Consider the following 253,670-nt stretch of genomic DNA (forward strand, 5'->3'; position numbering starts at 1 on the left):
TGGCCCCTCTCAGTGCCACCAGCTGGACTCTGAGCTGCAGCACCAGGAGGCTCATGGCAGTTTCACAGACTTCTCCTCCAGGCACTTGCCCATGTATTGTTTTAGCCCTATTGTGCAGACACTCACAGGAATGAGGAGATGCTGTGACACTGTTTTTCTTCTGTCTGGGCAAAACTTATTTCACTGACCTTTGAAGCAATTTGGGGGGCGGCGTGGGAGAAACTGAGAAGAGAAGAGGTAAGTTTCTAAATCCTCTTCAACCAGTTTCAGCATTTGCACTAGAATAATAATTGCAAGGTTATAACATCCTTTGCGCAACCTGCTAGGGGTAGTAGATGTACCATCTGAGAAAATCTGGTGTCATTTAATACGAGGGCAATGCAAGACTGTAACGTAGGAGTTAGCCAGAGAGATTTTGATAGGGAATGGTATAATTCCTCTAGGATCTTCTGACCGTCCCATAGAAATAATAGAGAAGTGTGGAACCCATATCAGGTTTGTTGTAGGATTTAATAGAAAACAGAGGTTTTCATAAGAGTTGACATGCAGCCTGCTGCTGACAGTCTTCAATCACAAAAAGTCTATTTGTGCCACTGTGCTGGAGGCAACTTATCAGAAGACACAATGGCAGAGGCAGACAGGAGGAACCAGGTCCCTCTTCCCACTTGCTGCTGGAGGAATCGCCACAAATAAATGCAACTGAGAAGCACAAGGGACCACAGCTTGAGCCTCCACCAGTGATTCCCATCCACTTTACCTTAGAGACAATCAGCCTTTGTCTTCAAGAGTTTTGGTTTATTTTGCACGTTACCATGTCAACATTTAAGTATGAATGATAGTAGTAGCACATCTGTGAGAACTCATCTTGGACTCAAGAGTTCTCAATAGCCACTAAGCCCAGCACTAAAATCCCTACTAGAGGAATATGGAGTTAAATTGCTGCCCTGAAGCAGGTGGTCTGGAGCATGTGCTTCCTCAGGTGAGATCCTGGCAGTGCTCTTGCCATAAACAGCGCCTTCCCAAGCTAGCTATGCTCGGCCGTGCAGCTCTCCCAGAGCAGCCACTTCTGACAGACACGAGCTCTGTGCACTGAATAACACAATTGTATTCACAGTCTTAGATTTCAGTGAGACATAGAAATGCACCTGGCAAAAATAGAGTAATGCTTACAAAATACAGGCACACTTGTTCGAAATGTTGTTATCTGAGAGATTTCTGGAAAAAGGAGCTGTGCTTGGCAGGGACAGTCCTGCGTTTCAGCTGAAGGAGCGCCGGCAGCGATGCACCCCACGGTGATGTGTGGCAGTGTTTGTGGAAATAGGGGTACAGGGTGGATCAAGAGCGTAGGCAGATTACAGCAACCTCCGCTCGTGTACACATCCCTGTCCCCAGCCCAGACTGCCACGTAACCCTGTGCTGGACAGCGATCAAAGGGTTCAGTGTGAGCTGAGAAAGTCACACGGGGAGGAGGGGGAGCAGGGATCTCCAGCATCCGGCCCACTCTTTGTTTGGTTCGCTCACGAGCTTCCCAGTTGTGTTTGAACTCCCGTCTTACACTTGCCAGCGTTCAGCCACTACCGTCAGTTTCAGGGAGATGAGCAATCAACCTTGACTTCACATTAACTTCATCTGAATTACATTCGAGTCCTTTCCAGAAGAGCATTTTAAAGCTTTTTGTTCAAGAGAGGGTGTAGACAGGAGGTGAAAAATAGAGGAGACTGCAAACATGGGGGAGGGAATTAGATTTAAAAGAGCCCTTTGGAGTTATTTCAATTAATCTGGGTATCGGAGACCTCTGGAGAAAGGCTCCTCTTAGAGCTACTGAAGTAGAACAGAGCATTTCAGGGTCTCACTTTCACATTGAAATAGCAGCAGCACAGCAAAAGCGCTTTTCCTCCCGATTCATTTATCTTCACGAAGGCATAGGGCCGCACTTGATGCCGTGTAGCTCTCAGCAGCAGCTTACCTCTGACAAGTTTTACAGAAGTGTGCGCCCGCGCCCTGGCAGAGGGGATGCACACAGGCACAGTGCCACTTTGCACCCTCAGACATGATGGTCTGAGAAGTGGAAACAAATGTTTAATCCCAGCATTAGTGAAAAATGGGGCCCTGCTGGTCATTCCTCAACTTGCTGGTTGCTGATGCTAGCTGGGTGGTCAACGCTTTGAAGCACGGAGTATGAAATAGCGCTTGAGTTAGAGGATTCGTTTGTACTAGGCAGAGCTTTTGTAAGGTGCTTTCTTGATGAAGCAAGTCTGCTTACACGGCTGCAAGAGCAGTGTGTTTGCTTTCAGTATTTCTGAACATTAAAAAAAAAAAACAAAAAACAAGGAAAAAAAAACCCTAAAATGTTACAATAGGGAAAATCCGTGCCTAAAGGTCTCACACTGCATCAGTAGCAAGACTAAGAGAATCTGATGCAGGTGACCTCTCAACTATAAATTTCCAGGCTTTCTTCAATCTTTGCAACACCAAGAAGATTCCTCCAAACCATCAGGCCAAGACCCAGAGAAGCTCACTGACTGGTTTGCTTGAGAATACTCTTGCCATTTCTGTCTCAGGTAGTTCAGTCGTTTTAGCACAAGAAGTTGAGTGACTGTGTGCATTGGCCTAAGTATGTGCAGCAATATTTATTCACAAGAGCAACATGAAGCAGAGCAGTAAGAGGAGCAAGCCTGGCTGGGTTGCACAAGGTACCATAGGGGAGGCTGTAAAGGTAATGTGCGTGGGCCTATCTATTTTTGTTGCAAGGTAAGAGGCCAAGTTTCTCAAGCAGAAGCCCCTAATTGACAAGAGTATGTCCCGAAGGTTAGAAACAGATTGATGGCTGACACTGAATAAAAGCCTATTTCCTTTTGGCTCACGGGGGTTTGGCACTGTTGCTGATACCACAAATGTCTGAGCCCAGTATCAGTGTGTATGTAGCAGAGCGAATATTTGTTGGAAACAGAGCCTAAATTATTCATGAAGGCTTTACAGTCTTGAATCCTTTAATTCCTTCATGTCTCTAGTACAAAAGAAAACACCAATGTTCCCTACTTATAGATTTTGTAAAGCAAAATTGGCCAGCAAAGCTTGACAGGTGAAACAAAAGAAAGTGATTGTTAAGCATCAGTTACTGTACCTCCCCTGCTGAAATTAATAGAACCACTGCTTGAAACAAAAGCTGAAACAGAGCTCTCAAGGAAGCAGTGGCTAAGTTTGTTTGCAGGTCATTTGTAATCATCCATTCCAGCAATATTTGCATCTTCCTCCAAATACTCAGTGTGACTACAGACAAGACTCAAGGCCAGATGGGCTACAGGTTGAGTCCAGGCACTTGGCAATTCCCATAAATGCATGTTTGTTTTCCAGCTATTCCTTCCAGAAGAGGGAATCTGAGGTAAATGCTTGTTGCTACTAGAAAAAGGAAAGGAGACCTGAGTTCTATAAACTGCTGTTCAGACTCCAAGTTCAATATCAAAGTACTTCAGTAGTCAAGTGCAGGTCCGCCGGCCCATGACTTTTCAGCTCACAGATATCATTAAATGTTAGAACGAGCTTTCTCATAGGCAGGAAAATTCACTGATGGGCTGCTGGAGTCATCCTTCATCTTCTCAAAGGGTACTGTGGGAGCTTTCAGCAGAACAATATCTCTCCACACAGAGCAGAGAAATCCTAGTTTGGACAGAAACGCCTTCCACCTGAAAACCTCTGTCTCATCTTTCTTCAGAAGGCAATGGGCTACAGGAGGAAAATAAATCCTTTGTCAAGAGCAACATCCAAGTCTTTCAACCAGGGCTGCATCTTACCGCTGATTTGCACATGTTACTTCTCATTCTTCTATATGGAAGGTCCTCTCTTTGTTCCCAAAGCGGAACTGGATGCCTGGTACAGGAGGGCCATCAAAATGTACTATATGCAAAGTTGCCCAGAACACAGAGGAAACAAATGGAAGAAGGAAAAATTTCTCCACTGACAAATAATCTTACATGTTACTTGTAAGAATAGCGAGTAAACAATATTCATAGAATCATAGAATCGTTAAGGTTGGAAAAGACCCTTAAGATCAAGTCCAACCGTTAACCTATCACTGCCAAGTCCACCACTAAACCACGTCCCTAAGAACTACATCTACACATCTTTTAAATACCTCCAGGGATGGGGACTCAACCACTTTCCCAGGCAGCCTGTTCTAATGCCTGACTACCATTTTGGTGAAGAAGTTTTTCCTAATATCCAATCTAAACTTCCCCTGGTGCAGCTTGAGGCCGTTTCGTCTCATCCTATCACTTGTTACTAGGGAGAAGAGGCCGACCCCCACCTCGCTACAACCTCCTTGCAGGTAGTTGTAGAGAGCAATAAGGTCTCCCCTCAGCCTCCTCTTCTCCAAACTAAACAACCCCAGTTCCCTCAGCTGCTCCTCATAAGGCTTGTGCTCTAGACCCTTCACCAACTTCATTGCCCTTCTTTGGGCACACTCCGGCACCTCAATGTCCTTCTTGAAGTGAGGGGCCCAAAACCGAACACAGTACTCGAGGTGCGGCCTCACCAGTGCCGAGTACAGGGGCACTATCACCTCCCTGGTCCTGCTGGCCACACTATTCCTGATACAAGCCAGGATGCCATTGGCCTTCTTGGCCACCTGAGCACACTGCTGGCTCATGTTCAGGCAGCTGTCAACCAACACCCCCAGGTCCTTTTCCGCCAGGCAGCTCTCCAGCCACTCCTCCCCAAGCCTGTAGCGTTGCATGGGGTTGTTGTGACCCAAGTGCGGGACCCAGCACTGAGCCTTGTTGAATCTCATACAGTTGGTCCCGGCCCATCAATCCAGCCTGTCCAGGTCCCTTTGTAGGGCCTTCCTACCCTCCAGCAGATCGACACTGCCACCCAACTTGGTGTCACCTGCAAACTTACTGAGGGTGCACTCAACCCCCTCATCCAGATCATCAGTGAAGGTATTGAACAGGACCAGCCCCAACACTGAGCCCTGGGGAACACCACTCATGACCGGCCGCCAACTGGATTTGACTTCATTCACCATTCAGGCAGAAAGATGATTTTTCAAGCTGACAGAACTGCTTCCAAGCGTAGTGCCTCGTGGAGCCCCAGTCCAAGCACACAGCGAGCGCTTGCAAGGCCCTTTTCACTTACAGTAGAATAGACAGGGCCAGACAGTCTGGCAGCCTCACAAAGGCACAATGAGTAGGAGCCCTCTCTCTCCGTATGCATATAAACACACGCACTCTACAATCTTTCACAGCAACGTGCCAAAGCAAACACCAAGTCAACTGTAGTATTTCAGAGACATGGCCAAAGCTCATAGATATTTTCCATGCGATCCCCTGGAACAATCCAGCACTTTCATTAGCACAAAGGTGGAAATATGCATAGTGGAGAAAAGAGAGATTAGTTTTAGAAAGGAACATAAACAGAAGTGGGTCTCGGTTTGGCCAGAATTCTCTCTGATCCCAGCAAAAGCAATGCCAAGGTTGAGCGCTAGGGTGCAGGATCAAGCCCTGCAACATGCAAGGCATCATGCTTTCTTTCCAGGTGAGGTTAGCTGACAGTCGTGGCTCCTCAAAATCCTGTCCTCCTTGGCACAAACAGATTTTCTTGAAAGTGGCTGATGCATTCACATCCTTCTGCTCAGACACACAATCTCTGGTTATAAAATAGCAACCAGGTTGAGGCAATTGGATAGAGGACAGCAGCCAGGCTAGCCAATCTTAGTGCAGTCAGCATAAAGCAGCAGCAGGACCTGAAAAGTTGCAAGGTCCCATTCTGGACGGCTCAGGAGATACTGGTCATCTTGTAGACCTACAACGAATCTCAGTGCCCAGCAGCAATGCACAATGGGGCCAATTAACAAATGGTTAGATTTCAACCCAAAAAATGGTAAAACAGCATAAGTGAAGTACTGTGCACCAGTATTTAGTTGGGTTTCATCGTTCTTTGCAGTCTGTTTTTGCCACAAACTTGGCTTGAAATCTGGTTTCACAAATGGTCATCTTCAACAGCTGTCCCATCTGGGATACATCTTCAACGGCAACTTCCATGGAGCTGGGAGCTATTTGCAGGGGGCTCTCTAAAACTGACTGTAAAGACCCAGACTGAAAAGTGCCTCTTTGAAACCCAGCACCAGCACTCCCTGCTGTTTGTTCCCGATATTGCACTATGCCTCAGTTGCACCAAGATGAATTTTCATGGAACCATGGGAGGAATTGACTTAAAACCAGGTAATCATAGAATCATAGAATACCAGGTTGGAAGGGACCGCAAGGATCATCTGGTCCAACCTTTCTAGGCAAGAGCACAGTCTAGATAAGATGGCCCGGCACCATGTCCAGCTGAGTCTTAAACATGTCCAGTGTAGTGGAGTCAACCACTTCCCTGTGGAGATTATTCCAACGATTGACTGTTCTCATTGTGAAAAATTTACCTCTCGTGTCCAATCAGAATCTCCCTGGGAGTAACTTGTACCCATTACCCCTTGTCCTCACCGTGTGACTCCTTGTAAAAAGGGAGTCAACCATCTTCTTTGTAACTACCCTTTAAGTACTGGCACATGGTGATGAGATCACCTCTGAGCCTCCTTTTCTCAAGGCTGAACAAGCCCAGTTCTCTCGGCCTATCCTCATACGGCAGGCTTCCCAGACCCTTGATCATCTTGGTGGCCCTTCTCTGGACCCCCTCCAGCCTGTCCACATCGTTTTTGTATAATAGGGACCAGAACTGTACGCAGTATTCCAGGTGTGGCCTGACAAGTGCTGAGTAGAGAGGGATAATGACTTCTTTATCTCTGCTGGTGATGCCCTTTTTGATGCAACCGAGCATCTTATTGGCCTTCTTGGCTGCAGCAGCACACTGTTCACTCATATTGAGCTTCCTGTCCACCAGGACCCCCAGGTCCCTTTCCACAGAGCTGTTCTCTAGCCAGGTAAAACAAACAAACAAAAAAGGATTACTTTTAACATGAACTGATTCCCCTAATGATTTGCCATGTAGCCGTACCAGACCTTTGCTGGCACCACTGAGTTAGCAGCGCAGGAATGCAAGGCTATCATTGCTGCAACGGAAATGCTCCTCAAATTGCATCCTAAGGAAAGCGAGGCTCCCTTGTCAGTAGACTGCTATGGTCCACTTTCAAATGGGAAACATCTGTCAGCTAGGTCTGTAGTTTCAACTGTCCAACCCATTCAGCACAGTGAAACTAGTGATATTCAAGCTAAGTCAAGGACTTGAACATCTGCCTGCTGTTAGGTTTCCCCGCAGCTCTCCCTTCTCCAGGCTGAACAAGCCCAGGTTGCACAGCTTCCCCTCACAAAGTGCTCCAGCTCTGGCCATTTGTGGAGGACCTCAAGATTTCCCAATTGAAATTTTATTTAGTTAAAAACTGTCACTTAAAACCTGCATTCACAAGACTCACAAGACTCTCATACCATTATAAAGTGAAACTCAGGATAAGTTTCCCAGAAGACTTGTGACTCTCATGTGAAACCACTATAAAGAAGATGTAATGGTTGTTGCAATAGGAATCTTATGCAACAAAGATAACTGCACTAGGCTCAGTCACCAGCACACTAGGGCCATGCATAGGGTTTCAAGTGAAGGTCATGAGAAACTTCAAACGTTTTAAAGTTTCACAAGAGATATCGTAATAGAGAAACAAAAGCAGGGACATCTTGCATTTGCCTGCTAACCCAAAAGGATCTGACTTGCATGTATGGGATTCATTCAGCAAAAGCAAAGCTTGCAACAGAATATCTTTGGAGGTCCCTCCACACAGCATGGGCCACGATGAAGGCAGGAGTGAAAGCAAGACAGACTGAGAAACAGAAGATGGCAGGAGGCCTGCCTTTCCACCCTTGCTTTTCCAAAGTTAATTCAAAGAGTTAACTCAAAGGAGTTCATCTCCACCAACAGCTGGTAATTTGGGCTGGCTAGCAAACTGCAGTTGACCAGAGGGATTCAGTGCAAGTCACCTTCTCCCAAAAGCAAGTAAAATACAGAAGAGCAATGTCAATTTTAAATTAATATAGGTAAAAAAGCACATCCTATCACTTCTTAATGCCATTCTACTTTATCTATACCTAATGCCCTAACTAATTTATCACTATGGAAGCTCTATTTACTTTTGGTGTTTCTCCCCAGGTGAATAATAAAGATCAGATGAGTCATTTAGGTTTTATTGTTTACTTTCTGATTTTGAGACACAATTCTCTATGGCCCACAGAAGTTCATATTTCTCTATATTCAGTGGAGAAAGGCTGAAGAAGCCACTGAAAGGACTGATACAAGACACCCTCAGCAAAAGTTAGCCTTTGCAAATGCTATGCTTTCCAGGCTTAAGTGCTATAACTTCTTTGTTGCAAATACAGCAAGGGCAAGGTTTAATAAACTTATCTATTAATTTGTCTATTAATTTATTAATCTTTGTTTAATAAACTTATCTATTCATTTATTTTCATATTACATTTTCTGGGGGGAAAAGTCCTACTCTGTTCATAGACTTCCCATTTTTATATTTTAAACACAACGTAAGATAAATTTTAAACCTAAGATTATTTCATGCAGCTCCTAAGTTTTCAGAAATCCTTCTTATATCCATGTCTTCAAAATTGCATGACACATGTTGCTTATAAGCTATGTAATAAGTACAGATCACTGAACACCTGAAAAAGGAAGAAATAATAAACTCAGAAAAGCTTACATCTTAAAGTAATATATGAAATTCTGATTAGGCCTTTTCAAAAAGCAGGCAGAAAAATGACGAAGGGAACAGATGCAGGGATGACAGGGGCAACCAGAGGAATGGGTCAACTTCAGAAAAGGGGAGACTAAATAAGCCTTTGGAAAAGAAGACAACAGAGCAGGATGAGGCAGACATCTCTGTTCATGAAATAGAAATGGTGAATGGCTAACCATTATCCATTGCTTTTCTTAACAAAGGAGTAAGAAGATACTAAAAGAAATCATCAGGCAGAAAGTTGAAAAACAAGAACAAAAAAGTACTATTTTACAAAGCCACGTGACAGCACTGTGCGATGCACCACCACAGGATGTTGTGAAGCCCAAGACTGTCCAAAGGTTCAAGGAGCGATTAAACGAAGTAATGGAAGAAATGTCCCTTCAGGGCTGTTAGACAGGCACAAACATATCCCACAGCTCAGAACATCCCGAGCTGTGCAGGATGCAAGGATCAGGGAGGGTTACGATGTGGCCAGCATTATTGTACGCTTGCTCTGTTTCTTCTGCTCCTTCCTTGAGCACTTGCTGTCGGCCACAGTTAGGCACAGGGAAGAGAAGACTTTGGGGACCTAAAGGCTCTGCTCTTGCATTTTCCCTTCAAGATTAGTTTGTTTGAGTCAGCATGCTCTGTCACTTAGCTGAGCTTCAGAGGTGACAGCATCAGACATGCTGAGAAGAAGCACCACAAGACCTCTAAATGTTTCCAAGAAAAATGATCCCTCTTTCTTTATTATGCTATAGCTTGTCATATAATAGCAATAATCACAATTGCTTTGTAATATACTCGGAGAAGCTTTGGAGATTGATTAAATGCTTCGGCTTCCCTTCAGCTTTAATCAAACCCAGCAGCAGTTTATCGCTCAGAATACTTTAGATCGATAGAGCTTATGCCTTACTTATACCTTTAAAATAGTATGCTCTATACCAGCTCCCTTGAAGCTGCAAGCAGTAATTACAATAAGTGACCACACTCTGTAGAGTAAAAAGTAAGTAGCTGTTATAAAATTGATAAAATCACCACCGCCACTAGCGTAAGACACTTTTGAAAGGCAGTCTTTCCTAGTTGCAGATTTGTCCCAAGTTCTTTGATAAAGGAGGGGCTGGAAAGGCTGTAAGCAAAATTCTGCTCAGACCCTACCATCAGCTTGAACATAAGGACCACGAGACAGAGCAGGACACCAGCCCCATCAACTGCAGACCTGTCCTCCAAGAGCCCAGCAGCAGAGGAAAAGCCAAGGGTAAGGTTGCCAGGAAATCCTAAGCACAAATGAGAATACCTTGACTTAGATGGTAGTGCAACAACTAAAACCATCAGTTTTAATGATTCTAGGAGATACACTTATGTCTTGTGACCGCAGTCAGTCAGCAGTTTCAGAAGCATTACATCAATAAAGCTTTAAGCACATTTTGATTACATAAAAATAAGCAAGATCCTACCGAAGACAGCATGAAAACTTCTACTGACTTCCACGAGTCCAGAACCTCACTCTCTATATTAATCATGGTGAGTTAAGTGAATGAAAGTTGAACTCCAGGCATAAAATCATCAAATCCAGATGAAACGTACTGGAAAAGTCCGTTTCATCATGCTGCCAGACAAGACAAGACAAACTCTTGGCTGGTGCCTTGAAAAGACAAATATTTGGATAGGAAAAGAAAGAGCGGGTAAAGTCATTGCTTCTAAAATGATATGTTATGGAAAATCATTGCATCACTTTTACTAGCAGTTCACAGCTACTCATTAATTTTGCAAAATTGCAGCAGCTGCTACTCTCTGAAGTCTTCTGGAGCACCAGAGTGTCTTGCCTGCTCATATGGGTACAAAAAGCCATGCCCAAGAGTACCGCCACATGAAAAAATAGTGTTTACATGGAAGGTGACAAGATCTGGTTCATTCTATATACAGCCAGGACCTGTGTTTAAAAGAGACAACATTAGGACTGGTTTTTCCACCCACACATCCACAGCAATACAGGTCGTTTTCCCCAGCAGGAAAGACACTGTAAAGTGGTGTTAATGTCACGTTGTGTCAACAAATACATAGCACAGCAGGATTTAGGAACCCTTTAGGTGGGCTAGCCCTCAACACATCGCCTGATCCCAGCACGGAAAAGGGAGAGGAGTGAGAAAATTGTCAGAGCACTTTTTGAAGCACTGCAAAATATGCCACATACTACATTTGCTTTGTTAGAGACTGAGGCATATTAAGTTAAGTTAATGATCATTAAAATCCAATTAAGAATGGGGGAAAAAACACTCTGGGTGCTTAGAAGGCCCCAGCCTTTCAGTCGACCAGGCAAGGGAAGCAGAAAGCGGATAAAACGAGATAAAGGCAGCCTGCCGCTATTGCTGCCATTCTGAAGAGGAGGAACGCTGGATAATCTAGAGCTTTTCCATTTTACTTTGTTTTGCTGTTTTTCTCAGACCTGTCTGGGATTTCAGCTGTTAAAAAAAGGAGGGAGATGGGGGAAGACAGGCTCTTCAAGTTATTTTATGAACCCAGCTAACACTTCACACGTTTCAATTTCTGCCACTCTGTGTTCCTTTTCACACTGCTAACCACTTGAAAGCATCTTGCAGGGGAGAAGCTACCAGAGAAAATAGTTTTGGATGCTCCTTGTTTGTTATATGCAGATCAAGCAGTTCTTATTAACTCAGTTTCCGTTCTTCCTTCATAGGTAGCAGTGCTGTGATATTATTTGCAAGCAGCCAAGGTAATTACCATCCAGCAGGGTCCAATTGTTTTCAATTAAAAGCTTGACTGAAGTCTTTAGTTTTTAATACCATTGTGACCATCTGCTTTCACTGAAGTTCATCAGCGAAGGCACAAGCCTCATTCTAATGCTGCTTAATTATACAGAGGAATTTTTTTTTTTGGTCAGAGATTCATTTTTCTCTGCTAAAGAAATGGGCAGCAAAGGGGCTGCCTGGCTTCGCTAATAGCCTGCAGCAAGATGGAGTATCTGGGAAGATCATTACCTTCCTGGGAGATCCAGTGGCTATCACACTGACAAGAAGATCCAGGGGACCAACAGGAGAAAGCAGTTAACCTCAGCTGCCCTCCTCTCCATTCAGTCACTTGCCTCCTTTTTCTTCTAGCGAATCTGAAAAGGCCACAAGGAAGAGGGGTTCATCTAAAAACAGGCAGTACTGTCCACCCCTGCTGATTACACTTTCGGACTCCGTTCCAGGCCAGCAATGCAGGCGGGCTCTCCTGCCTGGGCACCCGTTCCCTCCTCCTTGCATGTGCGGTGAATCTTTTGCAGTCCTGTATCATCTCAGATCTGAGGATCTCCAAATCCCTTACAGGCATTCATTAAGCCCCATGCAATCCTCAGGAGAAGTAAGTAAATATAATTTTCCAGATGGGGAAATTAGGGCGGCAAGAGGTTAAGTGACTAGCCTGAGGCCAAACAATAAATAAGTGGCAGAATCAGCATGAGGATCTGCAAATTCCCAGGTTTAACACAAGTCCCTTGAGTGCTCAGCTCCAGAAAAGGAAAAACAACACCCCAGCCCCCAAATCCTCAGGACACTTAACGCATTTACTGCAGCTCTGCTTTATATGTGCCAGTGCTAATAAGCGTGACTCTCAACATTTCCAACTGTACTGTGCAGAGAAAGGCATTTTGTAGATTTAATGCAGGAACCGCCATCTCAAGGCAGGAAAGCACACTTGATATTGCTCCACACCATCGACCCAGGCAGGCACACAGCTTCCTTATGGGTGCCTGCTGCCACTTCTGTTACACAGCTATTTCCAATGATCAGCCCCCCGAGAGGCAAGTACTTTGCCAAGTACCAGTTAAAGAGGAAGAATATGTGGTACAACACTGTCAAAGCTGGGGAGATGGACTGCATGGCTCTAGTGGCAGTTGAATCCCTGAAACAAGAAGCCAGAGACCTTCCCATCTTCTCGGCCAGCCATATAGTTGCACTTCTCTCTCAGGTAAATACCATGGCCATTCATCCCAAACTTAAATCTCTGCTGATCTTTGGAGAGACAGAAAGTTGGGTTTCACCCTCGCACCTCTCCTCAGCACACATCTTCACTCTCAGTGCAGCGTGTTAGACCCATGTAACGCTCCCTCCCAAAGGCCAGCAATCCTGCTCTGAGCTGGTAGGTCACACAGGAGCACTAAATCTACATCAGGGCTGTTGTACAGCCAAGCCCAGGTCCTTTATGCTATATTGAGGCCTCTACAGCTCCTATGCAGCAAAGGCATTGAAACTGGATTCTGAGGCTTGGGAGATAATTACTTCAGCAAATGGTGTAAATGACTTCAGTATTTTGAAAGGCTTGAGGTGTTGCTGTTTAACTACCTTCAGCTATTGCAAATGTAATGCAATTTGTTTCCATACAGACTTCTTTTAAAGCTGCGTCTAGTATGTGTCCTAAATACATAACTACACACCAGAGTATAATGGCTCATTCGGGTTTATTTTGTAACCAATATGCACTTTAAAATCAAATTCTGAAGGAATATGCAGCAACAAACATGCAGCACACATTCTGGAAGATGGTTTTCTTACACTTTCACTCCTAAGAAGCTCCCAAAGGCCTATTCCTGCCAGAGAAACAGACAAGAAAAAGTGAGAAGAAATAAAGCCTTTCTTTAAGAATTACCTTGAAGGAAACACAATGACCCTGTTAAGAAAATAGTCCAGTAAACACATTTTTGGCATGAGTGTCCTGTGAATTGGATGGCCTAGGAAATTGGTAATAAAATTTTGCATCTTTTTTTCCTGCATTTGAAACTAATCTGTACTCACACCAAGTCAGCATAGCTATTCCAAAGAGTTTTTCAGTGACCTATCCAAAATAATGTCACAGTGTCCGTTTGGGCAGCTCTTACAGAGCTATGTGTGCACTGCAAGCATTATAGAGTTTTCTGTCCTTTTCCAAAGTACTCTCTATAATCCTCCAAGAAGTCAGTTTCCAGTTAAAAGTCCTACAGTGACAGGAGCAACAATGCATCAATGCATGCAAGCGAAGGATTTAAACAGCACTCAGACCGATGGGAGTCACCTGTGGTTGATCTCTTAAGAATACTTCAGACAGCCACTCTCACTTAAGTTATTAGTAGTTCAACATGCTGCTTTATTCACTAGTTCTAGCCAAAAATATTTGGACTCCTTTCTTTCGTTTGTAACACCACAAGTTGCCATAAGACAAGGAGCTGCCTTTTGACAGGAGTGCGTGACCAGCAGTACCTTTCCTTACATCTTCTCAGCATCTCCCAATACCATGAAGAGCACTAGGTTCATCCTGCTTAATTGGAAGCATTTAAAGTTGAGATGCTGAAATCAGGTACCATCTGCATCAGGAACTAGGCACTTCCAAACCAAAGGGCACCTAAGATCTAAATCTCCCTTCAGAAACATTTCTCTTTCTCCATCAACTACAGAGGCAATTTAGCACAAACAGGCTCCTAATTCTGGCACCTGAGTTAATTGCATAAAGAAAAATAAAAATTAATCAATTCTGCCTCTTCGAAATGACCTGTTAGCTATATTTAAGCAGAAGAGCTACTGGGTGCGAGAAGTTCTCTGTTTTAAAGATGAAAGGGAGAGAAATACCTTGCTCCATACATTATGGTCATTGTGCAGGTAAGCAGGTGAGGCAAAGCAAGACCTGAGATATCATGAGTCTGGAGCCTGGTCAGCAAAGCCAACGGTGTAGTCTGTGGGAATCCATTTAGGGAAAGGGGCACGGGGCTGTAGGTCAAGGCAAATATCAGAGTCTTTGTGTGAATAACAAGGACATGTTCTCCTTTGGTATCTGGTGATGACTCTACAGCACCCTTCACAGCAATAAATAAATTAACCCACACTGTCATTCAGGGAGGTTTTGCTCATCTTTGTAGAGGGGACCAAAACAAGCACGGAAGGCAGCCCAGGTTTAGGAAAAGCAGGAGAAAGAGCTTGTACTGCATTCTGGCTAAATATGAGACTACACTATCAAATTTTATGTGCAAAGTATACGGTTCATCCCACTTACTCTCTCTTTATGGGCCTGTAACCTATGCACCTGTACTGTATAGAAATGTGCTTTCCTGTCCATGTGGCAACCCCGTGCACCAGCAAGCAGACAAGGTCTGCACGTAATCATCCATGAAGTATAGCTATAGGTTTCTTTGTTTCTGGAAGTGCAAATAAGTCTGAGGGAGGCTGGCATGGAAAGAGACAACAGTGTTTGGATGGAAAGTAATAATCTCTTCCCTATCAAGTGAGATAATCCCTTTTTCCCTACTATTTTCAATCTAATATGACTAAAGTAAAAAAACTCCAATCTCATTTTTCTTTTTCTTTGCTCTTTTGATTAATTCAATAAAAATACTAGAGAATTTTTGAGTGAAATATATGGAAAATTACTCACGGCCCTGCGATTTGTCCAGAAGGTCTGCAGCACCTCCCTGCTGGAGCTCTAGAGCGAGGAAAACTTCATTCATTTGCCTTCTTCCTAATTTCACATTCATTGAATCCAGATGGGATCTGAATTTTCAATGTATGTATTTGAGGTCAAAGACCTGCAATATTAGTGTTCAGATTTTACCATATTTTTTCAGACCTGAGGAAAAATGAGATTTCTAAGCGCATCTGCATCATAACAACTCTATTGTATCTCATAGGCTGTTCTCTTTACGTCTAATAAAGCTGCAGTTCAAGTCAAAGGCAGCTGAGCCTAATGAGATGGATCAGTGGAAAAGGACCCTTCGGCCTCAAGACATGAGAGGTGTGCCACAGCAGTCAGTGCTAAAGGGGAGGCTGATTGCTCTTTTAGGTCTTTCCAGATGATCTCTCATTTGGTTTCCTGGCTTCTTTTACTTCTTCCCCCTAAGTCAGCCCCCACACATACTTTTTTAGAAAATAACGTCTTACACTTCGTACATTTTCTTCTGCATAAAAGGAAAAGCACCCTCATTTTTTCCACTGTCCTTATCCCTTCTTAAAGCATCCAGACAACTTAAAGACATAGATGTGGAGTCTGAGTATCAAGAATCTATGTGAAAAACAATATTATCAGAGCATCACTTTGAAAACCTGTATTTCAGTGAGCTTTGTGCCATTTCCTGAATAACACCCTCAGATCTCATGTACTGTCTTATAATTACAAAAAATATAACTTGGTATAGCATGCACTATGTCAGCTTTGATTATGCCAGCAGAGAAAGACATGGGATAGAGAGAGAGAATAAAGGAAGAATGATGGCTGTCTACTGGCTTATCAATTTACATCTCTCTACAGTAAATCTAAGTCCTTTGTGCTGTCAGTCATGCACTCCTACAGCAGTGATTGCTGGAATATGAAAATCACGGCTTTGAGATCCATTTGTACATTCATGTATTTGCACAGCCTTTCTGGGTTTATTGCTTCAGTGGCTGCAGTGTCCCCCATCAGCATGGGACCCGTGATTTGAGGCCTGATGTTTCCCCCTACTATGCAGCTTATGTGCAACAGTTCATACCAACACTCTCTGAATCACCACCTCTCTGGTTCAAATTACGAAGGAAAATGGAAAAAACCCTCAGGAAACTGTAAAGGTAAAAAACGATCATGTGTTAGATGACATATTTCAGGCCTATAAATCCCAATAATATGTTGTGATTGTGGCTAAAAATAACACACCTTCTCATCAAATATATACTGTGACATAAATAGCCACCTAGCCAACATCATGCTTTTGAACACATTAACAGTAACTGCGTATTTTCAGCTGAAATGACACACTGGAAATTAATGAAGACAAGAAGACATGAACGAAAACCGTCTCACTGCTGCAGTCGCCTCTGTAGCAACTGTCAGCAGCAAAGAGCAGCTTCCTGGAAATTTCAGAGGCATGTCGTTCAGAAAACAAAAATCATACTTGTTACCGGCATAACACGTGGTTATGCATGCACACACACTACAACTGTATTTCTTATGAGCTGAGCAGCAATTTAGGGCCTCGCTCTTCCCAAGCTCTCTCCTGTCAGGACCTACAGCCAGGAGTGGGTCAGCAAGGATTCTTGCTGTTGTAAAATACAAACGGTGGTAGAATAGCATTTTTTCAAACTTTTTATGCGCCCAATGAGGGCAAACACTCCGCCACGTAAAATTTCCCACAGGTCCACAGGTAACTGGCAAAGAGGAAAAGAAGAATCAAAACCCGCCCTTGTCCTAAGAACTGCCTTCAGCTATTCCCCTAACACGGAGTAAGCATTAAAAATTGTAGCAGAATACAACCCTCATCTAAATACTTGAATACAATTTGCCAGTGGGTTAAGAATTGTGATGCAAGGAAAACAAAAGCCACTGGAAAATATGGCAGGATAATAAATTATTGTCAATTTCCTGAAGTTACATAAGTTGATCAGAATCCCTTAGAAATCTCTCCAAACAATGTTTCTGTCTTAAAATTCTCTGCATTAAAAAACAGAAAACTGTCATATTCATGCACTCGGCTTTCGAGCTGCATTCCGTAAGGCAAGTACAATTCTTCCAGATCAGCAAATCTGTACAATATGGTAGTGTTTGGTTCCCACACTGAATAAAACATGGTCTGTCCTATCCAATCCATTTGTTAGACTCGGCATGATTTTCTCACTATAGACATTCCTAACAGCTTTGGACTATTTTCATCATGAAGTAACAAGAAGAGCACGAAACCACTACTGTCTTTAAAATAAACACAAACATTATGTTTTGGTTTTTTTTCCTTCTGTGTTGAGGCTGAAGTCTGCTAATGCCTGGCACTCCATGGGGCTTCTGCTGCAGAAGGTTATATCCTCCTTGCCGCCTCATAAAATCACAAAATTCCTGTGTCTGGGAGGAAGGGGTATTACAAGCAAGTAAATGACAACAGAGAGAGCAGAAGGCCAACGTTTTCATAATTTACCCTTAATTTTAACTGGAAAAGATATTTCAGTCCTGGAGTTTGATTTGAACTAGTAAGGCAATAGAAAGTTACCAGCAACAAATACCATTTTGCAGCATTTTTTATTGGTAATAAATAACCCAAAATAGTATTTTCTATTTTTGCAGCTCCTTAGACATTCACGTTACATCCATTTGAAGCCAGTCTCCCCTATGGCAAGACCATCACCTTCTGCACCATCTGGAAGAACAGAGGTGGGATTAAGCTAAGGTCCACTGAAGTCAGTAGCCTGTTACTGACAGTGGCCGACTGAGGATGTCCAGGAAGTAGTAAAAGAGCAAAGGAAGCCCACAGTGAGCCACAGTTATGGTCTTGCATTTCTCTTCCATATCCGTGAGTCATTCGAGCCAGCCTGAATTTTCATTTTAAGCTGCTGCCTGCTAAAATTGCTTTAGCAAGTCAAAGACAGAGCCCAGAACACAACACAATGAGTGTACAGTCTTGAGTTTTAACTACCTGGTCTTGCCAATCTTGCCAAAAGCCTGAAGATGTACCTGTGCCCATAACACCAGAAAATCCATTAAAATGCTATTCAGTCGTTCACTTACTTCTTGTTCTTTCACCTTTGAGACATGTTTTTGCAGGAGAAGTACTTGAATGGCAGCCCTAGCAGCAGCCTATCACACCAGAATAATAAAGGATTAATTACCTCCGTCATCAGCACTCTATTATTATTTGTAGCATCAAGCGCCTGCTCTTTTCTTGTGAGCTACAAATGCCTGGGAAAACAGAAAAGAAGACACTGTGCATTAATTCAACAAGTCTTCTAGCCTGCACCTGCATTTAATTAGTTACTCTCAAATCAGACCTGTAGAGCCAGAAGCTGCAAGTGAGAGCACCACTGACTGCTGGCCTGGCTGAGCTGCCAGTGTAATTAATTGCATTCTTACTGCGGCTCCATTCCCTCCGCAAACAAAAGTTAATCATTTACTGGGAAAGTCTGAGCTGATGCTTCTCCACCATTTGAGCCAGGGCATAGAACATTTCAATAACGGCATCCCCTTCGTATTTACTGCTTGCCTCCCAAAATGATGTGCTGACCACCTCGGTGCCACTGGAGACCTACATGGAGGCAGGGAGTGAGAAGGTAGAAAGGAAAAAAACAGAAGCGAAAATCTGAACTAGAGAAGTGCTGACCACAGAAAACCACCACGCAGCAGCTGTCCCGAAAACAAAGGCTTGCTCAGGCAGAGGTTTGGCAAAATGACAGCTAATAACCTGGCTGTGTTGGCATTCCTCTAGCCCTCAACGTTACAGTGTTCATGTAAGCGTCAAGCTATTCATCCATATTAAAGACTGTACCCTCAAAGCACTCTTTTGGAAAGAGGAAAGCAACATTATTGCCATTTAATGCATGACAAAGAGACTGGATAAGGGTCTTCTCCAAACTTTCGACAGAAACCAGCTGAAAAGCAAGGTCCACTGCACCTTGGCATGGCTGCTGTTCGCAGCACAAGAACGTCCCTCTTCACAGGCAACTCAGTCAACCACGGGCTACCCCTCACCAGGGGGCTGGCAAAAAGACAGTGCAGAAGCAGAGGTTTAAGGCATGGAGCTGATACCTCTGAACCGAGTGGTACCTGTGGAGCATATCTGAATGGAGAGCATGGGGAACAGGTCTGAGCAGGAGCCTTGCACTTTCATGGCTGCAAAGGAGTGGGTGGGTTATTGCTCACAGCTCCACTTCTCCTCCTTCCTCCAAGAACAGCCAGCACCGTTTCCAGGAGGTATTCATGGGGCTGGAGCAAGGACAGGAGGGAGAGGAATGGCAGAGCTCAGCAAGCCTGGGAACAAGGAGACGTTTCCTTTCCCTGCTTGCTGGAATAACCCTCTGGGGTGATGTGAATTTCTTCCATATGAATAAACTGCGAATGGACTGTTTGTTTGTGAAGTGAGGAGAGGGACTCAACCAACAACAACGTTCAAAGCTTTTGAAACATGCAGTTTAGAAATTATGGGCTTTCTTTTTAAATCTTTTTATTTCACTTTTTGAGAACAGCCTGGTACATATCTTTTTAAAATTAATGGCATATACTTGATCAAAAATGCTAAAATGCTGGTTCCAGCAAATTACACAGATAATTAAGCCTAATTTCAATAATGCCGTGGAACACTACTAATAAATCTTTGGGCTCTTGCATTCCTTGAATATACACAAGCTATTTCATGAACACCAAATTCCACCCTCACAGCTCCTTTTCTGCTGAGCTTTGGCAACCCCAAGCTAAATTCTGCTGTCAGTTATATCCCTGTAAGTCTGGAGCAATTGCTTGTCCTCAGTGGCATAACTCAAGATTACATCCGTGTAAATGAGCACAGAATGCAGCTTGAAACGTTGTAAATCTGACCTTCAGCTTGCTTCCGTGAAAGAGGAAAACCCAGGTACTTGTTTTCACATCCAGTAAGCTTCCTGAAAAACTACCCTGCATAAATATTATTATTTCAGTCATAGATATAGCAGTATTAAAATGGAGTTAAAACCACCCAGTATCAAGGTCTACTGGGAGGGTGCAAGATGCCGAATGTTATATTTATGAGTTACCACAAGCAACACTTGCTTTTAATCGCTGATGTGCACTTTGGTCCCCTACTGTGGCACATCAAGACCTTCAGCTTATTCTTGGTCAATAGGTCACTGTCTGACCTCCAGATACTGCAGCATTTCATTGCCAGCAGCGCTTGAATGTTGATCACCCAACCTCCATGAACATGATCACTCAGCCTCCACAGATGGGCTGAGTCTACTGTCTTGGGGGGCTCAGGGGGTGCATGCCTCCCAGACCACCAGAGAGTGTGAGACCCCTACGGACCTGGGCATCACCACTGCTCCTGCTGAGCTGTCAACTCACTGCCCTCCCAGAAAGCTGACCCAAGGCATTTGGAGCCACACCTCCACGTGGGAATGGACAGGTTCAGTCCTAGTGCCCCCTGCGCAATGGAGTTTTGCGCTGGCTCAGCGGCACTTCTGCCTGTACTTTCTAAATACCTGCGAGCAGAGGGGAACCAGGGAAGTGAAATCTCACTTGTTGCCCTGACTCCTCATCATAAGCAGGCCCAGCAAATAAAAAAAACCACTCTCACAGACCTGAATACTTTCCCAGACTCCTTTTAGCCACCATTTCTCTGAAGGGTATTGTAGAAGACTTGTCAAACAGAACATATTACAACACACTTACCAAACTGAGTTAGAAGGAAGAACATCACAAAAAACAGGCGTCTAAACAAAACACCAAAAAGAAAAGAGAAAATAATAATTTCAGTGTCTTTTGTTTGTAGAAGCACAAGTTAAATAATTCATGATTTTTCTGAACAACTGGTTTTGGAGAAAACATCATTTGCCAAAAGTGCAGTACAATCCTTGCGGGGTTGCCATTTGCAGTTATGAAGGCACATCTTAGTTATTACTTATATACACGTCTGAAGGGTCAGCTAGATTCAGGCTAGAAAAAACACCAAAATGCTGCACAGTAAGTGCTCCTATACATGTTGATTTTGATCATCAGTCTACCCAAATCTCTTTGCCCTGTCCTGATATGTCCATGTAACATTCAGAAATCTCTATCAGGCCACTAAGTATAACAAATTACTGGCATGTACATTCATGATTTTTATCTGCCCAAAGGATAAAATGATGGCTCTGTATTACAGCACACAGCTGGACAAAGCTGGACAAAGATGCACATATCTGAGGCAGAAAGGATATTTATCAATGGAAGAAAAGCTTGCAGAGGATATGCCAGCATTTTATTCGCTTCTAGACTGCATTATCAATCTCTAGCATTACCCAAAATTAAAAGCGGCTGCATTTATGCAAAATACTTTTAAACAAGCAGCATCTCTTGTCTTCATTTCTAACTTTCTTGAAGCATAATTTGATGCATTACCATAAATGAATGAAAGAGCCATGAAATCTCATCAAATTGTGAAGGGATCCAAGTACAACAGCCTGTAATTCACCTGCCATTGGGGGGCTGTTTTTAAAAAATGGACCAAACTCACTTTGTGCTGATTGCTATTTTAACCACTTTAAATATTTTAAAATAACATTTCCATTTTTCTTTCTGTATTAAGGAGTGAACATGCTTTCAATTTTGATTCCCAAACTGAGAAAGCAATAGAACAGTGTTAGAAGCAGCCATTTCACATACATGTCAACACAGACATATATCTGGAGATAGCAGAGGGAGCAATATTCTTGACTAGCACCATCAACAAACCAACAGACTACTAGCAAACTCTGGCAGGTCAGCTAAGGACCTATATCAATGATGAGAAATAAGAGGGAATTTCTCTTTACTTAACAATGAAAACAGTTTCCCTGATAAAAACTTCATAGCACCTCATTTGTTTTGGAAACTCTGTGGGATCTGGAATTCCTTCTGCAAAAGGGGGATGTTTCTGTGGAATTAGAATGAAATTACCCACAGGTATTTAACTAAAAAAATAATTAATAAAATTACCTAGATTTAATTTATTCTTTTTTTTTTCTCCCCTGCTTTCCACTAGCTTATCACTTCTTCAGAGTTTGTCTTGAGCTAAATGTCACTGCAAACTGATGTGCTGGGTGCAGAATAATAAATTTCATCCAAGACCTTTTGAGTTACAGGTCATTTAATACTGTAACTGTGGGCAAACCGGGTCCCCATTGTGCTCCCACTAATGTCAATGAGTATTTCTTGCCTGTGAGTTCAGAAATGGATACCATCCCTGGCTGTGACAGATTGCTCCTAATCTAGATTTGTCACACACTGCCACTGTCTGTACCTCATTTCCTGGGTGCCCATCTTCAGGCATCCAAAGATTAATTTGCAGAGTAGACAGGTGCTATTGGAAGCAGAGGGAAGACGATCTCCGCTTTGCGCTCAGAGACTCTTCCCATTTGGGTGCAGTTGCCGTCCTTCCCGCACAGCCCTTATGAAAGACTCTTCCCTGCTTCCATCCTAAATGCAGGTGAGTAAATGCAGGTGCAAAGGGGAGAGTTTATCTGGTTATTGCTTTGTGTCTGCAGCAGAGTGGCAATAGTCCAGGGAAGCAGAGAACAAAAAAAATGAAACAAGAACTGGGTATTTATGCCCAGGACAGACAAAGATAAAAAGCCATTTTGTGTTAGTGCTGGCAGAAAGCTGGGTGCAAAGACACTGTCATTCGCTCTTTGGTTCTGGCTGTGGTCAGGGTTTGTATGTTTTTGTGAAGAAGCCCATCCTGCATTAAAAAAAACAAACAAAAAAATCTAACCATTTTCTCCTTTCAGTAAAAACTAACCATGACCTCTTGTATCTGACTAACTTGTCAGGTGGAAAAGATTAACATCATGAAGCTCCAAGCAATTTCAACAAAAGCAAGGTCCTTGAGTTCCCTACAGGGACCTGCCCAGTTAGCTGACCCTCTTTTTTGATTTTCCTCTCTACAGCTAAGTTTTTCAGGAAGCAAAAAGAATAAGAGCACTTCAGTGCACCCAGTCAGCTGTGAATATGCACAGGATGAAGATGCTCTGCTGAGAATGCCACAGGGAGAAAATGAGTGATCCTCTGCAGAGTCCAGGAAACCCAAAGTCCCCTACTGAATAGTGAGAGTGAAAAATAAAGAGGTAAAATAAACCCAGGCCAACCACAAAGGATATTTATTCAGTCAGGAAACACCATCCATCCATAGCCCAATGTTTTACTTCACAATTCTGATATGTTTCAATACATTTTTTTCTGGGCTATATAATACACCATTCGTTAAATGCATGCATATATATTAGCCCTAAAAGACTGAACTGTTTCTCTTGCCAGCTTTTCTGTATCAGATTTTCCCATGTTTATAAATTCTTTCTCTGTTGCTGTGAGATAGACCTATACAAACAAAAATCAATCCTTGCCTGACTGCACAGGGAAACACTGACCCTGAGTAACCACCATGTGCAAACGGTGTGGACAGCCTAGATTTCACTCCTTTAACCTGTTCAACTCCTGGAAGATGAAAAGCACGTCAGGATTTTTGCAACAGGACTTTGGGTTTTTTCAACAGACTTATTCTCCTGAGGCCTTCACATCAGTATTGGAGGATAGGAGTTGCTGGCTGAACGCGAGGAGAGTCCCTGGCACACAGCAGGTAAGTAAAACGTGGACTCTGCAAACCCTTAGATGTGTGTTTAAGTATATGAGTAGCAGGTGAAACCTTGGCCCCAATGGCACCCATGGCAGTTTTGCTGACAACATCAATGGGGGCAAGATTTTATCCAGTGGGATTAATTTATGAGATTAATGTAAAGGACCAGGGCCCAAATTGTTCTTTACTCATCAGAAATGAATAATACTGAGCTTGAAGTAACACCAGATAACCAAATTACACATGCAAATAAACACATTATGATGGACTGCAGTAGTGTAAGTGAAAAATATTATTCACCTTCCAGGAGAAAAGACAGACTCTTTAAATGAACCTTTAATTTAATGTATCTCTTTAGAATATTAGCTTAAGAGAAAAACTTATTACTCTTTAGGAAATACACCCATAACGGAGGCTTCCCAGGTAGCTCTCATGAAAACATTCAAAATAAATGTGAACATATGCTCTAGATTTCCATAAATGTCAACATTTATTTCTGGTAAATATTGTCCCTTGCTTTCTCTCTGCCAGTGGTATCCCCTCAGACCAATAAATCCATGCAGGAGTCCATACCTACTTACTACTCTCATTGGATTAGCAATGATTACAAGTGACGGCTGCATAGGTGTCTGGATGGTGGACTGGATGCAGTCCAAACTCTTCCCCCATGGGATGTCAGCCTCACACTGCTGCATGACCCCCAGGAGATATTTTCCTGCTCTCAAGTGGTACGGGCATTCCTGGTGAATCAGGCAAGTGCGAGGTCTGCCCCTGCTCTCAGGTCAAAGCGATCACCAAACATTTGTTAATGATGAGTTGTCTGATAGCTAGAAGTGCCATCTTAGCATCCTACACTGCCTTGCCACATATATCTACCTGGCTGACATGCATTAATCACATATACTAATCATACAGATCAGCAATTAGAATAATTTAACATATTTTCTTCAGAATGCACCTAGGAGGCATGGAAGAATTGCCATGTCCATTTCTCAAATGACAAACAATCTATATGTACCAGTGCAGGCCTTTCGCTATGAGTGTGGCAAATGGCAACAACAGTCAAAAGTGGGGCCATATGGAGGAAAGACTCTGCTAAAAAGGAGAGTACTAAATTCACCCTGGGACTGCACTAAGCACACAGGGTCCTGAAAAGCAGACAGTTCAAGTGCAGGGAAGTGGAGGGTAACACAAAGCAATTCACTGGTTTCCCAAAGACGACAATACTGGCTGAGGAGGGCTCACCGCCAAGACAAATAGAGATGTGCTGATGGTATATCTGCCCACAGGCTATTTTTATTGTGGGAGAAGGGAGCCTCGAAAACCTTGAGCTGTTTTCCATTGCAGGAAGCCCTTGGTGACAATGGGAATACGCAAACTGCCCATTCTTTCCCTGGGAGTGAATTGTTGCTGGGTTGCACCAGGTGTAAAGAAGTCTGCTGACACAAGGTCGCTTTGAACCAAGGGTGAGGACCCAAGGGGAGCAGGAGGGAAAGATGAAAGCAAGAACAATTTCATGAGAATGTGGAGAAGGCCCTTAGCCTTTTGCTAAAGGGAGGGAAAAAAAAAAAAAAAAGAAAAAGGAACAAAACCCACTGGACATCAACTTCACTGCCCCTGAGTGAAAGCCCACCCCTACTTCAGGTGGCCGAGAAATCAAACTATGGAAAAGTAGCCATGAAAACACATAGCAGTCAGACTCACTGTGAACTTCTCTTTTATTGACCACAAGCAAGGAACACTCAAGGGAATGCAAGGAAAATATATCTTGTGCTACGGGTGAAAAATAAATACTTGTTCTGTGGCAAAGGAGTAACCTGGAAACAAGAGAGAGACTGGGAAGCCACTGTGGTAACTGAGCCTAAATAACAATTGCAGTGAAATGTGTGGGAACACTGCCTCTGTACAAGGAACGATATGTTTGGTGCTCCTGAAGCTGTTCTGAAAACATTCTCTAACAATGATGCATTTGCACTGTTTCAAATTTGTGCTGAAGACAGTTAATTCATGTAGATGAAGAAGGCCAAATGGATGGCTTGACCTTGGAACTGGACCTGGAAGGTATTGTTAGTCTCAGCAAGAAAAGCACTGTTCATTTTGCATAGCAAAGCCAGAGAAGAGGGCATGAGAAACCCAGGGATGTGGTAGTGACCTGCTTGGGGTTTCTGTTCACTTAAAGCCACCTCAAGCTTCAAATTGAGTCATTTCTCCATTTGCTACAAACGTTCCCCAAACCCCATAGCGGTATGAAATCTGATCCAGTACTTTTCCCAACACATTGCTGCACAGACCAGGAAGTCAGGAATGATGGAACAAGCTCGAGGTCAAACCTTCTTCCCAGGTTTGGGGGAGGCTGAGGCCTCGCCTTGCAGTGCATGTAGTCTTCCACTGGGAACTGGCCCTCCTGCCCCAAGACCCTTTCACCTTCAGTAAAGGACAAATGCAGCAAGGAGAACATGCCCTGAGAGCCAAATAAACCTGCTCACTCATTTCCGCAGGGTGGATGGAGCATTTCCTGAGATGCAGCTCCTGTGTCCACAATAACAGCAGCTGGTTTGTCTTCTGACAGGTGGGATGTAGCTGTCACCCAGACTGCTGTTACTGGAGCAGTCCTGACCATGAGTGTCGACATGGGTATGGAAGATACCAACGGGCAATGATCCCTCTTGCCTTTCAATCTCTGTGCTGGCTTATTCTGTTGAATAACGTGCTTCAGTCTATGGTTTGGAGCCTGAACTGCGTCACTAAGTAGCTTCATTGCAGTCAGGCACATTTAGATGCTGCCTTGAAATCCTTCTCAAGCCCATGTAAAGCCCTCAGACTTGAACTCTGTGGGGGTTGTGTTTATAAGCAGTGATTTAAAGCTGAACTCTGTCCCCTGGGTTGGCAGCCTACCTGCTTTCCAGCAAGGATTCAGGGAAAATCCCTAGTGCTGCCTGCATCTGGATGCCAGAAGGACAGACAGGCTCTCCAAAGCAACATGGGGAAGAGCCACGAGGCACCCTAGTGTACTGCAACACAACAGCAGTCACGACAAGCCCAAGCAGACTCTCAGGGGTGGGGATGCAATACAGCACAGGTGGCTGTGATGTGGCAGCTCTCACATGGGCTAGCCTAATTCATCTTTGCTGCCCATAGCCCTGCTACTAGGGGTCACCCTGTCCAAGAGGGACACAATCCTTCCCATCTGCTGGAAACCCACCTCCTCCCTGGGCTGCTCCTGCCATCTGCTCTCTTTAGGGCACCAGCAGCAGACCCTACACCTGGGGTGTCCCCTGAGGACACACACCTGTGCCATGGTGGGTAACTCAAGATGAAAACCCCTAAAGTGGGAGATCAGCCAAACTCACATCCATCCCAAGCAAGAGCCCTGTCACCTGCTGACAAGTGACGCGCCAGAAAATGTAGACACCTTCTCTGCTGCCTTCCCCCCTTCCAATCCAGCATAAATCATACCAAAAGGCAGAAGAGGTAGAAGCTGGTTAGCTTTTCCCCTTTCCTCACTCACCTGTCCCTCCACCTGCGTCCCCTCACCAGGATGGGAAGCAGAGGCTCCAAAAGGCCCAGAGGGCTGTCCCTCAGGTTGTCCAGCCTAGTTGGAAGCAGAAGGTCCTGATGCAGATGACATGAAACCTAGTCTTGTGAGAGCTCATCTTGGAAGTGCAGAGAGCTCAAGACATGGTTTGAATTTGGCAGCTCCCCTCCAAGCTGCCCACTGCTTCCTTGGCGCAAGAGTGAGACTGGGATGTGTCCCATCTGGAGCCTGGGATCCTCTCTCCTCTATGTGAGGCTCCAAAAACAAAGGAAGAGAGCCTGTAAGCTTGCAGAAGGCCTCCTCCCAAAGTCAACTAAGAGACACCCAAAAAAAAAAAAAAAATCAGCTTACTGAAAATACAAGCCCAAATGTGTTTCTCAGCATTTCCATACACAGTACTATGCAATATACCTTCTGCAGAGCATTTTAACCATGTCTCTGTTAATCCTGCCTTGTGCCCACTCTGGCTTGGATTTAACTTTCCACAACTGACCATACTCAGCTTTTGGCACAACAGAACAAACAGGTTTCTTCCTTTTTATTTGTGCATGTCATTAACATTAAACACATGATGCTGCAATGACAACGGCATTGATGGCTTAATGGGATGTATTTTAATTTAAGTAATATTTCCATTAATCTAAATGCTCTCCCTTAAAAGTCTGTAGAATTTATTTATTGGAAAAATTCCAGCATAATTCTACTGAAAATTCTCCTCTGAATGATAATATGTCAGACTTTTAAGGCTCTCTTCTGGCAGGTTTTCTTTTTGCCTTTGAATGTTACTGACATAAGAATACATTTCTCAAGTCTTCTGTGTAACAAAAAAAAAAAAAAAAAAGAGATAGGGACTGCTGCAGAAATCAGAGTAGGTGTAAAACGCCACAGCCCCAGATCTGTCCCCTTGGCTGGAGAAGTGCATCCCAGATTTGTTACTGGTTTATTTTAGGTTATGGAAAATGCAGAGGATTAAAGAGGCAGAGGGAAGCAGATGCCATGCAGGCAGAGGCAGCTAAAAGCCAATCTCCATCTGAGAGCACAGAGGCACTGCACCCAGCACAAGAATGTGTTTTGAGGCAGAGCTAAGCTGTGGCAGCTGGGGCTGGGACAGAGGGTGCAGCTGCGCTAGAGGAGGTGAACAAGCAGGCAGCATTCCTGCTCTCAGAAAACAGCAAAATCCACCATGCAAACCAAATAAACGCTGGCCTGCACTGGGTGTCCTCACACCCCCCGTGTTTGTGCTCACTGGCTGCAGAGCACAGGGGAGCGGGATGGGGTTGGAGCTGCCTCCAAGCCCAAGCTCAGCCTGCAGAGAGGGGCTGCTTCACGTTTGCCCCTTTCCAGCTCCACACAAAGGGCACGGCTCTGATTGTGCCTCCTAAGCATGTGCCATCAAGGATGCACGCACACATGTCTGCATGTGCTTTTCTGTGGGACAACAAACCCAGGTACTCTTCTGTCCAGATTTCTCCTTTCAGGGAGAAGAAGGAAGACCAGAGACACATGACAGTTGTCATCATGTTGCTTCGTGCTCTGCTGGAGGACACACACAATCCCCAGCAACTCCAATTAGGCAATGGAAAGTGCCTAAATAGGACAGCACAGAGCAGCTCCCCTGGGAGCACAGCCCCAAGCTCAGGATGCCACAGCTCCATCCAGGCACAGTTGTCCAGCCTTCACCTTCCCCAGCCTGGAGATGAGGCAGTTGTGCTAACACCGGGGAGGTGCAGGCATGTGAGGATTACTACCTCTCTCCTAAATGGCAGTGGGCTCTCTGCCAGATGTCCAGTGCAGAGCCCTGTGAGTCAGCGCAGGCAAGAGAGTCCCACTCGGGCAGACCCACTGGGCTTCCCTCCTCCCCACACTGCCAGCCAAAACTGGCCAGTCCCCAGGCACAGCCAAGGCTCTGCATGCACAAAAATAAGGCACAGCAGCCCAGCACCACCCCAGGGCCAGGACAGCACAGCCAGATCCTCCACCTCACTGCAGCTACTTTGAAGAGTTTGGATCCAAACTCAGCACACTGAGAAGCCACCTTGTCTGCTCCAGCCAGCACAGGTGGACATCTCTATGCCACAACAAGTCCTCTCGTGGGCTGCACAGGGGTAGGTGCAGGGCAGTGCTGTACTGAGACAGTCTTTCTCCATGGTTAGGGAGGGTCAGGAAGAGCAGCCAACCCTTCATGTGTGGCCTGAGCCTGGTCAGCATCTTTCACTCTTCATCACTCAGCCATGCCTCCCATCTGCACTGGCTCCTCCTTGCATAGACTGATTTTGTGATACATCCAAAGGAAGAGAGTGAATAATACATTAATATTAACTCCTGCCTAGACAATATAAAATGCTCCCACTTTTTGCCACCTAAATCCCCAAGTAAACCAACCTGCTTTCTACTACACACAGTATACTGATGCTGACCATCTCCTTATAGTCTTGTGCAAGGAGACATATCACTAAGACACAGCCATGCCAAATACCTGATACAGAACACATTGAAGAAAGTTGCTCTTATTAGCAGCCATTCGGTTAGTTCATAAGGCCTCTGGAGACAGATGAGGACTTTGCCTTCACATGCCTTGTTCTTCTCATTCATGCATTGCCCTCTTCCTTTTTCCCTTATATCCCTCTCCACTCCTAGCACCTCCCTATGCCCACTCCAGGGTTCAGCCATGGCTTAGTAAGTTAGGCACAGGGCTGACTGGCAGCTCTTATTCCTGAGGAGCCAATTCACACCTCTGCAGCTGGCTCAGCTTGTTTCATTGAAGCCCTTAGTGGCTCGTTTTCCCACCTGGGAGGCAGTTATGCTTATCTACTTTGGGAAAGACATTATTACCACTTAATATACCTAAGAACAGCATAGGGTGTTGTTAGATTGGAAATCTAAGGTGAGAGACCATGTGTATGGACTGCTTTGCATGGCCACACACAGCTCCAGGAGAGCCATCTAGGATCTGCATCCCTTGGGGCTGAACTAAAAAAAGCAGCATCAAGATGGCATCTGGAGGAGCCCATCCATCTCCCTCCCAGCAGGGCATTAAGCAGATACACTAACAGCAGTTGACAGTGGGAAAGTTAATGGGTGCGTGCATTAACCTACATAAGCATGTTTAAGCTAGGAGGGCAATGCAGAAATCAAATGGGTTAAGTTTCCAGGCCTTCTGTTCCAGAGATTGTGAAAACAGCTCCAAGGGCTTGAGCTCTGTCTTGGGATGGCAGTAAAGCAACTTCACATCTTCACATTTTTTATCCCAGACTCATCAGTGCAAACCTGTGTGTGTGTGTGTGCGTGCGCATACGTGTGTGTCTGTATATGCTGCTCATACTGTTTTTTTTTTTTAATTTCTCCCTACTACCTCCAGAAACATAGATCTATTAAATGCATGATAAAGAAGGGGTTTGTTTCTTTAGACTCAGAAATTTTCAAGTTTAAATGTACCCCTACTGTGTTTGCTGGTCCAAGCAAGAGTCAGCAGGCTGCTCGCCGTGGCTTGGCACAAGGCTGGCACCAGCCACCTAACAGACCTGTGCCTTAGCACCAAAAGGTTATGGTGAAATTTTATTTCCTCAGCATAAGTAATAGATGCTGCTGTTGGGCTTAACAGCAGATGCAGAGTTTTGAAGTAAATATTTCATGATAAACAAGAAACCTGTGTAAACACTGAGTACAGATATATAATTGATGATGGATGCACTTGGGACTGGAGCAAGATCGAGAGCCGTTGGCTTTAGACACAGAATCCAAAGAAGTTACTTTTCCCTCCAGGTCTGACCTCTGACATGTCCTCTAGGGCAGGCTTGTTCAGCTCAGATGTATGCAGGAGCTCGAGATGCCCTAGAAAGCTTGAGCCACGTGGGCTGGGAAGAGGGAGAGGGAACGGGAGCAAAGCCAGACTTGGTGAGTGGAAAATCTCTCCCATAAAGCTTGCTAGACCTTTAAGGATCATCGTAATGGCTTTTTGTTGTTGTAGTTGCAGGGATCATTTTTTAAAACAAAGAGATAATATTTGGTTCATTTCTTTCATTTTGGAAAAGGGCAGCTCCTAGGCCCTTATCGTTAAGAAAGAAGAGCAGTGTTACATGTTCAAACAATTTATGTAAGGATCCTGCCGTTTGTTATGGGAACAGCAAGTACAACTGCAAGTCCATTATCATCCCTCCCTGCCTCTGCATGCACAGCATGAGCAAGTGAGGAAGCTTAGGGGTAAGAGCAATGGAGCCTGAAAAGTCAGTGACAAATATTCAGTACTTAAAACCCTCTCTGAGGCTTCCTACACCAAAGCGAGGCTTTGATTTGGCCAGCGGCCAGACAAGGACCCACTGATTTTTCTCCAATTTACTCCAAGTCTCAAAAAATAGCAACCTCTATTTGTGATCTGATGGCTGAGAAACAAGTGACCCAGCGCTGCCATGGCACTCTCCCCATGCCCCGGCGAGTGGTGGTGATGGGAGGTGGGTGGCAGAACTGATACAGATAAGTTACTAGCATTGGAAGGAGTTTCTGGACACTTGCCCGTGTTAAAACCTGCCAGTTTTATCTGTCTTTTTACTTAAAAAAAAATCACGGAGCAATGGCATTACATTCTGGTCTTTTTTTCAAACCCACGCTTCCTCTGACCTCCACTCCCCATATCTTCACACTCCCACTCACAGCTAATCTCTCCCTGCCTCCCCTCGCTTCTCAGTTGTTTCTGCAGACAACACGTTTATGTTGCTGCGAGTCTGCAGCAGCAGACAGACCATTTCTCATAATAAACCACTCCTGGCTGCACAGCCAGGCTGGGCTCCGCCACGTGAGCAGTTGTGAGTTTATGGGTTTTGAAAAGAAAGAGCTTTGCACACAAGAAAAAACCCCACATCTCCCGTAACAAGAGCCCATGGCAGGGCAAGCACAGCGGGCAGGAGGAGGAGGAGAGCGGCGACCAGGAGGTTTTGGTGCAGCCCTCCGTGGTGTCCCACGCGGTAGGTTCTGAGCAGCGAGCCCATTGCAGGCAGGGAAAAAAAGTTAGTTACGGGTAGCAAGGAACGGCAAGGCACCTGCTGGATTTTCTAAGCAAAAGCTTAGCTGCCGTTAAACAAAGAGAAGGTTTCTGAGGAGCGATAGAGATCAAAATAGCAATTTAAGCAGCTTTCCGAGAGCGTGCTCTAGCTGTTCAGGCACATCCTTCTGTTCGGTGCTTCTGCCTGCAGACGTAATTAGGCACAGGTGCAAACGGAGGCCCTGGAAAGAAGAGGCTGTCTGCTGTGCCACGGTGCCTCTTTAAGCAGAAAGCTGCGATGTTCCCGTTACAGCAACCTGTCAGGGCAGAGGCCATTGCTGGACCAGGCTTTGGGGCTGATTTCCAAGGGAAGGTGTCCATAAATGAGAGGTTGTTAGCCCCTACATAGAAGCTGGCAGCAGCAGGAGAGCAGACCCTGTGCCCAGCTGCCTCCGCCACCCCACAGATGCAGCGGTGCTGCCGGCACAGGGTTGGGGTCCAGCGTACCAGAGTCCCTGGGGGGAACAGCAGCCGGCTCCAACATGCTGGGCTGTGACCAAGGGGAGAGGGGGGCTGGCCAGTGGCAATGTCCCCTTCAACCTTTGCAGCTGAAGCAGGTGGAGCAGGTGGCACCTTGACATTGCTCGTGCCAATGATGCTTTAGCATGGGCAAAAGCAGGAAAGGGAGGGGAAAAAAACCTTACCTGGTAAGGCGACTAAATAAAGCAATGAGACTCTGAGCTGATGAAGTGCCAGGGGACTGATGGGACCCCTCAAGCTGCAAGCCACTGCCCATTACAGACTTGCTGCTTTTGGAAAGAGCAGAGCATCAAAGCAAACCCTCCTTGGGAAGGCTGTGTGGGCAGCGGAGGAGTGCCTTGCCAGGGCAGGAGAGGTAAAGAGGAATCAGGAGAAGTTGCTGTAATTGTTCAGCCTAATTGCAATTGTGTCCTCCACAGCCTCTCTAGCTGCATTCCTGTGCCTATGGTGTCTTCCTCCCTCTTCAGAGGGAAACAGATTTACAGGCTCGGCTGACATTACTCATTTCACCAGAAATTTGAGAGGCAGCCACTTGTAAAAGTCTGTGTAAAACAACAAAAGAAAAATGGCAGAGGGACAGGGCTGGTAGATATTGACAGTTACAGATGTCTTTATCTGCCTGAAACAGAACTGCACAGAGTACTCCAGCCACCTGCACCAGCAACCGGGAAAGAAAGAAAAGGCAAAAAAAAAAAGCATAGTTAAAGGATGAATGGGCCCCTAGGCTTGGAGAAACCTTTGTGTCCCTACACCTGAGCTGAACTGCTTGCTGCAGGTCCCCACAGCCGCCCCTGTCCCAGAACAAGCCTGTTGTGAGGGGCCAACACAGCTACAACACTGAGCCTGAAGTACAGCATGGTAACTTCTAAAGAAATTGAGATGTGATAGGAAGTACCAAAGCTGTGGGAATAGCAACTTTGCTCCCTTCTGGCTCTTCTGTTGGAGCCTCAGATGCTTTGGACAGTGATCAATGAGGGGAAAAAAACAGCCTTTTCCATCTGTACTTGCTAAACAGACAACACTGGTATGAGCAGCTGCTGCAACCAGGGCATCCCACTGGCATCTTCTGCCCATGAATCTGTGGCTGGAGCAAGATGACTCCTGCTACAGAGGCTTGGAAAATGCACCACTTCATAGAACAAGAGGTTTCATACCAGTGAGAGAAGAATCAAAGCGATGCTCCCAGGAAACAACACTTTTAGTATCAAAACTCTGGTGTCAAGGCACTAAGTGAAGGCTGCCAAAGGGCACAGCCAAATGTGCTAAAGCAGTGCAGCACTGAGGAGTTGAGGGCTGCAACCTCCAGAACAGCTCTGGCACCCCGACACATAGCAGGACGCAAGGCCAGATACCTGGAGGGTCCAAAAGCCCTGGCTCTGGGGCCGAAAGAGGCACATCTCAAACTGAAGCTACCAAAGATTTCTGGAACAAAAGAGCCAGTGTAGAGGAGGGAAATAATCACCTTATGGGAGCAAGCAGCAAATGAAGACTTTGAACCAAAGGTCAAAATGTAGACATGAGCCCTTGGGAGCAGAGGCACCATGAGATATGGGAGCTCAGAATAGGGCACGTGGTTGAACCTCCTTGCCTGAATGGGTCCAGCAGAGCCACAGCCCAGCAGAGTGGATGGTACTGGCTACCCCGCAGCTTAAGGAATGATCTAATTTCAAGCTGTGCTGAGTACCTAGCAGGTTCCCACTGAAAATTCAGTCCATATTTCAGGCCTAATAAGTGCCTAAAATCCTCACCTTAAGCATCTTTCTGAAACTACCTCCTCAGGAGTCACAGCTCAAGGTCCATGTGCATGCACGTGCCTGGAGTGCATCCTCATGTTCAGCCTCTCCTGTGCTGGGGAAGCACGATCCCTGCACACAGTTCTCCCTGCTACATCCCTCTCAACCTTTACTCCTCCAACACTGCAGAAAGCACTGGGACACCACTGTGGGTGGTGGGGTGGCTGTGTGCAGAGCCTGGCTCCCTAGCACAGGTACGCCCACTGGGACCAGCTGCTTTAACTCACCTTCCTGCTGCTGCCACTGCTACACTTGCGCTGGGGCTACCAAGGGTGTGTCGGAAGGGATGGCTCTCTCAGGAGCAGATGGCACAGGAGGAGGAAAACTAACCTTTCAGTAATGGAGGCTGGATGAAAGTGAGTGTAAAAGCAAAAAAAAAAACAACCAAAAACCCACCATGTTGGTGTGAAATCATTCCTCTCACAAACAGCAAACCTGATCAGTCAAGTGCTGGGACTGCTGCAGAAGACTTTAATCTGGTTTGGTAATGCTTGTGCCTAAAGCCATAGTGAAGGTGGTGTTTGCAACACAGAGAGATGTGCCTAAGGCCCTGCTCCATCGCTCAGTACCGCAGTGTACCTGATGGTGCCATTGCCATGTGCTAAAATCTGGCCTTTTTCCAGACTGAGGGAGTGTGGATGCTTGGCATGCATTACCAAAAGGATCTTGTAAATAGTCCCTCAGCCTCTCCATTGGAATGTTTTCAGTTTCTACAGGGTATGCTCTTTCCTCCCAGGTGCTAATCACACCAAGGATGGGGATTCCCTCCATGGCTCACTATCCTGGCTCTCCAGCAACTCAGAACTCCTCTGCCTCTCTACTCCACAATCCCCATGGATGGGGGATCTCTGACCACAGGGACCTAAACCTATCAACTGGGTCAGCGTCCTGGCAGCAGTGAGCAGGAAACTTGGAAACTTTAGCACTGTCCCTGTGGACATGGATTCAGCTCTCCTGTATCTCCTAACACTTTTTGCCTGGCAATGCTTCATGCAGAATTTAATTCCTACAATTCAGCACATGTTGGCAGAGATGTGCGTCAGAATCATCACAAAGGTGCCTCTCTTAGAGTTCACCATAATTCCCCAGTTTCTGTAACTGAGTCCTGTAATTGAGTGGATGGGAACGTCAGCAGAATTTTCTGTCACTTATTGAGAACAAAAGACTTAAAATTTAACCTGAGTGACCTCTGAGGGCTCAAAACCATAGATTCAATAAAATGCATGGCAGAGAAGAACACCAACACATTTGTCTAGCATTTTCATGAACATTTTTTTCAGCTACTCTTATAATTTACAAATCAGGGAGATCTGAGTCATGAGTTTGGAACGTTTGGGGTTGGCAGCAAAAGATGCCCCATGCATGTTGGTACCTCACTGTCTCTGAAAAGGTCAACACCACTCATTAAATGGTATGTCAGTGCTCTTGTGGATAAAACACCCATACAGCTGGACAAGAGATGTACAATGAAGTTGTGGTGTGTATTACGTTTTATGGAGTAGGATGCTATCTCACTGAGTGGCTGACCTGAATAAGCAGCTTGGTCTCCTTCTGTCTTTGTAATTTCGTGCGATCCTGATGTCAGACAAGGTTTATGCAAAGAAGTTGTTGCAATATCCAGCATATTCATGTATCCACCACACAGTAGATGTGAGATTTTTTTCTGCAAAATTCACCTTCACTTCTCTATTCTAGTCAGTAGCATCCTTTTACACAGCTCAGGTGAATTTCCATACTGAGACAGAGTTCAACAAATGAACAGATTATGTTACAATTTACTTTTGGGATTAAAATCCCTACATACTGCTCATCTCTTTCCAGTCATGGAACCTGTAAGCAGGCAAACCTGCAAAAGAAAAATACAAGAAAAAACTCATACACATGTATTAAAACATCAAAACTCTCTATAAAATAAAAGCTTCCTCCTTGTTCTTCTTAGAAAAACAAAAAAAACAACCAACCAACCAAATGTATTTGAAATCATGAGCACATAAAGAAGGATTTGTTGCTATTATTGTAGCAAGCAGGATGCAACACACACTACTGAAAGGTTCACAACTATGCAGCTGTAAAGGGATTTATGTCAGAAACACTGCAAAAACAAACATGGAGCTATACAAATCCAGGGTGGTTTGCTATGGCTCGGTCTTATTACCCAAGTTAATGATGCTGCCGTGTCACAGCTGCACACCCATGGCGGGTGGGTCTCCAGCAGTGCTGTTTTGCATCCGTGGAGCTGACTCAGCCTCCAGGGGGGCTGCCCGAGGCTGCAGGGCCAGTGCCCTTCCTTGCCTGGGGAGGTAGGAGTGGGGCAAAGGGGGGCCTCGGTCGCAGCTCTGATGGCTGGAGAGGCAGAAGGGGAAGGGTGAAGAAGGTTAAGTGTGAGGAGCACTGGGAAAGGCAACTCCTCCCTCTTGTCTCACCTCAGCAGGAGCCACTTCCCTGCATCCTCCCTGCCCTCCCTCAACAGCTCTACCCAGCTTGGCTTCTCAGGGCTGTAGGATGGGCAAAGCAAATGATGAGGACAGCAGCCCTTTTTCCGCCAGAGGCTTGCATTGCCCATGCCTGAAACCAGCCCTGTGTGCCGCATTTCTTCATGCTTGGTTATAGCTTTGTGATTTTGTTTTAAGCAGATAACCCACCTTAAGACCTGATGTTGGTTGAAAGTCCCTGCACGGCCCAGAGATAGCTAAGAAAACAATGTCTTAGTTTGGTAACCATTATTGTCCAGAAATTAATAAAAGCTGTGCCTACTAACATGCATTTGATGTTTGCATTGAATCATACATCCAAAGCCTGTTTGTTTAAGCAAGAGACAACTTGGTCGTCATTGCGCTGGTTTTACCAGGTATGGTGTTTGGAAATCCTTCGTCTCCTTTTTTTGGATCTACATCACCCATTTTCCTACCTTCTCCCCGGCTCCTGTGCCCAATGGTACACCATGAGAGGGAAGAGGAGCTGGCAGTCAGAGTTCAGGACCCTGGTACAGCAGACGAGAGCTGAGGACTCGCCTCACAGGACCTGGCTTCCCATTGCTTTCAGTCTGTGTGCAGGTATTGCACCAATCTGCAGCTCCAAGTTCAACAAAATCAAAGCAGTGTAAGGCTAGTGTCACGCTGCAATAAACCAGACCGTTGATGTCCAGGTGAAAGTTTCAGAGCATCAAATACGTGTTTCTTCTCCTCTAAGGGCTGCAGCTAAGAAAGGCTGTTCTGCACAAAATTGGAAGAAATTCCCTGAAAAGAACCCAAAAGCAGAAAGCGAGACCAGCATTGCACTGGTATATTGGCTGATGGGTACAAAATCTTCTGACAAGTTGTCTGCTTGGCCCTGATTGGAAAATATCTTTAATTAAAACACCACATCAGAATCCTGAACCAATTTCATCCCAGCTCCGCTAAGTGCTTTGTACAAAACATTAACTCTAAAATCTCATTACACATTAGCAATTCCTGTGACAAACATAAATGATAATTTAGCTCTAATGCATTCTGGAGCAAGCCATTTTTAAGAGAGGCACATGGTATCAGCTTGCTAGGAGAAGGGGTAGAGTTGAATTTATCTGTCTCTTTATTTTTTAAACAAATGGCTCTAGCTGGTTCAGCAATGGGCTGTACAAATCATTGTAGTGTGTAGATCTGACAGTGCACAGCAGCTGTTTAGCCCAAATCTGGCACTTGAGCCTGGGCTAGATTTTGAAATCCCACCAGCCGTGCCGAGTTCCCAGGTCTTTAAGCATTCAGAGAAGGGAAACAGGGATGGGGAAGGTGGGGATGTTTGTTGATTTTACAGGACAGCAGGGAGTGAGATATATCCAAAGACTGCAGGTAATCTGAGCCTGCTCAAAAACACAGGCAGAGTCAGAGAGGGGGAACAAGAAGGTGGGACCGCCTGCCTGCAGTCATTGCGGCTGGCTTTGTAGGCAAGAAGCATGAGTGCAAAAAACGCAAGACTTGCAGCCGTGGTGTGATCCCTAGCACTGGTCGAGATTTTCCACCACTAAACATTGCACGACCCAGTCAGGACAACAGAGGACACTGCAGTGGATAATATTTATATTAAGTACAAGAACTGTCTTAACAGCACTCCTGGGCCAGAGGGCTGGAAGTGGAACTAATGTTATTTGCATTGTTTATTGTCAGGAAGATGTTAAATGTCCCTTCTTCGATTAACAGCAACACACTCAATCTCTCCCCAGTCTTGAAAATGACCTTTCTAAACTCTGCAGGCTGCACCCAGATCAGTTTTTCTGCGTGCAAGTGAGCATGTGGGCATTTAACTTTGTGAAATGGGAAAATTATGGCTATTTACGATGGAATTATGAAGCATGTACATGATGAATATTATACAGGGATTTTAAAAACAGGCAAAACCCAAGCAGCCTACCTTCCCCCACATTTCCTCCAAGTACCACCTACTAGATTGGGTCATTGCCTTGAAATCTAGAGCTGGAATCAGGTTTTGTACTGGCTGACGTGAAGTCACTGAAGTTTTCAGTGAAGGGAGGGCTTCTCCCTCATCTGCCACTTTCTGGCTGCACTAGAAATCAGCCAGATTATTTCTGATCAAATTTTGTCTGGGGAGGTGGGAGGGCAGAGATCACCTGCATCCATTCTCTTGTCAGAGCTGAAACATATCCCTGTGGCTTTATGGATGCGACAACGTTTGCAGTGGAGACAGACTGTCGCATCTGGAGAGAAAAAGGTGCAAATCAAAAAAACCTCAACTTTGGCAATGCACACCTCTCTCCCATAAAAATACTTAAACCAGGTATGTTTGCTCCAGCAAGGAACAAACCTCCTTAAAACTTGCAAGATGGGTGCAATCTTCAACCAGCTCTTCTTTCAGCAGCAGCTGTGCTTTAACTCTGCCCCACAGAAGTCAAGAGATGTTTACCACCAGCTTCAATGGGTGCCAAGGCACATTAGCTCCACGTGCTTTTGAAACCACTTTCTTGTATGGCAGAATAAGGAAAATGACCACTTTAGACTATAAAAAAGGCCTTCATTTTTCCTTGCAACTGAAATGTCATTCTGTGATTTTCCATATCTCCAGTCCTGGAGGTGCTGCCTGGTAATGACAAAGCAACGCAGCTCTGTAGGGGGCAAGGGGCTGTTCCTGCCCTCTCCCGGAGATCTGCAGTGGGTGTAAAGTCCAGTAGTCTCCATATTGAGATCTTCTAAGTGCATGGTGTTTTACTTAGACCTCTGTTCCAAAACATCTAAAAACTATCAATCACACAGATCAGACAATGAAGGTCTACTTGAGATTCAGGAAAAACTGAGAAGACCCATCGGAGGTTTTTGTGAAAAGGCAATGAACTTTTCCGTAGGGAGGCTGACAGCAGTCAAATGGTGGGAGGTTGTCTGGTTACTGCAAGGCCAACAGTTCCTTGATTTTTACTGCTTAAGAATAGTAGCTAGGGGTTGCATCTCTCTCTCTCTGTCTTAGTCTGAAGTGAAGACCAATGTCCCAAAATCGTTCAGCTTCTTTAGAAGACCTTTCCTTGAAGGGTTCTGCTTTTCCACTCTGGCCAGTCAATGGACCCACTGGTTCTCAGGAAAGCCTCTCTGATGAATACTTTCTGATTAGCTACTCTTACCTCTTCAACTGCTAGTTCTTGCAAAATTCAAAGGGGGAAGGCAACTAACATTTTACCTTCTGTATCTAATTTTCCTTCCTCTTAGCTTTGCTCAGATTGCATTTCTCTTTCCTGATAAAGACAGAAGATGGGCTTAAATCAGGTATTGGACTTCGCCACTTTATTATGTTGGGTTTTCTTCCTTGCCTTGCTGATTATTGCTGCAAAAGCCTCCTCTGCCTTACATTCAGATCAGATCACTTGGAGCCTTTCTGGTGAGCCCACAGATCTTAATTTCTTCACTTACAATAAGGTTTTCCTGAATTACGTTCTTTCTTCTAGAGGATTTGTCTTCCAAACCACCCTGTCATACTGCCAGATTTCAGCACGATTTCCCTTCCTCTCCCCTTGCCACACTTGCCTCAGATACTGAACACTTTTATCATACACTTTAAAAAATCTTATTTAGTAAAACTTTCAGTAACAAGCAGCGTGATGTGAAGGTAGCTCTACTGCTGTAACTGCACCTATGACAGGTAGCTGTACTGTTTCTGTCCTCTGGGTTGAGACCAGTGCATCATGTTTCAAACAAAGTTCAGTCAAAAAAACATTGCATGTTGCCCATAGAAGGAGTAGGGAGTAATTTGAGCTGATACTCTTCTTTCATCCTCTGCATGGCCTTTGGCTAATTGCGAAGTCATGTCTGCTGGCTCTGCAGAAGTGAGTCCATTTTGGAGGGGACCAGCTTGATAAACACTGCAGGGTGGGAATGGGAGCTGTGCTTAAATTTGTGTTTGGCAGTGACAATCAGCATTATCAAGTGATGCTTCATTAGTCATGTGAAGAACTGGAGAATGCTTTATTTTACAGCCTTCTGCCTCAGTTACAAATTCATATCCTGACCTTGGTCCATATAACTTGTCATAACATTGTCCTTCTGTTGTATACCTAACAAAAAGTCATTAAGGTCCTTGATCACTCTTGACGTGCTTCACAGCTCTGACTGCATCCCTGTATAGCTGTGCACCACACCTGCCTGGGACCTCACCACCCTTGTTTAAGGGCAGCAGCTCAGCCAAGGTAGCTTAAAAAAAAAAAGAAGGAAAAAAAAGGTTCAACTTGCCCCACTCCTTAGTTCAGCTTATCCTTGCAGAAAGTCACTGTCTGTATACTTTGTGCCAATCACATGTTCAAAAACTACATTCAGTTCACATCAAGAGGAATTTACTTCTCAACACTGCTCCAGCAGAAAGCATAAGCTTCACTTTCTGTGGGACACATTGCATTGTGCCAAAAATAGTCTGATACTTCTTCAGCTTGTTTAAGAACAACCGAGCTACCTGTGGGAGAGAAAAGCTATAGCTACAGGCAGGAAGCAAGCCGGAGCAAGGCAGAAGACAAACTGGCTCCTGAGAAGCAGCACGATGCAAAGCAGCAGCAGGAGGGGGCAGGGGAAATAAATCAGGATGGGAAGCCTGAGGTGTGCAAGGAAACGGACGAGGTGAAGGACAAGAGAGAAGCGTGGACAGCCCTTGTGTATGCTCTCAAAACCATGGATCAGATATGTCTGGATGTGAATCAGTTAGATGGGCGGGTCAAATACAAATAAGCCTGCATTTGTGAGAGATGAAGTAAGTCTAAACTGGCAATGACACCGCAAGGATTAGACAACGACTATTTCAGACCTGCAGCTCTTCATGCTGCAGACTGTGGTTCATCTGCAGCCTGCTTGTGGTGGCAGGAAGGCTCCTCAGTGTGCTTACTGCCTTCTCCCAGCACGGGCCCCGGCGCTATTTGCTCAGCTTTTGTAGACCTTTTTTCCGGGGGTGCCCAGACCAGGTCCTGCCCCGTTAGGCTGCAGCTTCTCCACTCGGTTGGAGCCTGGGGAAGGGAAACGGGAGGCAGAGGCACATCACAGCCTGCTGGAGCAGGGGCTGCCCTCTGCTCGGGACCAGCCTGGCCGTGCCGCTGCCCAGCCACCCCGGCAGCCTCTTCCCTCCCATTGAAAGAAGGCAGCGTGAATGCATCAGTCTTCACAGGATAACCATTGCCCAGGTGGAAAACATCCCCCTTGGGACTTCTGCTCTCAGTTCTTCTGTCTCCCATTTTGCTCAACCAGATGCTGTTCTCTGCCAGCAACATTTCTAGAAGGAGTTCATGGCAGGACACCCACAAGTGCTGCTGGAAGCGGCTGGGAGGCGAAGCGTGGGAAGTGGGAGGACTGTACCTGCTCTCACACAGACCAGTGCCACCATTCAGGAGAGGCCCATGGTGATCATTTTCCAACTCTGCAGCCCTTGCAATTTCTATGGCACCCCCTGCACAGTATCCTGCTGCTGGTTCTGCTACGGGGAAGAAATTCCCCATGCCATCACACTGGCTTTACCCAGGCTGTACCTGTCCCAAGGAGCGGCTGCCCCAGCTCGTGGTGGTCGTGCTGTCCTTTTCAGTAACCTGCATTCATAGTGATTTGTGGCTGCCTATAAATCTGCCACCTGTGCCAGGTGGCATCAGAGCTCTCCCTTGCCATGGCCTCTCCACCTGATGTTGACCTGTAAGGGAGACTGGGATAAAAGCAAGCTGTGCCGTGCACTCTGCTGCAGGCAAGGCATCCCAGGGCACACAGCGCAGCCATCCCTGGGGAGCAGCTAGGCTGGCCCGCAGGAGGGCAGCTGGGGTGGCCCACTGGCCATGCAGGCAAGTCCTGTCGTCGCCCTACGCAGCACAGTAAGGGCACAGCCACAATCACCCAAACAAATGCAGATCGACTGCATCAGCTGAGGGGATGACAAACATAAGGAGGAGGAATGGGGTGTGCAGCAGCTCCTGGTGGGATCAGAAGCAGCACTTCTTTCACACAGGTTTTGCTTAGCATAAAGGCTCCTCTGATGTTTCATGACTATCAAAGGCTTTGAAATTCACAGGAATTTCAAGGAAGGCAGAAGTTCATCTGAAATGACAGAAAGATTATATTTTCCCTCCCACCATATTTCCAGTTTCCCAAGAATTTTCCTTTGAAGACACCACTGCTCCCAGAAATGTCTTTATGATGTTTTTAAGGCGTTTCCCTTACAGAATTATCACTGCACAGCACAAGCAAACAGTAGAGGTTCAGAAAGCAAAGTACAGGGGTGAGAAGTGAGGCTGTTGGTGGGCTTCGGCTTCTCAACAAAACCAAATCATCCCACCATGTAGTAGCGTGGTTAGGAGGCAAGTATGCTAGACATCCAATATTGGAGAGAGAGCAGGGGCTTTCCGAGCGGCAAGTTTGACCGAGCAGTGCCCTACAGCCTCATTGCTGACTAAAGCAAGAATACAGATTTGGGCTAAGGGAAAAAATCCACTTTTTCAAACTTTTTTCTCAAGTCTGGGTATGGGCAACTCCCACCTGGGAAAGAAAGCGCCTGCAAACTGCCTGCAGCAAGGAGGAAGGGAGAAAGGTCTCATGGCGAGGCATTTTGCTTTCCAGCCCCTGGAAGGGGACTCCTCTAACTGGTCTGCTCTGATATCTGGCCACCAGGGAATAGATAAGCATGGGGCAGACTGCAGAAACTATGAGATGAAACTGCTTCTTTCCCTCTGATAAGAGGGAGCTGGTGTTGAACCTATTACTCAGATTATGGTGGATCTGAATTCATTTCCCCTTGAGCAGCAGCTACAGAGACAGAGCAGTTGGATTAAATTTCACTTTCCTATGTAAAATGACTTAACTGGGTAGATAAAACTTAATATATTTGTGAAGCCTCATGTGTTTCCCTAAGACTTGATCTCAATAATGTCTTATGAATGCCTTGCTGATTGTTTAATGAATTATTTTTCTCCCTCTCAGACTGTTAACAATAAATTGTAAGTAGAAGGAATGTACAGACTGCTTGAAATAATTCCTCTAATATGAGTTCGGCTGCAGAACTCGCGTTGTTTTGCCTCCTGCTACCTCTCAGCAAGTGCTGTTTGATGAGGATTTGGGGGCAGAGGAGTTCTCTCTGTTCTTGTGAGGTAGAAAACCCCTAGAGACCTGAAGGCAATGAGTGAGCCGCAGTGGGGAAGGTCAGCTTCACAAATACATGAAGCTTCAGTGGAAACCAGCTAGCTTTGTGTGCCCTGCAGCTGACGAGGGAGGGAGCCTAGCTGAGAAGCCCAGACCAGGACCAGAGTCAGGCATCCCACGCTTGTGCCAACAACCCATATAGGAGTGAATGGGTCTCTATTAAAAGCTCTTAACTGTAAGAGGGTTTTTTTTAATAGCCATGAGCTATAAGAGCTCGAAGATCTTAACACCTGAAACTATTTTTGGTATAATCCACAGATTATGAAAGTCTGTCCTTTAGCACAGTTCACTGTGGAGGTTTCACGGACCATTTCACTTGCAGGGTTAAAATAACATCCCACACTATACCCATAGGCATGTAAATGGATCAAACTCAGCTACCCCAGTTACTCTTAGCAGCAGTACACTCACAAGGGGAAAAACAACAGAGCATTAAAAGAGAAGACAAGAGCACCAGGAGAGTAAATGAAGGATGGCATAAAAGACACAGAGCACTATAATAGCAGCTACGTTTATAAACTTCCATTATTTGCCTTCACCTTCATCCTCGTCTTTTCCAAATCAAAGTGCTTTCACTTTAAAAAGCGCTATGCATGCAGGGGAAGCTGCTGAAAACATCCAGTGGTGCAATTTTCTGCATGCCGCCAAGCCAGCCCATGCCTTGCATTCAAACCAGAGGCAAACAGCTTTCATAATCCCCAACATGCCGGTACTACAGGTACTGCAGCGTGGGCACGGTGGAGAGCAGGGAGGACAGAGGGGGCTGGCATGCTTCATGCTGTCCCCAGAAACACAGGGCCACAGAATTCCCCAGAGACAATGCCACGCACTTCTCTGCCCGGTTGCTGCACACCAGCCCAACCAGGTCTAGCTGGCCAGGTTTGTGTGTGCAAGACAAAAAGAGAGTGATCTGCAACTGAAATCCTGATGGTGAGGGGTAAAAAAGGGTTATTAAAAAAAAAAAAAACAATTCTGCAGCTTTAGAGGGAAACGCTAAGTACAGAAAAAACATGGAAAGCTTCCCAGTTACTTATACTGAGTATTTGGGCATGCACACATACTACAAAAGCTTTTCTTCCATTAATAAGGTGTTCATTAAAACCACTGTCTTTGGGTCTCCTCTGCCCAAAATGTGGCACTGAGGCACACCAAGGCTGCAGGTTAACTTGGAGTCTGAAGTGAAGAAGCATGAGATGGGCAGGTCCGCGCTTCTGGTATTGCTCATTAGAGTGACTCACAGCTTAGTTACAAAGCAACATAGATGAGGATTACTCACTGCTCCTTTCAGCTGATCACAGCCCATCTCTTTCCAAAACCAGAGTTAGCAATTGTCACCTTTGCAAGCTAAGGGAGGGCCACACCTGTAGGTGAACTCATTCCCATCGTTTAGAGACGTATAAGTCATCCTGTGGCAAGACACCGCAGTGCTGCAGGAGGGCTGGGAGGGATGCTCTGGCTTCTCTGCTCCGGCTGCTTTCTCTATGGCTCCCACGGCACTGACGGGCTGGTGGCATGTCAGCTTTCCACTGCACAGGGCGAGGGGCTCCCACTCCCTGCACAGGGCACAGTCAAGTCACGGGTGGTTCCTGGGTCAGGGGCTACCAGGTTTTAAGCCATTGAATAACATCGTTGCTTCACGACTATCATTTATGTGAGCCAAGCTGCGGGTCTGCCTTTCTCACAGGACCCAGAAGTCACCGAGGTCATTTCAGAATAAAAAAAAAACTCCAAGAAAAGTGTGAAAGAAAGAAAAATAACGATGAGCAAGTTTGGGCAGCTAGAAAGCAGAGGCAAAAGGCAAGGGCTGGAAAAATATAAATTACACCAGATGTCTGAAAAGCAGTGGCTGGCAGACACGTAGGCACCTAACTGCTGACTGAAATCAAGGGTGAGGTAGATATCTTTGCACCTTTAAAACTCAGGATGTGGATTCCTCCTAGGCTGGCACCTGATCCTGAGAAATGGCACGGACTGAATGAGGACTGAACAGCAGAGCCCCAGAAAGGTTCTTCTGTTTCATCCCAGGTATTACAAAGTGGGATATTACAAACACCTGAGGTATCCAGGTTCCTTTTTCTCTGCTCTGATAATTAATGTTTTGACCTTAGCTAGTCTCCCCCACCTCCTTATCTATATGAAACTGCCATTTTAAAAGCACTGGCTTTGGTGCTGCGTTGCTGACCTCTTCACTTCAGCAAAATTGCTCCAGAAATCAGAAACCACTTGTAGGTCAACATTCAATAACCTTGTATTAAACTGTGTGGTCATTATTGTCCTTGTGTTACACTATGCTTTTGGCAGTCACTACAAGCTCACTTGTAAAAGTACCTACTCATGTCTATACTTTCATCATGCTGGATTACTAAAATAGCTCCCATATGGTAAACGCTCTTCCATGATTAGTTCTCTCTCTACAGCCGTATTGCTTGTACAGCTGCTTCTCCTTTAGTTGTCAGACCCGTGTGGCACCAAACCACTGACCTCTCCTATGTTTGTCAGGGAGCTGGGAAGTACTTCCCTATTTCCCCACAATGGTAACATCATTATTTTTAATATTTGGGATGTTAGGGAATAGGTAGAAAAAGGAAAGGAGATTTCTGCCAAAAATACATGCCCCGGTTCTTAAAAAACTTCATGTTTCAGGCATTAATTCAGCCTCTAATTATTAGGGAGATGGCTAAGATAACCCTATAACTAACAAGCACTACAGCTGCTGGTTAAAAGATCTTTGGGTCTTCCTGTAACAAATCACAATAAAATGTCTGGTGGTTGGAGTTGCAGCTTATTTATAAGGATGCCTTAAGCAAAATCAGTAGGAGAGGGCAAGGAGGGGAGAAAACATCTAACCAGAAATTGTATTTAATCTATGGAGGAGCAGGTGATGACTTAGGAGATGCAAGGATGCTGTTTTTACCATCATGAAAATAACACCAAACACTGTAGGTCTGCATTCAGGCCATCAAAAGAGAAATCTTGTGAAGCAAGAAGGTGGGGCTGATTTTAATGCAAGGAGGAAACGTCTCTCAAGCTATCCATTTTCTTTTCAAAAAGATTCTTGCAGCAGGCAGGGATCAGGTAATTACTTTGCCCCTGTTCACAAGATATCTCAGAATAGTAACAGACCACACACCCAGGAGATGATTAAAGGAAGTCAGAGGTCAGAAACACAGAAAAGCTTGTGATACAGAAGAGAAGATTTGCATGGCCATTAATATTTCATGACTTACCAACCATGTGGTTCAGAACAAGTATCTGCACAATAAAGTAGAATTGTCTGCCATCAGGTTGCACATTTCAAGACATACCTGAGTCATAAAGGTATTATTTACATGCCTTTACCCATAAACAGAACGTGAACCCCTCTGGATCCCTGTACCCATCGGAGGGGAACCTGGAAGGCCTGTCTTAGGGCTTAGCAGGATTTAAGTGGGGCCCCTGCCATGGGCTAGACCTCTCCACAGGGTGAGTTTCAGCGTAAAAGCAAAGCATAAGTTGTACTTTTCTTACTGTAGGCCTATTAGATCCGGTACAAAGGAAAAGAGTTACTGCACTGTGGGTACATCTCTTCAGCCATTATTGCAAACCGTGAAACAAAAGTGCTATTTATATGCAAGTGTATAGGTAGCAGTGCAGACAGAAGACCTTGTATTCTCTGCCATTATTCCCATTATAGACACATCAAAGCTGGTAATTAAATTTGGGGAAAAAACCTGTAAATGACTACTTTTCTCCCAGTGAAAAGAGCAAGAGTGTCAGGGACTAAGCAGAAGCATTTCGTCCCAGGATTTTGGCAATTGTGCTTTGTGAGATTTTATTCTGAGCAAACAGAGTTTACTGTGGCAGCATAAGCAGGTCCTTTCCTCACACGCAATCAAAGCTAGGAATTTTCCCTGCCTGCACATGCCTGTATGTGGCTGGAATAAGCAAGCAGAGCAAGTGGTATGGCTGACTCACCGGCACAACCAGACTCTCCTGCTGCCGCCAGCCACGGATGTAACTTTTCTTCCTGCCTTTGCTGGGCTCTCCCTTTCCCAGCCTGCTATCAACAGTGCGGCTCTTGACTCAAAAGGAACATTTAGAGCCAGAGTGACATTGCTAAATCGTCCAAAGGAGCTCCTCAGAGGAACAAGGCACACTAGCATTGTTCGTCAGAGCTGCTGCTACTCTCATTCTTGTAGAGCTCTCTGTGTGTGTGAAGAAAACGGTGAGAGAAAATGAGAAGTTGTAGAAAAGCCAAAAAAAAAAAAAAAAAAGCACAGCACCAGAATTGCACCCAGTGTTTTACTGACAAGAAATATAAGTCCTTGTCCAGAGAATTTATAGCTGAAATGAGTCTAATAGCACCGGGCCTGATGGCCCCGTCTGTGTGCATTGCAAATTACTCACATGAGCAGCCCCACTGACTCCGTCTGAAGGATTCTTTGACGTGCACAGTCTGGCTCACAGTGATTAGTGACAGCAAACTGCAAGGAGAAAAGGGATGACAAGGGAGAAATTGCTCTAAGGCAACATTATTTACTACTTCCCTCCCTCCTAAAAAGAGTCAGAAGTTTGACTATTTCATTCATTGGTTTAACTTTTGTTTTAAACTAGGCGCTTGCCAGAGTCAAAATAATTTATGTCAAGGTTCCCTCACAAAGGGAAGTCACAAGATGAATCCAGAGCAGGTGAAAGTCCTACTTCATTGACAGAATTCATTATTATCACTGTGATGTACATGACAACTAATAAAATGCAGTTGTTTTTACTTCACCAAGATAAAAACTTAGAAGAGTCTTGACTGAGGAGCTAAATCCCCACTTCTCCACCTTCCACCTACTGGGGCTGGCCAAAAGTGGTTGCCAGCTGACTTGTGGCTGAGTGTGACCAAGGATAAATCAGCTAATATTGGGCTTTGCTGGGACTAGTGGTACAGCTGATGAGGCGATTCTGTTTTATACCTACCTGCTAATGCTGGCTTTTGCTTGAGAAACCCAAAGCTCTGTCTCTCACAAACAGCATTTATCTCTTTCCTACAGAAGCAAGTAGAAAGCTCACTGCAAAATTGGCATCCAAATGTAACCATACACAGCTACAAGCCTGAGACTGCAAACATTGCTGTTCTTGCATCAAAGTTAATTATTTTAAGGCATTTCAGCTTCAAAAATCATATTGTAGCCTGAGAGCTGAACAATCAGAACCTCACGTGATTGCAGAGGAGACCTGGTGGGTTTATGCTAACTCTTGTTCCCAAATGCAGTCAAGGAAGAGCAATACTAATGAAATGAAAGGCAAGATCAGCACCCAGGTGTGGATTTAAGAAAAGCCACCCAATTTTTAAGTTCAGCTTTCAAATGGAGATGGTGTATGTCACAAGTATCCTCTCCTATATCCAATGATACTTGCATACCTTTGTTTAACACTAATGCAGAATGCTGCCTCACTGCATCTTTTTCCAGCCCCTTGAATTTACTGTGAATTATAATAGACGTAGATTTGTAAAGGGCATCATGTGTTAAGCCATCGCTGTATTGCAACAGTGTCAGGATTGCTATAGTCAAAAGCTCAAAGCTGTTCAACCTCAGCATACAGAGATCAGTGAGACCATCTGTGTGCTGGACTCTTCAGTGGGCTCTGCGAACACCAAAGAGTTCTTGGAGCAGATAGGCATTTTCCCAAAAGGCAGCGGGGAACTTAAGCAACCTCGGTGTTTTGCTGTCTGATAATACTAACAATCCAACAAGTAAAAAGCAGTATGTGAGATACTTTAGTACTATCATCATGCCTGTCTCCCATGTAGTACTGGGAAATTCTGACTTCCACCAAGCGGGTTTGCAATACAGTCCTGTTTTGCCTGTCCTGCCGGGTCTCAAATGCAATCAGCACTCCCTGCTTCTGCCTTCCACCGGTGAAGAGACAAAGCAGAGCTGTTCCCTGCAGCTGCATCTCTGTCCCTTCACCTCTCCTCAGACTTGCCGACTGCGAAAACCTGGAATGCAGCTCAGTCCATCTACAGTGAGCCTGCAGAATGGAGAAAGTTATGAACACAAATCACGTCAAAACAAGAGCAGCCATTTCTGACACATTTCTGACATTTCTGCTGGTACCCACTGAGGTAACCTGGTCTGAGACTAGGACTCAGACAGCCTATGAGATTGTGCACTCTTTTTATATCATGGGTTTGACTAAGTAAGAAGTCACAGGTATTTTGTTTTTCTTACATCCTTTATTTTTAAGTACATTCAAGATTGTAAGACACTTAGACGCCGTTATGATACTAGAGAGCACTCAGCATTGTACTGTTTGAGCACTCCATAGTCTTGAATGCAGTCATCCACAGCTGGCACTCTACTGGGGTACTCCTATTAACCTCATTTCATCGATGGGGAACTGAGGTACAAAGATTCAGAACAAGAGCAACAAAGGTACTTGAGTGAAACAGTACTGAGCTTCTTTATGGGTAGCTGGGGAATGCAAAAGGCTAAGTTACAACCATACACGCTGTGCGCGTGAAAATGGGGAGAGAGACATACCCAAGCAGCTGAGCTGCTAAGCTAGTTACTATGAGTGTGGTTGAAAGACGGGGATTTATTGACCAGTACTTTCTCCTCTGCACTCAAGCAGGTATGTTGTCTCTGGGTGCCAGGGATTTTCTTTTTTGTTCATGTTGTTGCTAAAAATGGACAAAACAAGATAAGTTGATGGTATCTTCTTTTGTGGAATAACATAAAAGGACTTTTCTGTTGAAAACCTAGGTAATCACACTCCCTATTTCGACACCTGAATAAGGCCTAATTCCCACTTCTGGTCACTGTGTTTTTTGTGGATTTGGCTGCAAAGGTCTTGCCCAAAACTGCACAAATCATCAGCAATGAAAGAAGCATCTCAAATCCAGTTAGGTTTGTGCCATAATCATCAAGACATTTCTCTTCCATCCGGGTGGACTGAGTCATGTGTATTTAAAACAGGCTTTCTAAATAATCTCGCACTTGCATATCCTGATTTAGACCTGAAATCTTTCTTTTAGTCTTTCTATACCAAGAACAAACTGTGCCACCTAGCCATCCTAATGAAAGGAGAATTGTCTATGAAGGGTAAGACAGCACAGAAGGGGGCAGGGCAGAAGCTTAGAAGAAAAGAACATGAAATTCAAATTCAGCTGAAGAAGGGAAAGATTTCCAACAGAGAAATTAACAAGTTTGCTTAAGACAACAGGGAGATATGGCAAACCAGCTCTTCAAGGACTGAGATAATTTCAATTTTCTTCACTCAAAATTCCAGCCTACTCTCTGATGAACTTCTTGTCGACGTAGCATGTGCTTCTTGACAATGCTGCTCTTGTTTAGGTTTGTCTCCTCCTCCTGGTTCATACAAAGTCCAAAGTAATTTTATTAATCTGTTCAGGACAGAATTCAGAGCTCTGACATTATTGTTATTCTTTATCTTCTTTCAGTCCAGATAGGTATACATTTCCTATTTTCTCTCAAAACCAAAGCTGAAGATCTGCTTCATTCGTTGCCTCTCAGGGGAAGAATCAAAATTGTCTCATCACTAAGGTTATATGGGAAAAGTCACACAAGAGCATGCAAGTAATGGCCCTGTGGCCCCCTCTGCAGTACTGGATTTACCAATAAATGATCCAGAGATTTATGCATGTGAAGGTCTCCAGATTGCACCCATATTAAAAATAAGACATGGATTTTTAATTGCCATGGCAATTAACATGCAGTAACATCTTAGAATTGGTAACAGATGTCTAAACTTTTGGAGATTTACAGGTAGGCTAACAAGTAAACTATGCTCCTTGCATCACCATTTTACCAGGTATTACCTAACATCTGAGACCAAGACCTTAAAACCTTCCTTTGAAAAAGGCTGTGCTCTGTGAAAAGGCATATATGTAGGAGTGATTTGCAGTATCTTGTCATTTCACTACCTCTGAACTATACAAGGTACATTCTTAATCCCATTCTTAGAGACTCCAAAATAGCGATCCTAGTATCCTTATTGTATAGTGACACGTTTCCCATAATGCTCTTGCTCACGCAACCTGCCTTTTTACTGTAATAACTTCAATTAAAAAAAATACCCCTTTAAAACACTGCCCTGCAAGGTAGAGACTGATACATCTTTCATGATACAAAAAGATCTGGATACAAAAGATGAGGTTTTATTTTCGTAATTTAAGAGACTATGAAAGCAAACCAGAAGTAACACTGAGCCAATTGCTTGCTGAATGCCTGACCTATGGCAAGAGGACCTCGGATCTTCCTAGCTTCAGGCAGCGGAAATACCACCTCTTTCAGAAAGGCCACCCCCAGTGAACTGAAAATCAACAGAATTCATTCTGAAAAGGTCTCACTAACAAAAGTCATTTCTCTGCCTAGCCTCATGTCTGCATAAGGGGTTTACAAACAGAAAATTTAGAGAAAGCCCCTTCCATTACTGATGAGCTGCTGAAACGATGCAATGTTGAGAGGTGTGCCATTATTCGGTGTTTTTTCCTTGAACATCACCTCTGAGTTTATCCAGTTTACTATTCAAAGTAGTCGACCTTGTTTGTTGCTGGAGATGAGAACACTTTGAAAATGCAGTGACAGAAATTAAAAAAGGCAAATATATGCCATGCTACTTTGTAACAAAAACTTTAAAATTCATAGTTTGGGGAGTTACTGGTTATTTGTGGTTGATAATTTGTAGAAGAGTTCAACTCAACAGGAACTAGAGTCAGTTGTCTATTTTTGACTGTTTGATAACTTGATATGGATACTGAGAAAACAATTGGATAATATCTCTTTCTACTTTTGCTGGTAGACCTGCATGTTAAAGTGAAAGACATTCACTTCAGACACTGCATTTTGCACTCTTTGGTATGAGTGCCTCTCGCTATTTTGACATAGATAATGGTTAAGCTTGAATTTCCTCAGCGGAACTACAGTAACTGTAGTAAGAACATTCAGGAGACATCTAGTAACATCAGGCTGTCCTCCGTAAACATACCAAAACACTTATGCAGAAAGTGTTGGTAGAACAGTAGTAAAGCTTGTTGATAGAAATTTTCCAGTCATTAAATTCCACATCTAACTTTAATTTGTAGACCAATAAATGCAATTCCTAGCATGAATGTGATCACAGAGAGATATTACTGACTTGGTGCAAGAGACAAGGAAGATCATCACAATTCTGTTTTCTAGGGGTCGGGATGGATGAAGGAGGGGGTTTGCACAGTGCAGCCAAAGACAGCACAGAAAGTGAGACTGTGCCCACACTTCAAGCCAGGACTGCAGTGCACAGGCGTGCTTGCGTTGGCATCCCGAGCAGCAGCAAAGATGCTGAGGGCTGCTTCACCCCCTTGAAGTGGCACATGCTGAACATTCTATGAACTACCGAGATCAAAGCTACATCAGATATGACTGAACCACCACTTTGTTGAGACTCCTCATGGAAGGTATCTTTGAATGCTAATTATGCCAATTTTTTCTTCCTCCTGGAAGGGTGCAGGACAGAAAGCGTACCTAAACATTGGTATTTAGCCTCCCCTCCCCTAACCTACCAGACTCCTAAAGACGCCACATTTAACCTTACCTATTGTACACCTCCTTCTGAAGCAAATCATTTTTTATGTAAACACTGTAAAGTAGGAGGACTTTTTAGCAAAGAATACCTTGGTAAAGAAATTGTCTTAAACTATAAGCAGGTCTCATCACCTAAATATTAATGAAAATATTAAAACACTATAATCTATTTCTTCTCCAAAACGTGTTTCTCACTAGATTCATACTAGGTAGGGTGGCAGGTTTATCATCTTCATTTTCCACAGCGACCAGAACCCCCACCCCAAACCAGTATGTTAGCTTTACTACAAAGTACTACTCCTTTGCCTTATTTGCTTTAAACAATTGTAACAGTGATGCTTACAGAAGTACAATAACGTCAAAATCACTTGGTCATCTTTATGAAGTTTACAGAATCGGTGCATCCAAAAATCTATATTCAAAATGTGTACTGCATGTTTACGGCATGTAATGCATACTTTCTTCATTTACAGTTACAGACAACAACAGCAGCATATGCAGTAATAAACTGTTAAGCAAAAAATACCCTGGTAATCAGATGACCATGAAAATTTAAGCCTCTTCAACAATTAACATCTTTCATAACACTGCTAAAAGCATTAATGAAAATTGAAGTGTGAAAAATGTACATTCTTTATTCTGCTGTTTAGATACAGAATAAAATTTAACGTTTCAGAAAATAAAACTATAGCTACAGCTTTGAGAGCTGTCAGTTTGCTTTCGAGGATAAAGTACATGCACTTTTTCCAGTTACTTTATTGCACATCATGTACAGTCATAAATGGTGTTTTATTTACACGTGTTTTGGCAATGTCCATGTTTGTTTTTCCCCTCAGAATACATTATTTTGCACAAACAAAACCTTAAATGTTTCACACAAACTGCCATAATACAAGTCAAAGCATATATGTATATATGTTTTTTTGTTGTTGCTGTTTTTTTTCAATTAATTCTTCCAAGAGTTTCAGATCTCAGTTAAATCTTTGCCTTGGGAGTCAGATTCCTCCCAGTTAGTCTGTGGTCAAAGACGGACATCCGAACTGCTGGCACCAAGAAGTTAGCACTGCAACCTGCTGTGCCCAACACCCGCCTCCTATGCAGAACCACACCACCTGCAATTAGTGCGCAGGCACATAGAAGGAAGAGCACTGTACTTGTGTTAACCAGTTTGATTCAACATTGATTACCATGTGTTAATGTTATGGTTCATGTGTTACTTGGACAGTATTCCATTAATAGTGTTTTAGAAAAATATATCAAATAGATTAAAAACAAAATAGAAATTCCAATAACAATTATGTACTTTCAACCCGAGGAATGTGTTCCTCAAGATTCCATTCTGTACAATGCGCTATTTATGATGCCCGCTATTTTTACCTAGACAGAAAGAATTAAGTTTCCTATACTCATGTTTTGCCCAAGTTAAAGTAATTTCTTAATGGATGGCAACACATTTCAGTATTTCCCTGTATTTTCAGGGCAGAAAACCTTTTAGTGGTCCCCCTCAAAGAGTACAATCTGGGAATAAACCATTCATTACATGCAGATTTTGTACGTACTTTTTAAAGATATGTTCAAGTAAAATATCAGTATTGTCAGTATACGCTGAACATATGTTCATTAAAAATATTTGAGAGATGTCCGTGAAGACTCTTTCTGAAATATATTCTGGATTGATAACACACACAAAAAAAAACCCTCTCAGAGAAACCAAATTTGTTGTATTTTGGTACAACAGTTCACTTTTAAGAAGTGAATAGTATTGCTCAGATTTAATTTGAAAGGCTCTATGATGGTTTAGTTTACTAAAAAAAAAAAAAGAAAAAAAAAAACAGATTTACCCTAAGAGATAAATCCCTTTATTGGATGGAACAGCAACTCTCTAATTGACTTGAATGTATGATCTTTCAAATGTTAGGACAATTTAGCCCCAGAATAATAATAAAGAAAAAGAATAACCTAGCTTTGGTGACGTAGCAATATTGAAGCCACCCTCAAATTCAGTTCTAAAAATAGTCTGTTTCTTTCCTATAAGCAGGCAAAGTATAAAATAGTTAAATTTTTAGACAGGCACTTAGGTAAACTGAGAAATGCATTTGATGGACAACAATAATTAGTATAAAATTTTGATTTTAGAGTTTTCCTTTTTTTGCTGTCTTCCAGCTTTAAAGTACTTCAAAACTTACAGCAACTTTCACTACTGCATGTAACAAAGAATGAGATGAAAATGCACTGCGGACAAAGTATGACAGTAGTTCTGGGAATAGCAGTATTCTTCAGTAAAAAATACTAATCTTTTGTCCCATCTGAATAGTTTCACCTGAACTGGAGAGAGTACTTCACCAAGTTTAAATGTGTGCCTCTGCCAAAATTCTCTAGGAATATAAATTATTGGCTCTGAAATTACATTTGTGCCATCATCCAATCAAAAGGTCCTGATATTATCTGTTGTAAATGACTGATTTTTTTATCATCTGCCTGTGGCTGACTTTTAGGATAGTAACATATTCATGATCTGTTAAATTAAGATTTCTGTACAAGTGAAACTACTCTAAATGCAGTTATATTTCAGCTGTACCTATACATTTTTGTAAAACAGAGCTACATGCCATAAAAAAAACCCTAACAAACATCATCATCAGAGTTAGACTTTTTTTTCTCCATAAAATAAAGATGCATTCTATTTTAATTACTGTGAGAACTTTTTAAAATTAAAAGTTTTATATTGCATGGATTTCAAGATACGTAGTTTGAAACATCATAAATTAAAGAAGGCATTTGAACAGATGCAAAGACTCCTCATCTGAATTTTTACTATCTACAGGAAAAAACGGCTTTCACAAAAACTGTTCATATCTGAAGAGTGATCTACATCGAGGATCTCCCTCGAGATGACCTGTAATTACTGTCCACTTAAGATTACAAACCTAGGAGGACGACCCAGGATATGTAAAGGAGCCTCAGACAGCAGAAGCTTGAAGGAAAAGAAACGTTTCTGTAAAAATATTTGCATAGATGTACATTCAAAACAGCATTTTCACCATTTCAATTCCCTGCATTCATGTTGCTACAGTCATCCACAGGGACAAAGATCACATAAAGGCAGCCCTGGAATCTGAAATGGCGGTTGCTTGGTAATTTAGTGAAAGGTGTATTTTTGTACTTTCTGCAGTCACTAGGAAATGATCCAGTTTGACCTTTGGCTTACAGAAATTGTACTCCCCTGAGCTGGGCAATACTGGTAGACTATAGCAGAAGTACAAAAAAAAGAAAAAAAGAAGTTACTTAAAAATAATGTGGCATGAAGAAAATAGGGCACTTTTGGCAAAGAAAACCCCCAGATTTTGTATTTCGATGTATGGTAATTCTATCTAGAAGTATTTTGTGCTTAGAAACATCACATGATGCAACAGTGAATCAGGTGCCAAAACCAACAAATCCCAAATTATTATGAGATTAACTGCAACCTCTGAATGGTTCAACAAAGAATCAAACTGGTTTCTGTACACCATCACGGTTTACCAATACGCTGGCATCTTTGCTCTTTTGCTGTGAGCCGACAGTAATTATTTTAGAGAAAGAAAAAGAAAGTGTGGAATTAGTAATGCAGATGCTGAAAGGCAAGTGGCAAGACTCTACAAGAAGAATGCCTCAAAAAATGCTACTTTGTTCCCATTTCTACTGGCACCTATTCCCCAAGGTAAAAGGCCAGAATGACCGAAGCCAACTTAATAGTAGTGTGCAGAATGTCAGCCGACAAACAACATAAAAACAAGTCACGTTGTGTTATCTGTGGTCACGATCTTCAGGGTTAGTCCAGTAACTCAAGACTTTACATTCTTCCGTCTTTGTTTGTTTGTTTTAATTAAACATGTAATGGTTAATAAACAGACATAGTCCAGAGTTAGTAGGTTGGTATTATAACATTTATTAAAATAATGCTATGGGTTAATAGAAACAGCAAAGAACCAAAGAATTAAAATGCAAGCTATGTAAAAACCCAACTAAAACCCAAATATGTCTAATGTATTCATCCAGTAGCTAACTAAAAGCCCAAGAAAGACAACACTCCCAATATAATAAAGTACTGCAAAACAATTGGCAATTTTTCAGTTATCAAAATTGTGGGTTTTGCATTTTGTATCCTTTTTTTTCTCAATCAGGAAAAAAATTCTTTTGAATGTTATATAACATACATATAAAACAAGATAGAAAAATACATTATAAACTTGTAACAATGGCTGTAAATACATTATCTTACATGTTTCTCATAGGCAATAGGTTGGTTATGGTACATACATAGCATGAAACTACTAAGATAATAAAGAATAGACAAATACATGTCATCTGTACGGTTACATACAAGCGACACTCCCATCTACCCACTCTAAAAAAATTACATAATACTGTCAGAAAGAAATCTTAAAACTACTTATTTTAATAAAGAAAAAGTCATTAAAGAATGATAATACTGAGAACCAAGGCATTCAGAGATTTCAAAAGTCATGCTTTTTTTTTTTAAGTTGATCCAAAATTTTGTCAACTAAGTTTTCAGAAGTTTGTTCAGAGCAAACATTACTTTCACATGTCACACATCTATTTCATACACTTCCCCTCCCCCCCAGTAAAAGACCTTTGATAAACATCTAAAACGTCCAGGTTTTATCATAGTTGAGATGAAACTGGATCAAATACTGGTATTGTTTTAGCAAATCTCTCTTCAAATGTTCGAGTGTCGCAAGTTTATTCAACCAACCAACCAAAATAAAATCAAAATGGCACAGCATATACTGTAAGTAAAATCAACACAACTGTATGTGTAACAGGAAGACAAAGCCGGTGGCACAATAAACAAAAAGCTAGCTGAATACGAAAGGATGAATGTCTATTGCATAGTAAATAAACTGATAATTATTTCCAGGTGAGACAAGATGTTAGATGAGGTCACCATGCAGGTGCTTAAAAATGTAAGCCCTCTTAGCTTACTATTGACCTTTCATTTGGAAGCTGTGAAGATTTGCAGGAGGAGAATAAGTTGACAAGAGGGGAATAAAGTTATCACCTGATATTTGCCAAGTTTAGTACTGAGCCCCACGCAAAGTAATACTTAATGTTTTCAGAATAAAATACCGTGCGTTCAACAGCTTCAGCTCTTTCCACTCCCCAGCTATATGAATCTCATGTGGAAATAAAGGTTAAAAATAAAGTATAGCTGGACTTCAATTAGCTGCTGTCCCTCTCCCGCTTATCTTAAGAAGAAAAGCCAGCAGACAGATCTAACAATAGCCAAAGAAGAGCTGAAAAATAAATAACTTGCATGCTGTTTGCCACTGCAGGAGCTGCTTCTGAAAACCAGGGACACGCTCAGACTATAACTGAAAACTAGCTAAGCACTTTCAATTTTGTTATCCACAGAACATCAGTTTTCTGGGTGATGCTGAAGCCTACTATATTTCATGTATATTTATTCCAACCAAAATCAAGAAAACTCCTCTCCATCCCTGAACAAAAATGACATACTTCCAGCTCTACAAACATTTGTCAGCTAATAGTCTCATTTAGCACGAGACAGTCTGTATCACAGAACCCTTTGGTTTACATTGCACAAGTACGGCATTTGCTATGATTTAAAAAGTAGAGTGGTTGAAATAATGATGGGCTGGTTTGACAAAAACTTAGCAAATATTTTACGTAATGAGATTTTGGCAAAGTCACATCACACTAGTATGGCAAAAATCAGGTAATTAATATGGTCAACTCATCATTTGTCTTTCCTCACAGCTTCTTTCACATACTGGGCGACTGAGTGGCATGCAGTAACTTGTCTGAGGGAGAAGCTGATTATACAAGACATTTGACTAAATGACCATGAAGAAAATAAGGCACTTCCTTTTCTTTAGACTTATTCCAATACTTAAAAAATAAAAAAGAAAGACTAAAAGGCTCTTTTGGTCTTTTGTTTCTTGACAACCACCAGAAAAAATCATTTAATGAAATAAAGGGTTTCTTTGTTCTTTTTTTCTTTTTTTATAACACTTGAAAGTATAAAATGCTACATTTCCAAAAATATATTTTTTTTTCTGCACCAGCACCCTTGTATAGTAAAAGTATCTACTTTTTTGTTCATTTTGTTTCAATGCACTACACTTTATCTACAATTTCATTACATGTATACAGCAAATAGGCAAGCATGGCTTTTACATCCTTAATGAATTTTTTTCTATACAGGGAGGTTTAAAAAAAATATTTGAACAGTTTGCCCAGTAATGTGACACATAATGCATGTACCTTGTTCTCATGTAATCTTCAGAGGAGATTAAAATATGGTTAAAATAATTTAAACTCAGATTTTGCTTTAATAGTGTTGCTGTTTTGTTCTCTGCATTAACGTAGTTCTGAAAAGTCATCGTAATCTGCATTTCATGGCACACTTTCCTTTAAAACGTCCAATTTGGCAGGCAATAGAAAAAAAGGCTGCAATGTCTGCCCTTTGAGGGCACCGGTAGTGACTAAACAGCATATCAAATTTTGAATACTTTTTGGAATCCCTTCCCCAATGACATCCCTGACCAAAGGTTCATGCATGATGCATCATCACACAGTACATTCAGAGAGAGCTTTGACTTCTTTTTTTTTTTTATTTTTTTTTGAGAAGAAAAATATTCCTAGAAGTCTCTCACAGTAACTGCCTCTGTCATTGGGTAGTTAAGGGACATCTGTCTCCATCTCGTGCGAGGCCTCCTTACCGTTCGCTTGGGGCGGGACACTAGAGGATGATCAGTGCGGAGGGATGAGTTGGACCTTATTGCTTTACTACTATTCAGTGCAGGTTCTAGAACCACTTTCACCCAAACAGGAGAACAACAAAAAGCGGAGTTGGAGGACAACAATTTCTCTGTCTGTTTTGTTAGATGGTAAGACGAACGGACAAGTGCCCCAGCTCGCTGCACTGAAGACAGGCAAGCAAAGGCGTTTACCAGTTAACTGATCAGCAGGCAGGCATGGTCAGGTCATCATTGGGTGAAGAGTTCAGAGGTCAGAAGGTCATAGGTTAGTTGCCGGTGGCGGCTGGGTGGTTAGAAACAAAAAAAAACAAAACAAAAAAAAGAAAGAAAAGATAGAGAAGAGATTAGTTCCAGCTAGTGACGGCTTAATGACAACATGAAAACTAATCACAACTAATAACAAAACCAAGCATGTTTAATTCTGACATACTGATCGACACCATCTACAGAATGCAATAAAATCATGACAGCCCTCCATCATGATTTGGACACGTGAAGGAGAAGCCCGCTCCCACAAAACCGGTTAACAGGAGAAATAGAGATAAAATACAACTAACAACTAATGGTTAGTAGCAGTCGATGAAGGAAATTGGAAAACAAAAAACGATGAACAGTTTTGGAACTGGGTAGAAGATTTCTGGAACAACAGTCAGTGCACAGCATCAGTATCTGACTGCTATTAAGCATTAGTACCTCCCAGGTGCAAGCATAAAAGCAACTATTAATGATGGATGTGATTATTAATAACTGGTTGTTAAAAGAATGGAGTCATCTAAGGAATTCTAGACTTAGAGAAACAATTTGGTTCAACAAACTATGGGCCAAACAAAAGGTTTTTGTTCAATAAATTTTTTATTGCCTTTCATTTATTCTATTTACAAACAACATGGAATTTCTTGGCCTCATGATACAAAGCAATACTAAACTGTAGTCTAGCAACGTAGGCATCATCGTGGGAACCAGGAAAACGCTCAGCCTGCTACTTTAGCCAGCATTTTCCCGTTCAAAATACTATTTTACACATATAGGACACTTATAAAATGCACTTGCATGTAAACACTGTAAAAGTCCTGCCATTTTAAAGTCTATACTTAAAAAGCTCTAAGTACATCAAAAAATAGAGAAAATATCTAATTGATACTAATAAGGCATTTTAAAACTACGAACAGCTCTCTTTATTCATTTTCAAAGCTAATACTCTGCAAATACAATAAAATCTGACATTTCATATACATTCCTGCTTTATATTTTTATATTTTAAAAGAAGCCACCTGTAAATACTATTTTCTTTTGCAAAAAACAAAAAACAAAAAACCAAAACAAAACAAAAAATAAAACCCAAAAACACAAACAAATTACAGTAAAACATAAAAAAGTTCTCAAGTGGAAAGTTATCATTCCCAATGTTCTTGAGCTGTTCCTTCTTTAATCATTCTCTCACATTCTCCTTCACCAAACTTGGTCCACTTAACAGTAGTATGATTTTTTTTTTTTATGTTTTTTTTAAGACTCATTCAACAGCTTAATTATAGCTAATAAATTCTGAGGTTGATAAAGTTTTTGTACTGTTGCCATTTTGACTAAGGCAGAGGAGATGAAAGTGAGAAAGGTATTCAGTGCAAAGTCAGATTTGTGCCATTACATAAAATGAAGTCCAGTAGGTGTAATATTCACAGATAGCATCGATTTAGCAATCTTTCTCATGGGCTGATTTACCCTCACAGAATAAAAATGGTCTATCATTTAGGATACAGTTCATAACACTACAAAAAATTACTACTGTAACGTAAATGAGACCACAGGCTCCCTGAATTTTTTCAGAATCATGCTAAGTGGGATTGGTTTAAATTAAAATGGCTGTTTCAAAAATAAGCAAAATAAAAATAAATATTTTATGTGGCACAATCTCACCACTTTACAGGTATACTAGAAACACAGACTCTTAAAGCATTTTGATACTGATTACAATTTTGATTAAATGGTATTAAAAATTTATATATAAATTATGTGATGGTTTGGATAAAATATTCAAGAAAATTCTCAGCATTACTATTTCTTGTGGAGTTTATAATCAAAGCAAGCTACCTTTTAAAAATACCAGTACACCTGTGATACATCCTCTGCCAAGTCTCTGGCCTTCTACAGTACACACAGGTTTGTCAACTGTGCAACACCATTTACAGTTTATTACAATTAAATCAGTCAGTCTCTCTGTTATATGCATCAAATTCAATTTTGTATTATTTATAAACTGGGGTTTTATTCTGAGTTAAAATGAGCTATGTTTTTCAACCCTTCACCAATCCTAAATGCTTAGTTGTAAGAGTAAAACATTTACACATTTGGGGATTCTTGCTTTAAATGCAGTGCTTATCGCTAAAAAATAAAAAAAAACTACGCAAAGAATAAAAACCTACTTAAAAAGTGAATGCAGTAGTACTACAAAGTCATCTGAAAGTCAATTTAGAATTTTAAAAAAATCTTTAGACCCAATGAATGTGAATATAGATTTAGTGACATTTAACCATATAAAAAAAAGTTTCCGCATTGAAAAGAAAGCATTTCGGTTTGCTGACATTGTTTTTCATGGCTATAGCTATAGAATTATACTAGTGACAGAACAATCAAATAGGTTATTATTGTAAATACTGATAGTATTTCAATTCTACAATGTAATTTTAACACATTAAAAGAAACTTTTATTGTTGTACAAAGTTCTCTTCAAAACCTTTTGTGAAACCTCTGTGCAGTGATAATCTAGGATTTCAAATTCAAAATACAATAAAGTACAATTGTAAAATTAACTTTGTGTAAGTTCCTTAATACACATTGGGATTATTTAGATAAGACTTTAAAATAATGTTCTCCTGAAATATCAGCATGGTTTTCATGCTAAAAGAGAGAGGTATGCATGACTTATTCCACAGGAGATAAGCTATGTGTATTTATTTATTTACTTAAGACAGTGGGCTTCCGATATGGCTAGATATGAACACCAAATTATCAGAAAATGGCTGTATTTTAAAAGAAGGTGAAATTATACTAATTATTAATTTCAATTACTCATAAGCAACCCAGATGAAACATCTAGGCCCTTCCAAAATATTTAAAATCTATGTTGAGTAAACACTATAATAATGAACTTGAACTACAAATTGGTATTCCCCCCACCCCCCTTGTGCTTTATCAGTGTATTTACTAGTTGTCTCAGGCAAATATCTAATTAAACAAAAAGGTAGTCTCACCTGCCACCTGAAACTATCACTGCAGATCATGAAAGACCATTGGCAAAAATTGATTTTTGCAACATCAGGTCAAACGTTCAAAGATAACCAAATCCTTACCACTCATTATTCTTGACAGAGATAGGTTTTAATCTTTTTTCTATTTCCTTTTTTTCCTTCTCCCCCCCTCCCCTCCTTTTTTTTTCTAAACATGGGCTATGACCTTCTGATTATACCCTGTTGCCCACTGAAGAGTTCTCAAGAAATGAGAACAAGCCAATGGGCTGTAAATAGTGTGCAGTGATATAAAAGAAGAAGCAATCTTCTAGAAAACTTAAGTAGTGTCTTGTTATCAGCCTTACACTTTCTGTAAAGCATAAGATCCCTACATATGAAAGATAAGTGTTACATAAATATAGCAAATATCCAGGAGGGCCCTTTTTACTGTATTGACCGAAATCTGTATTGTTTCTTGTAGTGAATTTATGGGAGGTTGTGAGAAGTGAAGTGTAGTCAATGTTAGGAGATGTCAGATCTGTCACCTGAATTTGACTTTTAAATATTACAATATCATGGAAGCCTGCACAACACTGATTTTGATGAGACCAGAATAATAATACTTGGCACATAATGCTTTGCATCCTCAAAGCCCTGTACAAAACAAGAACCCCCACAACACCCCTGTGAGGTAGGGAAGTATTATTATCCTTATTTTACAGATGGGAAAACATACACAGAGAGATTAAATGACTTGCCGAAACCCACAGTGAGTCAGCAGCAGGGATGGGATAAGAATTCAGCCCACACACTGCTTCCTAGCCAATGTCAATAAACCGAAAATAGCACTTTTCCCAATAAGCTTAAATACTTCATTCAGGGGTCCAAAGGCATTACACTTGAGGAACAGGAGAAAAATGAAGATTTACTTTCCATTCAAGGGTTAAAGAGAGATGCCCAAATATTGGATGTCATCTCACCAACAGGACTTCAGAAGTTGCTTCTCCTTCAGGTTACACATTTTAGCAGCAAAAGGCAAATACCAAGAAACAGATTTTGGCAAAAAACCAAAACACCCTCCCTTCCCCCAGCCTCAGTAATTCAAACTCAAACAACTTTTGAAGTATTATCTTCACAGCCCTTACCTTTCTGAATTCAGTCAGGTATCTGAGAACATGCATCCTCCTCATAATATACAGTACAGTGGCTCAAAAGTTTATTGGAAAAAAAGGAATCTAAATCTTCAGATTTCTCCAGACACAGACAGGAGGCATTTATTCCTTTACTTCTTTCTCATTAAGCAACCATCCATTCATTTTATTTTGCAACACCAATCTGATATTTCCACACCAATTAAAAGAACAAACTGGGGGGAGAGGGGAGGGAAACACGACCAAATTTATTATTGCAGCACTGAATTCATAGTGTTTCTTGATGCAGATGGAGCTTTAAATAGTTTTTAAAAGGGAATCGTAGCGTTTATATTAAATAGATCACAAAGTTTATACATTTAATTGAGCTGGGAAAGCCAAGTTTATGAAATATTTTTAAAAATGCAAGCATTCCCAAAGCTCTAAAATATTAACTATTCAGATTTTTGAGAAAAATAATGAATGGGTCAAAATATGGTATTTGGTTAACCAGCTGTGGTGTTGCAAATCTCATGTACACTCAAAGCACTTCTTACAAACAAGAACTGCAGAACTAAACTAACCTCGGTCTGCGGTCACAATCCTTTGGTAAGGATGGACACGCATATCGTGCCTTCGAACTTTAGTAGCCACCGCACCTAGTTAAATTGCAATTACCAAGACAAAGTTAGAAAACATTCAAAGAAAACATTAACAGCAGGTTTATCAAAATGGATTTAAATGATCATTAACTACAAAAGTTCATTTTAAGAAAAGCAACAAGTTAAGGCACAGTAGTTTCAAATCTTAAATCTTAAAAAGAAGTTTATCTGTGCAGATTAATATTGCATTTATTTTAAACATCCTGGCCTTAACCTGTTTAATCCATTCATTTACAATCCCAAAATTACAGTATTTCATGAAATCTATTAGACCCAAGCACATTTAAGCTTTACTAGTCACATATTCACTGAAGTGCCTTTCTTGCAGCAGGACTATTTTAAATAATGCCATCTTTTAATACTGACAATTATTTGCTAACCTTAAGATCACTTCCAGTTCTATCACAAAAAAAAAAAAAAAGTTTTAAAGCAATTCTTCAAGCCTACAGATTGTGATTTTAAACTTTAAGTCAATAAGTATGAACTGCAATGAATTAGGTGATTAGTAAAGCAAACACTATATAGAACACTTAGCAGTCAGTATACTACTATACACTCATAAATTACAGCTACTCTGTAATAATAGGAGCTAATCCAAATTAATAGCACTATTTTATTTTAAATCTATGTGCAAAAAAGTGCAAGTAAGTCACTGACTGCTAGGCCAAGCTTTTTTCAAGGCTGCTGAAACTAAGCATTTGTTAAAATTCAGATCTGATGAAGGATCAGTTAAGACCGTTCTTGAATTCTTAGCCTTTCGTTGGGAAAGCCATACCTGAAGATAAAAGGAAGGGAATTAAAAGTTAGTCACCAACTAAAATTTGATCCCAACACCAATATCCCCCAAAATACTAATAGGGATGCATTTCTCTGCCATTTTTAACAGAATTACTTTAAGACATCTTAAAGGTCCACCACAAAAATGGGCAGAATATAGCATACTATTAATGAGAATGAGTGTATTATGAAATAAAACTCAATGAAAAACTAGTTTAATTCAATTAACTCTATATAATTGCTCAGATAATAGAGCAGATGTATTAAGAGTTATTGACTCTATGCTACCTAAGTGGGGGTGTGGTCCCCTTCCCTTCCCCCCCCCCTTCCTTTTTAAAATAAGATTATTTGGTGAGATCTTTTTTGGGCAATACACCTGTGCCCTCACAGCTAACCCCAAAACTATGCCATGGTTTCAGATGCCATTTTAGGAGTAATTTTCTCCTTCTCTCTCTTTATAGAAAATCCTGTGAGAAATCAAAGTTTCCTGCATAGTATTAAATTATGACTATGGAATGATGTATTTCTTTACTTTGCTATTAACTGGATTCAGGAGAGGGGTTTGCCACTAACCAGCAACTGATAGCTACTGTGACGATGCACGTAACTGTGACTTTACCCCAGGACGTATCACAAGTGGACCCACAGATTGGGGGTGGAGGAGCTGGGGAGTTTGTGGAAAATTAATAAATGATGACATTATCATACACTCACTGAGTTTTGGCTATACAGTAACAGACAACAACCGTAAGTTGCTCAAAGACAGACCCTACTGCATACTTTTGTCCTACAAACATTTTTATTATTGATTCACTAATCCTGAAAGGCAGAAGTCTGAAAAACATTTTCTTTTTTACTGTATAAAATATAACGTGGGAACAGGCACACATACAGATAACTCAACAAGTATTTGTCACGTAAGTGAAACACTGATTTTTTTGCAATGCTTTCAACAAAATATTGACTTTGAACCTTATTGTCCAGTGTTCATTAGAGATGCTTAGAATTTGTGTAAATCAATAACTGCCACTGAACAAACTAAGATCAAAGTCCTATAAAATCAACATTATACAGCCCCAAGGTCATATGCAATTCACAACAAGCTAAAGAGAAAAGAGTGTTTAGATTCTGTAGAGGGCAGGGAAGGAAGAAACTATTGCAACTGCTTGTTTCATATTGACCAGTTAACTGAATTGTCATGGTTGCTTTATCATTCTTGCCTTCACAGAGAAAGGCAACGGTCTGAAATACTACGAATGATGGACATTTCAATCCAATGTATATAAAAGAAGCCATGAGTAAAGTTGCTAATTGTATCATCCTTTGGGCAGAACTTAGTTTGCTTTATATTCGTTCACTGAAATTATTTTCTGCTTACAACATGATTTACAGCTTTCTGACACTGAGGAGAGATTTATCAGTTGTGTACTAAATAAAGAAGCAAAAACCCCAACAAACTGAAAAAAGACCTTTCCATTCTCTCCAGTTTTGCTACTAAAAAGGTACAGTAAAATAGGAAGTTCTCTCTTCCAAAGGTTACTGGAAATTAATTTATGTTGAAGAGAGCACAAAGAGATCTGGTATTTATGGGAGCCCAAATGACACATAATAGATGTCAACTTCTCTTTGTTTTTTTTTTTTTTTCCTTGCCTATGTACTCACCATCTAGAGTCATACAAACATTTCTATTTTGAGTAATCTTATTAATATACTAAACACACATATTTAATAACACAAAACATGTTAAAATCCTTAAGAGTTACACCGTTTTCCTAGGCAGCTTTGATATACCTGAGATAAGGTGGTTGCTTCAAATTTTTTTCTTTGAGCCCCATGACCTCTACCATGCAGATATCACAAGAGCATAAGCAATATATTCTCCAGTCATCCGTGTACAAAGATCTTACCTAATACGCCACTAGGTTCAATAGGATACTCAAGGATTGATGTAGCTGGTGCCAGCGTGTAGGGGTATTCATATGGTGTGTAAATTAAACCAGCTTCGGGTCCAGGTGGAACTATTGCAGCGGTGGGATGAGGAGTTCCATTTGGCATGACAGCGGTTTGTATTTGTCTGATCAAAGGCATTATGGTAGGGCCAGCTGGCGTAGGAGTACGCAGGGCAGCTGGTGGGAGAACAGGCGCAGGCCCAGTAATAATCCTTGGAGCCTGGGCTGTTGCTGCAAGAGAAAAGGCAAGGGCTGCTACAGTAAGCAAAGAAATTCAGAGGAAAGTATGGAGATAGCAGTACAAAACGTGGAAAGAATGGGAAAAAAGGGGAAAAGTAGGAAAGAAGAAAAATAAAAGGAAATCATTAGTACATGCGCTGATCACACAGTGCCAAAGCACACCATTCAAATGCAAACAGCTTTCCATTTTCCAGTGTGATTAAGTATGAACATGCAAAATAAAAAAGCCATTGTAAAACAGTGGGGTAGATTTCTCAAACAGGTTACACAGCACAAAAGCTCCATTTAGACCACATTTCTTCATTTATGCTATCAAGACTGCATGAGACTGAGATGCATGCAGGAGATACAAGGAAAATACTGTCATAATCAAATACAGAGTACAAAATTTAGTGCAACTATAGAGTCCACAGATACTCAGTTATGCAGAGCTGCTGTATGAGTATACAGTTTTTACACATCTTAAAATTGTATCTAAACAATTCCAGTTTCCAGGATCAATGAAGTTAAAGATGACCTAGAAACACAATGCATCTCCTCTCCTACTCTAACATGAATAAAAGACTCAAAAGTGATTTCCATATCATATTCACCAAAATAAAATACTTTCTTTGTATTAGAAGTTCACTATGGCCTTGCTTAAGTTAAAGAAAATAGGTGTTTGTTTTTTTTTTTTTAAACAGTGCTAGCACATTTCATTAAGTGTTATTTGAAGCCTGTTGGCACACAAGATGAACAACTTCTTAAACACTAACACATCAGCTGGTAACAGTCAATCTTAAAGGGTTGTAATTTATACATTTCTATACACAATTGTTGATCTACATTGATTAACTTAAAGGTGGTCTGAAAAGAGAAATGTGGGTGAAGTTCTTCAGATTTGAGACTGTTGTGGTTTTTAAGTTATTTTTATTTTTTAAAAAAGTGCTCAGACTTAATGTATAATTTAAAAACCCTCAAACATTTTCATTTCCTTTCTTAAATGGAAATAAACCAGTATGGCTTCAAAGTTTTCAGTAAAAATCAAAATATAAACAGTGAAATTGTCTTATTAAGAAAAAGTGAATATTAGTGTGGAAATCTCTAGTCAAAAAATGACTTCCCACTTAACACTGATACAAGAGACGAATGGGAATAGATCAGACGAAGAAATTGCTCAAATTAATATAAAGGTTTCTATGCAACAGTTTGCATCAATTTAAGCTAATCTGAAAGCCATTTTACTCATAGATTTGCAATAATTTAGAGACTAAAATATATTTAAAACTGATCTAGCTTTAAATATTACAGTGTTCATTAGGGCTGAAAGATTTACCACCACCATTGTAGTGATAAAAGCCCTCGCTTATGTCTCTTTTCAAATCAGAATAATTACACTGGTGTAAGCACTCTCAAATTGACCTAACTGCATTCCAACCTTTAAACATATTCAACATTGAAATGGTAACTGTGCGGAGAAACAAATTTGCAAATACCTGTAGGCCCTTATTGAAAAGACTGATTTAACTGTGCTTACATTTGACATCTCTATCACAGCTACAGCAAAGATCTACTTTGGAACAGTATTAGCAACTACATTTTCAGGAGGAGAAACTAGCTTTTCAACTAGAGAAAATAATCTGTATCACATATAATAGGAATATACTCTCATTAGTAGGTGTACGTAATTAATTTTCAAGTGTAAACCTGTGCATACATGCATTTGCAAAAGCATTCTCACACAAATGTAATGGACAAAATCATAAAAATGGCTCATTACATCACTGATCCCTGTGAACTCAGCTGTGAAATCAGTTGATGAATTGTTGGAAAAACATAACATTGGGGGGGACACATGCAAGCAAGATGAAAGGAAGGAATATAATATAGAAAAATGTATTCACAGTATCCTGAACATCTGTAACATTTTCAAATTAAATCTCTAAAAATAAAATTGAAAAGGAGTCCATTGTCCTTCATAGGTATTAAGGAAAAAATGATTGTAAAATAGAAAAATATGGCTTAAGGGTTGAATTTTTTTAAACTATATATTTGTAAATATTTCAACCCAGACATACTGTTTAAAAAAGGGGGGGGGGGGGGGGGGGGGACGGGGACCGAAACAAAAAACCCCCCAAAACTGACATAACTTATCTCCAGAAGATCTTTTGCAATGGCTACCTACTGTTCTGTTGGCTTTTTACCGCCTTCCATTCTCCAACACAGTTGCTACTGTACATTTGCCAAAAGGTAGCTTTAGGAATCAAAACCTGCAAACATTACTACGGCATTGACCCTCCAGCTTATAACACGCTTACGTGATTTGATGTTGGCATCTCTGTAGGTGCCATTCAGAATTGCAAGCTCCATCAGCTGCATCTTTTTAAGGCTGTCTTCTCCTTCTGCCTGTGTGTGAAAAGATGGCAAGAAAGTCAGGCTTATTAATTCATTAGTGCACAAGATCTACGGGACCTAGAATAAAATTCCTTCAAGTTTTAACCAAGCAAAATACCTGCTTACCATTAGTCATAAACACAGTAAGCTTTGTCAACTTTTCCTTAAAATTAAGTGCAAGTTGCCTGTTGTCTTATCGTTAAGTGGTGTTGATAAATATCTTAAAAGTTTTGAAAAGGGTCATACCATAAATTATAAAAATAGGGTTAAGTGTAAGATGTGTTTGATAGCAATTGTTTAAAGAAATTTTTTTCTCAAGTTTTAGCAAACGTTTTCACGTACTCCTAAAGGGATCTTTTAAAAAATTGTATTATTGGGCTAGAGGAAGAAAAGGCACCACAAATTTTAAGTAACTTCAATTTATTGTAACTTATTCCACTGTAGTTGATACTGACTACTTTGGGGGGGGGGGGGTGTGCGGAAACAGAGTGGAGGACAGACCAAAAATAAACAACAAACTTTGAGCAGCTTTCCAAACAGGACATCAACAACTGCTGTAAGGCAGAATTCATAATACTGGCACATGTAGATGTATTCTGATTAGGATATAACTACAATTTACACAGTATACATTATTCTTGGTTTTGCTTCAATATAAATTATTTCCCTGAAGTTATCTACTCCATTGCTATCCTGCAGCTTGCATAAATATTACCCAGTATTCAGTAAAAAAGCTCACTTTTTTAGTTACTAACAAAAATATTTCTAATTAGTACAATTCTAGCTTTAAGACCAGACATTTTCTGATCCGTCTTTCCAGAAATACTACCATTTGTTTAGTCTACATCCTATCAACTGGAAAACAAGATTATGATACAGGAAACCCAAGAGAGATGGTCAGTGTCTACTTCAATGTTAAGTTATCACCTTACTTCTTGTATTGAATGCCACTGCTGAAATTCTCAGTCAGATGGAAAAGAGGGCAGCTGCATGTCAGCTGCATTGCATTCTTCCCTTGATAAACAGGATTTCTTATATTTTTAACTATCTTGTCTATTCACACAGTGTTTTCCAGATATCTGGAACAGCATTTTCCAACTTAATGGAACCTGGATAACAACATACTGTGCCATCCACTCTGAAAATCTTAAAGTCTGATTTCAGAGAGTTAGTTGGTCACCTATCTTAAACTACAACTCTTAGAGATGGTTTGAACTAGGACTTCCAAGAGCATAAGTGATTACAAAAAAACAGAATTAAAAGCCACAAAGAATAGCAATCACCACCAATAACCAAAAAACCCCTATTAAATATTAAACCCCTATTAATAACCCCATTACAGCACTGCACCAGTGAAACATCATCTCAAACTAGCTAAGAGTTAATAGGATTATCTACACATAGCATTCCAAACATATAGGAAAATATTTTTTCAGGCTAGTTTGCAGCAAAATGTTATTATACATACTTTACTCCCAAACTACGGAGAAGTAATTTACTAAATTCTAAGACAAAAAAAGGTTTAAAATTCTATCTAAGCAAATATAGTACTTAGTGTGAGGTATGCTCAAGGACCACCACACCTTGCAATGGAAACTTTAACATCTGATTTTTATCAACAACTTAAAATCAACATGGCAAGATGGGTCAACACTAAATTACTTTCAGATGTCAGAAAGGAAAGTCCTAACTGTAATACTGAGGACTTGCATAAACACAAAGATTACACACAGAAACGATTTATGTTGTTGTTAAACATTGAGAATATACTGAAAGTCAGACATTTTCTTTATATATTAAATGCTGTGTGACAGACCAAGCTAACACTAATACTGAAAAAGTAAATACATATTCAATTACCATTTTAACTACAAATTAATTGTACCGTTAAGTACTGTACTATCCAGAAACCTCAGGCGCCATAGTCATTAAAATGAGACTCTCTGGAATACAAAATGTACTGATTATAGCATGCTTAATATGACATACTCAGAATAGACTTACCAATTACATGCAAAAGATATTCCCCCCCCCCCAACTATTATTCCATTGCATCTTTGTTGGTAAATTACCTAGACAATCATGATGCAATAAAACCAAATCCAAATCTATCTGCCTATCCAGAGCTCACAAATTCTTGTCATTCTGGATATACCTTAACTAATTTATTTTAGCAATAAAGATTTTTAACACATTGATTCCTCTTTTCCCCCTCCCTCTGTAATGGTTATACTTTGTTATTGGCTTTTTGCTTGGGTTCTTTTATTTATTTATTTATTTAATTGAAAGTGTGTAATGAAAATACCTCCTCGCAATGTCAGCTGCATCTCCCATATAGTTCCATTAATGTTACTAAAATTGCTCGCTTCCTCCAAATAAGAGTTCAGGTGATTGATCTGACACCATTAATGAGTCTCGGTAAATGCTGAATCTTACATTCTACTTGCTAGGATAATTTTAGTAACTCTAATCCCAGATTTTGCACCACAGTGAATATTTCCCAAATGTAACTATTTATAGGATAATAATTTTAAGACAGAAAACATTTTTTTCCCTTCTGACATCCCCAAAACAAGGAGTTATAGCAACTTAAAAACAATAAAAGATAGACAACATAATCATTCTTACTTTTATCTTTAACATTTTCCTATAGGTCACTATGATTCCTATGAGAAAAGATGTTGCAATTATCTAGGTTTTACAAAGTATATTTACAAAAATAATAATGGGACTTCAGCATACAAAGCAGACCAAGTCCTTAACTTTTATTTTTGAGATTTACTTCTCTGCAGTACTGCTCAGCAGTTGACAAACTTTTGTTCTTTTAAACAGACTCCAAAACATAGTTTAAATCTTTTCCTGAAAGACTATATCAGTGATAATTCACAGATGTGGACTTGCATTACTTGACATTAACAGTGTCTTTCAACTTCTGGTGTTTTGTTTTTCAAAGCATTTATTAGATAAAGGGAAAAAAAAAAAACAACCCAAACAAACAAACAAAAAACCCCCACTTTAAAAACCTCTTTAATGCCGACCACAAGGGCATCATTCTGACTGCTCCCAGAAGATGGCACTGTTTGTTATACAATACTATCTCCTCAAGTCATGGGTGCTTAGCACTATTTGCACCACCCTACTAGTGCTGCTCAAAATCCTGCTACTCCCTCACACCCTAAACTTGCAACACTCGCCTGCCACCTCTCTTCAAGGCATCAGTCACAGAAGTGGTCAGGACCCTTTCAGATATGCTGTCGCGTCCTTCATTCTCTGGTATCAAGCTCTCTGCTTGAACATCATTCACCAATAGCCAAACCCTCAAATTTCCAAGAGCTGGGACAGAGCAATTGGCGCATCTTTTTGCCTCCCCTATCCTCTCTCTTCCTTGCTGACAGATGATCAAATGAGGCACACCGATGCAATCTATCTTAGCTTCAGGCATTTCTGCAGGCACTCTCTGTTAAAGCAAAGAGAGGTTGCATCAGGGATACAAAGGCAATCTCTAAAGGGACAGTACATTACCTGTACAATAGCTACAACAAAGCTCAGTCATTTGTACCAAGAGGAAGCTACTTTGAGCAAACATCAATAAGGTCACTCAAAGCCAGATTTGCATTACTAAGTTGAAGCTCAAGTGATTGACTCAAACCTCTCATCTTAAGCCTCCAGTGATTTCCTTGTATTTCTCATGTACAATATAACATGCAGATTAAGAAAAAACCTTAAATGGTATTTTGAAACATAATTCTTTAAATGTAAGCACTTGCAACTGCTCACTGAATACAAATACGGAAGAGATGCAAGCAGTAAATCCTAACAAAGCCAACTGTGCACAGACAACAGCAGCTACCATTATTTGAACACATGGCCAGATCTCCTCGCAGCAGCTCAGCTCTACTTGGGCTACCAATAAAAAAACCTGAAGGAGACCAAATACCAGTGACCACTACCATTTATGTAACTTGTTTTCTAATCTTTATCAGGGTAGGATTAATAGTCACAAGGCTCAAAACACTAGTAACAACTAGAAGTGCCACCTACATGAAGTGTCTGGGGAAACACTTCCCAAAATAAAACAATTTCAAATGAAATACACAACACTGACCATACTGATGCCCAATTAAAACCACAATTCTGTCTCTAACATTGGGCAATACTGTCTGTTTCAAAAAAAAAAAAAAAAAAAAAAAGAGGAATGCAGTTATGTAATAAACTGCTATTAGTAAGAGCTTGTTTCATGTCATGAAATAGAGAGCTCAGATAAAGCACTCCATTTAATTTTTTTAATGACTTCTTTTCATTATCAATGTCTAAGCTATACTTCAACCTCAGATACCCCAAGATCCTCAGAGAATTCTTTTGTTTAACTAAATGCTTCTGAAATTATTATTAGGCACTTAAATGCCTTAGATTCTCAATCGCACACAATGTGCCCTTAAGCGTATCACACAGTTTAGCTTCTTATTTATACACAAAACATACACACGCCAGATAGATAAGATAGGGTATCAAGGTGGAAGACAGACAGGCATACAGACTCCAAACAGAAGTGCATTCACTGTGCTATGTCAATGAAGACTTCAGAAGATGACAACAGTCTTCAGAGGTGACAGGTAGACTGTTAGATTCTGTGTACAGTCAACTCTGAGAACCCTATAATAAATTACAGTAGAGAAAGAAAGAAAGATACTATCTTAAAAGAAAAGAAGGATCGAGTAGCAACATTTACTACAGAGCATGCAGTGGAGTCAGTCAGTACCCACACTGCCCTGCCATACTGCTGCCCGACCCACATGAAGGTGACTGCAGCTGAGTTAATTCACAAGCCAAACAATCCACTCACTTGCATGACAGCAGGGATGCCTTATCCTGACAGAGCTCCTTGAGCCTCACAGTCTTACTCGGCTAAGTCTCAGAACGTACTCTGATTATCATTACCACCAATGCTGGCAGGGAAGGCTTTCAGCATTTCTGTACAAACATATATACTTTCCCCGTATAATGCTCATTTTCCTTTTAAAGTAACTACTTTGGAAAATGTAACAAATATACTTTTTTCCCTACATTCATAATAATACGCTTATTTAGGTGATGTTAGTGACTTTCCTTGACAGTCTAGCTTCCAAATGTCATGCATTTTGGATGACATTTTTGCAATCCTGTCACACATCCCTGCACTTCAGCTGAATTCTCTTGAACTGAACTGAGCCCAACCCTAGGAAAGGCTGCAGACAGTTTTATCTAGCACCAAATGCAGCCAAGTCTGGCTTTAGTTAAGGGAGCAGTCCTTTATAAGCTGTTTCAGGGCTATCCTTTCAGGATCAGAGCAGGAGCAGCAAGTGGGATGAGGAAATGATGGTGAAGCAAAACGATGCATAAATCAACTGCGAATACAGAGGCCAAAAATCACTCTTGATCTTCCCCAGCCAACTGCAGCAGGCCTGTCCCACCAGGCTCATGGAAAGAATGAGCAGGCAGCCTCAGCAACGCAAGAGCACCAAAGAGCAGCACTTGCCTTCCAAGCACCTCTGCAACTTCTCGTACAGACTACCTGCCTGCCTGCCCCGCACCACCTCTGGTTAAACAGCAATATTCAACAGCAGCCTGGCACCTTTCCTGCCACCCTTGGAGAGACCTCTTCCAGCTACCACGTTTTGTCCAAGTCCATATGCTTTTCTCCACATTTGCTTCAGGTGGAGAATTTTGTCAATAACACGTCATTTTTTTAGTACACAGGTAAGGCATTAAATAATTTTACACACACTCCAAACAGACGGGCAGAGAACTTGGCAGTTATGGAATAACACTATACTAATGAACAACAGTAGATACTTAAAACTCTTCCTCAAGTAGAAGAGTCATTTACAGTTGCCACATACAATAAACAACTTTTCTACCACCATATCTCTGGAAATGCATGCATTAAATACAAAGATTTCATTGTTCTTTAAAATGCATATCTGTACAGTATAAACAACCCACAATTTATTAATTTAATACGGATTCTGGTAAAACACAATAGCACCACTGAAATATTTCACTGTTACTGATCTTATCCTTCTTATCCAGGAGGTGCTGCTGCCCCTCAGGGGTCTGTCACCCTGCCTTCCTACAGTCCCCAGCTGCTATATAGCCGCACAGCTGCAGCTTGGAGGCTTGCGCTCTGACACTCGCTGGACTCTCCGGGCTCTGGAATGCTTTTATCTCCCTGACAAAGAAAAATGTTCCACTGCAATTCACTTGTAGATCAGTAAGTATTCCTAACATACCATGTGCCAGTTAAACAGCCTTTACACATGAATGTCTCCATTCAGGGACAAAAACCTTCCATTCATAATTTATAAACAAAAAACCTCACAAACGATATACTACAAATTCCTAGACATACACGTATTAAAATAAAAAACAAATCTCAGACATCAATATATTGTGAAATATATTATGGAAGATCATAGGCCAAAACACATTGGGATCCTTGAAGCTAAGGTATACATGCCTAAAATCTATTTTATGTTTGGAAGGTCTTTTTTTCTTTATGTCTCAGCTGTTAAAAGACTGAAGTATCTATGGCAATGAAATCCTAGGCACGATGACAGGTAACCAGATGTAAAACACAAAGAACAGAGCTTTTTAAAAGAATCTGAATGTGAGTACCTAAACTATTAATCAATTACCTACTGCAAGAGATCAGATGTCACTTTTGTAAAAGCTTTTACTTCTGGCAAGCTACTCTATTACTCAGCTTTAAGGAAAACATCCCGTCATCCCTTCCCCTCAAAAAAATTGACAAAGATTTCCAAGTTTCCCATGCGCAGAATGTAAATATTGGTAGTTAGAAGTTGTTGGTAAACATATGTTACTTAGACTTTCTCATCCTTGATTACACACTTCTGATGGTGATGGAACAGAAAGCCTACAACATAGCTTTGTTCGTGGTGAGGAAAATTTGCCAAACAGGTTTTTCTGGCATAATTTGGCAGCTATTCCTATATCAGAGGAAACTTTTCCAAATACTTTCGAGGTAAAGTGAAATAAATCACTATTTTAAGACCAGCCGTATTTCTTAGACCCCTGTATGCCATCAACAACACTGGCATTGAATAGGTGGCAAGCCATAGCTCCATTATTTCTCTATTTCCTTTTCAACACGCTGCTATGCCTATGAGGACAGGCAAAGATAAATTAGCATCATTATTTCTTCTGGGCAACCCAGTCTGCTTATCTTCTTCAAAGCAAGCTCTCAGTTCAAATGATATGCAAAGAAGACTGTGCTGTTTCACTTGACAAATTCATTGGTCATAATGTTAAAGATACACTAGGAGGAAAAGGCAGCATATCTTTTCACACTTCCCATCACCTTATCTGACATATCCCTGTTTAATCATGATACTTGGCTTACCAGTAATATTTTCGAGAGTCCTTATGCCCTCCCTCCCCCATTTTCCATTTCTGCCAGAAGAAAATACAGATAAGGCACAGAAAATCAGCATGAAGTGCATTTTATAAGCCAGACTGAAATACAACATCAGTAGAACTTATGGGTTGGCTTCACCATATACCCTCTGGGTACTAGTTGTTAATATATTGGGGGTGGGGGGGAATCACCAGTAGCATTCTGCTTGACCTTAAAGGATTTTTATGTCTGTCCCAACATTTATTTGGGACAGACGTGATGGGCTCCTATTTAAATCACAGGGTTTTGGGCTTTCAAGGAAATAAGGTTCCCTGGGTCAGCTTATACTAGACACTCAACAATACTTAATTCCAAAATTTGCTTTTTGCTTTGCCTTTTTTTTTTTTTTTTTTACTTATAATTCCTCTTTCCCTCGCACCTCAACATTTTAATGGTGTTAACAAAATCAGTGACAAGAATCTCTATACACCACACAGAACAGCCTCAGCAATTCATAAAGCTCCAGAACAAGAATGCATCTTTCGTGACATATATATACCCCAACCCCCCCAAAATCCTAAAAGTTACAGTACCTTCTAAAATGTTTTCAAAAAGACAGAATTCTACTGAAACACATTAAGATTTATTTGTTACCATAGACATTTACTAACATTTGTATTAAGATTCAAATGAAATAGCTATCAATAACCTAAAGCATTAGATCTTTGTTTAGCAATGTGCAAGCCCAGTTAAAAAAAAAACAACTTTCAGAGCTAAACACTATTTTTGGTATTTCTAATTCTGGAATGCTAGACATCCAAAATTCCTCCTCGCTGTTTAGTTTCATGCTGAAAGAAGGAGCTAAACCATAAGCACACTGAATGAGATACTACCAGGCAAGCCTCTGGTACAGATTTCCCACATACAGCTCTACCAGCAACATCTTGAGTACCATGAACATGCTAGGAATCTGAACAGAGCAGACATCAAACACAACCTGTATTATGCAGGTCTTTATTCCAGCTGTAGCCTTTCAAACAGACTGAACACTGCCAAAACACTTTGAGACTGCATTGACACACTCCACTTAGATCAGGACAAATACTTTAACCCATCCTGAGTTTTAAGTAAATTATAAAAATAATTTAACCAACTTATGCTACACAACTACCTACACAAAGGTGGTGGTTCTAATAGGTACAGATTAGAGGCAGTTGTTAGAAATACAACAATGAAATGATTAATTAGAAGTCTTGTAGCTAAGTCTGGCCAGACCTATAACATTCATTCTTCCTCTGTCATCCCAGGAATTTTCTATTCCAAGTTTGAGTTTACACGCTCTGATTGGCTGTAAATTTCCCATAAGTGCAAAGACACTGATCTCTGATATCGGGTGGGGGACAACGGGGACGACACAATGATGGGGGGACGACGACAATGGGACAGGATGGAACAAAACCATTAAGGGGCTTCAAAACTAGTATTTTGTTGCAAACTGTAGAGACTCTTATGCCAGCTAATTTTGTTTCCAGCTATACTAATGTTTTAATACATAAAAAAAGCCTTTTATTCTCAAAATGGTACTGAAATATGACCCCACATTTTCACATTGAAAAATGTCCACTACGTTTTTAATCTGTTTCCACTCAGAAATAAAAAGTAAGAAAAATGACATTTCATATCAAAGTTAGTAACCTAGAAAGAATGTGACAAGTCTCTCTCTTTAGACCAACAAAAGAAAACTAGCTAGTGGTGACGAGAAGTACAAAGACTGTTGCTGTGAATTAGTACGCATCTTTCCAGGGTACCTTCTCTTATGTGTTTCACTAAACACAGGATTCAGGGCTGCAGACTACCACATGGGAATTGAAGCTGCAGTGGTAACTTTTAAGACATCATTATCTTCAGCCTGAGATGTCCTGAAAAGGCAATACTGACTAACTAAAATTAATTCATGTATTACAATACAGAGTAAAACCATGAACGTTCAGGCTTCCCCAATTATAAAATGTTAGTATTCAGGGAGTGGTGGTCTTCCAATAGCTTTTCAGACTGTCAGTTACTGCTGTAGTCACATTTTCAGCAAGAATCAAAATAGAACTGTTTCTGCATTTCACCTACCTTCCCTTTCGTAAAATACCTGCATAAATTATTTTATTTTCAAAATAACAGAAAGTGCAACAGCATGGTTTTGTTGATGCTGTCTTTTCCTACACACACACAACCCCTAAGGCAGAGTCTTCTAATGACTGTTTAATTTAGAACTCTGTATAAAGCTACCATCTAAAGAAATATATTTTTTTTTAAATGTAAGATGCCCAAGAATTCAACTGACCTAAGTTTTATATTTCTAGTCCAACTGAGGAAACACAACATTGAAAGTTTAAAAGGACCTATGCACTCAGTATATACTTTCAGTAATTCTCAACAGCTGCTAAAAAGTGAAGGAGTACTAAAAACTCACATTTACTTCTAGCTGCTTACAAGTATACGAGCAACCCATAGCTCTGTTGAATATTATATCACATATATGTGTTATGTGCATTGTACTTGTACTCTAATATAAATGTTATTGTTTAAAAACCAAAGTTAACTCTTCCATAAGCACCACAGATGACTCTCCTGTTCTTCTTGAACTCTCAGAGCTGATGAAGTCCAGAAGAAGGGGGTGGTAGTATTCCAACTGGCTAGTCTCCTCTGTTGTACAGCTGGCTAAAACCCACTTTCACACAGCTTAAAAATACAGAGAAGTGAAAAAACGAATTGTGTGCGCTCTCTTTAGGGGACAAATATGTCAATCATATGACCTTCCGTTTGAAGGCTCAAGCTGCTCAAGGCAGTGTGTTGCTAGGGAGAAGGCTTTCTTTGCTATTTATTGAGCTTTCTTTTCAGCTTTTAGAGACCAGCCAATGCTTATTTTCCAGAGACAGGAGCGAGAACTCAGCACTGCCTGGCGGAGGCTGGCACAAAGGGCCTTTGAGGAGCCTCTTCCCCAGGGAGCTGCACCGCTGGGCCCACCTGACCAACTAACCACATTCCCTCATTCACAAATAGAGCTGTATCCTGCGTCTCTTGCAGGCAAGTAACACTTCCAGCCCCAAGAATGAAAGGCGAGCGGTTCTTGCTGTTGAAGGCTGCTATTAGGAGCCTGTGCTGCCGAGGAGCAGCCATGTGTGTGTACTCTTGAGTTGTCTACCAGGTAAGAGCATCAGCTATTAAAGCACTCATTTGATGATAAACTGACAAAAGCAGCTTGGACTCCAGCTAGCCCTGAACACTTATTTATGCTGTCACACAAGAGCTAAGGGAAGGCATGAAAGTTTCTTCTATCAGTTTGTATCATTATTTTATTTCTACGTAACATAAATTTAGCATTAAAAATAATTTTAAAAGCCTTATAAGGCAAAGTCTCATACATTTAGCCAAAAGACTTTTGACATTTATAAGTATTATAGAAAAATATACACGCAACAGATTTTCATTTTGTAATCAATTCCTTTAATCTTAGCAACTTTAGTTACAAAAAATTAGTGGATTCTTAGTAAATCATTAAAAATCATGCAACATGCTTCAGTTTCTTGTAACTACTCCAGAATAGCAGAAGTGATAATAATTTGACTTTTTTTTTAATGCAGTCACATAATTTTCCAGTGTAATCCTCCAGATTAATTCAAACGTACGCAAGCCTTATTTTAATTACTCATTATAGTTCTCAGAAAAAAAACAGAACTTGAAGCTGGAGCAAGATGCATTGGCTGTGTTAAAGAAAATTAAACCAGCTTCTTGTTTCAAGATATTCACCTCTTTGGCTTTGGGAATTTACCACATACATAAAGGTCAGTATTTAACATACAGATTTTGACAAATAAGAGCCACCTATTTTTCATAATGTAGTAACAGAAAAGAAGTTTCTTATGATATTCAACTTTGTAAATGAAATTTTATTCTGCTGCATGTTTTAAGGGCAGATTATAAATCCTTAATATTAAAATTAGGAAAACCCAAAACCTTACATTCCCAAAAAAGGTTACTCAATTGCAATAAAAATACCTTTCCATGATTTACCAATTTACACAAGAATTATGTATCTCAGCAATTTTTTTATATATATATATATATATATATATGTCATAGTTAGAGAAACTTTCCTAAAACTGTTGTTGTTAAATTAAAAAACAAAACCAAAACAACACAACAAAACAAGTTTCCATAAAAAGTGCTTTCTGGAGCCTGGGGTAATATCTGCACTCCCCCCCTCCACCCCCCCAACTGTTCAGATGCCTTGCATAAATAACAGAATGTACCATTTTTGTATGTGGGCAATGTTTCAGAACTGTCTCTCCCACAAGCATTTATAGGTAACGACAGTTCACATACAGAAAAGAGACTGTAGTATAACAAACATGATGTAGTCTTCTATCCAGAAGGTACTGGGATCATGAGGTATCTGAGTATCAACGAGAGACTCAACAAAGTAAAGGACTGGTTAACCTACTGGAAAGTCCCCAAAGAAATTATTGGCCAGAATTTTTTCACCTCTTCTTTCCTAAAATGCTGTATTACAAACCATTGTTTTCCATATAATAATTAAATGAACCTACATGATAAAACAAGTTCTTTAAGTCTAATTTTCTGTTCTAGAATGAGGGAAGTATTTATCAGCCCTGTCTTAAATAATTAATTTCACCATCCTTCCCTGCTGCTCTACACACTAATTTAAAAATCTGCCTCCTCAGCAGAAACACAGATGCTACACTTAAGTAACCATTTAGCCAGACTCACAGTATAAATTTGATCAAATTTCACTGCAAGTTAAAGGTTATACTGGGACAGGAATAATCAAGACTTCTGTGCTTCTATTTGTTACTGATCTTCACTTATTTTATAGTGCTGTATCTGAACAGCTTGCTACAGACTCTGGATCAGATATTACACCAAAACTTCATTTAACGGTTTTCCTTCTTCATTTTCTAAGCAGCTGAGTACCTGAACTGTGGCTGAAACAAACCGCAGTCACCGAGCCACCCTGGATCGATGCTGTCACGTCATGCTCAGGAAACGGTTCTTGATAGGATAATCCTACAACATTTCTACGTAGGATCTCCCTTGTAGCCTTCCAAGTAACTTTAAATGCCAAATGCATATTGTATCAACTTTGTGGAGAACAAGCAATTTTAATAGTAAAAAAAGAAATCCACCCTAATAACACCAAACTGTTCAAGCGGTAACTTTCTTCTTACACATTCACTACCGGTGCCTTGCCCATCACTCTCACTCCATATTGTATTGTCAACTGCATATTGATATGCAATTTCCACCTGTTTTCTGAATGATCCTTGAGTCCTTGTCACACAAGTAAAACTCTCCGCATTTTCCCATTTCTAGATTTCATCCTTGATTGTTTTTCACATCTTTCTGTATAAATCTGTTTAAATATTGTTCAGACACTCTGGTTCTCTAAACACTTATTGTTCTACTCCAATCGAGAAACCAACTCTTTCCATTTAGATATTTGAAATAAGTACAATTAAACTGTCTTTCAGAGACTGTAGAATTATAATTTCATATTCCAGTAGACAAGGTACACACCCATAAGCAAAAGCAGCTTAAAATACATTTTCTACCATAGGATAAATCATCTTAGTCTCTCCTAATCTCCTGAACTCTGGAATCTCATGAATATTTCAAAATAATACCTAAATTCACATATTCTCTAACTTTATGCATTATATACTTATACATAATATTTTGCATTAAAACCCTCCTTTAATGGGTGTAAAAATTATACATAGAAATAAAATAAAAAACAAAACAAAACAAACCAACCAAACAAACAAAAAAACCCCAAACAAACAAAGAAAACCCAAAACAGAAAGCACTATTAAAGATTTCAGTTACAAGATGTGGCTGAAAAATTAAGAAGCAAACCTAAAAAGGAATGCAAGTTTCTGGACACTATCTGAGAGTAACTGAGGAAAATTCATTTACTCATCATCAACGGGAAGAGACAAATTAAGTCCTTTCCCTTAAGTCAGAGGAAATACAGACAACAAAGGTTGAAAAGGCCTGAAAAGCTACGGCAATTCTGAAGCTACTCAGATAAATGGAAAAATGAATAGAATTTTGTTTCCAGAATGTGTAAAAATAAGCTGCTGTGTATCTGCACATGATTGAGTTCAGAAAGCTGAGACCTTAAAAAACAGAGAATGGAATGGGAATCAATCAGATGGAAAACTTACGGAGAATAATTTCAGGAGACATGTTCAGACAAGTTTACCTAGAAAATACAACAGCCGATGCTAGAACGTAAAAAATTAAAATGCTATCTTAAGACTTTTTCCCAGGCTACAAATTAGCTCTGGATTATTAGGCTGAGGTTTTACTCTGCTGTCAAAGGAGTAAAAAAATTATTTTTGAAAATGTAAAAAGCCTCTCAGTTGGCACTGCTGTGGTACTTGAAGCCAATTTAACTGGTGGTGGTCACAATCTTACTCTTTACTTATAGTTGCTCTACTGTATCCATCACTGTATCCTTGACTGAGCCATGTCAACCTGCTAATCTGGCTAGACTTTTTTTTTTTTTTTTTTTTTTCCTTCATCTGAAGTTTTCTGCCAGATTACAAAACTGAAAGAGCTCACTGCAGGCTCAAATGTGTGCCAGCATAAGAGAGGAGAGATTGAGGGGAGTTGAGACCTCCCCTGTGCAGAGCTGTCAATTGACTCAGCTGCATGTGGAATTAAGAGTCTTAGTCTTGCTAATTCTGAAGCCCAGCAGTCTAATTTCCAAACTCGAAGTATGGATTTTTCTTTTCTAACTGGAATCCACTGCCTGACAACCAACTGAATTGTTTTCATATTAGAATATTTCATTTCTCTTATTCCTCTTTCTCCTAAAATACTATCTTTTATTTTACTCACTTTCTGCCCATTTCTCTTTACTTACAATCATTCTCCTTTCTGATTTTCTTCTCTCTTGATGCTGACCTTCAGTGGAGGAATACCATTATAGCTTCCTTGACCAACTGTACTAACCACACCTCTCTAGTGGCTACCTTAAACTATGTGAAGTACACTTTCTCCATTTGTAGATTTGCTCATCAGAAGCAAAGGCTACAATCTCAACCATTTACTTACTACTATAAATATCCATACGCATTCATGTTTTGCAGAGACCTTTGAGCTTCTTTGGTATTTGCACTCTGTGTTCTAAAAACACTGAAAAATACTATTTTTAAATCTCTTCTAAAACACAATCATCCTAAACTGGTAACTTCTACACCTTAGACTAGCAACTTTAAATCTATACCAGTTAAATAGTATAAACAACACTTACAAGGCTCCACATTAACAAATTGAAAATAATGCATGATTTGATAGTGAGGATCCTACAAAAATGAATTTCCTTATTAATAATTTTTTCCTTTTTCTGTATTATATTCTACTGTAGAAGCCAAGAACTATATGACTTCGGATGACGCATTTTATTTTCATGCCTCTGCATGCAATATTAATTTTAGCATAACAGTATATAAACACTATTCTGATCTGGAGTTCAGATACCAGCAATACACATGCATAGCTTCTACGCACAAAAGCTTACAAGTTAGTGACTATGTGAAAAGAACTGCAGAAAGAAAACTGTTACATTGGCCTCTGATCTTTGCAACAGTGCCCCAGCAGAAGCAAAATGAAATGGAGAATGGATAAAAATACTTTCAGAGAATTCATCAGAAAAGGGGGGTGCCTTGAGAAGAAACACCTGCCACCCCTACTGGTCTAGCAGAATGCACATTTCTTTGATTCTCTGGATTCCTGGACCAGCAGGAGCCAAGAACCCTACAAATATAACAAATTAAACACAGAGAACAAGTACTTTGCATAGCTTCCCACTTCTTCCCCACTATGGTATGCCCACCTTTTCTGTGTCCACGCCCTTGACGCTCCTCTGGGTGCTCTGGTGCTCCCGAGACATTCAGCAAGGTGATTTACTTCTCAAAAATCACCAGAAAATTTTGTAGGTTACTTTTCTACCATTTAGCAAATAAAATCAGCTCATGGAAAGGCCTCACAAGTGTTATTTTATTATATCCATCCACAAAATAAGTAGTTGACGTCTGCAGTTGGATTCAGCAGTGAAGCAGAAAGGGGACTTTTGCTTCTAACTGCTGAACACACTGATCACATCTCATGAAAACACAGTTGGGATCAGATTCAGATCTGAGCGGGTCCAACTCAGTTTTACCTAAGACAACACAATAGATAACTTGACTCCTATCCGTTTTTTTTTAAATATGTCATACTTTTAGATGATAAAACCATAAGGTTTCTCTCTGCACTGCTCATGAGGTAAAAGACAGAATATCCTTCAAAGAAAATATTCTTCTTCTATCAGGTAACCTGTCTGATGCATGTCTTCATTCACTTCAGAGAAGGATGTTCCTGATGTGACTGATCAATAATTTTCAGGGTATGAAAACCCTTCATAAAAAATTAAGTGAAATATTAGGTAGTGATTCTACTCCCCCCCCGCGACCTTCCACTCAGGTATTGCAAAACTAAGATCATACTATGTAGCCCAGATTCAGTTATCAATAATTATCAAATATCCCTATCCCTACATCCAACCTGGAAGAAACAAAGAGTTTAAGCTGTTCCTGTGCTCCCATTGTTACTTATTTCCACGTCGGCTGTGCAAGTCAAGCAGAGGAGAAGGGAGCAAGAGGGCTCAAGACTTGAAATAAGATAGGTCACAATCAAGCCCCCCAACCTAGGGAACTAAAACTCTTGAAACGCAGAAAAAATCCCAGAGTATGAAATTCGAAAACTGTAACACCAACACGCCCTTTTTTTTTTTTATTGCCTGGTTTCTGTAAATAGCATCGATTTGCAGAGCTGCTGTAAGCTATTGGTAGTATGTATCTAAGTGATGCACTCAGTTCAACCCAGTATCCCAAACAGTTCTCTTAGGCACTGCCTCTAGAGCTTTTTTTTTTTTAAAATGCTGTTAATGTCCTCTAACCATATAGCATCCCTCTTATAATACAGAGTGTCGAAGTATTCATAGTTTCAGTTTTGCAAGCCACTTCACAAACACTGACATAATATCTTTAAATTTTGCTGTTACCTTGTACTAACTCATCTAAGAAAGTGGTAGGAGGGAGGGATCAAGTCTGATGAAATCGATTTGCTAGCAATTTTAAGTATACACACTCTGGAGCACAAATAATACGAGGAACCAATACTTCTCAAAGTAACTTTAAATGAACAACTAAAATTCTGAGTATTAGTAAAGCAAATGCTGCTCTTGTCTTCATCTAATTTCTTTGGAGATAGTTCTGAAGTTTCACAGAAACAGTACCCTGAGGCTACCAAACAAAGTTTCAGCTGCATCATTAGTAACAGTTCAGGAATTTGTTAGAACTTAGCAGCTGTTCAACTACTGAATCACCAGCACAAATTTACTATTTTCCTTTGCTAATTTACAGGATTCCTGCTAGTGATGTAAGATTATATCAAGGAGTTCTAAGCATATTTTTACTGCTTTAAACAAAAGTCTAAATTACTGCCATTATGGCAGTACTGCTCTCTTTTTAATTAGTTCCTCTACCATATCTTAATAGTTATGATGGGTAAAGATTTGAGATACATACTAAAAAGGATCACAAGGCAACATTTACGCCTTAAGCTATATACCCAATATAAATTATTTTGGGGAAAAATATTGCATACTATTCCAAGTATGACATGTCCTTGAACATACATTTTTAAATCCAGCATCAAAGTATTCAAGCACGTATAAGCTTCCCTATTTTTTTCTGTAAGTGATCAAATCTAAGTGGCTCGGAGAACTTTACTACACTCTTCCAAACGAGGAGTGCAAAACACTGGTCATCACTTCTTACCACTACAGCTGACTTCTTGAGCACAACTGAAGGTTAAACAAGCATAAGTGATGTTCATCACTTGAGGCATTTGTGAAAGCACCAAGTCCATCTTCTCACATTTCAATAGCATTGGTGCTGACAAAGAAGTCAGCAGCTCAAAGCCAAACTCCCTTCAGAGAGCAGGCCTGAGCTGGGAAAACATTTACATGTGACCTGAAAAAAACAGTTCAAAGGGCCATAGCACCTTATTTGTTTTCAAAAGAAACCTTCAATGCCCTCCTCCCCTTTCAGAAGCAGATTTGACAAGTGTTGTAATAAATATTACATGCACAGAGGAAAGTTGAAATCAATAGCAGGTTAATGTTTATTGAAACAATACAGAGAACCATTTTTAATAGCATTGCTTGAAAACAGATCTAATCTAGCAAAGGAAATTCAATTTATGTTTAGAGCAATCAGATTTTGTTTTTTACTCCAGGGATTTGTTGCAAACTCTGTCTCTCAAAATGTGCTTACTGTACTGTATTTAGCAGAAACAGTTTAGCCTTAATAAGCTGATAGTCTGCACGGGAGCATGGATCAACTTATTCTCATTAAGAATGTAAGCAGCTTTCTAACAGCCTTCTTTACTGTTCAGCCTATGCCAGAGAAAGCAGGGATCTCTCCTCTAAAACCCGTAATTTATGAGTTTATTCAAACCCGCCAAATTGCTTTAAGTAAACGCCTCTTATATTTGAAAATTCCCATGGCAACTCATTTAGTTTGGCAGGAAGGCAGACCCAAATTCAATCCTTTTATCCTCCAGCTAAACCATTACAATGGTAATTCTGCTCTGACACTCTGAAGAGACTGCTAATTACTGTACTCGGTCCCTAGACAGATTTGCCATTCAGATTAAAATGGCTGTGCGCGGCCGAGAAGAGCAGCAACACCTTTGTGTGCAGGAAGGGATGCACTCCCACATTGCGGCTTTTTGCAAGAGAGGCTCCAGGACTGCAAAGACAAAGAACCTTCTAGCGGCTAAGTTGTGCAGAACCAACATCAAGGAAGGAAAAAACCAAGGAGCAGGACAGCAAAGTAGACAATTGAACCACTAACTTTAGCGTGTTGACTAGTGAAGATATTTAATCGCCTCTCAAATGAAATTAATTCATCTTCTGTTGTTGCTATTATATACTGCATGCAATAGTCTAAACCACAGATCAAGGAACTACATAAAACGCTACCAAATATTGTGTGTTGTGCCATTACACTGAACGCGTAAGCGCCCACTGTCTCACTGACACCAGAACGTCTCAATTTTTAAAAAGCTACCCAGGTCCTTTTACAACGTTATTTATTTTGAGAAGGGTGTGTGGGGGTTTTGTGACAATGCTTTTTTCCCCTGTCATTTTTAATCAAGAAAATGTGAAGGAAACTAATGACTGCTCCCTTGCTCTTCTGCCCCAGCTGTTCCCTCTTCCGTTGAAATGTAAACAGCAGCTCAATGCTGAGCAGAATAAACATTTGCTGTCTCTGGACCAACATTTATTGTATTGGAAAAGCCTAAACCCTGGCTTAAGTTTGTCTTCTAGAAAGAATGAAGATGGTGGTCTCTCTGTCCTCCCATAAAATTTGTTACTTAATACTCTGAAGAAGGTAACTTTTGTTTTTGAAAACGGCGGAAAAGGGAAGGCATGGGTATTACAAACGTGTACAGCAACTGGAAAATCAGACAAGAGAACATCCTCCCTGAGATGAATTAAACAAGACCAACATCTTCCCCAGACTAGCAACTTGAAGAAAGGCTCTTGGAAAAATCTTAAAACACATTAGCATCTTTTAAAAGTGATCATAAAAACAGGCACTAAATCTTCAGAGAAAATTGGAGCATGCTCTCCTATACACACTACCTTCTTCCCTCCTTAATGTGGCAGAACTAACTACCCTACATCAATGGTTTAGCATGGACACTGAAAAGAGGAGTTACCCAAAAGAAAGCTAGGAGGAGAGAGCAAATGCAATAGATCATAGTGATTACCAACTTATGAACCCTCAAATATTTTTCCAGTGGAGGCAACTCTTTACCAAGAGTTCTGGGCACATGAAAATAAGTTTGTATGCTTTTATTTATTTTTAAATCTTCCATAGCTCCTTTATAACCTACAGTTTCTCAGTGTTACAGGATTACGTCTTGAAAACCTGTTTTAACAATCTATCCTAGTTAGCTACTGATGGACTGTATTAATGAATCTGGATTAGTTTTGATCAGCCTGCATTTCAGGTTCCACTAAATATTGTGGCTCCATCCAGTGAAAGAGTCAGAGAGCATAAGGAAAGATATTTCTCTAAGTACTGCTAGACCATTTTAGCACCGAATTTGAGGACTTCTATGGCATTTAACTTGGAGAACAACATCCATGCCAGTGAGCTGCACTTCAGAATGCATGTGGCTGGTTTGCACAAGGCTGTTCATCAGTGAAAGAGAGTCACAGGTGTGTGGTTAACCAAACATGCATTTTGAAGAATCATAAACTAAGTCGTATGGCCATGGCTGCAAAATTACCTCATAACCCTTTTCAGGAAGGTAAATATCAACCTCAAAATAGGTTTTCTCTAAACAATAACTTGTTAATTTTTTCAGGAAAGCCTCTTCTTTTTTGCATAAGAATCAGGCTGACACATTATAAGGTTAGGGGTACTGTATGTTGACAGTGCTGGCTCCAATGGGTCCTTACACTTCCAAGTAACTGCTAAAGTTGGGAATGCTTTGGATACAAACCCGACCTCCCTTTTTCTCAATACTAGATTTAATAACTGACCTATCTTGAATGACTTTTCTTCACTTCCTTTCACTTGTATAACCTTAAGAGTAGATAAATTCTACTATTTCTATGAGTTTATAAAGATTCTACTTCCTCTCTTGTTTATAACCCACAGAAGAAACCCATTTATTGATATGCGTTCGTTAAATCTTTGTAAACACACATATGGAACTGACTTCTTCACTTTTGCAAAAAAAGTTTGAGGCTATTGTCATAAATGTATTGCTAAAACTTTTCTACAAGATTCAGAACTACATGAGTAACAATGCTCCTCCCACATTATCCAAAAATGCTCACGTCTACAGATTACGTCTTTTTTTGCTTGTTTTTGTTTCAAACTCCATCTCTTTATTAGCTTGGAGAAACAAAACAAGGATGCCACAGATATCAAGGATGCTTATAAATCACCCCATCATACATTAGAAATATTCATAACAAGGCATACTGCTGTGCCTTTCATATGATGCAGCACACCTAGCACACTCTGTTATCAGGATATTACATCAGTTGGTCCATTCAGAAACTGAACTGGCACATAGTTAGGTGACCTCTCAGTTGGAGTTTTTTACCCCTTTTCCTGAATGCTAAAGATCCACTAGATGCACATAATCTATTGCAAGGCTATATTCTTGCCATTTTTCCCCTGTTTACACTTGATGTTCTTATTTGATTCACTTACATGTTTATTAAACTAAGCATTTAATTGAAATTTCTAAAAAGCAAGTCAGCCAGGAAAAAGAACAAACCGTTGAATACCACCTTTGGCCAGTTAGTGTTTTCCACAGTTGACCCTGACCTGACTAGCTTTTGCTTCTAGTCATATTTAATACTCCTTTAAAAAAAAAAAAAAAAAAAAAAAAAAAAAAAGGTTTAAAAATAATCTGTTTACATGAACAATATTTTAAATGGTCAGAATTAAAGTATATTTTAACTTCATATGGCTGCCACTGGCTTCTCACTGAGTCACACAAGCTATCAGCATTTGCTCTGAAGTTTGACTGTCTCTTGCAATTCATTAGAAATAGGGTTTCAGCCTTACAATATATATATATAAAAAACCCTAGTTAAGCTTTGTTTACACAACGCTGGCTATTCTTGTACTTATCATCACATTTCATTCAGACATTTCAGCTGAAAAAAGAGTGTTGTCAGCTTCCACTCAGAGGCCTCCATTTACTGCCATAAGCAAAGAACATACTTTTACAATTCAAAGTGTTTTGACATTTTCACATCAGAAAACATTGTTGCAGTGAAATGAAATATTTTCATACTACAACTACTGTATTAGCTTTTAAATCCTCAGGATGCATGTATACATTTATTGTCTTTTTTAAACAAAAGCGTTGCAATTTTGGAACAATGAGTTCAGGTGTCAGAGAAGCAATATTCAATTTAGCTGTAAATGTGTAAGTGCAATAGGTATTCATCACAAGAAAGATAACTGTAATATGTCCAGCATATCTAGGGCTGTATGGCAATCAAGACAAACAACAGGAATGTGTCTCCAAAAAGCTTAAGAAAATGTAGAAACACCAAATCAAAGCTATGTGAGAAGAATGGTGTAGCGTCACTAAATATTTCACTGATGAGATTAAATCAATTAGACACGATGCTTTCTGAGTCATTTCAAGAACACAGAACATAAGTCTAAGAGCTGTTCAGATGCATGCCCAGGACAAGATGACAGCAAGGAAGGAAGCAACAGGTGTGAGCAGAACAGAGTTACACTTAACATAATAAGCCCTGCTAGGAAAAACGCAATAAACTGTTGCAGGAAAAATTACAACCATTGGTGACGACAATGTTTTGAAAGGGGAAAAAATCTGAAACGTAGCTGGAAAAAGACGGACCTTTTCTGTAAAATACAGGACTAAGAACAGCTTCCTTTTACTCATAAAACTAAAGTACAAGAATGAACTTTTGACCTTTTCTAGGAGCTACTTACTTTTGGTCATATCACCATTTCTTTTAGAGTAAGAACACCTGTAGTAAACATCACAACAACTTTTCTCCCTTTCTCCCGATGAAAACTTACCAGAACTAGTGAAGAACTAGATGTACCAAAATAAGACATAATCTTAGAAAGTTACACAAAATGGAAGCAAAGCCAACTTTTAAAATGTTAGAGACATCAAGCAATGCATTTAATTTCAAAACATATTGTTTGCTTTCCCTTTTGATTTAAAATGTCATAATAGCTACCATTTCATATTTGTTTTCTAAAAGCATGATTTTAAGTTCCGTATTAGCTCAATTCATTACATCTGAGAAAGTTAAACTTTCAGTAACTTTCATTTAAAAAAATACTGAGATATTCTAAACTTACTGCATTTTTGTTTTAAGAACAGATTTAGTTCTAAAATCCTATATGCAATGGCAAACAAGAAACCCAAAGACAATTTGATCATGAAACATTTCTAATGAAATACAGCCGTATTGTTAAAAACATCTTTTAAGTGTAGGCTGATTCATCTAAGAAAGCAGTCAGACCCATCTGGCCCAATTAGTGAAGCAGAGTCTACAACTTCTATCAAGAGAAAAAAGAAAAGTAACTCCGATATATTGTTCCACCTGACCTCTACATGCAATTCATTTAGTGGTTTATAAAGTTGCTAGTGAAGTCAGGACTAGTACCAAAGAACAGGTAGGAACAATCTAAAGTAATGTACTATAATCTGAGATGTAAGGAGCATTTGAGATAAAACCATACTGACGCCTTAGTTATGCTTGCCCAAATAATATTCATTTTTTTTCTTAAGTGCCTGTTGGAGTTCTAGAAGTCTGTTACATATGTTCATATGCCTGGAAAACATTCAATGCATACCTATACTGCAGCATCAAACACTGCACTCTACATACAGTGTCAATACTACAACCAGAAGATCAACACTTCTAAACAGGAGCAATAGTGCAGAAGCCCATATAAGAAAGCAGCTCTGTTAAGTATTTTGTAAGAAATTTCTCTTCAGCACATTAGACAGATACTGAAGTTTACAAACATATTACGCAAGACACCAACTATACATATTAAATGTAGTATGTTCCCAAGTACTGCATACAAATTTTTCTGCAGGTGAATGAGTGCCACTTCCACCCTCCCTAAGAACAGCTCGACATCAAACTTCAACTATAGAAATATCATTTGTCTTTATTTAAACCAAGTAAGAATTAGTGCCTGGTGTTATTACTTAATATTTTAATAAGGACAAAATTTAATTTTCATTTTGGGGTTTCTTATAATTTTCTAGGTTGAAGACTATACTACATGCTTATATTTGGCAGCTTATGAACAGAAAGCTCCATTTGCCTCATTGTGACATTAAGACAGAGATTACCACCCACACCTCATCATGTTGCTTTGTCATTTTTAAGTATTTGTAAACAGTTAATCAGCCCACCTGGACAGTGTCCGAAATCACTAAATGGCTTCATATTTTGTATTGCAGTTAGTTTGTTCTTTTTTCTTTGGTTACTCCATAAACCAAACAACAACAAAAAAATCTGGTTTTGCTTTGGTTTTGATGATGAAAGTAGATTATCCATTTACTAAAAAGGTTCAAGTCACCTTGATTATCATCTGTGCTCCCAGTTTTAACCCTTCTGGAAGCTCTCATTTCAACAGCCTAAGACTTATATGGATAACCTTCAGAAAAGTGTAACTGCAAAAAGAAATTAGTGTCTAAAAATATAATCAAGCATTCTAAATAACAAAGATCTTCAAGCGTGGTATTCAACAGTTTTCTTTGCTGTTTTTATTTTGAACCTATTTATACTCGCATACCTGAAAGGTTTCTTGCTGCTTCTTCCAATACCTACTTACAAAGACCAATTTTTGGAGGGCAGAAACATCTGCTATGAAGAAAGCCTTGAAACAATTTCTTGATTCACAGGAGAGTGCATTGGCTTAAATCTCCATTGCAATACAAAATACATATTAAGTGTAAACTTGTACCATACCATATGACAGCAGCAATCAGAGAAATGCCATTTACTCTGTTCCCTACCACAAACTTCTTTTTGTATGTTTTACAGAGCAGTACATTTGATCTCAAACTCTTGCCATACAAAGAAATTCATACAAAATTCATTCAATTTAACTATGATTAAAAATTCTTATGATCTCTGTAACAAAACTCTCAATTAAAAATTCTTATGATTCACAGTACTGATATTGTAAGATAAATTAACTATCCTTCCACAGTTTAAAGACTGAGAACACAAAATCTGAAAACATTTCATAAGGTAATGGTTAAGCAGTCATTTCTGGGAAAATTTCTCCATGGAATCATCGTAGTAAAAACAACATTTAGTAAAAATATTTGCTCAAAAATCTGAAACTACTGACATTAACGTAAACTATTTTGGAAATTCTATTTTGCAATAGAGAAACTTCCTCCAGGTAGTTGTCTTTAGAAAATTACCTGTAAAGGAAGACTCTCTCATGTAACCTCCAGAAACCAAAGTTAAATAGCATAAGGATGAAGTATACTAATGTTCCTAATGAATTATCTCTTCCAAAGAACACTACTTTCTTGTAGCTTTTATTAACTACGTGATGCAGAAGAGACATATGGTCTTGGGAACTACAAACTCCAGAACACATTTAGAGCCATCTCTATTTTTTAAAACAGTCAGGAAAATCTTCACAAGTCTTACAATGAAATAATTCTTTTAGGATTAAAAATTCAAAACAATAAATCAAATGAATAACATATTTCAATTACGCTACATTTTTCTTTCTGCAAAAAAGGTCACCTCCTTTCTGTGGCTAGTATAACATTTGAGAAACCAAGATCAGCTGAACTATGCTGCAGCAAGAAATGCCACCTTTATCTTAAATGCCCAAGTCATTCCTGAGAGCAAGAGATTCAATATTAAAAAAATTGAATCAGATATGAACCTGATTGGTGTTGGAGAAGAGCATGAGAGGCCACTGAGTGGCCCTTCTTTTTAGCTTCCAAAGGACTGTTGAAAAATTAACAGCGTAGTCAGGACAACTGGTGCTGACTGATCATTTGCATATTTCGAAGGATCTTCCACTATCTAATTATTTGTGACATGAAACCATCATTGCCCCACTTTCCATTACTGCCAGCATACACTGTCCAGGGAAAGCAGCTGGAAGACACCCATGAGAGTCCCCACTTTCAGGATCTGGATGTACAGCCTGTACCAACTTGCAATCTACAGACCTATTTGATCTTGAGTGAGGTTCACCTATTAGAGGCAATAATTATCCTTTGCACAAAGAGGAAAGACAAAATAGTATCCCTTTACAAACACTGTCCAGGATTTGCAACAGATGTCAAAACTTGGAAGGTTGACTGTTCCTTCATAAATCACTTCAAATCTGGCATCCGAGGTCATCTAAGCACATAGGTGCCAAGAGACCTGGGTCTCAGCGTCAGAACAGCTGCTGGTATTACTGAAAGATTCCATTTATGTTCAATGGATGAAATCTGCTCCAAGAAAGAAGCAGCATAGCCTCTGAGAAGTCCAGCATTGCTCTGTGAATTCTGCATGGTAAGTAGGAAACGGATGTTATTTTTGTAAATTTCATCCTGAAATTTAATGGAGTTATAATGTTTAAAGCAGGATCAACCACATCCTTTGCAAAAAGCTAAGTCATCTTCTACAAGCTCATCATTCAGATAAGGAAAAAATGTGATGCTTTATCTTTGTTTGGAGACAGTGCTTCTCTGAGGATCTTTAGACATATAGACAGACAAAAGTCTGTGCTGAACTAACAGGGTCTCTGGCCTACTAGGAAGAAGTGAAAACATATCCAAACACGAAATCTGACTTAAATATGGTTCTTAATTCCTTCCCAAAGCAATGGACCCATGGATGCTTGAGTCCAGGTAAGAATGCTTTCACAGATGAAAACTGTAGGTGCTAAAGCTGCGAGTCATTTCAAGATCCATAGATATATTCGTCATTATGTGCCCATACATGAAGCAGCGGAGATGCTGTCAGCACCAAAAGACACTCTTGAAACCAGGAACTGGTCCTGAAATCATAGTGAGAACAAAGATTTATCTGTTCTACATTTGAGAGTGGCAGAAGAGTGTAACAGACTGTCAGTGTTACTAGAGAGAGTAAGGGGTATCTTGAAAGTAAGAAAACCCAACTGGTTTACCTAAAGAAGAAAAAACAAGATAACCAGCAAATAACATAGCAGAGGCTTTTGTGCAAGTCAGTACATAAAACTGTTGAGTGTGCGTAGAGTATAGAAGCAGCCAAAGGTACTCTTTGTTCATCTTCTCATAGGTGTGAGTGAGAGGTCTGGATATTAACTGAAGAGGCCTAAATGACAGACTGGTTCATATACCATTTTATGAATTATTTTCCCAGAACATCTTTTGGAGGAGGCTGAAGGACTCAGCAAGGATTCAGAAATATCAGTTGCTACAGTTTTCCGAAAGCAACATATTTGAGATGAGGCAGCAGAACACAATGTATAGCAAAGATTCTGGAAGGTGGTGGAGAGTCTACAGAAGACCTAGGAGACTACTTCCAAAAGCAACTGTGGGTAGATTTATGTACCAAGAATTGTGCTTGAGGAAGGTGCTCATTACTGAGATGAGAGGCAATTTCACTCGCATCAGATCCTTCAGGATTACGAGCACTCTCCAAGCAGGATGATACTCTGGTTTTAAGACATTCTTCTCCTCCCTTACACAACTGTGCAGAATTAAAATCCACAAAAAAGGACAGGAAAGTCATGCTCTGGTTAGCATCCCTAAGATGCCACACTTCAGACATCAAGAGAAAAGGAGGGCCCTGCACTGTAACACCAAGTACTTCTTATAGGAAAAAGAACTGAGACTTAAATCATGATCAGACCTTTTTCTTCTTCTGGATCAAACACTGATACAACTGTAGGAATAGTCACCTGTATCAATCTCTCTTTTCCAAGAAACTCAATGGAAAACCCCTTTAAGTTCAACCACACTTTCTAGATGGTACCATTGTTTGTCCCATTTAACGGTGGATTATGTGCCACACAGGACAGATGACGTTCTCTGCCAGAAATGCAATGCATCCATGTTTTTTCGAGGAAAAGAAACTTTTATCACCAGAAACACAAAAATGCTCCTGACAAAGTTAAGGAAGTGTAGCCATATGCCTGAGGTCAAAGCCAGGAAAAGAACTGGTTAGACATCTAAAGGATGCCCCGATAGTGAAGTGTGAAGCTATGTACAGAGGAGCACTGAAAAGATAATTTGAAAAAAGATTCTCCTCCCCCAAAATCCACAGTGAACTATTATTTCTATGCTTTTAAGTGTATTATTTAACTTGCTTGGATTGGTAATACATGCTAATAGTATTAATGTTTTAGAGGACTACAGACATGTTTACTGTTTAATTTCTATAATTACAACTCTCAAACTAAAGATTTATTTCTGAAATTACTTTCTTTTTTATCATAAGTAACAGGCTGATGTTCTAAAGACCTTTAAAGACAAAACTTCCCATTTCTACTTCTTACATAAGCTTCCCTCAAAAAACAAGCTGTTTAGAGAAGTCACAAAGGAGCGATATTTACTGCTCTATGCCAGTTAAGGTTCCCTGCTAATAAACTGTTTTAATTAAACAGGATTCTACTTTGACGCTTCTATGAAAGAAATTATTAAAGTAAAAAGCGAAGCTTATAAAAAAACAAACTGATAACAGAACACCAAAAGGTGTGTTGTTTTTTTTCCCCCCAAGAGCTATTAGAGCCACCTCCATCAGAAAGTTTACTGAATCTAGTAAGAGAAGCCATGCCTTAAACCACAGGTGCTTTTCATTAAATGACATTTAGTCATATATCTAGTTTGCTTGGTTCCCCATAACCTTAAATTTGGGCTGAAAGGGTATATATGATTCACATTTGAAGGAAACTGATTAAACAGAATGAAATGCAGCAAAAATAAATAAAACCAGCACCTAGAGTATGTTGGGGACTATGTCTCAACTGCATTATCATAAAAGTTGTCTTACCAAAGATTTCTAAAGTTTCCAAATCAATTTGAGACTTTTAGTAAAAATCAATTCCTAGATTTCAAACCTAAACCATCGATCCTTACTATCATATCCACACAATTGTGCATCTTACTTTTAAGTTCCTAAAAGTAACCTAGACCAGGATTTTTAGAAGAGCCTGTATACCTTAGATGTACAAATTACTATTAATTTTAATGGGATCTGGTTACTGGACTCACTTAGGATCTTTAAAAAAAAAATCCCAGCTACATGTAGTGAAAGAAAGTATTATTTAACAATGATTAACATTTATGTTGGGACTGCTGCAAACAAGTTATTTCTAACAGCTGCAAAATATATAGAAAGTAAAGCATGGCATAATATGAATAAATTGCGTTATTTCTCAGCTTTAGTGTCTTACATGCTTCATTTTATTTTCCAAATAAAATACTACAGTATGATTTACACAGGAACAAGAGATGACATTTTCTCAAATTGTATTGTTAGAGTCCCTTTAAGGCTGCCCAGTTCAGCATGACTCCTAGGTGACTCTGCAATACTGCTAAGCTTCCCATTTACTTTCTAAGGAAGACAAGACATATCATTTAATACCTCGTTTACTAAAGCCTTAAAGCACAAAAGCTACATAGCTGGATATATACACTTGTAATTTTAGAAGTTCCTCCACAAAAATATTTCAGTACTACGTAGAATTTACGTGAAAGGCTTATGCAACAAAAAAATTTCCAAGATAATTTAAATTAATTCTAAGCTGAAATCAATGAAAGTATTTCTTATTAGCACAACTTTCTGCATGAACACCAAGAACCCAAGAGTTTCCCCCACAATCTCCAGTCTTATAAGATAACAAACTTTGCTCATTCTTCTGTTTTCAGGACCACCTGCAAAACTACAGATTGCTACAAAAGAATTAGCCTTCCAGTAATGACCTTTCATAGATTTTTTTTTTTTTTTTTTTAAGTAAACATCAGAGTATTTTACAAATCGGTAAGGAGCTATCACCACACTTTACAGATGAGGAAGTTAACATTTATTTAAAGAGCATCTTTGCTAGAATAGGGGAAAACAAGTGTTTATGACCAGAGGAATTTTTAAAGCCTGATTTTTTTTAATGTGTATCTTTCTTGAATCTGATTGACCTTTGCAGCTTCAAAAGTAACGGATTTCCCTGAAGCTTTTCTCACTGCTGAGTAATAAAGCATCTCTTTGCAGACTTCACCACCACCCACTAAGACAGGAGCTCATACTGCAAGGATCACTGAAGAAGTCCCTCTCTACAGCCCAACCACCTTCTTTGTAAATCAATCAGTAATTTCAGGAATGACTACTGAAAAGCAAATACAGGCCTTGCTTTTACAGGCTTAAGAAAAAACAGTATTCTTCTCAACACTACAGCAATAGTCTGTTCCGAATGACAAGAAATACCAATAACTGAAAAATCAGATTAGCACATTATCACCATATGTACCACAGTGGGTTAAAAATGTGGGAGAAATTCACACAATCCTCTTATCTCCCTTTGTCTTTCATAATTTATCTTCCAAGGCAAAACAAGTGGTTATAGTCTCTCAAACAGCTTTCCTGCACAATATGACATGAAGATTTTATTATTCAACACAACTCTTTCGATAGCACTGATTTTGACTATAAATTCTAACAAACTAAGCAAGCAAGCTCTCATTTTAAAACTTTGAAACTTTTCTTTAAGACCCTAGCAGCTATAGGCCTACTCATTAAAAACTAAAAGCTCAGACTAGCAGATACAGAAAAATAAGGCCACTGGGTGCCTAACATAGCCAGAAGGCTTAGCAAAGAACTAGAATTGCCTGCTTGCATAATTTCCATCACTACAGCATTCAAGTGCCCGTGAGTACATACGACACATCTCTAGTCCTTCTTCTAGCTTCATTTCACCTTTCCAGAGGTATCATTTGCTTGCATTAGTACAACAAGATCAGTATAGTTACTATGGTTCCCAAGAAAGCCAGAGTAGTCAAAGTTTAAATTTTGTTTTCAAACTAGAACACATAAGCTAGAGAGTGAAGAAATCCCGAAGAAGCTACTTCCAAGATGAGAGAATAGTGGTGCATGCAATTACACAACTGAAAATTAGTTTTCATCAAAATTACTTAAGACCGTCAACTCCAAATGGTGGATTTTGGGGTTCGATTTTTTTAGTCTCATGAAAAAGGATTTGCAATGTATAATTTTGGAGACTGTAGAAAAGTGTCTAGCAAAGGCTGGATTTATTCATTTATAAACAAAGCAACTGAAATTCTTAGTATCTACAACTGTGTTTGGTCAAAAAGAAAACTTCACATCTTCCAATCCATTTATAAGAAGCTGCAATATCTGAATAAAGTATTAGAGACCCCTGACTTTTTAATAAGATTTGCTGGTGTTCAGATTTCCTTCTACCTAATAATTCCAAGTGATTTGAAATTTAAAACACACTTCACTTTCCAACACGAGTTGAATTTGATGAACATAACTTACTATGTACACAGATGTTGTGGAAATATTAAAAATTAGCTAATAATGGTAATACTGAAGACATAGAAGGCACTTCTGTTTTCATTAAGTTATACCTATTAATAAAGTATGTTTGAAGTAAGGCAGAGCTTTTAAAATACTTATTAAAATACTTAAGATATAAGAAAAAAGATATAAAGATATAAGAAAAAAGATATAAAGATATATAAAAAAAAGGCATACCACTTCCAACAACCCACAAAAAAAGTACTACTTGATGGAGTCTTAAATGCTTCTCATTAATAACTGTTTTCCAAGCAATGCAGCTTTCCAGTAACATCTCATCTATTCCTTCACTTTCCAGAACAGTTTACCAGTCTCCAGTTAAATTTAATGTATGTTACAAATGGCCCAATCCAAAATGATGTAAGCTATTTAAAATAGTTAGCTTCAATCTTTTATATCATGCTCACCTATGCTTCTCCTGATAACAAGGTCCAGGACATTCCCATATTAAAGCCTTAGCCTATAAACAACTTATGAAAGAAAGAGAAATCTTACTAGTCCTCCACTGGAAGCTCAACCATTTCTGTATTGTTTTAAAAAAGAAACACTGAAGTTTTCTGTTGAATAGTAGGTGAAAAACCCTGGGCACTTTTCCAAAGGTTAGAATTTTCTGTGTTCTGACGTCAAAGTAGCATAATGTAGAGCAACTTGATGACTATAAATCATCAGTCAGCATTAAACCGCAGATGTTTGTATGACAAGCTTTATTTTTGTATAATTAGAAATCTAGATTTCAAAACTAACACTGGCAATAAAGAATGCTTTAAGTAGCTGGAAAATGGAAATGTTTACTGGTTGCTTTACTATTACTCCACACAAAAATCTTTGCAATTGCCAAGATCCCTCCAGAAACCACTGCCAAGACGACTTGTACATAAAGTGATCTGACCTCCTTAATATAGTCTGGTTAATATTTACTATAAAAATGTGTTAGAAGTGCAGGAAAACAAATTTCTATTCTTTATACTATGTCTCCCAGGAATCACAATTCTACAATTAGCATTTCTTCCACTTAGGTATAAGGCTGTGATTTCAAAAAAGAAAATCAACCAACCAAAAAACAAGTTTTAGTATGGAAGTGCAATAAAATTCAACTACAGTTAAGACACGTATGTAAAAATTTAAAAAACCAAATTCTCACAGAAAATTCACCAACAAGTACAGTTATTTTGAGGTCAAAAATATGAAGTAAAATAGGAATCTAAAAGACCCACTGTACCTACAAATGAAGAATAAGGAAAATAACGCATGGATAATTTGTTGCCGTTTTCTTGTCATCTTTATTAAGATGGACAGACAAGGAGAATCACAGCTTCATCATCTACTTCTTCCATAAAGGGAGAAATACTTTAACAAGATTTTATATAAAGATCCTAGCTTACATGTTTTGCTCCGGGGCCATCAAGAGAAAAAGAACAAAGATATGGAAGAAAATAAAAAAAAAAAAAAAAAAAAAAAAAAAAAAGACTACAGAAGCACAGGAAAAATAGCCAAGAATAGAGGAAGCAAGTTAAAAAAATGGGATGAAGAATGGAAGAAAGTTAGATACCACAAAATGAATTACCAGAATCGGTCAATGTCATTTTTTCTTCCACAACTATGTCTACTGAAATAGATTAAGCACGTTTCTGAAAGACAGAGAAAACCCATGTAGAACCTAATTAGAGTTCCTAATCAATGCATAATCCTGATTTGGAAGGGCATGTGCCTACTGAGTTTCAGGCAACCGAGCTTCATTGTTTCTCTTTGAGAAGAGACTATTTTGTAAGTTTCCCCAAGGTCTTTTTCAGAAATTACAATCTACCATTTCTCAAGTTATACATTTGTAACACCTTAAATAAATGAATACAGAAGAGGGTGATATACATCTCCAATAAATATTTTGGAGAAGAAGGAAAAGGGGAAAGAGATAGGGTACTCAACAGTAACCATATGTAGGCACAATCAACTGATTTCGCTGGGTTCTAGAAGCTATCAAACATGTCCGTAAGAAGATTCAGCGTTACAGCTAGATTAAGGTGCTTAGAAATAACCGTTGGAGAAGCTTCTTTCTCCCATTAGTATAAGGAAAGCCTAGGGAGAATAAGAATCAGTCTGAACTGCTACCTAAGTTCTAAGCTAATAAAACTAGACATATTTCTGTAAGTATATCTGATTATGACTACATGTCCAAATTTGTAAAACAAGCAATTGAACTATGTGAGGGCACAGATCATCATAAATTTATATTTACCTTTTCATTATTTGCCAACTTTTTGAAAATGTAAAGTTGAAAACACATTTATTATCATAATATAAAAGAGCAGATTTTATATCCCCTTTCAAAATTATTCTCATGAACAACATTCTGATGAATAATATTAGTTTTCTCCTTAGTACTACAAAGATCATTGCAGGAGAGTTGAGGAATTTAACAGAGTTTAAACAAGGTTTAATTCAATTATGTTGCAAATCACTTACATATCTTGTAGTAAATATGGTCTCAAAAATAATTCCCATCAACAGACTTTATTTTGGTGGTAATGAACCACTGGTCTACAGAATTTCCACCACAGTACACTAAGATGGAGAGAGCTGCTTCACACTTGCGGCTCGCCTGAAATAATTTTCTTAGTAGTCAATACTTGTGTAAGCTTAAAAATTTAACACTGCAGTAATACATCAAGTACAATAGGTAAACACATCCTATGTAAACTGGTGTCTTTTTAAAACTCAGACTTGCATTACAATAAAAACTTTCAGTGGAATAAGACCGTTCAAATGCATACCAGAATTTACTTAAGGACTGCTCAACATAACTAGTTCTTTATTCAACTTGTAAGCTGCTGAAATTACCAGTACTAGACATACTGGACAGTGGAAAACAGAAGAGGAAAACCTACATATAGTAGGCTCTCCTCTTTTGTTTTCCACTGTCATATTCTGCTACACTAAGTTTCTGATTATTTTGTTCTCATCCTGTCTGCAGGTGAACATACTCACTTGCAGTTCTACAGAAGTTTATTTAAGGGTGGTCTGCTGCAATGCCATTTTACTCTGGCTGTGTGTTCTCATTCCATCACTTCTGCCAGTGCTAAAACAAAACTGAGTCCGTAGCAAGTCAGCTAATCCAAGGTTAAGCTCTCCACCAAATGGACTTGCTACACGGTCAGATGAAGGCCAGTACTTTCTGATGCAAAACAGGAAGCAGGAACAGCAAATCATGAAGGAATGGCAGGACTGCAGCAGCCCTTGGTTCATACTGTCACGGAAACATTAAGTCTGCTTCACACTACTAAAAATAACACACTATCACCTCTCCTCCACATCAAAATGTTTACCACGTGTTATCTAGCAGTCACTCCTGAGAAGGCTGGCTGCTTCATTACCCTACCTACAGAGCTTCCCTTTTGATCATTTACGTGACGTGCACCGAGAGAGACTTCCATCTGAACTGACAAAAAGATGTAATGCAGAAATTTCCTAAGTGTCCTTTTTCTGCTACTGTATCACTTATTCATTTCATAACTTTAATTGAACAAGCAGCAAACAATGGATTGCACAGCATGACCAACATTTCAACAGGGAGACTATAGAAGGCAGCACTATATCCTCACTTGTGAAAGCAAAAATATAAAACCAGCATACCATGCAGGAATGAGTTAGAAAGAGCTATTCAGGGAAGTCAAACTTGCATGCAGAATTTCTTGTGGCTTTTTAGGCGGCTAAAACAAATGAAATCTTCTCCTATTATCTTTCAAATTTCAGGCTTTTGCTAGTCTTACTACGGGGCAACAAACTATGTACAGCATTACTACAATATCCACTTTTTTTTCTTTTTTACTAAGGCATGATTAAAAATTCTTAAATCAAAGTTCCTTCTACTGTATCAGGTTTTTGCTATGGAATTTACAGTACACAAAGTTCTCAGAGTAAAAATGAAGACATCCTTCAGTTTAATGTAAAAAGTTGAAAATAAACCACAACTAAAATTTACAACTACATTTACGAGGAAAGTATTAGAAATTTGCTTTAATTAATAAAAGAAGCCCCGCCTCATCACACTTGCTGAAGGCACTCTTTGGGAAAGAAATGCTTTTAACTTATCCAACTGAAAAATAAAACTATTTTTATATATAGTTTTTATATATATAGCTTATATATATACACACGTATATTTTATGTATATTGGCAATAGCCAATACTATTGCCCCTTCGTTATATTCTCTCTTGTCATATAAAGAGAATGTGTTGTATATAGGAGTAACCAAAAATAGAAACACCATCAAAAAAACACCTCTAGTAACAGGGAGTAAAAAGGAGGAGGACAGTTAGTGAGTACTTACATACCAAGCATCACTATAAAGAACATTCCAGTTCGTAAAAATCATACAGTATACAGCACATTGAACTGGATGAAACACTAGAATGTCATTTTCTGCTGCTGTTTTGATAAGGAGTACAGCAAGCATTTGGAAGAAAAAAGTCTATGAGTAAAATCCTTGCACATTAGCTGGGCTACCATGGAAAAGACTCACTTCTTTAGCAAAGCAAACCATTCAGTGTAACCACAAAATGCTTGGACTGTGTTTTTCTACCATCTCTTCACAATTTAAAGCAACAGATACGGAAGAAAAGAGTGTATCCCATTTAACACAACTATTTTTGTTTAACCATTGGGTCACACACAGCTGTTTGCATTACATCTTCATACAAAGTTTTGCTGATATTTTTGTTGGTACACTTATCTTTCAAGTCACCGAACATAAAGAAGACTATCATGCCCCATGACACTTCCAGCGAATAGTTTGTTATTTGATTCTTTTGTTCAATGATTTTTTTTCTTCAGAGCAAAAAGATCGCTAACATTATCTTCAAGGTGAAAAATCAAATCTTACTTCCCCAGATTTCTTTCCACTATTTACTTCATTCTTAATTCCTCTGCCTTCTACTATACAGAATATAATAATCCTTTGTTTTATAAACAGTGTATGTTATCTACTTTAATCTTTTGACAAAAAAAATTAGTTCTTAAGGTTTTTCCCAGTCCCATCCTTTGTCACAGCTGATACTGAAGGCAGCCATCATAAGCACAGATTTTCCCCATTTTCTCCATGATCTAGAATTGGGTTGCAACTTGGTGAAGCTGTTTTTATTGCACCACAAGTAAAGCGAAATACAAGATCTTACAGTGTTAAGTTGCTTATTTTCCTCTGAAAACAGCCAGTATTTCTTATCATACTGCCCTAGTTAACACATCTTCTAAGCATTCTGTTCCCTGCTCCTACTTTTACTTTTCTAGTACTGCCCTGCACTTAACCTTACCAGCCCCTCAGGCCAAAGTAAATTCACCCAATAGTAAAACCTTAACTCAAGAAGATTCAGTCAATCACTTTCAGCTGCTTCAGCCTCTTCAGCAATTTTCATGTATTTACACAGTTGTTCTCATTCTGATTTTTTACTACTCTCTTATTTATTAAGCATTTCTATTTTCTCTGTTGTTTATGAAAATGTTTCGAGGCAAGAGTGTATGCTTTAATTCCTTTATTTCAGTTTCACTAAGCCTTATTCAGCCTTCCGAACAGCTTGCTGGAAACAGACTATAGTCATAGCAGCAACTATGATATGGCTGAAGGAACAGTAACATCAGGTAATCCAGCACTCTTCAGGCCAGTTTGGTATTTCTGCTTTAACATCTGGGGCTTTGTAGCTCTGCGAAGTTGGTTTTGTGTGGGGGTTTTTTGTTGTTGGTGGTTGTTTTTTTTTTTTTTTTTTTTTTTTTTAATTTGACCCGAGGACTGGCAAAATTAATTTCCAACTTCAGCTCCTCCATACAGCAAAAATTACCCACAAACTTTCCTCTATTATTAAATGGCTTATTAGGTTTTGGTAATTTGGACTCTCTGTGAATTTATGTTATAGATCATCTTGTTACTAGAACACAGTTTCCACACCATCTTTATTTTGCATCCTTTCCTTACTTCATTTTTAAATTCCTCAACTACAACACTGAAACATCTATACTAAACAAGATTAAATGCATGGGAACACTATTGAAGACTGATGGTAATAGTTGTCCAATGCATAAAGATGCTACAAAATACAGAAAAATGACCATTTTAAAATTGGTTGTTTGTTGACTCCCATCTACTTTAAGTCATAATTAATGTTTTTCCATATTAAGGAATCATTATCTCTTATATAGTATGGGTTTATTTGTGTTTGAATTACCTTAAAAAAACCAAACATTGCCATTTACATGCATGTACTCTACAGATTTTGACATTATAAAATTAATATTGCTACAGTATTTGTTTTAATTAAACTCAATGATTTTTTTGTTTAAATACTGATACTTTCCCCCATACCATACAGCTAAATTTAAAGATATTCAAGACTGGAAAGTCTAAAATCACAATTATACGCAAGAACCAAATGGATTAACAAAATTAAACAATCTTCTACTGAAACATTCTTTCCTACCCATCGCAACCTTAAAATTCCATTATCATAGTGGCAAATGATATACACAGTTTGACAGGGAGCATCACTGACTAATAATATGTCTTCAGTTGTCTTCAGACAAGATGGAAGCAGCAACCAAGTAAAACTCCAGCTGCCCCAATACAGGAAGAGCAATACAAAGAATGTGAAAAACACTGATTCCAGACCAAATTAGAATAGTTAAGCAGAAGCCAGAAATGGGATCTTTTCCTCAGAAAGGAAGAATGTGCAGTCAAAAGAAAAAGGGGCAAAAAGTATTTGCTTGAAATTTGAATTCTGTTGTATGTGCCTCATCCTATATAAAGACAGTTAGTGTAAAGGCAAATTAGTAATTAAAGAGACCTGGACATCTGTATAACGAAAGGAGCATCTAGAAAACACATTAAGCCAGAAGAGTTTATCCAGCACTTCTTAGAACATGTGGAAGCCTTACGTATTTCTAGCAGAGGAATTCAGCCATACTGCCCAGGACCTCAAAGAATAATTCCAAACCCTTAATGACACCATAACTCAGTATGCTATACTTATTACGTACATCCCCTTACAGAGGCTCTACGTTTTTTCTTACGTTCTGCACTACACAATCCAGAGCATCTTTTGTCCTTCCTTTGCAAGAGAACTGCCCATCCTTACTGAACTTTTGCAAATAACAAATAAACTGTCAAAGCTCTTACAATGAAGAGAGGAGAGATCAATAACCTGTAGGATTCACTTTAGGAGGAGGCATAAGGATGGTACAGCTCAATGTGATCCCAAGAGCCTGAAGACTGCTTTATTCTTCCTGTTTTTCTTTGGAGAAAAACATGGAAGAAACAGTACCATATGATCTTCCAGGTCCAGATAATGACCAGTATCTCACTGAAGTATGTGGAAGAGGAAAAGAATTAGTCCTACAGAACTTGAAGTACAGCCAAGATAAAAAAAAAAGTTTCATAACAAAGAAATGTAAATTAAATACAAAATAATAATAATTTAAAAAAAGAAAAAAAAAGTTTTGGCCTTTCTCCTTAGGGAGAAAAAAATGCCTTGTTCAGCCAGTCTGCCTCAAGTTTTCCTTTTTATTTCTAAAGATAAACTCTTTGACTATACCACCATCTGGGTAAAAACCCAAGAGCAAGTGGAAAAGGAAATCAATAATTCACATCCACATGGAAAAAAAAAAATCACTAGTGAACCAGATTCATAAAGATGATAAGAAACACATTGGACTACTGAAATAGTCTCATTCACTCAAGTACTTTCAAATAGAAATCCACTTTACAAATGTGCCTATTTGTGCACTGTTGCTAGAAAATGTAATTAGGCTTTTTAATATCTTGAGTATAAAAATAACTGATTATTCCGAGAAATTAGTAACTCATTCCCATCTCTAACACTAGCTTGCTTTTCTGAAACGTATCCCAGAAAACCAAAGCATTGCTGCTATATGGCAAGAATGAGACTCAATCTTCTCTCCCACATAATCTCAAATTTTATTCAAGTTGGATGGATATAAAACAAAAATACAGTAATCTGTTTATCAATTTTAATCCTCTGACATTTATTTGGAAAACAGTAACAGTTGTGGGTATTCTACCATGTGAAAGGGAATTTCCAACTTTCCATTTATACATTTTAGAGCATCTTTGGAATCTTCCAACATCCACAATTTTCCCCATCTTATTATGATTAGCTAGAATTTCTTTTTTTTCCTCATGCTTACCCTGATTATTTAAAGGTTTATGACTTCCTTCATAGAAGTTTTCAATTCATATCTTTTAAACCTAGAACAGAATTTTTCAACTCTCAAACTGCCCGAAACTATAATTTCATTAAACAGCCATTTTTGATACTAATTGAACAGATGCAATAGGTAATACAAAAAACAAATTCACCTATATACTAATTCATTAGCATGTGTTACACATGCCTGTTTCAACGAGGCCTAATTTTCAGAAATGAGAGCCAACAGACCTTTAACTCTTCCACATGTAATAAACACCGCCCAAATCTCTTATGCTTACACATAGTAGTATATAAAGATGTTAATGAAATGAACTGACAAAGTGTTTTTCAACTGATGCTATATTTGGACAATAGCTAGCCCTGTGGTGGTGTGTTTTTCTAAAGCGAAAACAAAAATCTACAATCAGGATTATAGAGCTCCCCCAACTGATTATGTTACTAAATGAGGCAGAATATTTTCAAGACAAAGAGTTGGCTGACACTATCACAATGAAAAACTACCAGTGTATTTTTTTTTTTTGAGGCTTAAAACACACCCATACACCAGCTCCAGAAACCAAGCATAACACAAACATACATAGAGTATACACATTAGTACTTCAGATGTATTGGGGTTTTGTGACCTATCAGGTCATCTTGAACATGACCCTTCAGTCATATTATTCAGCAATATGAGGGAGGTAGAAGAATCCAACACACATTTGAAAAAATTAATTCTGCATCACATGGAAGTCTGAGTTGTGTGTTTTTAACTATTTGCTGCATAGTAGTTAGAGAATGAATATAAGGTTTCAAGTTTTGCCCATATAAAAAGTCTTTTTCTTATTCTAATCCTGACTATAAACTCAATCCTAATATGCTCAAGATCTCTTTAGTAAATGAATAAATTCTGAATATCTGCTTTCTCTAGTTGTCTTCTGCTTTCAGAGACTGACAATGTGCAGTGTGAAGAGGTCTAAATTACATTTTTTCATACTTCCTGCTTAATATTCTACCATATTTTGTTAACTCAAAAATTAAGTCTCTCTCTTGATCTTCGGTAACTTTTAAAAATGTGTTCTGGATAAGTTTGCTTATACAGCATGTGTCACCACAAACTTCCTCACAGCCAGCATCTATTAGCATTCACTAAGCACCCAAAATCACTAGGTCATTTTAATACCATCTACTACTTTCTTTCACGAGATAATCTCAATTTTTCCTTGTAATATGGAAAATTTTTCCTCCACTGAAAGAAGATATAATTTATTTTTATCATTTTATAATGGTACAAAAGTGGTGGTAAAAATCAGCACAAAATGCAAGTTAATGGCATGGGAAGCACTATACAGCCATGCTGAGTCACCTTGCTTTGAGTGAGAATACAGAGCAAATCCAAGAGAAGGGCTCTCTCAGGGTAATTCTGGTCCCTGCAAAAGGCTTTAAATGATCTGGCTGGGCAGAAGGAAGTTTATATTATCAGGAAATGAGAAAGAACCCATTTTCCAGTTTCACTGTGTTTATTTTTCCCCAGTATATTGACAGCAAAGTTTTTTGATACTGTGTTTCTGAAGGGTTTTGTTCTTTCTGGAATATGTTTAATGTGATGATCCAAGAAAACACACCTTCTTTTCTTAAAGTATCAGAATCATCTCAAAGCAAAATATAAAAGCATGTCCTATTTCCCCAGCCTTAAAGCAAAGCATCCTTATACTGAAAGAAGGTGAGAAAGCTAGTGTTTGTAACAGTCCAGCACTGCTTTTTAAAGGTGATAAGAATTTCCTGCATCTGTATCTAAAACAGGCAAAAAAATTAACATATCTTAAAAATATTATTCTGTTCTGAAGAATAACTTGATCCAGGATGAGACATCTTAAAGATCACTAGAGTATTACAAAATAATATCTAAACTTCATTTTAGGATGCTGCTCTGCACGCTTACTCTTACTGCTGCAGTATCAACTGTATTTCAGAAGTAACTTCTGGAAATGGAAATTGAAGACTTGCATACAAATACTTACTGCAGGTATCAGCAACTTTTTTACTTCTTCAACAGCCCTCTTCAGTTTTATTTCTGCTCTGTTCTGAGCATCCTCCACAGTGATAAGTACATGTAAATCTTCGTTCAGGTGTTCCCAGTTGGGCTTGCCTCGGTTCTGTTCTTCCTAAAAAAAAAAAACCCAAACATGGAAGCTATCAAGCATTGTTACATTCCGTGTAAAAAAAATTACATAAACAGTAGACAAACTCAATTCTGTGAATAGTACAAACTGTATTTTCAATGAGATGGGAAAAGACTTCATACTGTGGAGACTGGTTTGCTTTATGTGGTCACTTAACAATAACTTAGGCTTGAAAATATCTTTCTGAGGATATTGTTTGTGTTGGAACCTCATACTTTTTTCTTTTAGAATGCGAAAAAATTGTGATTTCTTAGAGTACCTTTCCCAACCGAACAAAGAAACAAGAAGTACTACAAACACAGTATTGCTTTTGATATTCTTTGGAGCCTTTCAAGGGTTAGACAGATAAGACATACTGGTGGTTAAGCAAACTAACATTTTCAAGAAAAGTGAAACAGACACCATATATAGAAACTCTATCTGAATCACTCCAAAGGACAAGAGAGCAATTCTTCAGAGTTAAAAATCACTTTTAAATACTCATGAAGAAAAGGTTCAAGAATCAAACATTACAAAAGCAACAGAAGTTGCAATTTTCAAAGCAGAGCTACATGTACTGGATGAAGGGCAGAGAGGAGGAGATGACAAGGCTTTAATACTGAAGTCACAGAAGAGCATGTAACAAGATGGTCACCGTTACACAGGTACTCTGTTACATCGATGGCATTAATAATCCCAAAGATAAATCTTAGTAATGATTTCAGAAAGGGAGAGCATGCTAAACAAAACATTTTGTAATGTAAACATTTTTAAACAACAGATATCAGTAAATTTAAGTAACACATTCAAGTATCCAGTCTTTCAAAAAAACAAGATAATGAACACGACACAGAAGAAACTTTCCAACTTTGTTTTTATTAAATAGTGAATAAAGCTAGCTAAATTTCCCAGAAACAGGATTTAAATTTGACAATATTTAAAATGTAATAAAATGAGTAAAAGGGGGGGGGGGTGGTGTGGAAATCAAAACTTTAGTAAATGAGAAAGGTTTACTATGAACTTTTGGATCTAAATAAAGGCCCGCATAAACAAAAACACTTATTTAAAACTTAAAATCCTGGGCACAATAAAAGAGCCTCCTATTTGTAAGACAAACATCCGTGCCTTAACCACAATTCACATTTAAAAAAAAAAATAAGGCAAAGTTAATTGTAAATGTGTCTTTTTCCCCAAATTTCATTAAAATTCTTCCAAGTAATCAGACATGCAGAGGAAATGTTTGAAGATTTAATACCAACAAATACTTGCAGTACTTTATATTCCTATGTAACTGAGGAAGCACTGTTCCTTAGAATATTTCATCTTTAGTTCAGCTGCTTTAAGTCTGAAATGTTTTGTGGAATAAACAAGGATAAAAATGGGAAAAAAAAATCATGAGAGATGTAAGGAAAATTTATGTAAAAGAATCAGTACGTTGAGGGAAATTTCTTTTCACTACTCTTCATGTAACATGTGAACATACACACTATTCCATATTATCAGCTACCGTGATTTTTTTTTTAAATGTTATCTTAGCCAACTTTCCAAACAATGGTGGCTGTGAAAATTTCTCTGTGAATTTCAGAAGCTGAAGAAAAAAAGAGAGAAAAATAACCCTAATTTAGAAAAGAGAACTTGACTCAAAGTGCAGCTGAGTTACTACATGTTCTCTGCTGTAATTTAATCTTTGAAAGAACTATCTACCACAAGGTATTTGCAGCTCATTTCACTCAATCACGATCAAAACTCCACTATTACTATTTAAACAATTTAATTTATTTTTTTTTTTAGTCCAAAGCAGGAGTGAGCTGTTTTCTTTTAAGATGGCGACAAGCTATATTAATATGAGGTAGTACAAAGTATTATGTTACAGGTATGATGAATGAGAGAAGGTTCCTAACCCAGCAGAGGGCAGAGCAAGGAACATGCTGCTACCTCTTCTCGCACTGACTGCTGGGGAGCTGACACAATGCTGGAACGGGAAAGGTACGGGTTAGTAACATGAGGTGCATGATAACCAGCACAACTATAGTACCACAGAAAAGAGAAAAAAAAATAAAAGGCAAGAGGGATAAATGACAAGGAAAGGTGTCCCCAAGGAAAATGGCAAGTTCTGTTCCTAAAAGAGAAGGAATGCCTAAATGCAGTTTTAGCTACCATGTGATTAAATGGCATGCTTATACGTAGTGTGGGCACAAACATATAGGGGCCTTACTGCACTGTATCGATTTCTTTCATAATAAAAATAATACGCTGCAAAGTCTCAAAACTTGGCAGATTTGGAGGAGTTACCTACCACCTGTCAGCAACAACAAAAAAACCCACACATATTGTTACAGTGGATGTATGCCTGATTTGTAACTTTCAGAATACAGAAAAAGACTTTGTTATATAAAACAAAGTAGCCTGCCTCTCTGTTATTTGGTATTTAAATATTTTACATTAACATAATCTCAACTATTGGTGCTGTACTTCAAATTATTCTGTTGCAGCATGAGGATTTTTTTGAGTGTTTTTGGGGGTGTTTTTTTTTTTTTGTTTGTTTTTAAAAAGCTGCACATAGGACAATAAATAGATGATACTGTAGCTCTTTTTTCCACAAAAAGTTATACTCCCCCTAATTTACTTTTAGGTAGAACACATTGTGTGTAAGGTCAATAATCACACAACTATTAAGGTCAGGCCTCACAACACAAACAATCATACAAATACCTATCAGTATAAGTGAACTAGTATATGACTAGTTCTACATATGGTCTTCTATGGTCATGAAGTGTTCTAGTATATTAATAGAAGTCCTATTGTTGTGGAAAGTACTATTTCTCAAGGCAAATGGTAAGACTGAAAGAAAGTTTAAGAAGAATAGAAGTCCACAAGATATGTTTTGAAAAAACAATTAGTAAAAAAAAAGTTAATAGAGTTTGGAATGGGCTTCAAATTTCTTCTGTTCCACCTCAACGGACCAGGGCTTAGAATTCCTCCACTGCTTCTATTCTGTCCCACGATGTTGCTTTCTTAGTGGGTTAACAGTTTTCCAAGAAATGTCTTTTGGTTTATTGAAAATGCTAGTGGAAAGTAATACCAATATGTATGTTCAATTATTTATTTGCTTGCTTGTTTTTACCAAAAGCGTGAAATTCAGATCTACACTAGGTCATTCATTCAAACAGAAAGTCAGATGCAAAATGTATGACAGGGCTAGGCTCACGGGAGGAGAGATAACCTGCAATCTCTTGCAGTTAAGAGCTGCAATTTTTTATGCTACCTCATTCTCCTTTTAAATCCTGAAAGGATGGTTTGGGAAAACATCTTTTCCCCCAAGTAAAATCTTTACTTAAATTAAACTAGTCCTCTGTGCAACAAGTCTTGAAAACAACTTTTTCCAACCCTGTTTTATTATAGAAAATGCTGAACGGGTAAATTGAATGTATCTGGAATTCAAGTTGGAAGGTGTCTTTCTTAAGACTCATGAAATATAGTCCAAGACTTTAAGGGTCTGTTAGGGTTTTCTTTTGAAATTGCTTGGCAAGAAAATGGTGGAAAGATGGGCAGGAGAGAATGACTACAACTTTCCCTGCTGCATAACTTTGTAGAAAGAAACTACAAACTGTGGCTATCTTGAAGTGACGTGCAGCTAAGACAAACCAGCTTACTTCACAGAACCAGAGAACGGCTGAGGTGGGAAGGGACCCTGGACACCATCCTGCACACCCCCCTGCTCAGGGCAGCGTTAACCCTGAGGGCAGAGTTGCCAAGGGCCAGGTTTTAAATGTCTCCAAGGATGGAGAAAAAGCTTTTTCTTATGTTTAAACGTAATTTATTTTATTTCAGTGTGCCCATTGCCTCTTGTCCTTCAGTAGTAACTGTTGAGCAATTCAGCCTGACTGCCAGGTCTATCTACAGAAAAAGCATTGAGGAGTAACAGAAATTGCCATGAGTTACTTTGGGCAAAAAGCATTTGTTACCACAGCAGGAAGAGTATGAGCACAGAAGAAGAAACAGCACCAAGAAAACTTGAATAAAAGACTGGGGAGGGGGAGAATTCAATTGCATGTATTCAAAATTATATAACATACACAAGTAGTAATTTACAGCATGAAGTTTTCCTGCATCCCAGAGACTGTTTATGGAAGAATTATACAGGAAAAATTGAGGCAGTGAAGATGCAGGAAACTACGGAGTCAAATGATTTATGCCACAACCTTGGGAACAACAATATTAGAAAAGCTTAATTACAACCAAACTATCTTGTCTACTAAATTAAAGAACATTAAGAGCAACATAACTGGCAGATGAAATTTCACTGTGCTCCTTGTTTGGCAGAAATTTCAGTATCCTTAAATATAGCCTAATTCTGTAAACAGGTTCCGCTTTCATTCTGTTGCCTGTGCGTATACACTTATTATCCTCAGGGTACCTATACACAATAACGGACTTGAAGAAACTGCTCAATATTTATCTTGCTATTAAGGTCAATGGATCAGGTAGTTTAAAAAAACAACCTTGCTACAACTCCTCGAAATTTAGTTGCACAAAAACAAAAGAAAAGGTAACAATTACAGCATTTTTTTGTTATGGGGGGGGTGGTGGGGTGGGGGGGAGGGGGGGAGAATTTAGAGGGGAGCGAAAAAGCAGACAAAGGATGCAACTGACTTGCATCCATACAGCCAGGCTTTAATATTAGAAAAGTTGTTCCACGAGGAGAAATACTGAAGTCCAGCTCCCTGTTGATTTGTGTCCCGTGTTTTCCGTACACCTCACCCTACCACAGTAATTCCAAGTCATGGTCTTATACCTCCTGCATCTCAGTCCTGTAAGGCCATTTCTACTTGCATCTTCATATCCTATCCCAAAGTTTCCTTCTTAATACCTCAACTATTGACTTAACAAGAAAGAGACAGCAGCTTACTAGCTTTCTATAAGCTATGCAAAGCAGATAACTGAAAACTCAGTACATCTCTTCCCTTGACTAGAGGTATTTAGGCCTCTCCTCTATCTGGCCGATAGTTTTCAAAAAACTTTAAACCCAAAAGGAAAGAAGTGCCTGTCAAGCTTGACTGAAATTGTTCAAAAGATTCAAATGATGAAAGGGGAAAACATTTTCAGACCAAAAGCCATCACAAAATATTTATCAAGAACTTCTAAAAAAAAAAATCTCAAACTTTATTTCTCACCACAAAGGCCTTCACAGTATGGCTGAGTGACTAAAAATAAGTTGACGAATTAAAAACTGGTGAAGTAGAATCCAGACATTTCTAGCTGTCAGAATGCCATTAAAGGAAAATGAAATAAAGACTGAAAAGGAATACTTTCCTAATATCTATTTATATGCAGGCAGGGATATATTAGTCAGACAATAAAGAAAGAATGAATGCAATGTGCTAAGAGTGGAAGGAAGTTTTCCACATGGCATTTTTTTCACAGAGCTATGGCCCTTAGTATTAAAAAAAGTGCAACTCCCATCCTATGCACTTTTTCCACTCTAACTCATACAATTTCCAGTAACATTGGCCACTAGAAAATATAAACACAGCTCAGTACCAACAGCAGGGGCCTTTTAAAGAAATAAAGCTCCTCGCTCAAGGAAACATTGGAAATGAACCTTAGTATCCTCACTCATCTTGAAGTGATAGGTTATTAAATTCTGTTTTCACCAACCTATTACAACAAGCTGCTCTCCCTACTGAATGACGAAACACACAGAAAAGCTAGAGTAAAAAGGAAGAATGTTTTCATATAATGTCAAACTGAACACTAAAATTAAAAGGCATCAGAATAGCTTTAGTCCTTTAAACCATACAAAGGTTTAATTCAAGTACATTCTAAGAACTTTAATTAAAATTATCCTAAGATATAAGAAACAGTATAATCACTCATAGCCACTTCTCACAGTCAAATGGAGGAGGTAAGATGTGGAGAGAAGAAATTCAGCTATTTAGTAAAATTACCACAATATATTTTGTCTAATAAATTGTGCTATAGGTACATTACAATTGACAGCAGTTCTAGTCAAATGTTTCTTTTCCATAATGAAAACATTCACGCATATATATCAAAGTTTTAAAAATAATTGGAAGAGCAGTTTAAAAGAAGCTGTGTGAATTAAAAAAAAAGTTTAACATGTTGATTTAAAGCAATTTTGAAACAGAAGTCAAATTTCACTAAAAAGTGATAAGTTAGAAAGGTCATTGTAAGCAAATTCTAGTCCTGCTCTAGTTTAAGTATTTTTAAATAAGAGTTGATATGTATTGTAGCCATGCAACAATGTCAGGTCTGAATTAATGAGTCTGAGAGAAACATTACTCAACCATTCAATACAGATTACACCTTACTTAACAACCTTTTGTCAACACAGTTGAGCTGGTAAGACAAAGCCAGGGGAATCTGAGAAGAATGCTCTTTCCCCTAAACTAAGTTATTGCTCCCAACCTTTTATGGGCCGTAAGAGTTGTCCATCTTGTGTTGTTCAAGGTAACTTTTGTTCTCGTAACTGTTCTTTCTGCCAATCTGAGCTACAGAGTTTTATTTTTAAGTTTTTGGCATCTCTGCTACAGAGATCGTTGAAAACAAACATTTGGAAGGCAGAGGATTTCTGTAACATTGTGCAAGGAATAAACCACTTAGAAGTCTCAGATACACAAATAACTCCACATCAGCTGATACATATTCACGAGTGCTGTAGCCCTAACGAAAGAAAAATCCCTTGAATCGTCTCTTACTGTTGTCTTATTGTATCCTTTTGTGACCGATCTAACAACTTCAAAAGGTTCGCTCCCCTTACCAGGCAGTCCTTATTCCTCCACTGGACTGGCCCCAGCACCACGCCAGCCTTTCAGAGAGCCAGGCCAACGTGCTGATGCAGCAAAACCACATCCCCTTCCCCCCCATTTTCTGCTGCACAGGTGGGCTGAATAAGATCATAAGGGGCTACTGCATGCCAACCCAAGGTCAGTGCTACAACTGGTAAAGGGAGAAGACAAGGGACATAACTGCCACTTAAAGCACTGGCTCACCATGTCTCGTGAAACTATCCCAAGTGAAATGCTAGTATGTAGTAATAATTGCAAATACAAACATGGAGTTTTCTCCTTCCATTTTTGCCAGTGAACTTAAGTCTTGACAGGACTGACCAGTGAAAAACAAACCAACCAACCCGGAAAAACACACCCACCCCCACCCCCAACCTGTATTCACAAGTGTATTCACATGATACACTCCTGACATTGTTCCAGTAAAAGTTGTTTCTTTAGAAGTAGCCTACAAACAAAATAAGTGCTTAGGTAAGTAGCAAAAATAGAGGGTTTTATCAGATGAAACTCCAAGCCAGCCCTGCAGAAAACCAGTTTAAAATGATGCACTAATTACAGTATCTGTTTGAACAACAGAAGTAATTTTATAACATGAAGCATCAGAACACACTGATTGTCCTAACCCCTGCTGATAAACTGCTTTAATTGTGCAGTTACAGTCAGGCAAATTAACATAGACTTTTGCTCCTACTGAGCTTCTAATGGTAGCAGTTCACAAGCAGAAAGCTGGTGGAAAAATAACGTAACAAAAGAAATGATGAAGGAGTAGCACCTGGTCAGGGAGAACACTGTAGCTTACTTGACATTTAGAGTTCCTGATCGAAGTTTTCTCCTACAGAAGCAACAGATCAACTGCTTAAATTAATAGTCACATACTTACTGTTCTGAATGTCAGACAAGTTAGTATTATTTAGTATGCCTTTAATTATCGATTATTATTGTATACTAAGCCCCCTTCAAGACTATTCTGGATAAAGAAGCAGGTATCTTCCAGCTCACATTAAACTAGGCAGTAGCTGTCAAACACTGTCAAAGGGCATTATCTAAAAAATCTTTTAACAGCTACACCGAAAAACTCTGATGGCGTGAAACAACCTAATGTTTAAATGCACTGAAGAGGATTCTGTTCTCTGTCTCAGAGCCTCAACACATGCTTCGCACCCAGGAAACTTCAAACCAAGCGCCGCCCCAAGTTCAGATCTGCCCTGCAGTCAAAACAGTTCCTACATGCACGAAACACCACGCTGCATCTTTCTAAAGCTGTGGCTTCACAGCACGACGGAGCTGATCCAACCACCACGGTTGAGGAAGAGGAAGGCCCGGTCACCACCCAAGCCAGCGCACTCACCCCCCCAGCTCTGCACGGTCATAGCTGGACAGTGAACTGCTCCAGGGAGCGGAGCCAGCAGAAAACTTCCCCTCGCAAAGGGTAAGTTTCTGTGCAGCAGGCAACAGGATTACATTGCTCTGGGATCTTCTTCTTGCATATTTGTCTCAAGTTGTGCCAGTGTGAAAAATAAGAGCAAAGATTTGTGGGACAAGCTGTATTGTCGAGTGCTTTCAAAACCCAGGAGCCTGTCAAGACTGAATATTTCCCTGTTTGGGATGAAAGCAAAGAAGTTTTGTATGCATCGGTATCCTCAGGGAATAAATGAGAATTTAGCACATGAAATGCACAGCATAATCACAATTCCTGGATATACTTGTTAGAGATGAATGCCATTGTTAATACTGATACTTAAAATTACTATGAAGTGTCAAACTTTACCTAGTCAGAGGAGTGAGGCTGTTGATTTCTCTGACTTTGGACTGCAAGTGAGAGTTTTAACATTTTAACTTTACCAGCATTCCAAAAGTAGTAAACTTCATACAGAGTTACACTGATATCCAAGCATAATTTTATTTCCCCTACAGAAAAAGGAATAAGCAGTACAGGACATTTCACAATACTGTGATTATTTTCATACGTTGACCATTGTTAATGTAATAATATCCGTAAACAAATATCAAGTTCCCCCGAAAGAAAATTAAATACCAATAAAACCTGAATGCAACAGACTTCTTGATTCAGGGTTATCTTCAGACAGCTATTTGAAAGGAAGTACCTCCATGTTCTGAACCTCAAGGTACAGAAGACATTTTTAAATGAAGGCTTAGATCAACAAAACCTCATCTGTGACAGCAGACACATTCTTCAGAGCATTCACTAATCAGGAAATACAGGAAGTTTATTTCAGCTCATGACTCAAGTCCATTCATTAGCAGTCACCAATTAACTTCAAAATAACCTGCAAGTGTTCTAACATCACTTCTGCATAAACCTGTCTACCTCTAAGTTTCTGACCATTATTAATCAGTATAAAGCTGAATCTGCTGTTCAGCTTTAGATGGAGAAAGGCTGACAAAAATAAGTATTCTTCCATCTACCTTAGTATCAAGCAGCACCTATATACCATATAGGTATGGACACAGAAATTAAAATACTCCGTTTACAGAGTCTTAGCATACTTTACAAGTTTTATTTTACTGGTCATTAACAGGATGTTAAAAACAAAACAGAAAAATATATCCAGAATAAACCGTTTTTATGAACTAGTTATTCCTCCCCCCATAACCTAAAAAGGTATTTCTTAAAGTGGGATCAACATGTCAGTAACATCATATTGTACTGTATAATACTATTAAATTTACTTTTTTTAAGTATATAAAGATTCTTCTGTATATCTCAGTTTTTACTTAAGCATTATTCTAGTTGTATTATATTTTAATTTATCATTATATTTCTACCCAGGAGGAAGACTAATACACCAAAGTAATAGCCTTGCTATCATATGCATCTGTATTCCACCTGAAAACTTACCAAGGTGTCTAAAACTCTGCTAAAGTACATGCTGAAAGGCAAAATAGTCTTAATGAAACTGAAAGTCTGATGCCTGTTTTTCACCTGGGATTCTCAAACTAGGAGAGTTGGAAGTGTTGACATCCAAAAGGACCTAATCTAATATACTTCCCAAAACTAACTCAAGGCATGGCAACTTCAAGAAAGTTGCTTTAAGAAAGAAGTTGCAGCTCCAAGAAAATGCAATGTAACAGTCCAGCGGTTGGTACATTGGTCCAGGAAATTACAATCAAGATCCTAGTACTGCCTCAGCCACAAATGCATCAGCATCACCACGCTGATGTTCCAGGAGTGCCCTAACAGCAGGCCAAAGAAAGGCAGAACAAGGCACTTCCCACTTCATCATTTAAGACAGCAGATCACTGACCAGGAGGGGAGGAAAAAAAAGAAAAAAAAAAAAAAAAGAAAAAAATATGCATGAAGTGCTGGAGGCATCTCTAGCCCATCAAAGGGTGTCGCCAGAAGGTGGGTTCCTGTTCTTTTACTTAGGACTGGAGGCTTTTTGCAGTTGTGAATGATTGAGTAAAACGTATATATAGCACTTCGAGGAGAACCTTTATTTCCAACTTCAAGGTGAGCCCCTTGGTTCTTTCCTTTTTCCATTCATATGAAACTTTTACTTTCAGCTATGTAATGAACACAAAAGATGAAAAGCATCATCAGAGCCTGTGGTTTAATGATTTGGGAACTTACGGGAAATACCTGAGCTGTGGTTTCACATTTGTGAATACTTACTTTACTGTTTAAAGAAAAGTGCTATCAGTACTCCTTAGCTGTATTTAAGGGAAAAAAGTGTTCGTTCATTGGTTTCTCAGTCTTCTAGTCTACACAGTAGAGCACTCCTGAATATTTCTTTAGAGATTTTTTTAATAGGTTAAAAAAACAAAACAAACAAACAAAAAACCCCAAACCAAAAACAAACCACCAACAAAAAGAAAAACCAAACGAACTCCAAAACAGCATTCTTGACTGCAATTTGGACTATCGTTTACAGCATACTGAATTTTGAACACTGCAATCAATGTAGTGTTAGTCACTAGCACTTGTAAAAGGAAAAAACATTTAAAAAATGATATTTTTGTATTCAATGCAGAACATCGTCAGCTCTTAGGCTGGCAGTATAATTCTACACTTTTTCAAACATTTTCTTTCCTCTTTTGAAGTACTATCACGTAACTTTCATCAGTAGTAACTGCCCCAGATAATTGTGGCATCTGTCTTTACTGAATTTCAACCATTTTTATTTCTCTAATCCATGTTTTATTTCCTCTCTGCCCTGCTTAGATTTGACTGTTGCTTTGCATAGCAAACTTGGTCAATGCATGAACATTCCGCTCCTCAATAATTTGAGCTTAGTGTTAAATTGATCCATTTTTCAGTTAAGCTCATCCTCAAACACCTGTGCTCCAGTTCTTCTGTGACAGATCCACGTATAAGTGATGTTGAACAAACCATGAGGGTCAAGAAATAAAATAAAACTGCACTTTTCTTCAGGTGCTATTCCTGCTTAATCTAAGCATGAATTCCAGCAATTTTCACTCATTTATGTTAAAAGTCTAAGAAACAGACAAAGCTACATTAGTTCATGTACAGTTTGTTAAATTTCAGGGTTTTTTATAATTAGGAATAAATGACTGATTTATTTAACTGTTTTTTTTTTTTTTTAATTTCAGACTGAATTTACAGCACTGTTAAAGAAAAGGAGGAGAAAGAAATACAAAGAGAAAAAAACGTAATAGCTAAGTGACCTTTTGGAGCTATCAGAATAAATAGAGCTGCTTACACCCTGCATTTTAATGCCAACCTATCCACACACTTCTACTCTCCTAATCTCAATTTGCCTATCACTTCCAGAGTCCAGTGACTCAGCCTCTGATTGAAAATCCAACCATTTTGCTTTTAGCATTTCCTCAAGGATGAGGTACATATATGCCTCGTATATATATATGAAAAATGAAAGATATATCAATAGGGATTCCTCTGCATGAATCTTGGTGAAGGTCTTAAGGGAGCACAATGTAAAGAGAACTTTGTAAAATGACAATATAGACACACCAACTCTACACTTTTTTTTGTTACAAAGTAATTGTAAGCTTTTAAAGAGAAAACTACTCCCCATTTTCTCATGCTGTTAACATTTACAATAATACGTGATTACTAACATCCTTAACATCTTTTCAGAAGCCGCTTAACACTTAAGAAGAACAGTGAAATTTCACTCAGTGCAAATCTTTGCACAAAAGTATATGAAGATGTCACTACAGAACATTTTTAACAAACTCCAATTGAACATGTTAACATAACCTCAGTGTGCCAAGAAAACTGAAAAGTACCACCTCTTAACCCGCAATGAAATAGACAAGTTTCAAATATAGTTATAAACTCTGCACAGAACTGCCAGCTAAATTTAAGAAAAACAAAAGGAAAATTCTTCCGTACCCCCCCCCAAACCAACTGAAGTAAAAAAGAACAGGTTCACAGTTTTTACTCTTCGTACGCACAAAAAAGTTAAGTGAACTCTGTTAAGATTATGAACAGTTACCACTGTTTCTTTAAAATCAGATGACTTACAAAATAAAATTATTTTTATAGTAATATGTTGTTAGCTTTACTTTAGGACATTGTGATCTTTAGGGTTTTACTATTTCTCAAAGCAACAAAAACAAGAGACCCATGACTCAAACCAAACATACCTAGGTAGTAGTTAAGCTTCAAATAACTTCCCGAGCCTTAAAGACACTGTTCTTGCTCAGTGAAGTTTAAAAAAATTAAAAGAGATAAAACAAACATTCATCACCTCTGGTTTTTTTTTTATATCTATTCAGGGGCAGGTTGGGGAGGGGAAAGGTAGAGGAAGGGGAGTAACTTCAATACTTTAACCGGTGACACGTTGCCAATAGTACTTTACTGCTGGGCTACAAGAATGCAGCAAAATGCAGGAAAGAGGCCGTGCACAGAAAAGCAAAGCTGTTTTTACTGCCAGAGCCAGGCTGACATGGTTGCAATGTCAGAGCTGTAGCTCAAAACCTCTGTCTTACACTGCTTGGGAATAGGTCTTTCCGTTCTGGATAAATGTGTAAGTTAACGATAACTGTGAGTTTTGACAAGAACACGCACAGTCAGACTGCAAAATACAGGGGCAAGGGGGGAGTGATCGATGTTACAACAGATCTCATGCATAAGCTGAAGTGCTTTGTGGAATCCTGACCTTAATGAAAAACAGGGTATGAGCACTGATATACGCCTAATATTTTTCTTATTTCAGTCCTCAGGATGAATCTGCCTTGAAGATTTCCTCAAAGACGCATAATGAAGAGCAGGTGTCTGAATCACTCCTGCTTCCTGTAGGGCTGCGGGGATGGCAAGAAGATTCAAGTGCCTAGGCAGCTAAATGCTATCCTGAATAATTAGATTCAGATTACCTCTTATGCCAACATGAAAACATAGCGCTAAACATAAGCCAAACTTTTTCGTAAGTGGTTGCTTAAATGAATATTGCCAGCTTTAGACACAATGCCTGTGCATATAATTAGAACACTGAGCTTACAGAGTCACCTCAGAGAAAGAAACTCTCCCAAATCGCAAGTCAGAACTATTCTGAGTTTTCTTGTACAGAAGGGTTTCTTCTGTAGACTTCAGTTCAACAACAGAGCTGAAATGGTAACTGTTCACTCCCACCAAAACAAGTGGCTTCATTCCTTTCTCTTGGCTGCCTGCAGAGTCCTTCCCTCTTCTTTGCACCAGCAACAGCTCTCACTGAGCCCTTCCAGAGCCAGTTTAACACAGCAGCAAAACTACTGCTGTCAGATTAGGTTTTGCCTGCTTAGCAAGCTGAACTGGCTCAGTGACACATCCCACAAGTAGCAGACTGAGCACAAAGGAGGGCACAAGCATATCCCTCTGTAGGAGGCCGCCAGCTGTCAGTCTCGCCCGCAGCAGACGGCACAGCCAGCCCAGTCCCTCCCCTGCCGCACCAAACCACTCGCAACAGGGTGTGAGGATGAGGGAGCCCCGTGCTCCGACTGCCTGACTTCCAACTCTGTAGATGCGTTGGGAGCTTATCAGTGCTGCTCACGTCAAATGTAATTTTACTATAATACATGAATTGCTATTTAAAAGTTAAGTATTCTGAAAACTCAGTTTCCACTCACCTCAAGTTAGGCGTGCAAAGCAATCAACATTTTCCACTTCAAATGTTACATCTCAGTTGCTTACCTGAGAAATGAACACACTATGTCCCATTTATTTAAATAAGGGTGTGGCAAAAAAAAAAAACAACCAAAAAACAACTAATCACTCGCAGCATAGTGATTAACTCCAAGGAAAAGTTCATTTATACAAAAAGGTCGTAACTAGCAACCTTAATTCTAGCATCCTCTAATTTGAATTTGCAATCTCAACACTCTTCTTAAACGTGTAATTTCACAGGAGACATCAGCTGGGTTTCCGTGGCCCTGTTTCCCTGTTCATCATACAGCAGCACTAATGCTGCCCTATTACATAAGGCTTTTTTTTTTTTTTTTTAAAGGCGCCTTTTGCAATCGCTTAGGAGTGCTTTCCACTAGCGAATTATATAATTGATATGTCACTCAGTTATTCGCGCTCTCATTTCTTTACACAGTGATTTCTCCCATAGTACCAAATTCTGGAATTTTCAGATTTACAGAAGCATTAGAAAGATGCCTTGCATTTTGGATTAGAAAGGAGTGAGACCAGAAACAATGCTCAAAGTTAATTCTGCAGTCAGCAGGCCTCGTGAAACTCTTATCTATTACAGAAGGGCTTTATCTTAGTGACCAGGTACTGTTAAGCAGATGACTACCCATGGTTCTTATCACACTGCTTAGATGGTGGCTTGCTCTGCTCTAAAGTGGCCCCCTCTACAGTCCATGGGTCTTTTGGAGAAGATAAACAGTCAAATTCATTGACTAATGTAACAAACTCATTTTCCACAGAATATTGTTGTTAAACAGATATTATGGTGCAGGTGGCATAAGTTCATAGCATGTTACCAAATATATTGTGTTGTCCAGACAGGGTAAGGGGTTCTTTTACCAATTGGAAACAACCGAAAAGCTAAATTTCAGGGTCACACTAATCCATATATTAACTGATTTGCTCCATAGCTAGAAAGCTCACCAGTTAATTGCAATGGTTTTATTCAGGCTGAGCCTCCATTCATACAGGTTTTCTGAGGTTTTGGGGTTTGTTTTTCCTTTTTTTCTTCTTTTTTTCTCCCCCCCCCCCCCCCCCCCCCCCCCCCCAAGGAATGGGCTCTGCAAGCTTTGTGTTGCCTGGTTTGGATTCATACTATGGTAATACATCTAAGCAGTGCATAAATAATAGTGTAGTATGTTGTTATCCATGATTTATTAAACTTTTTCTTCAATGGTGACCTACAATCAGTAGTACAGTACTGAGCGGAACAAAGAATAGAGCATTTCTACAGCATTTTATATAGCATTGCTGCTAAGACTGTTAGATTTTAACACATTGAGTAATAACAGTCTAGCCTTTTATTTCATGTCCATTCTCTTATTTTCTCACTAAGCTATTAAAACAGCAAGTTTACTCTAAAACTATAATAATTTAATCTTATAGGGATTACACAAGCATATATTTATATACCTTTGGTTTTAAATCATTTTACTCCCTCCTCCTGAAATAGTTCCATTCTTTCCATATTTACTCAGTTGCAACAATTCCAAAACACATTTATTTGTAAACAAATAACCCGGACAACAGTTCAAGACAAATGGAAAGTAACAGGCAAGATACTAACACAAATTAAATAGAACTTCTACTTTAAAAATAAAACACAGTTTTGTTATAGAGAATACAGAAAACTCCCCAAATTTGTCACTGAGTACAGAATCACAATAAATATTAGCTAATGAACTGAAGTTGGGTCCTTGAAAGAATGCAGAACTACTGCCTCAAATGATCTCAGCACAAACTTTCCATGTATTTATGACTGAAATCTTGCACACAGTCTGTAATTTTATAGTTTTATTGAAGCAGTTGCCTCAAATCCTTGCTACAATTATATGGGATTTGACACACCCAGATTACCACCTAGGTAACTCAAAGTGTGACCACTGTTCCAAACCTTCTTTATGACCAATTTCATGCAACAACTCTATTGATTATAATGATTGCAGAAGGAGGGGTATCCAGCATGTGGCATGTGTTCTCAAGGCTAGAGTAAAACGTAGTACTAGTCAAGCCACTTAAAGACTGTATAGCCGAGTGCCAGCTTGGCACTGATATTAAATGGCTCTTAAGAATACTGCTGATAATATATTAGGGGAAGCCTTTCCTGCAGTACAGAGATGATGGATCTTCAGGATCAGTATCGCCCTTTACCTCTCAGGTGACATCAATCCAGTGATTAAAAAAACCAACCAACCAAACAAAACCAAAGAACGGTAAGCCAGTGGGTAGTTCCCTTCAGCAGTACTACTTTAATGATTCATAGGAATTGGAACGTTGCAACCCATCAGTACTCTCTGGTGGCTTTCACAGAGAGCTCTCTGGTCCTTCACTGAATCTGTCCTTAAGGTCGGGGTTTGGAATTCTTTCTTTGCTTTCTACACTTAATGAGCTGAAAACCACAAATTTTCCAGTTCATTTAAAATAGTATACATTCCCATCAGTTCTTTATATAGTATGTATGCAACATATTTAAAATAAAAACCTCGTGAAAATATTTAATAGGAAAAAGTAATTTTAAGTGAAATTATTGAAATAACATTTCTGTAAATGAGTAATCATGAAAAAATATTTCTGACCACTCTTTAAACTTGAAAATAAAGTGTAATAAAACCCTTACTCATTACATTAACACAAAAGAACGTGAAAGCTATTCAGAATTTTAATTCAAATATCACAATATTTACATTGCATACATGTATACTGGTCTTAAGAGAGAATGTCTAGATATGCATCCTTCAAGATCACATTCCATCAGCAGTCCTAGAACTGCTGTTTAGGATACAACATCATCTTTCCAAAAAGACATCCAGTTTCACATGAACTTTTTGAATCCCATGAATTTTGGTAAAATGTACCAAAACATTCACCAAAGGAATGTAACGTTCAAAAAATCTCATTAAATAGTGAATCTGCTGACATTTTCCTTTGCGAGTTTTTGAGCAAAAAATGAGTGTGCAAACTGAATAAAAACTACAATTAACCGAATTATCACAGCTCCATTGCAAGTCACCGTAACGTGAAAAATTAAGACTTAATTATGCAAAATTTCAAGTTCTGCTTTTTCAACACCGTGTCCAAAGAGAAGCACGGGTAGGATCTATTCGTTTCCCTCAGCTAAATAAAGATATTAATGACGAGAGAAATATTAATAAGTACTGGACAGATTAAAAGAACCAAAACAGTGTCATTACAGTACGAAGCCACAGAAGCAAAGTCAATCCTTGATGGTTTAACCAAGTCTACAGACATTTGACGTAATTAATAGATTCCAGTACATTATCAGAAACATGCAAAAAGTTATTAAAAAAATTAACTGCTTCTGCTCTTCAGAAGACAATTTCCAAACTTGTTTTGTTAAAATGTCCATTATATACGGTTTTAGATTGCATGCTTATCTGCCTACACACAAAAAAAAAAAATCAAACCAAAGTTTTACAGTTTAAATTAATATACTTCTGAATAACAAAAGTCAAAGAAAGATGGTAAGGCTGGGGAGAAAAGGTCATTATTGTGCATGCCTTTCTTAAGTTCCACAATGGTTTCATCCATCTTAGAAAATAAGACAGCATTGTGCATGAATTGAGGACAAAAATAATTACACGCTCTGCTCACATCCTAGAGAGATAGCTAGAAGAAAGGTGGCTTCCTTCATTCTGAATGTTTCCTACTCTTCAGGAAAGCACAAGTATAATCCCTTTTTTCAAAATGCATTTCCAACAGACGACAAAGATGTATTGCCAGCCGACAGGTGCTGACCTCCCGCTTTCTGACCCAGTCACTTTCTTATTCCCCTCCTCTCCCTTCGCAAACTGGCACAGGTATTAATTTGGGTCAACACAGCTTATTAGCTAGCAAAATTTTTTATTCCACTGAACTATACTCCCACATTAGCTGACCAAAATCTAGCTTCTTTCCGGTCCCCATTGTAACCCTCTAACATGGAACAGTACATTTCCCCCCACCTCCCAAAAGAGAAGCTGAGCAAAACTGTCCCAAATACACGTAATCCTGTATCATTATGAAACAATGCAAATTGTCTCTTTTTATTGATGATAAGGAAGAGTAAGGTCCAAAAAACCAACTAGTTTCCTAATGGAATAGTTTTGAAAAAGGTTCTTTACAAAGTATTCAAAGAAACGTGGTAAGAATTAACAGCATCAGCATGCCACTTGTAATTAGTATTCTCCATGTTACAATTGTAGGCTGCCAACAAAATTAAAACATCTCTACGTATTTGCTATTACATTTTAATCTTTGCACTGTATTATGACTCAAGAACTCATCCAAATGTGTCACAAATTCACTTCAATACTTTCAAACAGGAAAAAGATGCCAAAAACACTGAAAAATTCCCCAAAAGCCAGCTCTGATACTTCAAAGAACTAAAACCCAAGCATATAGTTTCACAACTTTGCTTCCCAGTTCTCAGTTAGTATCTAGTATTCACGGTCAAAAAATTCTGGTCTGTTTCAAATGTCTGCAGCTTTAAATAAGAAAATTAAACACAGCAAAAAGTTCATTAGTAGTGGAGAGAACAGGTATTTCAAGCCTGTATGTTCCATATTTTGTGTCTAAAAAACAAGTCGGGGACCCTGCATTTATCATCTGAAGATGTAAAAAGCATCATCTCCGCATCATACCAAGAAGCCACAGTCATCCAGCTCAACTAATTCAAGAACAATTACCACACTTTGCCTAAAGCCTGTAGTCCCACAAACGCCTATCACCATATTGATAAACATTCTTTGGAACCACTCTGACAGCAGAGGTAAGAACAGGAGACAGCCTGATAGTACCTCAGCACTCCTGTTTCCAACCAATATTAAAAAGAAAAAAAAAAGTGATTGAAATCCAGTTCATGGTTCTCAAAAGCAACAGGAAGTTTCCAGCTTTAGTTTTCAGCCAGCTTAGCACTGAAGCAGGTCATCATAGTCATTTAAATCACCAGAACTGTCACAAGGAAGAGAGAAAGTATGCCTAGCCAGGGCTGTGCAAGTCGTACTGACCAGCAAGCGTTGACTTCCATTGTGCTCAGAGCAGCCCTGGAACCGCAGCCTGAGACACCCGAAGGAGTCAAACTTCCTGATGAGCAGCAGCACTCAGAGGCTGCCTGATTTTTAGAACTTCAGCAATACAGATGGATAGTTCCTTCCCGTACCTCCAATACAGCCTTCAAAAGTACTCATTTAACACCACAAGCGGTACCTTCAGGAGAAACTCAATATGAGCTCTCAGAAATGTCCCCACCACAGAAATAATTACAGGTTTAGACCCAGCACATAAGAGGTTGTTGAACTGCCCTTAGTGAGAATGCTGAAGAGCTGATTTGAACACCAGCAGTTGGAGGTAGCAAATACTAGCCACTTTTTTTTTTTTTTTAAAGAAAATCACTATGATGAACATCCCAACAATTTACATTTTGAAGATATGTTCAAAAAGAAAAAACTTCAACAACTATCATCACAAAAACCTTACTAATATTAAACTTGTATATTTTTACACCAATAAGGAATTGCAACACTGTGTAACTAATGCGAAGCCTGTCAATAATCAGTAAAAGCTTAAATATATTTTTTCTCACATCAAGCATACAAAGTAAATTCACCATTTAGGGAAGGCGGGGGGGGGGGGGGGGGTGAGATTCTTTTTCAACCAGGGTCTCCTCAAATTATAGGTGATTTGCAAAAACTTATTGGAATGTTTACAAGAAGTAAAACATTTACTTGCCTCTACCTCCGAAACTGCTGGATCATGGTTGCCTCTGCTCTTAAAGGAGACCTGAAAAGCAAAAAAAAATTGGGCTTGTGCCCTATTTTGCTTAAGATGTTTAAAAGAGGCATGAAGAGTTGGAATTAGGGTTTCTATTTTATCCTGTGATGGACACAATTTATTCCTTCTTGTTCACACTTGAGATTGAAATCCTAAGAAGCCATAATATAAGACAACCTAGTTAAGGGAAAACAATGCAAGAATCAACAGAAGCTAAGTCACAGAAGAGAGAACAAACTTCAGTTTTCTTCCCCTCACCCCAACTCCTTCAAGTTCTCCTTCATTTGAGTGATGAGTAAGACAAAAATCCCTTTCCAGAGTTAAGTATTCCTGCACTATCACTACTGGTGATTCGCACAGTTTCACGAATTAACATTATATGTGCTAAAAAAAAAAAAAAAAAAAAAAAAAAAAAAAAAAACCCACAAAAAACAACCAGTCAGAAATTTTATTGAGGTTGCATTTTAAAATTTTAAGATAAAAAGGCAATCAGGGAAAAAAGCTCAAGTCCTTTTCAGGGTCTCCTTATGTTTCAAAATAGCAAAATAAATAAAAGAACAATTTTTAGAAGTTCTTTGCAAATGGAAAAAAAAGTGAAAAAATCATGAGCTGGCTAGCTATAAAAGGGAGACAAACATGACTTTCTATTCCACTACTAACCTGCCTGTAAGACAGTTTGTATGTATGCTATAGTGATGCAGTTATCAGGACATAAAAGCTGTTTTTTTCCTAAAAAAATAGTATATTCCATCTGATAGCATGAGAGTAATTTTTAAAAAAAAAAATTAAAAGTCAAATTCATACCAGATGCAAATGAGCACAGAAGATAGTACATCTTAACTAGTACCCATTACTGTTGGGGCAACCATAATAGCTCATTAACTTTAAGCAAGATGGGATGGTACCACGTAATCCATTCAAAAAGTGGTTTAAAGCCCCTTCTCTGTTCCTTCGACCCATACTTCAACTATGTAACTACTATATATAAAACAGGAAAGTCATTTTTCTTTTTGTAAATAGGGAAGTTAAAAACATTGCTTATGAAAAACATGCAGTCATCAAGAAAAACAAAAGTAGGATGCCTAAAAATAAGAAAAACATATCCAAAGTATATTAAAGTACATACTTAAAATGCTATTATGAGAAGTTACGTTGTCTTTAAATTATGTATCACAGATAAACCATGCTCAACCAGTAAAAGGTTGTAGTCAATGTTCTAAGTCAAGTCAAATCAGTCAACTAGCTGAAGTTCCTCATCATTACGTACATGGAATGTGATCTTGCTGAAATGCTAAACCAGCATTAGATAGCCCCAACATCCTTCTCTGACAAAAGAGTATTTTACTTTGATATACTCAGATAGGAACACACCTGGTGACACAAGATGCAGTTTAATAAGTATTTCTTTCAGGGACAACACTGGCTTAAGCAACTTACTCAGATAATGTGAATTCTGCACAAGAGCAGGCCAAAGACCTGGGCATCTTTACCCTAGGTCAATTGCTCAGCTTAGCTCTCTGTGTATTACCAACAATTATAATGTTACTTCTCCAGTTGCAACAAGCAGCAGGCACCGATTCAAACAGTACTGGCACTGAATTAAATGCTCCAGTGGCATAATTAAAAGGTGAGGGGTTTTTTTTCCTTCCACAGATGAACTACAAGCAGAGAATGGAATTAAACAAAAAAAAAAAAAAAAAGAAAGAAGATTTTATCTTTCTTTAAAATATTGAAAATAATGTATTAGAAAATAAGTCAAAATTCAGAAAATCAGGTTTAGTTCAGATGAGTAACTTAGAGGTCTACAAAGCATAAGATTCCAGGACCATAGACAAGATTCTTGTTTCAAAGCTATGAAAAAATTCACAAAATAATACTCCTTTCTCCTTTCTATTGATCAAGAATCCTTTTCAGCAAAAAATTCTTACTTTGCTGGGTAAAATTAATGGTGAAATAGCAAACCAGGAGTTAAAGTAAAAACATTTTCATGCAGGCACTCACGTATTGCATATCATGGAATAATATGAAGGTGAAGCTTAACTCTGCAAGTTAAGTTTATTTAACAACCAGCTATCACTGAAAATAGTGGTCCTGACTCTGCCACTTTCCCTGAGCTGACCCTGCTGCTTAAACAATTGTGCAGGGGCCAATTTAAGAAACTCACAAACTCAATTGACTTCTGAAGATGCACATGAAACAGTGGGAACAGATGTCCTAAGGCTTTTAAGGGGAACTGACCATTAGGATCAATCCAAACATAGTGCCATACAACTCACAGAAAAACTTCAACAATTTGTGATAGCAAAAAGATTCTGTCCTTTCAGGACTACTCATATGATTAACTTACAGAGCTCAGGCATTACTCTGCTTTAGAGTGTGCGAGCCTCTTCAATCCTGCATAATTTGACAGAAATGTAAGTAAAGACCCTTTGAATTAAATTCTGATTTAAAGACATCTGTGGTTATTTCAATACCTATTATACCACCCACTTAAAGAAAAGTGTATTTATATTGTGTCAAATTCACTTTAAGATTACCAAACATATCACAGATACAAAAATATCTTACTTTTTTAGTATTGTTTTTAATATCCTTTATACTATGCAACATATCCTACCCATGCAACTATTTATCTTATACCCCTCCTACCTATTCAACTATTTCATACAAAGCATTAAAACCCATTTAAATTATAGAATCGTTAAGGTTGGAAAAGACCCTTAATATCGAGTCCAACCGTTAACCTGTCACTGCCAAGTCCACCACTAAACCATGTCCTCGAGCACCACATCTACCCGTCTTTTAAATACCTCCAGGGATGGAGACTCAACCACTTCCCTAGGCAGCCTGTTCCAGTGCCTGATATAAAATGATAGGATATTTTTCCTAATATCCAACCTAAACTTCCCCTGGTGCAGCTTGAGGCCATTTCCTCTCGTCCTGTCACTCATTACTAGGGAGAAGAGACCAACCCCCACCTTGCTACAGCCTCCTTGCAGGTAGTTGTAGAGAGCAATAAGGTCTCCCCTCAGCCTCCTCTTCTCCAAACTAAACAATCCCAGTTCCTTCAGCCGCTCCTCATAAGACTTGTGCTCTAGACCCTTCACCAGCTTCAGTGCCCTTTTTTGGACACGCTCCAGCACCTCGATGTCCTTCTGGTAGTGAGGGGCCCAAAACTGAACCCAGTACTTGAGGTGTGGCCTCACCAGTGCCGAGTACAGGGGCACTATCACCTCCCTGGTCCTGCTGGCCACACTATTCCTGATACAAGCCAGGATGCCATTGGCTGCCTTGGCCACCTGAGCACACTGCTGGCTCATGTTCAGGCAGCTGTCAACCAACACCCCCAGGTCCTTTTCCGCCAGGCAGCTCTCCAGCCACTCCTCCCCAAGCCTGTAGCGTTGCACGGGGTCGTTGTGACCCAAGTGCGGGACTCGGCACTGAGCCTTGTTGAATCTCATGCAGTTGGCCCCAGCCCATCAATCCAGCCTGTCCAGGTCCCTCTGTAGGGCCTTCCTACCCTCCAGCAGACTTCCACCCAACTTGGTGTCATCTGCAAACTTACTGAGGGTGCACTCAATCCTCTCATCCAGATCATCAATGAAGATATTGAACAGAACTGGCCCCAAATGTTATGGAACAGAAGACATGACTAAGAATTTTGAAAAGAACTGAGAATTAAATCAAAAGTATCCCAACTACCAGTTTCAATGCTATTCTCCACAGTAACACACAGTAATCAAAGAAATTTACCGTCTGCTGTAATTTACAAACAATGGCTAGACCATATACTCAAAGCTCTTGCTGCAAAACCATACAGTCTCACAGGAAAAGGCTCAGAAAAGTCAAAAAATTATCAGAAAAAGTTGCAGATAGGGTTTTTTTTCTTCTGTTAGTAAAGCATGTTTTAACTATTTGACAAACTACAGTAATACTCAACAAGAGTAAAAGTTTTCAATGCAAGTCATGCTCAGCCAAGCATACACAGTATAACCTCCATATCCTCCCTGTTAAACCCCCAACCCTTACCCTGCAAGCAGGGTTAATAAGATGTATCCCACTTTTGCAAGTAGAACATCACATTCTTGTAATGGGGATAATGAAGTCTGAAACCAACTGCAATAAAATTTTAGCTACAAAACTGACTTAGTAGACAATATACAACTATTTAACACATCAGCACTCGAGCTCCACAAGGCAAGAAAGGCATACATTGCAGTTGCAGTGTATGCAAAGTAAAAGGTAGGCATAGCTCATCTATGAAGTTAACACACATCAACAGGATAAAATACACAGAAAAATCAATGGATGAACAAAGCACTTAAAAACATTTCACATCTTGCTTTGAGACACCTCATGTCTCAAAGATGACAGCATTTTTTTTTTTATTTGGGCACTTCAATACATATAAAGTGTTTTAACAGCTTTCTCTAACATAACACAACATGCAGGATAACTTACCTATTAGAGTCTTAAAAACACTGCCCCATGTTAGGCAGGAGGCGTTATTCCAATTCTTTACTCTGAAGATACCAATGAATAAACTCTTAAATCTGATTATCAGATAGTACATAAAAATGCCACACACAAAAATTCAAAATCCCAGGCATGTAAAGTTTTTCCCAATATACATACCTAAGTATAGACACTAAGAAAATAAAGAATTAATCTAAGAAATAAAGTTTGCACTGTATATATTCACCAAGAGTCCAAAGAGCAGCTGAATTAATTCTGAATGAGCACATAACGTCTGAAACTCCAGGCACAGAAGTAACTAGTACACAGCTCCATACTGAGCTTTTCATTTGTGCATTTCAAGTATTTCCCTTCCCTAAGGGGATAAGCATGGGTTTGGTTGGTTGGTTGGGGTTTTTTTTGGTATGTAGACAACCATACACAGTCCTGTTAGCTAAGTCACGCCAGGATACTGAAATCCATGCATTCTGCAAGTTCTGTATGTCCTAATATTCACCCCTACCTCCAAGTACTTACGTAGCTCTTAACACTATAACCACTATAACTACTGGTATGAAGTGAACAGACTGGAATTCAAAGAAGTTGTAAAACATCTAGTTTGATACATATGAAAATTACTCTTCTTAGTTGCAGAAAGCAAGAAATTGTTTATCATCATAGAAAATGTATTTGTAAAAGTCACAGATAAATCAGCATTTATGAATAAGTTTAGGAAAAAAAAAGCCTTCTGCTACTGTTGTCACTATTTTGTGTAGACTTAACACCTTGTTCTCAGTTTCCTCCTGATCTCTCAAGGTCTGATCTTATTCATCTCAAACTTGCTGAGGAATTTCATTTCCTGTTGCCTGTTAGTGCTACCATGCCTCACTTCCTTTTTTTCTCTTTAAAAATCCTTCAAGACAGTCTCAAATTTGTTGCACAAGTGAACATACTTTACTTCTTTTCTTAAAACAAACAAAATATCTCCAAAAACTCTGCTAAGGCTATTCGAACTAAGAAGTTTTTCTAAGCTAAGGCCAGTAACAAGACACACAACAAAAGCCCAGTACTCCAATTATTAAAACTTGCTGCTGAATACTCTTCTGGAATTCAGGATTAGTGAGGTATTGGCTACTATAGAACTGTCCTATTCACAGTATGACCAAAGCAGTAGAACTTAATACGCAAAAAAATCCACACAATTAAAATTTGAGTTCTCTGACTTTATATGTAGACAAACCATACTGGAGCCCCAAAATTTTAGCTTGATTCTCATCAATGAACTATTTTCATTTTAGCATATAGGCATATATGTACGAAGTCCATGATGCACAAAGCCAGATATGGGGGGAAAAAAAAAAAAACCAAAAACTTAAATTCAACCCGATTGTAGAATTGTTACAAATTTCAGTAGTATACACTATATATCTACACACACATACATATAGGGAGAATGAAAGTTTGTGATCTATATAAAACACTGATAAATTAAACGTTCCATTATACTATACTGAAATTTTTTTCAGTACATCTTACCGTTATCCCCCTTTTTATACTTAAGGTTAATGCCAAGTCATTTTTTTCCAATTTCAAAGACTCTGACCAGAAGGAATCATCAGGATGATCTAATCTGGCCTCCAATATATCATAGGCCATTACTTTTCAACAGAGAAAGAACTGCTTTGACAGTAATCATTACAAATTGGTTTAGAGCGTATCCAAGGTCATCATAACTTGACTCTGCTAATACATGGAATTAAAGTTTGTTTCTAGATGGATTCTTCACATTTTCTTCAAGAGAATTCTGAATCACTCAAAACCTGATTTGAAAAAAAATTGTCGCTTTGAGGCATAGGCATTCCAAGGGCTAAACGGTAAATTCTCTTTACTTTCTTTCACACTAAATTTTGAATTTTTACCCCTTAGAGAATCCTTTCTCCTTCTTAACTGTCCAAATGGCTAAGAAGAGGGAGAGGGGGGATAAAGAACATCAATATCACCTCTAGCTACTTTAAAAACTTACATAGTTGTGCTCAGAATGACCTCAGTAGAGAGAATACTTCAACTACCAGATGCATGCAAGTACATTGCTATGCAGCTAAAAGGTCTAAGTACAAATGTGAGACATGCTCTATAGGTCCCAATCATAAATAAAATATTGTTCGCATTTTCAGTGTTTTAGTTGCTGATCCTACATAGGCAGGATCTGAGCCTGCTGGAAATTATGATTCATTGTGTATATCTGCAATAAAAACAAGTTTTACGACATGCTTTCAGCAGTACTGTTTTCATCAGAGAAAAAAGCATGTTTAGCAGGTGTATATACACATATTTCAAATGACAAGTACCATCAACTCCGATTATGGGGGGACATAAGGGGCCTGAATTTTCCTCACGTGGTACATAAACCCTGTCACCAGGGTGCTTACCGCACAGTATTCTTCTGGAGGACTATTTGAAGAGCTGAAAGTCAACTCTCAGCTTCTGGATTTTTCATGTCCTAAAGCTTCTCGGTAGAAGAAATTTGAGGTTGGTTTGTTTGTCGTGTGTGCCCCCCTCCCCCAAGGTTACCAAGACAGTGAGCTTTTGCTATTTGAACAAGCGTATGACAACGCAACATTTTTATCCAACTTAAAAATGAATTTCAGGAAAAATTGTTGATGGGGTGAGTGCAGAAAATTACCTGCTTTGTTCATTCCACCTGGCTTTTTTCAAATACATAAGAAAGACTGGAAAACAGAATTTCCATTCAGTCTTAGACTTGGGAACCTCACTCTAGGGCACGATCAGATATACTGAAATTCCCCCCAAAAGTGATTGCAAGTCCTCGAAGAATAGTAAAGAATATAAAGGGAAAGCCTGATCATGCAGAAAGGGTCTAGAAAAGGCAATTGCTAAAAGAGAAGAAGTTCCTTTACTTTTCCACATTCTAACACTGCAAATATTTTCAACACAGAAATTTTCCTCTCTGAAAAAGATCTGCATGTAGAGATTATTTGACAATACAGTAGATTAATACCTATTCAAAACTGAATATCACAACATTATTTTTAAATTTTGTATATGGAAATAGGAAATTTCTCTAAAAGAAAGCACAGTAAATAGTTCCTCAAGAATCTAACTGAAATGCATAATAAAGAAAATGCTCAAAAATGTTAATAAATTATTTTCAAGTGACCAAAGTCAATGAAATGTAATCAGAACAATTTAATTTAAACAGAAGAATCCAATAGGTTCATTGTCTTTTCTTTACAGAGTACAAAAAGTACAATATGTCCATTTAAGACTATTCATTCTGGAAGAACGAAGTCCTCAACTTTATCTGAAGCTGGGATTTTATACTAAATACATGAAAGCTTAAGGAAGCCTCAACAAACTAGCTTCGATATTAGAAACACTGTGACTGGACAGTGTGGGTTGCAACACTCACCTATAAAGTGAAAAGACTATTCAATGAGCATGTGTGATCATAGGAAGCTATCTAATCATTGCAGAACCTAATCATAGATGAGCTAACAGAGTTATAGTAATACTGGATTGCAGCACTGCTATGCCATGAAATAATTCTACTAATCTAAATACATCTCGAATTCACATTCCACTTTTTTTTTTTTTTTTGGGCAGCAGAGGAGAAAGAAAATTGGAAAAACAGTTAAAGAAATGGACAGAGATCTTTCCACTTCAAAAACGCCAGATCATAGAACACCTTATCAAGTTCTTATTTAACACCTATCACTGTTTACTTTGTATGAAAGGGGAATTGTGTGGTTAGTAGCAACAAATTTACATTTATTGACTTTATGAATTATCTAAAGGAAATGTAATCTATAGTCATGTGAAAACTTATTGCTAATTATATGCAATTAAATAATTTCATGAAATTTATCACTTGATATGCCCGAAAAAACATTTACTTCAAAAGAAAAGCAGACTTCTTCAAAAACATGTCATTTATGAGATCTCATCTAAGCAAGGCTTTCTACAGTTTTCTTTCTGTAAACCATGAAAAATTCACAGAATTAAAACTTTTTTTAAACCTGACTTTTCACTGTAGTTTGCTTGCATCCTGTGAGATTACTAAGTTCCACTACCAAATAAAAGCTAGTTTTCTGTTCTTTAACAATGACACTCTGTTTTCAACAAAACAAGAAAATCTTTCAAGTCTTCCACACCTTACAAAGCCTTTTAAGGTATTGTCTTATCTGCAATGATTTTTTTTTTTTGTTTAATTCTAAGGTTTTATCTAGGACTAGTCATTACTGCTAACCATTGTTATATCTAGGACTAGTCATTACTGCTAACCATTCAGTATGTGCAATATGCCTTCTAAACAAACTTTATTAATTCTGCCTAATTATTGCAGGCAACCAATCTTACTTTCTGCATGTGACCTCTATTGACCTAACCATTGAAGCTCTAAAATTCTAGTTGAATTACTATGCATTGCCATAACCACTGAGATCTTCAAAAGAATTTCGTGTACATGCTTTAAAGCTGTTACAGTAATTACTCCTTTTCACTTACTGTTTCACATTTTTGGCCAAATTAGTCTAGCATCAAACATTCAGCTTTCACTCTAGAATAAAGCTGTTCAAGCTTGTTGAACACAGGCCTTCCAAACTTCATTAAGTAAAGGAACCAAGCCATTCCTTAATTTCTTTGGATGAATGAAATAAAAAGCATTTAAGCGTTACTGAAACAATTCTATACCTTTTCTTATTGTCTACTGATCTACTTAGTACGTTTTCAATTTTAGAATATGCCTCAGCATTGCTACCTGAAGGAAACAAAGATCCACACAGATTAGCAAGTCTTTCTTCTGTGTTAATTTCCTTGCCTTACTCCTTGTTATTTCTGTTCATATATGCAAAAAAATAGCTGCTACTTAGAGAATCCTATCTCAGACTGAAGGGTTCCCACCAAAAATACTGCATTCAGTTTTGTCATATACTTAAGAAATCTAAGAGGAAAATATTATGCTGATTACAAAATCTTGCAAAATCAGATCTGAGAACATTTCTTTATAAAATAACAAATATTAACGGAAGCTGAGAAAACCAACTACGTTAGAAAACATGCTTCAAATATTTGGAATAGAAAAGCTCAGGCAATAAATTTAATTTAAAAAAACCCCTCTTTTTCTGACGTAACCACTGCAATAAAATAAAATTTAAAAAAAAAAAACAAACAAACAAACAAAAAAACCCAACAGTGAAATAAGGACCCATGGCAACAGACACTTCACACAGAGGAATGACGTGGAACAGGATAGGACAAGCATGTTCCAAATATAAAACTTCCACATTTCAGTTAAGGATTTTTTTCAACTTCTACTGTAGCCACTATTAGTAAAGTGCAAGATTTGAGAGTCATAAACAATTAAAAAACCCACCAAAACCCACCACACACCACCATACCAAAAAGACAAAACTCGTTTTTCTGTACTGTGACTAGATTCATGAAAAAAACCAAAGCCACCTCCAAACAGCTGAAAAAATCCTGTTAATTTTCTTCACCTCACGTCTTCCCCACCAGATAAACGAGGGCATTATCACTGTTTAATACAAGTTTTAATTGAGTACTGTCACTGGTGGGAAGAAAAGTGCGGAACCACTACTTTCCATATCAAACAAAGCAGGTAATTAACAGCTATTCTGGCACAATCCCTTATCACCAAAATACACAACACTTAAGTTCTCTCAATGCCAATGCTTTGCTTCAACAAAGGAAAGCTGATGTTTCAGGGTCACATTCACTCCTTTAATACACAGGCATAAATTTACTGCTCAGTCAGACACCTATAATTAAACACAAGAAGAATATAATTCTAATATTCAGACAGGCTTGCATATGAGTGGGATATTTCCCCCTGTAAAGATGATTGCCTTTCATTTTTTGGTTTCAAGTAGCTACAGTTCACTTAGTTTTGATTACATAGCAATTAGATATGCAAATACAAGAGATCTAAAAAAATGCTTTTTCAAATGTCAGATTGTAAGCAATCAAGCTTATTCTTTTCTCCTGTACACACAAGCTATTCATTAAATAGCTATTGTCTTAAAAACATTCCAACAGATTGCATTTATCAGGGTTTTAGAAGCAAATATGGGAGTGCACATTACCCAGAACAGGGCTCATCAGGGAATGAAAACGATCTTACAATTAATTTAATATATACATGATAGTGGCTAACTAAGTTGGAACTAAATACCATATTCTTTGGGCACTTTTCCCACTACTATTATTATCAATACCTAAGCTCATTGCATCTTCAAATTAACAAAAACTTATTAGTTTGCATACTTAATGATACTGTGTCGGTAATAAATTTCACAGCTAAAAATGCAGAATTATTGAATAGCAATAATTTTTTTCATTGCATATTGAAAATATGTTTATATAAAGAAAGTCAGTATGAAACCACGTGCTTAGTATAATTTTGGCAAGAATAACCATTTCAACATCACACCCCCCCCTTTTTTTGAGGGCCAACAGATATGTTCTATTGGAAGTGCAGACTTACAATTTCATGCACCTAGATCACATATGAGCTTGGTTCTCTGTGACACATCTCATGGGGCCTCTAGAAGCAGCCCACAGTTTGAGAGATCCACTGATCACAGGTTAAAATGGTGGGAGAGGATGTTTGGCAGCAGCTCTAAAGAGGCCGGAAAAGCAGAACTACTGTAATATGAGATGGACTAATCTATAAAATATTACTACTCAGAACTATGATCTGCCATTGACAGTTTGAAAGCTTGCTTTTGCAAAACTCTAAAGAAGCGAGATCAAAATGGGATGGGGGCAGGGGTTGGTCAGTTGTTTCTCTAAATTATGACAAAATCACCTCCAAACTAACAGGAGGGGGAAAAAGATCCCTAAAAGCAAGCCTGTGTTTTCAGTGACTCAGCTGTAAGGAAATGTACACTAACAAAGGAAGCCGAAACAGTTCTTTCCTAAGGCTTAGCTTTCAAGCCAGGTAACTGAAGTAAATAAAATGCTTTCCTAGTTGATTCCATGATTGCCAACTACCCTTCAAGATGTCTCTCCCAGGAGCACAGATCCTTTTTCAAGGTCAGGAGAGCAGCAAAAATTACAAGAGATGCCTGATTCAGAGGTCTGTTTAAAAACATGGGGGGGAAAAAAAAAATCAGTTTAACTCTGAAGCCCAGCTGTAGGCCCTAAAATGTTCTGGAAACTCAGATCCAAGGAAAAGCTGGAAAGCCTTTTTACAAGAACTGACATTTATGAGCTAATAGATGAATGTGTGTGACAAATTATGTGACATTTTAAGGGTCTTCAAATTTGCTTCATTTTTTTTTTTCCCTTTATATGTTCAACTTGATTTTATCTTTCCTTCCTCTGGCAATAAAGGAGCCTTATTTAACCAGCCAGTAAGGCAAAACTCATTGCCTGCCAGCTTGCTGTTGTCACCCATGCAACGTTTATATCCCTTCTGTTGCTTCTTCCCCAAGGGTCACTATAAACAACCTCTTGAGTAGCAAATGTAACCTGTGTATTTGAGCTCCTACCCACTACAGCCTGACGCAAAGAATGATACCGCTGACAGGGAAACCCAAATATTCCCTTCCCAGTGGTGCCCCTGCAAACACTCCCCATCTATTATGTGGTTCTCCAAGGGAGACATTGGAAAAATCCTGTATCTCCTACTGTGAAAGGCCAGGATCTGAAACGCATACTCAAAATGCCAGATTCTTCCCAGTTTCTGCATCTGGCAAGATCGGTGGTACAGCATTATCTAGTCAAATTTACTATACTTAATACTCCAACTTGCAAAAACAGCCAATTGAAAGTGGGTTTAATAGGAACACAAGCAATAGGCCAATGATTCATTTTAAACGCTTACACTTTATTCCACCTGGTAGATTCTTGTTCTCTGTCATGAAACACATATTCAATTAGACTGCAAATAATAGGTCTGAAGCCTGCAGTAACTAAATAAAATCAGACTTCCTTAAGAGAACCGAAACACATAATCAATAGGAAATGTGTTTTTCTCTTCAAAACATTTATTTCTTCAGGTGCATATATAAGACATGGCAAATTCAAAGTATCTGATTTTTCTTAGAAATAGAGAAATGTTGGTTTGGTTTTGGGTGGGTTTTTTTGTTTGTTTGTTTGGGTTTTTTTAAGGGAAGGTGAATTTCACTACCAAATTAACTGTTCCAAAAAGGTGCATTTCAAGCTAAATTGAACTTATCATTTAAAAGACTGAATACTGAATACTGAAAAATTCCACTAGTCAGGCTGCAAAAAAACAATTTTGGCATTGCAATATCGTTGTCTCCTCACCACATACTGACTAATTTCCAGATTAGCTTCAGTATTTCAAACTGCATTAATAACTATAAAATTTATCACTTACTTTGGCTTGTAACACAGCTTATCTTAAAACCGTATCTGACTAATGCTGTTATGAGTCAGCGTGAGTTAAAAGATTTAAGTTCTAGGTCTTTTTATCAGTCAAAATTTAAGTGAACGTTCAATTCTAGTGCTGTCAACTTGAAACATAAATGATTGTTTCAAAGCCACCTCAAAGACTGCTTGGTCATTTGAAGCTCACTTACTCACTAGATGGACAGTCAAATACAACATATATTATCAACACAAAACAACCTATACTTTTCTCTATAAAAATTCATTCTAAATCTTAAATTTCTTTGTCAACTACTATCTTTTAGTTCTTCAAATAATATGTTACAGTATGTTTTGTCAATTCAGCAAGCTAGTTAAAACAAAATACCCCTCAAGACCCCCAGCAATCTAAAAATGAAATTCCCTTGAATATATATGGTTGTAAATATGTGGGGCATTTGAAATCAATAGTACTGCATCCTAAGTGGCTCCCAAATAATTTCATCAAGTGGATCAATTAAATCAGTCAGGTACTTCAGGTAGATTCAGACAAATCGGCTAAATGTGGCTTGGCATTCCAGTCCTTCAGCAATATCCAATTACCAGGGAAGCATTAACCATTGCTGTATGGCTGCAGGACTAAACATTCCAGATAACCATTTATAAAAATACTCCAAACTGTACACAAGCAGTAACAGATTTGCTATTTAATGTGCTCGGGTCCCATCTTTCAAAAACCTGCTTCTTCCTTATTCAAGACAAACACACAATTGCTGAAGTGAACAGCAGCTTTCCCACAGAATGGACCAGGTGCTGTCAGTACTTCTTTACACTTCCAGGTACCACCACGGCAGAGACACTAAGGACCAACAAATGAAGGCACATGATCACACTTACTAAGAAAAAAAAAAAAGTTTATCTAGGTCCAAACACCAAGATCTGTCATCCAGATTTTAAAGATCCTATAGATTGAAAAGGAACCAGCATTTTGACATGGTGAAACGCAAGAGCCAGGAGAGAAAAAATACTGAGAACTAGGAGACCATGTCCATACTTTGGACAGGATTTTGGGAACTGTTCTCAGAGCTCCAGACTGCAGAGATGATACATGTACAACACTCAGACTATATCAAGAGAGGACAGGAGAATAGAAAGGCCAGTTTTCAGCTTCTCATTCATAACACTGGGGTCTGATTTTGCCAGCTATTGAGCTGGAAGAAGTTTTCTTAAGATAAATTGCTATCAACAATGTTAAAAAAAAAATTCCTAAGAAAACCACCACAATACCAGCACTCAAGGAGAGTAATTTAAAAATTAAAACCTCCAAATAATTGAATAACCCCACACCAAAACATCCAATTAATTTTTGCCTCCATGAAATGTTATCCTCACTGGGAAGTCACACCAACCTTGTGCTACAACACATGGTCAGAACAGTAGGGAAAGACTGAGAAAAAAGTAACACCTGCACCAGACTTACTAACAACAGAAAAAATTATTATCATAGTTTACATAGTATTATATCCAAACGTTTAGGTTATATGCACTCACTGGCCACTTGCCAGATGAAGGCATTCAATTAACAGGCTGTTCTTTGCTTTTGAAGAAAAATTCCTTCCATTTGTGCATTAAAAACAAAAACAAAAAACCAAAACAAACAACCAAAAACCAACACATTAGCATACTTGCAAAATGATGCATAAAAGCCAGGACAGTTTGGTTCATAATTACATTGCCTATTTTACTTCTGTCAGGAATCAAAAGGCATTTCAAGAATTCTAGTTGAGATACCTATTAATCTTAACCTTTAATTTTTACTCATTCCTCATCTCACATCTACAAATTACCTACAGCCAAGGTAAAAATTACCTCTAGCCAAGTCTAAGGGCAACATTGGTATCTACTTTCCACACCTCTTCACGCTCTCCACATCTCTTCAAAAGCTACTACATTCAGAGTTCATGTTCCAGTAACTTCAAGGCAAGCAAATAGTGCAAATTCACCAATCACCCTGACTCTTAGGAAATATTTTTTTATAATATTTTTGCTGTTGGATTTTTTCTTTCCTTTCAGATGGTCTTTTGCATGTTAAACGATTTTAACTGTTAATTAGTTAGCAGCATGAGAAGTCTGTCATTGATTTTCTTGTGCCTCATGTTATCTTCCTTGTTTGAATTACTCAAGTGTCCCAGTTGCAACACTATTTTAACTGCAGTGTTTACATCATTCACTACCTTCATGCAAATATATAAAGTGTTGCTAGAAACCAAACTCAGTTTAGTGCATTTTCACAGCATCTCATTGTATTTTCAGAGGATAAATGATGCACCGTGGAAACTAACCTTCCTTTTATTATAATGATTTATAAAGGACATGACCATTCAGAAGGAGGTCAGCAAGGACCAAGATGGAAAAAGACAGCGAGAGAAGATCTCCCTAGAGAACTAAGAGGAACTGTATGTCAAAGCAAGGAAAATGAATATAAGTTATGAAACAAGGGAGAAGTTTGTGAAAAGGGACCAAAAAAGTTGACTTAGTTGAAAACAAAAGGAACAGAAACATTAAGAGAGAGAAATTCATGATCCTACAAAGACTCAAGAAGGAAAAAGCTCCTATAGCTCTTGCTATGAAAATGTAACTGCTCCATAAATTATTTTGAATTGCTCTCTACGCTACTGTGCATATGTTCATTTCCCAGAAATATTAGTTCTTCACACATGAAACATCCTGGTGCTTCCCAGCAACTCTGTGGCAATTTCATGACATTTTTGTGCCAACTAGACACCTCCTCCCTGTACTGATTCCACCCATTCTCATCAAGTTTTCTACATAATTCTATAACATCTTCTAATGAAACCAACCAAGAATTTGATATTCACATTGTTTTCTTACAGCCAGAGTCTTCCTGTTACTTCAGCTGCCAGTTATTCCATTCTGTCAGGCACACACAAGCTATTGCCTGAACAAAGCCACTGTTTTGCAGATTTTACTTTCAACACCCAAAACCAGCCTAATGTTTTCTTCATTTCAGGCTATTAAGGTTAGAGGACAAGATTTTTGTTGTCTTGTAGGAATATAGTACTGAATTGATTTATGATCCAAATTACATTCAAGAGTCACTCACATTAACAAATTCATCAAGAAAGCACGAATGCTGTGTGTTGTGTGTGTTCCATAGAGAGTTTGTGGCACTTAATCAAATCAGAGAATTCACACAATGTCAGATTCTATTAAGTTAAACACTCTCCAAGCAAGTTTAGTACCAGCCATTGCTAAGTGAAGTGTCCTACTACTGTAAGAGTAAGAAGTTTTCTTTAACATTTGTGTACCTGGCCTTAACAAACATTTGAATGTTTTCATCCTTTCATGCAGGTACTCAACACATACTTTAAACTGAGTTATGAGTTTTAAACACATGGGGTTTTTAAGATATCTTCACAGTATGCATGCACTTCAGTGAGTGTTACATTCATTAAAACTTTCCCCATTTACTGCCCAAAAAGATGTGAAAAATGTGAATGATTAGCAGACAGAAGCTGCTAATTGTTCTCAGAAAAGGTTAATAAAAATGTGCAACTGTCTGTCAATAAATCCCTCTCTATATCTGAAAAGTGTAAAGACCAACAATAAAATCTTGCAACTATAGCTGGATAAACTGTAAAGTTACTGTGCCACTGCATACCTATTAACATCTACACAGCTACTTGAATTTCATTCATATCCTTAATATACACTGTACTATAGGCCATACCTAGCAAAAGGGTAACCTGTGATTAGTAACGTCTGTTTTAATCCAAGTCTAGGCAAGACAAAGGCTAACAGAACCAGCAGATCTGAGAAAAGTGGAAAACTGTCACCATCTAAAAATAGGTTTAAATGGCAAACCACTCCGACATTTTGGGAATTATGATTTGTGATTGTTATCATACAGTTGACTCTTCCAAGTTGAAGAGGAATCCAGTTATCTTGCTGCTACAGAACACTACAGATTATTTGCCTCTATCTGGAAAACAATAAAGTAGCAGAAAGTCAAATACCTCTATCTTCTAACTGTTCAGTTAGTAATTTAAGAATTTAGTTTAAGCAATAGCGGTATCTTATTTTGTGCATACTCTTTCGGTCCATGCAAAAGAGCCTATCAGTCTCAAAAAAGTTGCTAAATATGACCATAAGGAGTCATACCTAGGATGGTAAACAACCACCTGTATTCTGCCTGTCAGCAGCCCCCCAGAAGATCATGAAGAATCAAGAGCTGTCAAGAACTGATACCTACTTGGGAAACACACAGACATGCTGCTTTCTTCCCTGAATCAACAGGTTCTGCCTCCATTCCCACATTTAAGTACACTCAATCTTCACGCAGGACGGAAAGTCCCGTGAGTCTCAAAACTAAGTACTGTCTTTCCCACACAGAAATCCAAGTACGGTTTCATGGTACTCACCAAACACATTCAAAACACAACCCTGAACACGAATTATTTCTGGTAAGCAAGCTTATAATACCACAACATTAATTCTTAAGAAAGTTCAAAGAAAGTCAGCCATATACCAAACACGAAATCATCCACTGAAGGACAGCCCAATAGGTTAAGGTTATAGACTACAAAAATCTAGAATCCAGAAAGAGTTTAGCGGTGCTGATAAATGAGAACAGTGGTAAAGTCTGCAAAACCACTAGTTGTCCTTCAGAGCGCATCATGAAGATAGGGAAATATCACTGAATCTATCATTTGTGGAATCTCACAAGAATCAACTCCCTCATTTTAGCATTGTTAGATAACGCTCAACATTATTACTCCTGCAAGAGAAGATTAAAGTTTTAAGAAATCATATGACTGTACATAAGAATGCTCATACTCTGCTAAAACAGTCTCGCCTAGTTCAGTAACTTGTCTCTCATTTTTTTCTGCTGACTAAGTATGGAAAAACTTTCAGATTACAGTAGATTTTCATTATTTAAAGCATTCACTTCTTTCACCACTCTGCTAGACAAAGCAAAATGTAGATAGATGTTTGCAGACAATTTTGTCAATACCTCAAAACAATTCAGTATGAATTGTCCCCCAAGCCTTGCAAAACTTCTATTCAAATGCCAGATACAAACAGCTGTGAACTGTAGCCACACTTAACACTCTCTGTGCTTCCCACCTAAGAAAAGCTTAGTGCAGAAAGACAGTTTCTACCATGGTACAGATTAAGATGAGTCAATTACCGTTCAATAGACATAGAATTTTAATTTATAAGAGAGACTTGCTTATACACAGATGTTCAGGCAATGATTCAGGATTCCCTTGATACAGACTTTTTCCACTACACTTCGTGCTACTTTTCTCCAATTTCAAGACAATCTAGATGCTCTTGCCTCTTCATCATAAGGTTTTTTTTCCTCACAGGGCACTGACAGAAAAACAAATAAAAAGAAAGTAAAGTATAATACAAGTTGGTTTCTACTAGTGTGGCTTTGATTACATTCCTCTAGTCTACAGCTTCCACTGTCTTTAACAACATACTTCTTTAATGCCATTAAGTCAGCTATTTCCATATCTAATTAGCTAAATAACCAGTTAACTGTTTACCAATTTAACTGCTCTCAGAACAAAATGACATATAATCAAGTTTTGATATCAAAGTTAATGACAGTCAAAGGCTTCAGCTACTTTTCACGTTACATAGGAAAACGTGTCAATATTAAAATCTGCTCAAAGCTGCAACTTTGTATTAAGCACATGCAGAAATATATCCAATATAAACTGGATATATTCAGTATGTAGCCAATAAAAAGCAAAGGTATGTATGAAATAAACCTATCGAAAAGATGCATTGTTTCGGATACATATCAGTAATATTTTTTGAAAGACTAATATTGCTTTGCAATAATTCTTAAGGCCCTCAGGCACCTGAATTTTTCTGTCCAAAATAAAATCATTCTGCTCCTGAAAGTAAGAGTGTTCCTCAGACTGTTAAGTGAAAAGACTTTTTGCAATAAATTACTTCAAATAAGAAGTGTTTGTCAAATGTTATATAAAACTTCAGGAAAACATTCTCCTCTTGTAAAATTCACATTCCCATACATAACTAAGCTAACTGTGCCTACACTGTATTCTTAGCTACTGTCAATGTGACCTGAACATCTTTTACTTAAAGAAAAGATGTATGCAGGTAAGATTTCAAAGATGATACTCGAGAGACTCTGGACTACAAAACCCCCATAAACAGGTTTAAAAGGAATCAGCCTTCAGTCAGAGGTAATTCAAAAAATAACATCTGTTACCTTCAACAGTGCTGCCTTTTGAATTTCCTGAAGTATAGTTTCTACTAGTCAGCCTTTACCATTTAATTACGTAATTAAATCAGTAACTTGCTAAGAGGATTTTTTTTTCTGCGATGACTTTTTTCTTTTTTATACTATTACCTAATAGTGTAAACTCTTATCTCTTCAGAGGGTCACTGCTCCCAGACTACCAGGGATATAAACACAAGAGACTACTGTTTTGTGGGTGAAAAGGGAAAAAAGGCCATGCTTCAGCAATTCTTTAATAAAAAATAATAATAAAATCCAGCTTTACAACTCCTGCATTCAAAACAAGTGGTTACGAATTCAATAAAGGTTTTAAAACTGGAATAGAAAAGCCTATTTTTGAAGTACTCGCTACTGAAAAAAACCACTAGCTTACAAGCAACCAAAATTATTTTCATTACATCTTATGTTTCACAGTGAACCTCTAGGAAGGCAAAGTGGTATCGAGCACCAAGTATATTCTTAAACAGGCCTGGATTCTAAGCTAAAGGATTTTTATTCACCACGCAGCTACATACAAATTCTCATACAGATTAATATGGTGCATTCTTCACTGTTTATTAAAATGGCAGTTGTGATATGTTGAATATGTAAGTTCAGTAGTACCTTTACATGAATACAACTTTTTGTTTAGTTTAAGAATGAAAGGCCAATTATGATTATTATTATTATAGTGGTCAAAAATTAAGTATGAAGAAAGCCTTCCAAGCCTGATGAATCAGTTTGAGAAATAAAATTTAATGCAGACATGCATAATTATAAGGAAGTGTGTTTAGAGGAAATGTCACTGTAGAAGATGCTAAACACTGAAGTTAATTGTTCCCAGGGTAGTATCTTAAATACTGCATTCTGAACGCCTTAAGTAATTTTCAATTAAAAGTTTATAACCTGAATGATTCAGGAACATGCTGTATAGGTAATACCTCAATCTTAGCTGAGCAGCCTGCTCATACAATTACTTTTAATGTATAGTCACAGAAGTTGATAGCAATTAGAAGTGAATGTAACCATCAGTTTGGCAGTCTCCTATATAGACAAGTTGCAGCTTTCATGTGCAACAGAAGCTAACAAAGCACAATCCATGATAGCCAACATGCTGAACTGCCACTCCACACTACCTCAGCCAGCCAGTTTCCGTAGAAGTCAATTAATTTTAACAAATAGTACCCTTAATGATGGATATTGGCAAGGGATTCTAGTTCTAAACATAAAAGTAAGCATCTGACCTCCAGAAACCCCACTGGCATTTTCAGAAATGGATTTTTTAAAAAATTTTTTTTTTTAATAAAAGGACAGTCATTCTGGTCATGTATTATGTATATGGAATTGCTTTTCACATTCACATGCCAATGTCCTCAATCACAGATATATGAAATTGTCAAACAGCAGCAGCATTCTTGTGTGTAGAGGTAGATTTTAGAGGCAACAGGCCTGAGCCATGCAATTTACTTCCAGAAGACAAGAATAACGATGGCTGGTCAACCTTTCATTCTGCAACACAGAACAACTTCACCATTTGCTACCATATGCTAAATATATTCCATTTCAACATATGCGTCAGCACCATAGCTTTATTATTTTTTGACACATAGTACTTTTCACAGAATGTATAAGTTAAGCATCCAATAATTAGGGTAGCAACAATAGGGCTTGTTTAACAAGATGCACTACAAAGTACGTATTATTTTATGTCAGTAACTTCACTTTATAAGCTAAATTGAATGTTTGTTAAGACTTTCCATTGGAAATTAAAGTGTATCTGATGGTATTAAAATATTACAGATATTTAATACTGCTATTGTATACAGCATGTAAATATAGTAAAATATCCTGATCACAGGACAGTTATATTTGTCCACTCTAATTTTCTCCTCAAGCTTTGTGTAAGTACCAAGGATAACTTTTTAATTCCTTTTTAGCCTTACTATAAAAAAAAAAAAAAAACCACAAAACCAAAAAAAAACACCCTGGAGAGTCCAAAGAAATGGAATTATCTATTTACTGTGACAGCTCTGCACCAGCCAAAGGTCAAGATTGGTACTGACAGAGAGCTTGTGTTTTCGTGAAACCTTACGTAATTTCTGCTTGCAAGGTGAACAGTGATGTAGTAACAAGTAAGCTGTAGGTCAGGAACCACAAATCAGTTCAAGCGATCTAATATGGAGCAAAGTGCAACAGATTTGAAGCTGTTGCAGTGGATGAAGGCATTGAGTTCTTCAAATTTAGAACTGCATAGCTGCCTGCCTCTTTGAAATAACTGTAAAAAAAGAAATTCTGTGTATCATAATGAAGATGCTTCCTCCTAAAGTAAAAACGAATGATGCCCTCTCCTCACACACAGTTCTAGAGGAGATTCTTGACTAGAAGTAGGAAGAAATGGGAAAAAACAACGTAGTTGACCAAGAGTGCCACAAGCCAGTAGCCTGATGCCGTAAGGCTGCATACCCCTCTAAGTGAGACAATGGCAGTCAATGCATTAAAGAGCACAGAGCTGACTCCCTGTGGGTGCATCAATGTCTGTTTTATGGAATTCATGTAAGACAAGGAAGATGACAAAAACCAATGTTTTGCTTATCCATCATTGGACAGTCTTCCCTTTTATTAAGCAGTATTCTTTGATTAGTGTGACAATTTGCTAGTTTTCCTCACTACCTAACGAGAGGTGCATTCAGACTAAGAAAAAAATGCCTTCGTCTTAATAAAGTTACACATTCATTAGCTTTTGATGAATGCCTGCAATCCCTCTCCCCTCCCCAATTATCTCCTTCAAGTACCTCCAGGCTCTAATCACAATATTCTCAGTAATTAAGGTTTTGATTTTAAATTTGTCTAAAGCTGCCTAAAGAGATGTTCTGATTACCAGCTGAGCCTCAGATACAAACAATTTGAGATTTTCCCTTGCTTTCTGGGGGAAATCTGTCAGCAAGTTTCAAGATTTGATGCTAGTTCAAGTGATTTGGCCATGTGACAAAGATTTCTAATTCATTACTTCTGTTCATAGGCTTACACAGGAGACTAAAATTTTCTACAGAGCAAATCCGAATGGTTTATTTTCCAGCATGTCAGTCTTTGTATTTTCTCTTGGGTTCTGCAACCCCTAGCAAGGTAGGAAGAGAAAAGTAAATGGACAGTTTACTCTAGGAGATGGTATTTAGTACGATGTAGCTGTCACGTTACAGATTGACACTGGCTTAGTAATTAACTCCTTCCCACATACAATAAGTTTTCTTTTATAACTAGCACTGGGCAATCAGGTTTGCAGATATGAAATATACTTACAAAATACACCTATGAATTAACCTGCATTTCTTATCTCCTCCAAATTTCAAAGCAATTCAGTCAAAAACTGGAAAAATCTTGAATACTCACTTTTCTAAATAACGTTGACCCTAGATGAAAGGAAAGGGTTTTAAAAAACAATTAGTGTAACCTAACCTTCCATGAGAGAATACTATTACTTCTGTATTTTACACTTTGAAGTGCATTAGCATTTTGAAGTAGAACCTGCAGAGAAGCCCCTTGAGAAAATAAAACAAAAAGTGGTTATCATTAAAAGGCACTGACTGCCGAGGGAGTTGGTCATCTTGCACTACAAGACTACGGAGTTCATCTGTAAGTATCATTCACCAGGAAAAGAGGCAAGAGCCAAAAGCAAGAAGCGTACTTACTCCTCAAACTGACAAATGTCACTTGTTCTTACTTGAGTGTTTGTGATCATCACGTCTTGAATACAGCTTCCAAATCTTTATTTTTAGAAGAAACATCTTATTGGGATGCATCACGAACTGCATCATAATCAATGATTATGAAATTCTCCCTACTGCAGCAACAATGGTATAGCAACAAAAAGTCCAGTCTGAAAAAGATAAACTACAAACTAATACCAATTACCTCAGGAGAGCAAAAGAGCTATAGAAAGATTAGGAATGGATGGTATGAAAATAGGTTTTATCAAGAAAATTACTTGGTACTCAACACTGGTTTAAAACTAATATTATACTATTTGGTATTCAAATATATTATATTATATCATTCAAATATATTAAACTATTCAATATTCAACACTAACTGTAGTATTATCTCATGAAATCATCAATGGTCAAGTACTCCGTGCTCCAAAAATATCAGAAAACAGACAACTTTGAAGAGGGAATGGGTATTAAAGCGCTGACTGGTTCAGTGTGTGGCTTTTAATGTGTACAAATTTCTAGCTGATTTGCCATACAGAACTTGTTCCTCTATGCTTTTCCCCAAAGACAAAACTCCTGAAACTCACACTGCCTATTCTCCTTTGAACAGCTACCATCCCCACCCCCCCAAACCAACAAAACAAACAAACAAACAAAAGAACCAAAAAACCTGTGGGGAGAGTGGGGGAAATCAGTCCAAAGATACCGCTTCCCCAGACAGTAAACCTGCCCAAGCTATCTAGAGAGATGACTCCCCACAGGAGAGGACAGATTCTGAAGCACAGTGCAGGGAGGTCACGGGCACTAAACGTAACAGCCATCTGGACACAGTCCTAGGCAACCTGTTCTAGGTGACCCTAGGGGTGTTAGACAAAAGGTGTTGAGGAGGGGTGTTAGACAAGAGAACCTCCAGAGGTCTCTTCCAACCTCCACCATTTTGTGATTCTGTAACAGACCTTTCACAAACTCCAAGACCTACGTGAACGTTGGACAGGTAGGTCGGAATACGTTGTGGTGACCAACAACACTGCAGAGAATGTGCTTATCCTAGCAGGCAGCTGAGAGTAACAAAGGACATGGTGCATGCACATGTATTACACTGGCTGGTGGTGCGTAAGTGTCTGCCCTGCCGATAGCATAGAAACAGAATGTCTTTGGTTGCTGGACATATCTTCAGTGGGACCTAATATAAAAAGCATTCAAAAAATGAAGGCTGCACAGCTCCAACAAAAATCCACTGTTAGTCACACCCTGGAAAATGGCTACCATACCAGATATGGAATTCACTGATCCACTTCGGTTTCTGTTCAGGCTAGTATGAACAGGAAGGACAGGGAAGAGATGGGGGGGGGGGGGGATTGACATGTGGGCCAAGAAACACACAGCAATTTCCAGAAATCTGAAGTAATCTTTACTCTTCTAAGTGCTTTCTACAAAAGGGCCTGCAAATGAAATGTTTACAGAGGAATGGGTCTCTTCAGAAGAAAAAAATAAGGGCTCAGATGCAGGGGTTTTTTTCTTTCTTTTTACACTACTGCAGCTGTTTGCAAGTATGGCTATTGCTAACACAACTAAGTGTGCTTTTCCACACAGCAAAGCCGCCTGCAAAGTGTCATTGTTAATGACTACCTTAAATATACATACGCTCACTACTAACAGTGAGATGTTATTTCTGGACCATTAAGCTTGGGACCTCAATCTATACTTATAAGCTTTCTGAAGAATAGGCGCCTAAATGTTTTAGCTTATGATATCTATGAGCATAAATGAACCAGAACTAACATTTTTAGTCAGAAAAATTACATAACCTAATTCCTGATGAACTACCCCAACCTAGAATTAGCATTCCTAAAACAAAGAGGGAGCAGCAATAAACTTAAGTTCTGCCCATAAATGAAGGTAAGAATTGTATTATTGATAAAAATACAATGTCTTTTAAAAATTATGTTTAAATAGGAAAAAAGCTGAATGAACTTTTAAGTACTCATTTTTTTTAAAGTATCAGTACTTCTCTTCAGAATTGATAGCTTAAGAATTCATTTGTTGCAAACTAAATGTTAGTATATTCCACATAGTGAAGATTTACTTTGTTACACATGTAACACACAGCCAAAAAGTGGTAGCATTCAGGAGTTGATCTAATAGTCTTCTCTTATGAAAACCAGGTGAGGTTTGCAAATTCTTAAAGGGAGGCAATATTTTCACTAAATCTCCTGCCCCAGGATATCTTTTTTTTTTTTTTTTTAAACAATACAGTATAACATGTAAAAATTTGACCACTAGTAATAGTCACAAACAAAGCTATGTAATTAAGATTGTTCACATATTGGCAACCATACAGTTTGCTTCAAAATATAGCACCTACACCTACACAATTTGGTATGTTGGGTAAAGCATGCTGAAATTTTAATACTCAGAAATTTTAATGTCTCCTACCACCCCCCAGTTATAGGAAATCTGTATTTCAAAATCCTGTACAAAAATATCAACTCTACAAGTTCTATTTCCCATTTACAGTTTAAAACCCTGCAACAGTAAGACTTGTTTCTATGTTAAATGACCCCTCAGCTAAGAGGTAGAAGGAATTTAAGACAAACTATAATGTTTTAAAAAAAGAAACCTTCGTAAATCAACCATTTAAAACAATATCACCCTCTTACTTCTACAGAACCTAGACAACCAAAAACTCTCATAGGTTAGAATATATCTTTGCTCAAAAGCTGGCAATCTAAACATCCAAAATAGCTATAGCTAGAGTAAGAGAAAGGGTAGCGACAGTATTACAGCAGATTATGAAAACAAGAGGCATCAAATGAAGTTTGAAAGCAACAGAGTCATAACCTCTGGGAAGTCTGAGATTTTTAACTGGGTAGACATTAGCTTTCTATTTTAATTGTTACATGCTACACATGTATGAACAGAATGTATTATGTGGCTGATCAGTTAAGGAAAAGAGGTTTTCTCAAGAAAGAACCAAAAGAAATAATACTTATGGGAACAAAGAGGAAAAGAGTACTGTTAAGTGCACATTTCAAAACTGCAGTGGAGATGCTGGTGCAACTTCAGCAGTATTAACCAGAGGTGGAGGAAAATAGCTAGAAAACAAACCTGCAAAAATAAATTACTTCCAGGAGTTACCACCAGAGCAACTTGACATTCAGGATGGCTCTATCCTGAAAAATGTAGTTTCCCTATTTACATAGGCAGAGCATGTGTATTACAGGACAGGGCAAGAGCAGCCCTAATTACATTGCAACTCCACCTGAACACAAAACAAATTCAGAAACATAGTGCTCCTTGGTTCACTCAGACAGAATTCACTGCAAGAAATACATTAAATACTTTTTCCAGTCCACACTACTTGCACAAATCACTACTTCAGTATTTCAAGACAAGAAAGTTATTAAGAACACCTTTAAGGTTAACAAGCTCTTCCTTAGAAAAATACATTTAACTTCAATTTTTACTTTTGCCTTGTGAACCACGACACAATTAGAAGTTAGTTATTACTGAAGAATACTTTATAATTGCTAGTTAGACTCCCAATTGCACCATTATGGAGCATGCACATTTAACTTCTTCAGGGTCAGTTGTGTTATTTACTAAGTCTGTAAAAAACACCAGATAATGAAAAAGCATATAGTAGGAACAGAACAAATAAGAATAAGAGAGACAGGAGCTTACTCTCTGTTAGGAAATAAAACTATGCATCTGAAACTACACTACCTTTCAAGAGCTTACCTTCTTTTTGTCCCTCATTGAGCCCTTCCCTCGGACCATTATCTTGCATCCTGTTTCTGCCTCAAGCTGTTTAGCTGTTAGTCCTCTGGGCCCAAGGATTCTTCCAACAAAGTTAAACTGGGGAAAAAAAAAAAAAAAGATTACGTCTATAAAAGCAAGTAAACAAAATTAATTTAAAATTTAACAAGATGTATTTCTGTCTCTAAAGATATCATCAAGTGTTTATTGGTTTAGAACACTACACTAAATACCTGAGGTTAAAGAATGGGGTAAGTACTATTTTCATACATTAGATACCTATGTGACCTCTATGTTGGGAGATACAGGTTTCAGGTGAAAACAGGTTTTTAAATTTAACATCTGGTAGTCAATGGCAGCGGCAGTCCTAATTTCCTCCTCATTAAGTCCTATGAGCTCTTACAGAAACTACAAACCACCCTCCCTCACCACTAACATGACCAGACATGCTCACCAGTAGGCCAACAATGTGCATCACATCATGGAAACAAACAGGTTCTGGTTGGTGACCAGACATGCACAGAACTTCCCTGTGGTGGGACTGATCGGGTGCCCGGTGTAGGTCCAGTCCCATAATGGCACCTTCCTTCAGGAAAGGCCCCTAGGCCCACTATTCATTTGCTCCCTGCCTACCGCTAAGGAGCCTGCGGAAAATACTGTTTTTCACCCTTGCGTGCTGTTCTGGTAGGCTCGATCTGGACAGCACACTGCTGGCTGGCCACCCACATCTACAGAAACTCTTCTTTATCTACCCGTGCCATAGCATTTCCTTCAGAAAAAAACCTGAGGCTTGTTACGTATTCACTTTAGGTTTCATTTCTGGAAAACATTGTGTTTGCCATATATGTGTAATGTGTGTGTGTACACATATATGCGTATGCACAGACACATGACAAAGGCACGTGTCATTTTTCCTAAGTCGTATCCTTTACTCAGTTGTGCATACAAATAGAGTAAGTATTCCACTTTCAGTTGGCTAACTTCAATATCAGCAGACAACCCCCTGCCTACGCTTAACACAGTAATACTGCCATTTAGCCATACATTCTTTCCTAGTTATTTTCCAGGGTTTTTTCCCTGTCATTATTTTCAATCACACATTCTGGAAATTATGACATAAATAATAAAAGCACTGAGTGAAGGTAGCATTAAGAACATACAGCAGTACTTTGTGACAACTACAGTGCAAAGATGAAACACCAGGCTCAAAGGATGCATAAACCTAGAAATTTCAGACTGAAGATTAAATTCGGAGAAGATATTAAGAGAACAGAAACTCTGCAGTACGGACAGAAATCTGGGTATTTTAGATCCTGGTAAACAAAGCTATTCAATGGAATTATGAAGAAGTTGTTGGCTTTCATTTCCTCAGCTAATTAAAATTGGTTTTGAGTACTCAACATATTTGAAATCCTTATAAAACTGCAAAGACTAAAAATGATTTAGGAGTGAGCAGAAATTACGAACACAAGCAAATTAAAGTTCTTCAACAAAAATAATAGTGTTTCACAATGGCTAAACTGTTCATAGGGAAGGTACACTCCCAAAATTATTTAGTATGCCAAGCTCAAAAAATAAAGACATATTATGAAGTCTGAACCAACTGTCGGGGGAAAAATATAAAGATTAAAGGCACTTGTGAACGCATACATGAACTGCGAATCATAGGAAATTAAGGAAGATTCACTAAGACTGGATAAAGCAATGAACCAGCTACAAGCAATAAAGTTCATCCTTGAAATATTATCAAAATCCTGCATTTGTTACACATTTCACGCTTAACACCAAAATCATACCACTATCTTACATAAACAGCATCTTACTTGCCTTTCTCCACACTTCCTGCACACTAAATCTTTAGATATCTATCCCATTCCACTGGTAAAGCTAAAGTAATATTGCAAACCTGACTTCTAACCAACACACAAGGTGACTATCATTACATTCTCTATCTCCCAAGAAAACCAGCAGCCTCTAATATTTTATTAACTTGGATAATGATTAAAATAATCATCGAATTCTGAGATAAGATGATTTAGATAGAAAATTTAAATAGAACAATTTACGATACTAAGAAAAAAAGCAGGAATTTGTATTACTCTCAAGCTTGCAACTTTATTCATGTTGTCTGAACACTATTTAGAATCGTGGCTTCTAGTTGAGAAATTGCCGACTTAAACTGCAACACATTCTGTTAAATGTTAAGCCAGTTTCTTTTCTAGCTACTCCCAGAAGATGCTTCTTATAAAGAGCCTTCATAAATTGTTCCAAGGCAGCTCAACCCCCATCTTTTCTTCCAAACTGTATGTGTTAGCACCTTGAACCTTTTGGGATAGGTATTCTTTCTAAAACTCTGACCATTCTTGTTACCTCTCCTGGGCCCTCCAGTTTGTTCATTTCTTAAAGCAGGATGCCTGGACAAGGCACATTCCTGTTAACACATCCCAGCTGCTTCTTTCCCTCTCCAAAAAATTCACTTCTTATGTTTGGTTCAACATTCGTTGACCCCAGGTACTCTTCTCCATTACCTCTGCCTTGCCAGTTTTCCCCAGTTTTGTAGTCATATGCAATTTCTATGCCCCCCTACAACAGCGTATTGCTCTGCATTTGTGTAATGAATTCCACGTTGTTGACTTCAGGCACAGTAATTTCAAGAGTTTTGAATTTTAATTCCATCTTTAAAAGCATTTGGTATGACTTAATTGTTTTCTAAGTATACTTTCTATCCCACCAACCAAGTTATTCTTGCATGCGTTAGAGATCCAAGCTGAAGGAGAGTTCTGCAGGACCCTACCTGAGGTGCAGTCTTAACTGAGTCATCAGTAATCAATTATAGCTTAAGCCAATTATTGCTGTAACAAATTATTCCCAAGCTTTCGTACCAATGGATCACTGTCAGTATTCAGTTCCTCAGACTACCGTCTCAAAGTCCTAGCTGAGAACTCCATAGGGAAAAACAATTCTGACTCTCTTGTGAAGGGACTAGGTAGAGAGAGTAGTGACCCGCAGACCACAACTCAGGAACACAGCATAGACTAGGTCTTCTAGTTGGACAGTCTCAAAAGTTTTATCAGAATGCAGTTGTATCAGCAGCTACTACTTCTCTTACCTGCCAGGCCAGCTAGATCATCAAACAATTATTGGAACCAGATACATCTGACAAATTCAAAAGACCATCTTTATCACATTTAACTCAAGATTTCTCATGCTCTGTGTCCCATACTCTCACCCAATCACACTCTTCATTGCCTTGTGTTTCCCTACAAATAACACACCTGTGTTCAGCAACACTGCTTGTTCAAACATTTGTAGAGAGTCAAAGCTAGGAATATTTCCCTATAATTTCTTACAGCTTTTCTCACTCTGCACTTGTCTAATCCTCTAGGATTCACTTTACCCCCAGTGAATTCCTAGAAAATAAACAGCAGTGGTTCACAAATCAGTTTGACCAATTTAAGACTGCATTACTTTGAATGTATCCAACCTCACACATGCTGGAATTAGAGAATACGTTAAAAATTAAGCAGAAGTGACCCATGCTTAAGATTAACTTCTACATCAACAATACAGAAAAAGCAATCAAATACTTCATTTTCCTTCATCAAATTAGTCTCTCCTTCCCCAACAATTAATGTATCTCTATACTCAACATATTTTTATATACCTAACATTTTCATTCGTGGTATTTCACAATTATTTTCCTGTGTTTTTAAAAGATCTGAACTAACTTTTATTTTTGTGTTCTCAAATCTTCCTATACAAACTCAAAATTAGAATTCAAGAAACAACATCCAGAAGAATGTGTTTGTGACATACACAAACACACAAGCATCCTACGCACCACCTAGAATCCTTTACATTTTAGGAACAATGGAGAGAGCCAGGAAGTATACAACACTAACAATATTAATAAAAAGCCAAGAGTTGAGTATCTAGTGGAGCTCAGGTGCTGAAGGTTTGGGGGTTTTTGCTGAAGTTCAACCAGTTACACCATGTTGCTCTCCCTCTCTGCCTGTTTTGCTGCGTCATGACTCCCATTCCCATAGCTTGCTAATCTTACAAGGTTGAAGTTTCTGGCACGTACAAAATACACATCAGCAAGATCCTGTAGCAAGACATTTGTTGCCTTTCTTTGAGAAGATGCCCAAAATGCACACTCTTAAGAAAACAGACAGCCAGCATATGTTGGGAGACTCTGTACACGAGGACCTTTGTTACGGAAGATGTTTAAGCAGAAACAAAAGTATTAGGAAAAAAGTTGCTCTATATCCTAATGTTTACACCTACTCTGGGATATTCTCCCAAGAGCTGACAAAATTTCTGTCTAGCATCATACCTAACAAGTCCACTGCATCAGAAATTCCTTCATAAAAACAGCTTACATTCGCTATGCATAGAACAACTATTTCCCAAGCAGACCAGGTGCTTTTACAGTCCTTCTATGTCTCACCAGCCCCTATATCCACAACAAAAGTAGTAAAGGAAAATAAGAACGAACTATGCTAAAGACTTAATAAGAGGTTGCAAAGAGCTGTGTTTGATTTTTACAGTGTATGGGAAATGCAGTGTTTAAGAAACTTTCCATGCAAGTTAAAATCTGAGGAACTTGAGGGAGTCCAGTAGTACTAAATTTCATACTATTATTGTGCCTTTTGTATTTTGTGTTTTCCTTTGAAAACCTCAAGTAAGACATGGCAAGAGCTAATTTATCTGATGAAAAAAAATTCTTCCCTCCATTACTGGAGAAGAACTTGAAAAAATCTGATCTGATTAAAATATCCAAATCTAGCAAGAAAGAATGTAAGCAGATGTAAGAAAGACAGAAAACTGTACCTTATATTCACACTCCCCAGATCCAAATCAGCTTTCAGATTGTATACTAATACATTAAACAAACTAAAGCATCACAAAAACGTGGTTCAAAATGTCCTGGTGTTTTAGTTTGCTTTTTGAAGACATGGAGAACAGCATTTCATGCTCACTTCATTTTTATATGCTTTTCCCCACCAAATAAAAAGCAGCTGAAGACCAAGACTCTGCATGGTTCACTGGTTAAAATATGTCAAAGTTACGAAGCGACTGAAAACTGGATGTTATAACAGAGAACACCTGGTAATTTCAGCTTAAGCAGCAATGCTGACAGTCATTTTAGCCATTTTGGAGGGAACCTTCTATATCTTCAGATCATAATAATCCTATTCCAAGACCATTTGGGAGATTACTTATTCTGACAGTAAGTACTCTTTGTGAGCAAGATTAACATTACTCCTAAGTATTAATAAATTTCTTAAAGTTACAATTAAATTTGAGTATTTATTTTCATGCATGGCTTTCATGAAGAAAAGCAGTTAATGCATTTAATTGAAACATATTTATATGCAAACTTAAATTGGAAATACTACCATAGAAGATAAAAATAGCACTATGCTGACAAAACGTGGCATATATACTCAGTAGACAAGGCTCTGAACCCAAGAAAGCTTTCACTGACCCAGTAAAATTAGCAAATTTGGGGTTGGTGTTTTTATCATTTTCTTTTTAAAGGAACATTGTTTTACAATACTGGTAATACAGTTATTTTTCCATAAAAATATTTCTGCATTTATTAGAAATAGCTTGAATTGCTTTAATCTGAGTTTTAGATAATAATAACAAAAAGTCAGATATACAGCCAATTAGATTTCTTGAAAGCCTGTAACTTGAAACAAGAATAAAACCACTTGAGGTATTGGAAAACAAAATAGAGCATATTAAACCTTAAGAAGGTAAGATCGTATACTTTCAGTTAGGTAGTTCAGTGCCTAATAAAGAAAACAAAACTTGTAGCATAACATTATAGACAGGCAGCTTTGAGATTACTTTCTCAGAAATTTAATATGAAACATTTTATAGGAGAAAAGAAATAACTTAAATGGGCAATTTACCTTACCTTACACTGAATATGCTTTCTAGCAGTAACATTTTCCAATATTTATTCAATTAATGTATCATGACCACATATCCATTTTCACAATGACAACTTCATCAGAAAGTTGGCTTTTTTTTCCACAAGAGCAGCTGTAGTGATGTATATAGATACACATATATATACAAACACAGACATACTTTTAAGAGAACTAACATGTACACCTAAATTATTTTTTTCTTTACTCAAAATGACCATGAATAAATTTGCCACCAACAGTAAGATAACAACAGGAATTGATTAAAGACATAGCCTTTCAGTTCACATTTACAACACACCACACCCACACCCCCCAATCCAGTAGAGAAGATGATACCACCAGATTTTTGATAGGTGGCGATTAAGGAAATAGAAAGTCTCTTTTTCCATGAAAAAAACATTTTCCATGAAAAACCTCAGATATATTTCATGCCTTTTTAAGTACTTCTAGTGATTCAACACCACACTCATCACAACAAAAAACAGCTACGCAGCTTTTGTTGAAGAAAAGCAGCAATAAGAACTACTACCAAATAAAAACAAGTGCATCATATACAGAGTTTACTCAGTGACCACACCACAGATTAACTGAAAACAAAGAATGAAAAGTTTACATATACAAACACTTGCACACATTTAAGAAATCAAGTGGGGCAAGTACAATATTTCAGGAATAAAATAATTTTGAAATTGCAAAATCTTTCATTAACTGCATTAGCATGTATTTTGAGGATTAAATATGCTCCAGTGGAATTTGGCAAGTGTTTTGCATAGTTAAGAAAAACAAACTATCTGATGAGATTTTACAGGGAGAGAAGGCTGACAAAGCAGATGGTATTATCATTGTCAATACAGTGAACACAGACAACAGTAACCACATATAGAAGTTAATTTTTACATACAAACTAACTTTATGTAGTTGTTAAGACTGCTAGTGACAACAGTGAAGTTGTTTCCTGAAGTCTCTTCCAAAAACACCTACTGGTAATAAAAGAAAGGCTGCAGACAACAACTCACGAGAAACATTCCCTCCATCCCTTAATACAGCATGTTTTCTAAGCAAAATAACCAAGTAAATGCCAAAGTACATACGTAGTGAATACCAGCGTGACACGTGTAATCTGCTTATGTCAAATATATCCACATTTATTTGCCGGGTGTATCTGACATACACCATTCTGATACTATAAACAAAGCTAAATGAGAACTATTGAAGCATTTAAGTGATGAAGTAGTAAATTAGAAATGCTGTGCTGTAAGAAACTTAAGCATATAAATTATCATGAAATAATCTCTTCATCACTTAAACACAAAAAATAAAACCATTAAGGTACTGGAGAACAAAATACAAAATATCAACCCTCAAAAAGTTAGGATCTGTCATATTTGCAATTGGGTGCTTTTGTGCTGGATAAACAAAACCAAAATCTCTAGCACACCATTTGAAAGACCTTCGAGATGACTTCAAGTGTGAGAAATTTTATCCCTGACGTTTAATAAAAGGGTCATTACAGCTAAAAATATTTAGTAGTTCAAATTGTCCAAAATTTGAGTTGTCATGAAGAAAACAGCAAAATCTTTTACCACTGGTGAAACAAGGAGAAAATGAAAAGATTTTTCTTAGTTTAGCAAATGGCCAAGCATCATTTTCAGTGCATATGTAATTCACTAAGACTAGTTCCATCTTTATTTAGCTCATTGTATACTTTTTTAATACAGATTATGGGGATTTTTGAGGGGTTCTTAATTCAGTTACTATAATCATTTTTCAACATCAAAGCCAGAGAGTAACTCATCTTGTTATGGGCAAGAACTGATAAATTATCATGGGAGTAAGACAAGTTTAGTCTAGTTCAAAAACTTCTGTAAGTAAAATATTTATTAATGCAAAAATAAAGGATATGAACATAATTGTAATATATCATATATATATATATATATATATATATAACTAAAATATATAGCAATTTTGCAGCAGGAGAACAAAGTTAACATTCAGTGGTTTGAACTCCGTGATATATTATACAAAAATATCAGCATCCAGAGGAATATGAAAATAACACATTAGTGCAGATGTTTTGTGTAGTACACATCTCAGAAGAAAAACTCAGCTAGTAACAAAGAGGAAACGAGTTCTCTCCATACAAATACCTACATCTATTACGCTTTCCCAGATCTACATTTAACCTAGGTATTACATAACACAGTTATTGTAGCAGTAATTTTGGTAACATTAAGTTCCTTTAAATTAAATTATTTTTAGTTTGGTTTTTTTTTTTTTTTTTTTTTTTCTTAAGCACGACTTCTTAAGTCAATTGCAACAGTATTCCATGGGATCTCCAGAAAGGAGAAAGATCTCCAGGAATTTTTTCAAGCTCACTAGTGAGCACTATTTGGGGCAGGAGAGAACACCTTAAGTCTCAGTTCTAAGTACTGGGGTATTTATGTTGCATGGCATGTATGAGTCAGTCCTCCTCCATGCTGTTTAACCTCTAACTCACCTCACCTAGAAAGCTAGTAAAATGGCATCACTACAATTCAGACACTGAATAGTTAACATTATATTCAGAATTAAAATCTCTTGAATGAACACACACATGCTGCAAGCCAGCTGGCTGACCAAAACTGAGCATAATATTTAGTATTTGTTGGCCAGTTAGTAAACAGACCTTTCCTATATAGGGACTGCACACAGTCTTTTAACAAGAAATGTTGATACGGATTTATTTATGTTTTCCAGTAAAGCTTTAATAATAAGACAGTAAAGAATCCGTGATGAAGGTAACACCTTGTTCTCCCTGTGAGATTAAGAATTGCAGCCTTCCCTCTTGGACATGAGCAATACCTGCTTTCATGATTTCAAGGATGGATTACCATAATAAACAGTTTGGTCTATTTTACAAACTGTTTGTTTATTACTGTTTCTTACTACTGAAGTTCTCTGAGTAACATTAAAACAGGTGGCACAATAAATAAGAACTTTTAGGAATTTTTAATACTAAAATTCAGGGTGGTTTTTTTTTTATTTATTTAGATTTTTCTTTTTCACTCAAAAACCCTAATTCTGTTAGTTATAAGAATCACAAGTATTACATTTTCCAAAGGGTAACCCTGAGCCCTACCCAGCTATAAAGTTCTCTTTGCTAGTACCTATATTCCAGAAACATAACATTATTTAACAAATTAAAACTGCTTCAAATTGTGTTCTGGAATATGTCAAAATAAACAACACACCATGTAATTTCAGATAGAAAACTGAGATTGTTTTAATTGGGTGATATATTTTAATAAATATATTGCTTGCTACAATAAAAACTAAATTGTTTTTATGGAACAGTACTGTACAGCTAGAGCCCCAAGACAGCACAGCAACATTAAAGAACATAACCATCTTAAAATAAAAATATCAACTTATTCCATTTAAAGACGCCACAATTCTGCAAGGCTAGTTTTATTGCTAGAGTTGACTTGCCAATTACCAGATTATTTACATTCGTCTCTGACTGAGCAGAATATCAGCCACTGGTGATCATTCAAAAAGCTCAAAATCTTTTCTGATCACTGCAGATGTAAACTAGACAAACCAGATTATCCACGTGAGGTCAACAGAATATAGTTTTTACTCAGCAGACTGCATCCTAATGCTTAAAATGCCCCTTAAAAAAAAAAAGGGGGGGGGGGGGGGCAAAAAATAAAAATGCATTTAAAAGTATAGCTGGGATTTAGAATGAATTACTAAATCCTTTAAATCCACATTATTCACCTCTAATAACCTCTGTGCTGAAGGCTTTGAGAGCTTGTTTAACTGACAAACAGCTTTACAAACCCCATGTAAATACAATGGATCAGACCTATAAAAAAGGAAGAAAAAAAAAATCGGGCTAACTTTCCAGTGTATCAACATAATTTTCATCCACACATTCAACCACAAAATATAATACAGTCTTTCCCAGGAAGTCTGTTTCAGCTCCTCTGCGCAGAAGATTCCAGCTGATTTTTTAACCACAAAGTGTACACGTTAACAAAGGCAGAAAAGATGAAAAAAAATATTGTTATATGTTAAAAAAAAGTATCTTTAATCTCAAGGGGACTGTTTTGCCAGATTAGCTGCTAAAAGAGCTAACATAATTTGTTCACAAATTCTTTGGCTAATTTGAAGGTCATTCCATCTAACAGCATACCAAAAAATTAAATATCCTAACCTACTAGATTTGAAAAATTACCGCATCTAACCGATATTCAATTCGGTTTTCTAAAAATTAACCCAAGACGTAAACATTTATGCCAAGACATTCACCATTTAGTTTAAAATTAAGTGATTACTAAGGAGTTTTACTGTCCTAGGACTGTATTAGGATTTTTTTTTTCTTCCTAGGACTGTATTAGGATTTTTTTTTCTTCCATTTTTCTGTAGCAAAATTACACCTCCATCATATAATTTTGGCATTAGGTAATACAACCTTCAGATGGAAGCTAGAAAGCAATCCAAACAAACCAAAAGGGAGATTGACATTTTTTGTGAAAGTGAATGATACACTGCCACCATAAAGACCTTACATTATATTGTCAGAGTCAAGAAACTTTAACACACTGCAGAAGTTGCACTGCTTAAGTTGCTTTAAATAGAAGCACTGGAAGCCAGATAAATGGACTACAAAGTTTGAGAGAATTAATTTAAGAATAACTCTTACATTACTGACTTCTAACACAAAACTATAAAAGTTGTGTGCCTCTGTTTTTTACTGTACAGAATTAAATAAACACTTGGAAAAAAGCTAATATTATAAACAATCAGTACTTGCATTAGACAGAAGGAATAAAGGCAAGATTATTAAATTAGCTACAATTTTGCTGATATTTATTCTGATATTTTTGTATAATGTATCACATAAGTAATACTTGCATTGACCTAAAAAGCTTACAGAATTCAAAACAGAGATCTACAAAGGGCTGCTGCGCTAATTCATAAGGTAACCAGCACTTCATAAATGGTATGACATACTAAATGCAAGAGAAGATTTTCAAATGACTATATAGCTCCACAGCCATAAATCTCTCTATACAGAGGTATACAGAAAAAGGTAGATCTGACTAAACACAGTACGTCAAATTCCCTGAGTAAAGAAGCTCAAATCTCTCTAATCTCTTTTACTCAAGGCCTGAAAACCATATCTGGTGCATCATCATGCTACGTACAGTCCACCTGAACTTTCGCATACCTATTTTAGTACTCCTTGTAGACAAGATAAACACATACAAAGACAATAAATTAATGCGAGACTACCTCAAATTGATAGAAAACCACTCTGATAGTACTATTGTAACAAGGAGAAGCTGCTCCTACCATGGGAAAAAAACAGCTCTTAATGTTAAGACAAATGAGACTCATCTATCATTGTTGCAGTCTTCTAAAAGCTGCCACTAAGCTCCTCGGCTACACCTCTCTCTACAAACACTCCAACAAACTTTAAGGAAGGGGACATACCAGCTCCTCCTAAGAGGATGAGATCTGGAATTTCCTGATGTCTTCCCACTGTGTCAGGTTATGCTGCTGCACAATGAGCCTGTCCACATTTAAGAACAAAAAAATGGCAATGTCCTCTCCACTAAAGGCTTTTAGGCTGGAGTACAGTTTCACTCCCTTTCGTCCACAGCTTCTTTCATGGAAAGGCTGGGCCCATTCCTTCTCACCTGTTAAACCCAGTGGAGGACTGCCTCTAGGGTGCCGCACCAACACAGACACTTATTACACATATGAAAGAGAGGACAGAAAAGCTTGTTCATTACTAGTTTACCTGTTGAGGAGCTATAAATGAGGTTTTGCTCTTCACTTCTCTTTGGGTCAACTGACAGCTGTAAGCCAGGAGAAACAATCAAGTTTGGATTCAAGAACTAAACAAGTTCTTGAGAAGAAACAGTAGAAACCTCAACCAACAAGGAGCAGCAAACAACATCAAGCAGGATAAATTTTCCAGCTAAGGTGCTGGACTCATTTCAAGCTTACATTCTAACAGCCTTTACTGCATGCAAAAGAACTAAATGTAGTTAGAAGTTACATATCAAATATGAGGCTTTTAAGCAATTAAACACTTATTTTTTCAAACATTAACTTTCATTTTGAAAATGTATCAAATACAAAATTGCATTTAAATCACATGATATTTTTCTACATCTCTAATAAAGGGGGTGGGGGGTTAAGATATATAAAATTTATACCATTCAAGAGCATTCATGCTTTCATCTATTACAAAACTAAACTTTTTTTTCTAGATTAAGTATTAAACTGCAAAATACTTAATCAAGTATCAAAATGTTTCCAAAGAGTCCCATTAAAGAGCAAGAAAACATCAAAAGAACATTACTGTAAAATCACCTAACAAACTGCTTGCCTCAAAAGTAAATAGGTTCATTTTTACAATAACTTTCTTTGGACAGCAAATGAAGTATTCATTTCTTTCTGCACTGAATGAGCCATGGAAAACTGCAAAGTTTTAGACTAGTTTTATAAAACTATTCATATAAAATTAAGAATTTTATGTTACTAATACAAACACTCTTTCGAAGTTTGTCCTTCCAAACTCTTTAACCTTCTCTGTCATTAGGGCTGACTGATAAGCCACCAGCTGTTTTTTTCTTCCTCGTGCTACAATGCATTCTCTTCCTTTTTAAGGCTAGTATACCCAAGCAACAAACAGCGGGACTTAAGCCAGCTGCTAGAATGTCACAAACCTATATATTTAGCTCCCATCTCATTTATTGCCATCCCTCAGTGTCAACCATTTAATGACCCTTTTGCTCCAGTCTACTGACACTCCTCACTGAGCTGACAACACTGCAGGCTGGATCAGCAGTCAGGAGGTACAAGAACACACAACAACAAAGCAGAGACCTTATCAGTTATCAGAGACAAAAGCCATGCCTTGTCAAACATACTCTAGGCGAGTGTTTTACATTTCGGCTTTTGGTCGTCTGTCATTCCCCTGTGTCCCCCCCACCTCAATTTCTGATCTTATTTTCACTGTTTATCAATTGTGTAGTTGTTTATATGAATATTAACTTTAGATCTTTAGCAAAACAGCAATTTATTCTTTTAGCATGTTTAGCATTATTCTATCTTCACCTAATAGGACAGAAATCCTCCCATTTGTACTATATTAATTTTCACTATTGGCTTCACTTCTGCTTTCTCAGTGCTTTTCATACATGCTAACATAGATCGTGCATTAAAGTCACATTTGCTTCCCATTTGAGATTGTTTTAAACATTAACCCTTTTCCTCATGCCACAACTTTAAAGAAAATCCTAATAGGGTAGTTTCAATTCCATTTCAAGTACTATAAAGTAATATCCCTCAAAATGAATTTTATGCTACATGTTCTGTTCATGTAAAAACACTAATCTAATTACTGTCATATTTGGGAAATAATTGGATTTTAAATTGCTTAGAATTATCAACATAAGTGAGAAAGCTGTAGAGATAGACAAATTAACAATTTCATGGTTTTAAAATAGGAATCTCTGTTATCATTAGAAGCCCATTTGCAATGATTTAAAGGCCCACAGTACAGTTTGGTAGTTCCCTCCTTTAAGTGGTCATAAAAACCTTTAAACAGTAATTGAAAGACTGTTAACAGAAACTCTTTCAGGAAATCAGATCCCGTGAACAATCTAATAGTAGGCATGCTTAAGTGAGATAGTGAATAATCTGCTTCATCCTATTCACTAAGATGAGGTTTTCAGAACAGTGACAAGACATCAGTTTCAATAACAACAGGAGATGAGTAAAAATTGTTCAATTCCATGCTTTACTTGGGAATCATGACACATTTATCTAGAGAATTAACAAGTTGTGCTGTGCGTAAATCGGTCTCCAAAACCTAATTGTAGGTTCCAGCAGTGCCCTCTAAGCCTCACAGTTTACATCATTAAACTCATATTCCAATAACAAAGGATCCTCAGGATATACAGTCCAGCAACTAATTTCCATAATAATACCTTTTAATTAGATGTGACTACATGTGACATTACCCAAGGCACTTAAAGTTGGCAATTTTGCTGTAGACTACTTCCAGTTCTCAGTAATTAGAACTGAGAAAGATACGTTTAAATTGGAGCACCATTGCAGATGGTGATACTGTTACAAATACTTTGCAGAAATGGAAATTCTTATACTTATGGGGCACCATTCCCTTTTTTAAAATTATCAGAGAAATGCAGTCACTTTTCCTGCCCCAAAAAGGAATAGCTGACCGAGCAGAAACAGGCTTTGAGGTTATACTTAAGCTTATGCAAAGGAGAGGTGGTCTGTAACCACTTCATTTCATCTTATTAGTTACTAGAACTTTAGACAAAGTTCTGCATCCCTTTCAGTCAGTAGATTTTATGCTGAATTATTCAGTGGTTTATAATTCCAAGTTCCAAATATAAATTTATTAGTCACCTTGAAAGGTGGGAGGAAACACTGAAATTGCACACTCCCAAATCAGAAGACCTTAAAGCCATATTATATAAATAGTAATTACTAGTTTTTCTTTCACAATACCACTCTCTTTGACAAGCAAATTAAAAAAAAAAAAAAAAAAGAAAAGTAAAGCACCACACCAAACAACAGAGCAACTAAACCCATGACAAAGATGCATAGAATTGTTTTGTAGATAAAGGCAAGCATTACCAATGACAGCTGTGATGAAAGTTTCCATATTCAACCAAGATACTTGGGGGGGGGCGGGGGGGAAATGCATTTTATGAAATTTTCTGAAGTGAGTGACAACTTAAGGTATTTAACCTTCCTAAACATAAACATGCTTTCCATTCATGTGACTGATTTTAATTACCTAATTTAGCTGACTAAATGGTAATTTATAATCACAACCAATATTAGATAATTTTTGCTTTGCTCCTTTACTTTTACACACATTCAAGTATTGGTAACACAACTGCAATGTGATTCACAGAATGAAAGCTCTATAGTAGAAACAAACTCGTTTATATGAATTCATAGGGAGAGAAATCAGAATTCTTACCTAATTTGAGACAAATCAACTTCTAAAATACCTATTTATATCTTTAAATATATTGAAAAGGCTCCAAGTATTTCAACAAGCAGAACTATAAAAACTCACGATTTAAACAGAGAATGATAATGCTTAGCCATAGGAGCTTTGTACATCGCAATCAATTTCCATGTACACAGTTCGCACTGCATTAGATTCATTAGGAGCTGATTTACCAAAGTAGGTCTAGAATTTCATGCCATGAAGATACTGAAACACGCCACAGAAAGTAATTTTAAATTTTCATCAACACAAAAGCAATCCCCCGCCCAGAAGTTTAGAACAAAAAACAGTACGGTTATGTAATTGGTAGTGTTTGTCATTCTACTACAGACTTCAAGTGACAAGCTTCAACAAGTGTAAAAGAATAAAGACTAGTAGCTTTCAATGTCTACTTGCTGTTGCCCAATTATTTCTTTAAAAAAAAAAAATTCATAAAAAGGTTTCTCAATGTTGACCATATTTGAAGTGAAAAATTTAACAATTCCATTCACCTTCTGAAAAGACCATTACAAAAGCGTTCAAAATACATGTACAGCTGCCAGAATCACTAAGTTTGCAAAATTCAAGCCTAGATCTGCAGGAGAACAGGTCGGAAATGCAGAAGATATCTCAAATTATAGCCCTGTCAATATTTCCTTTAGTGCTTTAAGGTCTAATCCACCTTGTTTGCTTTAAATGACTTCTGCTAAAAGCTGTTATATTAGCAAACCTTAACTCTCTGCTCTATCTGTAGGAAGGTAATACGTAAAAAGACAAATGAGGCAAAACTGAAAGGCACCTGAAACACCTTAAAAAGCCCAACTGGTCAGGAGTATTTAAGGGTATAAGTCTCACAATATATGCATTGTATTTATATGCTTCAGCCAGCATCAAGCAGTACAGAGCAGCAGCATTACAGTCTAGTATTACAGTAATAACAGCAACTTTGCCTATCAAATCATACCGAAACTATTATCCTAAACATTTACAATTACGATACTACTGAAATAGCAACTTATCAACAATTACTACATTCAGGCTTCATTACTAATTACCTTTTGCTTTTACCCAGGGGCTTTTAAATTAACGACACAGACATTACCACATTCAAACAGTTCTGTGACAACCACGACCACCACAGTCATTGCAATAAAAGAGGAACTACCTCATATTTACCACAGGAAAAAAGGCGTAAGAAAGTTATTATAAAGCTTTGAGATGCACTTCAGGTTCATATGCCAATCTACCTGTCTGTAATAACATATATCTCTATATCCTAAGTTATCTTCCAGCCCTATTTACGCTACAAAGCCAGAGTTCCAGGTCTCTCCCTCATTCAAGCTTGCCCATCCGGCGACTCCCTGAAGAAACTGAAATCCTTCAGAAAGACTCGTGAGCCCTTGTTTACAACTTTCCAGGTCTCAAGGACAACATTTGCAGTTGTGGGGGGAAAAAAAAAAAAAAAAAGATGCAAAATATTATTTTGGCCAGACTGACCTGAAAAAAATCCGGAGATCAAAGCCCAAGAAATACTATTTTAGTATTCATGCTGAATGACAGCAACTTTGCTTTACTTTAAATGCAAGTGACATTCACTTTAAAAACAACAGTAATCAAATACAGTCAAATGAGTTCAAACTATAAAATTTAAACAATCAGGTTAAACGGTATGACTCAGAAGTTTAGTATGTTAATTTGAGCAATATATTCATTGTCATCAGTACTTAAGATACATTAACAAGATAACAATTGGTCATTTCCACTAACCACGATAAATTTGGAACAGAGATATCTATTTCATGCAGCATTCACATTTTTAGACCACCTGTACTTGGGGGGGGGGGGGGGTAGAATCTGAGAAACTGCTGCATATTTAAGACAACTTTAAATCATAATTCAGTTGACGATCTTCCCAGAGCAAGCAGTCCCTGTATCACTGACAACAGGGTAAAGCCCTCAGTGCCCTTTGACACTACAGATCATAATGTCTGTAACTAAAATGAACTTGAATTTTTAGGTCAGTATGTTCTGATTGTTTATAAACCACATAGCTGAAAGATATTGATCAAGCTGATGTCAGTACTCTATAAAGAAACAGAAGCTTCTGAAAAAACATTAATCAGCCTAAGCAACTAAATTTTAAGTGTTGGGTGGATGAATGTACACCATTAGGACAGGCGCATGAGCCTTCCTGCAAGACAGGGGGTACTACGCTATATAGTAAGAGACAACTAAAATGAGTGCAAGTAAGGTGTAAAAAGGAACTGGCTGCTCAACCAGCATTATTTTTCTTAAAATACTGAATGTATATGAAAGAAAAACAATGCACACAGTTTCAAAGTGTAGTAAATTTCAAAAGGAATCAGTGCCTTCACAGAATTCAACTGCTTTGCACTGCTCTTAAAGAGAAAAGAAACATACAAAAGCTTAAAATTGTGAACTAATATTATGCCAAAGTAACTGAAATGAAACAACTGTGTCCAACTACTATTCTTACTGGCTTTAAAAAAATAGCAGAGACTAATTGAATAAATTCATTAGATCCATACAACAACGGATGAATACCTATTAACCACACAATCTCACAATCTCCTATGCAGAGATATCTATTGAGGTAGCATTTGTGTTTTGTTCTAAATCCAACATTCAAAACTAAGACAGGTAAACAACAGTTCCTAAGCTGTGAAGCAAAATATGGAAGGAGAAAGGAAAGATCTAAACAGAAAGTTTACTCCACGAGCTGGTATTTGTGTAAAATCTTCCTCCCAGCAAGAATCATGGAAAAAGACCAAGTGACCAACATCGATGACACACAAATGCAGAGAACAACAATCCTGTTCCTTTGAATTATGGATCAAATTCAAATCAGAAATGAATGCTGTAAATGTAAATTACACTGAAGACTTTTCCTTGACAGGTGATACACACTTTAAAATGTATTAATGAGTTAAGAACTTCAGAAACAGCAGAACCTAAAAACAGCACACCTCTTTAAAAAAATAGTCTATGTTCTTGCTTACAAGGCAACTTTTTTAAGCTAACATGCACCCCCAAGGCTTGTGGGCAGACTTATTCTAGAAATACACAACAGACCTATTTGAGGACATGTAAGCTGATTTTTTTACCCGAGTGTATGATTTAGGAGAAATACAAGGAAAATATCAGGCTGATATCTTGACTGGTACTCAAAACCACTTTTAATAGCAATTCAGGATGGGGCTGGGTGCCTTCTTACCCTGGCAAAACACAGAGTAAGCATAATTAGCGAAGACTGATCTACCTATATGAAGTTACAGAACTCACGCTGTCCTCTGACAAGAAAGTATTGAATTACATTTGCAAGGGCAACTCCACAAAAATCCGAGTGTACAAACAGTAACACCTAAACTACAGAGCTACTAAAAAGGAAGAAATAGCTAGTATGCCTGTCAAAAGCTTACTGACCATCAGATATAGGGGGGAGCGGCAAAAAAAAAAGGAAAGGAAGATACTGTGGTATTATAATTGCCAGGTTAAGTTTCTGGGGAAAGTACAGCAGCTGTGTTATAGGTCTCCTTTGTCAACTAACCAGAGGGAAAAAAAGTTTAGAAACCTCTTCATCCTTAAGAAAGGGGTTTTCTCTCTGTATTTCTTACCTCCTTAGAACATTGTACTTCTCAACTACAAACCCTATCCTTCAGCTTCAACTCAACTTCAATCTTTCAGATTCAACTTCAGCTCTCTGAAGAAAACGGAAGATCTGGTCTTGACTTTAACTGAGTGCATCTACTGGGGATCCTGATGCCTAAACAGTAATTCGTAAATCCACATATGTATTTTAAACATAGCTCTACCTTGCTCTATTAAGTATGGTTTTAGCCCTTACTTTGTATTTCCATGTTTACTGCAGTCCCCAATCCTAGTTAAAGTACACAGGATGCTAATTCACAAAGAACTACCAACAAGTTCAGCAGGTGCACCCAAGTGTACCTGACCTATTCACAACAGCAAGCAAAAATGTCATGCTGAAGCACTTCCTCCTCCCTGTAGAAAATCCTTCCTTACTATGATAAACATTTGAAAGAACAGATGGAACAAAAAAACCCAATGAAAAACAAGATCAATATTCCACAAATCTCTCTGCCTCACAATTGACCTTTCATTATTTGTATTTGCACTCAACTCTTTGGTACTTAGTCTTGCAAGAGCTACTACACAAAGTAAGTAGAAGTTCTGAGGGAAAACAGTTCAGCAACAGGAAGCATAGACAAACTGACACAACAGAGTTGTAGTACATGATCAACTGAAACCATGCACTCAAATGTTTTTGTGGTCCATGAACTAAAGAAATTCTGCACATAAAGTGCAGAATTCTAAACCAAAAGAGGGTATTAAGAAGACATTTCTGATCAAATAGATTGCCCATTGAAAGCCTAACTCTGCAGAGACAATTACAACTGAGACACGAGCCATAATGAAAGGCACCACACGAGCAAAAACAAGCATGATAGATGTTGACTACCACGTCTGAACTTGATCTTCAAAAAGTTCAGCTGGACACATCCTTTGCAACCTCAGATTTTGTAATTCCCAAAGTTAACCACTTTGAGTAAGATTAATTTATTCTAACTAAAATTTTAAATATTTCATTCACAGAAAAACAATAGGCATCTACAAACTAACTGTTTAGACTAATTTTCTAGCCTACCATTCTCCTTCAGCACTTGGCTTCCCCTCAGACACACTCCTTTTCATCCGTGGTGTACAGAAGGCACCCAAATGTTTAACACTAGCTGTTAATGTCAGATTAGAGGACTTCTACCCTTATGAGTTGGACCTGTATAGTGACTACACAAGAAAAAATAATCCACTACTTTCTACTACAAGTGCCATATACATGCTGGACATCGCTAGAAGTTTAATCCTATGATGTTAATTTGAAGAAGTTACTAACACAAGCATCAACATAACAAACTGGTATCTTAACAGATATGTTCAACTTGTGTATGAGTACCAGATGCAACTCATTTCTTCTCCCAGATTTCCGAATTTACTTCGAAAAATATTAAGGGAAACACTGTCCCTAGCCAAAGCAAGTGCTATTTACTTAGTCTTTACTTGTCTTACCTTCACACTGCCTTCCTTTTTTTTATTTACACACACACAAAACAGGACATCTGCAAATAGTTAAAAAGCAAAATTTGAAAGTAAGAATGAAATAGGAGTAAGAATATTAACAGATAAATGACTAGGTAATCGCCTGTCTAACTTAATTGCACTCAATGCTTGAAGAGTTAAATGGGGGAGAAATAACTCACAAGGATGAGATATGGACCAAGTTCATTGGTACTGCTGAACTAATGCTGAGCCTGTAAGATTTCCATCAGAGACTAACAGACAGGGTTTTTATCTTCAATGTATTCTAGACTGTCTCCCATCCTTTTGCCTCCGACGACAAACATGCTCTGGAGATCTGACAGGCTTATTTCTGAATAAAATCACAACAATGTATGCTATCTTTCAGCAAGGTGCTACTAAAAAAAAGTAAGCTATTGAGTGTGAACCAGGGCTTAAAAGAAACTCATCTTTAAAAAGCTGAAACAGATGGTCAGTAACGGAAGGATATCCAATTAAACATTAGACAGAAAGGGTAAAAAAGCTTCATACAAATATTAAAGCATGTCTCCATTTTATTAGCAACTAAACAAACTTTTCTCAATGAATCCATTCCCTTACCATTTACAACCAGAGTGTGTAAAGCCTCACAAATATATAAAGTTCAAAGTCAAAATTAACTTTTTTGCTCCCACTGCTTCTACTAGAATGTTTTTCCAAATATCTCATTCAGACTGGAAATTAGTAATCAAAACTATTTTAGTTCTTTCATATACATTTCCACTTGTATCAGTAGTTGACCTTTTGCCAAATCTTCCTTCAGCCCTGCTGGTACTCTGTAGCCCAAGTTTATTTACAGACACCAGTTATATCCTCTCTTTCCTTCTTATTGCAAGGGTAAACAAGGCTAGCTCTTTTAGCCTCCTTCCCTGTTTACCACTAGGGAATGAAGAGCTTAAGCAAAAGAATCAGAACAATAAATAAAGAGGATGTTATCATTTTCCTAATCCATATTAGGGATGCTATTAAACTCTGATATTACCAAATTGAAAAAGGATTTAAACGTTTTGTCAGTAAGTTCCCCATAGTAAAATGAATCCCTGTGCTCCTCGTTCTGTTGCACTAATTAAACAGTTTTAACTAAAATGGTCAGAAAGTACGCACAAGCTGTTTATCACTGCTGGCCTTTGAGCTTCAGTATACTCAAAGGACATGCTACTTTAGATGCGATAATTACTGAGTTCTTACATTTTTACTGAAGAGGCACAGAAGAGTTCCAACAGAGAATTTCACATTAATCAGAGCTAACAGGGTACTTATTAATAATAAAGCCATGATTAGAATAGAAAAACATTTATTCAGTCCAACATTTGTAGGTACTAATTCCAAAAACTGTTTAAATTGATATCAGACAGAAAGTTTAGTCTCAGCTCTTTAGGGAAATTCAAGAAAATTAATCATTTATCCGAAGCGTAAGAAATGCTAAAGACTATTAACTATTTACACACAAACAGCAGCATATCCTCCATTCTTCTGCTTCCTAAGAGCTCAATAATTTTCCTGACGCCTTTTCTTCTTTTTTAAACTCTGACAGAAGGTATTTCTCTATGAATTGGAAATGCCTTCAAACTGTAACACCAAAGACTTAAATGAGCGTACAAAGATTTAACTGTAGACAGAACACATTTTTAACTGAAGGGCAAATTATGGACAACTAATGGAATTTAATCTTCTAGGTGCCTTCTACACAATTTCTTTCTCAAGTTTCAGGAGCACATACATGGTTCAGAAAAGCCAAGTAGCTCAAATCTCGATTTTAAGACTAAAATTTCTACAAAGATCTAACACCTTTCCAAGGGTGCTAGAATAATATATACAAATATACACAACTGCATTACTGTAGCTTGCAATGGAAAAACAATAAGCCAGAAAGCAGACCACCCCAACAGTTACACAATTTATCAGATCGTGATTACATCATGGAAAAATGTTCCGTATTAATACGACATACAAAAGAAAATTAGTTATTCTTTAGCAAGATTTTTGCATTATTTTCCACTTTAGTACAGAAGTGGAAATCAGACTTTACACAGTCAGCATTTAAAAACTACAGGCTGTTCAGACAAACGATTTTTTTTGAAAGTTGAACCTTTCATCAACTCTGGTCTTAGAATAAAACCACTCAATATGCACTCATATAAGAACCTAAACTATTAAGAGATTATAGGGAGTTTTATATATTTATTTTAGCTTTGTAATTCAATTTTATATATTCTATCCTCTTTGAAGTACTCAAAGGACAGTCAAACAGTAATATTGAAGTGGTGTAGGCTATGAAAATTTACTGTTTTGTCTTTTATACATATCTGTATAGATGTATGTTTATATATACATATATAAAACATAAGTTAGTTTAATCTTATGGCAAACCATTATTTTTATGCCTCAATTAATTTAGGATTCTGTGCACAAAATGGCACTATAGTACTATTCAGTATTCACTACAGCCAACTAATCTATATGCTTAAAATTATAACTCAGAAATATTTACTGGAATAAAAGCTTATTAGAACATCATAAAAGTTTGTTGATTTTTTTTTTTACTTCTGTTATTAAAAATATTACTAAATCTCACATCAGGAAAGTTTCTCGTCACTCTTCTCTGAATAATCTTTTAAGTTTATTCATCTTTATGCCTTTGTAAGGTATACAAGATTGTCAGTTTGAAGATAATGATAGCAATAGAAAGAACTAACTGGATTTATCTGGCAAAATCACCCTCATAGTCTGCACAGCATGTCTTCCCTGTATCTGATAACAACTAAATCAATTGCTAGATATGAGTAAGCAGTTTCCCATTACACTGTGGTTACAATCAAATTATCTTTACAGGTGAAATTCATCTTTACAAGTGAATTTTACAGGTGTTTTTTTTTAAGGCAAGTTGGAATCACTGTACTCCAAACCTTCTGAACACTGTATTAGCTTGAATGCAAAGCAGGTTATTTAATTTCTAACTTGCAGAAAAATCTTAGAAAGGGCCTACATACAAAACCACAGCTTTTTTTGTATGTAGTGGTATATTCTAGTTGCTTAACCAATTCTTGAGGCTGTGCAGATCCTATTCTGAGTAGCTAGGACCAAACACAGGCAACACGTAGAGAGGCAGGAGCATGCAGAGAATGCTGGGCTTGGCTCCCCAATGAAGCTTGAACTGCCAAGTACCACCACAGCGGTAGAAGCTGTACATTTTCTAGCCAACATTTCACATCAGCTCACAAGAACCAACTGCCCTTTATTCCAGGTCACATGTATACAAATCACAAGTCTCTCCAGCTTCTGAATTTTTAAGAGTTTACTAAAATGAATTAGTGACCACTTCAAGGGCATTCTTCTGAAGGCACACAAAGAGCTTGCAGTAGCTAGAGAAATCGTACACTGGAAGTTACACAACTGCTTTGACAGTAACTAGAATCAAACTCTTTCCTGCTTCTTTACACTACATTTGATAATTAACTGGCAGTGAAGAGCCAAGCTACTACACCCTTGATTCCTAGAAGAAAAGCTTAATAATAATTATAGGAAATCCAACCCCCTTTTTCTTCCTTCTATCTGATGATCCCGGTACAGCAACCATTGAGTTCTGTAAAAACTACAACTGATAACTAAGGCAACTCTTAGCAAAGGATGCATTGTTGAGTCATAAAACAAAGATTTCAACAACTAAGCTATGTTTTAAAAAGCCAATAAGCAACGTAACTCTAAGATATATACAGATATCTAAGTACAGAGCTACTTACATCGCTTTACAGAACAACTGCATAACACAGCTCCTCTCAAAATCTGTAACTCCAAGGAGTTTCAAAAGAATCACTGTTTTTGGTGTGATATGTATGCATGTACATACGTGTACATATATGTATACAGATACACATAGGCATATATTTAATTTGGAAGAAAAACAGATGGGAAGGAGAGAGAGATGCCCTTACTTCCAATGCAAATTCTTTGAACACCTTTCCCAGTACAGGTATTTTAACCCAAAAGCAACAAAACAACATTGTAAAAACTGAAAAGGGGGACAAGACATTTTTCTAAATATTCTGTTCTGAATAATGACTTGCACTTAATTTTCTTAATGGAGTATGGCACAATGAGGTTTTCTTTAGAGGCCTGTGTGTTCTAAGCAGCATTAAAATAACAAAGCTCAATTTAGAGAGCTTAATCTAATTAATAATACAAAGAAAAGCCACAGAAATACACAAGTGTTACTTCCATTTTTTTTGCTGTTCTGTACTTTCTTCCACTTTATCCACTTCAATGTGCAAATGCCTCCCTTGGACCCTGCGCTCCTCCACTGCAACAGGACCTCTAAATTCTATTAGGGAGGAATAACACCATTTCTTATTTTGTCAGCGATCAATGAAAATGGTTGGGGTAGATTTTGACAGGACTATTTTTCCCAAGCTGTTTTAAGAAACCATTTAGACCACAGGAGTTCTAAATAGTTCTTCTAGTTAAATGAAACCGTTCTCCCTCAAAAAAGTAGGTGTACCATAGAACAGAGTACTCAATGGAGAACATAACATTGGCATGCAAGCAAGGAGCGTTGCGGGGGGCGGGGGGGGGCCGGGGCGCGAAGGACACACCACCAACCCCAAGATAAAGACACTTCCATATGCAACAGAACTAGTTACACAGGTATGGGGAAACAGTAATTGAGATTAAGTACAGTCTCCAAAAGGTCTCTAAAGGATCTCTAAGGATTCTCCAACTGACTTTCAGAGACATACTAAGAAGAAAAAACACTGTCCCAAGAACTACTTCCCTCATAAAACTCACTACATAGTGTCTCAGGACTGACAGTAATGAATGAACAAGACAATTCAGATCGTAGATATACGGCCTTATAATCCATACTAGTTTGGTATTTAACACAACCTTCTTCCACTCCCACTCACTACAGATCAAGCCACCAAGTGGAACATACACTGCTTCCCTAAGAAGCATCTTGTCAAAAGCAATTCAATGTGATCCAAGGGTAGCATCACATGAAATTTACATTTAAAGACGACCGCAAGGATCAAAAAATAATTTAGGGACTAAAAAGATATACTTACATCTGGATATTCTTTTACAGGCACATATAGTTTCTCTTGTAACTGTACAATAGGTCCCACAGCATCTGGTAATTCTGCACTTCTCTTCTCCGTACTACCATTTAATGTGTCGTTATACATGTCTTTCCGTACTCTGCTAATTTCTGTGGGGGGAAAAACGTATATTAGGTATTAAATACAGTAACAGATTATAATCTAGCATGACAGTCTTCTCTTTCTAGTCTTTCCCAAATCTTAACGCCATTTTCTTCCTTTCTTCACGAGCATCATGGTAACTTGAAAGAAAAATCTACTCTGCTTTTGTTTAGGTTTTTTGTGTTTGTTTTTTGTTGTTTTTTGGGGTTTGTTTTGTTTTATTTTTAATTGCAGCACCCATCTTAAATGTTTTCTTCATGCCTGTAAATTTGCTACCTACTCATCCTGTTTATGGAATTCAGCTATTGAAGTAAAAATTATGTGCAACTCCTTAGAACACTTACAAGATTGTTCACATCATTTAAAAGGTGTATAAAAAGTTCTTTCATGTATTATTTTATAATAAAGCATCTAGAAAGCAAAAAAAATTAGAAATCTGTACCTAACAGAAAATACAAAAATGCATCTATACAGTACTATTTGCTAGTTATGAGATTAACTATAGCATTTGGAAATGAAATGGTGCATCTTTCAGCAATGAGAAATCTTGCCAATTCAAGGGTGCAGTTACTGAGAACATGGTGTGACAACAAACTAGTAAATATTGTTGTACTGACCACCCCCAGTGAGATAATGAAAACGTATGATATCAGAGACCTGGGCAACCTCTATATACACCCAAACGTCCTACTATTTCATTGCAAAATAATGAAAAACTCCTTGACGGCACCAGGGAACGTCACAAGTGGACTTATAAGTACTGTTTCTACCAATTATACCTGTATTACCCACGCATTGAAGTATTTACATGCACAATGTGGTTGAGTAGTTATAAACAAGGTAGTTAAAAATAATTTGATTTAATTAGTTTCACTAAACTGTAACAATCTGAGAATGGACACAAAGCTTTCTCTTATTTAACCAAAAAACATATTTAACAAGAGCTTATATTTCATTTCTAGAACTGTTAAACTGGTATTTAAATTGCTGCTATAAGAATAAAAAAACCTACATTTTTTAACTTGCGGAATCCCAACTACTATAAAATTTTCTCTATAAGTTTATTCCAATATCACTAAACAATTACTTAAAATGAGTGTATTAACCAAGTTCCAAACTTTCAAAATATTCAGAATTAAAATGAAACTGAAACCAGAAATTTATGTTTTCATCTGACTGCAGGAAGCCACAGAAACGAGAAGTCACTTGAAACTCTAGCAGCAGACGAGAGATTAATATAACCTCTGTTTCATAATCAATTTCTTCTCTGGCAAATGATTTATAGCTGAGATTTCACCACTTAAAATGCTAGGGAGGAGAGGAAGAGTGTCAGAAACGACGAACCTCTGAAACACAGCAGACCCAATTTTCAAGCGAGTTAATCTGAATTAATTCTAACAAACTTACTCTGCATATTCAAGAACAAGTTGTTTCTCCACTGGAAACTGACATACTCAGTCATGTATACTATATAATGATTTGGTGGTTAACACCTGTTTAGAATGGAGAACACAAATTTCATCATCATATAATCATAGCTCAAGGAAAAAATCCACAGCTGCTTCTGCACTGACAATTTTGGCAACAGGCACGAGATCCTCAGAACTACAAGCAGTATTTATACTGGCTTCAGTATATAAAGAAATCCTTTAGCACATCTCTTTGAACAAATATTATTATCTTTTGGCAGACTTTGTTTCCTTTTCATTCTCTTCAGATTTTCCATTAACTTACACTACACTGAAACAAGCTAGGCAGTCTGCCGAAGTACTGAAGCATAAGTAGCAACATGGTCATTTTTATTTATATTTGGCAGCTACAGAGAGGTTGCACTGAAAATTTCATTTTAGATTGTATCTTTCATGTAGAATATAATCACTAACATTAGATAGCCTAGTTTTCACAGGAGGGAAAGAATACTTGTTTTAATCTTTCCCTTGCAAATCCTCATACGTCACATTCGTGACACTGTAGAGCCAAACATTCGGAACACGTGTAGATAGCGTGATAAGCTGGCTTGAGAACTACCACTGAGTTCTGGCTTGTGTGAAACCTTAGCCATCTATCGTGTTCAAATGTTATACAGAATGAAAACAGCTACTAACTCAGGATTTTCTACTCCACTATAGGACCAGACACCTGAAATTTGGTCATCTTTGCTTATGTAGGTTTTTATCTTCTCTCTCTCTACATTCAAGCCATTGGTAACACTGACAAACATCAGGACATAGTCAGCTACATCAACTCAGCATTATCATCAGCTCCTCAAGTGCTACTGTTCCTTCTGCTTATTGGCAGTTTATCTTCTCTCTTGCCTTAGATACTTTCCCCAAGACCTCAGAAGAAACATTCAGAAGCAATAGGGGAAATAACAAGCATGTATTCCCATTTTTTCTTTAACTGCTGATCAGGTCTCCAAATTCCCTTTCGGTATAATACACTGTTCTAGGAGCCTCTCTTTTCACTTATCTTGTATTTGGCAGAACTGAAGGACTACTGCTTAAATTATAAAATAATTAGATCAAACTTCCACTTCGCCCATTCGCTCTCACTTCTAACTATGGATAGAACACAACCTTCCTAACTTGTTAGCCTAGCGACCACAAGCATTCTCCCGAATATACAACTCAAAGTTATTTATCTGCATAATATGCATCCTGGGTTTTTCCAGATTCTGCTGAACATTTTTACACATCCTCAAGATATTTTTTTTATGACTAACAGCAGTTTTCACAGATAACCTGCCTCTTGTTTAATCACACCTCTTGTTTCTCAAAAAGAGTCCATACAAAAGTATTGAATTTTGATCACATAATCTTTCCTTTTACCACCTCCATTAAACCAAATTCAAGCTTCTAGTCTCTTGAGTATCTTGCAACTTTGCCACTCACTTTAAGCAGTTACATATATCCATAGAACTATCTGCTACTGCATTTCCAGCACCTCCCTCAAGAGTTTATCAGAAGTGCACTAAGATTCCAGAAAGCCTCACCAGCAGCATGTTAGAATAGCTAAAAGCTCTACTCTCCTTTCACCTCTAGCAAGTATCCATTTTATTCTGTTCTGAAATACTTTAATACTTAAAAATCTTGAGGATAGTAGTAGTACAGAAGGAGGAAGGTCACATCCTCAAAAGTGTACCTTTTTATTTTTTACCATGGAATCCAAATTTCGTTAAAAATAAGAGGAACTCAGGTAAACAGCCTTTTATTTCGATTTATTTCACATCATTTCTTACACACTACCAAGCAGATGTCTTGTCTTCCCTTCCCAAAAACTTCTTTGGCACGTCTCTCATGAAATCACACTTCCCAAGTTCATTTGCAAGGCTTTAGCTCCTCCACATTTACAATTCTTTATAAATTCTTCCATCATGATATCTCACAGGAAGCCAACTGATTTAAAAATAAGGAAAGCTTTACTTTCAAAGCGAACATCTAAGTACAGTTCTAACTACTTTACCTCTATCGTAACACTGCAGTGGTAATTATGTTGTATAACACTCCAGGGATTTAAAAGAGAGTTAGTAAGGAGAGATACTTAATTACAATAGTAGATATGGCTAAAAAAAGCATATAGCAGCTTCACCATACCTCTGAAACCTGTGAGCTCTGCAAATGCAGTAATAGGCCTCCCTTTGAAAAGATCTAAGTACCCATCTCTACTGTAGGTAGAAGCAGAAATTCATATGAAAAATTTCAAAATGCACATTATTCACCTTTAACAGGACTCTGGTCTGTATGTTTTAAGTAGTAAGTTTAGCAGTAAATGACAAATTTGTCTTGCTCACAGCAGGGCAGTGGAGGAATAGACTCAAAAAAAAGACAAACTGGTTTCAATATAATTATCTTGTTCCACCTTAATACGGCATGACACAGTCACCTATGGTGGCAATGACATGCATTCTAGCCCAGGAGAACGTTTTCCTTCCTCTGTCCCTGAAAACTATGCAAGTAATGTAATCTTTTGTTTTCTTTCTTCATCCACAGATAGTATTTTTCAATCTCTCTAACACCTTTCTACAATATGATCTGAAGCAGGACACGCTGTTTATACTGACTACATTTGCCTACAGAGATTTACTTTTTTGATTTCTTCATGACACTTAACAATAAAGTATTCTTCCCTCTTGAGCACATGAAGGACTGTGTTCAGATAAATGTTTGTCATCACATTAAAAACCACCGGGAAGTTACTGCTTTTCAGCTGTCAATTATCATTCCCTGAGAGGAAGTAAGGCTCTGCACATGTGTTTAAGACTGTTGGACTGCAACGTAAAATGGGTTTACATAAACCACTCAGCAAGCATATTCAAAGTAGGAAATCACTGAAAAGGTTCAAATTCTTCCTATCCCATCACTTTCAGAGTTGCAAACTACCCTCACCCTCAGTGCCCACAGCTTTAGAATTTCTCACCGTGAGGGCTTCTTCTAAATGATAAAGCTTTATCTTTTGAAAGAAAAGCAGAGTTGGAGACTTTTTAAACCAATGCATTACTCACTGCAGTTTAAACTAGAACTAAGAATTTGAAGAACTGAAACAAGTCTTCTGACATTAACAATTTGCTCCACTTTAGCTGCAGCCATTTAAACAGAGATAAACTGACGCCACTCTCAGCCTATGTTCCTTTCCTAAGTCTAACACAACATCAAGCCATCAATGCACATAGAACTTAATTCTTTAAACTGAAGAAAATAAGAAGTGTTTATCTGTCAGAGAAGAGCCACTTATCTATCATTCTTGATTTTTAGAATACACAGCAAACGGAGGTGGCACAAACCAATAGCCAGAAACAGCAATAGCTTGAGAATGAATCAAAACACTAACCATCTTGTAACACCAGTCAGCATGCTTCCTTAAGGAAGCAAAGCACTACACTCAGATTCTCAATCACAAACTAGTTTCCATATGAAAAAAAAAAAAAAAAAAAAGTTATGAGCAAATTTTTTAAAGTTAAAAATTTAAGAGGTAAGGTGAGAAAACCAGTTATGTTCATATAGCTAAAAATCTACACGGTACTTGGATCTCAGTGATGCATAGAGCATTCAGTTTCAGTTTTCTGCTTCCTCACAGAAATGAAGTTATGCCCAAATATCAATGACACTTTTTTTTTTTTATTACATACAGCATAATTTTATGTATTTTGACAGGAAAAGTTAATTCCTACAATAAATTTGTTTCTTACAGACTATAGCACTAAAACCAAGCATAAATAATGCCTTCAATATTTGCACAATATTTTTTTGTGAAAAGTGAAAAATTCTGATAATCAGAGATGACTTTAGTAAGTCACTCAGATTCACGAGATCAACATGCATTGAGCTGAGGGGGCAGGCAGGGAAAACAACTGATTCAAGTGCCTTCTCATTCTTTACTACTAAGAAGTTTAATAGTTTTCTTTAATGTAAAATGCAACAAAATGTGTGCAAACAGTTAATATTTTTATAAAATATTTTTACTGCACACAACTGCTGCTGGATCATCAATTTAGGAACTTAAGGGGTATTTTTAAGCAACAAAATACATTTTTTCCAATTCTACTGCAATCAGATAGGTCCCCAAACTAGTAAACAAAGGTTACAAACATTCTAACATCCAGACATACAATTACTACTTCAGAGGATCCAAATCTACTGAATATGGATCCAGGGTTTATCCAGGCAGACGATCCATTCCGTGTTCCAGTAAAACATTACCCATCAACTAGACAACTGCAACTAGATACCCGCTAGTAATAATACACAGTGTTTTCTTCAAACAGCATCCAATAATAATGTAAACAAAGCACCTGAAAACTGTAACTAAGAATGGAGAGAAAAAAAAACAGAAAAAGTATATAGCTATTCTATTCTGCTCTTATTGAAAAATCTCTAAAAACATGTGGATTATAACGTCTCTTGAAAGGGTTCCGAATGCTAGCACATAGCATGTGCTCAAACTACAAGATGAGCTGTGTGCTGATGTTCACTCCAACTACAAGATGAGCTGTGTGCTGATGTTCACTCCCTGCCCAAAAAGAACCTTGTTGACACAGCATGCACCGAATTTAAATAAAACCTTTATTATAAAAAATTAAAACAAGAACCAAAACAAAGTGACATCACCCCATTTATGCGCTAAATTGATCAGCACTTTCTCTCAGAAGAAACGAAAAAGAACCTCTAAGTTCTGGATACCACCACTGAGAATATGGCATACAAGTCATGCAGCAGTGTCATCCAAAAAAAAAAAAAAAAAAAAGTGTTCGCATTTCAAATTTCAATTCATCTTTTAATGCCTTGGAAAAACTCTAGTTTCTTTTCCTTTGTTCCTCTGAGCCCAATCTAGCAGTACACTTTCGATGATTAAACTGTCAGTCCAATGATAAGTGGGCAGCACTTTCAGCAATTTGTCAGCACTCTCAGTATCAAAATTCAGTCATTTCTTTTTGCAAGAGCAGCCTGCAAAACTCCTTCTGTTGTGGGCAGTTGTAAGGCTTGCATCAAACTGACTTCAAAACCAAATAGAGCACACTCATCTGTTCTCTTTGTATAAATGTCAACAGAAAGCTTTTAAGTGCTTTATTATTGGTGGAACATTGCAACTCATGTGTTTTCTAATCTAGCAGCTTTAGTATGCTTACTTGGCAAAGAAATAGTTGTTTTTATTCATCACAATTTTAACAGTCTTCACTGTTAACACCAGTGCTGTTTGCTACTATTGCTGATGCAGCAGAAATAGCAACGCTAGCAAAAACCAAGTCATTTTTAATACCGTGGCACATGGACCTGTACCCCGCATGCATCATCAGTGTACAGACTAAAACGTTGGCAAGCACTTACTCTACCCACCCCCTGCTATTAATCAGTGAAATGCCTGAGCATCAGGCAAACAAGATTCCTATCATCTTTCCTTCAGAAACCAGTAAGAGTGAAAAAATAAAAATTTAGACAAACATGATCAAGCATCAAAGCTGATAAAACAGACAGTCCACTTCTAACAATTTTTCATACATCAGCAGTTTTGGTTTAGAGCATGACATTGAACTCTGACATAATTAACTGGCAAATTTAAAACAATCATGCATTTGTTTCCACTTACTAAAACCTGCATAACGTTATTTAATACAATGGTATGTCAGAATGGCCAGAACAGGTCTGATCAAAAGTCCATCAACCCCACATTACATCTGACAGTGGTAAATTGCATTCACTTAAGAAAATAATATAAAGAAGATTAAATTCAGTCGCCTCATTTTCTTGGTAAACTCAAAAAGCTGTATATTTGAGATTAAGTCCAGTGTCTCATCATATCCCAGTACTACTGGAACAGGCTGCCCAGGGAAGTGGTTGAGTCTCCATCCCTGGAGGTATTTAAAAGACATGTAGACGTGGTGCTCGAGGACAGGTTTTAGTGGTGGACTTGGCAGTGATAGGTTAACGGTTAGACTCGATCTTAAGGGGCTTTTCCAACCTTAATGATTCTATGATACTACACTCCAAAAACCCTAAAAATCTTTAACATAAAAATCAGTTTAGAAGTTCCTAAGAGGATAGCTGAATGAGCCTTTCAGCAGTCTACTTGGAATCTTCGACTAACTTCATCTAGCAACTGACACACACTATCCGCCCGCATCCAAATGAGTACCTTTAAAACTGAAAGCTTCTTGAGGTAATTAGACGATAGACAACTAAACTTTTAAGAGTCAAGGAAAATCAAGTGTTTTAAAAGTCAACATTAAAAATGAGGAAAATGAATCCACAATATTCATCTCTCTGTTAAGTCTCAGCATTAGATCAAGCTCACACAATAACTCAGTTAAAGTAAATGAACATATGCTCTTCTGCTTGCTACAAAATTTCCTTTCAATATGGATTAGATTAACAGCATCAAACTCTTCAAAACAGTTTCCACTAGTAAACTCCATCAGCACAGCACGGCTGCTGAAGCAGATTTGGTGGCTCACATTCATATCACGCTTAATTATTACACTTTCAAAAACCTTCTACTCTTGCTCCCTTTAGCAGCAAGTTGCCCCCAAATACTTAGTTACAAATAGCAGTTACATGTACATCAAGCTGCTATATCTATTCCAGGTTTTTGTTTGTTTTTTCCATAGCCAGTAGCATGAATCAAATGTTTGGCAGCTAACCATAATAATAAACGACCTGGATATCTTTGATGCAGGAGAATCAGCAGTAATACAATTCTGTACAAACTACTAATCATGATCAGAAAGATGAAAGAAAGAAGCCATCCATTCTATGAGATTTAAACAACAACATTACTTGTTGCTATTTAAAAACATCGGCTTAAAAATATCAGCTCAAACAGACAGAATTTCCATGTTTGGTTTTTTTTTTTTCCCCTCAGGTGTGTATTTTTTACACAAAAATCTTTTACCTCAGTTTACTGTCTGTTTTTGAAATTGCTCTTTGTGAACAAAGGAGATTGACTGGCCTGCAGTGGACCTTCTCTACCCAGACACTATTCCATGCTCCCTACATTTAAATCCATCCCATTCACAACAGAGTCAATTGCTGTCCAATTTCAGCAGGTATCTTCAGCATATGAAATACATTGTATGTATGCTGAACAACTGTGAAGTCATGTAATGGGAAGCTCTCCAGTTAAAGCCAGAAGGCCATTCTCTCAAAAAGTATACTGAGCACTTCAGAAAACAATACCCTAATTCACATCAGAATTCCCTCAATATCAGCAAAGAAATCACACCCCCCTACGCTATCCTGCCAGTATGTGCAAGGAGTGCCTAAAAGTAAAAGGCAAGATGCTATTTTACAACCTTTAAAACAAAACAAACTAATTTAAACAAATTCCTGGTTGAGACCCTCCAAAATAATCTGTTTTGAAGTTTAGTGGAGAATTAAAATTCTGATGGAGTTATCTAAATTCCACTTTTGTTTATTCTTGGAACCGAGAGAAAAATCAAACAGTAAAAACTACTAAAAAAACCTCCTTGAAAGAACTAAACAGCACCATTAGATTCTTTCCTGCTTTCCAAGGGTGCATCTTAATACTCATCATTTACAAAGAATAATGGAAAGCAGATGCAGGTTATTTTCTCAATCTTTTGGAAACCATCCACAACCATTCTCCACAGAGTTACCCATTACAAGAAAACATTCCATTGGTTAGTGCACTCTTTCTCTTTCATATGAAAGGAGCGAGGGCATTTTTTTTACTTCCGTGATCACCCCGAAATAATTAACTATTCACTAACACAGTAATGTCATGGAAGTCTTCTCCCTATTTTACTAATTGTTTTAAGGCCAAAGTAAAATTTCCCACATCTTCCACATACAAAGGCAATCTGAGGGAACACAAAACTTACTTTGTAGGTAATATAAAGTATTTCAGGAATTGTTGGAAAGTGAAGATGCATATCCTATGTCCTCTGTCAATTTTTCATAGCTTTGTATCAGTCTTTTTCTTGTCATAGAACTGAATCTTCTACAGTATATGCAGAGTGATCACCTGATACGTTAAAAAAAGCTAGCTATCTGGACCACACATGCATACTTAGTCAGTGAGTTAAAGGAAAAAAAAAATTAGTCAGCATTAGCTGATAAGTCATAAAGAATTAACATTATGCATTCTTTATAAAAAAAATACGCTATACTGCTATTGAGATGCTGATTAAGACACTTTATAATCATAAAAACCTGGATTTCGGCACTAAGTTTTTGTACCTGTGACATCTAAAAAAAACCCTGTGATTATTTGTTATCAACCAAGGAATCTACCTAATACTGCCAGATATGAAACACCAAAAACTGAGAAAGCAAACATATCTAATCAAAAGCAAATGACTTAGTTATAAGGTGAACATCTCTAATTCTAACCTGCTAGCATATCAAAACAAAGGTATTCCAGTATTTGTAAAAGCAGTGTCTCTACATACATGAAGTACTATTTCATAAGAGGCTGATCTGACAGCTTTCATCACTTCAAGTGGAATCTAATCCATTTGAATAAGACTGACTAGTTCCTCTCATTCCCAATTTACTTTTTTTTAACTGATCATGTACGACAGTAATACAATCCCACTTCTAAACACACTGCTCCCTATCACATGGTATTGTTTTACATGCTGCCCTACCCCGGCTCTATCAGCATTTTATTCACAAGACTGTAAGAAACTAACCATTTTTTGGTTGACAAGTACCAACACTGACATTGACAAGTTAGCCATCTGCCACGTTAAATACATTAACTATTGCACTGCTCTGACATTAAATACATTATCAAGATGTACTATGCAACTTCAAACTAACTTTTAAGTATTGGAAGACTTCCCAGAGTTAGGCAGTAAGTAAACAAAATCTCTACTTAACCAAATACGTACGCAACACCATAGCTCAAGAAATTTGATAACACAGCTGACCAAACTACAGCCCTAAATTAAGTATTACCCATCTGTGTTAAAAGATTATACATGTCCAACATATCTTTCAGCTTATATTTATTAAGTTACAAAGCTTAATTGGCACAGACGTCAGTTCTTAATGTAGCAGTAGTCAAATATTCCTGCATGTGATAAACTGATAGATTTATTTATTATGTTGTTGATGAACCAACATACAAAGTTGGTTTAGATTTGGCTATAGTAAGCAGAGAAGACTTCAAAGGAGATGGCCATCAAATCAAGTTATAAACCTTGAACAAACAGAACAACAGATTCTACTTAAGCCTAGATTTCAAAACAGGTGATTTGATGACGTAATGGAACTTGTTAGCAAAATCAGCTGAACGGAAGTTGTCAAAGATCAATGTTGGAAAGAGAAAAACTGTAAACTCGTGAGTTGGAAGTACAATAACCAAGCATGTACTCATGCAGGAAAAGGCTCCAAAATTTAGTTCCAAGAATAAATATGCCAGACACATTAGTCCATTTGTATTACTAGGCCAAATTCCAGAAATTAAGTTAAAGAACTTAAAATACCAGCATGAAAGTCTGTAAAGCATACTACAAGTTTACCAAACTTAGACTGTGCTAGGCTAACATAATAACTATGAGAGTGCTTAAGAAAACAGAGCAGTGCTAAGTCGAGTTTCCCATGCAACATTCTGCATGGAATTTAACTAAAGAAATGGTGATTCCTAGAAAACCTCTTCAAGGTATAAGTGAAAACAAAGTGACAATAGCTGTGCTAAAAGTAGAATTAATTAAAAGGAGGTTGTCCAGAGGTGATGGAAAACCTCATAAAGGGTGAACTGAATGATCTCTAAAAATGAGTTAGTGAAAGTGGAATCTCACTCTGAATGCTGCAAAACTAGGAGGTGGTGTTCCCCCCGAAATGAAGAATGTTCTGTTTGACACTGACACGATGCAAAACCCATTATCAGTCACACACTGACCAGGAGGGACCAAGCAGTGACAGCAGTGGAAGAGCAAATATCTTAAGTGATGTATCTCTTTATGGTTATTTTCAATAAAAAATGGAAAAATTGCATGAAGAACTCTGTTAAAATGCTGTATACAATTTTGGCCATCCTCATTCAGAAAAAATACTGAAGATATGAAAGGGTAGTTCGATCATGTGAAAATGGACAGCCACTCACAGGAAAAATAAAGAGGTTGGCTTGGGGGAGGGGGGGCGGGGGGGAAGGGGAACACCACAACAAGAAGAGAGGTTTGCTGATTATCAATACACTGACAACTGCCACCAGAATAAGAGTTAAAAGGGCAACGTGCTGTAAAGTTACACAGATTTTAACTGGCCACAAGTAAGTGTAACAGTAAAACAAAAAATTGTTAAATCAAAACATGATCTATTTTCCATTAACATATATGATACATAGCTTGAGATAGGAATTCCTTACCAAGACGGTCTTCAAATTACAACAAATTAGACAGGTCCCACACCAAGAAGAAAATAATTCTGTATGCAGATGGTTTATCAAACTGCTGTATGACCCATGCTTATCATATGTACAGTAAGATTAAGTTTATTTCAAGCACCAGTCTTAAAAAGGATCCGTTAAGAACACTACACATGCTAATAAGTACAGTTTTACCTTATTGCAAATTGTAAATTACTATACAAGCACAATCAGTGAGAGAAATTTATGTATGGAGAAATACAACAAGTAAAAAATTTTAGTAACATAATTAAATACTTTAACCAAGGTGTTGAAAGGATAAAAAATTGCTTGTATTTATGCTAGGTAGTACATACAGAAAATAGCACTACTTAAAAACTGTCACTGAGTTCCTCTATTACAACTGTTAAACAAGTTCAATTCCACATTGAAGTGATTAAGATAACCAGTCAGCTTTGAAAAGCTGCTCATTTTTCATCAATCTAGAGGGAAAAAAAAAAAACAAAACACAAAACATGTGCTTGAATTCACTGCAAATACATACACCTGAATAATCTTCCAAAAGTTAAATATACCTATGTAAACATGGTTCTCCAGGGAACTGAAACCTGGCAACAGTCAAACTAAATCTTACATGACTGAGGCCTAACTTCAAGGTTAAAAAAATCAGCTGTTTGTAATTGTCATTTTTACTAAACCTCAGTATTTTTCCAGACTTGAACATAAGTTAAACTGAAGAGACATATTAGTATACTAATCTTACTGTTATCCATCCTTTTGTACCATGCATTAGTTCAGCCGTCTGACTCGACACATTACCAGCAGGCAGGAAATCAGCAAGGCCGCTAACTTTTTCTGAAAATGCACAGCCAGCAAAACTTTAATGAAGAGAATCAACTACCACTAAAGCATCAACCTCTGATAAAGTGAGAAACAAGAATACTGCTACTTAGGTTTCTTTTACTGCAATGAAAGGTACTAGCTGTTATTTGCCCTATTTATTGTTGTTCCTCATAGTGAATGGAATGTTTAATCTAATTTGCAGTTGGGTATGTTAAAACATACTTAGCCTATCTTTCAAGGCTTCATTTCCTTCAGGAAAAAGGAAAGCTCTTCAACTACAAAAAAGCTCCATTAAGAGTATTTTTATACTATGACAAAATCCCGTTGACCATCAGAGGTATAGGCAGATTCACAATCTTTTTGCTCCTTTACATGATAAACAGATATTCACTTTCCAGAAACTGTGGTGTTATCTGCTCTATTAGGTGGATTCTTATTTCAATAAACACAGAACTATGCTCACTCCCTTCAACCACAACAGAGCTTTTACTAAGAATAATGAGACTGTAGATGGCCTGTCTACTCTGTAAACAGTAGTAAATATTTGGTTAGCGGTACTACTCTTACTTCCATAAGTAATCAGAATAAAATAGACTAGGCTGGGCCTTCTGATCATCCTTCTTTTCCGTTTTACACCCAATACTTGATTTGCATGTAACATCAGGCCCCCATTAGGCAGATCTGCCTTGACAGCTGAGGGAGCCTTAGTCAAAACTGCTCTCAGAGTACTTTGGTCAGTACAAGTCAAAACTACCTTGAAGACACCTTTGTAAAAGTACATCACTTTACAGGTACATGAAAGGTAACTCATGCACTTTGCCACGAGATTCCAAGTGGCATGGTTATGTAGGCAGTCACAACAGCAATCAACTAAAACGTAATAAAACAAAACCAAAGCCTTTCCTCAGAAGGCATCAATTGCACTCTCTTCAGGAATGTGAAGAGGTTAGTATTTCTTGAAAAATTACTACTAACTTTTTTAGAGTTGCACAATGTAACTATCCTGGGAACTATGACAATATTCTCATGTACCCTTGATTCCAAAATACATAGCAAAAATGCCATTATTAATTGAAATCATTCTTCAGATTTCTAATCCACAATTATTATTATTATTATTATTACTAATCAGTAACAACAATTATTACTATTACCAGATATTTAGGCCCTGCCTTGAGACAACACATCAATAAGATATCACCTTCAAGAATAAGCACAATGCTTCTTTCCATGTAAGTAAATACACACTGTCTTGGTCTATACTTTATTACGTCTTTAAGTTAATATTCTCTTGTTCAACACCAAGAGGTATTTTCTTAACAATCTGAAGAAATCGCACTTTTCTGGGAAGTAGACCTTTATGAACAATCGCATGAAACACCATAAAGAAATCAAAGAGAGTGCTTGCAAATGTGATTTTTTTCCCTAAGATACTCGAGACAATTGATTCTAGAATCCATATCCCAAGCTTGAGAGTATTTGTTAAAACACTCAGTGCATATGTTTAACTTCTAGAAGTTGAAAACTGAATATACTTATCACATGCTTTGGTGTACTTTACCAAAAAAGGAAACATGACTTTACAATGCACTTGAGGGCAAAATAGTCTGTTTAATAAGCATTCAGACCCTTTATGAAATAAATCTTCTCTACACAGATGATCTTTTGTTTTGGTTTGGTGGATTTTTCTTTGTTTTTATAAGAAGTTTACCTTGAGACAGCAAAATCCAGCACAATATGCATACACAGCATAACAAAAACACAGATGTGTCAAGCAATGTATTTAAGATAATTGACAAATTTTCAGGCAATTGTGACTATTGTTCATGAAGCAAAAGTATGATCATTTTTTCTCTCTCTTACTTATCCCTTGTTTCCTTAATAAGCTCATCATTATTCTACAAGTCATCTGTGATAGTCACGCAAATCCAGTAGCAAGATGGTAGGATACTGCACCTTTCACAGATACAGGTCTGGTCCTTACTCCTTTGCAAAAAAAAAAAAAAAAATAAAAAAATAAAAAAAAATATAGTTCAGAGAACTGCTGCCTGAGATTCCCCAGTATCAGAAACATCCCTCTGCCGGTGAGGAAAAAAAGCATGCCTGAAAGTTTTCGCCTGTGTGCATCGTATGGATCAGTTTTACCACCACAAAACAATTGTACTCGTATCTGGCAACTTTCTAAATTCAAGCAGTCAGCTAAGCTAGCAATTTTACATTCAAAGACCTCTGCCACATGAAATAAGGTATTAACTGACAGCAGAAGAAGATACTGTCCAGCAGCAGAGGAGGAATGAGACAATTTGCCTCTGGGTTTCACAAATATTTCCTGACAGCAAAGAAATGGCAAGACTCCAAAACTCTGGGTTTACCCCAGGCTCTGGAAAGCAGTTTCCTTTAGCAGACATAGGCTTTTGCCCATTTTCCTCATCCCAAACCCTCTCCTACTCCCAAACTGCCTTTTCTCCATACTCAAGTCCCATTTTTTACCTATGGAAGAGATGATTCTTCATTCCTTCAGTCAGTTCTAGTTCCCACCCAACATTCCCTTATACCTCCAAACAGTCTGCAAACCATGAAGGATGGCTACACCACCGGACTCTTTTGTCCAAACACAGCATCTTCCCGATTGTTTTTAAAAAAATAATAATAAAAAAAATCCTTCTTAAAAGCTGAAATTTCAAAAGACCGTAAAGCAATTGCTCACAACACAGGAAAGTGAGCCCCTTCTCTCAAGTCCATTCCCCAGATCCAAAGAAACTGACAGCTGCAATCATATGGCCTTCTCAGGTTGGAGCAAAGCATGCCTATCCACGATAAGATAGCTCAGTAAGAGAAACTGGATGGAGGTGCAGCACATACTTCGCAGGATAGTCTTTTTGGACATTTAAGTGCTCAAATGCAAACATCTGATTTGTCTCATTTGAATCTAGGCAGACTGCTAGACAAAATGATAAAAACACTCTCTTTAGCAACCCCTGAGAGTAAAATTTTAAGAGTTATTTTTTGTTTTAAAATATTAAGACTTTTTCTCTTATGTTCATTCTTGGAAGTTTTTTCACTGTTTTAACCGAAGCTTTCAGTATAGTTCAGTCTAAACCACACACTTGGTATGAGAAGTGTTAGGTAATTCTGCAAAGTTACATACAAGATGAGGCCATTTAGTGGAATATATAATACAACCTTAATCATAAGTTGTATCAGAGCTACTTAAAAGATATATGACAGCACGGCACATTCCAGAGGTCATATCTGCAGCTTCACATTACATAATTCATGTATTTCTTCAGAAACACACCCATATTCTGGGTGACTGAAACAGGATTTCAATTTATGCATTAAAAATACTAGGATTACTGGTATCATATTAACAATATATTTCTTCTCAGTGTGATAGTGTTCAGTACCAGATACTACAGTGAAAGATAACATCACATTTGCTAGCCTGCGCATGAAGTCACTATCTGAATTTTGTTTCACAGTTTCTCTTATGCATCTTAAGGAGAACCCCCCCCCCCCCCACACACACACACTAAAAAACCCACAACACAAAAAACCCACACACAAACAACCCTCCCCACCCTCCTGCCAAAAAAACCCACCCCCACTATTGCTAAGATGTATTTCAACTTTAAATACAGGGTATCAAAATGGAACCAAGATGAGGCTTAACTATGCACCAGCTTACACTACTGCTTCCAACATTAATTACCCAGAACTATATTCTGCCCGAGCAAATGAACCATTGCTCATTAAATCACAGCCATGCACGACTACTAATGGCATATAGCTGAGGCTACACTACCAGAAGGGAAATAAAATTTTAACACCTACTATGTCAAATGGGAGTAGGAAAGTTTTGTTTTCTTCCTCCATTTAACAGTCAAAGAACTGTTTTTATAAGCTTTGAGTATAAAAGCAGCCAAAACCTGAAATAGCCTTTCAGGCTTACATTTTCTGCTAATCTTTGTCTCTTTTCCCCTAACTGTTCTCTTTTACCCACCTGTTCCCACATACTGGTTGCAGAGGAAACAATTCTCTTTTGAAATCATCTTTGAAGGATAAAGAAAAAAGCATAGGCAAATAGTCAATCCCCTCCTGCCACTAGACCTGCAGAGCATCTGATAAGAGCTTGATTGCTTTCAATTACATGGCGGCAGAAACAACCACCAAACAGAAAAACCCCACAGAACAGAAGAGCGTAGAAGAGCTTTTTTGGGTCCTCTACTCATCACTGACACTTTAAAAACTTATTTCAACATGATTTGCTTATAGAAAATGGAACCAGACTATCACACCATAAAGTGTTCTTGAAAGTACCAGCAAGCACTCTAGGTAAAGTTTATAAAGCTCCATACAGTGTAGCAAGGAACTAGAAATATAACCAGTAACATTAGTTATAATTATTATTCAGAACAGCCTGGATACATGCTGAATACGTTTCAGCTTGCCAGGAAAAGCTCACATGAGTAAATTCTCTTGGTTTCCCTCATTAGTGTGATGAGTATTGAATGAAAAGATCTTGGTTGGTATATTTATTCAGCTTTGAAAGGCAGCAGCATTATTGGTATCAACTGTCATGCTTCCTCTCAAAATTAAAAAATTAACAGTGAACTGCAAAGTGTAGTTGTGCACTTCAAATGGGGACATAAATACTGGGGGCTTTGGACTCCATTTAGGTAGGTGGCTGCCATGATCCCTCAACTCCTCAAGGAGGAAATTAAAAAAAAAAAAACAAACCACAACATAATATTTTTGGGAATAATCTTTGTCACCTGCAACATTTCCCCTTTTAGTCAATAATGAAACTGAAGTGAAGCATGGAGATATTGCTGATTGCATGATGAAGGAGGAAAAGCAAATTTAGATACCTGGACACCTCTTCAGAACTTCCAATACTGGGAGGAGATCCTAAATTAAAGTTTTCAGTCAGTATCAATATAGAAACACATTCTGCAGTGAGATTAAGAGAGACCAGTGTATTTAAGCAACGTACTTCTCATATTTCCTAAGACCTTGACAAATTATTTCAAGATTGTGAATCACATAGCTTGCATTGGAGAAACTTATTAACATTTACTTTGTTTCTGGATTTCAGTAAACTGAGTTTTGCCCACTTAGAGTAAGTAGCAGCAATCAATAAAACTGGGAGGTAAACTCAGTTTCCTATCTCTTTCCCTTCATTTTGCATTCTTGCAAGAAAAGCAACCAAAAGGCAAGTCTAATTTTACAGATTCACACCCCCACCTCAATGTTTTAGTTCCTTCCCATACTTAAGCGAACAGTACTAAATAAACAATCTCCTCTCTCTGAAATAATCTGCTCCTAACACAACTTTCACATCTGGTTAAGAACATGAAAGATAAAAAGCTGGGGTGTGTGGGTGTGTGTGTGTTTTTTTAAAAACGTCTCAATGAAATACTAAGAACAACAACAAAAATTGGACTTCCAAGTTTTTCACGAAGATTTCTCAAAATACATTAATTCTCATTTTAACAGATTTTGGCCCACAATCAGATGCACAGATCAATTCCTAAACTTGGAAATGACTAGATGGCCTATTTAGAAGTCTTCCTTAACGACAAATGCCAAGATATGTATTTACCAGAGACAAACTGAAAATAGAACTTTACAAATTCGCTGAACAAAGCAAAACAGAAGCTAAACTATGAATGGTACGGCTGCAGTAAACAATACTTATAAAAGCTATGAAACATTAGAATAGATTGAGACTCTTCAGGAGGACTGGAATATAAAATGTAGCAGCTTAAATCCAATGCTACATGCAAAGTAAATTGTATGAAAAAAAACTATGTGCTTTCGTACACATTATACTAAGGTTCAATAGTAAGAATTCAGAAAAAAAGTCCACACCATTCTGAGTAGCATAACAAAGACATTTAAAAAATAATGAATTTTAGGACCCCTAAAGAAACATAATGGAAAATAACAGAAAGAGCATGCCAAAAATAAAACAATGGTTACCATTACAGAGTAAGTGAGCAGCGCAGAACCCATATCAAAGTTTAAATAAATAAGAAATTCAAAAGACACAGAGTGTCCTCATTGTAGTTTATATTACAACAGCATCAAGACCTTTTGTACTGGGCACTGTACAGAGAACCTCTCACTTTATCTCAAGAAAAAGCTCTTTCTGAAAGCTTGTAATGTAGGTATCAGAGTAGGGAAGTAGAAAAATGAGGTGAAAGTAGTCAGCGCAATTTATCTGGTTATAAGGAGAGACCTAAAAGAAAAAAATGTTTAGACAAAAGATAGAGAAAATGAGATAGGATGAATGGCATATGGAAAGTAAACCAAGCCAATTTCCTTTGTTGAAATGCAAGGTGAAGACCACAGTGGATGAAACAAAGGCAGCAGAAGGAAACCCATTCTAATATAATACAGACCATACTGCCAAACTGTGAACAGGACTTTATGCAACTACAGGGATAAACGCCAGTGTAACCACTGTCATTATAAATAGACCATCCAAGCTCATAAGTGCACCCCACACGCACACCCCTCCCCTCTTTCCTTGACGGGCATTTGCTCTGTATTGACGTATGCAATACAAACAAAAGCCAGTAGGAAAAAATTAACTTGAAAATCGATCTACACCAAAGTGTTCGAAGAAAACAGAGCATTAATCATACATTGTACTGAGAGTACAATGTTACTACTGGCAGTTTTGTTATGTCTTACCACAGGTTGTAACATGAGTTGCAACTCATTTTTAAGAGGCTATTACATTCTTTTGGTTTTTAGGTTTTATGTTTGTTTGGTTTTAATCTGAAACTTAGGAAAGATGAATGGCAACACAGAAGCTTTAGTCTACACAGACATTTAATCAACAGGAAGAAAGAACAGTGAAAATAAGGCTAATCCTAACCAAATGGAAGATCCAAATAACTGTCACAGTGAGCTGTATGAAATTATTCCTGCTCTCCTTTACGGAAGCAAAAAATTGCACAGTTTAAAAGGCAGCATACCACTCATCCCAGGAAAGAATGACAGATCTTGAGAAAGCTGTAAAAAATAGAGAAAAAATTCTGACACTACAAAAAAAAAAAAAAGTTCAGTACTCTAAAGGAAGGAAACTGCATATCCCAAATTATACATGAAAGTCCAGAAGAAATCAGAAATCTGGACCATTAGAAGAGCATTACTCGAAAAAGTCAGGATTGCTATACCACTTCTCCTTTCTTTGAAGGGTAGGAAGAGTTACTAATCTTAACAGCTCACTGCTGTTGAAAAATGAAGTCATTGCTGTCTTCTCACTCCCAGCTGCATAGTTCCTTAAAGTCTCTCCCACCAGCTCTGCCTTAGTAAGCCAATTCAACTCACTAATCGAGCAAAAGACTACTCATAGATTTTCCTTTTTGTGCTTGATTACCTTTCTTCCAGGCTACTGAGCTGAAACAGATCACTGAAGAATCCACTGAATGGCAGAATTAGCAGAAAGGAAGTAACAGGGACACCTTCCCAAACAAGAATCTTTTTGCATCATCAAGCTACTAAGTTTGTTCAAAATCATCTTCCATAACTTCTCTCCAAGGTTTTCCAGTAATGTTTAAAAAAAAAATCCAGGTCCTACAGTCATTTTGCAGTAAACAGGTTGGACATAATCTCTTTTTCTGTTAACTCAGCATACACATTCCAGTTTCAACTCTACCCAAGACCTGTACTTGGTCTTTCCTAATTGAATGGGTACCTCTGAATGCTTACAGTCAGAAGGCAATAAAAAGCACAGGAACAGGCATGAAAGTTATACCAGCTAACTCTGGATGTCTGTACACATTCAAACTTGTCTACCTGCAGTAAAAGAAGAATTCTAAGGAAAAGTTGGTCCCTCTTACAACAAAGCATGGAAGTCCAATTAATGTGTTCATTTGAATCTACTGCAGTCCCAGAAAATTAACATAATGTAAAACAAGATTAAAAATGCCGCTGCACATTTCTCAAGCAAGTTAGGCCATGGTTTTCCTGTGACCAGAAAATAATATAGGAATTTATATAGAAAAATATATTCTGTTGAAATTCTGTTCTATATTTTCCTATAGAAAATAATCAATATTTTCTATAGAAAAATAGGAATAATCCAAAATGGTGAAACACATTGAAGAACTTGTCAACCATTCACTTTATTTTGCTACAAATCTATACTTTTAAGCAAAGGAATATGGGTGAGCTACTCATTAACTACAGAAATGGTGTGTGATAGACTTCCGACAACTGCAAGAATGAGGCTCAACTGTTTTCACCACACAACTACTTAATAATCCTTATGTCTTCTGCTAATAAAGGGTACTACCTGTTCGGAAATTTTACTTTACTAAGATAAAAAATAAATAAAATAATTAAAAAAAAAAAACTATCAGGGTTGGTAATAGGTTTTTCTAAAGGGCAGAACAAAATTAAATCAAGAGCAAGAAATGAGCAGCTCCTGTTTCATACACTTGCTAAAAAGATTCTTCATGTTGGCCCAGAAATCAGGCCATATTTTACCTTTGGGAATTTTACCTTAGGGATCACATAACCAAGAGAATTCTTCTAGTATAGACCATACTTCTGATTTCATTTAAGAGGAGAAACTGGATCAATGAAATATTTGACAGAATATCCTTACCAGATTATTCCAAAAGCCACTCTTACACGTTTTGCCATTAAGTGTTCCTCTTCTCTTCACAATCCAATGCTATTCACTCTTAACTCTGCCTGAGTAATGATCACCTCTCAAAGCACCCAAAAGAGCAGTCCAGAAGTGTCGCAGTTAGGACATTCAGTTAAGTGTCCAATAAAAGTATGTATTTCTAAGTGAATTTATTTGCAATTATTCCTATGAACAGATGATAAGCATATCATCTTTTAGTAAACTCCCTAAAGAATGTTTTGTCTTTTTTTAATATAGTGCTTACCATATATGGCAATCGTATCTGTAAATTCAATTCCTAGTTATCATATAGGAAGAACATCAGCATTTAGCACTTAAAAATAAAAGATTAAGAGGATGATTTGCTGACATGTATCAGTACCAACGATTTTGAAAAATGCTGTGCCTCTATCAGAAATTATGTTACATACTATTAGAGAAAGTATCCTACTTAGAGTGGGACTTCAAGACCAGTTAAATGGTGTTGTTTCTCACATCAGTGTAACGCTGCAAACAGCCTTCAAATACATGGATATGCTTTTTTTAAATCTCAGATCACATTAGGGTTAAATCTGACATAAGGGGAAATCTGTGAAGCAGTTGATAAGTTTCAATTAATTGTGCATATTAGGTCCTACCTTACAACAGGAGCAAATTTCAAGATAAGAGGAGAAGATTTTTCCAAAAGCCTTACCATGTGAAGTTTAAGCAGCAAGGTCAATTTTTTTTTATTTTTTAAAAAAACCCACAACACAACACTGTATCTAGTTCTTAAATAAAGGAAGACTGAAGTATCATCCATCTGAACTAAACAGGCCAAGCAAAATACCCTGCAATTCCTATGTTCTCCTCAATGTCGAAATGGGTGGATAAATTTAAAGCCTGCTCTCTCAGGAGTTGCTTTATAGGCAATTTTCTCCCAGTATCAAGGTCTGCAATTTCCATTTGGCTGCCAGTTTGCGATTAAATTCATCACCTTTATTATAAAAATGTGCTGCACTCCACGGCCTGCTGCACAAGAATCGTAAGGAAGACATTTTTCACTGCTAACAGCAGCATCATTCTGAGGCAGCCATCACATCCATTCAGACATTAGCGTCTCCAGTGTAACGCAAGGACCTATCACTCACATGAAAAAGCCCTAACAGCAGGTATACCTCAGAGGAAGTTCTTCACAGGTGGTATCTTTAGTTCAACTTTTTCAGTAAAAGCCACCATTACCTCCTATATTAAGCGTTTCTGGAAGTCAACGGTTTAAAAACAAATATATCAACATTAAACTTGTCTACTTGCACTAATCAAAACGTTTCTGAGAATAAAATCAGTTCTGATATTGACTACACCTTCATAGACACCTTGCACTCCTTACTAAAAACTATGACATTGCCTTTAAACATCTGTATTTTTTAGTAAGCACTCTACAGAATTTTTTTTTACGTACATTTTCTCGTCATATTACGTGTCCTTTTCTTTCCTGCAAACTTTGTTTTCAAATTTCCACTGATTTTTCCCACCTCAACGTGACCTACTTTTCCTTAGAAGTTTTTGGGCAAGCCAGAAAAGAAATACCGAATATTAGCTGTCTCTCGATATAGAAGTCATAGGAGCAAACGCAACTCAAGCAAACTATGCTTAATGTCCTCCTCTGCTAAGGATCAAAAGAAATGCCCTATCTTCATTTTGCTTCTTTATATAAATGCTACCTGAGCTAAGTAGGATGTAATATAAAATTCGTACTTAAAACCAAAAATATACTACTGGAAACACAGAGCAGCAAAGTGATAGCTACCAACAGGAATAAGAGCTAACTAAAAGGCACACACCAAATCTTTGAAGCATGGGAGTTAAATGCGTATTGGTTTGGGCTTCATTGAATAAAAGACTTTAAATTACAGTAAAACAATGAAAGATAATATGCAATCAGCAATTAAAAATATTAAGCCCTTAGTATTCTTGTAAAATGCACAATAATATCATTTCAGCATGTGAAATAGCTGTGTTAGTCCCACTGAAAGGTAATCAAATTGTATTAGAGGTAACCAGTCTATATGCACAGTATGAGTTAACTTTACATGTTAGCTTATTTAAGTATTACTCGGTTGTTATTAACATGCCACGTTTCAAAAGGTGTATTTCTCTTACACCGTTCTTCAAAAACCCTGTGTTATCAGATAAGCAAACAGTATCGAATACAAAGCTGATGTATCTCAACAGTCCAACCATCCTGCGGTATCTTAATTCATTTCACTTTATGTGGCCACCTAAGTGAAGATAACAACATTGGAAATAGTAGTAATGTTGTTCTGGTCAATTTTTACCTGCCTTTTTAAAACATAAGAAAAACCTGTTAAACCATAAATCTGTTATTTAACTGGCAGAAGTTAAAAAATTAAGTAAATGATGGGCACGTATCAGAAATTATTAAACCTTGCACAACTGAGATTGTTTCGCACCATATCAGATGGGTCACATGAAATAAAAGGGAAGTGCCATCTAGACTTCAGTGACTAATGAAAAGGACATACTGCATGGCGTTAGCAGCAGTGTGAATTAGAGAAATCATCTGAGAAGCCATTTCATAAACATGAACTCTAAAAATGAAAGTTAAAACAACCAAAGGCTCTTTAGCCTATTTTTCTATAAAGTTAACTTAAATTTCAACCAAAACTGCCAAACATTTGTTCATATATCAGAATAATATTAGAAACTTTCTTTTGGAAATAAAAAATAGCATCTTGTCACACTAATTAACTGGTTTCCACTGCAATGCAGCATAGAAAGCTGATTTCAACTCAACTTTATTCAAAACAATAGCTTGGTATTTGCAAGCTGAAGTTCCGATTATTTCACAGCCCAGTGCGTTTAACAATTGGCACATCAAGTTCCGGGACTATTAGATGAAATTATCAACTAGATAAGATAATGCAGCATCAGTGTTTACCTCTTGCCATTACAGCAAAAGTTGAGATCGGAGCTTTGCTAACCAAAACCACAATGAGGGAAGAATTACTGTTTTGTCAAAATCTGTGGAATTAACCAAAATATGGTTTATAATAAAGTGCTCTGCAGGACAGCAATAGATATCAGAAGACAGGCAACAAACACCACAAAAAAAATTCCGTAGGCGAGTTTGCATGATGATATCCGCCATGTTCCATAAGTAAATTTCAATACTGTATTTTAAGAATAGATTTTTTTAAAAACAAAATATGAATTTCATTTTTGCTGTCAAAATTCAAAATATATTTACATTTATTACTAAACCCAGAAAGTTTTATTTTTAATGAAAATACTTAAAAGTAAAAATTTATAATTCTGATATTTCTAAGCTACATGAAAACATTCTTCATTCATAAGGAGAACATTTCAGTTAATCAAAGTATATTACAAACTGTCAGATATGTGAAGTCTAAAGTAGACTCTCCTCCCCTTCCCTTTGGTTTTACAACTATACTAATCTTATGTATAACTTCCAACTACATCAGAAAAAACATTATTTCTAATCATATTAAATCTTGTCCATAGAGACAACATTCATAACTGGGTAATCTCTTCCTACTACTGTAAGAGAGAGGTATTAACTAGTACCACTACTACAAGCGAAAGGCGTGGGGGAGAAAGAGTGCATCCCTGTCTATATACACACATGGTAGAAACAGACAGAGAATATTAACACAAAACTAATATTTATTTTACCAGTCTGGTAGCCAAGATCTCTGCTACCTACATAATTAAAGGGTTGAAGATAATGTAAGTCCTTACAGAGTACCTACAGAATCATCAATTTTCTCTTTAGCTGACAAATTCCAGTAAGTTTAAGAACAGCCTCTTTGAGGAACAAACTAACAAGTAGAAAAAGTGCAACCCACCACACAAATTAAACATCCAATATTTAAACTGAATGCTAGCTATAAATCACATGTAATTTTTTAACACAATTTTATAAGCTTCTGATACAATATAGATCTGAATTACACTAGTTCCCATCTTTCTGCTAAATCCACTAGAACAATCTTATAAATTAAGACTTTATATTCAGGACTGATTTAAAGAATGGATTTACTATATAGGCAGGATCTGCACCTGGACTACTATGTATTAAACAATGTTACAAGTTACATTCTTTTTTTCAAGTTAATTTATCACTAAAACCAAACAACAGGTCCTGTCATCTCACAGAGCTGTTCATCGGAGGGGAAAGTTCGGAAGACATTTCCTGAAATATCTACAGCTATAGGTACTGGAGCATATGGAACTTGCTTTAATATCCTTGTTCATGAATTACAACAGTGTGGCTATTTTAATGGAATTAAAATTGAAAGCTACAGATGCCCTTAAAGACAATTTACTACTGAAACTATTCTATAGTAATAGCACACCAAACAGAATTTAGTAGGTTACATCTCTTATACCTACTCTTCGCAATTAATGTCTCAATATTTTGCATGTCCAGTGCTGCAAACTGGACTCTATTGATAGATTAGATGCTCTAGATCTCATCTGGGGAAAACGTCATCATACTCACTAGTTCAGTAAATACGTAATAGCAGGAAGCCTTAAGAAAAGAATAAATGCAGATAGGTGAAACAAGTTTCAATTTACATGATGGCGAATGCAATTTGTTTTCGTGATCTCCTTGACATTTCTTGTTTCAAAATTTTACTTTGGGCCATGGATAAGAACAACTGCTATAATGAAAATGCCTTTAAATCAGTGGTCTTCAACCTTTTCCACTTACAGACTAACAAAAAAAAATTCCCAAAAGAGGTGAAGGCTCAGTGTACCCTATTTAAATCTCCCAACAACAGATTTCCTTTTTCTTTGTTATCTTCAGCATCTCTTCATATGCAGTGGGTCTGCAAATCATAGATTGAAAAACACCATTCTGGTAACTCATATTGCTTTTCACTTAGCTCCATTAACTTTTCAAACAAAAAAAGATGCTGTCTATTTCAGAGAGAATGTGATCTCAGAGATCCCATATCAAACACTCTTTTGTTTTCATGCAATAGCAAAATATAAAACCTTAAGAGTTAGGTTAAGGAAAAAAAACCTCTTTGATGTTACTTTTTGTGCAAGTGACTGCAGTTTCACTGATGGTGCTGCAACACGAAATATGCCTGCTCTGTAATTCTTTGCTATGTCAGAAAAGGTTAGGACAAGGAGTAGCTACAGTAGCTCAGTGTGACAAGCACGAGGAAAAACAGTATACATTAAGTTGGAAAAAGACAGTAGATGCAGAGGAAATCTTGACTAGATTGTACAAACATTAACTTCAATTTAAAGTACCTCCAACTTTCTTATCCTAAGAAAATGTTCTGCCAAACAGATGATCCGAACCAGATGACAAGCTACTTCGGATCTCACAGTACAACAGTTACTGACACCTTTGTATCTCGGCATTATTCTCCTTTCCTAAATCAAGTGTAGTGTATAATCTCATAAAGTTTGAAGGCTAACTTAAACTGTTATATTATTGTTGTAAATTGGAAACATTTTCTGAACAGAAAGACATTTCAGTTCAAAAATTTAAGTACTCCAAGAAAATGTATTCTGATTTTGCTGCTCCTTTCATATAATGATTTGATTAATCTAACAGTTTCGAGATCAACATACGATACAATTTTTGTAGTTACTTATACAGTGACATGTTCTTAAAATGTACTATGGCCTTTGTGTTATTTTTTTCATTATACCAATATTGATAGGTGCATAGTATTTGCATCCATATTTGTGGCATTGTTTCACTAATTAGCTGGAAATTATCTATGTTTCATTACTAGCAATATTCATTCCTTTGCCTTCCGGGGGGGGGGGGAGGAAAAAAATGTTTATAGCAGCATAAGCTGTGTTTCAGCTTTTCAACTACAAGTATTACATACCATGAGAAACTACTAATCCATAACTAGACCAGGAAAAAAAGCTCCTTAAATGTTAGCGCTTCATTAGTATCTTGCCTTTGTATCTGAAATTTAACACTAAGAGCACACAATAAAACTCTGAAGAAAGAAAGAACACAATATCCTTCTGATTATTCAGGAACACATTTTAGTTATTAACAATAGCTCAAAACTATCAGCAGCCAAGTTGCTTAGTCCAGAAGAGAAAAATGTGCTAAAAATGTAGTCTGATCTGTGTAGTAATTTATACTGTAACATACCATTATACTATACTAGTTATGACTACTATACGACATACTGAAATGCTTGTCTTCAATACTGATTTCAGTATTGAATTCTGCTCAGGGCGGAGAAAGCCTGTACGTATACTCTTCAGCCTGCACATGCAGGTTTAGTTACCTACAGTAACTAAACAGTCAGAAAAAATCCATACAAACAATCCCCGCAGAGTACAGAACTTGAACGTTATTACTTTAAACTGTTCTCCATGTATCAAGTGTTCAACAATTTGATGTAACAACAAGCGGTCAAAAACAATTCTAGCACAAACCATATTAAACGGGATTACAAAGACCTGTGCACATGACAAAACCCACTTCGTTATGCTATTATGTTGATAAAAACAAAAAAACAAAGGCAATTTTATTTCTGGTTTAACCCCCTCAAACTCACAACTACTTTTGGGGGAGGGGGAAGGAATTTAAAACTGAAAGTAACCAGTAACTGAAGTAACTGGAAGTAACTGAAAGCTGCGAGATCCAAGAAAGGTTAGTGCAAAACTTGAAACAAAATTAAGTTCAGAAGAAACTAAATCTGCCTCAAAGTTAACTTATCCAAATTTTTATTGCCAAGTAAGGTTGCTGAGATTGCAAACATCCAGGGAAGTTCGGGAGTCTGTCTTCCAAACATAAAACTCACATTTATCAGTCCTAAAGACTGATGCAAATCTTTTTCAATAAAGTACAAACCACTTGTCCATCTGTCATTTTAAGCTGTTGAATTTAGTAACCTTCTTGAATTGTAGAAGGGACATGTTTCTTTTCTACTCGGCCAAGCAAAGGAGTGCAGTCCCTCCTCACTTAATTACCCAGCATACACCTAAATACCAACTGCCATCCCTCAACACTCCAGCATTAGCTGTTAGTGGCTATCTACCGCAGCATCCATTTCTCTCCAATTCATCATCGTCAGCCTCCCTGCTGACACTCTTCAGAGCTGCCTAGTTGATGAATTGCTCTGTTATTCATCCTATGTTAATCTGAGGCTGACGCAAGAATACCTTTCTGAAGACACTTAACAGTATTAAAACTCGGCACTACCAAGTGCCCTCAGTGTGCATTAAACCTCCCATTTGGAACCAACAAGATTCCTCATGAATAGTTATGAATAAAACGCAGTTACTAAATCAATATGCACTAGGGTTTATGTATCCCATTACCTATAGGCAGCATTTCCACACAGTTCCTTGCTTCCCCGGAAGCTACGCCCAAATTATTAGAAATTGGAAACACTTAGATCCATGCAGAATTTAACCTCAATTAACCCTATATTAAGTTCATATAAGGAAGTTTTTCCCTTCCTGCTCCTCAAAGTATCAGTATATTTCTTAAACGCCACAGGTTTCTCAAAAAAGTTCTTTAAATTCCTTAAGCTTGTAAGCTTTTCTCAAGAAAGCCAGGTGTACTTTTTTTTTTTTCAGTTTCTTCTGAGGGGCATTTGATCTTTAGATAATGTTTTCTCCAGATTTTTTCCCAAAGGATTATGTTATTCTTGTCACAAAAAGAAAACTTATCCAGAGAATGAACACAAAAACACTGCAAGAAATTTCAAAATACAACACTCAGATCTCTGTAAACATGTTATAACAACAGCTAAATATACTTCCCTTCTAAAAGCAATTGCAGTCACTAATTTTATACCTGAGAGATACTAAAGTATCATTCTTGCTCTCAAAATATTTTAATACACATATAATCAGTCTTCCTGATAGAATCTTGGTTAGAATTCATTTCTCATCCCTACCGTATCATCTGTGCCCTAATTTTGTTCAAGTCTATTTACTAGTTGAGCACAAAGTTGACAGAACTACGTGAAAAGTGGGAACAAAAGAATCCGTATGAGGAGTCTGGCTTCAGGTTGATTCAGAGGCAGTATCAGATTTCCATAAAAGTCTCGAGTGATTTACAGAAGTAGTAATTCCCTCATAAACTGACTGCATATGAGCCTCTCTGACTATGCTTATCTTTATAGATGATATGATACTTAAGCAATTAAAGAACTACCAACAACTTGTCTCTACCGCCATCTAACATGCACCATTTTCTCACTGTGCAGGCAATCTTTGCAGCAAACCCGTCGTACTTTAAACAAGACAGCTGGGCCTATTACAGCATTTTAACCTTCAACTTTAACACACAAACCAACTGTTAGAGAACACACTTGTCAGTAGATTATACATGTATATTTAGGCAAACATGGTTTGGAAGTTTGGGAGTGGGTGGGGATGATAAGAGTTTTACAACTTTTTGAAAAAACATCCGTGCTCATTTCTGATGTAGGGGTGCAGCTCATGCTCCTTCAAAATGAGACAAACTGAAACTAACTAAAGGCAATACGCACAGATGAGCAACACTACTCAAAAGCAAACAACACTGGCTCAGAGAATTTTTCCTTGTGTTCTCCTCCTCCCCATTCCTGCAAAGAAATCGAAGATATTCCACAGCAAACAGAAATGGATTTGGCTTGCTCTGCATCTAAAAATTGAAAATTATGCATTAACTTTTGATATAACTATTTGCGGGTTATTAGATTAAGCTGCATTAAGAAGAATATTAACCAATTTGCTACTGCTTCAAAGTCTGATAAATAAATGGAAGCATTATGCAACATCAGTTGAATGTTTTAGTTGAGTTGCCATTTAAATATACAAACCAGAACATTTAGTTTTTATTAATATTTGCGCTAGACGGATCTGTTGCTTACTTTAAGATTTCAGGTGTATTCCACCTCCTAGACACTAATGAAGAAAATACACTGCAGTTAGGGCAGGATATTTCAACCAAGTAATGGTTACAGAGATTTCTAAAACAGTTCTTTAATCTGAATTAGACAAAACAGTAAGGTTCCTTATTTCAACAGATGAAGGATTTAAAGAATTTAGCAAAGTCTGGCTTCCATCTAGTGTCAGCTAGTCTGAAAATAGTCACATCCTTAAAATTTTGAATGGACCTGATGCACAATCAGTTGCCATCAATTAGGAGTTTCAGACTTTAAAGTAAATGTTTAAGCAAATGTACTTCTCTCCCCAAGGCTCTGCTCTACATCTTCAGTATCGAGCCACCTCAGCCATTGTGCCAACACAAATAGTCTGAGATCACATATGGCGAGTTCGATCACAGCTCTGATCTGTCTGAAAAGAAAGCCAGTGCCACGCAAAAACTCAAAAAAACCCCTGACCAGTCCAGAATATCAGACGACCTTTTAAGCCAGAAACTGATCCACCAGATAAGGGTATAAAATACTGTATTATCTTCCCCGCCTCTGCTCTGACATCAGCAGCCGTTCTGATGCATTACCCCTCAAAATTACATCGACGTAACCTCCCAGCGAAGTAACAAGATTTTAACTGTTTGTCATGCTGGGTTTTTTTTCCTTTTCAAATCAAGTCTTAAAGAAGCATAAACATTTTAACGTTATATACCATTAAAAATGTTAACTGCCCCACTATTAACGTGCTCCGATATCAGTCAGTTATCACACAAATTGCTTCATGGTTTATCCCCTTTAAAGACAGGTATCCTGAGGACCTGTCCGCTCACCCACTTCCTGGAGCACTGCAATGAAGTTACAAAGTATCGAAACATTGCCCTGGTTTCTGTGCTGGAAACACAGACCATCTTCTCTAACCCACCACAGTACGGGGTAAACTACAAGGATCCAGGTGCAGCTGCAAAACAGTATAAAATATTTTAAAAACTGATTCAAAAATTGACTTCCTGCATGCTATTCAATCAACTACACACCACCAAAAACACTAAAAGAAAACCCATTAATAGCTACCTATTGCCATTTCCCTCCAAGAGAATGATTTTTTGCAATGAACTGAGAAGCAAAATTTAGTATTTTGATATCAAGTATAAAAATCAATTCTCAAATCAAAAGTAATTGAAAAATATCTTTTCAATTTTTATTCAGTATTTTAAACCATGAGAATAAAAAAACCCCAAACTGTTATCATTACCACACTCATTCCAAGCACAAATACCTGCTAAAACAACTGCAGAGTATCAAAAAAGCTGCAACTTCTAGTACCGGACCCAGACAACAGAGGTTTAGTAACACAATTGCCTGCACAGAAGCACTTTAGCTTGCACCATCTTGTTGTCGTCGTTCTCCGACACGCAACTAGCCTGCAATAGACGCCTTTCTCATGGAAACAAGAATAATACCATGGAAGGGCAGCTTTACTAATGAAGCTGGATAATATTTATAAGAAATGGTTGCTTTGCTCATTCAAGCATAAATTGTCTCAAAAATCTAAACTCTGCTATTAAAAAGCTAATTCCACTTCTATTAAATGTTTCCGAGAAAGACAACCAAACGAAACCCAAACCCAGAAATCACTTTAACTGCACTGCACAAGGTAACATGGGATATTTTATCAAGTTAAAAGCAGAAATGTGGTGTTGCTTAACTTTCAGCAAACCAACTCTTTGTCTCACCAGAGCAAAGGGATCTAATTCAGATTATAAACATTACACCTATCATCTGTTTCAGGATTCGAACAACAGCTCCAATGTCCTTCACAGACCTAGATCCTCCTGCTACAAAGCCGCAGACGTATCTTACGCGGTGCTTCTACTGACCTAACCAATCGCATTAAGCATAACGAGATTAAAAACACTGGCAGTTTTACTGTTGCTACTAGTTTTCTTAGCACTGGGTTATTAAATTTCAATAAAATGTCAAAATCTACAGAAGATTTTCATAGCATGTATTTTGATTAAAATCAATACAGAAAAATTCACACAGCCCGAATGAGAAGTTGAGTTATGTTTCAATAAAGACAAGGGTCAGTGAGCGAGGGCATTTCATTACTTCACGGCTTTCCTGCCAAGGCATTTCCCCTGTCTCCCCCCTCCCGACATTCCATATAAGCAGTCGAATATAAACCGTGGGTCTCCACGTCAGACCCATGCTGTACTTCAATCAGCCTGAGCTGTCAGGATGGTCTGGTAATTAACGTTAACACAGGTCCGTCCTGTCAGCCACAAAATAGATACCAGATCAGCATCTAATAATACATCTAATTAATAGCGTATCTGCATCAGTATGCATTCTCCAAAAAGGAGAGCATTTTAAGGTTACAGACAGTAATTAAAGACAATACAAATGTACTTGCTTTTCTACCAAAGTCTACACAATTCAAATCATTTTAAGTATCCCATTCCTGATTTGGCATTCTTTAGTGTACTCAGAGGAAGAAAGATTTAATTTAAGAAGGACTGAAACAGATAACCTGGTCAAGAAAGTTACTGAACTACAAAAGTAACCATTCATTTCATGTCCAGCCTTCTCTTCACAGGCACAGTGCTCACTGAACACCAGCAACTCTTTTCTGACTTGACCTTTTCTCTTTTGATGCGTGCAACCTTCATTTCCACAATTAAGACATTCTAAGTGCTCTATTAAAATCTATTAAGTGTTTCTCAGTTGGTGGTGGTTTGTCTTTTTTTTTTTTCCCCTCCACTTTACTACACTATCAACCAACACACCTTCAGTTTTTCCTTTCTGCGTTATGAAAGCATCGTCTGCCACTCCCTAATCTAATCGGCACTTGGCCAGTTGCTTCTAACTGTAGCAAGAGATTTTAATACGACACTAGTTACTTTGGAAACTATTGCGTGCAATTTCAGATGAGGAAAACACAACTCAATTCCAACCTTAAGGAACAAGTAACCCTAAACAAAAATGATAAAAAATTCAAAGAGGTCTCCCCCAATTTAAAGACAAATAGGTCAGCAGCTCTTGTACACAACTATGTCTACTATGGTTACTCTTACTTAAAAAACCCTCCGATGACAGACATTTTAATAATCAATTATTGGTAAGCAACAGTGAATAAACTGCTTTCAAAACATGAGCTTAAAATAACTACTTTACAAACTTAACTTTTATTAGTCAAAACAAGAGCCATCTTTTTAAGTTACACACCAGGTGACTGCAATCCTATAAATGTTGCAGATACAGCTCTAAAAATAACTTCTTTTGAAAAGAACTGTTGCAGGGGGAAGGGGGGTTTGAATATTTTTCCCCAAGCTAAAAAGAAAAAGATTTTTTTTTTCTTAAATGCAATGGAGATTTTGTTTTTATGTAATAAGTGGCTGCCAAGGAATTACAAAACAAAAAAACCCCACGCCTCAGAACAACTCTTATCAAGTTTTTGAACACATAAGTTCTAGAAGCTTTACAATCTCATTATTACAAGACAATCATAAATCAGAAAAACGCCTCAGACCATTACCTTAAGATTTAGAGATGATTAAAAAACCAGATTCAAAAGAGCACTATTGATAAACAGCACACAAACAATGCTCTTGTTGCATGCCGTTTTGTACAATTTTAACATTATAACTCAGAGTTTAAAAATTAGTCTGAGACTCTCTGGGAAAACACCTATCATAAGGCCTTTACCCTAAAGAAGATTTATCTTATCTCTATTTATTTTAAAGAGGAGGCATGGTTTGTAATGAAATAATGGTTTTTAACTGCAAGACCTGATACAACTGAAAAACAGACATGCTAATGTGGCCAATGCCCCTTCATCAAATCTGACAACTCAGCAGAACCCCAGCTAAGCACAGGCTACATTTACATAATCACAAACAATAAGGTCATGTGCAAACGTAACCAGATAACTTCTCGGGGAGAACTTATTTAGAACACCAGAACACAGTTCTCCAGTCTTAACTCCTGCAGACATTTTGGTACAGACAATGAGACGGACACGAAAACTGCAGTTCAGGGCACTGGGCTCTGCAAGTTTGCGTGCACTTTTCTCAGGGAGCACAGTAAACAGAGAGCGCAACACCCAAGAAAAATTTATCCTCCTTAATCCCTACCTAGATGTTTTTAAAGCTAGCTTTGTTATAAATGCTAATCACAAAAAGGCAGCCTATTTGACACAAAATTAGAGTCCTCTCCAAAAGCTAGATGAGTGGCTTATTTTACATTTAAAGGTAGACATACTTTTAAGTCACCTTCAACACAAGTTTTACAGGAAGGCAGAAGTTTTTGAGGCCTAGTTTAAAGACAAAAAATGAATTCCTGATAAAGTCTGCGTCAATACCTTTTTAGAAAAGGTTCAGACCACAGTTTTTGTCTGTGTACATTCCGATGAGGTACAACATTCTGACCACTTAGAAGTTCAAGAAAACAAAATGCAAATATAAAAGTTACACTACTTGGATCTCAGTTAATAGCTTAGGCATATTTGTTCACAATCTGCTGAAAGAATAAAACCAAAGTACCTCATTATTTCAATAGGTCAGAGAGCAACTGCAGAGTTTGAAATGTCCAATTAATTAAAAAAAAAAAAAAAGGGCAAGAAAAAAGTTACAACTTTATTCATTCTCCACAAAGGGGACCATTAAAATATACAAGTTGTCAGGAGAAAAAAAAAGATCTAGGTTAGAATCATGAAAGTTAGTATCTGAGAAGCTGAAGCACAAAAAAAAATTCAGGTCACGTTTGATGGTGCAAACAATTACAGGAAATACAGCCTATTCCACATTCAGGAAGAGCCCTCTCTTCCCACAGGTTTGCACCAGTCTGATAAAAACAATCCAGCTTCCTAGTTATTATGATGTGCACTTTAAACATCCTTGTTAATCCACAAAAGCCTTATTTACACATAAGAAGTTGAAAGCACATATATGCAAAAATATCTGTAACCTAAACAAAACCGTGACTTTCATATTTTATTATAAAGTAGTTCTTTAAAAAAAAAAAAGTTCCTCTATATACCTCTCAAATTTAAGAAGATCTTCAAAATCAAATGCCGTAAGGCAGAGACCATCTACTAAGTTAAGCACTAAAATTTTCAAAGATCAAACACTAGGATAGAGTTCAGAAAGGAAAATGTGTTTTGGATAATACACACGGCACAGAAACAGGCCAAAAAACAGTAGATGTACATTCTGAAACCTAACCAGATTAGATGTACTGTTCTTCATCTAAACCGCCAGGTCCATTTCTATCTCTTGTTGCATACAGTTACAAGAAGTAATCACAACACAAGCCCATTTGAGTTTTGTTTTTAAACACTGGCATGTAAAAATAAATAAATTTAAAAACCCTAGCATTCCAGTAGAGAAAGCAATCCCATAGTTTATTTGTTTGAATTCTTAGGGTTGTCACTTTAGTTCTTCAATTTGACCAGCACAACATAAAAGACAAAGGCTGATCGTAATATTATTCTTCTCCAGTACAAACAAAACCTTCAGTAAAATGGTTGGATAGTAACTAAAAAAAAAAACAACAAAAAAACCCCACCTATAAAGCACAAAACAATCAACTAGAAGCAGCAAGCCAAATTGCAGGAGGGGGGAGGGAGCAAAGAGGGAACGTGAACACTGTAACTTTATTTTTAGGTTATATATATAAATCTAAATATACACACACTTGCCCCTAATATTTGATATTCTCAAAGGTGCCATGAAACAACTCATGAAACTATTAAATGTTATACTTTGAAGTAAGCGTTCTAACTCTTGCAGACCTTTCCAGCAAACCTATAGTTTGTTATTGCTAAACCCTTCTGGAGGATGCCAGTGTAGCATATAGTTCAAGATATTAAACACGGTGCCCCTTTGGTAAGCAGGATAGGTGTTTTACGGAACGACAGTTGTTCCAACTTCTCACCTGTTCATCACTATTGACTATCCCACCTATGTAATACTGCGTGTAAGCATACAATATACTTAAGTCCATGAAAATATAGATACCTGTACAAATCCACAAGTATTTTGTTATTCTTTGGTATTTTCTAATAGATTTGTTAATTTCACTACTCAAGTCAGAAATGGTGTTCAGAGGCTGGTCTCACGCCTCAGAAAAAAAAATAACTGGCGCCCCTTAGTGTTCAAATTTTGAAGTCTTGAAGCAATTTACTAGATTTGCATGAAACATTTTTTTCAACATTCCAAAAAGTTTTCTGCCTCCACAATACTTCCACCCAATTGCCAACGTAAACAGGAAAAGCAGAAAATCTTAAAGGGATAGCAGAGTTCTTCCTGAGACTGTTTAGAAACACAGATTGTATTTTATTTATTTTTCTTTTAAAGAAGAGTGTGAAGAATAGCTCCAACACAATCCTTAAACTTTTTCAGCAAGAGTCTCCACAGCTCTCATTTTGGAACTCCAATACTTCACAAAACAGATTTCCAGAGCTTTCAATATCTGAAAATATATCAAAAGATGTAAGGATCTCAGACATTCCTTTTTCAGTGCCCCTTTTTGTATGGGGAAGTGTTTTTCTTTCTTTTGTTCTCTGACAAAAAAACCAACCAACCAAACAAACAAACAAAAAAAAAAGGTTTCGGGCCTCATCAGGCCTAAGCTGAAAAGATTCAGGAATTTAAAAATCTGACATCAAGCCTCTGGAAGGCTCATTCGTGCTAAAAACGAGTCCTCTCAATCAAGTTTCTTCTTGATGTTTAATGTAAATCTAACTATTGTGAAGCAGTTGTTTGCTGGGGTGACCAAGAACTTAAGTTTTAAATAGTTTTACTTTTCACATCCGTATTTGCTCCAATATAAAGTCAAACCACCAAGAGTCTTGAAAATAAAAATAGAATCTCCCATTATATCGCTTCCCACAGTCCATCTTTCGGTATTCTTCACTGGGTTTTTTTTTTACTCCTCTATCATTTATTTCAGAAGGTAGCATTTTCTCGATATGCTATTTTTTGTTGTACTACAGTCACTATCTCATTTTTACAGTCTTGGGAGAGGGCGGGGAGTTGTTCTAGCAAATATAACCAGCTCTTTCATCTTCCGAGGTCAACAACTTCCCAAACTTCTTTTAGCGAGGAGGAATACGTCCGCAAAGAAGAATCCTAACTCGAAATCTCGAAATTCAGTATTTCATGCTAAGAATACCAACAAGTTGTATAAATAATTTATGGTTTTATCATATTCTACAAAGCTACCAAATACGATTAAACAAACAGGTCTCTCTAACTCTCCAGAAAGCCTAGGTTTAAGGTGGAAAGAAAGGAAATGCTGTTAGCAAGAAAAGCAAGCCTGTGAACCCAAGCATAAAGCGAATTTAAAATACTAAGAACAAGCGTATCACCTTATTTTTAACACAGTGGGTCTGCTACTGTAGTGGAAAGACGTATGGGACGCATGAAGTTCCTAGCATATACTTTTTTTTTTTTTTCTTTCTAAAATACGATTATATATTTGTAAATACGCAACCTTAAAGGGAGCTATTTAGGAAAAAAAGGGGGCGAGTGGGGGGGTCAACCCCGAGGGGGGGCCCCTGGCCCCTCCGAGGCCGGAGCGGGGTGCGGGGCCGGCGGCGGGCGCTTGGCAGCAGCAAACGAGGCAATTTCGTAATTTCTTTCTTTCTTTCCCCCCCCCCCCCCTTCACTAAAGTCACACGTAGGAGTCTTCCAAGTTAGTTTCTTTAAAAGGTAAGGATAGCTGAAAGAAGAATTTGTTCGCTCCCCTTGCAATATAGGAAAATTATAATTAGTTTGTGGCCAGTTTGGGGTGGGGTAGAGCTGGAGCTGAAGAGAAGAGCTCAGTCCCCTCCGCCTTAGTCATTCAAGTTCAAGCAGCTTCCAGAACAGCCAAATCCCGAAACCAAACACCCCCCCGCACCGCCCCCCCCCGCCGGGGCCTCCGGCCGGGCCGAGCAGCGCCCGGGGCCGCCGCGCAGGACCCCTCTCCCCGCCGCCGCGGGAGGGGAGCGCCGCGCCGCCAGCCAGCCAGCCTTCCCTCCTCCCTGCCTTCCCCCAGAGCACATTCCTGAGCGCCTCTCCTCGCTCCCTCCCCTCCGTGCGGTGGCTACCCTTCCCCCGGTTTGAGGGGACGGTGCGGGGAAGGGAAAAAGGAAAAAATAAGGGGGGAGGGGGAGGGGGCGGGGGGGGGGAGAAAAACCCCGGGGGAGAGCGGGGACCTCTGCGGCCGGGGCTGCCTCTTCCCCCTCCCACTCGCTCGCCGAGTCCCCGGCACCGCACGGCAGCAGCCAGGGCGGGGAGAGCCCGCACTTCCCCTTTGTTTTCGGCTCTCCAGCCGGGGGCCGAGGGCGTGCGGAGAGCAGCGGGGAGAGCCGAACAGGCCCCGGGCTCCCCCCGCCGCCCGGCCGGGATCCCGGGAGCGGCGCGGAGGCCCGGGGAAGGGGGGGAGGCAGGGCAGGGCGGCGGGGCGGGGGAGGGGGCGGCCGGGCCAGCGCTTTTACCTTCGTCCAGCAGCCGCTCGAGGTGGTTGAAGATCCCGCAGAAGTTGGGAAGGCTGCTCATCAGCTTCTTGTCGTTCATCAGCTGCATCAGGTAATCGGGGCTCGGCTTCGGCTTCTCCTTGGTTTCCATTTCCCCAACCATATTCCAAGCCCGCGCAGAGACGGCGAGCGCCCGCAGCAGCTCCGCCGAGCAACGCGACCGCGGCACGGGGCGCCCGGCTGGATCCGGGCGGGCAGGGAGGCGGTGGGGGAGGGGAGGGGGCGGGGAGGGGAGCTTCCCCGAGGAAGGAGGAGAAGAAGGAGGATTCAAATCCGGAGACAAACGCAGACCCGCCGCCGAGTCCGAGGGACCGAAAAAAAAGAGGAAACTCGGTAGAAACCCCCGTGCGGGCTGCGCCCTCCTCCCCGGGCACAAGGACCCGCCGCCGCCGCCTCTCGGTGCCGCCGCCGCTTCCCTGCTCCGTGCGCCCTCGGCCGGCGCAGTCCTCGGTGTGTCCCCCCTCCTCCTCCTCCTCCTCCTCCTGCCGCGCACACACACGCCGAGCCCGGCTTCTCCTCTCGGCGCTGCCCCCTGTCTCCGCGGCGGGGGAGGGAGGGAGGGGACGAGCGGGGCGGGCGGGCGCTGCTGGCGCGGCTGCCGCTTCCGAGGAGCCGCCGCCGGTGTCTCTCCGCTGTTGCCGCCGCCGCCGCTGTTGTTGCCGCCGCGCTGCGCCTGGCGTGTCTTCCTCTCCGCCTCCCGCCCGCCCGCCCGCCCTCCCGCCGCCGCTGCCTGTGGCTGGTGAGTCTCAGCCCCGCCGCCGCCTCCTCACTTCTCCTCAGTTCGCTCCGGAGTTCGCTTCAGTTCAGGCTGCGCTGGCAGCGGCAGCAGCGGCGGCGGCAGGAGGAGGGGAGGGGGCAGGGCCCGCGGGGGTGGGGACATGCCGGGGGGCGGGCCCAGGGGCGGGGCGGCCGTTGCCCGGCGGCGGCAGCGCCGCTTGGCGGAGCCGGCTGTCGCTCCGCTCCGCTCCGCTCCCCTCCCGCTCCGGGGGCCCGGGGCGGCGGCGCGGCGGAGGGGGAAGGGAGGACGGGGGGGGGGCGCTGCCGCCGCCGGCGGCGGCGGGCCGAAGGGGCCTTTCTCCCCCGGCCACGCCCCCTCCGAGCGTCTGCGCGTGGACAGGCGGCGCAGGCGCGCGGCGTCGCGTGCGGCTGCCGCGCGCCGCCCCCCGCCCCGCGGAAACACGCGCGCGCACAGAACTCTCCCAAAGAAAGTCGCGTTGCTTCACCTGTTTCGCGCGTGGGGGGGGACGGGACGACGGAGGCGGGGCCGGGTCGGATCACGTGCGCCCTAGTGGGCGGGGAGAGCCCCGGCGAAGCGCGCGGGCGACCGCCCCTCACAGCGGCGCCGCGGTCTCGCGCGGCAGAGGGGGGAGAACCGAGTCGGGGGGGCGGTGGCGGTTGGTCGCGCCGCGCATGCGCCCGCGGGCGGTGGGCGGTGCGGGTGGCGGAGCGGCGCGAGGAGCAATTTCTAACCGTTGGAGCGGCGGCGGCGGGGGCAGGAGAAGAGCGCGGTGTGGGGCTGAGGCGCTGGGGCCGGGGGAGCTCCCCGCAGGCAGCCGTAAGCGGCCCTGCGGGAAGGTGGGGAGAAGCGGGGGTGGCGGGAGCGGCTTTCCTCTCCGCCCTCTCCGCGGCGGTCGGCCAGACGGCGCGCACCCGCCTGCTGCGGGAGCGGTTTAACGGCCGCCTGCGGCCTCGGAGGGGCGCGGAGCGGGCCGGGGGCCTGCCGGTGCTGCCGGAGGAGAAGCGCGGGCTGTGGCGGCCCAGCCTTAGGCTCGCCCCGTCCCCCGCGCTCCCGGCCCCGGAGCAACGACGGCGTCCCCCGCCTGCGGCTGGCGCTGCGCAGCGCCGTGCCCCGGCCGGGCGGCTCGCCCGCCTGGGCGCCCCGCGGCAGCCTGGGCCGTCCCCCGGGTCCCGGTGTCGGTGCTGCCTTCCGCCCGAGCCTCGCCGGCAGGCAGTTAGACGCCCTTTTTTGCTTACAGGGCAGCGCCGTGTTTTGGCATCAGCCATGGCTTGTTTGACGGGTTTGGATGAGAGACGTGATGGGAGCAGCAGTATCCGGCAGCCAGAACCAAAAGTAACGTGCTCCATCCACTGTAGCTGCAGAGGCAAAGCAGCGCGACGCGGTTGGTTGTACGTATTCCTCCTTCCCCACACAGCTACTTGGTGTTCTTACTTGATTTTTATTACTTGGGATGTCGGCAGGAAGCTTTGATGCAATTTTCAGTAGCTCAGTAGAGCTTATGTTATAAAGCTAGATAGAAATCGCTTCGTTTAGTTGGCTGAAAATAGTAATTTTTTAATAGGACTAGGTATAAAGTCTAGCTATTGCTTCAAGTTCTGTAGAAATTCAAATGTATTTTCATACGTACTGCACGGTATTTGAAGAAACTCTAAATATGAGGTTAATAGCAATGAACAATGCTTCCAAAGCTAAAAAGAAGCACAGACACATTGTCATCTTGACAGGTTTATTGGGTATTGACAATTTTATTGGGTATTGTCAGGCAGTGTTATTGTACTTTTCCTGAAAGATGTACATTGACAAAAATGTAGAGAAAGTGTCATTCTCATAATAGTAAAAATGCCTTGGATTATTCCATTCCTTCCAGCGTTTATTGGATTTTTCTCCTTTAAACGTGTAGAACTCATTATTTAGACATGAGAATTTTTATTTCATTTCAGGGTTTTGTTTACATTAAGTAAAAATTAATGGCTTATGTAAGATAAGTCAGATTTATTGCTTCCATCATTTTAAAAATGTATGTTTAGCAAGAAAATATTATTATTGTTATCAAAGAAAGAGTAGCAATGTTACAAACCATTTTTTTTTTAAATATAGGTTCTTAGTCCATCAATAGCATGCCCAAAGCACACTGGAGTATGGCTATGGATGATGAAACAGTACAGTTCCTATTTAGTAACAAGATTGTGTTTGCTCTTTTCCAACCTTGTTTAAAAATCGTGACAAGTTAATACACAGCCTTATATGCCTAACAAAATTGCCATCCTTTTATTTGTTGTAGATCAGTCTGAAAGCTGATGCATTTTTGTAGCCCTTTATTTGCTAATTTTTAACCAGTGAGTGAAGGCTCTTTTTAACCCTGAGAAAACTTGGTATCGAATACTTCAGTTTGATTAAGGGCATCCGTCAGACGGCAGGCTTTCATCTTAAAATTAGATGAACTTAGATAATGTTAGAATAATTGTTCTGGACTGCTGATCCTTACAGTAAAAATAGCATATGGAGACTTTTTCAGCAGATTTGGTGCAGCTGTTCCCATACTGCTTCATTATTGTCTCCTGCACATAAAGTGCTTCCAGTGCTTGAATGTGAGCAGACAAAATAAGCACACAGTAGTAAGGTAAGAAATACCAGCACAAGTTGTTGTGCAGTAACTATCAGTTGTCTTCCCTCCTAATAGGAACAATGTAGCTTATCCTAAGCTATTTTGCACTTACTTACTGGAGAATAAGATGGTGCACACTAGCAGTTACTGAGGAATCAGTCATGCAGCGCAATGCAAAATTCAAGCTCCAGTTTGCTTTGTCTTAATCTGAATTATTTTCTCAGTCTGAACAGTACAGAAATTGAGGGAAAGCTATGTGCTGAAGCTGCCCATGTAATTAGGTGTAAATGACTTAAGAAAAATTCTCATCCTTGATTTTTCCATAAATACTTCAAGACTCTGGATGTAAATAATTGGAAAAATGCCCTTGGAAAAGCTGAATGCTTTAACAAAATGTGGGTAACTCACCATTAGTTTAAAATAAGCAAATCAGCATGATATCTTTCTTCATCAAGTAGACAGTAAAAACAAACAGTCTGCCTTTACCTTCCCACACTTCCATGTCCCAGGAAAGGGTGTTTTAAGAGTGCCTGGGAGATGAAAGTTGAACTGGTTCTGGTTAAAAAGCTGTGAGAAGGTATAGCTCCCATCAAGACTGCTGTGTCTACAACCTGATCTACAGAGGCACTAGAAATACTCTTGCACTGTATTGAATTTTGCAGCTTTCCCATGGGGGAAGAGGCGGGGGGGCGGTGGTGGGACGACAAGCACGACACACACAGGGCTGGGTAAACTGGTCCTGCAGGTAAGGGGGAGAGGTTCTGTGGCATTGATGTCAGGGGTGGAGGGGTGGGTGTTGTTTTGGTTGGTTTGTTTCAGGGTAACCGGCTCCTGTGGTCATGTGAGGTTCTCTAGGTAACAACCCAACGCCTTAACTTCTGTCTGGATGCAAGCAGAAATCCCTGTCTTCAACTCTTATGTTTTCATCTAGGTAGTCCTTCTTGTATCATGTGACCTGTAGCGTTCTCCAACAGCTGCTCTTTTAAGGTGAAGTTTTATTGCATTAATCTTATCTTGAAGTAACAAAAATTATGATAATGCCAGCAGCAGCCTCTGTATATTACAGTAAAGGCCTGCAATGATCATAAAAAGCAAATTCAATTACTGCTATAATGTTCATAGCTGATAGCACCTTGGGAAATAGGAGAGCTGGAGGCTGATGACTACTGGGAAACATACTCTTTTAGTTAAAGCGTGGCTCTTACTTCCAGTGTCTCTGTTGACCAAATCATAGGCATATACAGTTGGATGTCATCAGCCTTCTGCACCACTGTCTATAACAGGAAGATACCAATGTGCTATACTGCACTTCTTTAGGGAAAGAAGCGATCCTTCACTTACTCATTACAGTCACTTGAGAAAAAAATATGATGTTTGTGATTCAGTATTGAATCGTTCATGGTGTACCAGATTGTAGCTGCTGTAACTGTAATGCAGCAGTCAGACATGGCCGCTACCAGATGGACATCTGAAATGCATTCATCTCTGGAAGGTAATTAACATGTGAACAGAATAAGGTCTAGAGCCAGACTAAAAATCTCAAGAACCAATTATATTGAAATTCTGTGATGTGTCTGACAACAAAAAAATGCTTTTTTGACATTAAGCCAAACTGACGGGTAACTTTTCAAACAGAAGCCATAGCAGTGCATCATTCAAAGCAATAAGGAGAAGACATAGTGTTCATAGTCTAAAAAGGGAAGAGGGTTTTTTTTGTTTTGTTTTTTTAAGAAGTCTGTGTTCCAATGACCACCTCAGGTTCTTCATTTGTGCTAATACTTACCTGTCCACTCTGTGTGCCAGGTGTATTTTATCTGTAGAATTGGATGCTTTATTCCAGCTTGGAACATTTCCTGACGCAGCAGAGTTGAATGCTGTGTGTAATCTTGGAAGAGATAATGCCTAAATTCGTCCACTACTGATGCTAAGTGATTGCTGAAGAAGTGGAAGAGACAGGTTTTAAACACACCTTAGTCTGTAAGGATTCAGATTTGCATCTTCTATACTTAAGGTAGTTCAAGCTGTACAACAACTGTGAAGAAGGGTGTAGTAACCCACAGTATCACTCCTGTTAGAACTGGCCATTCCTCAGGCTGGAATAAAGGAGCCAGAAGAAGAGCTATCTTTGTGATTCATCCACTTAAGTAAGAGTAGGAAGAGCTGCATTCTCACTGCTCCTGTGGTTGTGTATTAGTTATGCAGTCATTAAGTTGGGGAGAAAAGACAACGCTAAATCAAACAAAAAAGTATTTTCCACCTTTGACCTAAATCTTGTAACTGTCACTTTTCTTGGTAAGGTACGTATTCCATATACTTTAAGTTACTGTGATAGGATACTGTTAGATAGGATGGGGGGGGCCTAAATTCTGCTTCATCAAATATTAAATGTTTTGTTTAACTCTCAGTAGTTAGAATTATAGAATAGTTTAGGTTGGAAGGGACCTCTAAAGGTCACCTAGTCCATCCCCCCTGCAATGAGCAGGGACATCTTCAACTAGATCAGGTTGCTCAGAGCCCCGTCCAACCTGGTCTTGAACGCTTCCAGTGATGGGGCATTGACAATTTCTCTGGGCAACCTGTTCCAGTGTTTCACTGCCCTCATGTTAGTGAAGGCATGGGTATCTCTGTGTTGGGTTTCGCCTTATCTGAGTACCAAACAGCCATGGTTATGCATGGAAAAGATGTAAATCAATCTACAGTAGAATGTATTACATCAATGTTCAAGATTGCCATACATTAATCACCTATTAGATTATATTGTTCTTTAAGTAGATAATTTCAATGGGTATGGAATGTACATGCTGTTTCTTTATGTACTACTATGCAGACATTTCTCCAGAAAAGATAGCATTCTAGCAACGAGAAAATGTGTCTGTCTAGAGCGGCTGGTAGTTCTGCTAGACTCCCAAGAAATCTCTGTGAGTTAAAAACAAAGTTTAGATTGGTTTCATTTCACACTCTTCAGCAGGAGATCAAAATGAATCTCGTGTATGCCAGTTTTATTATAATGTTGCTGAGAAAGGCAGAAAACTGTGAGAAGGAGGGAAAGAAAAGCAATCTGAGGAAGCATAGAAGAGAAAAAATTACCAGTAATTAGGGAGAGAAAACTAAATTGAGGTACTACATTGTAAATAGAAAATTTACCTACTGTATCGTCTTGTTCATAACAGCACTTAAATTTAAAAGCTGGGGAAAAAAAGCTGATTATTCACAGAACATATTTGAATTGTGCATTTTGAAGGTATGTTTTGCCTCTAAGCTCATAAACTTCCCTACATCTTGTAATTTATAAACACTTGCGTTGTTTTTGTGCAGTTTACTGTTAGATCATCAATATTCTTCCTAGCTCACTAAAAGAAGCCAGATAATCTCTTGAATACACCATCCACATTTCCAGTGTTTCTCATCCCATGCACAGTCCTATAGCTTCAGTTAGCGTGTTAACTGCACTTCCCATCTGCACAGTCACAAAATTACTACCTTAGCTATACAGCTCCGGGCTTGCATAGGGAGGGAGTTTCAAATGGCTTCTGGCCTGTCCCTTGTGGAGAACTCGCGTATGGAAACGCTGTGTGAGGCAGCCTGTGCTGCTCGTTGCAGAAGTGGGAGTAGCAGCGAGTGTGTATTCCTGTAAGTGCTGCCTGACTCTGGGGGGGCACTGAATTGACCATTGCTACATATAATATATCTGTCATTGGAGTCCTGCTAACACACATTCTAGTTTAAAAGACTACAATATTAGGATATCTGGAAATTAAGACTATTAAGAGATCTTAGCCATTATTTCAGACATACCTGTTTTGTTTTTTACCTTCTGTCCAGTTTGCACTAGGTAGCTAACCTTAAAACTATCCAGGTTAACATTTTGCATCTTAATTGATACAGTTATCTCAACTACGGTAGTGCCCTCAGCAGCTTTTTTTTATTTGCTACATGTAACTAAAAATATAATGTTGAAAGACATATTTCTGTGTAAGATATGTAATCAAAAGTATTTTTACTTTTCACCATAGTAAGAAGTGTTTTCACCTTCACTGTAGGATAAAAAAAAAAAAAAAGAGACAAAGTTCACATCAGGGAAATTTGCAGATTTATTTTGGCAACCACAGTGGCAAAGAGCTGACAAGTAAAGAAACTGATAAATTCTGTTTTTCAGGTGCACCATCTTTTGGTAAAATACCATAGGTAATGTTAAATAGTTAAAATACCATTGGTAACTGTTGAATATAAATTAAACGCTTTCAGCCTTAACTTTGTAAATAGATTTAAATTAACGATTCTTCTCAGTTACTACTAAAACCAAGTAGAGCTTAAAATGTAATTGATGCATTAATTTAACTTTTCCTTTTAATATATCTGAAATATGAATGTATATGTATATTGACTTACACTGAGGGATTGCTACTGGTGTGGTGTTTATGGTTCTTAATGTTCAGTACGCAAAGAGCAGCAGTTCTTACACAAGGAGCTTATATTTAAATGGACAGAAAACATCTAAATGAATTATTAGAAAACTTTGCATTTTTTAAAACCTTCTGGTAATGAGCAAGAAACTTTTGTATTGGCTGGACCTTCTAACAAAATGTAATAAATCAGTCTGAAAAATCGAGAATCTTATTTTTTACTAGAAATCTTTTTTTCCCCACTCAAAATACTTCACATGTTCCCAGTCTTTATTAAATACAAATCCTTTTTTATGTATTTAATGGTGAAGACAAGTATGTGGAGTTACAAAGCTGTGAGGAAAGAAAGGGACCAAGTAATACGAATCTTAAAAGTTTCTGGAGATGAGACAGAATTGCTCAACAGTGTTCATCTGAAGCAAAGGACAGAGAGCAGTGCCACAGTAGTGGCTGATTTCCCACACAAAGACCACTGTGCTTCCATGCTATAGTATGCTCAGAACCTTGCTTTCTGCTTTATCTATTCATGGGCATTTGTGCCTTTTCTCTAAAAGCAAACAGCAATGTTCAATCACTTAATATTTTTATAGTCTTTTTTCACTTTAGGAAGCCTAAACTTGGTTTTGTTTGTGGATGACTTACTGTTTCCCATTTGTTCCTCCTACTCACGGTCTTTCTGTTGTATGTGGGAGGTCTTTACTGGAATATAGTAGCCACGTACGTTGTAGTTATGATATGTCCCAGAGCCCATTTCAGAGTTTTCTACTCTTCAGAAGCTATGAAACACTTTGTAGTAAAGTACTTCAAGTTGCTTGGATGAAAGCCGTTATAAAAGTATAGAGACTTATTGCTTAAGCACTTGGATAGATTCAGGATTTCCTCATAGAAAGAGGAAGCATCCCAAATCTCGTGCCATCTTTGCTGGCATGTGTAGGCTGGTGCATCTTAAGTCCCTGTTTGACTGTCACTGGAGCTCAAAGGACAAGTCATAACAATGAGTAAAACACAACTCTTGGGCTCAACACCAAAAGGTGAACGTTTCTGAATTGTTAGCTAATCGAGGAGGTCTGACTCATTTTAAGCTACAGTCGCTTCCTACAAGATCATATGATCTTACTTAGCTAATGATATATCTGATTGTGATTTAAAATTAGTTCATTGCTTGATTACAGTAATTCATTGTTACGAGTTTATAAGCACAATGAAGGGTGGGATTCACTTGCCTTATGGTATTCCATGTGAATCTCCAGAAGTTCACTTTTCTCTCATAGTTCCTGGATCGCATCTGCCAGCTCTGTGCAGATGTCTCTCTACACTTCTTGGGCGCCTGGAGCAGCCACTGCAAGCTGTTGAACAGTCAGCTGAATCTCACTGTAAGCACGCAGAAACATTTTTCTGTTAACCACTTTTGCTCTCGGAATAGTCTGAACAACAGCTTGGGTTCAGGATTTTGACAACAACTAAATTACTGTGTTGAAGGTAATGTGGTCATTCCCTAGCTTTGGCTTTCAGAAGTGTGTCAGTATTTTACATTCATGAAGCCATTGTGTTGGATAGGCCATAGAGTAGAGGGGCAAGGGGGTAGGCTGAAAAGTTCACTGTAGTGTAGAAGCATAATGTATGCAAAATGGAGTAATCGCCCAGATTTAGATATAGTGGTCTGATAAAAAAAAAATCACTGCAGCTAAATTTGAAGTGTCTAGAAATTACACTTTACCCTGCTGGCCAGCTCTCAAATTCTCTTAATTTTTTATTATTAGTTTGAAATGTTTCATGTTTGGTCTCCAGTTGTGCTTGCAATATAGGAAAGGGAAACAGAACAGATTTGCTGCATATTCAAATGACTTTTGTACAGATCCAGTTCACGAGTCTAGATATTCCTGTTCATTTAGAACATGAGAAGTTTCCACGTACATGTTAGAACTTTTCTTATAACTTGGAGAAAGTGGCCTTAAAAACTTCTGTAATGGGCAGCTTTATATTATGGAATTTGTTCTATCATTCATAAATAAAGATGATCACTGAAATGTTAACATCTCGTATGGTATTGTATTTGTTTTAAAATACATATTTGAGTTTCATGGGCAGTTTTCTTCATCACCTTTCGCATGTTTGCATAACTTGTCAAACTAAGAAAGAAAGGTTATTACACTTAGGTTGATTACAAGTTTTTGTTTTTACAGAACAGGTGTGACAGTTGCCTCTGTTTTTAGCACACACCCCAAATCCTGATAGGACTGAAGAGCTGTTGTCCTATCAGCTTAAGGAGCAGAAAAATGCAAAAATCAGTTTCCAAGAGAGTGTACTCCGCTACTGAGTTTGCATAATGATACTGTTTTATTACGTATTAACAAATGAGTATTTAGTCTGGTCTGGCAAGATGCTCAAAAAACAACAGGCTCTGGCAGGAACTATAAAGAAAACACTACTTGAGGCACGGCAGGAAAAAGTTATCTTCAATTTTTGTACTTCTGTTTTGATTAAAGGTGGTCAGCATGAAAACAGGTATTAAGTAATCCAAATGAGGCAGCCTTCCTTCTTCCCACCCTAGAAAGTCCCGGAAAGCCCCTGTTATTTGGGAAGCTGGCAAACCACTTCTTTGTTAGAGGTGGAGAGGAGGCACTGCTGGACTTAAAGAATTTCCCCATCTCTAGAATTTTTCTACTTGCTTTTAAAAAGTCATGAGATAGCCAAGCAGATGGGGCAATTTTCATGCCAGAAAAAGGTCTTCCCCTTAGCAAGTCAATTAAAGTATACATCCCTACCTTGGTGTTCCTTTTGGGTGGTCTATTTATAGCTAGCCATCTGATCTTCATTACTAGAGGCGTAATTGATCTTTTGTCCCATTCTGAAGTTTGTATGCACCTGTCTTGCAGGTTAGTAGTGAACTCAATTATCCCTCTGGCTACAGATAATCTTGGTACTTCATTAGAAGTTTGTCAGAGTAGGTGGAGTCCTTTGTGTTAGATTGACAGCAGGTGATTAGCGGGGGAGTCATAGCAGCGTACGCACAGCTTGCAGGCTCAGGCTTGTGCCTGATGTTACATCGATACGTTCGCTATTTGGCTTCAGTTCGCAATAGGGTTTTGGGGAGGGCCGGGAGCAAAAACCAAAAACCAACCAGACAAACGAAAGAAACCAGGCCAGCTGAGTTCACTTAAGGAGGAGACTGAAATATGGAGATTAATTTGAAAAAAGTATGCTGGGACTTTTCTGTTATCACAAGTACAAAATAGTAGATTAGCAATGTAGTAAGGTAAGTGAATATTACAAATATTACTAAAATGACCATTTTGCATATAGTATTGATGTAATTCTCTTGTATCTTCATATGATTGTTGTGGAGCTTGGTGAATTGAGTGAGTTCCGTTATTTCATTCTACCTTTGTCCTCACCGCAACCAAAAAACTGCTCTCTTCTGGCTGCTTATGATGAAGAATTCTAGTATGTGTGAAGTCATTATTTGTGTCTAATTACAGACTTTAGTGGCCTTTGTGCCCTTTTGGCTGAAAAGGATACCTAAGCACAGCAGTCGGAGGTCACAAGTCATTGTATGTAGGTAGTGTGATGTAATCCTTCAAAATTAATTTGGTCTCAGATCATGAAATAAAAATTAAATAATTATTGAATGTATTACAACATTCCCTCATTTTTAAAAACAGAAATGCAAAAAAGAAAAGTTGCAGAGTTCCATGTGTGGGGTTGGACTAGATGATCTCAAAAGGGCCCTTCCAACCAGAACGATTCTGTGACTCCGTTCAATTATGAAAATACATTAAATACCAAATTTTATTCATGTTCTGTTTCTTTGTAATTTTGGACTTTTTGACAGTGGTGTTTGTTAGAAATAGTGGAGTTTTATATATAAATCTATACAGCACTAGGTCCAAACTGTATGGTTTTGTAGCTGCACAGCAGATAATAATATGCTTTAAGCTACATTGCGATCTCATTACCTCTCGTTACCTGTCAAATTACCTAAAATTGCTTTTCATATCACCTACTTGCCCTTTTACGTAAGCGTGTTCAGTTTGTGTGTCAGCGTGCGGACCACACGCTGGAGAAGCATTTTGAGAAATTTCTCCAGCTTCTGAAACATGAAGCATTTTGCTTCTCCTCTCGAAAAATGACACGATAGAACAAAACTGGGAAGACAGCACACGCACCCCCCCCCCTTCGCACGGCTGTCCTTGCAAAGCGGGGCTGTTGGCTCATGCGCAGAACAGAGCCAAGCAGCGAGACTGAGATTGTATTGACAAGAACAAGATGAATGGCCCCCTGGAGACTGGGGGGTTTGTCTGCTCGTTTCCACCACCTTTTCATCCTTTTGTGCCCCCTTTCACTTCATATGCAGATTAACTCAAACCAAGTCCTCGCTAAATACTCTTTTTCACTTTAGTTTTGGAAGGTAGACGGAGGATCTAAATATTTATGAGGCTTTTTTCCTCTGGTTTATGATGCACTCTTGTTGAATGTTGAGGAATTACGTTAATGAATGCATGCCTGCACACACAGACACAGAAACCAGGCAAAAGGAAAAAAACCACACAAAGCGTTGTCAGCTCTAATGTCGGCACTTACTAAACAGTTCCCATGGAAAAAAAAAAAAAAAAAAAAGCAAAGAGAGATTTAAAATCCGTTGCCAGGAGAAAAATAAATCGTATGGCTGAGCACAAAAGAATGAACAAAGTTTCATCTTTGCTTTCCTCAGCTGCAAATGTAACTCTTGTTTCAGCTCTGAATAAATTTGAAATAAAACATGTTAGTTGAAAAATGAAAGCTTGTCTAAAAAGTCTTAACTGAATTTATGGTTTCAGTAATGAAGGCACAGCTTCAGTCCTCTACAAGTTTCCTTTAACATCAGTAGCAATAAACATGATATGTATTTTTTTTTGTATGATACAAGGTGCACTTAAGTATCATTTAATTTGAGTTACAAGTCAAATAATTAAATGAAACTTTTTTCCATAATTTTGCTAACTTCAGTACATTTTATTAGGAGGGTTAGATTTTATGAGACTGACATGTTTTCTGGAAACTAAACTGACATTTTTTTAAATTAAATACATAGAATATCCTGAGATTATAGCTAAATATGCTAGAGTTTGAATTTGTTTTCAGTATGGGTAGTTCAAAACTGTAACTTAAGGAACATGCTTTTTATAGATGGAAGACCATTGCATTAAAATACTAGAACTGAAATATGGATATATTAATTCTTTTAATACTACATTGTCAAGAAGAGTCATTTCTTCAACCTTTAATCACCTCTGCCTTCCTTCTACCCCTTTTTATTCCCTGATGCACACATAGCTGTGGCAAACAGAGCCTTAACTCCTACAAGTGGGACAGTAAATTCTTTCATATTCATGAACCAGAACACGAGATCTTAAAATGTGCTTTTGTGCTATCATTTTAAAAAGTTACTTACAGAAGCAATTGCAGAATGTTAACTCTTAACTCTTCAAGTGCAATGGTATTTCGTGTCTAGGCTCTGTTTTTCATATTTATAATATGCATATCTGAATTTCATAAAACACTGCCCTAATAAATATGTTCATATTTTTATTGTACTTTGTTTTCAAGGCATTCAATTTCATATGTAATTAATTCAATAAAGCCATCTACATTTCATTTAAAGTTATTGTTTATGATTTTCAAATACTGACTTTGCTGTTTTCAGTTACTTCGCCTGTGATACCCAAGGGTTAAGTGAAACAAATTTTGCTTAGCAGATCCCAAGACACTAAAGTTGTATACAACCTAATAAAAAATTAGTATTTGACAACTGGAATTGCATCACTTTTGCTTAGTCTTTCATCCTTTAACCTGCATCTTCTCCCCCTTGCTTTTTTTTTTTTCTCCCGTGAGTCTACATTGCCAGTTGTGACCACAGATGCCATTTTAGATGTTGTTGAAGTACTTAAACCCCCTAAACTTAAAAGTGATCAAAAAAATCTCAGTTTTGTCTCTTAACTGGGGAGATTTCAAACTTACCTGGACTTGTCCAGCCTGGGCAAATTGAAGCACTTATGTGGGATCTTAGTGAAACGTATTTGCACATCTGTATAATGACTCGCCTCTTTTTCCTGTGGGTGGATTTGCAGGGAGGGGAAGAAGGACTTCTATATATACACGTACAGGACACAGTGGATTAATAGGGGAATGAGAAAAATGCGTCAAGCTGATAATTGTTGGAAGAAAAGAGCAGAAGAGAGATGAGATACTTGAATAAGCTTTAAAGAAGGAAGAATTGGAAGCAAGGGAGAGAAAAGCTGGGGAAAAACAACGAAGAGTGATGTGGTGGTAGAGGCAGACATAACGGAAAGTTTTTATATGGAGAACAGTAAGGAAAAACCAAAGTTGAGAGAGTTCTTGGCTTGGGGGGAGGGAGGGCTCCTTTTAAGCTATTAACACTCCCAAAGAGAGGAGGAAAAAACTGGCACACAAGCCGAGGTCATTGAAAGTAGTTTTTTGGGGTAAGAAAGGTGGATGAACTATAGGCCTAAGTCAGGGAGGAGGTATGTCAGAGTCCTGTAAAAGGCCTTCATTTATAACACCAGAAAAGTACCCCCTCCAAAAAAAAAATAACCATCCCAAAAGCCAAAGAGACTGTAGCCCACAGGAGTGCCATATTAATGATGAGGAAAGCAATTATCTGTACTTTGCCCAAAAGAAAATGGCACAGGAAAATACAAGAATTAACGAAGACAGGAAGCCTGAGCTAGACATCATTCACACGCGCCCGTCAGCTGCACCTCAGTCCAGCACGCTGACGGTAAGGACAAGCCACCTTCTCCAGTCTCGGAAGTTTATCTAGAAACCAGGGACCCGTGTGAGGAGCCAGAAAGTCCTGTCTAGAGCAGCGGGACTTCTGGCCTGTGTATTAGCTAGCTCACATTCTTTAAATAGAATGTAGGACATAAACTAGTTACCTAAGCTGAGCACTTATTTTCTTCCTCTGAAACCATTTGCATCCACAGATTTCCACAGATCCAGTAAACTCTGCTTCCAGAGGATGAAAATGCACAAATGCAATTGCACAAATAAAACAGCAATGCTTTCAGTGGATTCTTAAAGGCAAGACCACAAACCTACCTAGTGATCTTCTGCCTTGTGAAGTTTTGCTTTAAAAATCACCAAGGGTAGGAGCACATTCTTCACTACTGAATCAGAGAGTAGTACAATGGATTCAGACTTCAGGTCCCAGTGCAAAATCCTAATTCCTGGAGAAAAAAAAAAATAGGTCATGGAACTGATTATAAGGACCCAAATCACAGTGCTGTCAGGATTACCAAGCAGGTTAAGCTTTACAACAGTAGAAACTCCCCTTCAGTTGTCTGATAGGTGAAGAACCCACTTCACATTTTTTTACTTTTTTCCATTGTCTGCAGAATTTTGCTCAAATTCAGAAGTCACAAGATATGTAAGGATTAAAAAAAAAAAAATAAAAGACCACATACCACTGGAAATTGCAGATAAGTTCTCTCAACACTTATCTTTTGTGGTGAACACTAAAAATGAGCAATCTTCCTTTTTCCTAAGGCTGATACTGAAGCATTGTCACATTTTATCTGAAGGCAGCGGGGTGCAGCCTTGAGTTTTCAAGAAAGTACTCTCTTGATTCCACTTAATCTTTAGGCTGGGATTTTTCCAAATGGATTCCTGCATAAATTTACCTTTTTTTTTTTTTCCTTCCCAAAAGAAATTTCCTGCAGCTGAATCACAGCACTCTAAAGGGAATCTGCCACCCTGCCTACGCAATGAGAAATCTAGCTGTTTCTGTACTAGTGTAACAGAGTCATCTCACAGAGGGAAGGTGTATCTCCATGGATGGCACTGAACTGGAAATGGAAACTGAAAGTCAATTCATTTTTGTTTTGCGAGTTTAATGTACATGCTTACAGTATCCCTCTCTGGTGCCTAAACAATTGATTTAGGTGTGTAAGATGAAAATTGCCTGTCTCTTCCTGTACTCACAGATGCCTCAATTTCTGCTGATAGGTAGACCTAGAGCTCCTAGCAGACAGAAAGCCTACAAAGTGCTGAAGCCACAATTACCAAAGTGCTTAGAGGTCTAGCATAAGATGTCCTAAGACAAATTTCTCAAAAGGCATTCTCCCATAACATTAAAAAAAAAAAAAAAAAAATGATGGGTGAGTTTGTTCATCATCTCTGAGAATATCATCACAGCAGGTCTACAAATTTTCTCAAGTTATTATGGGTGATGCATGGTTTTTTTCTTATCTTCTCATGCATAAGCAATGTTCAGATTCATGGGCATAGTTCTATTAGGAGCCCCTGCAAATCTAGTTTCCAGAAATATCCTTCAGACACCTAACCTTCATGAATTAATTGATGAAGGAACATGAGCCCGCCTCTAGACACAAAGATGTATTACCTAAGGTACAGGACCCCTCTAAGGGTTGAGTGTTGTAACAGCAAGGCTGCAAGATGCTGGTGGAGTAAAACAGAACATCATTCCTCCCTCTTACATAAATCAACTCCAGATTTCTTCACAAATCATCAAGAGGTTAGTGGTTGTTCTCCCAGGCAAGCTGCTTCCAATAGCAACAGTGCCTGCTTAGAAAGAAGGAAAGTGGATTTGGGAGAGTTTTCCTCTCTAAGAGCAGTATTTATCTTACCTTGCTTTCTACTGTTTGAATTTCTCCATGTAAAAGGGGAAGGGCAGAAGGACAGACTTCTGTTCGGTAACTGTTTTCTTACCTGTTATTTTTGCCAGCAGAATCTTCACACTTTATATATACAAAGTCATTATTTGAAAGGCAAAACTTGAAGACTTATTTGAAGAAGAACGCAGAATAAACTAATATGGAACCTGTACTGTTATTTCAAGAATACTTACTCCTTATATCAGAACATAATAATTGGCATCATTCCATTTCTGCCATTTTTTAAGCAATAACCATTGCTAATTTGTTTGTCAAGGATTTTCTTTGGCAAAGTGTGAGAATTTTTGTTTTAAGAACTGTTGAATATCAGGAATTAAATCAATGAACAAAGCTTACAGAAACCTCAAGCATCGTTCCTTCCTAAAGATCATTTAGTGTTCCTAAACTGCGTGAACTGAGTTTGTTCACACAAGTGTAATTCCACCAAATGTCAATGCTCATAAGTTGACTACTAATTACATGATCTAATTTTGGAGCTCTCTAAAAGTTTATTTCTGAATCAGTTATCTTTTGCTTTCTTTAATTTGTAATCTTGGTTTTCACAAAAAAAAAAAAAAAATCATCAAAGCTGGAAACAAATTGATTAACATTTTGTGATGTTTGTCTGAGGAAAATAAAAAGGTTTGCTTTGTTCTTTAAACACTGCCTTAGTCATTTTACCAGCGTGATTTTTAATAATAATGTCATATAAATTAGGGTAATGATCTAGAAAGGCACTGGAATAAGACAAAAGGAATCTGGATTTAACATCAACTTTTGATACGGATTTTCTGGCTGCATCTCTTCTAAAAAGATAATCAAACAGGACCAGGACCCAGCTGTGACTGTAATGCCAGGCACCCTGGGCTGGTCATGTTCGTACTGTTAAGATTTCACCCAACACAGCGTGGTCACCTATCAAACTGTGCCCGGGAAGTCTTTGGGAAAGTGCTAGTTGGCCTTGGGGGAAAACCATCCCCGGGGCTGTTCTGACTCTGGAACAGCACAGACACCTGGATGCACTCCCTGGCACTGCTTAATTTCTCAGTGCAGGCGTAATCCCCATGTGAGTTTGAGCAGAGCATGGGATCGTTCTATTGTTAAGTGCTCCCATTAGTGGGGAATAAATATTTCTCCTTTCTTCCTCTTCTTATCTGCTACGTCTATTTGGATTATGGCATCACTGGTAAAAATCCTCTCTTTCCGTTATGTGTAAACCCTCTATTACAGTAAGGTCATAGCTTTAATTTAAAGTTATTGCTCAGTATACTAATTAGAGTAGCAACAAAAAGATTGCCAAAATTTAGAAAAGCCTGATAAAAGAAAAGGAAAGGCTCCCCACAGAAATATATGTGTATTTCTGTAAGTGTGAATGTGTAAATATATTAATACGTAGTAGTGTGTGTATATATATATACACACACACATACTAAATAGTGTGTGTATATATATATATATATTTAAATATACTGTGCAACAGAGTTCTGCGTTACTGTATCCCTCTGCCAGCAGTATTAAGATAATAATCTATTACACAGTTATTTGACAGAAATGTTACAGTTAATTAGATAAACTTATTCTTGCATCATGAATGACTCTTCTAAAAACCTCGGCACATTTCCACATAGGCATATACGACATTTCACTCAAAATTGACAGTGTTTCACACAGAAAATAGTAGTAGTTAGTTTCTTTCTATTAATCTTTTAAATTATCTTTTAAGATCAGGTTATACACCATATCATTTAAATTATAGCATGGAAAAAACTATTTATGAAGGATGAAGTTAACCGCAGAGATGAGGGACGACAAAAGAGTAGAACCCAGGCACAGGACAGGTGTTTTAATGGCTACATACTTGAGACTGAATTCCTTTCTAACAGTGGTAGCTGTACATGAAACAAGAAAGGTAGTAAAGAAAACAGCAAAGGGTAACTGCACAAAGAGGAACCTTGCACAACAATAAAAACAAAAAAAGCAAGCTTGTAAATTGGAAACTTTAAACCAGGAATTCAGAAACCTATTTTTTTTTTTTCTTTTCTTCTAGTAATCATACTTCCAAGTAAAATTGGGTGAAATAGCCAAGAAATAAGCAAAGTAGCTGTCTAATCACACTACAAAACAGCAATCTACAAATACTCCAGACTTGCTCTGGGTTGACCAGCACTTGGAAGCTCTGTCAAGAACGTGCATTTAGTACCAGCTGCCAACATTTCCAAGGACAAATGTATTGAATAAATACTACAGTGTGTTGCAAAACTTCCTCAAGCAATGGTAAACAATATGACTTTGCAAAGTGATAGAGTACATCCTCCCTTAGTCCAGGGAAAGGAAAAAAAAATAAGTGACAGAGCCAAGCACTTATTAAGGCCCTTCAGACCTAATTAAAGTCAAATTGCAGGAAACGTTTACTTCGATATAAAATATGCACAGCAACACAAACTTAATTAGACACACACATCTCTCAAGATATCAATAAATGTTTCCTTTTTGATAAGTCTGATTTAATAGACTGTAATAACAAGGGAATGTTTCTGAAACATCATTTAAGGAAGTGGGAGAAATAAACAAGCTCAAATATTTAAACCTCAACACCAATTAGCAGACCATTCTTTTCAAGAAAAATCTGAATTTCAAGTTTATTTAGCTTCAGCCAAACACAATAAAGGCTTTGTTTTTAGCATAATTGGTTTTGAAACTTGAGAAACAGCTTCTGGGTGTTGGTATCTTCATTCGCAGAAGGCTACCTAAGCAGCAAAACGTGTTGGACGCTTTAGGTCTTAGCAGTGAATTAGAAAATAAATTTGAAGACAGACCTCCCCATCTGAAGGTTTTTTGTCTGTTTGTTCTACCTTTGCATGAAGCAGAAACTAAGAGATCAGAAATGAGATCTCTTGGGTTGTGCAGCTACCTGGTGAGAGCACGATGTTCAGCTTAACCGTGCGAGTTCTCAGCTCGGTTAGCACCTTACGAAACCTTGAAGCAAGCAATATATGGCATGCACTCTCAGCAATTTCAAGCAAAGTCTTCTGTGTTCATTCACAGAAGTACTTGCTCTCTCTTTTTGGCCATTTACACCACAGAAAAGCTTTTGCAGTTTGCTTCACGCTGCCAAAAACAAAGCTCCAATATCTCTTCTCATAAAGGTTTCTGTTCCAATTCAGACACGAAGAGTTTGATGCGTGTTGAACAGTGGGGCTGCTGGTTGTGTTTCAGAGGTGATGACAGAAGGAAAAACTGTCACAAAGACCTGCTAGAAGAAATGAGGACCCAATGTGTCTCCAAGCACAGGAGAGGGGAGGTTCTGTGTCTGGAGCCAGTAATGGGTGTGAAATAGTGACCTGATCCTTAAACCTCACATCATGCCATAACTGTTCTGTGAACAAGCCCAGGGCTGCAGAACAGGGAGATCTCTTTACTCCGAGATGATGTTCTTGCCAGCAAGGAAGAGTAGAATGAGCAGTCCTACTGAATGCAACCTGTGAAAATGCTTACCTGGATCTGTACCAATATTGTTTGATTTTTTCAAAATGGTTTCCTGAGTATCGGTGGGCTCTGCTTTTTCCTGTGTGAAAGTGAATGGCCTCAATTATTCTGCTGTCATGAGATGTGAAGCAAACAATTAGATTTGTTCAGGTTCTTGTAATTCAGAAGCAGAAATATTTGAGCATAAAGTCAATAGTGGATTTACACTGCAGCCAGTTCATAAAACTAGGTAACGCTGTTTTTTAAACTAGAGGGAAGATTCAAGCCCACCTGACATCAATGGATATTTTGATTTACTGATGCCAGAATTTCATCCCTATTTTTCCAGAACAATGATTAAAATTACAATATCCCTTTGAAAGGGGCTTTTCTTAAAAAAAAAAAAAAAAAAAAATTCCAAAGACAGTATTTGAAAGGTTTTAAAACTGTCTCATATAAATGGTGGTTGACCTATACAATAAAAATGACAGACATTTCATCTGTATTATTGTTTCTCTTACATCAGATATTTAAACATGCTGAAATAAAAGACGCCAGCAATAGAAAACATAGAACTTAAAACACCAGAAAACTTCACAATATCATTAACTGCAAATAAGCTGAGTATCAAACTCAGCATTTTCTATTTCTTCATGACATGACTAGCTTTTTAAAGACACATAAAATCAAAAGCACAAAACACTTTTTTACATACATGTACATACATGCAGATACAAGCTGGGACACTCAAACTTATAAAAATTTCAATTCACTTCTTTCATAATATGTCACTGTATTACTGACTATACCCCATTGAAGAAAAACCTGCATTTTAGCAGTGGTTTTGCTACATTAAAATCAGTGGAACTGCCCAGGCTGTCAATGTACACTCAGTGGAAGAGGATGGATGCTGCACAGTGTCCTACTAGGTAACCTCTTTTAAATAATTTGGATGTGGTTCTGTGCTATGTGTATATTTCCCTTCAATCCATTAGAACACAGAAGTGGCCAATGGCTAAAATAAGGCCTTTGATGAAGGGGGGTGGGGGAAGAAAAGGGCTGTAACTTAGATGCTTCTCGCTCCTGGTCTCTATCCTTCAAAAATACTGGGGGGAAAAAAGGCATTGTTGCTTGGCAGTTTGATTTCTCAAAGGCAGAAAAAAATAACATGAAGAGAGGACATTCCCCAGGATCAGAACATCGGGAGGTTTCTTTTCCTTCCCTCCTCGCCACCACCCCAGACATGGTCAGGTCTTCCAAAATTTAGAAACCACTGAGATAACTTTACCACTTCTCAGAGAAAGCCTCAGTCTCAGCAAATGGGCAGTAGGCCTTTTTTTCTTGCTGCCAGAAGAACACAACTATTCATCAGAAGTTGTGTCACGTCTAAGGAAAAGGAGAGCAAATTGCAAATAGCAGACAGAAAGCAAGCAGCAACCTAACGTTGTGGGTGCCAGATCACCTGCAGAAGAAAGCAGTCTCCAAAACAAGGAGATAAACATTCATCAGTGCATATAGGGGTCAGGAGCTACAGACAGAAAGAAAAGATTTAGCATACAGCTTTAAGTGCATTCCAGTCTCGACAGCAGTAGAAATGTAGCATGGAAGTAGAGAAATATAACGAACTGGAGCAAATAGCAGAATGAACCCAAGAGGAATTCAGAGGGTGGTGGCAAGGGACACTCATCATAAACGGGAAAGAGCGGCCGCAGTAAGCACGCCATAAACAGAGTGCCAGAGGCATGACAGCATGTGCTGCGGAAAAGAAAGTTTGTAACTGCAGACATTTTAAGAATGCATTCATTCATTCAAAACAGCACAAAGCTCACGATGTCTGGAGGGCCAGGGAACCGTTCCTCCCTGAGAGGTCAACCCACTTTTTCTTTAAAAGTTGCTTTTTTTGGTGTTGCACCATACACTGGTACGTGTCACTGAAACTTTCTCCCTGTTATGCCAAGCATAAAGAGCCTCTAACTTTCCAGCTGAATGTTTTTACCTGTGCCTCCATTACTAGCAAGTCCATAAATAAACTCTATGAGATTGCATACTGCATATAGATTAGGATATACCATTAAAAGCAATGGTAGCCCTCTATCCTCTGCTACTACTTTGCTTATTATATTGCATAGATAATCTGCTAGATCTAGTGTTCCCTGCTCTCTCACCTACAAGGGACATTTTTCCTCCCTTTTCTAATGCTTCTGTTCCTTCTTCTGTCCCCACAATACACATCTCACACCTTCAAGTTCCCTTTTTCCCCTTACCCTAATCTTCCACTACCATTCTTACCTCCAGAACAGATATACCTCATCCTTGGCTTGGCTTTGCTTTCCTTTCTTTTACTACTTCTTCACAGTTCAACTTCTCACCTTCCTTCTGCCTCTGGGCTCCAGATGATCCTTATAAAGCCTCTCAGGTGGCTACATCTTCCTTATTCCTTTCACCTGCTACTCCAACTTCAGAGACGTAATTCAAACAATCAGATCTACTCAGTTTGTTTTTCTGCTATGTCTCTTTTCATCTATGTTACAACTCCTGACTTTCCAAGCTTCCTGCATAATTTCTTTCCTGCCTAATTACCCAGGCTTCTCCCGTGATGCCACTCTCCCTGAGCTGTGCTGCTCCGGCCAGCTTCCCTATGCCACATATCCCCTTGTCCCGCAGTAATATCCACCCTTTTCTCATGGCTGATACTCTTGAAATGTACATTTTGACCTGACCAATGTCATAGTATTTCCACTGTCACTACAGCTCTCCATTTTGCTGTGTTGTGCGGACACACAAAGGTTTCAATTAGCGTGTAAGCTTGCCAGGGCAAGGATCTTTCTTGCCTGAACTATAAAAGACCTTTTAAGCACATAACAACAAATGCAGAGATTTTGGCACCATCTTATTTCCAGAGGCCTTATTTTGTGGAAAGTAGAGCTCAGTGCTTCCTCTCCTCCCCTGTCTTCTCTGTGCTGTTCCTCCGATCCATTTGGATCTCCTGGCACAAACATGATTTCACCAGAGTTGTTCTGCAGTTCTGCAAAATCACATCAGACCCAGAAACGTAGAGGTTTCTGGAGTGACTGTTACTGCCTGCTATGATTACACAGCCTGATGGCTGCTGTGTCCTAGCACACCGAGAATTTAAGTTCACATCTTATTCCAACTACCTCTACTGAAGAGGGCTTAAGTAATGGAGAAGTAAGCAATACAAATGAAGAGACGTACGCCTCATGTTGGTTTTCCAGAAACCCTTTATCTTTCCTACAATTAAAATTACACTTCACTGTCTTCGCTCATACTTCAGGTGTTTCTCATCTAAGTCTTGTTACAGAAGTAGTGTGTCTATGTATGACAGAGCAGAAGAACAATTAATGTGAGTTACGTCAGTCACGTTATGAAATGGCACCTTAACTCTGCCTTTCGTTCCGCTATTCAGTAAAGTCTGTATATCTTGTTGTACTGAACACTGAGAGAAGCGTTTCAGTGCAACATCTGCATAGGCAAGAATTAGAGGTATAGTTTGTATAATCAGATTACATAGCATTGTAAAATGGAGGCATAATTTAAATAGCTTACAAAATTTCTTTCAAGGGTACATTACACTTAAAGGATCAATTTTTTCTGCCAATATTTTTGCAAAAAGTTGAATTGCTGGTTATTGCAGCCTCCTCTGCGCATCAAATGAAATCCTGATCCCATATTCAGTTTCTCTGTTTTTCCAATAGCACTGCTCAAATATCCCCTTAAATATTCCTCCCAACCACACACATATTCTTCCGTAAGAACAGATGGAGTTTATGCACAACTGGCTTTTTTTCTGTAGCCAATCAAAATGAGCAGCCAGACAAAAGAGAAATTTGCTGAAATTCTGAATTCTTTCTGCAGGTTTAAAGATTTTATAAGTTATCATTCATTGATTATGCAACATCCATGGTCATGAGCATCTGTTGGTTGCATATGGGAGTTTAAACAAACTCCCTTTTTTATGCTGCTGCACAAAATAAGACATAAGCGCATAACTTGCTCAAAAAGAGGAGCACCACGGCAGCTTTGTTTGCAGGATGAGCTCCTTGCCCCCTCCGAACTGGGGCAGAAGCAGTCAGTGAGAGAGGATGTACTGTATCATGCATCCTGAGCACTCAGGGACAGACATGATAAAGCCAAATTTCCCCAGCTCGGCAGAAACTAGGGGAGCTGTGGCTGAGACTCAGCTCCAGCAACTTACAGGAAGATTATGAACAGTTAATAATAAGCAGAATTCTTTCTGGCAACTGTTTCATATGTGTATGCAGATAATCTATCCATTTGGAAAAACTGTAGACCAGGTGTATTTAAGGCTCCTGAAACTCATGGATTTGTTCCTAATCATCAGAATACATGCTTATACATAGCAGAGCTTCATTATCAGAACTCCAGCCTTCAGATTTCTGCCTCCAACCTCAGCTGTTTGTTTCAGTCCATTCAGCTCTATGAACACTGGAAAAGATGAATAAATCCTATTTTATACTCTTTCCTGTTCCTGACTATCAAAAATTCAAACCCAACCATTACAAATGCAACATTTACTTAATGGCATGCTTTGTTAAGTAGTACTGTTCAGTCCCTCTGAATATGCCAGGAACCCAGGAAAACAACTTAAAAAAAAAATTTAGGAAAATTACTCCGACTCACTCAATTTGTTTCCTTTTTTCTACCATGATGAAACACTGAGCTATAAGAATGGAGGCTTCCAGGGAGCACTAGGGAATTCATGTCACTGCTGACTGTTAAACATATCACCATGCTGTGCTATTTTTTTCCCCAGACTCAGAATTACCAGGTTTTTAGGTTGCTCTTCCTAAAGGTGGAAGCGGGGAACATATTAAAGAAATAATAGCAAAGTGAAGAAAATATCTATCATTGAAAAAAAAGAGGAAAAAAAAAATCCCACAACCCCAAAGAGCAAAGAAAGACAGCAAGGAAAAGAAGTTGGCTTGACTTTTTTGACTCTTCCTGGATTTTCTATACTGAGTTGAGATCAAGTTCCTTCCGTTCAAAACGCGGCACATTTTCCCTTCCTATTCCACTTTCTCTCACACATTGCTTCCTTCAGATTTCTTCTCCTTTCTACCCTCATTTTCTGAGTCTAGTCCTGGCTTTGAACTTTCTTTCCAAGTATCACGTCTTTATTTTTAAAAAGCTTTTCTTCTATGAATCTCGAGCCATCTATCAATTAACACAATAAGTTAAACTCACAGAGTCTGGTTTTCAACCAGTACTTAACCCAAAGTTCACTATTTGTGTTTCAGACCTGAAATCCAAAAACATTTTTCCAAAAATATCAGTCGGTCTAGTAAAAGCGATTTATTTCCTCTCTTGAAAGGAGCTATTCTTTTGTGAACACTACCGCCAGTGTGCTCTTGGACCCAGCTTTTCTTTGTTGCTGTCCTGTGCTGCATATTGTATTTCTCTGACTTACTTACATCGTAAATGACTCAAAACCAAAGCCTTGCCTATAATAAGAATTCTATCAAGGATGCTCTACAATAATAATACTGCAGGACATCAGTTTTGTCATTGCTTTGCTAAAGTTCAGTACAGCATTTTGCTTACTCATTGTATAATAGTGGCTTGTTTAGGACAAGCCTAATCTGAAAACCATGTTCTTCAAAGGTCGTATCTAGATTTTAGAAAAACCCTGAAGTTCAAGGCAAACTCCAAAGCCTGGGTGTAGGTTTGTATTCTCACACCCCCCTCGAACACACTGTAGCTCCTGCAGTGCAGTATGCTAGGATTAATGGCTTCACTTCTAGCCAATTTCTTTTCTAATTGCAGCTGGCTTTGTTTTATACTTTCACAATCCAGTGTCTGTTGACACTGCAAGATAGGAGTAAGTCACATACAGAATGTCATGTTTAGATGCTGCAATATATTACAGAATACAGACAGAAATAGAAAATGGCAAAGCATGTGCAAAAGTCATCTCGTAACTTTGCCAAGGCATTCTGGGTTTTTCTTAGGCTGAGTAGTGCTTTATTCAAACTCTTGCAGAATACGCATCAATATTTTTTGCTTTACATAATGAACATGGTCTGCTTAAAATCATGTTCCTCCTTCAATATAAACAAACCACAGCCTCTATACCTCCAATATTTAATCCCTTGTAGCAAGTAAGGTGGGGGGAAGATAGACTGCAGAAAAATTGCCTAGCTTCTGTTTCTTGACTTCCAAGAACTGTTGGTCTTTTACAAACCAAAGGGCAAAAAAAAAAAAAGTCTTTGTATCTAGAATCTGCTGGGTGCTAATTTGACATGGCAATGAGATGAAAGTTGGATTCATGCTAGTTTCAACATCAGAGGATTGGAATGCAGCCTACTTAGCATAGAAGTCAAACAATTCACTGGCAATAGATTGCTTTCCACTTCTAGATCTGCTAAATAAATAGAAAACTAATTAACAGTGTAGTATGGCAGATGTAGCAGGTTTGAATTTCATTAGAGTACTGGCTAAGAACTGAAAGAGTCGAGAAGTCATTATATGTCCTAGTGTCTAATGAATCTTTCATACTGTCTTTTCCGTGGGACAGACAAGATACTATTTATGTGCCCTCTGCATAAGAATTTCCTGATGCATTTCCACTTAAAATAAGATTGAAAGTGTAAGCCCTTGAAATTATTGCAAGTATTCTTTTAATTTTCCATAAAATTACTTTGGTTTCAAAACAGCAGGGTTGTGTATTTTTACTTTGTGCATTTCTGTTCAGCTACTTAAAGCTTTTTTAAATACGCTTTTCACAGGGCATTTTTATGTTTCACTATCTGTATTTCCTTCTCCCTGATGAAAAGTGATAATAGGTTGTATTTCCTGTAGTAGTTAAGAACAGGGATCACACAAAGGAATATCTATACTCACATTCTGAAAGGAAAAAAAAAGTTATTTAAGGCATTTATTTTTAGACTTTTTCCCCCTAAACACACATTAAACTGAACTTCCTATATCCAGAATTGTATAACCAGATTTGGCAGTATTAATTAACAATAAAAGTAGTGTTTTGCCCCATAAGAATCAATAAGATAATTATGTTACTTAGGAAATGGTAGTCATATGATTTTGCTTTCAGTGAATAATGAATAACATTAAGTTCTGTGCAACAAAAAGGTTTTACAAACCAAACCAAGCCATAGGACCTGCCTGAAATTCTTCCAGGAAAGCCTGATTGAAGCCCTGTAGCAACTACCTGATTTTACTAACTCTTATGGGTATGTATATATGCTTGCAAACATATTCGTTTAATCAAGGAGTATATAAATTCTTAAACCATATACTCCCAGGAGGTAGTTTTGGCTGGCATGCAGAAAATACCAGGACCATTTCTGTATTTCAATATTTGGACCTTGGAACATTTTTGTCACACTCCACATAGCTCCATTCCTAGGCAAAAAAGAATTAAATGTCTTTCAAGTGTCCATTATAAAGCTAAGTGCTGTACATAAATATGCATGAGAGGTCATTATTGCCAAGAGATGATGCTTAAAATGTTCAAGTGTCTCTTACTAAGATTTTCCTACTGCTTTATGGCAGTAGAGCGAGTACTTCAAAGGTGTAGTTGCATCTCCAGAAACTGATTTCTATTTTTTTGGCTTTTACCTCTTCTGTTTTCTTGTGGGGTCTCCCAATGATCAAAGATAAGCTCACAACAGTGGTCTGCTAAGACTGTACGCTGGAAACCATGCTTGTAAGTAGTTGTATTGCCTTAGGGATTATTTGTCCCAGGGGCCTAGCCCGGATCTCTGTCAGTCCCTGAGAGGCAGCAATCGCCGCTAGAAGACCAGCAGATCAACTGCGCCCCGCAGCCTTTGCTTTCAGTCTCAGCAGAAGCCAACTTCAGAGTCAAGTAAATGCCTGGGATCCTCCTTCCTGCCAACACCCTGCTCCCTGCCTGCTGCGCCGCACAGTCCCTGGTCTGACACGTCTGAGAAACAGCCGTCCCGCTCTCGGCTGCTCCGGTGGCAGACAGGGCAGGAGGGTGGCAATGCAGCAGCAGGGCCGGCTTATTCACCGTCAGCTTTCCAAGAACAATGGAAAAGTGCAATGTAATTGAAATTGGAAGAGCAATCGTGGGTGTGATAGCAGGGCTGAGGAATGCAAACATACACTCCCAGTAACTTTGGATTTCAGTCTATTCTTTGACAAAGGCAAGACCCAGAAAAGATCATGCAATCAGTATATTTAGACACAAGTCTATAGCCTGCTGGGTTTGTTCCAGCAGTGCTAAGCAGTTACATCTCCCACAGTAATCTGTGGGAGCTGCATACAGTTGCAGCTCTCTCCAAATCTTGGGGTAGAGTCCTATCAAACCCTATTTTCAGCAGTTCTGTTGTGCACAGGATACCACCAGTGGCAGCAGCTGCACTTGTCAGATGCCACATTTACTGTGTATTTCCCCCACCCTTTTTTTTTTCCCTGTATTTCCTCCAGTGGAAATTTTGGCTCTCTCACGTGCATATTATCTTGGTACGACGTCATTCATCCAACTGCACAAACCTTTCCAAAATGCTTGTCAAACCTAGGTCTGTTGTGGGTTGGGTTTCTTCCTTTTTTTTTTTTTTCCTTTCTCTGAAAACATGTGGGCAGAAGTATGAAATACATATTCCCAGTCTTTACTCAGATGCAACAGGAAAGCTTGATCTCTCCTCAACACAGGGTAGCCTGGAGAAGGTGACTACATGGTCCCTGGCTGATGTTGCTCCTTTTCTGCCAAGTTAGTCACATCCTCTGTTACAGATGGCTGACTTGTAGATAACCCCGAGGAGCAAACAGGTCCTTCACTCCTGATCATAAAGCTAATTTATTCCTGTGCCTCCCTTCACAAATCCCATATGATATGATTAAAATGAAAACCTGTAATTATTTATATGTTTCATTTTTTTTTGCTGATGATTTCAATCACTTTTAGTAACATGGTCTGTATCCCCTCAGTACCTCTAATTCCAGAGCCATGGTTCAACATGGGAGTCTATTGGTTCTTACTCTCTGGTTAATGCATCCATTTCTTGAGTTATTGTCTTTGCATTGATCTCTATCGATTCAGTTAAAAGACACGTTATCCTCGTTTCCATTTCTGTGAGAGAGATGTGCTTGCATTACAGGACCTTTAATGGCAAGGTTATCTCTCGTGTCATAGCCTTCATCTGCAACGCATTTTACTGATTATTTTTCATGAGTAATCCTCAACAGAAATGCTGCTCGAGAGATGGAACAATCTACATGCCTGACACTGTTTGGTATTTTGCACTTAGCTAATGAACACACCCATGCAACAAGGGTCACTGCTGGCTTGGACCTATTCTTCAGTGGTAAGGAAGGATGTCGTTAACCCAGTAAATCTCTCCAGGGCACAGAAGGAACAATACCCCAAAGTATCCCTGTTTATCCAGCAAAATTAAAGCTGCAGTAAGGATTCGGTAACGTTGTCTGAGAACAGCAACGAAAAGAGCAGAGGAACAGCTGGCAGAAACTTCCCTGCTCTTTTATAGCCAGATGTTAAGCAAGACAAGCAGAGGTTGTATGCTCAGACAAGAAGCTGTTTGGAAACAAGGGAAATGACGTAGCCATCAGGAGGTTTACTTCCTCCGCACAAAGGCAGCCTGGTTTCCAAAAAAAACCCCTTTGCTAATGAAAATGTTGCAAATGCAGCAAAAGTAGGAATAGACGCTTTTTTTTTGCTAGCTCAGCCAAAAAAAAGAGAGGGGAAAAAAAAGAAAGGGTTGGTTTTTCCTCCTTCCTCAGCTACAATCACCTACATTTGTGCACTAGGACTGCGGTGCTTGCTTGGCAGGCTACCTGTTAGAGCAGAGGACAAATCTCAGCAAGCCAGCATCTCTGTTACCGAACTGAGCTCGGGACAGCCTGGGAGCTCACATCTGAACACTTACTGCATTTTAAGGAAATGAAATTCTGACTCCCAAAAATAAAAAAGGAGAAATGAATCTGACCAGCTTTACATCAATTTAGTTTTCTGCTGGTCCATGGCATGTTTCAAACACCAGCTCAGCTGCCTTTTTAAAACAAAATAGGAGCCAGGGCTAACGATGTCTCAGCAGGCTGGGTTTGCCTGATAAATACCAGTTAGATGCATCAGCCTCTGAGAGCCTCGAAGTTGAACGTAATCTCTGGAATTTTAAGCTTCCTCTTTCCATGCCACCTTCCAGCCCCGCCCCCGACAAACTACTAATTTTAAAACAATATGTCCCTAATCCTATCGCTGCTCTGTACGGTCACCAAATCAGCAGACGAGACAGATCCTCAAGGGGAAACTCATGTCCCTGCATTGTCAGTAACGAATGGAATTATTTCATGCTTCACAATGCCCTTGAGGGGGAGTCATACCAATTAACATAACTGCGTTTTTCTTATTACATGACTGAAATTAATAGGAAAAAAAAAAAAGGGAAAAAAAGGAAGATGGTATAGAGTGGTGTTTTGTAATGCATTTTGATCAATACGTTGAGGATGCATGACTATATTAGCAAATCCCAGTCCCTCAGAGACAAAAATTTGCCTCAGCACTGAGGAAGGCGGGCTCTCTTTGTCCATGTAAGTCCATCAAGACTGAACCCTATTTCAAAATAAGGTTTGTGTAATATTTAAGTGTAGGACAGGCCTTGTGTTTACACGTGACATGTTACTGCCTGAGTTCACTAAGGGTAAAGGTCTCCTAGAAGAGAAGTCCACATCTGCTGATGGAAATACAAGGTCTTGACTGTAAATGTCTAGACTGCACGGAAGAGTTTAACGCTCAAGGAGGCTTTGCAGCCATAACAATGCAGCTCTAGCATCCCTTCATTTCTCCCTATCTACACATAAAAATGCAAAAATAATTGCTTTGAAGATAGGTAAATGCTAGCAGCAGTTAGATTAGAAGTTAGGATCCCTTATTGGCCTTGTCATAGTTGGGAGTTAATAAAGATTTTGACATCTTTTTTTGGGCTAGATTCAGGAAAACATGCATGAGGATGCAGCTGGCATCTCACGGTTTCCCTTGCACCTTGGTCTACAAGTCATTTACAGTAACAGCTTAACAATACCAATTTGAAATACATAGGGACATTGATACAGTAAAAGTCATTCATTAAGGGAAGAATTTCTTCCAGGAGAAAGCAAGCTATTCACAGCAGCTTGCTGTAAGCATCTAACTTCAGTGCCTAACTGGGATCACCAGGCTGCCTCCATAGACACAAAAGCATTCGGGGATCAGCACAGGGCCCTGGGGCATCAGCTGCAGAAAATATTGTCATTACCTCCTCTTTGTACCAAGGTCATGGGGCCCCCAAGATGATTCTTGAGAAACTCCTCTCTTAACTGCTCTCCATTTACCTCCCTTCTCAAACTTACCAATTGTCATTTCCCCATTAGCCAAATCTTTTTCTGTCTCACAGTTCCCCTTTTAATCCTCAGGTCCTCCAGCTTCACCAATCATTTACATTTTCTAAGTAGGAGAACTAAGCATTTCCTTTATTTAGGACATAATTCAATTTAATCAAAGATATCAGTCGATCTGGCATAATCTACTGCAGTAAGCTCAAATGTAGCATTTTCTTCCAATTTCTCTTTATGTCCGTGTATCTGAATAT

At 38.6% G+C, this 253,670-nt stretch overlaps 1 protein-coding gene and 2 long non-coding RNA genes across 11 annotated transcripts; 1 reads left to right on the plus strand and 2 right to left on the minus strand.

Annotated features, from left to right (window-relative positions):
* Positions 1 to 48,229: 48,229 nt before the first annotated feature.
* Positions 48,230 to 49,296, minus strand: LOC148053298 (uncharacterized). Its single transcript, XR_015708073.1, has 3 exons — positions 49,158 to 49,296; positions 48,600 to 48,676; positions 48,230 to 48,397 (listed from the first exon to the last, which is right to left on the minus strand). It is a non-coding gene; the product is annotated as an uncharacterized LOC148053298 (long non-coding RNA).
* An 8,375-nt stretch (positions 49,297 to 57,671) lies between these two features.
* QKI (QKI, KH domain containing RNA binding) lies at positions 57,672 to 222,947 on the minus strand. 9 transcript variants are annotated; one of them, XR_015708021.1, is made up of 9 exons: positions 222,145 to 222,947; positions 183,324 to 183,466; positions 158,113 to 158,229; positions 131,512 to 131,562; positions 111,721 to 111,864; positions 70,829 to 70,916; positions 68,250 to 68,546; positions 64,919 to 65,562; positions 57,672 to 60,835 (listed from the first exon to the last, which is right to left on the minus strand). XR_015708021.1 is itself a non-coding variant. In XM_087773673.1 (9 exons), the coding sequence occupies exons 1-9, from the start codon at positions 222,284 to 222,286 to the stop codon at positions 60,819 to 60,821; spliced, it is 1,050 nt and encodes a 349-aa protein (XP_087629799.1). In that variant the 5' UTR covers positions 222,287 to 222,947; the 3' UTR covers positions 57,672 to 60,818. The 9 variants fall into 9 exon arrangements, 7 of the variants coding, with proteins under 7 accessions (XP_087629799.1, XP_087629798.1, XP_087629797.1 ...); XR_015708022.1 differs by having other exon boundaries at positions 65,488 to 66,340; XM_087773673.1 differs by having other exon boundaries at positions 65,488 to 65,562; positions 68,250 to 68,522.
* Positions 222,948 to 223,489: 542 nt separating this feature from the next.
* Positions 223,490 to 233,727, plus strand: LOC148053299 (uncharacterized). The gene is made up of 4 exons (XR_015708764.1): positions 223,490 to 223,738; positions 224,160 to 224,310; positions 226,459 to 226,514; positions 231,202 to 233,727. It is a non-coding gene; the product is annotated as an uncharacterized LOC148053299 (long non-coding RNA).
* Positions 233,728 to 253,670: the final 19,943 nt, after the last annotated feature.

This window comes from Nipponia nippon, unplaced genomic scaffold (genome assembly GCF_047370975.1).
Source record: "Nipponia nippon isolate SJK-2023a ecotype South Korea unplaced genomic scaffold, ASM4737097v1 scaffold_4, whole genome shotgun sequence".
Lineage (NCBI taxonomy): Eukaryota > Metazoa > Chordata > Aves > Pelecaniformes > Threskiornithidae > Nipponia > Nipponia nippon.

Excerpts from the sequence above, each read along its gene's own strand:
- QKI (XM_087773671.1), bottom strand. The coding sequence starts at position 222,286 with ATGGTTGGGGAAATGGAAACCAAGGAGAAGCCGAAGCCGAGCCCCGAT. Across the intron at positions 111,865-131,511 it reads CAGCAGTTTCGGAGGTAGAG|GAAGAACAGAACCGAGGCAA; the intron begins GCAAGTAAATGT and ends TTTTTTTTTTAG. Across the intron at positions 65,563-68,249 it reads TGAACCTAGTGGCGTATTAG|GTGCGGTGGCTACTAAAGTT; the intron begins GTAAGATCTTTG and ends CAATTTAACTAG.